Here is a 250342-nt window from a genome sequence, read left to right on the forward strand (position 1 = left end):
TTTTTTTTTTCTGTCTCCTAGCACGACTGAGAACCTGGCTGTTTACATATGGGACAACATGGCAAAGGCCATTGCACCTTACAATCTGTATGAAATAAAAATTCACGAGACAGATAAAAATATTGTCACATATCGAGGAGAGTAGATGTGAATGTCTGCACTCGTCAAAGTGTCGTTTACAACCTACTGTGAACTCAAAATGAGTTTTGTTAGACACGGGTGTCTTATGAGGCTGGTACTATTTTTAGATTGGTGAAAGTTGTGCTACTTTTGTACCAATTTCCAATTTTATTTATGGATAGCCCCTTGAGATTAACAGCCATCTCGTTTTTGAGGTGGGTTGAGATAATTTAAAGAGATACTCGCTGTCGTATTTCCTGTAAAATACATTTTCATCAATGATTGTGGACATTTTTGTGTGTGTGACAAGAATCTTTATGTATTGATATTGAAAATAAATTCTTAAATTAAATTCTCCATTGAGCTGAAGTTATTTTCAAATTCTTAAATCGTCTTGTCTCTGCTTCCCGCGTTGACATTGCATATTACTGAAAGATATAAGCGGTCGTTTAGAAATCCAAATTTAGTTTTTCTCAAACGATGTGAAACTGCATTATTATAATGACATGTTGGCTTGAGACCATTCTGTGTCGCATAATCTGTGATGGTATTTAGATTTTTAAACCCAACTGAACGTGAGATAATTTTTCCTTACTTTTTCCCAAGTAAGTTTTCACGACACAAGAAAACGCATCATGACTCGAGTATCGTCATAATTATTCATTGAGCAATGCATTGACACTCGCATCCTGCAGATCAAGGATGCTCGGCGCTCAACTCGAGTCCAGTTTTAATCTGGGATTTCATTTCAAGCGAGATAAATAACCAACAAAACCTTATATTGACGTTTTATCCTGGTTGTGCATGAAATACAAAAAATGTCACAGGTTTTTACCACCAGAGGGCGACCTCTCCTAAAAAAAAATCATTTACTCTCACATGGCTATACTGTGCATGTATATGAAAATAGTTTTGTGAAAATAATATACAATTGTAGCGTAGGTTTTATGTGCTGGAAGCCTAAATTATGTAAAATAAATAAAAAATCCTTGAAATCACTTAAATTGTGGGCCCTGAATTTATAATCTATGAAAGTTTGGCTTTGTGAACGTTATTATGAAAATAAATGCACTTTTCCATGATATTCAAATTTTTTGAAAAAGGTCTGTATGCATGTATTAATTCTGTTGAGCTGCACACGGAACAATAAACTTCCTGTCGAGATGGGGGTAAGTTCATGAAATAGAAAGCACACATACCAACCTTGGCCAACACATTCATAATATAAGCAGGAACACATATAAGTAAAAAAAGCAACATTTAAAATTGTGCAGAATTAAGAGATTGAGTTGTGATATTTTCTTCCACTCATTGTGCTTCTTAAAAAAAAAAAAATATATATATATATATATATTGTCGTTAATCCATTTGAAAGATCTACTTGTTATTCTAATTTTAATTTTCCCCCTTTTGTGTTTATGCAGTCCAAGAAAAACATACAACTGTTTTAGGAATGGTGGCACGTACAAAAAAATTCCTCATTTGTACTTGCGTACAATAATAAAATGATCATGACTTAATTAAGAGCAGTTTGTAGTTACTACTGGTAACACTCTGCTGCTTCTTCTGCAACAGTTTTTGTTTGGGAAATGACACTGAGCCAGAGTAAATCCCGAAACTGTAAAAAAACAAAAAAACGGCGTAACAAAGCCATTCTTTTAAACCTGCAAAATATTCATAGACTAGGGGCTTAATGAAAGAATGTGGGGAAAAAAATGATGAATTTAGTTAAATATGTGCGCTCGATATAGCTTACAATGGCAGATTGCCTATTGAAACCTCCGGAAGGAAGATGTGGAGTGACTTTTCTCAAGTAGCATATTTTGCGATGATGCGTGTGTAAATGTAGAATGTTGACAAAATTAAGAGTATCCACTTTGGGCTGCAACATTTAAACCAACATTCAAACCAATCAAACAACAATCGCTAATCGTGACAGAGGATGTGCTTGCTTTCAGCCGCCACCTAATAAGGGTTGACGGTTTCTGCTCCGAGGCATGTGATGAGGCGAGCTCAGATCTTCATCAAAGGAAGCTGACAGATCCTGGAGCTTACCTGGTGCGCTCGGACGGGCACTCAAAGTCCATCGCAACCGCCGCAAACTGGGCCACATTATTTTCATCTACAGAATTGTTGTTGCAAAAGCTCAGTTTTGGTGATTATGATGATGATGATGATTTGATGTAAATTATTATTATGTGAACCTCAACCTTACGTGTATGGTACTGCCTGGTGCCTTGTTAATGACCAACTATAAATTTCGCAAACTTGTTTTTGTTTTTCATTTTTGAGAGCAAAAGGTGACATTCTTGACCTCGCATGCTGACATCCGTTCAACCACAAAACACGAGCCATGAACTGCCAAGTGAGCCCTTGTCAGATAATAATCTTGCAAGGGGTTCAACCTGTCAAAGTGGTTCAAATTGAAAAGAACATGAAACGACATCAAAAGATGCATCGCCTTCTTTCTTTTTTTTTGACACAGGTGCGTTGTCACCATCCCTCATTTCTCCTGCCTTGAGTGGATGCACAGCGATCACAAAGTGGCAGCTACTTGAATTATGGGTGTCAAATGCACGTCACAACGTTGATGCTTATTTTTGCAAGTCTTTCTTTCGACCTTTTATTGCCTATTGCAAACTCATCGACAAACCGCATGACACTTTATCAACAAATTACAACCAATATTTAGCGGTGAGGAGCAATTACATCCTTTTTCCACTTCCTGTGAGAAATGTGTACAAAAGTTGAATACTGTATAATAATTTAACCCCTTATACAAAACAATGGTTGTTTGTTTGTCTCTGTGTGCCCTGCGATTGGCTGGCGACCAGTCCAGGGTGTCCCGCCTACTGCGCGAAGCTGGCTGGGATAGGCTCCAGCAACCCTCCATGACCCTTGTGAGAAAAGTAAGTGATTAAGAAAATGGATGGATGGATGTCGGTACTTTCGTAAATGTAAAGCAACGTTTGTTAGTTTATTTTTTACAAACATTTTTGTATTTATTTTATTTCCATATGAATGAAAATGTTTTTCCCACTTTTAGTTCTTGTGTTGTTAGCCATGATGTGTGCATGTGCATGTGTGTAGTGTGAATTGTGATGAGGTCGAAGGCGGGAGTCATGCAAGTTGGTTCGTGTTTTCTTTTGAACTCATCACAATCCCTCCTGAGGGTCTGATCGCCGACATGACATACTTACACGTACTTTTACAAAGCCTCTCTCGTACTATCTGTTCTGCCTCGCCTTCTTGGCAACACACACAAATTCTCCTTCACAGCACAGAGAAAGAAGACAAACACACGCTTGGCGCATTTCCTCCCAAACGCCTGATGAGTGAAGACAGGATGTGCTGCTGGGAGCTGTGAGGATGGAGAAGAAAGTGTGCGTGATCCAAACCGACTTCCGTCAGTACCGGCCGACCATCAGACCGCTGGCACACGTAAGAAACCAACTCTTATCGTCTTTCCTATATAGCGCCAATGCCAACGTGCTCGGTCAGCTTTGGGCGTGTCGATTTTGGCCACTGCCATGTCGTCATGCGTGTTGCGTCACTTATCAGGAGGCAACATGGCTCCTCCTGGCAGAAGGCCGGAAGTCAAAGAGAGGGGGCGTGTCTTGTTCAGTGCAGGACATCTGGGAGAAAAGACGTCAACTTTTTGGGTCTCTATATTATCCATTCAAGGTTTTTTTCTTAAAGTAAAAGGCAACATTTTCTCTCTCTCTCTCTCCAACCCACATATGCTGCAAAAGAATGCAAACACTGAACTGCGGCTCAAAGGATGACAACAGTCAATTGTTCGAGCTTGCAGGCGGATTTGTGTCGTTGCAGCCCACCTTTTCCATGAGGGCCACACTGAATTAATCAGAGTCGAAAATGCTCCTTCAAAGAGGCCAGATAACTTCCTTGACTCTCTGATATTAGAATGGTTCATCTCTGCGATCTCCTTATTTGAAAATCCAACCAAAAATTATTGCCGCAAACATTCAAGTAGTTCACGACGTGTATTTCTCGTACGTTTGAGTTTTTGTTTTGACACTTTAGAAACTCGCAAATTTGCCACTTTTTAAACCCGCAAATTTACGACTTATTTTGTCTCGCAAATTTGCTCCCGCTCGCTAAAAAATAAATATTTATACGTGGCCCGAATACGTCTTTAAAAAGAAAGAGAAAGAATAAGAATTTGTGGCGGTATATGATTAAAGCAATATCCTTAGTGAATATTAGGGCTGCCAACCTCACGATACGATACGTATCGCGATACATATGTATCCCACATTGTTTTTTTTAACAAAATATAGGAAAATGAGTACAATGAGACACGTGCCATGTTAAGTTTATAAATAAATAAATATTGATATTCTTCCTCTGCTTTCATTTTTCTTATCATGACACAGTGTCCAATTACTGGTGAGCTATTTTTTGCATTAATTGAAGGCAATTAACTTCAAAGACGCTGCTGGTTTTTATTTATTTTTTTTAGGTACAATGCAAGCTGCAAAGGCAAACGTGAATTGCCTATTTAAAGTTAACGAGCAATATCGATTCTGACGCCTGCGTATCGATACGTGTATTGTAATGAGGCCCGCAACGATATATTGCCGTATCGATTTTTTTTTAGCACACCCCTAGTGAATAGGTGGGTAACTGCGGGTGCAGTTGTGGTGCAATATTTCGCGCTATTCGCGGACGCAGCGCATTCTTAGTGAATATACGTGTTCGACATATAAATCAACTAATGAAAAAGTATTTGCTGATTCACATTCATCAGATTGAATTTATCTGACCCAAGTAGTCAGTGCCTCCCATTCAATGTCAACTATTTCAATCAGGCCTACAAGAACAATAAGCAGCTCTCACTGCTTTTATAACGTCAACAGAAAAAACTTCTTTATAATGACTTCCCAACAATCAAGTCGTTGATGTGATTTATTCTTGACCCTGCGGCCAGTCAACTGCATGACTATCCATGAAATGTGACGCGCTTCGGTGATCAATGCCGGCGGCAGCGTTCGTCCTGACCTGGGCCCCGGGTTCAGCCAGGGGCCACGCCTCTCGGCCCCTGCAAGTCCCTTCACCTCAAGCCAGAGAAGAAACAGTCTGAAGAAGTGAAGTGTGCTGTAAAATGTAACCAAAACACATATTTACGTTAGTGGAAGATACTTTTGTGGCTTTATTTCAGTGTTTGTTTGATGTGCAACATTTGACTGGATGACGCTGATTCGTCAGCCGTGCAGGTGTGAAGAAAAACTCCAATGCCAAACAGCTGCTCAAGTGAGAGAACGGAAAGATGGAATTAATCCTCTTGGATTTTGGAAGCATACAAGAGGAAAAGACTTTCCTCTTTTTTTTTTTTTTTTTTGGCGACAACTGTTTTTACAGTTCCACCAATCAGATGGAAAAGTTTAAAAATGAGTTTAAGGTGGAGTGTCCAAACAAGACTATTTTCCAATATGCATCAATCATTGCACCAAGAACAACAACAACAAAGACCCTGTTTGATTTGTTTTCATTGTCTCCTAAAAGTGCAAAGAAAGCTTGAACCGCGTAATCGTGCGAAAATTGAAGCACTGACGCGCAACATTCATCGTCCGTTTCCTTGCATCGGTGCCAAGACTGATAGCGAAACTCCAAGCTGAATCCTGCACTGACAGGTAAATATTGTGCATTTGAAGTACTACAAGTACAAGGCAGCGCATATTCAGCATATTCAGTGATGTTCACGTCTTAAATGTGAATTCTGACACCGTGCACATGTGGAAGATGATCCGTGTAATCCCAATCTCATTTCTCACTGACTATGAAAGTGAAAAGGGAAAAAGTCCAGGTTCAGATAATGACAGCTTATTTCCAAAAGTACAGATACCAGACTCAAGCAGCAACAAGTTTTCCTCTAAGTGCGTGTTATGCTTTTCTTTCATTCACCGTTTTCTCTCTTGAACTCTTTTTTTTTTTTTTTTTTTTTTTTTTTTTTTTTTTTTTTTTTTGCATTAGCATTAGAAAGAACTTGCATTAGCTTGGTGTTTTCTTTCTTTTGACATTTCTTTTGACATTTTGGTAGATCGAAGAGGCCGTTTTGCCCACAGGGAACACAGCCAACTCCCAGCCAATCGAAGCGGCTCCCCTCATTAATCCATCTAGATTCAAGTACAGGGAGAGGCTCGTGGCAACATGGCGGAAGGACTTCCTGGATTCCATGCAGGAGATCGGTACACCCACAAATTGCATTGAAGCGGGTGGCCAAACTTCCGCTTTTGCTCAGTGTCTATCTATCTATTTTTTTTTCAACTTGCTGTCGACTGAAAATGACATCACAAGGGCTCAGGTAACCAATCACGGCTCACCTGTTTTCTAGGCTTGGTCATGTGACATTCACAAGCTGAGCTGTGATTGGTTACATGAGCCCTTGTGATGTCATTTTCAGTCGACAGCAAGTTGCAACAATGTGTTTGTAAAGGTACTAATTGTACATGAAAATATCAAATTTATTATAGGCAAAATATTCATGTTTGACTGCCAAAAATGGCTAAATAAGTCAAGTATCCCTTTAAATGAACATGTTTTTGTGATCGAGGACTCGTAGCAGGCCAGTTTGGAAAGGAAAAATATTTCTTGACAGAATGGTTGGATGGTTGAACATTGCGCTTGGATAGCACGAGTCATGTTCATGTCACGAGGTGGAACATATTCATATGAAATTGTGAGTGATGTTTTGAGTGTTTACTCGCAGGTGGGGCCCTTGACGTTGCAGCCGAGCGTCCACACGCCAGCGGAAGAGATGGAAGAGAGAGAGGAGTTGAGAAGAACCAAGGAGCAGAACGAGCGGCTCGTTTTGATGGCTCGCGAGCTCCAGGATGGCAACTCGCAGCTTGACAGGGAAAAGGATGACGCCGCCTCCAAATATCGCACCGTGAGTCTGCTTCTCTTCTGAATTGTGCCCCTTTTCAAATAGGGCTGAATTTGTCGTCCTTAAGGAAATTCCAACAGGGTCATCATTAGACTCCAGATGTCTCAATTTCGCATGTGCAGAAAAGATCAATCCGTAGTGGCTTTTGGAGGAGGGAAAGTGAGGGACACAAGACTTGCAAGGGAAGAAGAACGACAAGTGAGGCATGGCTAACGCCACGTTTGGCAAAGATCAAATGAATAATTGCCTCTGGACAGAATAGGAAAGTCTCACTTCCTATATGTCCTTTTTGAGGAACTGTTTTTTGAGGCAACCTAAAACGTCTAGTTTTAATCAATAAAACATAATATATACATGTAAAATAGCATTTTTTATTTTGTGCTATGATCAACATTTCATTTGGTCCATGGGGTTTAAAAAGTCTGATTGACTTCAAATTAAGTCTAAAGCATGCATTAAGCATCAACTACCACTACATTTCCCACAATGCAAGCTGATCGTGTTACCTGCCAGCTATTGACACGCCACCACACGATTGCAGTTGTACGTATCCACAAATTGATGAATAAAAATGTGATCCCAAAATGTCCAGGAAGAGTAAAACTGATGCAGATGAGAGGCAGTTTTAGGAAAGATGGGACGGTTAATGCAGTACAAGTTTGTACTTGAAGGAGTGCTGGAAAAAAACAAAAAACACACTGAAAGTTAGCTTATGGGGCCCAAGAATTTGCCAGAGCTTCAAAGACTTTTTCAGAGTGTGGTTTTTATTGGCTGTGGACAATTTTTTTTATTTTTTTTTTGCAATGGCCCTGATTGATTTTCCATCTTCTCTCACCATTGCTTGTCTTTCACATATATAGACAACGGTCTGGTTTTTAACATTAAAAATCTGGAACTGAGCAGAGTTATTCAGCATGATTTGTTCACTGAATTATGAACGTATCGTATGTAAATACTATCTGAAATGTGAATATGTTGGCTCCTATTCAGATGTTAAAAGAATTTGACCTCAATGTGCCTACATTTTGAAGGGGAGAACTTGCACAAATTATCCAGTGTAATTTATGAAATGTTTTTTTTTTTTTTTTTTTTTTACCCATGTAGTTCCCGAGATGACATTCAGACTTCCCAAGTCAACTGACACCCCCCATCCGTAAAAACACGTTTCAGCATGTTCGTATTTGCACAGCACCACCATTGTTGTATGGTTGCTTATGTTAGTTTCGGCCGTGGTGGGCTGCCTGAGAAATCTACTAAGAATGCCATCAATTGTTTAGATATCTTATCAGTGAAGAGAAATCATAAACTAAAATGGCGCCTGCAGTGGATGTGCCCTTAGCTCTAATTACCGGCATTTTGATTTTTCAAGTTGAGTAGACGTCAGCGTTTTGTCACAATATTCATTTAGTGTAGCAGAAATCGTATGTCGTTCGATGTGATTCAGTTGAAGTTGGAGGTGAGGGTTGCTTGACAAGTCAAAATGAGTGAGCTCAATGGTGCCCTCACATGTGAATGGATGTCTCAATGTGAGTTATTATTTTTCCCCCTTTTATTTTGGTAGCTGACTGAGTCTTCTCGCAAATGGCAGAGAATCTCTTTTCCCTCAACCATTTTAACTGAATGCTTTTCCTCACATGGTTTCTCTGTGCCCCGCCATGTAGCCTACATATATATAAAAAATAGGAGCTTGATAATTGTGCTACTTACTAATTACACTTGAATGTCAAACATGAAGACTTGGTTTCGGAAAAAAGGTTGAGATCAGGGGTGTCAAACATCTGGCCCGGATCACGACCGCAAAGGAGTTTAATCCGGCACGTGAGATGATTTTGTAAAGTAAAAAAATAAAATAAAATTGGATTATTTTATTTATTTTACTTCATACCCCCTTGTGGCAGATTTTATAATACTTAGTTCAGACCTTCAAATTCTCTTCACTGTTAATTGCCTTTTTTTTTTTCTCTTTTTTTTTTTTTGCCGTTTCAAAAGTTATGTTTGATCAGACAAGGTTACTTTTAACAATTACAGTCCTACATAACTAACCAGTTCAGCCACTGTTTTGGGTAGAAATTATATTTCCATGTCAAAAAATGTAAAAGTTGTGTAAGCAGAGTCATAGAAAACTGTTATTGAAATAATTCATTCTGTGAAAAAAAAAAAAAAAAAAAAACGGCTTTGCCCACTTCCTATTATTATTATTATTATTATTATTATTATTATTATTACAAACCTGATGTACTAGAGAAAAAAGTTGTTGTTTTCCCACTGTAGAAAGTATTATTGCTTTGTTCTATTGTAGTGGAACTCACTCTGGGTCGTGACAGTTTAGTGCCTTGTTGTCTTGTTTTTCCAAAGACCACAATGTACATGAAGTAGAAATAAAGTAGATCATTTATCATGCAAACACAACACATTTCATGAATCTCCCGTCAAATGTTTTGTTTGTATCCACAGTGCGCAAGGCACAAAAGGCCCTCAGTGTTCTGCCAAGGGGAACGTCGTGGCATCGCGGGAGGCCACGTGGGTGCGAGTGCACGAGACATTTATGTCCGTTTTAATGAAGTCTGAGAGGAGGATGGACTTTTGGGCATTTTTCACTCTGGGTTTTTTGCCATTTTGTCGTGTAGTGTGCTTTCAAAGAGGTCAAGCGATTTATTTCCATGACAGAACAATCCAACGCAAAATACTTTCGACTCACCTGTCGTCATAATGACGTCATGCTCGACAGAGGTGGTCTTGTTTTTTTTTTTCATGGCAACAAGCTGGCTAAACATATGAGGGGCATGTTTAGATGACATCCGAAGACCTTTTATAATAACGCCTGAGAAACGGCTGAAGATTTGACAAAGACGACTGAGCAGTAGCAACAAATAGGCGCAGAGACCAGCTGAAGAGTACCATCTAACTGGACCAACATCAGTGAGTGAATTATTGTTCTTTCTTGCCAAAATCCACCTGGAACAACAAGAGCAGCCTTGCGAAGCAGAGATTCGTGTATCAACAAGAGGAAGTTGCTTCTGTCTAAAAGGATGTCTGCAAGGTGTGCTCAGCATCATCACCGCATCGTCTTCGCTGATGCAGAAGAGACCAAAAGGAGCCAATCTGAGCCCGGAACTGAACCAGAACCTGATGAACTGGACTGGGATGACTTTAGCACCACATTGGAGAACAGATTACAAACTGTAGGTAAATGTTAATAATAGGGCTGTCAGGCCATTCAAGTTTTTAATCGGAATTAATCGCATGACTTCAATAGTTAACTCATGATTAATCGCAACTATTATTTATCTTCTAAATGAACAAGGAAACATTTTTTTAAGTTATCATACTCAAAAAAATAATAAATCTAATAGAAATATGACTGCATCTTTTAGCCATTGATACAGCAATTTCATTCATTCATAAAATTGAGTTAAAATTAAAAAGATGTAGTGGGGGAAAAAAAAAGTGTGTGATATTGATTTTTGTTGGTCATATTTCTGCCACTAGATGGCATAATTGCATTTTTTTAAGATAATGGTGACAGTTCAGTGATTTTTTTTCTTTTCATAATAAGAGCAATCTAATCTTTAACATGAAGTCATTTATGAAACTCTGCACATTTTTTTAAAACTTGACCCCAGTCTCTACAAATATATGCATTATTAATAAATGTATTACTGCTAAATTTGACTGGATATGTTTGCTGCGTTGTGAGTGGAATTGTTACTTTCCAAGTAAAGGGCATTAAAAAAATTAGTGGCATGAAAGGAACTTTAAATGAACTCAAAATTAATGCACTAATTTTGACACCTCGAGTTAATAACAATCATTGTGATTCAGTAGATATCAATATTTTCCAAGAGGCTGTGTGAAGTTGATTTCACAATATGGTTGATATGATAATGTTGGTGGTCCTTCAAATGTTGCCACTAAAAAAAAAAGAAAAAAGGATTTCTTTGATACTCACTGGATATCATGAATATGATTCCAGCTCATAACTGGTCCAGCAGGAGGTAAACAAAAGACGGTTTAAAAAGCTCGTGATTCATTTTCCATAAATGGGTTCACACTTAAGAGATAAGAGCCCTGGAGCCTTCTGCTAGTAAGTTTTGCAGGCACCTTTTAGCCTTTCATATCATTTTCTAATAATAGAAGTTGGGGAGCAGCCATGTAGAAAAGCCGACAGGGCACAGAACAAGTACTTTTATGGGAAAAAAAACTGGCCATGGAAAATCGGTTGTGCGGTAACGTTGCAAATGTCCGCATATCGGCGTACTGTTTTCCTCTAGCAGATGCCGTGCCGATGATGACTTGTTGGTAAGACATGAATATAAACCCGAGCGGCCTTGACAATGAGATCTTTTCACTCCTGTTATGGATGCTTGCTGCTGACCATAAAGCCAAACTCGTCTATCAGGTCAACTCGTCACGTCACTCTGTTGATCTTTGTAGCAGAGCTATATTAAGGAGAGATTAGACTAACAAAGGGAAGGATTTCTTCTTTCTGCGGGGAGGAACGCACGTTTTGCCGCACATTTTGTGGTAAGATTTTTTTTTTCCCCTTTGGCTCTTTAATTTATGTAAGACTTCCGAGTGGCTTTTTACCAGAATGGATTCTAGCAATTGCATCACATTTACTTACTTTTTTTAAATCATTCAAATGCCATCTTCGAACTTGTTCTTCATCAAACATTCTTTTATTGCCATATGCCAAACAAAGATGTCTTTCAATTTTGTGTAACAATCCTTTAATTCAAAGGACCTTTTCAGGATGTTCATCAACTTTGGGTTTGTTCCGATTTTACCAACCCGAATATACAATGTTGGAATTTCAACGGTCTATTTTGAGCAAAGCTTTCAACATAGCTAATTGTGTAAACGAGTTACAAGTATAAGAGAAAAACTTTCAAAAACTTGAAACATTAGCTTTGATGAATACGACTTTAGTGATAAATTACTGACATGAGTTGAATTAAAAACTTCTTGTCATGTTCTCCTGGTTTATTCACACTTTTGGCCGAAAGTCAGACATCTCACAGCTTAAACAGATTTTAGCTACTTCATTGAAAAGAATTTGGAATCTTATTTGACTTTTGGACCTTATACAGTATGTGTCAGATTCTTTCTTTTTTTTTTCTTTCTTCCTTTTCAAAGCTGTTAAATTGGTGAGTCCACTGTGAACAGCGAGTTAAAGATAGCATCAACTCAGAAGAAAGTCAACATTGAAGTGTAAAAATCAGTGACTATATTTTTATATCCGTGGTCATACAACTTGTATTTTTGAATGAGGATCACTGAGTGCCACAGCCTGATGGCATCGAAGAGTCGAGTCGTCACACGCCAGCCGATGTCGTCGTCGCGGCGTGTAACGATGTCCGTTTCCGCTGTTAGCGACTCTTGGCTGTGTCGTCCACCTGTTCGTGGTGTTCGCCTTCAGTAACTGCGCGCGCTTAAACTCCAGGAGCAGGACACGGCCCGCGTGCCAGAACCGCACCGCGTCCGGCTGGAGAAGACGCAACGTGAGCTGCAGCGACGACTCTCCGGCCTCTCGGCCCGATCGACTCAGCTGGTCCTCCACGGAGACGGGATGGAGGAAGAGTGTAACAGCCTCAGGCAAGACCTGGACCAGTTGGAGGGCGCCCTTATCGCGTGCGAGCGGGATAAAGAGGTAGAGCGTCGTTTCCACGGCGACCATTTTGGCGCAGATTGCGCAAGAATGTCATTTTATACAGTAGGCAAAGTTGAATATGAACATCCTTGAGCAGAATCTGGATTGATACATTTGATAGATAAGAAAATTTAAAAGCATTTCCACTTGTGGCTAACTTCTTTTGGCAGCACAGCAGCTACATGCTGCGTCACCACATTTGCTTTGAACTCGAGACTCCGCTAATTGAAGATCCCTTCTACTAGGTTTATATTCCATTCGCATTAATAACTTCAATGTATTAAAGTTAACCTAAATTTACAAAAAAATAAAAATAAATGTATAAATTAACTCATGCCAATTTGTTATAGTATATAATAGGAGTGTTAAAAAAAATCAATTCCGCAATATATTGCAATATTACAGAGCGCAATTTTCAAATCGATTCTATAGGCAGCTGAATCGATTTTTAAACATCCATTTTTATGGAAAAATATTCAACTTAGGGGTTAGATTTATGTCCTATTTTATTTCAATGCTGTTCAAACAAGAAACAGATTACAACCTGTTTGTTAAATACAATTTCAGATCAATAAATAATACATTTCCATACAAATCTCACAGTGTACTTGTACAAGTTTACTGATGAGTATTTTCTAAATTTGAGTAAAAAAATATCACAACGATGAATCGGTATCAAATCGAATTGTGACCTATGAATCGTGATACGAATCGAATCGTCAGGTACGAGGCAATTCACACCCCTCGTATTTAATATATATTTACCTTCAAGTACAATAATGAGTAGTGCGTTCTTTGTACCTTTTGTTCCTACCTAACTTGCAGCCATATATGAAATCCTCACAGCTGATCACCGCTTGGACATTTCAACAGGACAGGTTAATCTCGTTCATTGTTCAAAGTCCATTTCAGTCCCGAACTAAACCTTAAATGTCTTTTTTTTCACCGAGGTGGAATGAAGGATTAAGATTCTATCTTTGTCCAAGAATGTCCAAAGAATGCAGCAGGGCCTCCGACGTCACTTCATGCTGATGGAAAAACTTACTGCATGGCGCATATTAAAAGCCTGCGCAAATTTTCCACAGTTAATTTGAAAAGGCCTTTAGTGAGTTGAAGAGGTTAGATTTGGAGACACGTCCGCAAGATGATGTTTTTCTTGGCTAATTGCACTCCTGTGTGGTCAAAGAATTAGAGAGTGTAACCAGACACTTTTTGGACAACCGACATCAAGCTCTGGGGCAAAAAAAAAAAAAAAAATGGTATGGCCATGTTTATAGTTTTCATTACTTTTTCTAAAATCAATAAAGTATAATGAGATGAAGAGGAAAACAAAGCCATCAGATATTATTGAGTTCCTTTTTTTCATTGCATGGAAAATTTGCACATTTTGATTTTCGTGCCGGTGCAAGTCACGTTTAGCGTGTTTGGGAATTTGCTGAGCTTTCCGGCGGACCGAAGGCATTTCCCCTTTCATGCCGTTAGCACGCTGGAAAATCGCTGGCTGAAAGTTGACGAAACGTTCAACTGCAAAAAGGAGGTCTAAGTTGTGGTGCAGATGACAGAATGCAAATCTCGTGAAATATTTTGAGCTCTGCGGATATGTGTGGCAGATGTCATTTGTATTTTGTTCATAAATATTCCATCAAATCATCTGAAATCAATTCATTGCATGCATTCTTTTCATTATCGTCTTTTCTTGTCCCACTTGTAGCAAGCTATGGAGGACCTGCACAGTGAGGAGGAGAAGGTGGATCTGTTAACCCAAGAGAAAATCCAACTACGCAAGCAAATAGAAGACGTGAGTCCTTACAGATTTAAGATTCATCTAAAATGATGACTTCATTGTCTTTACATACGCCATACATACTTTGAAGTACATATGGCCTCAACCAAAGATTAGTTTAAGAGAGTTCGTCAATCTGATTCAAATTGATTCAACGACGTCCATTCAGCCTTCGTGAAAAAGAACGAATCTTTTCAGTGAACGTGAGTGAACGGCTCACTTCTTGAAGTGATTCGTTCTCTTCTCAGTTCATTTGTGCGCAGCCACGCTCATGTCTTCGCGAACGACCAATCAGAAGCTAGCGTCAGACGTGGGCGGGATTTTACTACACATGCAGCCTCACCATTGGTGTTCAGGAACGAGTCACCGAGGAAGCTTCACGAAGACGTGAACGGATCAGTGAGTGAACGAGTCAGTGGGTGTGAACGTGTTGCCGTTTCCGGTTCAGGAACGAATCAGCGAATGAACGAGTCAGTGGGTGAACGTGCTATTGTAGCGAGCAGTGACGGGAGTCGGAGGCAGAGTGTTGAAGTCAGGAGCCAAAGACCGGCGGTTTATTGATATCAGCTTCTCATCGTTTAACAGCAACAACAACTCACTCTGCGCGAGGCTCACAGACCTACCAACATTTTGTTCTTTTATCCTTTCATCCTTTCATCCCAACAAACTCCCCCTTCGTCCCAACGTTCCGTGGGTGAATTATGTTCTAATCACTACACTACCTCCATTTCCCGTTCGCGTACGATTCATTGAGTGAACGTGCTGCCATACCAGTTCAGTGAGTGAGTGATTGTAGTCTTGCCACGAGTGACGATTCGGTGAACGAATCTTTCGAACGGTTCTTTTAAATCAACTGATTCTAGTGATTCAGTTCACCTAAAAAAAAAAAACCTGTAATGCCCATCACTATAAATTCAAACTTTGTGATTCTCATCCCCAACCTCTTCACACTCGCGTGTGAGCTGCTCAAGCGAGAGTCGACAGTCACGGCTCAATGGCTTGGTTGCGCCCAGCTATGATGTCCACAAAGGTTCTGAACGTATTTGAATTGGTGACCAAGAGCAGCCTTGGCGGAGTCCAACACTCACCAGCAACTAATTGATAATCAAAGTGCGCGTACAATAGTATGGTTTGTTTTTGTCCGAAGCTGGAGTATCAGCTGGAGCAGGAGCGCCATCAGCGTGCGGAGCTGGAGAAGAACAGCAAGACGGTGGAAAGTGACAACTTGTCCACTCAGGAGAATGTGGAAGGGGCGGACAAGACGAGGAACGGTCCAGAAGAGATCATCAAAAGGTGAGATTTCGATTTGCGCTCGTGATCTTGAATGCACAATTCATCTTGTTTGGATGTGCAAGTTGGTGCTCATTTTTTATTTCATTTTTTTCTATAGAAAGTTGTGCTTTGGCGAAGTACCGTGACGTGTATTAATTAATATCCTCACTGGTGATGACATATTTGGGTAAACAAGTAACAAGATTGAAAATAAGATTCAGCAGAGACGTCACCAAGACCAAATGATCCTAAATAAGTCTGACTAAAGTCCAAGTGCAGTTGGCAGTCAGGTGCACCAGAAATGATATGTATTATTGTATGAATGTAATGTAATGTATTATTCCATAGAAGTGAGGACTGCCATAGTGTGACATACTGTAGGCTATATTCATTTTGAAAATATTTCCAAACCAGACAAAACATCTTAATAATGAAGCACTCGTGAAGCATGAATGCTTAAACTCTGACATGCTTGAAGATGTCTCCTCTTTAGAGCTTCATTATCCACCCACAAGCACTCACTAATAAGAGCAAACAGTCATCCAGAGTAACAACTGTCATAATACAGTTTTTTTTTTTTTTACTCTGACACGCTCCGTGCGCACCAATGAGCACTTTAATCTGCATTCGAACGTTTCAACCCGCCGGTCATTTTGTGAAAAGATTCTCTGTCACCACGATCATTAATAAAAGTGAATGCGTCACTCTGTTGCTAAGATACGAGATTTTTCAAACAGTCCATGACTTAAGTTAATAGGAAAGCTGTCACTCATTTCATATTTCTTCCATTTTATTGGCATTGCGTGTGTCTGTGTACATTTTTGCACGATTATATTATGACGGAAAAATATGTGCACTCTCTTCAACCTTTTGTGCATTCAGAATATTTGTTCATGTCAAACTACTGGGGTCATTTTTTTTTCCTTTTCATTTTAAATTACGCAAGTAATTATAAGTCATTAGAAAAAGAGGACGATATGAGTTTGCAGTGGATCAAAAAATGTTGAAGATGTCCTCATAACATTAAATTAAGCAAAGGTACGATGTAGCAAGGATTTAAAAAAAAATAAAATAAAAAAATCACCCCCCCCAAAAAAACCTGTTAAATGAAGACGTTAAATTCGGCATGTCATCACGCAAATGAGACGCTGGTGCCGTGACCCAGATGAAATGCAGAATGTTGATGGAGTTGATGGATTGAAACGTAAGGAACACAAGAAAAGAGCAGCTAAAACCAATGACAGGTTGATTAAAAATACAATTAAAGAAACAAAAAATATTTGAACACATTGATGGATCACCACTTCGTAGCGGTAATTTGTGCGTCACACCGGTTAATTAAAGATGCAGTTACTTGGAATATTTTATCTGTGACTCTGTACAACCAGACTCTTATAAAACTTGCATTTGTCTATCTCTTTTTTGGATTATGTGTCTGTACTTTTGAATGATGACTTGATTTTTTTTTTTTTTTTTTTTTTTTTCCAACATAGGTTGGACATGGAGATAAACAGTACTCGCTCCAAACTTGAAGCTGAAGAAGCCCTCAGTAATGGACTGCAGAAGAAGAGCAAAGAACTGCAGGTAGGATTACGTTCTGTATTATTTAAAAAAAAAATCTTATTTATTTATTTATTTATAAAGTCTTATTTTCTTAAAAAAAAAATAAAAAAAATTTGAGTTTTGTATTTATGCACATTTTCTTTTAATTTGAGGAATACATGGAAGAAGCAAATTCAAACATTTGGGGTCATTTCTATTTGATTTTGTCCATGCAATTCAATTACCATGATTATATTTTCCTTAACATTTAACTAAAACAGAAAGTCTTGCAATTGCCCTTCATGAGGCTTAATTGAGAATGACAGAAAACAATATTTGTAAAAATATGGCTTCATTGCAGTTTTACCCACAAAAAAACAACAACAGACTGTCGTCAGTCACAATTGCACATACAAGCGAGTGTAATTTGAAGCTTCGCTTTTAGCCGGTTCGTAGCTGGAGGCCCGTTTGAGCAAAGGCAACGCCGCAGCTCTGGTTTACAAGAGCGGTTAAGTGTTGCATTCCTGCTTTTCAACGGAGCTGCCGGCCTCATTTCACAGATCCAGTCACGTCTGGGGAAGGTTCAAACACAAACTCAAAGCGATAAGCATCTACGACTTCCCGACAGCGGTGGAAACTCGTGAAAGGGGAAGCGGCAATTTGCTTCCTTTGTTAAGACCTGCAATTTGGATTTGTTGTCAGATATCTTGCCAAACCACACCGATAGAAATTCTAGTTATAGAAATGCTTTACTTTTGCTCATATTATTAGGGCAGATAGATGTGTTTTTCAAAAGTGCTTCTTTTTTTTTTTTTTTTTTTGCGCATTAAAAGCGTTCATATATAACAGGTCAACTCAATCCACATCATCTGGACACATCCAAACATTTTGCATGTTCTCTTCTTTGCAGTTGAGAGGCTGCATCAAAGCCTTCTGTCTGCTCTAGCATAAAAACAAAAAACAAAAAAAACGTACAAATACGTCTTTGGGACACTTAGAACATTAAAAAAAAAACGGATTTACACGTTATTGGGAGCAAATGAGTTAATAAGTCCCAACCCTAGATTTGGGATCTATTTTTTTGTAAGTGTTTTTCATGGCAATTTGCAAAACAGCACTGTAAGTGTTCAGTAATCCCGTCATTGAATGTTGAGAGAATGTCATCCAGATTACATGCCTCAATTTTTCAAAGCTCTTTCTTCACAGCAATATTGGCTCATAGCGCTTTTATTATGTGGTTGTAAAGCAGTTCGGTTAGCGAGGGTCATTGCAGTCTTGAGAAAATGAACTTTCTTCTCATCCCAAAGGCTCTTTGCTTTCAAAAAATGCGGTTAAAAAAATACAACATCTCCGATTCAACTGCCGCAAAGTGGAACCCAAAATCACCCACGTTTTAGAGACGATTAAAAGTCAACACCATTTTTTTTTTCAAATCGATGATCTCATTTATCCACTTCTTCAAATTGGCATCTTATCGTTTTTTTTTTTCACATCTCCGGCAAAAATGCTTCTTCGAGCAGGTCAAGAGAACCTGTTGCCGCCCCGCTGATGTCTCGAGCCCGGCAAACGGCCGCAAGAGGACTTTTACAATCCCCACGCTGCCATCTGAAGACATTTAAAAAAAAGAACAAAGTGGTCAAATTCCAGCAAGCGCCTGCCGAGGACTTGAGCATGTGCGGACAGCATGACGAGCTTCTCTCGTCCGCCGGGCTCGCCGTTGATGTTGATGATCGCCGAGCGTTGCTCGCAGTTGTTTGGCTTCTGTTTTCCCCTTTGATCCACTCGGGGGGGAAAAAATAGAACTGCCCACGCCTGCCGACAATCCCCATCAGACACGGCAGAAGAGACTTTCGCTCCACAGGCCACATCGGATTCTAATTCATGGCCAATTTTTCATCTTTTCCGATAGTGAGATCAAATGCATCAAGCGTTTTCAACACTGGTGTTGCCCATTTTGTTCAAAAGTCTTCTAATGAGTGACAAAATCTTAAACATAGTAACTCATTTAAATTGTATGTATTGACGCCGTTTGTGTTCTCTGGATGCCACAATTGTTTATTTTGAGGTTTAGGAAAGTAGAAATGTAACAACAAGAAACAGAGTGTTGCGCGTGTCTGAGAAAAAGGAAAGCGTGCACTGTGCAAAAGGGGTGTGGAGAGAAAGCGGGCTCAGCGGTTTGCGTGTGCATTCGTGAGTGAGTGAGTGAGACAAGTCGGTCAGTCAAGCTGCTGCGGAAACATGGCCGTTCTCTCTGCAGACGTTCTTCGCTGGCATGTGAGTTCAATACGATTTTCTTTTTTCTAAATTATTTTCCAAATCTGGACTTGAACTTCAAGAAACTACAAAACAAGATTTGCATTAACTCCTAAAATGTCCTTAATATTCTTCACCTGTACTGTGTTTATTTTGCGCTAAAATGCCTTTTGAGATTTTCTGGCGCTGTGAGGAGCAAGTTGAATGTCTTTCACCTGTTGTTGTTGTGTGACTGGCCTCAGGCTGCACGTCCACGTCAGACAGATTTCCCGACAATATGACATGCATCCAAGTTGCAGATAGCACAACAACATGGAGGGACGAACTCCCGGGGGAGGAAATGCCAATTTATTCCTATTAGTAAAACAAAACGCAGCTTTGGCTTTGTTGACAGCGCTCGTGTTTTGCAGATGATTTATTGCCAATCCGTCATTTTGACTTTATTGAATGCAGTAACGCAATTTGCTAATTGTGCACATTTGTGGGTTGCAGCGATGGGGGGCTAATAAAACTTCATCTCTGTGGGTTTTATGCTTATATATGCCGTTTAATACATATGTTATGAAAATAGCCTCCTGAAAAACTGTAAATATGAGTCTTTTTTTTTTTTTTTCAAGTTCAGCATGTAAAAGAAAAGACAAGACTGAACATTCGTTAATTGAAATCGTTCAGGTACAAAACTGCAGTTCACAATCAATATCTATCTAATAACATGACAATAGCGCAAAAAAAACCATGAACTCATTCGCTCGCCGCCATTTTCACATTTCGCAATCCCGTTCGCTCTCGGCTGTTTTACTGAATTGATCAAATTGAACCTAAATGGTGAAAAGAAAAGTACTGTCATGCTATAAGATTCCTTAGTGCTTGAAAAAAAAAATAAAATCCTTAGTGCTTTGTAAAGTGTCCTTCAATATCTCCACTGACTGGTGAATGCAAAAGGACAAAAAATAAATCAGACAAATTCCTCAGGAGCGGCTCCCAAAGCGGACATGGTCGACCTTTGGTCACAATCCCGACAACGACTGTGGCGGCAGACATTCTTGCTCTAAATTGCTACCTGAGGAAATTCCAGAGGCGCAGCCGATTGTCGGAACCCGAGCGAGCGAGTGACCACACAAGAACTGGCCCGAAATAGCAAACGATCCGCCGGGGTGACGTTCCCAGATATGCGCAAGATAACACAAAAACGTCTCATCGTCTTCTAGTTGTACATCTTTTTTTTTTTTTTCTTTTACTCCAATCCAGTCCGACTCTGTGTGTGTTTTAGGCCCGCATTGAGGAGCTGGAGGAGGAGCTGGAATCTGAACGGGCCACAAGAGCAAAGGTACGACACGCGACTGTTTACCATCGCAACGCTCTTCTCCCCAAATGAAACAAAGAGCAGATGTGCGAGAGGCGGATCAGAAGCGTCTCGGGATTGCGCCGAGCTCAGCTGAAGGGATTTTTAGTCCGGTCCGGTGGGGGCCGGAAGATATTTGTGGGTCAACAAGATGGAAACGATGAAGAAGAGCGATGCTCACTCCAAACTATCTGCACCTGTCACAATAACAAAAGACTTTGTGTTCTGATGAACAGACATGGGAACCTGTCACAGATTTCGAGCCGTTCCGCTCTTTCTGCCCGAGCCAAGAAAATTATCTTCATCAACATTCTGTAAAAAAAAGAAAATCCGTTTTCTTTTTGAAGTCATCCAAGTGACTGCTGCATGAATCTTAACGATGATTATGAAAAGTTTCAAATTTGTTACTTGCCCAAAATGGACTGTTGGTCATCTCACATCATATTTAATTGCTCGTCAATCAGTTGCCCAGTGCTTGTAATCTTGCTTGACAGTTCAAGAGCGCTAAACGAGGCAATACACGCTATTATCCAACTTTTTTTTTCTTTTTTTGGTCCCGGCAGCTATTGAATGCTGACTGTGTTGTTTACCTGTTTGGAAACGCACCGCAAGAAACACGTTCGTATTCGGTCTGGTAGAACATTTCCCGTCATTCCAAGACACGGAAGCAGGAAGTGGTTCGAGATCTGGTGTGCCAAAAAAAAAAAAAAAAAAAAATAGGACGCCTGCTCACGATTAGATGCGGATGAGAATGCAGACATGAATGTGAAAGTCAATACGAAAGAATATAACGCTTCAATTCCTTTTTAATCGGTTTGTCGTACGAATCGCTATGACAACTGTGCGATTGATGGACGAAGACTAAAAAATGGGGACACCGGGACGGGAACTGTGCAAAACAAAAACGATGGGGCTGGCGAAATGTGCCGTGACTTGAGCCGCGAGGTTCAAACGGAACCGTCTCGATTTAACGATTTAAACCGAAACGTCTGGTCGCAATTTTCGCTGCTTCCCAAAATAGGCTCCGATGTCTCGTTTCAAAGTGTGTCGACGACTTGTAAACGTATCGTTGGGGAAACGCATCTATGGAAGACATGCACACGTTGGATCATCTGTTTCTTATCATCCTTTTTTTTTTTTTGCCTATGAAATCCTTTTTAGCTATTCGGTGGAAAAAAAACAAAAAGCCTAAAGCTCGGTGGCCTGGTTCCTGTAAAGCCAATCGACCAAGGTGGGCCGATTAAGCGCTTGTTGTTTGGCGTGAGTTGCTCTTCGAGGACGTGCGTATTTAACTCCTTCACTGCCAATCCAATTAAAAAAGAATCTTTGACGTCTATTGTCGTCAATGGCAGTGAATGAGTTAAGCCATGCAACACTTGCAGCCCCTCTTAAGACTTAAGAGGAATTATTGACGTGTTCCGGCAGCAGAAAAAAAGTCCGTATTTCACCTGCGAGTTGAATAGAATGAGCTTGTGCCCTCGGGGATGTTTTGCTCCACTCTCCACACTCTGGGTGGCATTTGTGACGGGGATGCCCCCCGCATGACTGGCCATAGGAACAAGCACGGACTCGCCTCACATTATCGCTTCCGCGGGAGGAGCTCAAATAAGAGCAGACCTCCGCGACAGAGCAAACATGCTCCCTATTGTTGAAATCTGCCTCGCAAAAAAAGTTACAAATCAAGACAATGGAGTCTTGTCACACTTATGCAGTAGACAGTCAAAGCACGGGTGAAGGATAAAATTCATTCTTGATTCGATCTTCAATTGCACTACTAACAAGGAAAAAATGGTGTTTTTCAGCAGGCTTGTATTCTAAACGGTAATTTGAGATGTCCCAATGGAGCAAACACATGAATTTGAACGTTCGACATGCATCCATATCCAGATGTGGAATACATTTGTTAAAAAAAGCCATGTTGATTTCCATTTGTGCAATTCTAGCACCCTCTAGTGGCTAGTTTATGAGTGCAATTTAATTTTCATTCGGGATGTTTTGGCCCTCCATAATTCAAATCGATGCTAATTGTCAGATGAAAGGGAACCGAATTTGCTTGTGAAGCCATCAATGTGTGCTCGTGGAAATCACAGCAGCAATTCGTTTAGAAAGTTTGCCGAGGTGCACATTTATTTACTTCAAGTAGCCATTTTAAAATATCACAAGTACATTTTAATATGATTCTCCCGTGGGCATCACGGAGCCACCAAGGAGCACATGAGTGGCCCACAGGCCCGTTCTTAAAATCTCTTACCAGTGATGGGACATTGTGATTTTCTAGGAATGTTGTAGATCATTTGAAAATCTAAACATGGCAAAGTTTATTTGCAAACGAGTGTTTCATTTGAACTGTTAATCTGTTTCTTTATTATTGTGAGAAATCATTAACATGATCAGTATCTTTACATAAATGGATATAGTTAATTGCGAGAAGAAAACAAAAGAAAACAAAACATTTCTTTTGAACTGTTTGACAGGTGGAGAAGCAGAGAGCAGATTTAGGCAGGGAACTCGAAGATCTCACAGAACGACTGGAGGAAGCAGGCGGGGTCACCGCCTCACAGGTATTTTATTTGATTGTATTTTTCTTGGCATACATTTAAACATCTTGAGTCAAATGTCTTTCATTTAAAAAAAAAAAAAAAAATGTCACCATCAAAAAATTATTACTGTTTTATGTAGAGATGTAACGATAAGGGCAATATCGTGATATTAAAATTGCCACAATATCATCGTCGTCATGTTCACAATATTTAAAAGGAATACATCTCTTAAAAAAAGCCATGTTGCTTTCAATTTGTGCAATTCTAGCACCCTCTAGTGGCTAGTTTATGAGTGCAATTTAATTTTCATTCGGGATGTTTTGGCCTTCTATGTTTCAAATCGATGCTAATTGTCAGATGAAGGGAACCGAATTTGCTTGTGAAGCCATCGATGTGTGCTTGCATTAGCAAGCAAGTGCCTCGATATTGTTATTAGAGATCGTAGGTGCTTGATATGCATTGCTGTTATGTACAAAAGCACAGCTTTTTTTAGTATGAGCTCTTTTTTTTTTTTTTTTTTTTTTTTTTTACAATATTGTGATCTTTTTTAAATATCCCCCCACAATATCGTGATAATTATCCTATTGTGATGTCATGTAAAAACAAAGGAAAAAACCAACTGTTCTATATCCACTGAAGTTTGCTAAAGTTTGCTTAACTCATTCACTGCCATTGACGGAAAAAGACGTCAAATGATGCATTTTTTTTTGCTGGTCTGGCAATGAATGTGTTAAATAAAGAGGGTCTGGGTCTTCGGGTGTATTTCAGGGCTAAGCAGTTACTTCGCCCCGTGGACGGACTTAGTGGAGTCGTTCAAGGATATAAAGCCATCAGTAGTCCAGCTGTGCAGTTTTACTGAGTGGCTTAAGACGATGTTTATGATTTCAAGAAACAGATGTGTTAAATTTGCTCGAATAAAATTTTCTGGCTCAAAAGCGACGAAACTCGCCACATTTCCCAGAACAGATAGAAAAACTGTTATTCTTCACATTGATTTAAAAAAAAAAAAAAAAAAGCTACTTAGTGTAAAAAATGTGCGCGATTAACAGCTGGAGATGAACAAGAAGCGAGAGGCGGAGCTCCAGCGTCTGAGACGAGACCTGGAAGAGTCGTCTGTCCAGTCGGAGACGCTGGCTGCGACCCTGAGAAAACGCCACGGCGACGTGACGGCGGAACTCGGCGAGCAATGCGAGGCCCTCCAGAGGACCAGGGCCAAATTGGAGAAGGAGAAGCAGAACTTAAGAATGGAAGTCGACGACCTGTCGGCGTCACTCGAGGGTCTACAGAAAGCCAAGGTCCGGAAGTTAGGAAGAAAGTGTCTCAAGCGAGTGACTTCAGCCATGTGCCTTTGTGACAATCGCGTTTCGGTGCTTGCCGCAGATGTCCTCAGATAGCCAGATCAAGAAATTGGAAGAACAGCTCTACGAGGCCAACAGGAGAGGAGACGACCTGCAGAGGGCAGTCACGGAGCTCGCTGTATCCAAGAACAGACTCGCAGGTACACTGAAGAAGGGAAGTCGACCTTCAACATTTCGTGACAATCGTATGTTATATGTGACCTCTCGTCGAAACGTGACATTATGATTATTATTACATTTGTGGAATGTCAGCCCTTTTTATCTCTCTCAGGGAGCGGCCATTTTGCCAGTTGCTGTCGACTGAAGATGACATCACAGTTGCTGACCAATCACGGTTCACCTCTTTTTCCGAAGCTGATCTGTGATTGGTTGTTACCTCAGACTTGCACAAATGTGATGTCATTTTCTTTCAACGGCAAGTGGCAAAATGAAAAAAAAAACAAAAAACAGATGGATTTTGCTGCTTAACTCGTATTTCACAAATGCTGTTGACTCATTGAACAATTTTCAGCAGTGAAAAGTTAAGATTTTGTCCAGAATGAGTTTGATAACATTATTTTTCACGTACAATTAGTACCTTTCTTGCTGTCGACTGATGATGACATCACCCGTGCAATCATGGCTCACCTGTTTTCTGGGTTTGGTCAGTAAACTGAGCCATGATTGGCCGTTACCTACTTCCTCAGCACGGGTGATGTCATCATCAGTCGACAGCAAGTCGAAAAAGGTACTAATTGTGATGAAAAATAATAAAAAATAAATAAATAAAAATTAAAAATATATAAATAAATAAATTTAAAAAAAAAGAGAAAAATAATAAAGCTACCACATTAAAAAAAAAAAAATTAACTTTTTACTGCTGAAAATGGTTCAATGAGTCAAATATCCCTTTAACCAGAATACCGTATTTTGACAAGTGGGGCTGTATAGAAGATTGTTGTCAAGAAAAAAAACCCAAATGGGTTGACTTCCCCTTTCATGCTGACCTCAGCAGTGCCCCGATCATCAGAGGTTGGCACTTCCGTCAACAACGAGAAGAGACAAAGTGCTCACCTCTGTCAATCATTGATGATCTTTGTTGATCAACAAACATCCATACTAAATGTGCATTTGCCTCCCTAGCTGATAATACAGACACAAGTCGACGACTGGGAGAGGCCGAGAACAGATCAGGCCAGTTGAGTCGCACCAAGTCTCTCCTCCAATCGCAGGCGGAGGAACTGAAGAAACATCTGGATGAAGAGGTCAAAGTAAGTGTCACAGCGTGGACAAGGCAAAACTCCCCATTCGAAGGTAGACGGAAAGTGAGCAAGCGAAGGAAATAGCAAACGCGCGGTATCTCGTGTGGTTGCCAGTGTAAGCAGGCGGTCAGCGCAAGTCTGAGCTCGGTGCGGCAGGAGTGCGAGGGGCTCAAGGAGCAGCTGGAGGAGGAGCAGGAGAGCAAGCAAGAGCTGCAGCGGCTCGTCTCCAAACTCAACAGCGAGGTGACGCACTTGAGGACCAAACACGAGGCCGACTCCATCCAGTGCGCCGACGAGCTGGAGGAAACCAAGTCGGTCAAGTTGACACTGGCGGACCTTTTCTCAAGACGGACGCATTCGCGTCTTACCGCTCCCGATCATTCTGCCGTCACAGAAAAAAACTGCTTTTGCGGCTGCAAGAGGCGGAGGAGGCCGTGGAAGCCACGCAAGCTAAATGCTCCTCTCTGGAGAAGACCAAGCAGAGGCTCCAGGGAGAGGTGGAGGAGCTTTGCATGGACTTGGAGAAGGTAGACCACAGGTGTGCTTTCATCCCCCACAAATACCCTCGATTACGCAAATTTGCTCCTTTTTTTTTAGGCTAGCGGATGCGGACAAGCTCTGGACAAGAAGCAGCGGGTTCTCGAGAAGCAGCTGGGAGACTGGAAGCAAAAGTGTGAGGAGCTGCTAGCCGAGGTGGAGGGCTGCCAAAAGGAGAGCAGGCAACACGCGGGCGAACTCTTCAAATTGAAGAGCGTGCATGAAGAGTCGCTGGAGCAGCTGGAAGCTCTACGGAGGGAGAACAAGGCCCACCAAGGTATTCTTTTTTTTTTTTGGACAAACGCTCCCTCTCGTCACGATTGCAGGTCAAGGCTGAACATAAAATCCAAATATTTTACTGACAGTTATAATCAGTAAGTAATGGCGGATGCATTTTTCGGGTTATAAGACAAATTTATGAGCAAGTGATCATCCTCTTTCAATTTCTCATCTCCGCCCAAGTTTAGGCAGACCCACAAAAACAGCATCATTTTTCTTTGCAAAATATTATCAACATGAATTTTATAGAAGGAGTTTCTTATAAAAGGCCAAAAATTGCATCAAATTCCAACGTAAATCTTCAAATTTACTGTTCGGTTTACCATATGGCTCCAATTTTTTTGTGTGTAGGTTTTGTTGTGTTACATATGCCTCCCATTTTTCGCAGATATAATGAACAGAGAATACTTTGCTCAAAATTTGTAGGGAACACTACCAGGCCATTTACTGAATACAGATAACTAAATGGATCTTTGACGTGTATAGCCGTCAATGGCACTGAATGAGTTAATCACATCTTAGAATTTCGATTTATTACCTAATCAAAAAGGCTTTTTCAACATTTTTTTTTGAAGGACACCTGTTGTGTGTTAATTCTTTCTACATTTATGAGCACATCTTGAACATTTTTTGATCCACTGCACACTTGCTTCATTTTTAATCAGTTAATTACTTTAAAAATTAAAAAAATATTTCTTTTTTTATACATTTCCTCCATAAAACAATAACAGATCATTTTAAATGAAGACATATATCCCAATATAGTATTTTAAGTTAATAGCAATTTTCTGCTTCTAATTCATATTTCCTGTAAAACGGCCACAAGGGGGTGTAAGAGTACATATACTTTGATTTTTGTTTTGTTTTTTTAACACAAATTAGGGCTGTCAAGTGATTTTTTATTTTTTTATATAACCATTAACTCACTCACTGCCAGCCCAGTAAAATGGATCTTTGACGTGTATAGCCGTCAATGGCACTGAATGAGTTAAAAAGGAATGACGTTCATTTTAATGGCTGTCAAGGTGTGTGATTGAGAGCAATGTTAACTTATCGTCAACTGCAGAGGAGATTGCTGACCTGACGGACCAGCTCTCAGATGGAGGGAAGAGTGTCCATGAGCTCCAGAAAGCAAAGAAGAAGACCGAGATGGAGAAAGAAGAATTACAGGCTTCCCTGGAAGAGTCAGAGGCAGCTTTAGAGGTACCGCTATTTATTCCGTTAGCGTGAGGAAAATGCTCTCCATGTTGGATTTATTCCGTTTAGGCCGAGGAAAGCAAGTTGCTGCGGCTGCAGTTGGAGCTGTCGCAGGCAAAATCCGACCTGGAGCGCAGACTTCAAGAGAAAGAGGAAGAGATTGACGCTGCTCGGTACTTCATCTCTTCTCGAGTGCCTGTCCTCATCTTTTTACGCTCACAGACTTTCACTCTTTCTGCCTCGAGTACTGTCTTGTCATTCCTTTTCAAAACCTTCAACGTACTCGAGGTAAGTCCTGTCTCAATTTGCTTTCTCTTCCTTCCAAAAACAGTCAAATTTGACTTGTAACTTCAGTTAACTGAGCTTGATCCGACGGAAGTGTGGGGTCAACATTTTTGACGGAGGCATTTGCAAGCGTATTACACCGTACTTGCAATTACTTTTGAATGTACTTGTTGGCTAAATGCTAAAAATGTTCCCATAAGGGCTATTGACTATCCGTCCCGGATTTCGTCCTGGATCTCGGCCCGGTTCGACCGGCGCAGAACCCGTAAAGCGGCATACAAAAGTGTATTTGCAAATATGTTTATTACCTGCCGGTCAAAAATGTTTACTCCACATTTTCACTTCCGTACGAGCTCCACGCTGACCTCTTGACTGTTTCTTCGTCAGAAAAAGCCACCAGAGGGCGCTGGAGTCCCTGCAAGCCACTTTGGATGTGGAGATTAAAGGTCGCATGGAGGGAACGAAGCTCAAAAAGAAACTGGAGTCCGATGTCGCTGAAATGGAGCTTCAAGTGGATCTCCTCACCAAAAGCAACACTGAGCTCGGCAAGAGCAGCAGAAAGACGCAGCAACAGATCAAGGTTTGATGACGAGCGCGCTCATTTCACTCCTTTGAGAACTTCCAGTTATGACTCCTCTCTTCTCTAAGGAGCTCCAGACTCAGCTCGAGGAGGAGGTCAGGGGCCGTGAGGAGCACAAGGAGGAGATGGCGGCTTTGGAGAGGCGTTGCGCTCTGCTAGTTAGCGATAGCGAAGAGACTCGCTCCACCCTGGAGAGCACAGAGAGGCTTCGCAAAGCTTTGGAGGTGGAGTTGCAGGGCGCCAACGAAAAACATAGCGAGCTCAACAACCAGGTGACTTGGAATGAACGTTTGGAAAAATGTCACGTCATTTCAAAAAAAATATATATGCAGAATAATCCGAGCTGTGAGCTCATTCGTTTTTCCGCGTTTCAGTTCCAATCCGTTGTGAGCGGTAGGAGGAAGCTCGAAGTGGACCTCCAAGCTCTGCAGCACGAGCGCGACGAGCTCCAAGGAGAGCTGAGGGGGTCAGCGGAGAAATCCAAGAAAGCCAGCCTTGAGGTAACGCGCGCTTGCACGCGGCTTCCAAATCACGCCGAACGCGATCAACACGCTGTGGCACGCGCACACAGTTGGCCAGAGTCGGGGAGGAGTTGCGCCTGGAGCAAGAGCACACGCTCCATTTGGAGAGGGCGAGGAAAGCTCTGGAGGCTCAGGCGAAAGACTTGAGCACCAAGCTGGAGGAAGCGGAGCAGATGGCGCTCAAAGGTGGCAAGAAGATCATCCAGAAGTTGGAAGGAAAGGTAAACACTATTTTTCAACTACAGTCAATATGAGAGAAATGAGCCAACAGCTATAAATATAAATGTTTATTCAAATACAAACACTGTGAAAAATAACCCGGCAATAGCCAGCTTGATATTGTGCTTCACTCAAGGGAGTCCGTCCACAATATCAATCTGCGACTGCTCCACGGGGATTTGGTGCGACGTTCCGTACAATACTTCGAGCTGATTGGACGATGCGGCATTGTGCATGTTTGTTTTGACCAATCACGGGCCACGGATGAAAATGTGTTCGTTCTCGTCGATGCACGAAGCTGTTCAACATTTTTTTTTTCTCCCAAAGAGGTGGTAATATTCTGAGAAAAAAAAAAAAACTCGCAAATTTGTGAGTTTATAAAGTGGCACTTTTTTTTTTTAACTTAAAGTTGCAGATTTGCAAGGGAAAAAACCCCCACAGAAACGAGAAATACACATAGCCAATTTGTCACTTTATAAAGTCGCAAATTTGCGAGTTTTTTTTCTCAAAATATTACCACCTCTCTAGGAAAAAAAAAAAAAGGAGGTTTGGGGGGTTTGGGTTTTTATTCATTTGACCCACCTTTTTGGTTTAAATCAAATTAAAACGTTGGATTGGTCACTTTTTGACCCAATATGGGTTATTTTTGACCCCAATTTTCTTTAGAGTGCATCAAAAGGCCAAAGAAGACTGATTGGAAACGCAGTTGTTCATTGCCGTGAGGTGAATGGTCACCATAAAAAGAATGCCAAATACCAGATGTGACTTTTCAAAATGTCTGTGCCAGCATGGCAAGGAAATACTTCTTTTGTGGTTTGGAACCCTGAAAGAGGAGATGAAGGAACGATTGAATTGCAGCGAAAAGCAGGTTTCAGAGCATCGCTGCCCTCTGCTGGCCACATGTTGTCATTGAAGTTAGTCTTGCGCGCAGGTGAAGGAGTTGGAGCTGGAAGTGGAGAGCGAGCAGAAGCGACACGGCGAGACGGTGAAGACGCTGAGGAAGAATGAGCGCCGGCTCAAGGAACTCGTCTTCCAGTCTGAGGAGGATCAGAAGAACCAGATGCAAATGCAGGAGCTGGTGGAGAGGTTGCAGAACAAGATGAAGGCTTACAAGAGACAAGTGGAAGAGGCGGTATGTGTGTTATTGACATACTTTACACAAAACAATCAATACAAACCATCCTTAAATTAAAAATCATCTAATTCCCATCAATTTTCCAAATGTACTTGTCTTATATTCAGCAGTTTTTTTTCCTTTTCAAAGTCATTCTACATCATTTCTTTTTAGAATCTGCTCTTGAGCATTCCGCCACATTTTCTGCTACCAGTTCTAATGGCATCTTTCCTACAACATAGCATCATGAAGATGTTTTGATGATGCAGGAGGAGCAAGCCAACATGAACTTGGCCAAGTACAGGAAGACGGTCCACGAGTTGGATGACGCGGAAGAACGAGCTGACATTGCTGAGTCGGCGCTCACCAAGATCAGGACCAAGAAGAGAGGCAGCTTCAGCAAGGGATACTCCTCGGTGCGTAATAACGCACATATCTGCCTCCCTACTTCATTACTCTGATTATGTACGGTATATGTATGGATGTGGAAGATTCAGATTTCAGTTCATTTGTTCAAATATATATTTACTTATACATTTATGTTTCCAGAAGTATTATTTACACATTTATATATTTTGGTATTTTTTTTTTTTAGATACAAGTAGCTAAATTGACGTGGTGAATCTGCTATTTTCATTGACTTGCATTTACTTAAGTGAGCTCGCTCCTGATTGGTTAGAGTTGGTCAGCTGACGAGTGTTCAGGAAGTGTGGTCGCTGTCGCTACATGTGTGACGAGTAAACAGCGTTGTTACAGAAAACAAATTAAAAATAAATTTTAAAAAAACAACAAAATATATAAATGTACGTAAGCGTCGAGCTGCCAATGTGGAGTAAACATTTTTGGCTTGCGAGTATGTTCGAACATACTCGCAAATACGTTCAAACGTACTTGTAGGCTAAAGTTAGCATATCTTCCCATAATGCCACTGAGTATTATTTGCACATGTGCAAGTGAAAACATAACCCCATTTTTTAGGCATTTGGGCCACATTACCAGTTCATTAGAAAATTAATTGGACAAAAAACAGTATTCATTCATAACTTTTACGATTTATTATGTCTGCCGTGTCGGCCTAAAAAATGTGGTTTTGTTTTCACTCGCGCATGCACGAATAATACCCCGTGGCATTATGGGAAGGTATGCTAACTTTGTAGCATGTAGCCTACATGTACGTTTGAACGTATTTGCGAGTATGTTCGAACATACTCACCAGCCCAAAATGTTTACTCATCATTGGCAGCCCGATGCTTCTGTATAAATGTGTAAATAATAGTTCTATAAATATAAATGTAAATATATATTTTTAATAAATTAACTTCAATCTTACTCCTGTCTGAATCTTACATGTGTATGCATGTATATTGGGGGTATCATAAAACAAAAACACACACCTTACCATAGACCTAATTTTGCGTATTTGATTTCTTCGTGACATTTCAATGTTTCAAATGTGCATATTGTGGCTGACCCGCAGGGTTACAGCACCCCGTATCCCGGTCTGGTGCGGTCGGCCAGCTCGGTGGGCTCGGAGGGCCGAGGCGAGAAAATCCTCAACGACGACGGCGAGTCGGTCAGCTCCCTCATTCCGGCTTATCTCAACTCCCTCAAGAAGCTCATGATCGAGTAGAAAAGTGCACTTTTGATGCATTACGTTCAAACAGCATCAAGTCTTGAGAGATACTGTAAGTGGGACTGAAATTGTATTTTTACTCCATCGCCACATTAACGAACAAAAACGCCAGCATTTAATTGTGCACTCATTTTCTCATTAACAACACTTTTTTTTTTTTTTTTTTTAAACACATTTCATCTTAACTGCATATATTGATAGTGATATTGAAGTGTTAAAACATGCCAGTTTATCTTATTTCCTCATACTGTATAGCGACAACTTGCACCTAATAAATGCCTGATACGCTGCACTCGAGTAACGAAATTGAAGTAGAAGTTGAAACACCAGCTGTGGACCATCTTTATTGGCTTTAAAATGCAACAAAAGTCTCATAACATAAATTAATGATTTCATGTCAAAACAAAACACCTGTTTTCAGTTATTATATTTGGATTTATCAATAATACATAAACCACCAGCTGGCTATTTCATTGCTAACTGATTGCAAATTGCATTTCCATCCATTGAAGTGTTTTTTTTTTTTTTTTTCAATAACATAGCAGGTTAAATGTTCCACAACAATGCATTCCATCTGCACCAAGTTAGAAGAAAATAACTCGTAATAAGTCAATGAAGTCATAATTAGTCATAGCTAATAATACTGGTAAATATTTTAGAGCTGTTCTTACAACTTTGATACAAATGCGCCACCAACCTGAGTTGATATTTTACAAAATATATATTTGACTAATATTGTTGTCTTTTACTTTTAAGCACATCCTATTATTGCCTTTGACTGTAACGAAGCTTGACCAAACGATGTCATTGAATTAGATTTTTCTTTTTGGAAATAAAAGATGTTCTTTGAGTTGTTCATTTTGTCATCTGACTTTTGTGGTTTTGTTGCATGAGAGTTTCGAATATGTATCGTTTTCCTCAATATTCTTATTTATTGAGATACAAGAATGAGTTGCCAAACTACTGCACAGTTTGTCTTTTATTTTTATTTTTTTCTTACATCCTTCAGTCTGTTCAGTATTGAATATCACACTTGTATAGCTGATCGTAATAAAAGCATATTAGAAATGAGTGATTAGTGACAAATTCAAACGTTTCGAAACAGATTTGAATTTTGCAGTCAGCTCTTCGCTAATCGTAACTTTTGATGCCCAACAATTTCCCATTGATAATTACGAGAATTGCAAAACATCAGCAAGTTTGTGGACGTCAACGGACAAAAACAGGAAGCTGTCGGTCGGATCTGTTTTTATTTCTCCTTTTCTTTCACATTACAAATATAGAACAGCCTTTCTATGGAATGTCAAATAAGTTTTGGGAATGATATTTGGACTGAAACTACAATTACTAATACAATCAATCATGTATTGGTTAAAACTGCACAATTTCTTCAATTTCCACATCAATAATAAGTGGATTAGTTCCATTCTAATGTCCATTAACTATTTGCACTTCTTGATTTTTTTTTTTTTTTTTTTTTAAATCAGCTACCATGTATAGGTAGTCCAAATGAAATCAGTTTAAACATATTGTCAGTGTTTGTGGTTAATGGCTGCATCCGTCAACATACAGATATATGCAAAAACAAAGCACATTAAAAAAACAGCAACTTTACACTGCAGCATGACAAAAGGGCAATTTCATATTATGTACACGGTTCACTGGTGGTCTTTCTTCACCCTTGAGACAAAAAGTCCTGCATCATTTACTGTAAATGTGCATTTGGTTGCATAAAGAAAGAAAGAAAAGGTTGGCTTAATTTGACCATGACATCGACGTCATCACGATCCTCAGCAGGTTTCTTAATGGTTGGTTATCATCACTCCCACCATTTGTTAAGTCATCAGGATAATTGACGCTTTCGGGGTCAAGCAGACATTTTGACGGGCCTGCAAGGTGAGCAGACCAGTTTATATCTCAATGTCCACAGGCCTGATGTCTCCCGTCTTATTCTGCTGCACCCAAAGCTCTCGGTCTTTGGTGGGGGCCACACACTGTAAAAGCTGGTCCACTGGCTCCATCGTCTGGACAAAAACAGGAATGTCAATCCGAGTCAAACTGCTTCTGGCACCCAAAATCCATACTCACTATTTGTGTGGACAAAATCTTCCCCCAAAGAACTCAATTATATTTTGTTTAACAATTTATTCTTAATTTGGCATTTCTCATTACCCTCGGAAGCCGGACGGCAGCCATTTTACATTGCCACTGTTCCTGACAACTTCTGTTTGGCTTTTGCTGAAAATACGAATCAGCGCGTGCTGTCTTGAGTAATCAGAACCTCTCAAAGACCCAAATTCACTTGATTGTATTGATCGTTCAGAGTATCATCTCATTATGGCGTATAAGAGCCAAATATGTCAATGAGTTGATGTGCTTGTTTGAGTGCGTTACCTATGTTGCCCGCTAAGAGGTGCTGTCACCAAGACTATATATTAGCAGGAGGAAACAGGAAGCAGACAGGGGTTGGCCCGGAAGGGCATACAGGTTTTTGACCGCTTTGGCGGGTTCTTGTTTGTTCTTCTTTGCGCTCGTGTTTTATGGATTTTGTATCCTTTTTCTTTTGATGACAAGAAGTTTCACTGAGTAATAAAGTAGAAAGTTGTATTTTAATCACTTTTTGGACTCTTTTATGACACGGAGACGCAACAGGTAAACAAAGGCCGCCTAGCGCGTCGTATCCAGCTTTACCGAGGCAACACTTATTAGCCCAGCAATTGGCTGGCTATTATACTGTCAAAAAGCTAACCCGAGTGACTTTTTTTTTTTTTTTTGGAAAATTAAGAGGCCGTTCTTTGGAGACGACGTGGGACGTTTTTACAAGAGCCGTTTTGTGGACTGGGCGGCGGCCAGCCGTGGTGGTTTGCTGGCGGGGCGGCGGCGGATGTGAATCACGGAACTGGCTGGAGCACCGCCGATCATCGCGTTGGATTTACAGTAAATGCGCCCAACGAGAGGTATGTGGAACGCTACACCATCAATGGCCTAATTGTGTGTACACACACAAACAAAAAACAAAGCAAGTAATATCAGAAGGGAATTGAATTAATTTATGTCGGAAGGTAACAAACCAAAGGTGGTAAATGCTATTGATGAATTGAAAATGATGTGTGATGATGCTCAAAATGTACATGATTCAATTTTAGTTTATATTTCAACACACCAATGATAAACAAACAGCAATGCAAAGGGAGAAATCAAAAGTACCCTTTTAACGAAAACTTCTGTTTGGGTTTGGCTGAAAATACAAATCAGCGCGTGCATTACGCCCCCTCTCTGAAGTAATGAGAACCTCTCAAAGACCCAGACTCCATCCATCCATCTACCTATCCATCCATCCATCCTTCAATCATCCATCCAAAACCTATACATCTATAAATAGACCTCTATATATAACCCTAACTCTTAACTTGGGTTCGATCAAACCTTTGACCCACACCCAACTCATATGATTCATGATGACACATCACACTTGGCCATCATTGGCTGCAGGTGATCATGTTACGGTGCATGGCTGTGCTGCAAGGAATTTGGTGCACTCAGTGATTGTCGCAATGGTACATCGTGCGATTTCTTTCATGATATTTTAATCCCTTCATACTATGTCAAGCAAAGAAATTAAAGTAGTTGGACGAATATAAAACTCCACTCTATGGACGGACAGACATGACAAATGAAAATTTCAATATGGCATTTGTTTTTAATGGAGATTTGCATCTCACCACCGATTGGCACACACCCCGACTACTGTACTTACACTTTGATTGAACATGTCCGTCTCGTGTCGTAATGTGGTGTACTGGCACAAGTGCTGCCGGATCATCTCCACTCGCTCCAACTCCAACCGCTCCAACTCCTGGAGAGGGCACAGTAGATGACTCCGTTACAAAAATGGTTCATTATGTATTAGGGATGGGCGGGAAAGAATTTTTTGAAAAAAAAAAAAAAAAAACTTTTTATTTGTAAGCTATGTCGTGTCCACTACAGTGGACATTTTTTTAAAACTTAAATGCTCGCTCAAATACAGTTCTAATAATTCAAACAATACTTTAATGTGTTCTCAAGATTCTTACAGAAAACATGCTAACAACATTTAAAGCGTAAATTTGTTCAATAAAAAGTGTTCTACTTTTCCTCTTCCCTAAAAAGTGCTTGCAGTGAAGGAAGCCATTTTCTTTTCTGATGCAATCAATGGTTAGCAAAGCCCCACCCCTACACATTTAGTATCATTGGAAAGGGCATGAATGTAGAGCACAAAGGGAGTTAATTCAATCGTATGCACCGGGTGGGAGATATTCAGGTTTAAAAAGGTCCACTACAGAGGACAAATTTGAATTGCTGGTAGTCAGGAGGATACCGGTATTGGACCGATATGCTGCCTGACCATTATCATCACCGTCATGAGTACAGATATACTGTGTGTATATATATATAGTACCACTGTCATATAAGTATTAAATTGACATTAATTGTTGTGATTTTAGTTTGCAGTCGTGTACAACCGCAATGCAACTGAGAACTGTGTCCCTCATTTAGCGTACATAAACATTTCCATGAGAAAAGCTAGCATTTGGCCAGTACATTCCTATGGTGCAATTATTTCCAATTTCCAAATCTTGAGGTCCACGCACAAACTCACCAGACTGGTCGTGACCATCTCCTCGAACCATTTGGACTGCGACTGGTTGTACAGGTCCACACAGCGCATGAGCTCATCTCCTATTAACAAGAGTTGACATATGCACATTTATCACACTTTGGTTTCATATTATTAAGGTCGTTTTGTGTGGCTCAGAAAAGACAACCCAAACACAAAACACAATTTCTAAAAAATGATTCTTGATCAGATCATATCCAGCCAACTCACTGACTTGTGTATGAAACGTGCAATATAAATGAAGATACTTTTATTGTATGTGATACAGAAAATTAACAAAACAGTTTACTAGGTGAAATGACAGTCAACCGCTTCTGAAAAATGATGCAAGTACAGTGAAAGTTGCTCAAAAGGCGAGAAAAGCCAATAGATGTTGGAAAACCTGAGCTCAACTAAATGACGCATGATACGGTAACGAGTCTTTGTTATGGGAACTACCGAGGCGCTGTCGTTGTTTTGGCGTCAGCCTTTGCTCCTCTTCCCTCACACTCGAGTGATTGCAGGCAAGCAGACTCTCGGAGCAGCACCAACAACTGCTGCTGTTTTTCTCCTGGGTTGCATAAGCACCGCGGCGGGAGGGAAGACTGTGTTGTGTGTCCGCACACAGAGACTGTTTGGATGGAGGCTTTTCACACTTGTTTGTGACAGCATGTGGTCGGTGCCTGGTTGAGTCATGACATCACGTGGCAGAGAGCGTCGACGTCTGCGTTTTTTTGCAAAATGTCATGCTATTCAAAATTGCACCTAACAAACGGAGCCTAGTCGTCTATCAATGTCGTCGGATTCATCAGGAAGGCTGGAAGGACATTTCATTTACACTTCGGGCTCGAGTTTCATGCGCAGTGCAAAGTCTAGCACGAGGTATAAATCTGCGCAGTGGCAAGATAGACCGTGTTTTGGTATTTTCCCAAATGCACAGAGTTCAGCTCAGTTAAAAACATTGTGGCCGTGGTTCACCAAAATCGCATTAGTTAGACATTCAAATTGTAAACTGTTCAGCTCATTCCCAATTATTTTTTTATTTTAAAAAATAAATGCACACAATTATATTTTTGTTTTTTTAATGTAATTTAATGGGCTGCTATTTAAATAGTGCTCCCCCCCTGTGTGTAATCAAGGCTTGGCATATCTACGACTATTACAAATACTATAACTGCCACTACTACTACAACTACCTTGGACAAATGATTAGGTACGCCTGGGATTTTCGAACCACAGCCCACACAGAGCGGCGGCCATCTTGGCCAATTGATTAGGTATTTCAGGGATTCTCGCACCACCGCCGACTCAGAGCGGCGGCCATCTTAGCCAATTGATTAGGTACACTCAGGATTCTCCCCCCCCCCACTCTCGACTCTCACCTGCTTGAGTGGATTTCCTGCGGGCTTTCTTGATGTCTTCCTCGGTCTTCGTATTAAGTTTGATCTCCAGCTGCTGAGTTTTCAACTCCAACTCCTTCTGCCTGTCGGCCAGGGCTTTGCGGGCCTAAAGAGTACATCAATTATGGGACACCCAAATAAGTTTAAAAAATAAGTAAAAAGAAGATATTTCCCGACTACTCTCTGAGTAAATATTTATCTTACCGCATGGCAAAAATGAATGCAGATAGTAATTGAATTGCAACATACATTAAATGTGCATATACATACAGGTTATGTTTCCATTCTTTATACCAGTATAACTAAACCATTGCTTAAATGATTTCCACAAAGTTTTGTAGGCGGATGCTCTAAAGACACAATTGCGCGCAGATCTAGAATGAAGATCCAGTTCGCAAACTAAAGTGTTTGGCCTTGATGGAGGTCTTTGTTCCCATAAATGCGATTTGAACTTGTCTCGAGCCTCTTTTATACAGAATACTCAGATCTGAATGTCCTCCAATAAACCATATTTGCTTTTTACACAGAATAGATGGATATCAAAGTGTGGCAATCAAATGTATTGTGCCACTAGCTAATTTCAGACACCTGATATAATGACACGAAGAGAGAAGTGACATGTAAAAGTGCGTCTACCTTCTCCACCGAAGCAAAGCGACCAACGAGTTGCTTCCGTAAGTCTGCGATGTGATGGTCGAACCTCTTCATGTCCTTCTTAAAGTTCTCCCTGAAGCTCAGCAAAGGTTTCTCCACTTCACTCTGCAACTAATCCACAACAAAAATATGCAGTGCTTTATTAACACCGATGGGATGATGTGATTTTTTTTATTTATCTATTTTGTTTTTGACATAATGAACCCTTTCCACAAGGCAAAGAAAATGAATTGGAGCAACAAATATATGGCAAACACTCACGCTAGCATGCTAACTCGCATGTATTAAACAGTATGGAATCAGTAACATTTTTGCCTGGAAAATCTGCATGCAGCAATTTCAGTGGTATTTAACTCTGAACCAAATGTTTATTCTTAATTCAACTGTTTATAATCTGTCAAATTTGTGTCAAAATTGTTGCCAATGGCAGACATTGTTACCATCCGAATCAAGATACCCCATGAGGTCAGATACAAACAGAACATGGCAACGACGTATGCAAAAACACAGATCATGACACTAAACATTGACATAGTGTTGTCCTTAATAATCCGATAATGCCATAAGCATCATATTAAATGCAAGACATTTTGAGTAGGGCCCGACCGATATGCACTTTTTGAGGCCGATGTCGAAACTGATTTTTGGCAGAAAAAAAAATACCGATTACAGATTAATCTGCCAATTATTTATTTAAAAAATATATACCGGTAATACAAATACTGACAGCTAAGGCTGTTTGAAAGTGCTATATAAATAAGTCAAGATAACTTGACTGTTCCTGTGCAATTTGGCCTCTTGGGGGCAGTGTGGTGCCATGCATCCACGGTGTACACACTTGAAGTGAGTACAGAAGAAGGTTGCGATTGAATTCTATTAAAATAAGTTATAGGATTAAGCAAGAAGTTTTTAAAAATATATCCTATCCATCTGTGTCATGTATCTTTTTAATATCTGCAACAGCTTGATTATGCATATAGTTACGTGTTGGAGAAAAGTAGCGATTTACTTTTGAGGAGAACTTGAGGTGAACCTCCGCTTCATCAGCCAGGCTCTTCTTCAACTGGGCCCAAGCCTCCCCCAGCGTCCTAAGAGGAGAGAGGGACCGCACACACTTTTATGTCGAGGAAAAAAAAAAAAAAAAAAATGGGCAGAAAGTGTCGAGGAAAGGGAGGAGTTCGCCAGATGACGGTGAGCGCACACAGCTGGAGATGAGTAGCGGGGCTGGTGCAAAAGTTCAGCAGTAAATCTGGAGCGCTGCAGGTCCAAATGCAGTTCGGCAGATCATTGGGATGTCTGAGACATCCCAATGATCTGCTTCAGCCTTTATGGGCTCAACTTGGGGCTTGTTTGTGTTGTCTCAAAGATAAGTCAGCTAATGCAAATTATACAAAAGTTGCGTGCATCTTTTTACAAGACCAGAGATTTGTTATGACAGAAAGAAGCTGATTAATATCAGAATAAATCTACTTAACATTACATTTAAAATCATCCCCAAAGGCTCATGCCTTAAATTAACTCATTCACTCCCAAAAACGTATTTATACGTCTTTTAGGTTTTTGTATGCTAGAGTTTTTGTATGAAGGCTTTGATGCAGTTTCTGACCTGAAGCAGTTGCTTAAAGCGATGGTACTTATTACAATTTAAAAAAAAAAGAAAAAAAATGGCCAGCAGGTGGCAGCAAAGTATAAGACATCAACCAAGTCCATGTTGCAACAAGCTCTTTTTACCAGTATTTTCAACAGGCTAATTCTAATGCTAATTGCTACAAAACATAAAAACAGATAAAAAAATATATATATATTGTAATTTTTTCTTTTTTCTTTTTTTTTCCCTGATGAAAGAAGAGACACTTTTTTTCCCCATGTTTTGATAGCAATAGAACATGAAAATGGCTGGGAGTGAATGAGTTAATTACCAAAGACAAAAACAAAAGGACATTTTTTTGGGTATAATTATAGTTAGTTTTGTGAACATAAAATGCAGTTTATTTATTTATTTTGTTTTTTAAGTTTTTTTTTTTTTTTTTTTTTTTTCGTTAAAATTGTTTTTTGAATTTTTGTTTTCCGTTAGTTTTTGTTAACTAGTATAACCTTGGTCGTCACATGAATTGAGAAAGGAAATCTTGGAAAAAATTACTTTCAAGCGGACAATTTTTCAGTATGTTACTACATCATAAATAGAACTTTTTGATTACTTTGATTTATAACTGAAATATTGAAGCAGCCTCTATGGATACACTTTTGCTGTGTGCAGTGTTAAATAAGTCGTCATGTAAGATAATTCGACTAAGCAATGATTGGAGAAACCATGTTTTTATACTGTGCATTGAACTGGAAGTAATTGATTATGATTATTCACTGCAGCTCAGGGAGAATTCCACTTTTTTCGTTATCATTCAAATAGATAGCTGCATTGTACGATTGAGAAGGAATCAAATGTGGTCACATTTCTACGATACAAGTGGTAAATTGAGCAAAAAAATATTGACGGCCGGTGCTGGGCTGGAAGCACTTGGAATGGCAGAACCCAAGCAACAAAACAGCAATTGTCCTTCCTGACAACAGAGCTGGCCTAAGTGAGAAACAGAATGGAAGTATTGTGCTCCACTTTTCTGAGTGTGGGCTGACTGACTTCAGGTTCGACATGGAACACTTCCATCCCACTTCAGCTTCCAGTCTTATACACATGTAATCCGTTTAGAGGGAGGGTAAGCCTCACTAAGTCTTTTTTTTTTTTTTTTTTTCCCTCCTGTCCCAGTCCCAATTTTCATATTGATGTCTATGTGATTCTGGGTAAAATAGAATAAACTAGATATTTACTGGTTATTATCTAGGATTGACTGCAGTAATTTGTAATTTCACCATTCACCACTAGATGTGAGTAGACCTGATCATTGTTATTTTTTTGGGAGATTTGTAATGATATGCAGGTCAAACATAGCACCTGAATAATATTAATGTTTGAGTGAGTTGATTTTTGTGATAAAATGCCCAAAATCAGTTCTTGCAATGAAGGTTGTTTTGTTGTGTGCCGTACTTTTGAGGGGTTGACAAGCATTTGCACTGAGCATCTGCAATGATGCCTTGTGGAAGAGCGACGCCACTCTTTTGAACAAAAGCACTTGCTCACCCTTCTTCCTGGCTCGCGAGAGGGATCTGGGAAAGTTTGGAGAGATTCTTGGCGTATTCCTCCTCTATTTTTATCCTGAGAGGGAAGTAAAGAGTTTCGTTACCTGTTGTGCATTTGCACAACGCACTCAATGACTTTGCACTTCCTATGTTGTGCAACACAGTGACGTAGCACAAAAAGGGGAAACCACATGGTGGTTTTTAAGACAACTTGAAAATGAAATATTAAACAAAGCAAAAAGAGGAATGATACCTCTCTCGTACAAATTCAGCCATCTCTTTCTGCATTTGTTTCCCTTTGAGCTGTTTTTGCAATAAAACGTCAAAGCCGGTGATGTAGCTGTTGGCCTGGGGATCCTTCTTATCAGTCTGAAAGATCAACACAGCACGCACACGAGAAACACTTTGAGCAAACACTTTGCGGTCAACGTGAGAATGTCGCACCTCAACGTGCTTTCATGGCTTTATCAGTGGCATAGAAAGTCAAATCAAAGCTGCTTTTAGAGTGGAGCAGGCATTTAACAGGCAACGTATCTTGCAAAAAATCATCCGTCATCAATTTAAAAAAAAAAAAAAAAACACATTGGTCGTTGTGCCTAAACACCGTTTTAATTTTCCTTATTATTAAATAGAAAAAGGAACTTTGCCACCTGAATCAACAACAGTAACCATGCAGTTGAAAAATTTGTCAACACTGCATTCAACTCGGAGACTCAAGGTCACTCTTAACCTTATCGTGATTTAACACAATGTTGTTGTGGTTTTACTTTAAATCTAAAGAAAATATTGCGGCTTAGAAAACATTATCATGAATAAGTCAAGTCATCTTTATTTATACAGCTTTTTCAAATGCATATTTGTGGGGACAGGGGTCATGTTGTAATTTACATTTTTTTTTTTTTATGTGCACAAGTTGCTTCAAATTCAAAATTAAACCGCTCTTAAAAGGTGTATTCAAGGATTTTCTCACAAAGTAGAAGCCAAACGTTCACTTTTTTAAAAAAAATGCGCATGGCAGACATCCTATCAGATCTCCTGAGGGGGCGGGGCCGGGGGCGGGTCCGCATGCTCAGCTAAGAACGAGGTCGTTACGGCAGATTTATTGGCGCGATCGAGAACCACGATGATCCACCCGGAAGACAGACAGCCAAAAGATCCTCGAAAAAAAAAAAAGAAGAAGAATGCACTGTGTTGTTACGAAAGTCCAACATGAAGCGCTAATGCCATCTCGTGGCAGTAGAGTGACCTCAACACAAATCAATGCTTCACGCTTATTTTTTTACAGTACAGTACATCATTTTAATTTTAACTTTAAATGACTTTAAGAATTGCTATTAAATTACTGTATCAGTTTAAACATTATTTGTATTAGGTTAACAAACATTTTTTTCCCCCACTTTTATGTTAATTATCAAGAGTATGAAAAGCTTGAAAAAAATGTTATTGTACATTTAGAACAGATATAAAATGGGTGATTAATTTGTGATTATAGTGAGTTCATTATTGACCTCATTCAATGAATTACTATTAACGTTTTTATTTAACTGACAGCCCTAATTAATACACAAGGATTCATTGCTGTCAGGTTAACAGGGAACCATGAAAGGATCCCGATGTTGAATATGTCCACATCGGCGCATGGGGATGTTATTACGTGAAACAAAAGGAAAAGAGGCAATGTAAACGGAGTAGAAGGGATTTTTGTAGTTTCTCTATGCATGTGACGTATGATTTTGTAGTTGTGCTTCAAACAAGACTTCTTCGATTGTTACATTAAGCTGAACGTACCCAGAAGTAGTCACAGTAGCTCCATTCGTTTGGTTTAAGCAGCTGTTGCTCTGACATGGAGGCAGGAAGAGGGAAAGTCACACAATTAATCTGGGGGGGGACAAAGCAAGAGAGCGTCACAAAAAGGGCAGATTTTAAGGGGTGATTCATTCAAACCCAACTTGGAAAAGATGGGACCATTTGTTAAATGCAAATTTCAAAAAAGTAGTTCCTTATAATATCCTCTGGGATATTCAAAAAAGTGGATTTGATGAATAAAATCAACGCTTTCTTAAAATAATCACCTAAATCATTTTTGCAGATTTTTCAGGAAACAGAAAAAAAACGTAACCATGAGATGATTTAAGCAAACAAATAATAATTTTATCCCCAAAAAAAAAAGAATTCGGCAATTATTTTAAGAGGGTGACAAAATATGATTTTAATTCAAATCCACCTGGTCAAATACATAAGGACATTCATCAGGATGCATATTATACCAATTTATTTATTTACATTTTTCCAACTGATTTTTAGACCACACAGTTGAAATCATAAACTTCTTCACACTACAGACCACTAAAAGTAAATAAAAAAAAAAGTGACTTTTGGCTTTTCCTCTCAAAGTCTGTGAAAATTAAACCAATAAAGTACAATTCAAACTGTTATGGGTCATTTAATACCTTACAGACATCTAAAATTCATTGTTTTAAAATCGTTTCTGACACTGGCATCCCTTACTGGACTTCATCACGCTCTCATTTGTGAGATAAAGTCGGAGGTGTTTTTGTGTTTCCGATAACAAAACGAAAATCGAAAGAATTCCTCAGATGGATCTGCAGCAACAAGCACTTGACTGTGAGGGTATGAAGCCAGATCCCAGAACAACAAAGGTAATATTTCACCGCTGTGGTGGGAATATTAATGCTGACAAGTTCAGAGTCAGAAGCCAAACGCCCCTGCAGTCATACAATTCTGAATTTGACCAAACTGTCAGGGGGGAAATACGTCTATAAATGTGCAGCGGATATCGGAGTTCAAACTGGGTCACGCGAGACTTCGGCTTGCATCGAGTAGTCAAATAAACAAGCAACATATACGATCAAGTTTGGTCCGTCTTTTGCTTCTTGGCTTTTTTTTTTTTTTTGTGGCTATGTCCGTGAATGTGTGGCGGATATAATCGTACAGTATTCCATTCATAAATCAATTCATTCAATGTATTATTATTAACTCATTCACTCCCAGCCATTTTGACATTCACTCAGTAAAAATGGCTTAACGATTCATCACTCAGCCTTGTACCTCAATGATGTGATCCAGTATTTTGCAGCAACAACAATTAAATACAGATTCTCAAAGAATGCCTCCCTTCATCTCTGGTTGTTATCCCAGCAGCAAGTGATAAAATGTTTTGGGTTCAAGGTCGTGCTGCAGTGAGAGAGCTCGCTAATTAACACACAGTTGTGCTCAGTCAACTCGGTAAATAGAAATACAGCAGAAGAAATAATTATTCAACGAAATTTGGGGATAATGGTGATCGTGAATGGTATTCAAAAGACAAATTCAAATTGTTCGCCCTGAACACTGAAGGGAAGATACAAGCTGATTTCTTTGTACTCATGTGGGCATTGGTGGAGCATGCATGATGTGTAAAAATCTTTTAACCTTAACATTTTAAACTCCACTTAGATCTTATTTCACAATAAGGCAGGTCTCAGTGTTACAACCACAGACAAGCTGCTTGTTTTGTTGTTGACAGCATGTTAGGAAAGACGACCGTTGTGTGACGTAAACCTTTGGCCTTTTTTTACTAATCGGGCTGACCACATGGAGTCTGTTTGATGCACATGCAGAGTTGCCGAGTCCTGCTGATTTACTGCCATGTCTGATACATCAAAGGGCTTTCCAACTCGGATTTGTTGCTTTAGCCTCAGTCTTCACTTTTTTTTTTTCCCCCAAACTGGAAGGTGGTTAACAATGCTACTGATGTATATTGAATCTAAAAATAAGGCTTCCTCAATATGGCTAAAAGCTCCAAAAGTTGATTTTTTTTCACATTACTGTCCCTTTAAATGATCAGCCGGAAAACAAAAACCTCAGAAAATGTGTAGGACCCATCTCTGCTTTTTACTGGACTTTACTGAACCCGACTTATACAATGTGAATTCTGCATAAGACGACGTCATTGTGTAAAGCATGTACCGTATTTTTTGAGCTACAAGTCACATTTATTTATTTTTTTCATAGCTAGGCTGGTTTTGCGACCTATACTCAAATGTGACTTGTATATATTCAAATAAGAGCTCAGATTGGCACTCAAATACCCGTTTCCTTAATTGTGTTGACTTTCTTTAGGCGGTTGGCAAAAGCAGTACTTTCGGTGCCGACAGCACCGTTTTGTTTTGGGTGCTCAGTTTGAATTGGATGCTGGTTTTTGAAATAATAAAGAAAGCAAAGGGTTAAAAAAACAAAAAACAAAACAAAGTAGAAGAAGAAGATGAAGAAGTTTTTTGTTTTCTTTTGTTTTATTTATTAAAATCAAAAACCAACATCCAATTCAAATGGAGCTGTAAAACAACCGTGGTGACAAACAAGACAAAAAAAACACACACAAAAAAAAGCAAAAAAAAAGAAAAGAAAAAGGTCTAATCAGACAGTAAATTATTCAAGTAGAAGAAGTAGTAGTCATGGCAATGGAGATTTTGGGTGCGAGTCCGATCGACTGTTTTGGTCTCGTTTTTTATCAAATAAATTTCCCCCCAAAAATGTGACGCATACTCCGGAGCGACTCCGGAAAATACGGTAAACTAACAACTGACAGCAAGCACTAAAAACTTGAGAGAACAAGAGAATAGAGAGAAAAGACACTCTGGGAGACACAATAAAAATATTATATGCTTTTCGTACGAGCCCAGTGGAAGAAATTTGCTCACATTTTAATGATGTGCACACAAGGTGATGTACTACAGCTATAATAGTGGGTGGGAAAAAAAGAGCCCAACAGGAACATCAGCATTTTTTTTTTTTTGGTCAAACTTGAAACGTATTCCCCGCTTAGTATTAAATGAGATGTTTGATGTTTACTGAAGAGCGGCATAGGTAGTTTGTGGAAAGCGTTTCCACTCACCGTCACTGTGGCGTCCTTGTTGTGTTTCCTGGCGGGCGACGTCGGTCCCGGGATCTGCGGAGAGACGAAGGACGATCCATCAAAACCAGCATCCTCCAAGTCAGACATGACTGCTCCGCACGCGCTCTCTGTCACTCTCACACAGTTGTTCTGATGCTGAGCTCCTTTTCAGTCTGTCTGGACCGCTCGCCGCTCCTTCGACTGTGTACGCATGTTGCGAGTGCGTTTGCGTGCGTTTGCGTGCGTTTGCGTGCGTTTGCGTGCGTTGCTGAGTGTCCAAGCGGGCTTCGTTTTCTCATGCTTAAAATTAACTGATCTATCTTGCGTTTTATTCTTTCTTTTTATAAAGAGTAACTATTTCATCAGTGGCATTATTGTCAATACACTTTTGCTTCAACATTCTACAATATAGTAACTTTTCTATTGTCATTAACTATCTCAGTGGTGGGGCGGATGATCGGTTTCTGCTCATGATTTCGGCTCTAATCTGACATGAATGTGAAATTTATAAGGCTCTTGTGTAATTGTTATTTTAGGCTGTGTATTGTTACATTTTGTTGATGGATGAAATGTTACTTTGAAATAGACTAAGTGCAATTTCTGGAGAAATTGCGTGGGAATGCTGAAAGCTGAATGCTAATAGCTGAATTCTTATGAAGTCAATTGAAAGATAAATGATGTGAACATTACAAAGTTTTAATTACTGCAATCTGTCTAAGGTGGGATTGAATCATTTCAGAGAAATTATAATCCATTTCCTGAAACGATCGTCAGCTGGTAACAAACCGTCGAATGTACTAAAATGTGGTCCAAGCGGGGATTGAACCCAGGTTCGCCTTAGGGGAAGTAATTGCTCTAACGACTGAGCTAACTAATGGCGTATTCATTTTTTCGTATTCATGTGCATTTCATCATTTCAGTGAAATTGTAATGCATTTCCTTATATGATCAGTCAGTTGGTATACAGTTACATCACTAAGCATAATTGCCATGGATATATTGGCAACATACAGTCACAGGTGGGATTTGAACCCAGGACCTCCTGGTTACTGGAGCAGTATCAGAGCTGGTAATGATGGTCAGTTGTATGTATGGAAGTGGGCATGGAAAGTGGGACTTGGAAAAAGTTCAACGTCAGTCCCATTGAAAATGAATGGGGAAAAGTTGACATTTAACGTTAGTTAAATTGTGCGAGTACTGTAAGTGATGTGGAATCAGATGATATATATATAGCCCGGAAGGCGTGAATTTTTGAAGCAAGTTGAAATTTGAACGGTGTAAATCGGAAGTATTATGTGGGAGTTGTTTCTCGGGACAATAAGTGAGGCGAATAAAAATCCGAATAACATATGTGGGAATGCTGAGCTGTCAAGGCCCAAGGTCTTAAGTGTGGTATCAGAGTAAGAGCATGACTTTTGTGAGGAGGGTAAAATACGACTCCATAGCATTCAACATGCAAAAGTGTTCAACAGAAAGAGGAAAAAAAAAGATAATAAAAAAAAAAAGAGAACCAGAAGACGATTTTTATTTTGTTGTGCCAGGGTGTGATGGGCAGGAAAGGAGTAAAAATGAAGGTGGTGGGTGGATCTTATGAAGCTGCTGCTGCAGCCACATTGCCTTGTTAATTATGATCACTGGAACAGATAGTGTAGGCGGGATTAATCTACTTTAATTGCCATCAGCATCTCGATGAGGATAAGACGGAGAGAAGGGATTTGTAATGTGGAAAAACATTACTCGTTATTATCTTTATCATCAAACATAAGCTTTTGAGTTCATCTTTAAATACAGTACACGGTTGGTTTGTAGTCATTTTAAAGATACATTTTTCCATTTTTGTGGTTTAGGATTTGCACTTCCTTGATAACGCCTGATTGTGGTGAAAATGTTTATGATAAAACAAAATATATATATTTTTTTTTTTTTTTTTACCTGTGGCTCTGTACTGCCTTTCCGGCCCAGACTGTTGTGTTGAGGTTCCAGATGATGCACGGGGCTCCCACCTGAGTGAAACCCATTCACTGTGGAAACAAGTCCATTCTTTTATCATTTCAATACAAAGCAACCCACAACATGTTTTCAATATTTCACCAATAATGATTTTATAATACACATGTTTATGTGAAAATTGAATTGGAAGACGCCATATTGTAATATCTACCGTATGGAGGAGGGGACATTTTTGAAACACAAAATGGAACTGTAAAAATAAGAAAACATTTTATTCTTTCATGGAAAGAAAACAAAGTTGACATTTTTGTCTCGAGCGAAACAGAACTTACATTTTGATATCAACTTATATAAAACAGGAGGAAAGTGTTGATAAATGTTGCAAAAGTTTCACAATGAATACATGTTCCATACAATGTGATACGACGTACGAAAGAGTTATTTTCAAGGGAGCTGATAGAAACAAATGAGAACAACTTTCAGTGGCGGAGTTGGAAACGCGTTGGAATCCTGCAGGCTCTGTTTGGGTCAGACTTTAGGATAGATCGAGCCAAAAGAGTGACAGAAGGGGCCCTTTAGTTCTGCAATTGAAGCTACAGATAAAATTAGTTCCAGGAAGTGTCTGTTTCTATGTGTGTGGTGTGAATGAGAGGGTTCTTTGTGCCACTGTGGAATTTTAGTAGAATTCATAGCTTCGGGTCACAGAAAAAAAAAAAAAAAAAAAAATTCAGATAGAGATGCAAAATATTGAACCTGTAGGCAGGGAGCTCTTGTGCCGCTGGGAGGATTTCGGAGTTCCTGGAACACTGGAGGGTCTCTCCCATGTTGTCTCTAATAGAACACAAAAATAAACACGGAAACTTCACATATTATACATTAGGCAACAGCAGTGTCAATTTTCAATATACTGTACACACATATATAAAGTGCATTTTTTCTTTTTTTCTATATTCTAAAATTAGTTGTTTTTTTATATATATATTTTCTAAAACTATTGGTTTGATTTGAGGTACACTATGTGTGTTATATTTTTTAAACATAACCTACATTCACATTTTACTGCTGTTAAGCTACTGCAAACGTTTTGTGTTGTTATTTGCCCCCAGGTTCATTCTCACCGCAGGATCCAGTAAAATTAGCCTTCAATGTCAGTGTGCAAAAAAAAAAAAAAAAATGTATAAAGAACTCTTGTTGAATTTGGGTCTCTTCAGTTGTCTGACTCTATGCGGTGCTGTTGAACAGACGAGGCGGCCGAGCCAAGCCCATCTCCTTAAATGATACGCATGGAGCGAAGAGTTGGCAGCTCGCTGCGTGATGATGCATGACGTGACTGGAAAGCAAAGCTCTCGGGTTAAAAAAACGGAAATGTTTCTCTTGAAAATAAATAACGGAAATTTCAAATAAATACAAATTGAAATACAATGATGACAAATTATGTAAATAATCTAGTTAGATCCATTACTATTACCATTTTTTTAAAGTCAGGTTGGAGGCTCTCAAAAAATATTGCTCATGCTTACTGCATATTACATCTTATAAAATTCTACAATGAACTCATCAGCTTGACAACACAAGTTCCTCTTGTTGCCTATGATTTTGTATTTTTTTTTTTTATCTCAGGAAACCCTACTCTTGTGTCACATACAAGCAATTTTGTGTATTTTATTTCATAATGTAAGGGAAAGTTCTTCAACTCCGACAATAGCCACGATGTTATGTATGTATTTATTACTCATTCCTGGTCAGAGGTAATAATTTACATTTTATTTGACCTGTTGTAATTCAGTCAGTTTGTAACTGATATAGAAAATTAGCATGTTTAGCCTGTCAGTGGCCCAGAATTTTTAACCAGAGACGTGCTTGTGACAGCGGCTACCAGGCAAAAAGAAAAGTTCTACTCATTTTGATAGAGCACTTTTTTTTTCTTTAAAAAAAAAAAAAAAAAAAAAAGCTTGTCAAATTTAAAGCATCAGTGTCAGTCTCAAAAGTAAATCTCATCAGCATCCTTGCCGCCATCAAACTGAAGTCAAAAACACGTCAATCACTCCAAATTGCCTTAATTGACCTGTGACTCAGTTCCTTCGAGCCTCTTTTGAGACCTAAAATGAGCCTTCATCATGCAGATTCAAAATATCAATGACAGCCATGCAATGCATGAATGACCTTTTTCTCTTTGCAAAAACGAGTTAGGAAGTCAGAAAATAGCAACGAGTATGATGTGACATGAAAATGGAGATGAGGCTTATTGTCTATTAACAAGGTTACGTGAGAACATCCTGACTCCCAACGGAAAGAGGGGAGGAGGAAAGAGGTTTTTGGCCTTCTGAAGAGATGGTTTACAAGTCTGCCAAATCCTAGTTATGTAAGGAAAGTAACCATTATAAACATTGATACTGTACTTTTTAACATGTATAGATCGAGTCATATGCCAATGAATATGGTACTTGCCTAAGCGGGGACTTCTATCAATAAGCTTTTTACAAAAACATAAAAAAAGACAGCACACAACTCTGCTTAAGTAAGTCATCTTTTATACACAGTAAAATGTGTTTAATAATAATAATGTTTTCTGTACATGGCCTAAACAACAAGGGAACACGTAATTGACGCGCAAGAATAAGTCACATGTCAGAATGAGCCAGAGTTTTGTTTTGTTTTTATCAATGGTAAAATCACTTATATAGTTTACATAAATTAAACAGAGCAGACAAAATCGCAAAGTGTGCTTCAAGACTTTATTTTAGTTTCTCACTGGTCAGATGGGGACGAGTGGAGAATCTCCGAAGACTGCTGGTGTAAGCACTGCAACAGCCTGCACCCAGCAACTCAGGAAGGGAAAAACCTACTCAACACAAGCCCCGAACAAGGACGCGCTGCCCTCGCCTACACATGTTAGTTCCGTTACTATGGCAATGAGACGCGCGCACACACGGGACAGTATCTGATCGCGCTGCGTATCGCACTGTAATGAAAAGGGGCCAGAGAAAATAGCAGACATGCTATAAATGCTTATTGTTCAGTAAGAATGTAACCAGATAAGAGTTGTAAATTTTAAAAGGAGTCCACACTTGCAGTGCAGTCACGGTTGAGAGTTTGTCTTAAGACTAAGAAAACAATTAACCCTGCAGGTTTTCTCGGACCTCGGAGTCCAGTTCTGAAACGCCACAGGAACATCGACGATGCTGCATTTTCGCTTGAGTTGTTTAAAAAAATTGTAATTGCAAATCCACTGCAGTAGGTGGCAGTGGGGCGCACACCTTCAGAGAGTACAAAAGAAGTATTATAAAAGAGATATATAAAACAGAGTCATAGTCGGCTTACTAGGCTGCAACATGTCCATTGCTGAAATTGCAGATGATCGGACACTGTCCAAAGAAAAGGATGTCTGTCTGGCCATGCTACCTAACAATCAACTCAACTCAACTCAACTGAAAGAGAGTGAAAAGAGATTCCATGTTTTCTTCGGATGGAGCCCAAGGGCAATAAATCTAGTGAAAAAAACAGTAGGAACTCCAATATAGAACCTTGTGGAACACCATATGACTGTGGGGCGGTGCAGGACTCGGAGCACCCAAGGCGAACACAGAATGTTCTGTCGGTCAAATGTAATCACATCCTCGAATCTTAAATGAGAAGGCGAGTCTGGTCTGTGTAAAACAATCTGACATTAGCACATTAAAAGCCATCATATGAGTAAAAGGAAAAGAGGATTAGGAGAAGTGACTCCTTTCTGCCTGTGTCTGGGTTATGAGCCTTTGGCTAATTTTAGATTCAGTCTTGGCCACAATTTGACCACTGGAAACATGATCAGAGGCAAACAAGATGTGAACAGCTCTGTGGGAAAGTGGTTACAGTCTGAGGTGACATTTAATCCGCAGCTGTGGTAAGCAACAATAACCGGCAAATGATTTTCTCTTTAAAGGGGCGGTAGAAGGACAGTAGTACTAAAATGATTGGGTTCCATTATTTCAAAGACGAATAGAATGTATGAAACACCATCAGGGTAAATTTTTTTCTCTAACCCCAGAAAATAGAAGGCATTGTTTTCTGTGGTTAAGTAGTGAGAACATCCCTCGAACAATCTTTGTGGTTTCATCTGCTCTATTTTTGGTGTTTACCAAATGACACACAACAGAAAATGTTGCTAAGGAAACTGTCACACATCAGCAGTTGTTGTCTTGATCTTTCCGTAAGCTGCGGTCGAGGTGAACATCCGCAATTCTAACAGCCAAGTCATGCACCGGCCGGTTTTGCGTAATATTTTCTCGTTTCGTCATTTCAACTCACACCTACATCTAAAGAGACGTGGAGTATTGTGAACACATTAGCGCCACGCGATACTATAATCATGTGCAAGGATTCACAGCGAGTTAGTTCACTTCAACAGTTCAACAGTGTGTGTTGGTTTGGATCCCGACAACCGCTCCAGTTTCTCGCAAGGCCATTTTGACGAATGAATTGCCAGCCCCTGTCTTAAGGCGTTTCATTTACTCATACCGTTGCTTGTGGTGTTGACATAGTATCGCCGCCCTTGTGGAGACATGTAGCACTTCCAGTGAGGAGGCAGAGGGTCTCTCAGGTCCTCCAGTGGAAGCTGACTTAGTGATGCCGTTCTCTGTCAAAACAGTAAGGAAATGAAATAAGTGTCAGGATTTAAGCAGCAATATCATCAATAATGTTAAAAATCACAGAAGATCAAACGACACCAAAAATGTTACAGATAGTAAGTAAGTTTTTCATTTCCTCAAGCATTTCACAACCAGCAAGCAATGACATCAGAGCAAAGACACTCCTGCTACCACATCATGTACAAAGTAGCAAACCCCCGAAGCAGATTTTTAAGAGTCAGCATTTGCTCGTGTAACGCAAATGAACACAAGACAAAAAGAAGGCAAACTGCATACATCTGCTAATGGTTAGCAGAGAATACAGAATAGGAAAGAAAGAGCCCATTGTAGAGCAGTAAATATGTTGTGCAGAGAATTGAGACAGACACATGAAAGTCAAAATTTGGTCATCCATTCAACTAAAAGGCCTGGTTTGAAAATGTGCAGATGCAGTTGACCGTCCTCTAAATCCCACTGCTCTGTCTTGTCAAAGATTAGCAGAAACTCTCCAAAATAGGAATTTGAGACAAGAGTCTGTTCACCGCACAAATGTATGCTCCCAACAAATGGGGCATTGCTTACAAAGAAAATTAACATATTTTCCCCTGGTATCAATTGTATGGCCAATAGGCATTGATTCCTACAACACAGAAAAAAAATCTACCAAAGGGATTAGCATTTTAACATGGCTAAAAGATTTTTTCCACTTTATTGTCCCTTTAATTTTCTTCAAGTCATCTCTCTCGATCTCTCGATCGCAGTTAACACATTCAGCTCAAGTCTCATGAATCAACTGCTCTGCCTGTCAGAGTTGGGGTGCCCCAGGGGTCCGTCCTGGAGCCCATTCTCTTCATTATTTACGTACTCCCACTTGGCAAGCACAACATTCATTTTCAACGTTGCGCCCTTGTCCTCTGCCTGATCCAGGGATAACTTTGAGTAGTGTAACCCTATCATTATTTTGTAATTGTTTATAGATAACTGAACAGTAATTATATGGTTTTGCAACTGAATAGACAATAAAAGAAAATCATGCTTGCTTTGTCCGATGTATGACCGCTGCGTGTTCTGGCCAGGTTGCCTCAATAACATTCCGGCGCATTATTTCAACATGAATACTTAATTACATTTTAGGGCAACAATCAAACAAACGCTGGCTGAGGAAATGAAGTCATTTGTTACAGGACTGCCTGTGACATGGGGCCAATCGGTGTCAAAATAGGTGAAGAATTTGGCGCGTTATGACGAATTTATTGGAACTCCAAACAGTTGCCTCAAAGCAAGTGAATAGAAGAGATGGCAGAGGACTTCAGGTTCAAGATGGTGGCTAAGTCTGCACGTAAGAAATCCAAATTGGCCGTCATTCTGCCTGATCTGCAGAATGAGTCTGTGGATTGGTCAAAACGCAACAACACAAAAGCATACATAACGCATCTGAAAGATGAAGGCTTTCATGGTGGAAAATGGTGTCAAATCTTGCCGTATTCTTGTACCAGCATGTGCAACATTAAATAATGCACCATTACAGATGGTTCTAACCTTCGATTGCCTTGCCTTTCGCTCCACATTCACAGCACGCCAGCAAACCCTGTGGCAGGCAACGCATACACAATCATCCATCGAGGCTGCGCAGAGGAGCAACCACAACAACCATGACAACTGTGAGTAAGACTTTTAGATTGACACGACAGTACGTGTGTTTTTGTACCAGTACACATGAGCAGGAGTGGAGTTGAATTATTGTCTGAAATATGACAAGTATTGACCCTTTTAGAAAAATATGAGTTCAATGCAATGTTGGACAGTACAAACAAAACGCATTTGATTTAGAAATTCGAGTTGCCTTATCGATCCTTCCCTCCTTCCTCTCTTTAGTTTTTCCTCTGGTCTCTTGAGATCTCGCTAAATTTGCTGGAATTTAGAGGCTTCCGGGGTTGGCGTAAGACTTTGATTTTGTAATCATGGGGAAGGCAGGAAGTGTTTGGTCGGTGCTGGATTTCACTTTGATTTACCTTTCTTTTCTCTTTATTTCTTTATTTTTCTGACCTTTTCTCTGGTCTCCTGACCATTTAAACCTCACGACTCTGGCAAGATTCTGAAGTACCTGGTTAAGGCGAAGGGTAATGGGATATTTATAAGGTTTTAGGTGAATGAATGAGTATAAATTTATACGTATTTGCACGCACGCACACGCACGCACGCACGCAAACGCACACACGCAAACGCACGCACACATACACACAAAAAAAAATAAAAAAAATAAATCGAGTTGTTGCATTGCAATCGTTCTGCATGTACTTTTATTGTGAAAGCATACATTAGCCTCAAATTATATAACTATTTCTAAACGGCACAACACAAATAAGAGGCAGCCAAAAGAAAGCAGCTTAGAGGAATGTGCGAGAGAAAATAAACTTAATAACAGAGGTTCACTTAAAGCAGTGAGCGCTGAACAGACATTTTAAGAAAACTTTTTTTTTTTTTCTACAGAGAAAGGTTAGTTCCGATCACACGTCGGCCACTGTCCATGTGAATAGAACGAGCCGCCAAACGCATTGCTGCTGGCTAATGTACAAATATGTTGCCAATTCTTGACAGACAAATCTGGTTCAAAAAGCACAGAAAATGGATGTCTGAAAAAAGGGATGTGACTGGACTAATTAAAAAAACAAAAAACTTTTAAGGTTAAATTGTGACAACAAAATGAATCATGCCGCACACTGCAAGCCTGGACTCTCATCAAATGTATGAAATTATGAGTTACTGCAGCTTTTGTTGTCATGGCAATGTCAAATTTTAAAGTAAATTTAAAATGGTTGATTTCCTGTTATGCTTAGCATATTGCTCCAAGAGACTTTTTTTTTTTTTTTTTTTTTGTAATTAAATAAGTGTTTGGTGTATTACTTTGATTAAAATCATAATAATGTAGAATAAAATAAAAATATAGATTTTTATTTTGGCCATATCGCCCAGCCCTACATAAAAGTAAAAAAACAAACAAACTTTTGGCCGATGTATGGATCGGACAATTTAACAGCTGGCCGATTCTCGGTAATTGTTGGGGACTTAAGAATTAAAAAAAAAAAATGCAGGACAACACCTAACTGATAAGTAAACCTGTCCCAAGATTAATACGTAAGTATTATAATGAAGTCAAAAATCCATTGTTCACAAAAAAGAAAAACGTTTCAACAGAATGAAACTCTTCTGTCTTTCACGTAATGCCACAAAACTTCCTCAACATTATTACATTGTAAAGGTGACGTGGCCCAATTTTAACGTAAACAGCAATGAATAAGACTCCAACCTTGAGCAACAACTCAAGTTTTTCAGGCTTTTTTGTCAGTGTGGTGATTCACGCATTGATCAGCAGGTTAGTAACGTCTGAGGACAGACTTTGCGCGATTGTCCTGAAGAGGTGAGTCACCTCATCCCAATTGTCACCATCTGTGTCACCGTCACATTTTTTTTTTTGTAAAAGACAGTCCCCCCCCCCGGTCACTGGCTGTGTGGAGGAGGATGAATCCACAGACTCGGCAGTCCCCAGCTTCAAAAGAATGAAAAAGCTCAACATATGCAGTAGCTGACACGTTTACACCGCAAGTGAGTGTGCATGAAAAAAAGAGTGCATGTTGTCCAACGAGTGGTTACTGTACAAACTGAACCCAACCTCTGGTGATTCCTACTGGAACCATCTGGACCTGGAAATTTGAAAGTCTTCACCACTTTCAAGCTCGTTGACCTCTTCTCCAGCAAGGATAGTGAGTCGATATGTTAGCCACAAATGACAACAAATAAAACAAGAGTCTTTGCTTTAATGCTATCGTTATTATGAATGCATAGATTCAATGTTATTATCTGACAAAAGTACTTGACAGTGGCTTCAAATATGCTACTTGCACGCCAAAAGCCTCCAGTTGAAATTAAATGGAGTCAATCACAAGCCGTTCCAGGAACATTTATTTCCCACAGGAAATAAAAGGGAAATCATCGCTTTGTGCTTGTTTCTCTTCTCAAGTTAGCGTCGACGACGCATCGCGTGTTGAAAATTCTCCAAAAATAGACTAGAGCATAACACAATTGATTACTAAATGAAAATCATTTTGGTTCCTTAATTTGAACATTTAACTCTTAGGCATTTTATTTATTTATTTTATTTTTTTTTAACTCAAATAAAACATGAAACTAAATATGCTGATTTGAAAATAATTACCAGTAAGTAATATAATGACAAATTGAAATCAATCTGTGTTGAAAATCTGTGTTGTTATATAACGCTTACAACATTTTCCACAGACAATGGAAGTGCCTTTGAATGAATCCCTTTTCAAAAGGCATTTACACTCCAAGTATCAGAAACAAAACACTTAACAAGATTAATATTCATACCCACTATAGCAGTTTTACTTCTTTTGTATCAGTCATCTGAGATTTACGGAGACACGTTGACATCTTGATCCATTCTTTCAGCAAATTTGAATGACCTTTTTTTTTCTTTTTTTTTCTTTTTTAAACCATAATGATCAGAGCACGAACTAATGTGTCACACAAATAACGAGCGCACTCCCATGTCCAAACAACACTAAGCAGAAATAGATCATGTATTATAAAACAAAAGGTGCAGAGTGGATGTCGATACGAAATTGAAGCTTGGGAGGAGCATGAATCAAAGGTGTGAAAAAGGTTCGGGTTCGCCTAAGTTAAGGGAAGTGTCTGTTTCCTATTTTTCCCTTTACTAATCAAACCACCTTCCCTTTCTGGGTTACTGCAAACTCTCTGAAGTTGTGCGGCCGTCAGCACAATCGGATGCGATAATAAATAACGAAGGGAATGAGCTCATCTCAGAAAATGATATTGTATTTACAGATTTAAGAATAAAAACAGAATGTAGGCTTCGGTTACATCGTAGCACATTTATTTGATCAAACATTTGAGCTGCAAAATAAATGACGCCATGATTGGTCGTTACCTGTGCCTTGAGCAACTGTGATGTCATTTGCAGCCGACGGTGCAAGAATAATAGAGATTATCAGCGCCGATTTTGGGCATTTTGACGATATCGGTATCAGCTTTTTTTCTAAATCTGACGGCCGATAAAAGGTTAAGCTAAAGCCATTTTAATCTCAGGAAACTATTTTATTTTATTTTCAGTTTGAGAAGACCTGAAATGAAAATTGCAATTTTTTTGAGGTTTTTGATCATAATATGCACCCATAATAACGACCCATGTTTCCCTTGTCAATGGCCGTGTGTGTCAACACAACTCACAAACGGCAGATCTGTTTTATATGTGACTAATCTCACCTTTTTCGGTTTCATACATCACGAGCTCAGCGCCAACTCCACCCTCACAATTTTTAACCCCTTATAAGCAAGAACAAAGGCACATGTGATGTTGAAATGCAGTACACTTTTTGATAAATACTTGTTGAATGAAGCAAACCGCTTCGGATAAGATAAACTAACTGTTCCTACTCCTTATCAGTATGAAAGAATGTGAAGCCCCGTGTCCGCTGTATTGCCGTTTTGTTAAAAAATGTGGCCCCATTGTCACAAGTTAGCAAAACATCTGATCTATAGCATGTATAAAATCTGCTATCATTGAGAAATGTTTCTAAAATCTCCTGGTAGTGCCTCTCGTGAAGCACGATGAATATATATTTAAGTTTGTCAACCGCTTCATGTGATGCAAACCACAACCAGCTCCGCTCGGAACAATGATGACATTTTTCTGGAGTTCAACTAGATAGAATGTTGTCTTCTATTTTATCGCTTGTTGTTTCCCTTTTTTTTTTTTTGCAGATATTTCTGCTTCATAACGTAATAAAAAAATAAAAAAAAGACTTCAGCATGAGCGTTGCTTCACTGTGTATTGTGAATTGCATCGACTTCAGTTGTCCCATGTGCATTTCAGAGACTTTTTCTTTCCAAATAACATTATCACCAGACACAAAACAAAACCAAACAAAACGCACGCATCAGCTTAAAATCCAAGTTTGTTCAACATGTCTGCCAATCCAAAACAAAGGCTACGCTCTTCCCAAGGGAGTCGTAACTCCATCATCGGCATTGATAGAAAAGCAGGCCCTGGTGGAGAATGTGCTGTAAGCGCTCTGGAGCGCAACGTTCCCGACTCCTTTGGGACCGCTCGGCAGGCGTCGAGACCTGGTGAAAAAATACGGCCGGGGAGAAATCTCTCACACATACTGCTGGTACGCCGAGCCACCAGCTGCCTGACCTAGACGATATACAACAGGATGGCGGATGGAGTGAAACAGAAGCATAATGAGCGCTCGGAAGGAGAAACAACAACACAATCTCTATTTGGAGATACTGTTATGCATTGGGAAAATGTGGGAGACGGACGCACATTCTCACACTCTCAGGCATTGACGCTGTACAGTACGCGCGCACATATGCTCAGACTAACTGCCAGCATTGTCGATGAAGGTCCTGCGTGCGCGTGCGTGCATGTGTCGGCTCCTCCTTACAGCTGACAATGACTGTTTTGTTTTGTTTTGTTACTACACATCTCCACCATTTACAGGATGAAAATTATTCAAACACTATTTGTAGACATGAATTACTCTCACCACCTCTAACAATGGTCAAATATCTTGACTGTTTGCTTAGTCCAAAAACAATACTAAAGAAGGTGGTACACTAATACAAGCTCTTATAGTAGTAGTAGTAAATTTAGCAGTTGCGAGTAGTGTGTTTTAAATGTCCTTAGAAAACCCCAGCGATCATATCCCATTTGTATCATGAGGAATAAAATGGGAAAGAAGGCCAAATGAAAATAACTATAATTACTCTGACTGAGCTAATGTTTTTTTCAAAACACAACTCAAAATAGAAACGGTGACATACCTCCTGTATACGATTAAGTCTTTTCAAATCAAAAAAGTTCATTTTGCCTCGAAACCCGCAAATTGGTGGTTAAAACGTCTGACAATTAAAAGCTTTCTGACTGCTTACCGCAACACAAAAAGCTTTGTTTTTTTTCCAGTTCGCTGCGCAACAAATCGGTCCGAGGCCGTCGGTGACAGTTTGACCACAAAGATATGTGAAAACCTCAAATGGGTTCTTTAGTCTGAAGTCAAGTTGGAAAGAGGGCGTGTCACAGCCAAACAGCTGACATTTCATTTCCATGCCTTGTGAGATGACACAAATGACACCATTTTTTTTTCTTCCCCTGCTAGGAAGCACCTGGCTGGCTGGCTGGCTGCTCTACGGCACCGATCTGACCCCAGCAATCCCACGTAAGCCTCTGAGGAGCCCACTCCACACTCTTCCGTTTCATTATAAACACAGCTGAGAGAAGTAATACGAGGGACAAAGTGGATAACCATAACTAACAGCTTGTTGCAAATAACAATGACACAAAGCATCAATAATTTATCCCATAATAGTAATGTATTAATGTATTGTAAAGTCATTATTATTCATTTAATTTTTGCCATGAAAGAAAACGCTTACATGAAATGACTCCACATGTCGGAGTAGTTTGCTCAGCCAATCAGAATCCAAATACAGCAGAGTCGACTTTGTACCGCAGTGCAATCAATATTTATGTTTTCAATAATGTACAGTTTTGATTAGGGATATTTCAAAGAATCGGTACACGTGACAAAGGTCGACAGTAGAATCGGCCAGTAATTGCCATTAATTTCATGCCATCTTGAGGAAGAATGATATTTTGTGATATACAAGGATTTCTTTTAAATTATTTTGTTTTTTTGTGGGAAAATTTTGTGTATCGGCATCCACGCCTACTCAAGATTTGAGTACTCGTACTGGTATTGGTCTGAAAAAAAAACAAAAAGTAGTATTGAATTAATGTTAAATGTCATATTCTTGTTTTATTTGTAACCCATAAAAGCAATGTCCGTCCATCCATCCATTTTCTTGAGCGCTTATTCCTCACAAGGGTTGCTGGAGCCTATCTCAGCCATCTTTGGGCAGTAGGCCGGGTAGACCCTGAACTGGTTTGCCAGTCAATCGCAGGGCACTTTGATGTTTGAAGCCGTTTTTAGATGAAAGAGGACAGGATGGTGGACTGGTGAAGGTGTTAAAAATCACAACGTCTACTTGACCGGCAAAAGCAATCGTGCAACTTGCACAAGAAAGCTGTGCAATCGAAGTGTCACTCATATTGTTGTCCAAAACTCCACCACCACATCCAGTTGAGAGGACTTGAGCGCCCACAATTCCCTCAAGTGGCAAAAGGAGGGGCCGACCGGAGGAACAAGAGCAGCCAGTGCATTCACGCGCACTGAGAGGAGACCTGAGAATTTCAATGGAATGCGAGTGGAATGAGGAAGCGTGCGGCCACTCAGCAAGATGCCAGTTAAGTTACTAGAGGAGGTTGAACTCAATCTGATCAACGCAACACGGGGAAACTATTCAAATGCGTCAATGATGTCTTTCTCTTTTAGCGGCAGCTTGATGCCCATTTCTGAAATGAGATCATTGAATTGATTTGAAGATTTTATTCATGCATGGGGTCTAATTAGAAATCCCCAATGTACAATCCCAGTGGAATTCCATTGTGCTCCTCAAGGGAGTAAACAAGCAAGCAAGCAAACAAAGAAATACTTTTTTCCTGTGATCATGGAAAAGGCTATGCAGTTGCATACAGTGTAAGAAAAGGACTCAATCACTTAACTTCCATGAAATGAAATCTTTACCTCCAAAACCTGGACATAACTTGAAGGAAACCATCCTCGGGCTCCATCTTTCTCTCCTTCCCACCAGCCTCCAGGCAGAGGCTGCACCACCTTGATCATCTCCCCGGCATCGAAGCTCAGTCCCTGCTGGTGCTGCTCGCCACTGAACGGGTACAAAGTTTTGCAGTATGATCCAGACATTGCCCGGGAGAAAAAAAAAAAAAACTTCTCAGATGACAGCGTCCGCACAGAAGAGAACACGAATGAGACTTTGTTGTGCAACTTGTTTCAAGTCGGTTGTCGGGTGGTCTCTTGTCAGGACGCCCCTCGTCGATCTGCTCCGACTGCCCGAGCCGCTCTGAGGACGTCACAAAGCTCAAACGTCAAGTTGCGTGGAGGCAAGGAAAAGAAAACTGGAAATCGCGGACGAATTCAAAATAAAAGCAAGGAAATATGAACGAACCAAAACAAATAAAAGATTTTCGTTTCTTTAGTGTAAATACGACGCCGCGCAGAGTGAAGTGTACCTTCGGGGGGAAATGAGCAATTTTAGAACTGCTTGCAAGATTTGAATGTTGCTTCACTTCACTACTCCACGCGTCTCTGATCAAAGCCACGCCCAATCACTGACGTACCCTTGACGTTTGCTTTATGTCGACTGGACGTGCACTTTACGTAGTTGCTCTGTAAAAAAGCCGACGTTACCCTGACACTTTGTAAAAAAGAATATTTGATTAATCTGTTAATTTATCTTGCTCAGTTTTATATTCGTAAATGTAAATGTGCAAAATCGAAACCTATTTTTTTTCTGTTTATGGAAGAGATTGATGTATATTTTCAAGAACTTAATTTTCTGTTGTCATTTCGCTATTTTTAATGTTTCTTAGTTTAAAGACCCCTGCAACTTTTCCTTTCTTTTATTATTGTTATCTTTTCTTTTTTTTCCCCCTTTTTCTTTACTGTTTGTGTGATGATATTTTGTTTTGCATTTGACATATTTGGCTTTTGATTACAATTTGGTCAATAAAGTTATTTAAAAAAAATAAATAGCACTTTGGTAACATGACATTTGAGCAACGTTCCACATTGTGGTACATATAAAGCTTAGTTTACTTTATCTTGTTACTTGTCCACTAAAGCACATTGAGTTCCCTTGTGTATGAAATGTGCTACATAAATAAAGTTGTAGCTCTAATATCAATAACTTGCTATTAACTCATTTGTGAAACATGAATACATGCTGTGGCATAGTGACTTTTCCCGCATTCAAAAGAAATTTAATTTGCTTAATTGCAGACTGTAGTTTTAAAAAAAAAAAGGGAAAAAAAAGTGTGTAGTCCGTCTTCTGAGTTACACTAATTACTGCCACAAGGGGGCACTGTGTGACAAGGGAGGAACTCAAACTGTCAAGAGTTACTTTTCATCTACACTCAACAGAATACTGTACTCAAATAATCTAAGTTGAGGATTTTTTTTTTTTCAATATTCACCCATATAAATAGGAGTGCAACAAGGATCAAATAATATTCAGATCTATTTGTATGTTCTAAACAACTATTGTGAACTATTGTGTGGGCTTGAATTGTATGTGAACTTTTTCATACCGTCAACTCGAACGTAAAGTACAGTAAACAAAGCATCTCTTACAGTTTTGACTTTTTGCTTCAATTGGAAATATACACATCTTTTCTCTAAATGTATTTCTTCCACATATGCTCTGTATTTCTGATATGTTTCAGCACACACCCAAAAAAATCACAATGTACAATTATTGTTGAATGGATCATTTCTGACACCTAGTGGTGACTGGTGACGATTGCACACAGCAAAATCTCTGAAATCAATGTCACATATGGAGTCACCAAAACAATACAAGTGGGCAGACAATTCCAACATTTAAAAAAAAATATAGATTATTTTCTTCTACTATCTATATCAATAATATACGGGGGGAAATATAAATCAATGACTGATGACAAATGTGGGAGCAAAACATCTTCCAACATCATCGCTGACTTTGAGTCACAACATGAAGTGCAAGTGGAATTATTCGCAGAGGATTTTGATCATCTGTCCAAAAGTAAGGAAACATTTTCATGTTGTCAGACAAATTTGGCCAGTCAGTCGGATACTTTTTGCACAAGTCGGTGTTCGTAAGAGACTCGGAGAAGGCAAGCAATCTTTCATGGAAGTCCACGTGAAGTCGGACCCTTTGCAGTCTCACCGGCGGATTCCACACTCCAAATGGCTGCGCAAACATTTTGTATTTACCTTCACGAAATGCGATTCTCCACGCTTTCATGTCTTCTGGCAACCCAGGGTCCCCCAACGCCACGCCCAGTCCCCAGGCTGCGTTGTCTCCCACCTCCACATCCCACACGTGCACTCCCGAGACCAAAGCAGAACCTCGCACAGTGTAGCGCTGGAACCTCTCCGGATTATTCGGCCGCTGCTGTCCTTCTTCCAAACTCACGCTGGTCAGATCTTCGGACAGACCGAGACCCGGAGCGAGCGTGTTTGGGTCCAGAAGGACGGGACTGTAGGAGACCGTCTCCTTCATTCGCTCCCACACGCTGAACTTGAGGTTGCCCACGTGCTTGACTTCGTCCAGCAGAGCCGCCGGGAGCAGCTCCGGCTTGTCGGGAATCGTCTGGATTCTGACCATCGCGGCCTTGAAGTTCTTCATGAAGGAAAAAGGCTCCGACGTCAGCTGCTCCTCCGCGCTCCTGATCTCATCTGAGAGAGCGGCCATGTCTCTGCTGAGGGCCTCGATCTGCTCCTTCATCATCCGAGTCTTGTTTTGCTCTTCCTCCCTCACGGCCGACAACCTGGCCTCCTCCTCAACCCGCAGGAAGTGGCGCAGTTCCTCGAAAACCTTCTTAATCTTGCTTTCCACCTGCTCCATCTGGACCTTGATGTGCGTCGCTTGTTCATTGCAGCTCTCTCTCGTCTCGTCGTAATCTTTCAGTCTTTGCTTTGCGTCCCGAAGGCCTTCCTCAACTTTTTCTTTGTGAGCTTTCACGGCTTCGTCAATGGGACAGAACTTGTGGCCGGCGTGGATTTCTGCATCTTTGCAGATGAGGCAGGCGAGTTCCTGGTGGTCCAAACAGAAGAGTTTGAGATTCTCCTTGTGCAAGACGCAGATGTCCTCCGACGCCGCCGAGGTTTGCGTAAAGGCCTCGCATACGTCCCTCAGTGCCAAATTGATCAGTACGTCCATCGATCCGTACTGAGTCCTGCAGACTGGACAAAATCTCTCTCCTTTCTGCTCCAACCACTGCTGCACGCACGTGCGACAGAGGCTGTGACAACACGGCAGAATGACAGGATCTTTAAAGATGTCCAAACAGGCCGGGCATTGCAGATTCTCCTCAACTCTTCGAGCCATTTTTTTTTTTTTTTGTGAAGAAACCAACTCAGTCAAGAGAGACGCGAATCCTTCACTTATGAAGGAAAAAGGGTGTGAAAGGAAAAAAAAATGCCTGCTTCTTGCTTGACGGGCGGGCGGGGAAAAACCTGCCAAACTCGCTTCACAACATTACAAAACAGTTTTGTAATGATCATTGGAGATCACATTTCTAAACATATTAAAAAGAGAAAAATGACTGGTTGTTTTTGTTTTTTTTCCCCTTTTAAAACACCAACATTGACATCCATCCACTATCTGAACCACTCACCAAGGTCGCGGGGAGTGTCGCTTCCAAACAGTTTTACCCCACAAATGTGCACGCATGCACAGAAACGCACATTACAGGACTGTCTCTGAAAACTTGAATATCGTGATAATGTCCTTTATTTTCTGTAATGCGATTAAAAAAACAAAACAAAAATGTCATACATTCACTTGGAAACACTTGCAGGTGTTTCGAGTTCATTTGACGATTCAAGTGATTAGTTGAATAGCCGACTAGTACACTTTTTCATGATTGTAATATTTTGAGATAGGATATTTGAGTTTTGTTTCAGCTGTAAGCCATAATCAGCAATATTAAAACAATGAAAAGGCTTGCAATATTACAGTTGATTTGTAATGAATCCAGAATGTATGACATTTTTGTTTTGTTTTATTTGCATTGCAGAAAATAAAGGACTTTATCACTATTTTCTAATTTTCTGAGACAGTCCTGTATACAACATGCATGTACACGCCCACAGTAATATTTCAGGTTTCATTTTCCGCATTCCCGGGCAAGTCGCGTGAGTAGCATCGAAGGAGCAGGGCTCTGAAATCTACAAACATAAGTTCAAGTTCATAAACATGGTGAAGCTGCCTTTAGCTGTTATGCTGCACACATGGAATTAGCTGCCAACAGAAGTGTAGTCAGCCCCGAACGTAAATGCTTTTAAATCCAGGTTAAGAGTTTCTTTCCTCTCAAATGTTTATCTGCTAGTGGATTGACTGCTAAAGGCTAATTTGACCACTCTCCGCCCTCAATTTGCTTGCCGCCGTTGCCCTGGCAACATGCCTGCGAAAACATGGCAGCCATGCAACTTTCAGGGCGCAGCTCTTGGTGGCAGCATTGGACCAAAACCAGAACTTCTTGGAAGAAGGGAGAGGCAAATGGGACTGGATTCTAAACACACTTTTTTCTTAGACACACTATTGCTGAAATTATAAGGAGCATTTATAATAGCATTTTGAATTGAGTATACAGTCATTGGCAAAGGTGGGGCTGAGGAGTGGGATGGCAATTAAGGGATTTGGTCATCTACAATCGCACACCTATGGACAATTTCAATTGTGTTCAATGAAGCCACCCTGGACTGGTTGCCAGCCAATCGCGGGGCATGATAATGAATTGTGACATGTTTTTTTAAATCCATCAGTATAATGTTCACAGTTGCAATCAATATTATTGTAGAAGTTGGTTTCCAAGTCGATGTTGCTCTCTGGTCCATGCCTCATTTGTTCTGCATGACTACACTGCATGCATTGACTATTTAACTCAAAACAAACTAGTTTTGAGTTAAATAGTCAATGCATGCTGAGTTTTTTTTTTTTATTTGTCAGGTATTTGAGATTCTGCACAACTCTCACTCTGCATTATTTCTTAGGCTTATTCTACTGTACGTGTGCATGTGTAAGCGTATTTATATTGGAGTTTTAAAATGACATATGGAATTGAATGGTTTGGAAACCACCACTAAATAATTGATTTACGACCTCGAAGTTCTCTCGGTTCTGTGCTTAAATTCCCCCAAGTCGCATTGACGTCAGCGTGCTGGCATCTTTGAAAGTCCACCTCAGATAAGAATTGAATGACCTGATGGCTCTGATGTCATATTGTGTTGCATCATTCAAAGCTCTTAATCCTTTAAAATAGAGTTTAGTCAGATGACACGACGCGACGTGACATGACGCACCGCGGCTCCCCTGAGAGTGGACATTGGAAGCTTGGAAACGGAGTCGTCTTTACAAGGACCATGGCGACAAGAATCGGGGACCATCTCCACTGTCCGTCCTGTTTGGAGATCTTTAAAGATCCCGTCATGCTGCCGTGTAGTCACAGCTTCTGTCGCGCGTGCGTGGAGCAGTGCTGGGAGCGCAACGCGGATCCGTCGTGTCCACTCTGTACAGAAAAGTGCGACTCGAAGGATGTGCCTTCAAATTTGGCGCTGAGGAACGTATGCGAGGCCTTTGCGCAAGCCTCGGAGGAGTCCGAGGACACCTGCAGCTTGCACAAGGACGCACTCAACCTCTTCTGTTTGGACCACCAGGAGCTTGTCTGCCTTATCTGCAGAGATGCAAAAAACCACAATGGCCACAAGTTCCGGCCGCTCGATGAAGTTGTGATCGATCACCAAGAAAAACTCCAGGAATGCCTGCAGGACGCAAAGAAGAGACTGAAAGACTACAGTGAGATAAGAGACAATTGCAATAAACAAGCGACGTACCTCAAGATCCAGGGGGATCAGGTGGAAAGCACAATTAAGAAGGATTTCGAGGAGCTTCGTCACTTCCTGCAGTTTGAGGAAGACGCCAGGGTGGCCACCGTGAGAGAGGAAGTGCAGAGGAAGAGTCGGACGATGAAGGAGATGATCGAGGAGCTCGCCGGAGTCACGGACGCTCTCGCCGACGTGATCAGAAGCACGGAGGAGCAGCTGAGATCTGACCCCGTTCCTTTCATGAAGAACTTCGAGGATACGATAACCAAAATTCAAAAGCTGCCCGGCGAGCCAGAGCTGCTGCCGGGAGCTCTCCTGGACGAAGTCAAACACGTCGGCAACCTCAAGTTCAGCGTGTGGGAGCGAATGAAGGAGCTGGTCTTCTACAGTCCCGTCCTTCTGGACCCAAACACGGCCGCTTCAGTACTCGTTCTGTCTGACCATCTGACCAGCGTGTGTTTAAGAGAAGGGCAGCAGCGTCCAAAGAACCCGGAGAGGTTTCAGTTGTGGAACCGCGTGCTGGGTTCCGCTTTGGCCTCGGGAACTCACGTGTGGGACGTGGAGGTGGGAGACAACCCAGCCTGGGCGCTGGGGGTGGCATCGGGGGACCCTTGTTTGCCACATGACATGAAAACATGGAGCGTTGCGTTTTGCGATGGGCAGTACAGAAGGTTTGCTGAGCCGTACGGATCCTGGAATCCGCCGGTGAAACTGCAGAGGATCCAAATTCGTGTGGACACGAGCGAAAGATCGTTCGCGTTCTCTGAATCGCTTACAAACACTGAATTGTGCAATGTCAAACTTCCCAATTGCTCACAATTGTCTGACAGCGTGAAAATGTTTCCTTTATTTTGGACAAGGGATGAAATTCCTTTGCAAATAATTCCACTCGCATGTCGCGGTCTGACTCTAAGTCAGGGATGATTTTCGAGATGTTTTGCGCCCATTTTTGAAATCTGAAGTTTTTTCTCCCAAAGAGACATTTTACATGGATTGATCTTTTCAATAATTAAAATAAAATTAAATAAGATTATTAAGAATGTATATGAAAGAAATCAATCTGAGCAAATAGTCATGTTGTGGTTTGCCAAATTTAATAAATAAATAATGAAATGTGCCTGGAAGTATTTTATTTGCTGTTTATTCAATTATTTCAATACTTATCTCAGCATTCCCTTATTTTAATATTTATTTCATTTTTTTTCAATATTTTTTTTAATATGTAGGGATTTGTTTCAATTTATTCAAGTATTTAATAAAATATTTGTCCATATTTATTTCAATAAGTCAATGTTTCACCATTTATTTATTCAATTATTTGAATTTTTATTTTAATTGCAAATATTTCGGTGACACGCATGCGCAGAGGATCCCCCCCATTTTGGATCGCTAACTACGGCAACACCACGAGAACAAAATACCTTTATATCCGTGCGCGTTCGTAAAAACTATGATAATCATTGAAAAGAATCTTAAATACTTATATCGTGTTTTTTCTGAAGTTGGCGATCCAAGATGGCGGAGCTTCTGTCTGCGCATGCGCATCACCGATCGTGCAGGGTCACCGATAGCGTCTTGACAGAGGCCATTACCGGAAAAGGCGGTGCCTTAAGAGATTTTCCCGGAAACACGTGTCGGCTGTTTGTGCATCGAGTCTATGACCATATCGTTGTGCTATAGCATTAGCCTGTGGTGTTAGCTAGCGTACGACCCTGCACGCATGAGCTGCTCACTTTCCACAGTTGGGATGGAAACTACAACAAACAAGAGGCCGGCTTCTAGCATAACCCAAACTCCAACTCAGACTCCAGGAAAACAGGAACAACGAAGAGTGTGTTCGAGTTTGAAAAAAACGGGGCGAAAAAGACGGAGATTGGAGACGGTTAGAAGTCGGCAAAAACCAAGAATTTATATCGGACAAGCATTTGAGCAATGGAGAACGTTGAAAGCTGCGCTGGGTATGAAAAATGACTCACAATTGGCCCTGCATTTGCTTAGAAGGTAAGCGCTCCTTAAAAATCGACCAGAAAACCAACAACAATGAATGAACTAAGACACGCAGCATCGTAATGGCTATAACAGCAGTATTGCCATCATTTCATAGCGAGTCATTTGCTAGGGTAGCTCCGTGAGCGATTCGGTCTTTGTAGAATTATTCTAAGGGAAAATATGTAGCGGATCTGCATTGTGAATTTTGAATAAGCCTGTCGTGTATCCATGCAACGTACCACAGCTGCCACACCGAACCAGTCGCAACTCGCAAGTAATTGACCACATTGCAATTTGTGGAGAAAACATCTATTATTACAAGGCAAATTGCATAAAAATAAGGCCGTGCTAATCAAATAACGTCTGAAAATGTACTTCCATGCTTGCAACCTTAGCATACATGTAACCTGCATTGTAACTGTGTGTCTTTGTAGCTATGAAAAGCATACAAAAGGACAATGTATTTCAACAGCGCATAGGCCATCAACGTCAACAGCAAAAGTATTTACACATTCTCCCAGTTCAGTGAGTGCTGGGGAATCGGATAGGTACGTTCAAATTTTTAAATTGTTTTACTTTTTTGTTCTATATTTAGAACATGTGAAGACAAATTGTCTTTCTTATTACATGACATTTTTATTTATTTATAGGTGTGTCTTCCATATAGTGGGAGTAAGACCTAAACAACAGCAGCCATTGCTTCAAAAAAGGTAAACTTTTATGTCTTTTTTTTTATTTATTTTTTTATGTGTATTTGTGGATGGAAAAACACATGTGAAAATCAAGAATTTATTTGTGTGAATATTTTTTAGACAAATCTCTCCCCATAGCCTTGTACATTCCAGCATGATTCCACGCCTCCAACACCTCCCTCTCAGGTGTACACTGCTTGCAGGGACATTGCAAGCCTGCACCAGGCACGGAGGATGTAGACTGATTCTAAATCAGTTTTAACATAAACTTAACATTTATAGTTTGTTCCTAAATGCCACAATTAAGTAGTTGGTAGCTATTGTAAACATGACTTGTAAGCCACGCATCCAGCAGTCTACCACTTGTGCAAAACTACAACTCACAAAAACTTTGGATGTAACAGAACATAACAACTCTTAATAATCCAGAAGACAAAACTCGATTTCACGATTTAGCAAATTTTCAACGATTCGATTTTTATAATGACAATGTATTTTAATAATTCGATTTATTGCCCAGCCCCAATTTGAATATAACATTATTTAATGATGTACTTTCTTTGTAGTATGAAACCAGTGGAGCGACAGGAGGCAATTTTGGATGAGGAAAAGGCAAGCAGTCCGGACAACACTTTGTAAGTCACCAATTATTCCCTCTAAAATCCTGTATTTATAGGTCAGTAAATAAATACATGTTGGTTCTCGACCTAGTTAGCATAATTTAGCTTGCTAGTCGCTAACAAAGAGACACATTTAATAGAAAGTTCTGAGTTTCTCCTGTGAAATGTGCGCAGAAGGACAGCAATGTATGCGGAGGAACTTTGTGGAACAGAAGAGGAAAACGAACGTCGTCGTCAACCACTGGACGCAGCCAGACTTCGCCAGCAGCCTCGTGTTGTGTTATACAGAGCAGGTTTGGACATTTTTTACTCTCATTTGCTTTGCAATTACTGGAACACATCATGTTGAAATTACCCCGTGTTTGTTAATTTTCAAAGGGAATACTGCCTTTACATTAATTGTGAATGAATATCAAGCGCTCGTAAACTGCTCGCAGTGGATATTTTGCTGTGAACATTAACTCGCCACATGGCACTAGTTTGCCGTGAATCGCGCGGACAACTACAAGCACAAATTCTGCGCCAACTCGTGGAATAATTGTCAGTATGCTCTGAGTGTTTTATTTGGACAATTTTAAATTTAAAAAAATGGGAGGTCTCGCTTCCACATTCTAATGGGATGAAGTGTTGTTCATGTGCCGTAGACGCTCTTCACTGCCTCCTATAACCTGGGAGAATTATCAACCGTAGTCACAATAGTGTCTTTATCAAACCATGTGTATCTTGTGACCCGCAGACATCAGTGAAAAATATCTTTGCCCTGAGTGGCAGGAGCCAGAGTACCTTGGCGTGAAAAATGAGGGGGACTTGGAGCCTATTAAAGTTAAAGAAGAGGAACTGCCAAAAATTAAAGAAGATGAGCAGCCACAGCCTCCCAACATAAAAGAGGAGCAGCTGCCACCAGACATTAATGAGCAGGAGAATCATGTCACAGGGTTGCCCGTGATGGGTGTCCATTTGAAGACTGAAGATGAATGTCAATATGAAGAGAACAAAGGGGCGGAGCCACCAAGCAGCAGCTCAAGACAACAAATTAAAACAGAAGATGATGAGGACCACCGTGGTGGATCACAAGCAGACAGCCGGAACCCACACTGGAGAGAAGCCTTTTACCTGCTCAGTTTGTGGTCAAAAATTTTCTCAGGGGTGGAGGAGGGGCTGCCGGAGAACTCGCCACCAAGTTGACTCTTTCGCGCACTCAATGTCTGTCCTCAAACCAGGTAATTGCATTGTGTATTATGTGTCGACGGGAAATCCCTCCCACACAGTCAGTCAGATTTTGGACCTTGTCCACATACAAGGCGCACCTCACTCTTAGGCGCACCGTCAATTTTTGAGAAAATTGAAGACTTTAAAGTGAGCCTTACAGACACACACTGGAGAGAAGCCTTTTAGCTGCTCAGTTTGTGTTCAAAAATATGATGAAAAATGGAGCTTAAAAAGACACAGAAGAACCCACACTGTTGAGAAACCTTTTTTTCCTGCTACGTTTGTGGTAAAAGATTCCCAAGTAAGGCAAAAGATAGGCACAAGTGTGCTGGTGAAAATAGCAGTGATTAATGAAGCTTGATATCTCATTTATGAATTTACATTTAAAATGGTGTAGAAATCATGTGTACTGCTGAATGAACGGATGCTTTGTGTACTTGCATTGTGTATTATGTGCCAGAGAAAAGGGTGAACCAGAAATGTGCCCCAAGCATGATGTAACATTTTGATGTAATGGATTTTTTTATAGAATTAAAAAAAAAAAAAAAAAAGAAGACGCTCCTTCAAAGTTTTAGTGTGTTAGAAGGAATTGGCCAATGACATGTATGGTATTTTAAAAATGTTCTCATGGCTTTCAATGACATTCACAAGTCTCAGGAAGGAGTCAATACAAATCCAGCCTCAATATGGGTTACAGCCTGTCTAAGAATCGAATGAATCACACCTCTTTGGCGTTTGTGCACTTACATTTTACGCATGGTGGGTTTGTCAAAAGTCTGGACGGGAAAATACTCGTAGTAGGAAATGACGTGTGAAATAGGCTTACGCACAAAAAGGGAGAATCCAGCACGTAACTGTCATTTTCAAAGTATTCTTCATACAAGATCATGCTGAGAACATTTATCAGGTTTAATGCCACTAATTCATATCATCTCACAAAAGATTTTGAGGGCATCACCTTGTAATCACATTGGATACAGAATGAAGTAAAAGCAGTAAATATCCTGTGAGGAATATAATCTGAGTTTTTAAAATTGGTGTGGGAACACTTTTTTTTTTTTTTTTTTTTGTTAAATATCTAAAACTTTTTCCACATACACAATTTCTCTCAAATATTGTTCACAAACCAGCCTAAATTTGTGATAGTGAGCACTTCTCCTTTGCCGAGATAATCCATCCCACTTTACAGGCGTGCCATATCAAGACGCTGATTAGACACTATAATTGGTGTACAGGTGTGCCTTAGACTGCCCACAATAATTGGCCAATCAGAAAGGTGCAGTTTAGTTTTATTGGGCAGGGGCGTTCTAGGGACTCGGAAAACCAGTCAATACTGATTGGTTTTCTGAGTCCCACTCCCCATAAAAAACAAAACTGCACCTTTCAGAGTGGCCTTTTATGGTGGGCCGTCCAAGGCACACCTGTGCACCAATCATGGTGTCTAATAGGGGTTCACAATATTGGGAAAAACATGCAATATGGTTGCTGAATATAGCAATATCGTTGTTATTGCGATATTTAACATGTACCTAAAGAAATTACATTTTTATTATCTAATGAAAGAAAAAAGATTTTTTCATAAAACATTAAGCAAACTCAATGTATGCTTAATTGTAATTACCTCTAGATAATCAACTTTTGGATGGCGGTGCACGTTTTAGTAAAATGCCTGACTAATTCCATATGAAATTTATTGCATGTCTTTGCAATATAATCAGCATCTTGATATGGCACAGCTGTGAGGCGGGATGGATTATCTCGGCAAAGGGGAAGTGCTCACGATCACAGATTTCAACTGGTTTGTGAACAACATTTGAGAGAAACGGTGATATTGTGTATGCAGAGGAAGTTTTAGATCTTTGAGTTCATTTGATTAAAAAAAAATGGGAGCAAAACAAAGTGTTGTGCTTCTATTTTTGTTGAGTGCATTTCAAATAAGGAGGACAGAACAGTTCTGGGAAGGTTTCGGCATACTACTGATGCCTCTTATCATTCAGGTCAATTAGTTGTACTTTTGTCTGACCATACCTGTGACGGTGATTGAGATCTGGTATTCTGTCGAAAAACATACACTTTAGCATCGAAACCAAAATCATTTTGAACCCTGAAGTCTATGTGTCTGTAACAAACAAGCAGCATAAAAAAAATGTTTGATCACAGTTTGTCTCTGTCCAGCAGCTCCTGTAATTCATTTTGGATGTCCTCTGGCAACTCCAGTGGAGGCAGATCATCCAAACACAAATCTTCCTGAGCAGGCATCTCCAGCGGGGGCAGCTGAGGGATGGCGATCTCCTTTCCTTTGCCTGTGCTTTTCCTCTCCTGGCTGCCCCCCGTCGCCATGGTGCCCCCGGCCTGAGGGAGCACCCAAAACTCTGAGCGCTCCACGACGTCTGCGGCCTCGGCCCGCAGTCGGGTGTTTTCCGATTGGAGCCTCTCGTTGTCCGAGGCGAGCCGCTGGTTCTCGTCCATCAGGTGGTTGACCAGGCGCCTCAAGTCTTCAATTGTGGTCTGCTGTTCTTCCAGGCGAGTTTTGTCGTCTTTGGTGGTCTTGGAGCCCGGGCAGGGTTTCGAAGTTTGGACGCTTCCGACCTGTCGAGTTTGAAGCTGGTAGAGGAGGGTGTCGTACTCCCTCTCCGTACCTCCTCCACGTGCTGCGGATAAGGGGGCGGCGGCGCTTGGGGGCTGGGTCTGACCTGCTGACTGGGATGGCATGAGGGGGGCGGGGCTGCTAGAAGGCGGCGCTGTACCAGGACGGGCTTTTGCGGCCTCCCGACGGGCTTCCCTCTTCCAGCGCTCTTGGATAAGATGCTGCTGTTTAATATGTCTGTCCCTCTGCAACTCCATGGACACACAAGCCTGCAACACAAAATCAACGGTACAGTGAATAGTAGCTCCAAGTATGCAAACTCATTTGAATTTCCTAAATGGCGGTGGCAATTTTTTTTTTTTTTTTTTTAACAAAATGTGGCCTGAGTAAGCTAAATCGTCTGCTTAAACGGTGCCTCAAACTAACTTAATTGCTAGCTGTCCAGGCCCTGAAGGAGCAAAGCACACCCACAGTGTTTCTCAACCGCGGTCCTCGAGTGCCCCTATCTAGCACGTGTTTTCCCTGTCTCTCTCAGCCAACACAGGTGTTTCAAACGACCAGCTAATCCGCAAGCTCTGCATGAAGCCTGATAACGATCCTCAGCTGTGTTGGCTGAGGGAGACACTGAAAACAGGCTGGATAGGGGTACTCGACGACCAGGGCTGAGACCCATGTTTGACCAGATCAAGAAATCAGACCGCACTGAAAAAGACCGAGACCACACCCATATCAAATAGTCCATAAAAATACTCTGTTATTGTTGATTTTATTGATTTTTTGGCCTGCCAAATTGTACAAACTATTCACTGGAACTGACCAAAAAGCATAGACTGTAAAAGGCTCACCTGTTTACAGTCTGTTGTCTTCATTGCTTCTGTCAGAAGTTCTGTAAAAGAGAACATGTTCTGAACACACATCTTTAATGAGCATTTTAAGCATTTTTTTCTTTTTATCATTTATCCTATCATTAGCCGGGCTTACATGGAGCAATGAATTCCGATTAGAATGAAATGTGCAAAAGTTCAATCAGGTTTTTGCTAAAGGAAAATGTTCACTTTCGTCTAGGGTTAAACAGAATTCCTTTATTCAAAAGAGACGAAAACGTAATTTTCTTTAACTCGACTCAAATATCAGCACTATTCAATGAATCAAATCAGACTTCAATGCAGAGGTGGCAAATCCAGGTTCCGAAAGGAAAAACCTTGCCACAATTTGGTTTTAGCCACAGGCGCTTCTACATAACCAGCAGGTGAATGAGCTTGTTTACCTGTCGGTTGAATAGAAGCGCCTGTGGCTAAAGCCAAACTGTGGCTGTGTGTGTGGTGTTGCCACCTCTGCTAAAATGTCATCAGTTATCATTGATTAAAACTCGACTAGAACGTCATCAGCTTTTTAAATCATACTACATTATTGTGTCGACCAATTTTCGTGGTCCCGGTACACGTCTGACATGCAGACATCCTACCTGCTGCTTTTCCATGGCATGAAATTGCCTCTTCGTATTTTCCAGCAGCAAACAAACGATCTGCCTTCCTGCATTGCTGATGGGCCTGAGGAAGCATGCACAATGAACACAAACACACTTATAATAACATACATGGCTGAGTGATTTATTTCATTTTTAGAGGAAAAAAAATACAGGGGCTCTTGAGGACCGAACTTGGCCACCCCCAGTATAGCCCAAGGGTTGAAGTCAGGTGAGTTTGTTGGCCAATCAAGTACTGTTATTCTACAGCTATCAAAGCAGTTATTCGTAGTTTTGACTTTGTGTGCAAGTGCCAAATGCTGTTGGAAAATAAAATCATTGTCTGCAAAAAAAAAAAAGAAAGGCCACCGGCAGTGGGAAGCATGAAGTACTCTTATAATTTCCTGGTTACCAGCTGCGATGACTTGATAACAGACAATTGACCCACACGAGCACGTCAAGGCTCCCCAAACCAACTTGATGCAGCTTGTGTTTCTCTAATTTTCCTCCAAACTGGGACCTTGATTTCCAAATGAAATGCAACATTGACTTTCATCTGAAAAGAGGACTGGTGAACAGATCACATTTTCTCCTCGAGTTTGCCCACCCTTGTACTAAGCCAAGCCGAGACCATTTACAGGCCGACTTCTGCAGGGAGCTTACAATGTTGAACTTTACCATTAATATTCAAATTTTGGAAATACTGGATTTGTTTATTTTTGTGTCATTCTGCCATCATCAAACTGAAACATGTAAAGTGTTGACATATTTCATTTTATGTGTGGTAAACTACTGTAATATAGTAGTTTCACTTTAAGATACACATAAAAGTACCTTCCTTTGATTTTGAAGTTTTTTGGCACCCACCTGTAACATGTCAACAAAAAACAAAAACAAAAACCTTTCAAAGGTTGCTTTTACAATTAGTGTACTTCCCTTTTGTATTTAAGAGGGTTCAATGAAGTCTCACGATGTTAAGCTTTGTGATTTACAAGCAATCTTGAACTCGCCATTTTCTGAACTCGTGGCTAACGCATAGAACCAAAACCCTTTGTGGGACCACAACTGGCCTATGAAATGTATTCATTTAAACCCACATTATATCGAATGTTGTGCCAAGATGCATGAGATGCGTAGCACGTCAACGGCACAATAAAACAAGACACCAGAATAGTCAGCCGCTAATGTGCTGTGGGGGGGAAGCTAACGTAGCTTTAGCTTACCATTGTAACCCACAGTAACGTTAGCCTGTTATTGCAACATCACGACCGAAACTTACGAGATTAAGCGGACTGTCAACGACCTCCATGTAGCTAAGTCTTCGATGGTTTTTACTACATGAAGGATGTGTCTGTCCCTCATGGACTGTCATTCGAACTGAGACACAAATTGGAACAAAATAATTGGAGTACTCTTCGAAAATTTCTGTCGCTGACGCTAGCCTCAACGACGCGACGTTTCACGTCATGCGCCCACAATATACAGGAAGTACAAATGATTTCCTTAAAAGTTAAAATAATAACTTGTGAAATATTACGCATGACAAGTACTCCAAGATGCAAAGGAAATATTATCATACAGATTAGACTCTTAGTATACGTGGACCCAGATATTTATTGTGCTTCGGCTATTTTGAAAGAAATAAATCAACATTGGTGTAGTCATATTTTGTCCCGTAGGCGGAAATAGAATGCTACTTGACGTTGTTTCTTTTATGCGCTGGACTCAGTCACCAGGAAGTAAATTGTAAACGACGTTTCAGTTTTGTTTAACAGGCTAGTATTTGATTAACAAGCCAAGTAAAACTGCTGATTCGGTCGATCAGTGTTTTAGAGTAGGAACGCTTATGCAAAGGGACCTGAATTTTGCCTGTGTCGTACAATAGCTAGTAGCTGCAATGAAAAGCAGAAGCTATACGTGTGTGATATCGACTGGTTTGGTGTCTTTATTATTTCTCATGATGGTGCTGTACGACGTGTTTCGACCCCAGCAGGCTGGCAGCTCCATCCTCAGACAGGACTACCAGCTCCTGGGCAGGCCATTGTACAAACTGGACCTGAACTGGCCCAAAAACCCAGAACTCTTCGCTGGCAATGTTTTTGGGGTGGCCGTCAACCAGTATGCTGGTGTTGTGTATGTGGCACAGAGAGGTAAATCCTGATTATTCCCAAACGTTTTCTGTCATTTATGTCAACGTGTCATCCTGGTGTTGTGCTTTAGGTGACAATGTACCCAAGGTGTTGGTGTTTACAACAGAAGGCGACTTCCTCATGTTCTGGAACACAAGCACCTTAGAGATGCCCCATGGTATCTTTTTAGCAGATGCCATGTCAAACCCAACTGTGTGGATCACAGATGTGGGAAATGGGCCGTATGGCCACTGCATCAAACAATACTCACCATCAGGAAATCTCTTGCAGGTAACCACTTGATCTCGGGCTGCTGGATTATGGAAAAAAATAATAATAATAATACTGCTCACAATTAATGTGGTGATAATTAAAATCACTATTAGGGCAATCATTTGTTTTTGGGTACAAAACTTTAGAAAATGAAGGTAAATGAATTTCTTTGAAACACTATAATTATGCATGTTCCTTTTGGATCAAACAAGATTTATTAGGTGAAAATATACTTAAAGTAAACAACTCAAAATTGTGATGAATAACCTATTATTTATTTATTTATTTTTTAAATTATGTCGATTTTGTAAATGTGGAGTGTAATAACTGAAATTCTATTGAATTTCTATGAATTGCACAGCCCTAAAATGGTCCATAATTGAATTAGGTGCTTGATGTACATTTGTTATGACCACTCACTGCAAAGGTTGCTTTCATGTTTTGGCTGTCCAGCTTGTGATGAGTCAACCGCTTCCAAAACAGTTTTTTTTTTCCTCCTTCTTCTTCTTCTTTCAATGCAACAAAAACAAAAGGAATTGACCTTGCCATTCCAATACTTGTAGAGGGCACTGCGTCATGCATGCGTATGCTGTATATGTGCATAATATTTTGTGTGTGCATGCGTGCGTATGACTACGCTTTGGCAGAAGTCTGTGTTTTCAGGTTTGTTCTTGTTTGTGTGAACCCTGAATTCAATTGTTGTTGCTTGCACCCGCTCAGGTGCTTGGCACACCAGGAAAAGCCGGATCTGGGCTTAATCCTCTGCAGTTTGACCAGCCAGCTGAGATCTTCGTCCACGACTCCGGGGACATTTACATAGTGGACGGCGACGGTGGGATGAATAATCGGCTCATCAAATTATCCAAAGAACAGGAAGTGTTGTGGGTGCACGGAGAAAAGGGGCAAGGCCTGGCTCAGTTCTACATCCCCCACAGTGTGACCATTGATAATGCTCAAAGGGTGTGGGTGGCCGACAGGGGCAACAAGAGGATCCAGGTCTTCAACTCCCTTACGGGGGACTGGCTGGGATCGTGGGGGAGCTGCTTCACCGAGGATGCACCTTACTCGGTCCGCCTCACTCCCGACAAGAAATACTTTGTTGTGGTCCAGCTCAACACCAACCAGATTTCACTCTTGGAAGCGCCGCCGGTGGGTTTGATTGGCCAGTGCAAGGTGGCCAGTGTGATTCAACTGGCTGACGAAGTCAAGCCACATTTGGTTGACTTGGACCTGAAGTCGGGGACGCTGTACGTGGCTGAGATTGGTGCGCAGCAGGCACAGAAGTTCACCCCCTTCAGCCTAGGTGGGGGGTTTATTTAAAACAGAAGAGCATTACCAAATTATCTTTTTGTTCTATCAAATGAAAAATCAAAAATAATGATGATCTTTTTACATACGGTTGAAACCCCAATGATCTGTTTCTCCTATTTTATTAAGTCGAGTTAACATGATAAAACAAAACGGGAAGGTGCAATAAAACGAGTGTTTTGTTTTATTTGATTAAAATCATAATCATCTGACAGGAGCTCAAGGGCATCGGGTTAGAATGCCAAAGTCTGCGCTTACCTGCTTATGCTCTTGCCATTGCAACCTGAACAAAATGGATGGACAAGTGATGATGACTACTATTGCTGTGGCTTACCTGATCGTGGCCATTTTATGGTGCACATGCATGTTCTTCTTGCACCTGCTGTCCATTGAGGTCTCGAATTAAGAGTATGACCAGTTTTGGACATAGCAACTTAAAAAGGGATCGTTGGGATTTTTTTAACATGAATCTCAATTTGATCCTCACCTTCAGTATGTGACTTCCCCCTGACACCGTTCTGTGACACCAGTTCTGGTCCGGTGTTGGACGAGAGGAAAATAGTCCAGCAAGCTGGCTGGGGTCATGGAAATAAAAGCGTTTTTCTTCTAAAAACAATTGGTGTTCAAAAAGAGTGACACATTTGCATCACAAAACTTTTTTTTTTTTCCTGAAAAAAGTCAGACGCCATTTCCGCCAGCCACGACTTTTCTGTTCGTTCGTATCACTGCGCGGCGCCCTCTAGATGGCGAATCGACGCACTGCAGCTAGCTGATCCTTCCGCCTTCGAAAAGACAAACAACTTCTCGCGGAAGGATCAGCTAGCTGCAGTGCGTCGATTCGCCGTCTAGAGGGCGCCGCGCAGTGATACGAACGAACAGAAAAGTAGTAGCTGGCGGAAATGGCGTCTGACTTGTTTCAGGAAAGGAGTATTGTGATGGAAATGTATCACGCTTTTGAACGCCAATTGTTTTGAGAATAAAAACGCTTGATTTCCGAGACCCCAGCCAGCTTGCTGCACTATTTTCCTCTCGTCCAACACCAGACCAGAACTGGTGTCACCGAACGCTGTCGGGGTAAGTCACATACTGAAGGTGAGGATCAAATTGAGATTCATGTTAAAAAAATGCCAACGATCCCTTTTTAAGGAGCGACATTCACCAAATGAAAATTCCCTTGAAGACAATGTGACCGTTTTGAAATAAAGTGACATTTATGTGTTAGATTGGGTTGCATTTGTTTCAAAACAGAGTCAATTAAGCCATCAATTTAGTCCTTTTCCACGGAGCAAATCAACTTCAACATGGAAAAACCAACACAACACCACATGAATGAGTGCTTTGCTTGCAAATCAGCTTGGCAAAGTTCAAATGTTACAAATATCTCGTCAAAAACGTACACAATATTTGCGTCATCAGCTACAAGATGTCATTTGCTTAAGACTTGGACACGTGCATTTTAGGGCTTGGATAATAAATGTTATTGTTGATAATTGAATGGTTTGTATTCTAATCACGTTGCCAGGTGTGAGCTGTAAAAGGAATTCTGCTTTATTCACAACAGGTGTGTCATTTTTGTTTGTGCTTACACTGTAATCTGCTTTCCGGTCTTGTGTGACTTGTGAATGTCGTCACAGTGTTTTGTTTTGTGCTCATGACAAAGATACTAATTCAATTTTTTTTTTTTTTTTTTGGGGGGGGGGATTTTTGACAGTGATTTGAAATTGGTAATGATCCAATCAAAATGGCAATTGAAGCCAAACGGAGGGCGGGGACCAATAATGTGATAAGTTTAAAACTATGTAGTCTTAATTTTTCCGAGCATGAAGCTGTCGAGGTAAAAAATAAAAATAAAAAAAATTGTGCCGGCCTGTAGGTCAGTTCTCTTTTGTGCCACCTGAGGGCAGCCTTGTACATCGCAGTATTCAGGATGTTTGCAAATGGCATCGAAATTGGGCGTGATATTATTTTATGATCCATGGGTGAATACGTGAATTTGATTGATCAATCAATGTTTTGTTTCTGCTTTGAAATACTCTATAGATCATTGATTGACCTCATTATGGCCGTGTTGTGTTTTTCTCTCATTCTGCGGTGTAATGTTCTGTTTGTGCTGGTCATCTTAAATTTTATATTGTCTCAAAGTAAAAATGTCCAGATAAATCTTGCTCGAGATGTATTTTTACAGTGTCCGATACCAAAGTGTTGAGTGAGAAACGCCGAGTTTAACATGTGTGCATCATTACTCATCATGTGCTAACAAATCCAAACCGTGGCGCAGTTATTATATGAACGTTTACAACGTGAAGCCTTTTTATATGAAAATGAAATGTATATGCTTTTGGTTTTGTTCACTTTCATGAAAACATGCACATGCCTCACTGTGAATTCTATGAATTGTTATTGCCAATCACTGAAGGAAAGTTAAAAAGATTATGCTAAAAAAAATAAATAAATACATATACCGGTTTATACCTATGAATTTAAATAGTTTGTTTTCCATGTCGGAAAATAAGATGCAATCATTTTCTGGCGTTAAAATGATATCAAATTGTAAGTCTTGTGTGGGTTGAAATGAAAAAGAGGCACTAGAGGGCAGTATAGCTACTTGACAACAACAGAACTGCTTCGCCTGCATCCGTCCACGTCTGACTTCTGTCTTCTTGATCAAGATAAACACGTTTGGAAGAAAAGCAAGTACATTGTATAGTAAAAAAAAAAAAAAAAATGTATTTTTGAAAAGCATAAGTTAACGTGCCCTGCCCCTGATCCTTGCAGTGTCAATGTCATCTTTTCGTGCTTGGTCTATGTGGAAATCTAGAAAATAATAATAAAAGCAAAAGAAAAAAAAGTTTTGCTCATTTGCATGTCACGTGCAAGAATTTACGATTCACTCAATCATTTAATTTTCATTCCTTTCATTTGCACATTTAATTTTTAGGCATGCTTTTTTTTTTTTTATTTAACATACAAATAAATATGCTGCCTTGGACATAAGTACAGTAAATAAAATCCATTTGAAATACTAATCGGAATAAAGAATAAACCTGATTTGCCATTCTAATATCTCATAACAGCGAGCACAAAAAAACTGGAACACCTTAAAATCCCCTTAAAACAGGCATTTAAATCAGGAACAAAGCACTTCAGGAAATATGTATATTACTGCTCTAAAACGACCTTTTCTTTTTCACAAAAATGTATTCTCAATTGGGTAAAGTAAAACAACAATTTCCCCCCCATTGAACAACATTCCTATTATTCATTCAATCTTTTTCTGACCCACTTTTTAAACAAAATATTGAATATTTGGGAGAGAAGAACTATGTTAAGTAAATAAATACATGTTAATTCTTTTTCTGTTTTAGTTCTTAGTAAGTGACAGTATCTCATCATTGGTGAGCTATTTTTAGAACAGACGCATGGGCAAAAAATCACGACGGAAATTAATTTCCGACAAACATGTCCCTATTCTTTCCCAATCAAAATAAAACCTAAAAATTTGACTTCAAACTCCCTAATTTCTGTTTCTTGACCATTTCAAATTGCTATAGGTTTTCTGTATCGCAAAATATGTTTCAAAAATTGAAAATAAACTTCAAAATTAAGATTTTTTTTTCTTTATTTGTCTCCTAATTTTTTGTGTTCTGCTAGCATTTCAAATATATCCAACTTTATTAGCTTATCCCTACAACAACATTATTTTTCAAAATAAAAGCCCGAAATGATGATTATTATTATTTTTTTGTATTTTTCTCTTCTAATTTCTACATTTTTTTTCTCTAATTAAAACCATTCAAACTTGTTCAGCATAATTTCCCCCTGCTTTCTAAATTTTTGGACCAATTCAAACCGCTGCAAAGTTAACATGTTCTGCTCATTCTTGGTCGTTGTGTAACCATTTTATGTCATTTAATATCATTCCACATCATTCCACATTTTCTCGTTCAGCTTCTGAGCCTTCATACACATTAATTTCTCCAGAAATTGCATTCTCTAGTTTTAATATATATATATAAATGTTTTTTTTTATTTTTTTAAATGGTGGAGTAAAAACTGCATTTGTGTTTATCCTTGTTCCTTGTGCAGATGGATGCATTGGATAATATTTCGTCGTGGCAATTTCATGCTCTAGTTCGACAAAGTGCAAGTAAACATCCTCCCGTATTTGCCACTTTGCTGAATTGAAGTCGCTTCACCCAAGCGTGACCGAATCTTCGGAAAAGAAGTTCTGTGATTGTGTCAGCTGTTTTTTGGATGTCATTCAAAGTCTCATCACCTCCTCCACATCTTCTTGCTTTAAGCAGGTACCGCCACTTCTCCAATGCACAGCACGGCAACGTCCATTCTATTGAGTTAGTGAGGAATGTGAGCGTGGGAGTGAGACAATTCCGCACACCAGGATGGTCCCACCGACACAAAGTTTCTCCATCTCGGTGTACATTAATTACACTCACACGCTGGCGCAAGCCTTTGTTGCCCCCGTTTCTCTTGCTCTCGACTTTTCTGCCTTATTGGCTGTTTTGCTGACAGACTCCAGTCGGATGTCATGGCAGGGATGCACATGTGTGGGTTGGCCTTTACAGAGTGTCTGTATGGGGAAAGCCCACTCGACACGTGGGAGGGATTCCATTCTCCACAATGACCTGGTTAAATGTGTCCGTTTGCAAGAATGAAAGAGTCCATGGAAAAGGTTAGGCAGCACTATTTCAAAGTTGATCATTGAATTTTCCTCTGGTCGATCTGGATGCTTACATTTGTTTTCATGTTTCTTGCAAGTCTGGTTGGGTGTGATAAATTGTGCCTTCATAATTGCAATTGGGCTACGTTGGTCTCTTTTCCTGGATGATGTCATCTGACACAATTTCCTTCAGGAGACGCCATCTTGCAAACGTGTTCGTGCAGTGGCCCAGATTTCGTAAATCTTGATTTTGGGACAGGCTGACCAAGTGAACTTTCCCATTGCAGATAACTGCTTTTGATTGAAAGCGATGAACAAGAGAAACAGCAGGTGGGTTAAAACGGCTGTAAGTGCAGAAGACGTAATATGCATCTCAAACAATTAGCACAATTCCAGACAAAATGGATCTTTCACTTTTATTTGATTATTTTTCACCATTTTATTTCACTAATAAATGACAAAATGGTGCTAGAAATTTTAGAGCAAGAATACATTGCATGTGCCAGCACTCTACAAAACACAATACTGTAATTAATTAATTTTGCACGTCTGGAATAAGAATTAAGCAGAATATTGAATCAAATTAAGGAACCACGTTTTTTTTTTTCCCTGATGAAAGTAGATTCCATGTTTTTATAGAAATAGGACACAATATTCTAAAGGGCCTTGCAAAATCAGTCCAAATCCAGTAAAACAGTGAAAATGTCCTGAGAGTGAACGAGTTTTATTCCCTTTTGTGTAAGTCTTGCTCGTGCATATCGTACAACAAACAAAAGCAGAACTGGCGTCTATTTACGCTCGGGTTAAAGTTTCAAATGCATCCGTGCCAGCGAGCTAGCTTGAGCTAATCTGGGAAGGTTCGTCTCTTCAGTCCAGCATCGGAGTTTGCGAAACTCATTTGTGCTAGAACGGCAACTGAAGTAACAACTCAAGTGTTGATACGGAACGCTGCCTCGATGGACATACGAATGTTTTTCTTTGTTTGTTTGTTTGCACCAGTTTCATTCACCCAATTTAAAGCTGCTGTATCGATACAGACGAAGGTGTTGGAATAATGAGGGGGGGGTTGGCGATCCCTCACAAAAGTCCCGTATCAGTTCCTGTGAGCGGTTGAACATTAACAGACTTTCCCTCCTTCCACCGCGACTGTAACACGAATGAATCGGCTGCATCCTGTCGTCCCGCTGAGGCCGACAGGAGAATCAGTGTTGGGACATCACTCAATCTTTTGTCACGTGGGCCATAATGACCTCGTCTGTGGTTTTCTGACAGACCAGGAACCGGCTCAGCGGACTGTCGACAACAAGGTCGAGGAAGTCTGGAGGAGGAACGAGCGCTTGAATCTTCGCGCTTGATTTTGGGGCTGGTTTAAGCCTCACCGGGATTACCGGAACGTTTTCCAAGATTTTCTCTACTGTTTTATGTCTTTGTTCAACAACTTTAGTTTTGATAGTGTTTTATTTTGGGGAACGTTTTTGTATTGAAGTCTTTGAGGAGCGACGCATAGCGGTCGTCCATCTTGGGGGCTTTTTTGTTCTCCGATGACGACGAGACACGAGTGGCAACGCATCAACCGTCATTGCGTCGTCTGTAGTTCGAAGGTGCGAAGCTGCAGACGGGAAATGAAAACGCAAGACAAGCCGTCGATTGGCAAGAGCGAGTGAGAACTTTGACTGTGCAAAATAGAACAAGGCCGCAAAATCCAAAGTTCTGCCTAATATGCTCGTCCCGCCTTTCATTGACTGCCTCATAGAAAATGAATCAACTAACTGAATATCACAATGAATCTTTTTGGATTGAAATTGTGGAGAAGATCGAATTGGTGATGGTAAGAAACTCACAAGTTGGAGGCCCACAGCTGATCAATGATGAAGGTTGGAATGATTGCGTTTCCAGAATTGTAAAGTTAAAGGCGCTGCTCCATAATAAATGCAAAGGGTCAACATTTCATTTGCAGGTGTTTTTAATATTATTATTATTATTACTAGGGATGTCAAAATTAGTGTGTTAATTTTCAGTTCCTTTTACGCCACTACGCGATTCATGACCTGCCCTTCATTGTAAAGTCTGTACTGGGCGCGTTCCAGTGCCCACATTCAAATTTCGCAGTAATGCTGTATTGCACAATTGTAATAATGCGCAGAATTTCACTTTTACTTCATTTAAAAGAATCATGAGATGGCTCTTAATATAAAAAGAAAAATGCTCTGACCTGTCACTGTCTTCCAAATTCACGGATCTGTCGTTGCATAAGAAATGATTTCAAGGCCATTCTCACATTTGTTTTTTCACGTAAAAATGAGAATCATAAACTTCTGGCCTTTGATCTCGGATACATCAGAAATTTTGTGTGAAATCACAAAGAGTTTCCGTCTTATTTGCAGTCAAGAAAATCGTCAACAAAACAAATAAATCCTTCACCCAACCACATGAAAATCTCTATTTTAACAAATGTTTGAACGTTATTCATTTTTTTCATGGTTGTTTGAGAAATTATTTTCAAAATAAAAGAGTCCGAATCTATGCAGGCTATGGTAAAGGTTAACAACCAAGTAAATGCACTATTGATTGCTGATGAATTATGAGCAGCGTATTGATTCAGCGTGACTCGTAAGACAGAAACTCGCCTCAGTCCTGACCGTGAATAATTCAAGCGGGAACAAATAAATTAGGATTTCAAATATCAGACCCCAAAAATACGAGATTCTAACTTGTTTTCATCTCGTCAGTTTTGTGACTGCAGGAACATTCAAAGAAAATGACAGTGACGGCTGCAAATTGGGTCACACAAATTCAATTCATTATCCTGATTTAGTGGGTCTCAATTGTAGAAAAAAATATTTTTTTCCCTTTTTATTTCACATTTTACACTTGTGCATTGAAATTGGGTCAAGCCACAGAACCAAATGACGAGTCGTGACAATGTTGTCAATTTGAGGTGGATGAAAAAAGTCCAATATTTGATGACAGGTTTCATAAAAATAATTTCTCATCTTATTATGTGCTCTGATTTTGATCTAACCTGTTTTTTATAGTGTGACTACAATTGCATTTGTATTCACACAAATAAAAAACAACTTATTGTATCGTCTCTCATACTACGAGTACCGCAAGGAAAAAGTTTTCCAATTCATCACTCAAAGTAATCAGGCATAATTTTTTTGTTTTTTTGTGGAAACTAAATATGATCTGTGAAGAAAGATGGAAGTTTCAAACTAATGAGAGAAATTGTGTGCATTCCGATATTGTGACGACGGGAATAAATGGCGTCATTTTGGACGCCATCATCTTCGGATCACATCATCAGCACGATTCAATCCAACTGCAAATTTATCACCATCGCGCAACCTCCAGCAGCCGATTTTCATTTTGCCTTCCTGTCGTTAGTCACATGATGCGAAATCCATTTGATCTCGGCTGTGTGATGTTCTGCGGACTTGACTCGGTCAACTCTTTTCTTTCCCCGATGAGGCCGAAACAGGAACCGCTCACGCCTCCTCCCTAACGTGCTTAGAATGAAACAATCGGCAGGTGTAATTAAATCTCAGCAATACCCTGTTGTGGTAGTTAACGCCTGTAATCATGTTTTTGCCGCGCTTCCCTCTTCTGTTCCTCGCCAATTAACGCGCGCAGAACAACAGCTGGATCGAGTTCCGCTCGCTGCCCGTGTTGTTCTCCAGGCATCGTCTTGCCGCGCTCAAATCGAATAAATGTCGCCATTTTTGTTGCTTAATGACGAGGCGCAGGTGCAGGTTCTTCTACATTTGACATTCGGGAAAAGATTCAACACAAAAAGTTGGATGTTCACCAAAAGCCACGGAAACAGACAAACGGCGTATTATCCGTCCGTCCGTCCAGTTTCAAGATGCGGGAAAAAAAAAGTATCAAAATTACTCGTGCTATTGGTACTTTGTATTGGTATTAGTGACAAGTCAAGAGTTACCAGTACTCGTACTGGTACCAGTCTTAAAAAACATCCCTATGAAGTGGCATATTCACAAAAATTAAAAGACGCTATCTTTTTAAATAAGCGTCATTTTCATATCATTAATCAAGACGTGCGCCACCGGATTTCATTCTGAAAATCAAGTAATTGTGGGAATGCTTTCCAGCATTCCCACATTTGTTATTGTGATTTTCATTCTCCACACTTTTTTTGCCGCATTGCAACTCCCACATAATACTTGCAATTGACACTCTTCAAATTTCAACTAGCTTGAAAAATGGACGCCTCCCGGGGTATATTGATATCGTCTGATTCCACATTGCTGACAGTATTTGCACACTTTCACATTTAAACTTAACGATCTGAATGATCATGCTGACATTCGCTTGGCACATTCTAGAATAAGATTACAGGGAAAAAGTCATCTTTATTATTGGCACTGATTACACAACTAATACGCTATGACAAAAATACTTTCTGTAATCACACTTTACTCAAAAAAAATCATTAATTTGGAATAATCAATAAATGAATTCTCCTGAATTTACTACTATTGGTGTAATTCCGCATTTTCCACAAAGCACTTCAGGCCGAAGCGGTTCTGGCTAAATTTCCACCCCGGGCCAACAATCTCTCACTTTAGGGTCAGAGGTTAAATAGTTCACACAAGTAACAATAGCTATACGTTTAATCAATATTGATGGAATGCTGATCTGCGTTTGTTATTCTTTTTTATCTGAAAATGACGTAGCAACCAAAAGATACAAACCTGCTGGTTTAATGCGCCGACTTCTTCTTCTTCTCATGAGGAAAAAATGCAAAGTTCCTTTTCTCCATTCCAAAGAAATGCATCTCACTTTGCGAAGGGGTTCATGTTGTAATGTATGAGAACGGCTGATTGATCCTCCCTCAGGGAAGCCGTGATCCATGGACAGCATTTAAAGCAACCGTTGTTCCCTGCAGTCCAATATTTTACCAATATTGATCCAGTCTTGACATTAAAAAGCCACTTTGTGCCTCGTCTTTGTCAGTCATCAGGCGACATGATGCTGTTGTGATGTCCACAAACATTTCTATTGACGACTCAACGTGTATCTATAAACATCAAGATGACTGCACTTTGACCAAGTTTAAATTTTGTTTACAAATTGTCCAACAATGTTGAAGATTTTATGCATACAACGATTAAAATAGCAAGTTGAATGTGGTACAATGGATGCGAAAAGTTAACAAGACTAATATCATCCGGTATTATTATTATTATTATTATTATTATTATTATTAGGGCTGGGAATCTTTGACTGTCTCACGATTGGATTCAATTACGATTTTTGGGTCTACGATTCGATTCAGAATGATTTGATTGACAAATGATTTCTGCTTCAATTTCCAGATGTGCACAACATTGTCATGATCGACTCCAGTTTGCTTTGCAAGACAAAATGACAAATGGAGACATTCAAGTGTCTTTTTTTTGTTTGTTTAAAAATGTATTAATTTTGTATTGTAATTGCCTTTTTCCACAAAAACAACATGTGGGCTACAACTGCCTTTTCCCCTTCTTCTTCATTTTTAATTTAAATAAATAATAAGAAAAAAAAAAAAAGCTCCCTTCCTCACTCACTATTCTCTTCTCTCGTCTGGCTCGATCCCAATATTGAAAGCCGTTTGTGTTGTAGAACTCGGATGAGTACAGCCTGTGATGACAATTCTTTCCTCCTCTTGTCAAATCATCACCAAACTTTAATTTCTGTCATAGCTCAGTTGTGTTTTATTTTGGTGAGAGCATTTCCCGTCTGGTGTGCTTGTGTGTTTCCCCCGTCTCGTTTATGTCAGAGTAGGTCCACCTGGTGCGTGTTGCTCATTGGTTCCCTCTGCCTGCTGTTTTCCCAGCTGTGTATTGGTTAGTGGCTCGTTAGTGTTGGCATTTAGGAAGTGGTGATTGTTCATCCACACTGTAACAAATAATAATTCACTTTCAGAAATAAAACTAGTTTCATCCACTTGTTGCTTAGTGTCAAGGTCCAATTAGTGAAAACATCACATTAAATTCATGGTTCTTGAGTGTGGTCAGTTGACTACCGATTGTTCTTGTTGTGGTTCAGAATGTCAAGTTGGGATTCAGCTGCTCGTCAGTGGAGAGTCGTATCGATTATAGTGGCGACGGGGGTCACGATTTGCCTTGTTTTCAACAAGTAACTGTACATGATATCAACAATTTAGAATTACTTCATTGATTTTTACCATGTTTAACTCATTCACTGCCATTGACGGAAAAAGACATCAAATGATGCTTTTTTTTGCTGGTCTGGCAATGAATGTGTTAATAAATAACTTTAAAAAAACAACAACTCAAAGTGGCCCTTGCAGCTTTCCATTTTTCTGTGTGTGGCCCTCAGAGGAAAAAGTTTGGACACCCCTGCAGTAACCTTCCCCGAATAAAAGCGGTACGAGTATTAATAGACTTTGTAACACGCACACACATGCTAACAAGTTTAAATAGTAACCAAGACATGCAAAAGTGGCTTTCCACATCTTGTCCTGTTCTCATGTTGTCCTTTTTCATTCCTTAATTTTCCCCAATTTCTAACCTGCAATTTTTTTGCTCGTCACCTTCCGCAACATTTCTGACTTCCCTTTTCTTCTTCTTCTCCCTCCTTTTTTTCCCCCTTATCGTCTCTGTCATCTCTCCCCACACATTTTTTTTCTCTGACAGGTCGGCAAAGATAACTCGCGGCCGTTTGCAAACGCGCACGCCGCGTCCCGCCCACGCTGCCGACATCTGACACTTAACTGTGATAAATGGGCGACCTCTGACCTCCGATGCTCTCGACGTCTCCACCATAAAGTTCACCTCAATCATTACGGCCGTATGCAAACAACACACGTGAAACGTACGCGTATCATTCGTACAGACGAAAAACGTGCGGCCGCTGGGAAAAGTAACCCCAAAAAAAAAAGTCAATTTGCATAACGAACCTTCACTAACACACACGTATGCACAAACATCAGACTCCCTTCTTCAAGAATAATTGCATTACGTCTGCTCACTAATGACACTGGCGAGTCTCGAGTTTCCAGCCGGATAAAAAGTGGTATGAAACCATACCTGATTGGAAGCTTTAATCGTGTTAAAACGGCGTAGGAGAAGCTCATTCGCGGCGTTCATTTGGCAAGGGACGAGTAGTGGAAGAGGTGAGAAGGAGACTTCATCATCGGCCGTTAATATCAGATTGCCAATGTGGGAAGTTGAGATAACGGATGAATTTGCGCCGTTGAGGACGCGATTGGAAAAGGCTCCGACCTCGACGCTGATAAATGTGCTCATAATTGAATGCCAATCAGTTGTACAGACACTCGTTAAACATCTGCACCGTCGGCCAATGAAAGCGCTGATGACGCCAATACTTGATTTTGAAACAGCCCAATGATTAACTTTGTGAGTTGTGATTAATCATGACATGGAATGTCTTCTCATTATGAGAGGACTTTATGAAGAACACAAGTTTTTTTTTGTTTTTTTTTGTGTCTAATCTAGCAATCCATTTTTGCCACCACGGTTTTATATTGATAAATGTCTACTCACAGTCCTATTTATGTTATATTATTGCTGTGTTCAATTTGTATGCCATAATAGTAAAGACAATCTGAAGATAAATGCACTCATTTTATGGCAGTACGAACAAATGCATTCTGAACAAGCTTTTGCACGAGAAAAAGCATAAACAATGAAAGAACATCTTTATTCAATAAGTATATGCATCACATTGTATCCTTATTAATATGAAAGAAAATACAAAATAAATGTAAATCTATACTGCCTGCACACACTATTGACGATGACACTGCCACCTACTGTAAAGGATGTGAAATGACACAATTTATATGGCAAATTAATTTTAAAAAGCATGTTCCATGTTATGTTAGTTTGAATGAAAAGGGCATAAAAAGCAAATAGGGGGGAAAAAAAATGTCTGATTGATCCAAAAATGGAATTAGCATCTTATGTTGTGAATGATGACATTTCATTTGGGACACATAATATTAAAGACACTTTGGTATTAATATCGCTTGAAAACATTTTCTATTTCTTAGAAGCAATTTTTTACCTTTTGAACGAGAAAAACTGTTCATACAAATACTCAGTCAAACCAGACTTAAGTGCAATTTGTGGAGAAATTGCGTGGGAATGCTGAGATTTGAATGCATGTGGAATGCTTATGAAGTCAATTGAGAGATAATTATGAAATTCTGACTTCCTGGTTACTGGACAGTGCACGTTACCTGGTAATGATGACAAGTTATATGTATGGAAAGTGATACTTAGAAAAAGTTCAATGTCTGTCCCATTGGAAATGAATGGGGAAAAGTTGATATTAATCAAGATTTTTTATTTTTTTTTGCTTCTTGTTTATGTTTACCCGTTTCACCTCCCAACATCATCAGTTTAAATTGGAAAGGCCATATTGAATCGGCAAGTGGCGTAAAATAAATATGTTTGATTCTGTTTTCAGGCTAATGATATCGCTCGACTGCTTATATGACACGGAGGTCATTTGTCTTCATGACGCTCTCCCACACAAAAACACGCGTGTGCGTGCTCACAGTCGACGTATCGTTTTGTATATGTGCCATGACTGCGAGCACGCAGTCCAGTGTGAAGTTTGCCTTTCGCCTGTCAGGAATAAGCTGCCAAAAGCTCCAGTTCAACAAATTAAAGCGTTAACTCATTAATTAGGCCCCCGTAGAGATGCAGAAACTTCACTTATTACTTTTGTTGTACACTACTTTCAACCACTGCTCCTCAATTATTTTCTGTCATAACCACGCCACTATAAATAGTATCATTTGTCTATAAAATTGTCCTAAGCACACCTCTGCATAACTGTATCCAAATTAACGTATAAGAGGATAAAAAAAAGAAACGACAAAGAATAGCTTTATTAACTGTAACAGAAAAGATGTAAAGTGCATCTGAAATTCACAAATAAAATGAAATCCTTAATTAAACTATAAACATTTTTTGGCTGACCATGTCAAACTACATGATATGGAAAAATAAAATGACATCAAATCAATAAATAATAATGCATATTCAAACTGATCACCAACATTAACTCAGGAGCACAATATAAAAAAAAAAAAACTTTAACCTGCAAAACAAAAATATAAAATAATTTGGGCCGAATTTTTTTATTTTATTTATTTTTGCCTCCACCACCGAGCGAACGCTCCCTGCGCACACTCTGCCAATAATGAGAGCGCCACTGCCCCCTAATGTAGTGGAGGTGCAATTGCACTTTATTCTTGGACAGTAAAAAAATTTTTAAAAAAATCCAATAAATCAGCATTTTCCCCTCGGTCAAGCCCTTGATGGAGCCTCGCGCCTTGTGCGACCGTTCAAATCTAGCATAGAATGTGTACATTGGCGACTGTAGGTGATTTTGAGCGAACCTTTGTGCTGGTTGACGCACGTTTGAGTTGAGAAATGCCGCAAAACAATGACAATAGATTAGGACGGAAGACTGAGAGACATTAATTATCACTTCTATAGTGGCTAATTAATTTGATGGACAGCAATGTATTGCAGAGGGAACCTTGCCGCATGCTGAATATGGTGACAGGCTAATGGGTAAACGTCAAGCGTATTTGTAGAGCGCCGCACGCTATGCGACGCTCGACGCACACGCAAAGCCACGGCGAGGCGAGGAGGAGACGGCGATTTGCAGCAAGTCTCATGCCTCAATGTGACTTGCGGCGGATAGCAATTAGTGAGGCCATTTGTTTGACTGACACCTGACCAGCTCCTGGGAGGTGCCGGAAGACGAATGAAGCGCCTCCACAAATACGCAATCAACAGGTGAAGATTAACTGCCTCTGATGATGCCATTTGCTTCGCGTCTTGGCTCTTTTCTTGCGCGTTTTACTCTGGAAAAAAACAACAAAAAGAACGAAATGGGAGCTGCATACTGATGGGGGGGAAAAAAAATCGATACTGCAATATATTGTTGCGCTCTCTGTTGCAGTAAATATATTGATACGTTCTCGATATTTTACGACAACACACCAACACGTTAGTTATGGGTTCATTATTCAGACATGTCAACAAATCGATTCCTCAGCAACTATTTATCATCAAATGAATCAATGAAGTATTTCGGTATCTTTGATTTGATTTGATTTATTTTTTACAAATACTCAGAATTTCAGATTCTCAACAGTAAATATTATCAAATGTTTGTGGTCCCCCATGAAAGTTAAGTGATGAACATATTTGTGCTGAATCAAAAGAAAAGAATTGTTTTTACTTTGGAAAGCAATGACGACTATTTTTGACCATTTTCAGACATGCCAAAACGGTAACTAAATCATAATTAAGTCGTGTGTCACTTTAATAATCAATGAATCTGTCACTTAATAGATTAATTGGATTAAAAAAAACAAAAAACAAACATCCCTTTATTCAGCATCAGTTCAAGTTGACTTTGCACAAACGTGCCTCCATGAATGTTGCTTTTCCTTCATTCTATGAGCGTATGAACATTAAATGTCATCCGATCCCCTGAAAAAAGGTTTAAGAAGAGCATTAGGTCGCAAAATATTGCTGACATATTGTGCATGAACTCTTCATTTTGGAATCAAAATGTCACGTGGCGTCGTCTTCGTCAAGTATTGCCATTATTTCGACAGCACTTCAAATCATCTCAGGTTTCATATTTTTCCTTCAAGAACGTAAAAAAACAACAACCGGAAGTGCAAAAACTGCACCGCACGATGGTGCACAATTTGGGTGTCGTATATACGAGAACCGTCACTGATCGTCCCCAAAATGTACGACGACATGTACACGCATGCTAGTCGTCGGTTTTACACGACTTTCAGGCAAATGTCTGATTTGAACAATAAATATTGACAAGAGCGTCGAAACACACAAACATTCATACGAATATCGGCTTCTCCTTCCATCCTCTAATGAGGCCAATATGAAGAGCATTTAAAAGGCTGCTGTTGCCAGACATTAGCATGAATGCTTCTGATGATGCCGCGCAAGTCAAATGTCAATGGTGGAGCCTGGCTCAGTCTAATGACTGAGGCAGGGGACGACTTTAATGAGTGGATAGCAATTAATTGTGACCTGCTGATCTTTGGCAGCTCCCTTGCGGTCGGCCAGACATGAGAGAGTCGTTCCAAAAATCCAATCAAATAGACAGAAATTGCTGCTGTTTGGTACCTTTAACTTGTACCAGTGAGGTGTTACCAAAAAAAAGTACAATTTTAAAATAAGTTCAAAAAACATTTTATTATTAAGAAATAACATAATAGAGTAACATAGCAATATTTGTGTTCCCAGCCAAAGTCTTTTTTTCATAGATGGGAGCAGTTAGAAAATTTAGCACAGATATACATGGCAGAAGCGTTTTAGTTTTTTCTTTATGATTGCATATACAGTACACTAAAAATAAAGGAATGACATCATTACATCATCACCAGATTTACACACAATTTGATTTGCAAAGGATGAAACGCACTCGCATACATCAGGCACAGATTTTATTTGCAAAATCCCAAACCTGTTTTCTAATTTGTGATTAAGTAATTAAATAAAAAAAAAAAAAATGCAATGGACTCTTGTTTTGAAAAATAATCTGTGTGCTTTCATGCAGGATGACATGAATTCGATTTACTGCTGAGAGACTGAAATTCCAATGATTTGGACAGTTTTAAAAGGTATTTAAATGATAAATTGATGATCAAAATAATTGGGAATGCTTTACAGTAATAATTCCAATGATTCTTCTCTCAGTTGTCACACTTCATTTGAGTTGCCCTGTAAAGTAGCGGTCAGCCTCAAAAGAGAGAGAGAGAGAAAAAAAAAGAGCCGCCTACACTGAATTACCAAGAAAAACAGAAACCACCCACGGCCCCAAAAAGAAAGAAAGAAAAAAGGCAGAAGTCTCCCACATGGTCAGCCTGAGCATGTGTGCAAAAGTGTGTGCACGTGCGCGTGCATCATAGGGGAAGGAGTTGGTGGGGGGTGGACGAGTGTTGGGAGGAGTGTGAGGGGGTCTCGGCAATTTGGGGGTGACAGTGAAAAGTGGTGCACGTGGGCGGACAGTGACGGACCCTGACAGACGTGTTGGCATCCAAACAATATACGGCAACTTCAAGACAAAGAAAGCAGGCCGAAGATGTTTTGATTGAGACTTTTGATTCGCTGGATTTCGATGCCATCCTCACGTTGGCCTGGCGCCATTTTCTTTTTTTGTGGCTTTTGATTTCTTCCCTTTTTGAAGTGCGTTTAAAACCGAAAGGTTCGGAATAATCGTGCGATCGCTCCGCACGATTCAATTTGCTGGAGTTGTTATTCTCTTCCCCAAAAAATGTGATGTAGTCAATGTAGGTGTTTTAATCTGTTAAAATGTGTGAACGCATGTGGGAGGGGTTAAACTAGTTCATACAATGTTTTTTATTTGGTCCTCCAGCGTTTTTTCCATATTTTCTACCGTCTGATACGACGACGTACATGAAAATAAAGACATTTTCAAGTTATGTTTTATGAAATATAAAATCTGAATAATAATAAATGCCACTCAAAATAGTGCAGGCGGTTTTCAAAGAATTGAAAGAAGTGGAATAAATTTTTGACGGTAAATTGGAATGAAGTTAATCTTCTTATTGTCTTTAATGCTTTTATATCCTGCAGTTCCTCATAAAAAAATAAATAAATAAGTAAAGTCTAATTACGGTGTTTTTCTCCCAGTCCAAAAACTTGAAGAGCCCAAGTGACATTGGAGAAGAAAGATGAATCATTTTAATTACAAGTTGAAGTTTCGTGCAGATTGGGGAGAAAGCGTGTTTTGTTTTGCAGCAGAGAAATGTTGATTGATCTTCTGATGAAGACGAAGCTGGAGGGGGGAGCGTGCCCCCCCCCCCCATCCCCCCCCACACGCTGCTTCTTTCCACCCCCGGATGACTGTGGAGCTCTTGCTGCAATCCAAGACTGGCAATGGAGCGGCCGGCGTGTTGTGGGCGTGCCGAGCGTTCGGCCATCCAACCCCAAAGAGCAAATCAGGAACGTGGTCGTCTCATCTCTTCACTTTTTTTCTCTTTTGTATTTTCGTTTTCATTGTACACTCTCTTTGACTCTCGTCCTCCCTTTCTTAGCATTTCCTCTTTTGCTGAACTATTCAATTGCTTTTGTTTTTTTCTAGTCTTGCTTTTCCTCATGTCAAAGTAATTGTGCTCCCTCCCTGCATGCGTAATAATATCGTATCCCCAATTCTAGGCAATTAGTTGCTTCCGCAGATGTTATGCTGAAGCCATTAAAGTCGGCAAAGAACCAAAGTTAGTCAACTTGAGCTTCAGTCCAAACGCCACACGCCACTTACGAAATACTCCAATAACTGTTCACGATGTCAGACGCTTTGAAAGGGCGCCAGGTCGGAACTGGGAGAATCCAAGTGGGATATTTCCCACTTCCCACCTCCCTCGAATGCAACATAAATAGAAGAAAACTGATGAGACAACGTGGCAAAGGACACGAGTCTGTGCTGGCGAGGACAGGTGGAAACAAACAAAACAAAAACAAAACAAAAAGCGAGTAGGACGGGAGGACGGCAAGATAACATGAAACAAATGGAACGTCAAACAAAAACATCATTGAAATAATGAACACATACTGATACTTTATTGTCATGAATCGTTCTTGAACATCGATGTATTCATTTGTTGCAATTTTCTCTGTAGGTTCTGTTCATTATTTCTCCGTCTGCTTCATTTTCTGCTTCATTATCTGTCCCATGCTCGTTTTGATAGTTTTGTTCCGTCTTTCCATCTATTATCCCTAAAAATCCTTCTTTCTCTTCTCCGTCCTCACTGGCCCAAATGAGTTCTCCTCCTCTTCTCTTTCACTCAAGTCTTGCTTCTCCGCCACAATGTGCAAACATTTTTGCATCCGTGGGCGAGACAAGAGAAAAACAGGCCACATTATCCGAGGACGTCCCAAAAGCACAACCGTTTCCTCATCGGACTCACTGGAGGCGGGCAAGAAACATTCTTAGAAATGTGAAACATTTGGATGAGTTTTATTAATGCCGGGCTTTTTGTTCTGGACAAACTTAGAGGCTTTTGTGAAGGCTGAGCGATCGTCAATCGGGCTTCTTAACACAATCGGCGGCTGTGTTCCGACCAGGCGACCTTACTTTGGTTTAAACACACAGCTGCAAATGTCCGACTGTACACAAATATTCGTCATGTGATGCTTTTTTGTTATGTGGCGAATGATTGCTAATGATGAGAATTTCAATAAGACCGCCAAAAACGTTGATTAACGTTGAGTAAAATCACGATGGATGCCGCCACAAACGTTAATTGACGTCAACTACTTTATTTTTGTGTGAATATATCGGTGGTCAGTGCCACATCCAAGTGCAGCGCAGCCGGGTCAATGGGTTGTGAAATTAAAAAAACAAAAAACAAACACTAACGTTGGCCAGCAGATGGCAGCAGTAGCTGCTCGGGCCCTAACTAGAGCTGCAAATTACAATGAAACGTGACACAATCTGATTAAATAGAATGTTTTCAAGGCTGACGTGATTCATCATGAAACCTAATTTGACGGAGCGTCACTAAACCAAAAATATTCGTATCAAAGTCACTGTTGTGGAGAAAATGTATCTTTTCTTTTCAATTTTGGCTCAATGTCACTCAAATGACCTATTTTCAAATGGTGATTACTAACGAACGGAATAAGGTAGAAACACTTTTTTTTTTTCAAATGAAAGAATGGAATGCGATCTTTCATGTGGTCGCCATGTTGATTATGTAGTAAAAGAACACAATATTCTGTTTGCTTCGAAAAATGAGTTAAAATGCTCGAAATCCGCTGGCATTGGGTTTTTTTTTTTTTTTTTTTTAATATTAAAGGGCTAACAAAGACTTCACAGAACAAACAACCAAAAGAAATGAAAATCCATAATTCTTTTAAAGCTGACAAAAGAGGAAACAACTTTTCTGTGAAATGTAAAGTTTAACAATCACAATGCAACGCAAGTAAATCATGAACAGACTTGAAGGCAAACTGTGATGTCCAGCTGAGGTGTCGAGAAGATTCTCAGTTCACACTCACAGTGTGGAGACAATACATAGATTCAGATTTCTTGTCAAGTGAGAGCCTTATTAGTCATATATCATTATATAGCATACAAGTATGAATGTACAGCGGATGCTGTCGTGATCTGTGCTTTGTTTGGATTGCTTTTGGTTGGATTTTTTATTTTTATTTTCAGTCCTTGTTGCTTCATTGTTGTCGTGTCCTTTGTTCTTTAATACGTACCTGTTTCCTTTTTGTGGTTAAATACCTTTTTGAGCGTTTTCCTGCCTTGCCTGCCCACATTTGGGTCTACCATAGTGTTAATTTCGTTAACAGAAACTCAACAAAAATGTTTTATCAACACATTTTTCACGGGATGAAGACTAGACTAGACTGTAAAATCTTGTCACTGTGACACTGTCATGTGACACATAGTGACACGCCCCCTTTCAAATCTGCAGCTAGTGACTTGTGCAACATGCACAAACACATTGGACGGACAGGAGGTAGATTCATGGTGAAAGGTTAAAAAAATTATAACCGAACATTAATCTAACGGCTATAACGTTCCAGCAATAATGTTAATTCGATCGTTAACTATTGCTGGCTAATTTACGAGCTCGTAGCCTGGAGCAATAGTAGCCACTTGTTGATATACTCTAATTGTGGGTGAAGTTTTTGTTTTTTTAATCAAAAAGTTGAGAGGAAATTTTACGTAAAATAGTTTTAGATCCGGAATGTTCGACATTCTCTGTTGACAAAAAAAAAATTGGGTAAAATGATTGTGCTGACTAAAACTAGACTAAAATTTGAAAGTTTTTGTTGATTAAAACTAGACGAAAACAAAAAAAATGCTTGAGTTAGTCGGCTAAGAGTTGACTAAATAAAAACGGGATGACGGGACTAACTGTGATAAAAACTAACAAGCGTGATTGAAACTGAACTAAAACTGAGACTACATTTTAAAATGTCTGATCAAATTAACACCACAACGTAAAACCTGATAGATGCTTATTTCTGCTACATATTTATTACCTTTATATGTACGTTATAACTTAAGACAATGACTGACTAACAGTACTGCCCGAGCCAATAATGAATATGTAAAGAGACAGAACGTAACTTGTTTTATTTTGCGCACAAATAATCACGAAGGGCTCTCGAAATTCACTCATTTGTGTCCTTTCACCACTCTGCATTCGTCCTTAAATATGACCCAGAATGCTTTGAGAAACTGGTCCACGTCCGTTTTGTCAGGTCTGCGTTGAACTGAATCTGTCTGAAAAGAAGAGTCGACATGCTGGGACAATGTGGACTGGCACCATTCGAATAATGGAAACGCTTCAGAAGGGCAAAAAATTGACATTCAGCCTCTTTCATTGCTGTCGACTTGTGGAGAGAGTCTCCAACTTCCTGTTGGTCCGAGCACACATCAAGGATGACCCGAACTTTAACACCAGAGCCATCATCAAACAGGCGCAGCCAGCAGAGACTTTTTTTTTTTTTTTTTTTTTTTTTCCTGAAGAGTCTGAGAAACAACAACCCCGCACAAAAAGCGCTTTTGCCCTTTTACCAGTCCATTGAAAGCATCCTAACATGATGATGAATGAATGAGTGAATGAGTGGTTCATCCTTCTGCCTCACAGCTGTGATGTTCCTAGTTTGAATCTCGGCTCTGGACTTCCTGTGTGGAGTTGTTTGTCTCATTTATCATAATTCCACTGATAAACATGAGCAAATACAGTACTGCAAAAAAAAAAAAGTAAAATGTGAAATGATGTCATACAATATCCACCACACTTGAAGATTTCTGGTTGATGGGCAAAAACAGAATCAAGCGCTTCATCCCTGTGCAGCCCGTGGAACAGCAAAACTTACAGTAGCTCATTGTAAGTCCCACAAAAATACTGTTATGTGAAGCGAGTGTCTATGAAAGTTTGCCACTCGGCAGCGTTCGCATTTATCTGTGCCGCTGGTTGCTCTCTTCTTTTTTTCTTCTCTATCTTGGACCGATATCAGAGCGGTTCTCTTGCTTTCATGTGTCTAGACAGCAAACGATGAAAGCCGTCTGTAACGCCACAAAACGAGCGGTCAGGGTGTCAGGAGAGCCGCTTAAAGGAAGAATTATGGATTTGATTGCAGTTCAAAGTTTGCGGGTGCAATGAACTTCAATTTTAATCTGTATTGCGCGGGTCATTGGTGTCATAGTTTGAAAGTTGAACAATAAAATACTTGCTCTTGTGAAGGGTTTTGATAGTCGTGTTGTAGTTTTGGGGAATATCTTCAGCTTGAGCTGTGATTTTGTTCAAGATGAGCAACAACAACAACAAAATAATAATAATTTAATGCCGCTAATAGAAACCTAATGATGAGGGTGGTTTTTAGGTTTGATTGAAATATTTTTAACACATTCATTGCCAGAACAGCAAAAAAAAATAAAAATGCATCATTTGACGTCTTTTTCCGTCAATGGCAGTGAATGAGTTAACAACTTTTAAAGGTAGAGTCACCACTAGATGTCGCTAAATAATGCTGAAGTGATGCATTTCGAAGCACAAGCACTACGGTGGCTCAGAGAGATCAAACTTTGCAAGGATCTCGCTTGGCAGAGGCAAAATGCGCAAAAAGTTCACATTTTTTTTAAACTTTGGCGAATATGTGAGTGTGCGGATTTTCGCTGCTGGGCCAGCGTGCCAAAACGCGTCCTCCGCGCCGCCATCCACAATTTCGTTCCAGTGCGCGCAAAGTCCATTGACTCGAATGCAAATGCGCCGCCGAAACGCCTTCACCCGCTTTTGGTGAGAACGCAGCATAATAGTGTTTTTTTTTTTTTTTCAATGAATTCATTATTAGTTGACCACTAGATGGGACTAAATCCTACACCTTGTTCACTTTTAGTAACATTCTCAACATCCAAGTTGACAATTGGCGTCTTGATATGTTTCGTGAAGGTCAATGATGGCGGTTTATTTGCATGATTTCTGTGAAAACAGCGCGTGTTCAGTGCCCACTCAGTAATGGTGTGAAGTGAGTGTGAATGCTTTTTCGATTCATCCTGTGATTAACTGCAGGCATTATACTTTTGGGATGTATCGTCACTTTAGGATTCTGGTGTCGTGATCTGAACCAGAGACGGGACGGGACCCAAATGACTTTGGGGCTGAAGAACAAACAGTGTCAGATCTTAGGTGAATATGGAAATAAGTGCTTACAACACGGATATTCTGATTTTTAAAAGGCATCATAGAGCAATGGAGAGCAATACACAAAGCAAATTAGCGCGAGACATGCCCAAATCATCAAAGTTATGAAACGCAGTTTTCATCGTAACGCATAGTGACTATTAAAATTGCATAAAGGAAACTTTGCATTTGTTGCGCACATCTCCAAACAGTTTTGTAAATGTGGTACAGTCAAACAATTATGAAGCCAATATAGTGATTTATAGTTTAGCACATTTTTTTTAATTTTTTTTTACCAAGTCGGAAATACTACACGACAAATTAGTTTGAACGGGTTTCATGTTTGGAGCTCGTCGTCATCTGTTAATGCACCAGGAATTTGCTTGAATATACTCGCTCTTATTTACCCTTTCAACTCATCCTTTCGCTGAATTCAACTGTGACAGATTCTCTCTCAATTTTGCAGGTCCAAAATAAAATGGATTTAGGTTTATCAAAAAAAAAAATGTCATGACAGTATATTATCAAGCCATTTTTGAAAATGTGGTGCATTTCTGAAGTGATCACTGATTAGCGACAGAAAATAAATACAAAAAAAATGGTCAAATTTGACTTTTGTCTTCCGTGAAAGATAGGAATTATTAAGATACTTCTGCACATCTTTTCTTTTTCTTTTACACAGATTAAAAAGTGTTGGTCGCAACAGTGACCCCTGGGGGACACCACGCATTAAATCTAAAAACTTTGACTCTTTTCCCATGTCACAAGTAGTTGCCTGTTCTTTCATTAATTTTAATTTCACTTTATTTATTTATTTATTTAGCAAAGCTCATATTATTGAGTGCATATGAGGCTGGACAACACACAGACAATATGGAAACCAAATTCCACTTGAAGTGTTTTGTCTTTTCCTGTATGGTAACAAACATCCTCCGCCTACAGAGGGAATTTACCTGCTTAAATGGCGTGTGAGAGAGAGAGAGAAGGGGGGGCACAGCTATTATTTCATAATACATAAAGAACAATTAAAAATGCATCTATCATTTCCCACAGCTGGTTACAATGAAATTTCAATGATTCAAAATGACTACTGAACTTCCAATTGGTGTGTCCGTTTAACAACATGCCCCACCACATTCATATATTATGAATATTTCATTATGTTTACAGTCAGATCACAAACGTTTAGTTTCCATGCATGACCACTTGTTGTCGCACCCTAAGAAAGAAATTCCACTGGGTCCAAATTTGAATAAATGATGGTTCAAACGATTCAAGTCGTCACTTTCCGACGATTATCACAATCCGGAAACGAAACCAAAAAGGGGGCTGAGCACCGGATTCGCCTTATATGGGCTTAAGACTTGAACCGGAAATTCCTTTTTCAGACGCAAGACACAACACTGCTGCCAAAATAAAATAAAATAAAAATACGTATCGTGCTTACATTTTCTATTGATTGTTTGTGCTTTCCTCCCTCAGCTCAAAATGTTCCCCTTTGACAAGCGATTCACTTTTACTTTGACTCGTCACGGAGCATCCCCGCCAATAAGCACCGAGTGCCCCGCCCCCCGCCCACTCCATATTTGGTTAATGACGTGTGACTCCATTGAAAAGGGTTCCCTTATGGGCCGGATAAGCGCCAGGGCCCGCATGCTGTGGAATAATACGACGAGTTGCTCAACTTGGAGGCACCAGAGCGCACAAAACGCGTCCTCCGATGCAGCCGTGACCCACGCGTGGCAAAACTTCGACTTGGGCGTGTGAATTGAAAGGGCGTCGCGCGGGTTTTGATTTCTGCCGGCGAGGATGACGGCCAAAACTCTGGAGAAGGTGCCGATGAGCCTCGGGGGGTTCGAGAACGCGTACAACGTGCAGGATGACATCGCCAGCGGCTTGCCCGCCTCAGTGGCTGCAGTTTTCCCCCACTCGGACCTGGGACCACATTACGACCAGATCAATGTGGCTGCAGGTAAGATCCAATCTTGTTTGTCGAAAGCGATATTTTGTTCCCGTTCAAGCAAATGGCAACAAGTGCGCGCGCACCTCGCTCCCCTTCCACTAATGACTTGTTTTGTTTTGTGCACATGCAAGATCCCTTAATGAGCGCGGAGATGAGCGCGGAGAGGCGTTCTCTGGACCTGTCATCTTACTCGGGCGGCTTGTCCCAACCTTCTTCACAGCGCAACCAGACTTTCACCTACATGGGGAAGTTCTCCATCGACTCCCAATATCCTGCAAACTGGAACCCCGAAGGAGTCATCAACATCGTGTCGGGCATTTTCAACGTCGCCCATCCTGCTCCTGCGTCCACGTCCTCGTCGTCTTCTCCGGCTTCCTCTGCTTCCCCCGCTCACTTTTCCAGCAGCAGAAATTGGAGTTGCAGCATGGCCGCGGCCCATCCGAACCAGGTCGAGTTCGAGCACCATCAGCTTTACTCGCCTCCGCCTCCGTACTCGTCGGCCGCCTGCGCTGACGTGTACCAGGATCCATCGGCGTTTGTGTCCACCTCCAGCTGCCACATCGCCTCCTACCCGCCGCCCTCGTACTCGTCTCCCAAGCAGCACGGCGGCCAGGACGTGCCGGGACTCTTCCCGATGATCCCCGACTACCCCGGCTTCTTCCAGCGAGACATCCCAGAGCGCAAACCGTTCGGCCCGTGCTCGCTCGATACGTTGCGCGTCCCTCCACCTTTGACCCCGCTGAACACGATCCGAAATTACACGCTGGGCGGTCCGAGCGCCGAGGCGGGAGGCCCGCCGAGGCTGCCGTCCGCCTACAGCCCCCAGAATCTCCCGCTCAGGCCCATCCTGCGACCCCGAAAGTACCCGAACAGACCCAGCAAGACGCCGATCCACGAGCGGCCGTACCCGTGTCCGGCGGAGGGCTGCGACCGGCGCTTCTCCCGCTCGGACGAGCTCACCAGACACATCCGCATCCACACGGGACACAAGCCTTTCCAGTGCAGGATTTGCATGCGCAACTTCAGCCGCAGCGACCACCTGACCACGCACATCCGCACGCACACGGGCGAGAAGCCGTTCGCCTGCGACTTCTGCGGCCGCAAGTTCGCCAGGAGCGACGAGCGGAAGCGGCACACCAAAATCCACCTGAGGCAAAAGGAGAGGAAGTCGTCCTCGTCGTCTTCTTGCGTCAGCGGCGGGATTTGCGCCTCGCTGCATGGGACCAACTCAAAAATCCATCATGATTAGGACGCATTTGAATTTATCATCATCATGAACTGACGGTTGACCAACTTCGAAAGACTTGTTGCCTAATTGCGCACTTGTCCGCTCAGTCTACTGAATTCTAAAAGTCATCAACAAATGAGAATTTCATGAATGCAATAACATTTCTCAAGTGCATCGTAACTGTGTTCATTTCTAACACGTTTCCGTTCGTGCCTTTGTTGTATGTTCTGATTGAGGGACTCTAAAATGCAATGTTGTTTATTCTTATGTAAAGTTGCTACATTCTATTTTTGTACTCATTTAAGTCTCGTGTAAATGGTGAAAATTAGCATCTACTGTACTACAAGTTGTTCAAGAATCATGTAAAGGACAAAAAAAGTGTTTGTTGTGATATTTATTAAATGGATGCAAAACACACATTTGTTTGATTGTTCATATACAATAGATGATTTCATGAATGCCGCCTCAGTCCTCAGTCAGTTACGGAAAGTGTTTTTGCGTGCACGAAAGAAGCCTTCGAATTGATGTTGGAAATATGACGTGGTAAATCCCATATATGGTCTTTGTGACTCATCATCATCATCCTCACCCACTCGTCTTTTTAAAGACCTGAGCTGTGACCTTTCGTGCAAAGTGTTTGTTCCATATAGCCAAAATAGGGTCTTGTTGTGACACTGACAGTAAACGAGGAAATGAAACACATTTTCTTTGTTTTTTTTTATTATTGTTCAAAAGCACGTTACGGGTAATTCTTTTTTTTTTTTTTAGTGGAAGCGTTTTTTGCTGTGAAAGTAAAAGAAAAAAAACAAGTTTCACATTGTAAAAATAGGCAATGCATTAAAGTATTGTTTTATTAGGTGATTTAAAAAAATACAGTAATAGCGATTTTTAAAGTTCGTTTCCTTCTCATAACAAACTTTCAGACAAAAATTACTTGAAGGAAATGCAAAACAATTTTGATCATGCTTCAAGAATCTAATTTTTGAGAGATGGTGTCTGTTTTGTAATTTTTTTGGTCACGTATTATGATTTTAATTTCAGGCAATGCAGATATTGTCCATTAACAGTTGACTTTTAGATTTGGCAATGGTTGAGGCAGAGGTTGCCCCAACTCGGTTCGGTTCCGTTAGGGGACTTTTGATTTGAATTGAGACGTGCATTAGCCGAATTTACTTCCGGGTTAGATAGTAGTTCGTTTTCGCCGGCCGGCGCTGACACAATGACCACCAAACGCCAAACCTCGATCCAAGATAACACAGTTGACTTTGCTGGGAATCCTGCGTCCACTAAACAACGTTTACAAGTGAGTGGCAAACTTTTGTTTTGATTCGTCAAGCCACACAGCACGGACGAATTGTAGCAATACACATATGCGGTTAACAGAGCCACGCAGTCACACAAACACAACAAAAACTTTGGAGCATACAATTATTTATCGCTGTAATTTGATTGATTCAGATTGTTTAAAAAAAAAAAAAAAAAAGTCTGCCATGTTTGTTTCAGTTGTACGGGGCCTTCAATTTGGGAAGAACTTTGTATACAGCAAGGATTGTTTTAAAGTGCTTTATATCAATAAAGTTGAGATTTTGGTATCAATCGATAACAAGATACTTGTGCCAATATCGCCGATACAAAGTCCTGTTCTTTTAGGTTCATAAAATATAAATATTACATTATTTTACCCCCCCGGAAATTAGTTTAGATTTTAATATCCTTAATGGAAACATACCTGGGCTGTTATTTAAATTTGCAATGTTGTAATAATCTTCAAATTCTTAGTCCCTGACCCATATTCAACTTGTAATTTGATTGGTTCAGATTGTTTAAAAAAAAAAAAAAAAAAAAAAGTGCCATGTTGTTTCAGTTGTACGGGGCCTTCAATTTGGGAAGTTCACCATTGATATAGCAACACATGGAAGCTGAAATCTGATTGGACAAAAAATAAATAAATAAATAAAAAATCCTAATATATTTCTTATATTCATGTTTTGTTGAAGCAAAATGAGATTCTACTTTAAATTTCGCTTTGGGTGGACTTTGACTCACCCCAAAAAAACACGAGTGGCCCTTCGTATTTGAGTAAACGATAGCCATGTTTTCAGTCATGTCTTGGCATTTATTTCCCGATGCTCGCCAATAGAACAACTCCTGATTTTGTTTTCACGTATCAATAGAAAATAGTTGAAATGACAATTGTTTGAATATACATGTAGTGTGATTTTTATTTTTTCCACATACATTCACTAACAGTAAACATCGTCATTGTCCAACTGGCACAGTTGAGTACAGGTATAAGCATAGGGGAAACATTCATTGTGAAATATTTTAAATAAAAGTGAGAAGCTATATAGAAAGCTTGTGACAGAAACGTTATCATTTTCATTGATAATGACCCTTTTGGCAATTTTGCTTTGTCTGCTTTATTTTCAAATAATCAAATGTCTGACTTGAAAAATGCTTCAGTTTGAATTTATTTGTCCAAAAGAATAGCTTTTATTACTTTAAAGGGAAGGTAGAAACCATTTTGCTAACATGCGTAACTTGCTCAGTGAAAAAACAAGAATAAACTGTTAAAAAAAATAAATAATCCTTGTTGCCATTCACGGAGCCAAAAATCTGACTTGAGACTTTTAACGCCCGTTTACTGGTTGATTGCACAATGTTGCATTCTAAGGGCAGCAGACAAACAAGGGTGACAGTGATGATGGTCTGTTTGCACCGCTGCGAAAATGATCTACATTATTATGCAAATTGTCTTTAGCTCTATTTGTGACACAGAAAAAACAAACCCTCAGGAAATGTGTATAACATTTGCTGTTTTTCTGTGTTTACTGTTGACAATATCTAGAATTATCTTAAAAAAATAGTGCAGAAGAAATGAGCATACAACTTTGTGATAATGTAATATAACAGTATATCTTTTTTTTTTTTTTCACAACTTCCCACCCTCATTTACATTTTCTCAGCATGGCCCTAACACTTTTATTGTTAGAGAATATAGCATTCAAGATGATGAAATTTTTATTTTTTATTTTTTTTAAGCTTATTCTTCTGTGATAGGAACTCAAATAAAATGGTGTGATGCTGCATTCGAGGATGGTCGGAAGTCGGACTTTTCCAAGCCAGGAAGTGTGTTCGGGAACTCGGAAGTCGGGAAAAACAAGTACTTACTTTCGCCTCGAACGCTTTCAGGTCTGAACTGGGAAAACCCAAGTGGGATTAATCCGACTTCCGACCATCCTCGAATGCAGCACGAGTCCAAATGATTTTAAAATGGATACAATCCCTCAATAGTCACAAAGTATTTCTGAGATTTCTAGATTACATTCATAAGCGTAGAAGACAACCTGGTATCCCATATTTACATTGTCAAGTCCTTTTGTAAAAGCACTTTTACAATCAGTTACAATCATCACTTCCGGAAGTTACAGTGAAATTTGGCTGTGAAGAGGTTACTAACCCGCATTTAATACATTTATTTATTTATTTTTGTAGCTTTTAAGCAAAGCACTCCAGGTAACGCTGACCTCAATGTTTGTCCTCCCTGTAGACTGAAGCAGAAATAGGATTTAAAAATTGTGTCTGAGTTGACGTCATAAAGCACATTCGAGTTCCGCCAGTCAAAAGGTTTCACACTGAAACGACGGGACCTGGGTACGGTTCTCCTCCACACCAGAAGTCCTCTGGCTGAGGGATTTCTAAAAGCCACATCTCCTTCTCTTTCCCCTCGTCTTCTTCCAGCAGCTCCTGGTTATTGGTCACAGGCCGATCGGGGTCTGCCGCAGTTTTCAGTACTTTGTAATAGTGGCAGTCACGCCCGTCGTCCGGGTCGTACGGCGGCGCCAGGATATCCAGGAAAGCGGCGGGTCCGTCAACAGCGTCAATCTGGTGGAGGTTATCCCGTAGAGGCGTCAGGAGACACGGGCCGCTGTTCTCCGAGTACTCGTCCACCGAGCGCAGTAAGGAACGTCGCAGGGAAGCGTGTTGGAACGGGGCCACCGGAGTTTCGAAGCGAGGAGGGGCGGCGCCGGCTGTCTGGCCGCTTTCGAGCTTGTCGAAGCAACGGATGCTCACCTTTCCGTACAGGACCTAATCAACAGAAAATAATGACTTTGAAACCGCCATCTTTACCATTTGTCCATGCAGCCAATAAGTGCGAGCTAGTACAGTGATCTCCATTTGTCGCAGGAGATTTTTGTCGATAGGTGAAAATTTGCGATATAAGCAGAGACCTTATAAAAAACAATGTATATAACTTAAGCTGATTACTGTTTATTAACTACTGAATCGAATCGTGTTTATTTTATATTCGTATAGTGATTTATTTTTTAATTTTTTAAAGGGGATTGATGTTGCACTACGTTACCATTTCGTCATTGTTTTCCAAAGTAAAAACAGACGTTTGCAAATGTCTTATTTTGATTAAACACATAAGATTATATATATATATATATATATATATATATATATATATATATATATATTTATATATATATAACATGCTTATTGCTTAATTTTTAAAACATCGCTATCATGATCAGTATGCAAAATGTACACTTAAATATTGCATGACTAAAATGTAATTAGTGATTAATATTATTTATTTCCAACTTCCTCATCAAGAACAAAGGCTTACGCCACTTAAATATTGTACATGCTATCAAATAAAATAAAATGAAATGAAATAAAATAAAAGATAAAATAGTAGCTATAAGCATTGAAGACCTTCAGCATCCCGTTCATGCCCGGATGGTCGTGAAGAGGGATGGCGGCTCCGGTTCCGAGCAGGAATATCCCCATGCTGAACACATCTGTCTCACAGATGTGCATGTAAGTGACCGGCGGAGGCTCCGGCTCAGACGTACCGGAGGTCGCTTTGTTTTTCCGGGGAGCAATCTTGAGATCCGCCGCCCGAAGTGCGGTCACTAAGGAGACGAGTTTGGCCTGTTTTTCTGCAAAGGCTTTACTATCTCCGTTGGCCGAACATTTTAAGCCTTTAAAGGTTATATAAGCTTCCTTTGCTATTTTCTGGATGAGAGGATTTTTGTTGTTTCGCGACATTTTCCTCGACCGGGGTAAAAAAAATAATAATAAAAAAAATAACGGTTAAAGGTGCACCTTTTCCGTCGCAAATGAGACCGTCTTAAATGCCTCGCAAACTACCTAATGTCAAGAAATGTTACCCAGTGTCTGTTGGTACACGTTATCTAACGATAAGATCACAAAGTCTGGGTGAAAAATGTGGCTTTTGTGAGGGTAATGCCAAATTTCATCGCCAAATATTATCCTTCCTTCGGTCATTTTCCAAGCTTCTCTTGCTCAGCTTCTCTGCTCTCAGCGAGCCTGCGCAGCAAAACGCAAAGCATTATAGGACATTGAGTTTCAATACAGATACTGGATTCGCTTCGCTGGACCCAAACATTCCAATAGAATTAAAATATTTTTCAGTTTTTGTCTAACAGTAAAAGCGTGTGACAATTCACCATCAGAATCTGATTGAATGGTGCGTAAACATGCTAAAATCCTTATGATATAACAAATGAGACTACATTTCCCACAAACGACGAGGACGACCGACAGTTGAAAGAGGAAGGCCAGATAGGCCGTTGAACTCGTGCCTTCCGTAGCTACTTCCGGTCTTCGGCGCCCGGGTAAAAAGAGAATAGTTCCACAATATTTTTTTTCATATACATTTTTTATTATTATAAAATATAATACAAACCTTCAAATCAAATCCAGTGTATTATTTAGTACATTTCTACTTCTTATATACATGTACTGCACAGTAAAAAAAACAAAAACAAGAAGAAACTGTAATATAACAAAATTGTACTTTTTTCCCCCCCCTTTTAAAACATCATTTAATTTACTAAAATAAACTGATTTTACATTCAAATATAAAATAACATGAAATCACTGTAAATGTAAAAACATAATATTTCTGTTGTTTTACAAATAAAAACTCCATTAGAAATACATAAACACTGTATTGATTGTTAAAATATGTTCATAAGTGTATGGCAATTTCATAAATATTTGTTATTTAATGGAATAAAATGTAAAATTCATCTTTCAAACCCTAAAAAAAATTAAAAAATTATATTTAGTGATACATTTCTTAAGTAATTTTTTTTTTACCTTATAAATATTACATTATATATACTGTAGTTGCAGCGGATTGTTGTGGGGGCACACAATGTTTTCTTATAGGCGAGCATAACTGAAAATATATGCCATAAATTTCTCCTCCCAGATAGAACTTTGTAATCTCTGTTTGACATTAATGAGCAATTTCAAGTACAGCATGTTGTTTGTACAGTATTTAGTATTGGTCGTTGGACATAAAAGCAGCATTATTCCCCAGCTGTTTAAAATGTGCATGATTGGCATTGCGAAGAAGTCAAGTGAGGTCTTCAATGCCTTTCTCAGTTGCAGCAGCCAAGAATCAGAGTGTCACGGAGAGAAGTTATCCGGGAAAACTATAAAATACGAAAGAACAGTAACTAGGTATACTGCAAGTCATGCTTAACTATGCACTGTATATATGGCTACAGTGTCAAGTGTGAACTGATATTTTCACTTCCCATTTTCATTTACGTGACTATGCACACACGCACACACGCGCTCACACACATTCCCGTCTCCAGAATTAGCATAGCGAGACAATGAAACCGTAGATAGCATCTGCTTATGGATCACTTCATGCATCCAGTCAAGATGGCTTTTGTGTTCAATCAATACGCAACTTGTTTTCGGAACTCACTGTTGGCATTATTTTGTCTTCCACTGTGGACAATACGAGAGCCTTTTCTACGTTGACCCCTGTGGTCTCGCTCAAACAAGCCGGCACCAAAGAATGAAGTCCACTCTTTTGTCTGTCAACGAACGCTCACAGCCTCAGGCAAAAAATGCATTTTTATTATTTTGCAGGGAAAATGCCTGCATAACTAGATGGGGAAACAGCAAGAACAGAGCCAATGCTAATGTTTGTTCATTCCATCAAAAGCCGCGTTAAGTATGCAGAAACTAATATTTTGTGGGTTCATCACATAGTGACAAACACAAACTGATTTGATCAAATGCACTGTTGAGTATGTCCTGTCCAATGTGCATGAGGTGCATTTTGAATGTTGCTTTCTCATATATACAATTGCCCTACACTTTTTTTCATGAATAGTTGATGATCATAATAACAATGATGCTAGATGAAACAAACGATCGTCTCTCCCACGTGCCGTTTTGAAACTTATGAGGGCCGGAAAGTGGTCTAAATGGCAATATGTCTAGACACACTTTCTTTCTGTCAAGAAAATGTTTGGCTTGCCAGGCTAAAGAAGATCCATTATCCCAACCCAACAACAAAGAGCTTAAGCAAAAAAAAGAAAAAAATACTGTGCATTTTTCCACAAAAATCAACAAAAAAAATATATATATATATATATTATTGATGCACTACATGCTTATACCATTCCAAACCCGCAAAAAAATTATGAGGCCTACCCACGTTGTAGTATAGCAAGCACGACAATGTGATGTCTGCCCTCTAGTGGTGAATGGTGGTATTACAACTTAAAACTACAGTCGCCGCCTGCGTATTCGCAGTTCAGCATTTGCAAATTTGTCTATTTGCTCATTTTTTTTCTTTTTTTGCCCAATAGTTTGCTGCCAGGTGCCCGTCCCTTATTTCATTTGGAAAGACGAATCTGCTGCACCACTAATAAACGGGGGTGCATTTGACAAAATGACTGCTAACTAGGGGAACAAGTGGCATAATGGACGCATGTATACTATTATTAAAACTGACACCACTCTCAACAACTCAATTTCAGGACAAGCCTAAAATACATTCAAATCTTTACAGATGAACTTAATGTGACCTTCGTTAAGCTTTTGCGTGCACATGTCCAACTGTTAAATTGGTTTTAGCGTGTTAAGTGATGACAATGTCAAAGTGGCCCTTGAGGATCCTTTGATTTTTCTGTATGTGGCCCTCAACGGAAAAAGTTTGGATGCTCCGGTTTAAACGAACGGAAGTGAGCCTTGACTAGAAATTTTATCAAAGAGGAACGTCTCTTTCAGAGTCCAGCATTTTCTGCGAGGAAATGAAGTGTAAAAAAAAAATAAAAAAATCCCAGGTTCATGATGAAGTCAACCGCAGCCGCTCATCGCGACTGAGGAGCGCAACAGTAAAGTGCAAAACAGTGGTGCGCGACCGGCTCATTTGTCACTGTCGCTGCTTTGATAGACACTATTAACGTTACACAAAACCGACCGAGCGTCTCAGATGGTGCACTTGAGGGTTGTACAAAGCAGTTATAGCAGGTCCACAATCGGTTCGATGTTGACTCTGCCTTGAATTTGAAATAAAAACCGTAACAACAAACCGTAACTTTAGGTTGTATGTGTGTAAAATGTTTGCATCTAGACCAATTCCGTGTACAAGCTGAATTGCTCACCTGAGAATTGCTTGTGAAATTATACATTTATATGTTTTGATTTTGGCCGTTTGATTAATTAGTTGGGCCGACATTACTCATTTTTTAAGTTTACAAGCTCATCCCTCGGGCCGGATTAAAACCCTTTGTGTTTTTTTTTTTTTTTTTTTTACATGTTAATTGATTTGTAAAGATGGGGTTATTCTTTCATATGCACGAGGCATAGCAAAAAACAAAACAAAAATAATGTTCACTTTACAACCAATGACAACACGTCACGTTTAACAGCTTAATAAAGAGCCGTCAGTGGAGGACGGGGGAGGACTGACTGGACTTTATGCCTGTCATGTCAACACAGCTGCCCATTACAATGCTAATGTCCTCATCAGATTCAGAAAAGCTAGCCGCTCCTTATATTCTCTGACACAAAGCAGAAACAAAAAGTTGAAAACACATGCTAGTAACTGATCATTGTATTACTGTATTTTTTTTTTTTTGGCATGCATAATTCAGTATGCAAAAAAAAAAGAGTGGCTGTCAATAAAGGAACAACTTGAAGATAACCATAAAATTAATTTCGAACTGAAAAGCGTCGCTCCCGGTAAGTTTCATGTAACTTGAGCAAGGGGTTGAAGTATTTGAAGGTGTGGGTGGGTCTATGTGTGTCTGGAGCAGGAAGGATCCACCACCTAACCTGACCCCCCCCACCAGCCTGGCCCTTTGTTCACTGATGATGTATGAGACAGCATCTCCCTTGGAGTACCGCAGGAACACGACAGCCAAGCAACTACACTGTCCCATAATGGAGACTGATGGGACAGCTCCCGCTCTCTTGACTTTGTCCGCTACTAAGATTGAGTCGACGTGACACTCCGGGTTCCAACAGGACACGTGTGGAAAGCTCAGAGAAGGACCCTCGTAAGGGAAGCTTCAACCTGACGGCAGCTCGCGTCCCGTCGCTCGCACTGGATCCCGTCACGTGGTGACGGGCCGATGGATGGATGAGTGATGAACGAGAGGACGGATAGACATGGACCTGCACAGGTCTTTGTGGGGAGAGTGATAGAAGAGGAGAGGCCTGAAGGTTCCTTGGTTCTTGGGTCCCCATCAGACATTCCTGAGATAACTGAGGACGTGCGAGGCAGGAACTGACCATCTTAATCCAAATCTTAAGTTCTGAACGCCAGTGAATGAACAAAGCATGATGGTGAAAAGTCTTAATGGTTTAGGGCAAACTACGGCCCGGAATTTGCAGCCCGCCGTCCATTTTGTAGTGGCCCGTCACATATGCTAAAAATGGCATTTGACTCAGTTCAAATAAAATAAAAACAAAAATGTTTGGAGATGGTCAAAGTAAGAAGGGAGGGTGTCGAAAAACACAGGTGCTATTAAAAGTCATTTTATAATAATAATAATAATATTAATAATGAGAAGAAGAAGAAGGCTTCTAGGCCAAAACAAGGAAGTGAAAGGCTCACGGCCAGCTCATAGGTCACAAATGACTGGCAAATGTGTTACCAACGAGAAAGGTCATGCTGCTTACAATTGCCACCAAATTTAACTTCTTATTGAGTGCTGCATGGTTAAAAGTAAAAAAGAATAATGTTGTTAATAATGTCGAGTAACAGTCAGTCATAAGACCGAACAAATACTCTTCAATAGAAATTCACAACCCAAGCGCTACTTTTCTAGACACCACAAGATTTTCGTGTGTTTTTATGTGTGATTTTAGGGAAGATTGTTCTGCACCAAACGTGAGTGTTCCAGCGTAAATCTGGCAACATTCCACAGCCTCTTGGCAATTTTTTTTGTTGTTGTCAAAAGTGACTAGTGACAAATCAAGCAACTTTTTCTAATGTTTGTTAGTGTTTTTTACTCTTTTTTTTTTTTTTTTTTTTTTTTTCTCCCCTCTCCCACAATATTCCTCTCTCCTAAAGCATCCATTACTATATATATATATATATATATATATATATATATTTTTTTTTTTAATACGGCTGCCTGCGTGTGTCTGCAAGATTAATAATGTTGGGAAGGGTTAGAAACTAGTCCAAATTTCCGCTCCCAAATTTAAAATGAACTGGTTCAGCTCAAAATTCATTATTGAAAATTTGAGGTTCACCAATGATTAGTCCAAAAACGAACTAGTTAATTTTTTTGTATAAACATTCAAGTTGAGTGTTTAGTTGACAAAACAGAAGAAAAAAAAAATACCGTTATTTCCATAATTAAAAATATAACAATTACCTATTGAACAGAACCTAAAAACATAAAGAAAAAAAAATGGACAGTTGAGAACGATTCAATATTTTCAAAAATTAAAAATGTCAATTAAAAATATTAATAAAAAAAATCCGGAATAAATCATATTAGATGTGACGATTGGTCTTTATTCCGGTGGAACTAATAAATTGACAATCCTTGTGGTTATTGTACAAAGAGGCAAGAGCCAGGCTCAGTGAGGTAGAAATATTGGCTTTGTAATAGTGTCATTCGTCTCTTCATTGCTTCTCCCTTACCTCTCACACTCATAACATCAGGACATCTCTACTAAATGACGGATCATTCCTCCAAAAACACTACACCAAAGTAAGTGGAGCAATTCATCAAATAACTTTGTGTGTGCGCACGCGCTGTTTGCCTTCCTACAGTCTCTCTCTCCTCAATGTGATACCGAAGATATTGGACAGTAGTCATAAGTGATTGCTAACCAGGATGCCATGGTGTGAAAATCAACAGTGTTGCCACAGGAAATTGTCCAATTGCACTTAATTTTTCACCAAATGATTTATTAATTGTGGCCGAGGGTAACAACATGGCGTCCGTGTTTTCAGTTGGCCAGACTCTCTCTCGTCTCTGTTTGAGTCGTGAGTAGAGCGACATCTGCTGGATTTACATTATATTGTTCAAGTGACGCTGGTGGTGTGAGGTATGCGACATAATTATTCAGTAGAAGAGTCCAGTCCATCCATCCATCCATCCATCCATCCATCCATCCATCCATCCATCCATCCATCCAGTGAGTACAGTAATGCATTATAGATTCGCTTTTAGAGAGTCAAGATAGCCATAGTGAGAATGAAAGGAAAACGGATGAGGAAGGTGTAAATTTGGTGTTTAAATAGATGACCATGTGAAAATATCCAACCGATAAAGTCTGATTGTGATATGAAAATTATGGCAAGGATGGGACACTTGGAGAAATTATCCCGTGTTGTCATAAGTAAAAATGAGGAACAAGAATTGTTTGTTTTTTATTTGTTTTTTTTTGTTTGTTTATGTGTTTGTTTTGTATTTCCTGCCGTTCTTCTGTTCTACATTCCAGTCCAATAGGTGGCGGTAATGTACATATCGCGAGTTTGCCAATCACCAGTTAATAAACAAGGAGAAGAAGCGGAAGTGAGGATGTTCTGTTCCGGGTGGAGGTTCGCACTACATGCGGGCAGAGAAGTCGCGCTTTAACTTGGTGTTTTTCTTGCCAAGCTTTGGTCTTAAAATGCGTATTTATCTCTCTAGACATACAACCAGTGTATGCGCTTGCGTTTGATACATTCTCCGCCCAAAGGCAACGAGAAGAGAAAACTTATCTCCCACTGCTCACTCAACATAGCCAAAAAACAAAATTGACGCCTTTTCAGTCCCCAATATTGTGGACATTTCAGGGTAAGTAAGCAACAACGTTCAATATTTTTTATTTATTTATTTGTGAGTGCTACACCATAACGCTTACAAGTCAAGAAGTTTCTTTAATTAACGATGCCACGACCTCTGTGAATGTTATGCCACAATGGCGTGCGCGTGGATTTTGGTTTGTGTTTGGTGTTGTATGGACATGCTTTATCGATAACTATTTTTGCTCTGATTGGTCAGTCGCCGTACCGAGTCGTGCACTCGACGTGGAAATTGTGGAGGGGTCTGAAATTTTCCAGTACATGTCCACCGTGAGAGTCACAATCTAAAATAAAATTTAAAAAAAAAACAAATCACATTGTATGATTTATAAATTAGTGCTGGAAATAAGTATTTTAACACGTGAGAAAATAATTTGTAATATTTGGTACAGAAGCTTTTGTTTACAATTAGTGGTGTCAAACGTTTGCTCTAGTCCTTTACTAGGGTTTCACACAATGAAGGAGGAATTTTGGCCCACTCAGGCATCCAGATCTTCTCAAAATCTCTTCAGGTTTCGGTGCTGCCGCTGAGGAACACGCACAGTACATGACTCACGGCAAAATAACTGATTCCCAGCAGCCTACACATCATGCTCACATCCAAAATACTGTAAACCAAGGTGAAACAGCCGTTCACGCCGCCAGGCCAAGAATACATCACTCCTGCGATTGACCAATCAGAACAGTTCATGACAAAATAACGCTAAATAGCAGGAGAGTTGCCAGTCACGGCAAAATAACCACTGCCATTCATTCATATATTACAAGGTAGCTTTGGGCAAAGATTATTATATTAATTTAATATGTCTATTGTGATTTTGTTGTAGCAGACAGAATGGATGGTAATGTGAAGGAACAGAAGAAACATCAGCACAAACACAGTGGACCAAAGGCAGAGAAAAAGAAATTGAAAAAACAGGGAAACGCAACAGAGAAGGATGAACGCAAACGCAACCCCAAAGCCTTTGCAGTTCAGTCGGCTGTACGCATGGCCAAGACTTTTCACAGGTACGTGGAGGTTAAAGTGGCTTCTTTCTTTTATCTGAATTCTTTTGTCTGTCTGTATCAACCTATTTGGCGTATGTAATCAATGTGATATGGTTAAACGTGTGTGTGTTTCCAGGGCACAGGACATAAAGACCAAAAAACACCACATCCCCCTTGTTGATCGAACGCCCTTGGAGCCTCCTCCAGTCGTGATTGTTGTAGTGGGACCGCCTAAGGTGGGGAAAAGCACCCTCATCCGTTGCCTGATCAAAAACTTTACGCGTCAGAAGCTTGGAGATATATGTGGCCCTGTAACCATCGTCTCAGGTGCGCTCTGCTTTTCATATACATATATTTTTATTTTGTGGTCATTAATGTACACTTAATTCTTCCCATGTACATACATTATTTGTAGGGGTGGGAGAAATTCTTAGATGCATAGCAATGCAGATTTATGAGATTTGAAGTTTGGTTACTTACTAATGCGATTGTCTACCAGTTTGATACACGCTTAGAATGAAAAAGATGACTGTAAATTAAAAAAAAAAGAAAAAAAAAAGAAAGAAATGATGAATGAAAAAGCATTCATAATGAACTAAAAATCATACCAAAACGGAAAAAAACATAATAAATGAAAAAAAAATACTGTGCTGTATAAAAACAAACAAACATACTTTTAATAGAAGAAATTAATGTAAATGAAAAAAAGAACATATATTTCCATTATCGTGGGTAGATTTTAGAAAATAACACCTGCAATAAATGAGGATAACGCTGTAATTAGGAATTTTTTTCAACCTTTATAAGAAAAATAACATTTCTCGACGTATATTGACTTGGAAACGCAACACCTGATGGGACACATCAAACGTCGCTGCACTATGTATTAATTAAATGAATCCTATTGATGATCTTTTTACAGGCAAGAAACGTCGTCTCACGTTCATGGAGTGTAACAATGACATAAATACAATGATCGACCTTGCAAAAGTAGCCGACTTGGTAAGTGTTGATTGTAAACAGACATTTTAATCTGGAATTACTTTGCAATGAAAGTAGAACCTCCAAAATGGACTTGAATAGATGCATATATATTCTAATTTCCTACACTGATCAATCATTGAGAGGGTCACTTCTGGAGCCAATACATGTCAGTCGTATTAATAATTCATAGAAGATATGAATAAAGTGTCTTTTGCTTTTAGGTTCTGATGTTGATCGATGCCAGCTTTGGCTTTGAAATGGAAACATTTGAGTTTCTCAACATATGCCAGGTGCATGGTTTCCCTCGAATCATGGGTGTGCTCACTCACCTCGATTCCTTTAAGAATAACAAGACTCTAAGGAAGACCAAGAAAAACCTAAAACATCGCTTCTGGACCGAAGTTTACCAGGTAACATAATAACATTTTCCTACTTTCATTTCAGTCACATCTACATTCGTAGCCCCCCGGCTCAGGGGCGGCATGACTCAGGTGGTAGGTTAGCAGTCTCCCTACCTGAAAGCTGCAGGTTCAGTTCTGAGCCTGTGGCTATAAAATGTCCTTGAGGAAGATACTGAACTGCTCCTGTGCTAACATGGTTATTGTTTGAACACTGCAGGGTGCCAAGCTTTTTTATCTGTCTGGCATGGTGTACGGGGAGTATCAAACACAGGAAGTGAAGAACCTTGGTCGCTTCATCTCGGTCATGAAATTTCGTCCCCTGGTTTGGCAGACATCCCACCCTTATGTGCTTGTAGACCGGTGAGACCACCTTCACTCAAAAAAAAAAAAAAAAAAAAAAAAAAAAACAAAAAAAAAAATGTCGTGGATGTGATTAATCATCATTAATTGTCTGTGGGAAAGAAACGGATCTTCTATATTTGTAAAAACCAGCATTTTCTTACTCAGTTTTAAATTTTCTACTGACGGTTGTGCTGAATTATATGGAAGCTCCTTCCCGCCAGTAATTTTTTTTTCCCTCCAACTCATTCATTCCCAGCCATTTTCACAGAAGCAATCCCCTTCACTCCGGGCTGTTTTACTGGATTTTGATTGATTTTTAATGTGTTCTATTGCTATAAAACATGGAACAAAAGAAAGATTAGAGTCTCTTCTTTCATCAGGGAAAAAAAGTATATTTTTATCTGTTTTCAAAATCAATACAACTCCTTTTTTTTTTTTTTTTCCTTATGTTTCTGTGGAGGAACATGTCTCGGTATTACATTTCTAATTGATGAAGATTTTTATTGTTTTTTCATTATCCTGAATAGACGCAGATGTGTACTTGTCTTAATTTCCTTCCCTGCCTCCACATAGCATGGAAGATTTGACGGACCCAGAAAAGGTCAGAACCGACTTGAAATGTGATCGGAGAGTGTCGCTCTACGGCTACTTGCGAGGCACATATTTGAAAAACAAAAGCCAGGTCCACATTCCAGGTATGTCTGTATAGTGTTATTTTGGGGAAATGTTTAGCATAAAACTAAATTTCAATGTAACAGTGTTTTCTAATCTGTCCCTCATGAAAAGAAAACAAATGTAAGGCATATCCGCTCCCCTTCTCAGGTGTTGGCGACTTCCAGGTTGCCGATGTGAACTTTCTACCCGACCCCTGCCCACTTCCAGATGCTCAGAAGAAAAGGGCACTGAATGAGAAAGAGCGGCTGCTTTATGCACCCATGGCTGGAGTCGGTGGAGTGGTGTATGACAAGGATGCCGTGTACATCGACCTTCCTGCATGTCATGTTAATCAAGCGCAGGTGTGTGATCGTCCAAATGGATATGAAAATATTCATGCATGATTTGTAGTTTTAACCCATCTAAAGCGTTTTTCATTTCGAGTAAAATGTGTGAATTCTTCCTTTGACGCAGGAGGAGATGAGACCCACCACAGAGCTCGTCCAGTCTCTCATCGATACACATGCGACTCTGGATGCTAAGATGGCTGCCAGCAAGGTGACCCTTTTCAGTGGCTCTGCTACTCTGGACTCTGCAGATGTCAAAGCACAGAGCAGGTGAAGCAAAGATGATTCAAAACGTGGTTCTGCATACAAGTAGGGAAAGAAAGTTGTTCAGTGTGCGCACGCCACAGAGAATGAAACTCTTAATTCTTTAATGGAACATTGTTTGCTTTAAGGGAGAGGAACAAAAAAGCTGGCAGCAGAATGACCCGTAGGGTCTTTTTTTTTTTTTTTTTTTCAATACATAAGGCCAGAGACAAAAGCATGGCACGGTGATTTTGTTTTATAGAACATGTGATGAGACATTTCATGAAAACAATTGTTAAAGTCACATGATCCACAAAGTTAATTTCAAAGTCAACTAAAACAAAAGGTTACTAAAATATGTGCCAAACTTCTAAATGATTGCAAATTTGGAATCCTTGTTAAATGCCCTTTCCAAAAATACTTGTTTTGTGAAGACTGTGTTGTAAGGGTCCAAAGAAATGTGGCCCTTTTTGTGTACAATGTTAAATTCGGCAGGCCATAGCTCCCAAATTTCTGCTCTAATAGACCTAAAATTTAAGGTTTAGTGTTGTGAGAACAATGTCATTAAGTACATTAAGTTCCATTAAAATCAAAATTTCACATTTTTGGGGGCATGATTTGGCATGGAATGACCGTGTTGTCTTTTAAAATACATTTGACATTTTGTGTGCGTGTGACAGAGAAAACGAGGGCCACATGGAGGAGCGTATCTGGGATCCTGTGAGCAACAGGGAGAGGAGAAAGGTGATCTTTACTGAAGAAGAAGACGAGGACAAAGGTGACAAAAGTGACTCCAGCGATAATGAAGACAGTGACATTGAAGACAGTGACGCAGAGGAGCTGGATGATGCACGGAATAATTCCTCAAGTTCATTGGGACAGACAAGTGGCAAATGTTTAAGTGGCCCAACAGCAAAGAAACGCAAGATGGAGGAGACAAAAGCTGTTACAGAAGTGGCGTCCGAGTTGCCCGTTTTCGCTGACAGCGAGGACGACCTGGAGATGAGTGGGGAAGAAGGGGAGGCTGGGAGAGCAACAGACTCCGGACATTGCTCTGAAGAAGATAAAGAAGAGAGTGTTGATGAAGAGATGGATGTTGTTGATGAAGAGGATGAAGCTCAAACCGCAATGAAAAAGACAGCGAGTGACAGGGAAGAGGAAGCACCAGAAGAGATGGGTAAATGCATCTTTTCATTTTCAATGTCATGGCTCCAGCGGGTTGTGAGCTCACCGATGGCTGCCGAGATGCACGTAATGAGCATGCCAGCTATCCTTGGTTTCAGCAGCCGGTCGTTGGCACACTTGTGGTCGCCCGAGCTCCGAGATGTGCGGCAGGCCATACACCATTTTAGTATTGATAACTTCTCTTAAAAAAGGGAAATGACATAATCTACATTCGTTACAGTGGTTTGTTTGTCCTTGAGTTCATTGCTTGTGACCTTTTGTTTGGGTGTACAGGAGCTCTGCGGTGGAAAGACTGTCTGCAGCAGATGGCATCCGAAGCATTTTTACGCCGCCAAGAAGCTATGCCCAACCTGCGAAAACTGGTTTATGGTTCAGGTATCAAATAATAGCGCTTTTACAGGCTTCAAGCTGGAAATTAAAAAATATATAATTTGCTGGCGTCAAAACATTGTATATCCGAAATCGTCACTTGTCAAGAGACGCTAAAAACGGAATGTTTGTACAACCATTCAAATTGTATCATCAATGAGATCGAGCCATTTTCCAGAGCTGGGCATCGTCATTGACTGGAATTGATGATTGATGGAAGTGCCCACCTTTTGATGTGTGCTTCAGCACTTTCAGTGAATGCTTGATAATGCGAAAGCTCACAAAATGACACAGCTTGAGAAGGACCGTGTACTCACCACGATCGACAGAAGTAATTCTGCTTCACTCTGTCAGTGCATTTTTTTTTTTTTCAAGGCTTCACATTATCAAACAGTCGCAGAAAGTGGTAAAGCACACGCCAAAAGGTGGGCACTTCCATCAATCAATGACGATTCCTAGCTCTGCCCATTTTCAACACTTTAGATTGGTCAATACTTCGTAAAGGTAACACCTACACATGCCAACTGACTAAAAGCATAGTTTTTTTTAGAAAATGTGAAATTATGATAATGAGGATTCAGCCCGACACCAGCGGTATATGTTTTGATGTATACATCCTTATACATAAAACTAAATTTATTTTTGATGTTTTACCAACATTTCTCTATTTCGTAGCTGAAGGAAAAGAGGAAGACGACGATGACAGTGATAAGGATGAGGTGGGAGGACTCTTTCGTATCAACCGCCCTCAGAAGAGTAAAATGTTTCAAGCAAATGCTCTTGATTGTTCACATTTCAACCCCGATTCCTCCCACAACTGGGATCTGGAGGAGGTAGTATTTTCGCCGCACATAAATGCGCTGATATATAATTTCTATGGAAATGTAGTTGAAATGTTTTGAATTTTTCATCCAGATGCTGAACTCCATCAGGGATTGCTTCGTCACGGGGAAATGGGAGGAGGACCAAGATGCCGCTACACTCCTGAAGGAGCATGGTAAAGAGAAAAGCCCACTTTTTGTTGATGAAATGCATGTAATATTTCATTTTCAACCCAAAACCTGGTAGATATATGTGCACATTGAGACAGAAATGTGCCGTTCTAAAACAAACTCAATTCCGGTGAAGTTGGGACTTTGTGTTAAGTAAAGAGCTGGGCAAGTCCGTTAATCGTCAATTCCCGTCTGACACTGCCCACCTTTCGCCGTGTGCTTCCGCATATTTGGCAAATGCTTTATGATGCCAAGTAGGGGTGGGCGATAGACGATCTTAAATCGTGTGACAATATGCAGGGCTGACGATCTGTCGTTTCTGTGGAATCGTCTGATCACGATTTGCGACGCAAAGCACAATTTGACTGTCGGCTTTGTAGAAAATCTGTCATTCCTGGCATCATTCCTTCTTGTTTGATGGTTTTAGGAGTTACTTTGAACCGTGTCTTTTGTCTGTTTCTTATACTTAATCTGATGATTAACAAGTACGTCTTTGACGTAGATGAGATGTATGGAGATTTTGAAGATCTGGAAACAGGCCAAGTCCACAAAGGAGAACCTGTGGCACAGGATGATGCAGAGGTTTGCAGAGATACTTCATTCCTGACTGAATACCAATTGAACAGTATTGTCGTTTTAAATTTAGCAATCAACTCAGTTTGCAATGTGGTATTCTTTTTAAATATTTTTATAACAGAATGAGAGTGATGAAGACGATGACGCCGAAGAGACTTCAATGAAGGTGGATGATGATGATGAAGTCCAGAAAAACAAGCGTTTGGATAAAAAAAGGAGGCTGAAAGAGAGGTTTGATGCCGAGTACGATGACGGCGATGCCACTTACTTTGATGATCTAAAGGAGGAGATGCAGAAGCAGGCAGAGGTATCTGCACACGTTTGCGGAATTTCTGTTTAAAGTCTTCGTAAACTTTGAAATGATTCCTTATTACCAGCAGTTTTTATTTGTACGACTATCTAAAAGCTGATCTCAAAGCATCTTGGGCCACAATAACTCCATAAAAGTGCCAAAGGCTGATTGTCTCTATGCTATGCCGCCATGATACTGTCATGAATGCAAACAGAGGTACAAACAAAACAAAGTACTGACATGGGCATATGACCTGAAAGCACTTCACAGAAGGCCAACATTTCTGTGTTTGAGATCCTTTTTTGTTGATCACATGAAATATTCAAATTTTGTGAAACACCACATTTTTTCATCTTTTGTGTCTTTCAACCATAATCATCAACATTGAAGCAAATAAAGGCTTAAAATACTTTGTTTGGTGAAGTAATGCAACAAGTTCGACTCTTTGAAACAAATTATTGACATGAATTGACTTTTCCTTGACATTCTAATCCTGCATTTTTCCACAGCTGAACAGGGCAGAGTTTGAGGATTTGGATGATGAGACAAGAGTGCAGTATGAAGGTTTCCGACCAGGAATGTACGTCAGGTTGGAGATCTCCTCTCTACCGTGTGAATTTGTCACAAACTTCGATCCTCATTATCCCATCATCCTCGGTGGCTTGGGCTCCAATGAGGGGAGCGCCGGATACCTACAGGTATGTCCAGTTGATTCACATCTCTGACGAGGTTTTACTCGTATTTTTATTTATTTAATTTTTTTTAAAGTGCACACACGTTTGTGTGTTTGTTTCTCTTAGATGAGACTGAAGAAACACCGCTGGTATAATCGCATCTTGAAGACACGAGACCCACTTATACTGTCGCTAGGTTGGCGTCGCTTCCAGACCATCCCCCTTTACCACATTGAAGATCACAATGGGCGACACCGCCTTCTGAAATACACACCACAGCACATGCATTGTGGTGCCTCCATCTGGGGTAAGTCGAAGCAGTACAATACTGTGCAACATAAGCAAACTCCACATGCTTGCATTATGAAACAGTAAGGTATAAAATAACATTTATTTGAATACAATTCAGGTTTGAACTTTGAACTGGATGTTGTGGAAAGGGGAGCACAATCCAACCTACTGAACTATTTTCTCACTTTTCTCTCTAGGTCCAATTACACCACAGGGAACAGGATTCCTGGCTCTGCAATCTGTTGCAGGAATTAATGTAAGTCATCTTTTTTTTTTTTTTTTTTTTTTTTCAGTACTTTGTGCATAACTTGTTCTTCTCGAACAAGGAGCAGAATGGCAAAAATTCACAACAGGTGTTGTGATCCATGACTCAATAATTACATTTCCTGGTTCAAATAGAATTGAATTAATGTCACCTGTAAAGTTTTTGGTTCATTAACTTTTTTTTTTATATTGATAGTGTACTGAAAGCACGTTTCCCTTCTGTGTAGGCCAATTTCCGTATTGCAGCAACAGGAGTCGTCCTGGACCTAGACAAGTCAGTGACGGTGGTTAAGAAGCTCAAACTCATTGGCTACCCATACAAGATCTTTAAGAACACCTGTTTCATTAAGGTAGGAGGTTTGAAATATCTCTCGTCTATCTGGATCGTCAAATACAACACCCTGTCCCCATGTAGTATAAAGAAAAATACATTAGCAATTATTATTACGCACTGTAGGCTGTTGTGACTTCTCCCTTCCTGTATGCAGGGTATGTTCAATACAGTGCTGGAGGTGGCTAAATTCGAAGGGGCCTCTATCAGAACAGTGTCTGGCGTCAGGGGACAAATCAAGAAAGCAATGTCAACGCCACCAGGATCCTATAGAGCCACATTTGAGGACAGGCTACTTATGAGTGGTGAGTTTGTCCTACTTTCTAACTGCTATATAAATAAAGATGACTTGACTTGACTTTTCAGTTAATGGATATGACTATCAAAGTGGCAGGATAAAAAAAAAAAAGGAAAATCTGTCAAAATGCAAAGTGTGGTTGGAAAGGCCATTTCAACCTGAGTACAACGCAGCGGAGAAATTGAGCTTTGTAGAGAAAATGGCATTTTTGTATTGTACTGCTTATTGAAAATCTGGTTTAAAAAAAAAAAGCATAGGCATTAGAATAGATCATATACTTTAGTCAAGTCAGTAATTTTTTTTTCTCATAAATGTATCCGTATCCTTAGAGGATTTTAGAGATGTTTTAAGTGCTAACGGCATCGGCATGTTTTTTATGTATTTATTTTTTTAATTCCACCAAGACGGCAGATCTTGTCATGTTGCTAAATATGACTGCTTCCTGTGCAAGTATCTGAAAAGAAATTTCAAACATTTCACAAGTGTCTGACATTTGTCTGGTTAATGTACAGAAAGAACCGAATTAGAGTTATTTTGCGTATTAACCAGTAATTGTAAAACTCCGTTATCCCCTGTGACAATTTTGCAGATATTGTGTTCCTGCGCTCCTGGTATCCAGTGTCTGTTCCACAGCTCTACAATGCTTGCACATCTCTGCTGCTGCCTGTGGGACGGAAGGACAGTTGGTCAGGAATGAGGACCCTGGGGCAGCTCAAACATGACCTGGGAATCCGCAACAAACCCAATCCTGACTCTCTGTACAAGGTAGACTAACACTGAAATAACTCGTATGGACTATCAATGTTTTGTCTTTAGCCTGGATGGATTGTCTTATTTGACGTTGTCACCCTCTGGCTTAATCAAACAGTAACGTACATGCCTTACACTTACATGATTAAAACACACACAAAAACAGCATTTTAGTGTCACCCATATGTCGAGAATGTCCGCTTTGGAGTTAGAGCCATTTAGGCAAATTCATTTTGTGCAGTGAGTTTGTGAGTTTTTTTCTTTTGTGACCAAAGAACTGAACTTGGATAATTTCCCAAGGCTAATGTGATGATGCCACCCTGATTGGGAATTACTGGTTACCTGATTTAAATTTTATGTCAATCTGTCAACCTGCATATGACTGAAACGTCATATGCGATTCACGTTTTTTTTTTTTTTTAAATAATGACTGATGCTTTTTAAAATGTCAATGGAAAAGTAACAGTTTCCTGTCAATCTTCTTCAAATCAGCCTGTGGTCCGGACAGAAGCGCATTTCAATCCCCTCCATGTGCCCAAAGAGCTGCAGAAGTCGCTTCCCTTCAAGAGCAAACAAAAACAGCAGCAGCGCAAAGGAAAGACACCCAGAGACATCCAGAGGCCCAGCGTGATCAGAGAGCCTCACGAAAGGAAGGTGAGCAAAACTGAGTGTCAAGTTAATACAATCCTGGTGTCATCGTGTGAATGCGGAAATGTTATTCACTGATTCTTTATCAATCTTATTATTCTCCTCACTTTTATGGACATTTTAGTTCAGGAACAAAAACGAGACGAAAATGATGACGATTTTGTTAAATCTTGTCTATGCTAATCCGTCACGTCTGTCACACTGTCACGTGACGCAGCACAAACACGTGGGACAGACAGGAGGTGGATTCACAGTGAAAGTAAAAAGAAAAAAAAAAAGAAGTCAATTATAGTTATAACTTCACATTAGTCCAATGGCTATAATTTTCCAACTATAATGTTAATGCAACTGCTAACTAATGCTGGCTAACTTACTAGCTCATAGCATGGAGCCATGTTAGCCACTGTCATTTGAGATCTTTTTAAAGATGAGTCATTAATAAAGCACTGCTTTTCCAATTTTTTTTCTTTTTTTTTTATAGGTAGCGGCTCTTCTCCACGCTCTGAGCACAGTTCACAGCTACAAAACTAAGAAAGCGCACACAGTGCAGCACGCTAAACACAAGGAGTTCCTGCAGCAGAAAGAGAAGGAGGAGGAGGCCAAACTGAAGAGACAGAAGGAAGCCCGCAAAAAACTTTATCGCGTCATGGGCCAGAAGGATCAAAAGAAACTCAAGTCAAGTCTTAAGGGGGCTTCATAAGATTAGAACAGGCCCATGTTTTCACTCATCAGGCAGACTGAGATGCTCTTGCTGTGTGGGTTGACTTAGATTTGACTTTATTGATCACAGAGCATTTACAGCAGCTCTGGTGTACAGTACTTTGGTTTGACAGTTATAGGTAGAAATTCATAGTTTTAGACCCTTTATTGGATTTAAAGGAACTACACTTTAAATTGGTCTAAATTCTTCACGCAGATTGCTAATTGTTTGTAAATAAATAGCAGTTTTTGGATCTTTACTGTTCATCTTTACATGTCTCTTCCGCAATATTAGATAACATTCAGGTCATCAATTTTATTGTGGCGTAAGGTAACTGTCAAAATCGTGTGGGTTTTATTTTTTTTATTTATTATTTTTTATTGGAGTCCTACAACTAAGGTTACATGAGAGGAAATGTACCGCTGTTGACTGTTAATAAGATAATCACATGAAAAATATAGACAACCATTCACACAGATGGGAAATTAAAGTCTTTATTTCACTTGACCCAGAAAATGCAAATTTCACACAGCGGCGGCTTGAGCTGGGATTCAAACTCAGAAATGCTTTGACCGTGAGGCAGGTGTGCGTACTAACCACAGGTACAGTGACTCGTTGGGAAAAAAAAAAATCTGAACCTAAACGATGTATTTTTTTTTTTTTACACAAATCTACACGATCTATGTGTTACAATATTTTTTGTTTTTCTTTTTAATTTTTAGCTTTTATTTTATCTTAATTGTTGACAATTGCATGCTTTCTTTGACTAAATAGGTAGCCTAGGGTGTTTGTTCTTTTTTTTTTTGTCAACATTTCTCAGGTTTTATGAATATGAACGTGTGCTCCAAATATCGGTTATCGATCTCCTTGCTTGACTGTTAAACAGTGTAACGCGCAGTATCCGATGGAGAAGAGAACGAACGTGCCAAGTTGTCAACTCTTCACCGGAAGTTTTGAAGTGAAATTAAAACTCGAACCTCAGAACTGTGTGCGACACTAATGCACGTTTCGTTTCTTCATGCTAGTGGACCATTTTCATAGATCGTTGTTTACTTTGTCATCGCATCATGTCATCAAGTTTGTTTACAGCAGTCAGCAAATTTAGCTTGGACCGTCACATTTATTTTGAAGTATCAAAACAGGAAGTTTTCGTCCGAGGCGTGGAATAAGTGAAAATAGACAGTAGTTATCCTGTGGACGTGTACAGTAGTATTGGTACAGGTCGCCAGGATATTTTTCCCCGACTGTCCAAACGCCCCTGAATGTTGAAGATGGTTCAGACTAACGGTGCGGCCGAATATTCTTCAGCAACAGGTATTTGCATTTTAAACACACGGACACTAGCTTTCGCTACAATTAGCTGTTAGCACGCAGCCCTTTTGCACGTGCAAAAGTTATGGAAGCTACCGTGCAACTGTGAGGTGAGTGGATGCAGCTTTTTATACACTGACTGTACAATACCTCCTTTGTATTCACATATTATGGGTATTAAAGGTGACGAATATGTGTAACATTTCAAACATTAAGTAATGATTCATGAGAACGAACAGCATTAGACAGATCTTTTCAAGACCAATACAATGAGCTGTCATTTGACTGGTTAGTGTACGAAAGTTTGTTTTTAAAAGGATATATATATATATATATGTCTATATTTTTTACATCTGGCCAAGTGGCCAACGAATACGAAGTCAATAAGGGTCAATATATTTGCCTTGAATTGATTTTTGTGTCAAGTGTCAAACTTGACTGGACTCTCTCAAAAGAACATGAGACAATTGCAGCTCATTCAGAACGATGCAGCTCGAGTTCTGACCAAAACAAAAAGATCAGAACATATTACTCCAGTACTTAAGGATTTACACTGGCTCCCTGTCAGCTGTAGAATCGATTTTAAAGTTCTGCTACTCGTCTATAAATCACTAAATGGTTTGGGTCCTGAATATATCCAAGAAATGCTGATTGAGTACAAACCCAGCAGGGCTCTGAGATCCACAGACTTGGGCCAACTAGTGGAACCCAGAGTTCGAAGCAAACATGGTGAAGCTGCATTTAGCTATTATGCTGCACACAGATGGAATAGGCTACCAACAGAAGTGAAGTCAGCCCCGAGTGTAAATGCTTTTAAATCCAGGTTAAAAACTTTGCTTTTTTCTTATACCTTTGATTAGGGACTTTTAAACAGCTTTAATTAAGTGTTTTTTTTAATTATTATTTTTATTTTTATCATTATCATTTTAAACTTCCTTATGTTAAATTTTTTAAAGTTTGTTGAATAATGTTTTAAGATTGTTAGTTTGTAACCTATTTTCATTTATTTTTTTCCTCTGAATATTAACTATTGTTTTTTGATGCTTATGTGTTGTCTTTCCTCGTGTAAAGCACATTGAGTTGCCTTGTGTATGAAATGTGCTATACAAATAAACTTGCCTTGCCTTGCCTTTAATAACGTTCTTAATTGTAATCAAATTTTTACAAGGTTATATCTTGCAAAACCTGAAAATCACAGAAGATGACAACATAACATGAGACGGTAATTATTTCTGAATATTCCAAAGTTAAAGGGATACTTGACTCGTGTAGCCATTTTCAGCAGGAAAAAGTTAATAGTTTGTCTAGAATTAATTTGATAACTTCATTATTTTTCATCCACAATTATTACTTGTCGCCTGAAAATGACGTGTGCTAAGGGCTTTTTGTGTACCTGTCAGTTTTTTCCCCTCTTCCTCTTGTAATAGTTGATGCATCTATCTGTCTTTTTTTAAAATGTGATTTCCAGAGAACAGCAGATGTCTTCTAGAGTCGGAACTGCGAGAGCTGCTGCAGCAAAGGATCATGATCCTGGACGGCGGTATGGGAACGATGATCCAGCAGCAGGAGCTTCAAGAGGACGATTTCCAGGGGGATGAATTTCGACAGCACAAGTTCCCCCTTAAAGGAAACAATGACCTACTCAGCATCACAAAGCCAGATGTCATCTACAGAATTCACAAGGTACTTTCAAACTATGGATTTGTGGAAGTGTATGGTGGCCGCACCAGGAAAAAAAAACAAAAAACAAAAACCTTATACCTTTTTCAATGTGGAAACGATCGCGTTTTGTAAAGCGTGCGCTGCTTTGTCATGGCAGGAATATCTTCAGGCTGGCGCGGACATTATCGAGACCAACACATTCAGCAGCACGTCTGTTGCTCAGGCCGATTATGGACTGCAACACATGGTAGGAGAAAATTCCGGTTCGAGTCGTGCCAACAGAGGTCAAGTCAGAGGTCAGAAAAAGGGAATTGTCACTTATTGGCTCATGCCCTTGCCTGTGTAGGATCTTTGCAAATGATGACATATCCATGCACTCTGGAAACTGCCTTAAACTAGTTTGGTTAACTAAAATTAAAAAATAAATGATGACATAATGCAGATAAGATGGTTTGCACAATATGAGAGCATCGCAATATATTTTGTAGTCTCAACTAAACAGTCACGTCGTATGAGTCTTAAAAAGTTCATTTTATTTTATTTTTTGTCTCCCAAAATGAACATAAAAAAATAGCATGGGCATCGGGGCGTTTCAATTCGGGCTGTTGGTCGGTTAAAAATTTCAATTTCACATTCACTATTGCAAAAATGTTGTCAGATATATTATTAATCAATAGAATATTCTGTTCTAACAATATTTGACAGTGACAGTATGAATGAATTGGCGGCGAGATAGTCCAATTATATACAGTATCTGAAATTTTAATTTGAAGTAATGTTGATAAAGGCAACTCTTTAGAGGGTGTGCCCATTCATTCATTCATTCATTCATTCATTGATGAATGTTGTGTTTTCTGTTTACTTTCAGGCTTATCGTCTTAACAGAGCATCAGCAGAGTTAGCAAGACGAGCGGCTGATGATGTCGCCGAGCAAACTGGTTTGCTTGATGATTTGTACTATTGAAACACAATGCTGACTTTGACTCTTTACTACTACCACTGTGCAGTAATCGGATCTTTCCGGCATGGCAATGTGTATGTTGTCAGGACGTAAACGCTACGTGGCCGGGGCAGTTGGGCCCACCAATAAAACGCTGTCCGTATCTCCTTCTGTGGAGAGACCCGACTTCCGAAACATCAGTAAGTTCCTTCTCAATATTCTGATTTACTCTTTGGTGAATCGTAGTTATGTGCGCGCGTGTGTGTTAACGGAGCTGCGGTGCGGTATCGTTCTCCAAAAAAGTGGTACCGAACATCCCGATTTCTTTAACACCCCGACTTTTTACACATGTCCCCCGTTGAATCGCTTGTCGTGGCTGCTATTTTCAATCTGTATGAATGTGTCTTCATAACAGCCTTTGACGAGCTGGTTGAAGCCTACGTGGAGCAAGTCCGAGGTTTGTTGGATGGAGGCGCAGACATCATTTTGGTTGAAACCATCTTCGACACGGCCAATGCCAAGGTATTGCCCGTCAGCGGTTGAACAGGAATCAATTCAACGTACATTGAACTCAATCACAATCCAGCAGGATCCTACGTACGTTTTTTGTGTAAAAAAAAAAAAATAATAATAATGTGGAGTGGGAACAGCATGAAGAAAGCTGTTTATTTATTTAGTTGTTTAGTGGCACCACACAAGTGAAATGTCCCCGAGGTTTCACAGTTTCGGGTGCAACCCAAATCTTCTTGAAAAAAAAAATAAAATAAATCTGAACATAAATAAATATATTGGGTATATTTTTTTAAGTCACACCGAAACCCAGAATTTGAATCATTGTAGGTTATGCAACCACATTATTATTATTATTATTATTATTTCAGTTTTTTGGAAACATTTTCAGAAAAATCAGAAATTTAGAGCTCCCCCTTTTTTTTTTTTTTCTTTTTCTACATCACAAAATTGCGGCATTGAAAGTGGGTGTTGTTGACTTATTGGCTCCACTGTGCAGCTTGATGTTTTCAACTGGTGCTTCCTTCTGCAGGCTGCGTTGTTTGCTGTTGATCTTCTGTTTGAAAAGAGCTACGAAAGGAAACCTCTCTTTGTAGGTCTATTCTATTTTGAAACTGCATGTTTTCCATCTGACCATTCGATGCGTGACATTCAACAATGGTCATCATTTGGTGTGAAGTAAAAAATAAATAAAATAATAATGCTTGATTTTAGTTGAGTGCAATGATGTCAGCCTTCAAATTTTTCCGTGTAGATATCGGGAACCATTGTTGACAGGAGTGGTCGTACTCTGTCTGGTCAGACAGGAGAGGCCTTCGTCGTGAGTGTATCACATGCCAAACCGTTATGGTAAGTTGCATGTACCTCTAAACACACAAACATATTTAAAAAAAATAAAAAAATAAAATCCCCATGTCACTTTCGGGGCTCTGTAGACGATACTGGTTTGCATGAAAAAACAACACATACATTCCATAAACAAAGTAGCCAACAACATTTTCTGGAGCACTTTCACATGTAGAATTAAATCTCATTAGTTTTTCTCTCTATGCTGCCATTTTTTTTCTTTCTAATTTGACTTAAAAAAAAAAAAAAAAGAAGTAATAACATGCCTGATTATTTTTGTCAAAACTTAGCTGATTGATTGTATCATGTTATTTGATAATGATTTTACAAACCTTAACTAGATTTAATTTAGTTATTACATAATAATTAAACAATAATAAGTCAACAGAAATCATAATTTTTGAATGCACCCCAGGCCACTTTTTACAGGAAAAGTTGGACCCCAATGTAAGAAAAGATTTAAGAACCCCTGATTTGATACAGTATGGTCTATGAATCCCTATGCAAAAATAGAATATCACCATTTTTTAAATTATAAAGTCACTATTTTTTTTTTATTAATAAGAAATACATATCGCCCAAACTACTTGTCAATTCAGGTATTATAGTTGAAACCTAGCTTCAAAGTTAGTAGTGCACAGTGTTCCCTTTAAGCTGCATAGTGCACTTCCTAGTAGGCGACCAAAACGGACAAATAAATAAATAAATAAATAGCACATAGCGTGCAATAGAAAAACTGGAGCATGTGCAAAAACTGATGTGGAAAATATTTGTTATTCTTGTTTGTTTTGATGCAGACCAGTGTTAATGTTGACACCATTTATACTGATTTGCTTTTTTTTTTTTTTTTTTTTTTTTTTTTTTTTTTTTTTTTTTTTTTTGCTGGTATTGATCTTCATTTGTGAACTGATTTTGTTCCTGTGTTGTTCCTCAGTATCGGCCTCAACTGTGCCTTAGGGGCAACAGAGATGAGACCTTTCATAGAAGCCATTGGAAAGAGTACCACTGCTTTTATCATCTGTTACCCCAATGCAGGTAAAGATTCAAAACGGCATTTTAGAGTTGAGAACAGGAAAGAAACCAAAACAAAATGGAGTTTACCGGTTGAGGAATTACAGGACAGCATTTTTTTACCCGCATGTCTAAAACTAATACTTTCCTCTTTGCTCTACCCTCTGCAAGTTCTTTGCTTTGTTACAGCCTTTTTCCAAAATGGAGTTAATTCATTTTTTTTTTTCAAAATACTCCAATACACAATAATTCTTTTAATAATTATTAAAGGAAAAAAAGCTCTTATTTTTACATGTCCATGCTGCAGGAAAAATTAGGGGAACATTCATTATCCATCCATTTTCTGAAGCGCTTACTCCTCACAAGGGTCACGGGGGGTGCTGGAGCCTATCCCAGCTGGCATCGGGCAGTAGGCGGGGTTACACCCTGAACTGGTTGCCAGCCAATCGCAGAAGATTCATGATATGCTTTGGGAAAAAAAAAAAAAGAAACACGCCCAAGACAGGATCATAAGTAGAACTACTTGGATCTGTGTTTTTCTGGGTTTTTTTGGTTTTTTTTTTCTTTAAATTAAAATCAGTATCAATTATGTGCAAATGGACAATTTCTCTTAAAGGCCCGGTGTGCCGTTTTCACTCAGGAAACGGTACTTTTTAAATACAGGATTTAAGCAAACAAACTACTTCTCAATTTACAGATCTGGGCTTCTCTTAATGTCTGGTGGTGATTTTGTCCGAAACACCCACGAAATACACAAATAAAAATACAAACAAGGAAGAAATATGTATATATATATATATATATATATATATATATATATATATATATATATATATATTATAAGATCATATCAGCAAAAATAAGGTCATATATATCTAAGATGACATTAATGTATATGTAACATAACATTTTTATTTTACTCGTAGGTCTTCCCAACACGTTTGGAGCTTATGATGAAACACCTGCAGTCACGGCCTCCAATTTAAAGGTACAACGTAACTCGCTGTCCATTTTATTTTTCCTTGGGGAACGCCATATTGTATTCTTTGCATTCATTAAAAGGGGAGTTTAACATTTTTAGCAAGATTTGAACGTAGCCTCACTGTACTACTCGTTAGCCCTTTGAGTCTATGACCCTCATTTGTAAATGAAGGCACACGTTAGCCACGGCTGCTATTCGGTGAGCATGACTTGAAATCGAACGTACTGCAAGGCTAAATATTATCGATTTGATGTTTCAAAATACGATCAAGAGGGGATAAACATAATATGATGTTGCTAATTCCTCATCCTTACTTCAGCTGTTTGATCTCTTTTGATCTGCTTCCGTTTTCTCGTGTTACGCGCGGTTGATAGTACGATATTTATATTCTGCCATAGTTTCAAGAAAGCTCCTGGAGCCAAAGGTCATAGGTCGGCACAAGGTTGCGGGAGGCGTTTCCTCTGACGAAGCCGAGTTGTGATTTTGCCCACAAGTGCATGACAAATGATTGATTGAAATGTCTGCCTTCAGGAGTTTGCGGTGGACGGATTAGTCAATATTGTCGGAGGCTGCTGCGGCACCACTCCGGCCCACATAAGGTCAGCATGTTACGTGGACACTCATTTGATATCCTTTCAAGGCATCGTCTTCTACATCTGCCTGCATTTCTCTCACTTCAATCATGTGCTCCTCCAAAATTTCTCCCCTCTGGATAACTTTTTGGCATAAAACATAATCGTGCAAAATCTACAATGCAATCCTCTTGAATGTTTTTTTTTTCTTCCCTGTTTTTCTTCCCTTTGCTTAGTCAATCAATCAATCAAGTTCCTGCATGTGTGCTCTCATCTGTCCAAGTCGACTCTTCCAGGAGCTTTGCTATGCGTTATTATTGTAAATTGCACTCGTCAGCTTAAAATCATTTCCGATGACCATTGTTTTATTTGTTTTTTTTCTTTCATTATTTACTAGAAGGTTGTGAAAAATGTTATCCCATAACAGCCTCATTCTAAAGTGTGAGTAAATAATTGTCATTTTTGCTCCTCTGATCCTCCGTCATCACGCAGAGCAATATCAGAAGCCGTCAAAGACTGCCAACCTCGAGCTGCTGTGGGGGACATTTATCAAGATTACTTGCTGCTCTCAGGTAATTCAGATCTTGGGGATGCAAACAGTTTTATGCATACATATTGTATGTCCATAGTGCCACAAATTCTGCCATTATACTGCGTCAAGTGTTGCTTTTTAGACTTCTTCTAATAGCTCATTTTAAACATAACTCGACGTGAAATTGCGTGCGAATGTTGAAAGCTGAATGCTAATATTTGAATGCATGTGTCGTGATGTTGAATACTCTATTGAAATATGGAATGATAGTAGTTGAAGTAAAAGGTAGCAACAATCAGGTTTTGCTGTCACTGTACATCTCTTTTGATTGTAGGTCTGGAAGCCTTCAAGATCGGCCCTTACACCAACTTTGTCAACATTGGCGAGCGCTGCAACGTGTCCGGGTCGCGCAAATTTGCCAAGATGATTATGGCTGGGAACTATGAGGTGAGACGGATCTGGACAAATCTCCTTTCCTTTTCTCCTTGATGATATAATTTCATTGACATGTTAATGAAATATGCCGTCATGCCACTGACATTTGTCACACATATTCAATCAAATATGTAGTGACATCAAATATTTTGGGCTTGTTGTCAGAAAACATGGTCCAGGAATGTGACAAAAGTGAACATGTGCAAAACCACTATCAAATGATACATGCAAGCCTTCCTTCAGTGTGCTCCAAATAAATCTAGCGGTTCACTCGGCCTTTTGTTCGCAGGAGATTGTTGAATGTCGTGGTCGACTCGGTTGTTCCACGTTCGTGCAGACCAAACACTGAGCACTCAAACAGCAAATTATTTTTACACTTCACTAATTTCATGCAAAGATATTCATGTTCAATTACATCCCTAATTATTAGTAGTCAAGTCGGCCGATAACGCATATTTGGAGCCGATATTCATTTTCACTAAAAGGGAAAATATTGTCATCAATGTTTAAAAAAATGCAAACTACCACTCTTAATTTTGTTGAAATCTGTACGTGACTCCTGTCTGACCAATCCAGTAGATTTCTGTTGCTAAAACCAAACAGAACGCAATGTTGTTGTCAAGGGAGAAATCTCTGGGGAAAAAAAAAAAAAAAAATGTCGGACATGATATTAAAAAAATGAATCTGAGTGTTTGTTTTTGTCAATTTTAGGATGCCTTAAGTGTTGCAAAGGCGCAGGTGGAGATGGGAGCCCAAGTGCTTGATGTCAACATGGATGAGGGGATGCTGGAAGGTCCACAAGCCATGGCTAGATTTTGTAGTTTTATTGCTTCCGAGCCGGACATTGCGAGGGTAAGAGAAGTATTTGTTCCCTAACATTTTATTTGCACTTACATGATAATAATGATACTGTTTCGTAGTATCCAGTTGATAGTTGCCGTTCTCAAATGTCCTTTTGTCCTCCCTCAGGTTCCTCTGTGTATCGACTCGTCCAATTTTGCAGTGATCGAATCTGGACTGAAATGCTGCCAGGGCAAATGTATCGTCAACAGCATCAGTTTGAAGGAAGGCGAGCGGGAGTTCCTGCTGAGGGCAGCGACCGTCCAGCGCTACGGCGCCGCCGTGGTGGTCATGGCCTTTGATGAGGAAGGCCAGGTGAGACGACAAAATGGCGCTTGGAGCATTGTATGTTGAAACGCGTTCCTTGACATATCCTGAAAGTGACTATTGGATACAAGATGGTTGTTGTTTTTCACCAACAAAATCACTTCATATTTTTTGCTCAGGACAATTAAATTGGCATTAATTTTCAATACCGGTTCATTTAGGAACACTCCAGCAATAATTAATTGCCTCCGAAACGTTCCCTTTTCATCTGTCAAATAAATTATTGGCGCAATGTCATCGAAGGAGCTGAAGAGTCCACTCGAAAACGCTGAACTTACTAACAGTAATATCAGGAAACACTTTGGAAAAAGGAGCAAAATTGAAACGACCTTTGTGGTCGCTCGGTTCCGCACGCGTCCAAAAACGACTGACCGTGTCCCCGTTTCTCTCCAGGCCACCGATACGGCCCGCAAGGTGGAGATCTGCACCCGAGCTTATAACCTACTGGTTGGCAAAATTGGATTTAATCCCAATGACATCATCTTTGACCCGAATATCCTGACAATTGGCACTGGCATGGAGGAACACAACGACTATGCTGTCAATTTCATCTGGGCCACAAAAATGATTAAGGTATGACACACTCAAAATCAGATAAGATTGTTTTTTTGTTTTTTTACGGCACCATCGTACGATCAGTCACAATACATATTTTTGTCAATTTTTATATCTTATGGTCCAGTATGATTGGGAGGGCAACTGCATAATATTCATCTTGTTTGGAACCAAAGTGGTTCCACCTTACCTGTGTTGAAAAACTCATTTGAAAGGGCATGAGGCAACTTGCTTCACTGTTTAACTTTGAAATATATGTAATGTTATGTAATAAAGCAAAAATATCTGCGGCCAAACGTGTATATTTGTGTGTGTGCGTGTAGGAGACGTTACCAAGAGCCCGTGTGAGTGGAGGTCTCTCCAACTTGTCTTTTTCCTTCAGGGGAATGGAGGCCATCCGTGAAGCGATGCATGGAGCATTTCTCTATCATGCTATTAAGGTACATGATTGTTATTTTAATCATAACAAAAATAGATAACTTTACTCAAATATAGGACTAGTGTATTTATTGTGTTTTAAGAATTGAAAACAACGTGATCAAATTCTTGAGCACAGGTGGGCAATTCACTCTTTTACTGCCAAGGAAAAACAAACAAACAAAGGTAGAAAAATAAGAAACCTTAGGCAGGGCCGCAAATGTGGAAATCCCCCTTCCAGGATTACCAGGCTGCAACGAACGAATGACGACTGGGCAACGATTTTCACAGTATGTGCTGCTAAATAATATGAACTAGAATAGTAACTTCTAGTTATCTTCTAGTTAGCACCAGAAATGAAAGTAAATCCCACTCTTGGTTCCATCGCGCAGGCAATAAAATGTTGACAAGTCTCCTTTTATGAAAATAGGCGTGTAGTCATTTGGGACGTGGCGTACGCCGCCTACTGGCCGAAAAGACGGCTGCGATAGGCTCCAGCACGCCCGTGACCCTCGTGAGGAGAATGGATGGATAGATTGATATATAATCAATGAGCTTTTTAAAGTCATTTGCTTAGGGGAACATTTGTTTTTTCTTCTTCTCAGGATGGTATGGACATGGGAATAGTGAATGCTGGCAATCTGCCCGTGTACGATGATATTGATAAGGAACTGTTGCTACTGTGTGAAAATCTGATCTGGAACAAAGACGTCGACGCTACCGAGAAGCTTCTGGCCTACGCACAAGTACCTGTGACAGGATGGTTCTTTTTGCTTTGATTATGAATCATAATGCGTCTTTGTTACTCATGTTGGCAGAACAACGTGAAGGGAGGAAAAAAAGTTGTTCAGACAGACGAGTGGAGAGAAAAAAGTGTGGAAGAGAGGCTGGCGTACGCTCTCATCAAGGTCGGGCTTCTGTCTGCTTATTCTCTCTCTAATAAATGTCCATTTATTTAACAGTCAGATCTTTCTTTTACATCGATTTAACGATTACTTTTCAATATATACAATTTGATAAATAACAAAGCTTTAAAATGTAAACCAATGAGCCATAGAGGAATAGTAAAAATGAAGGTATAACATTTTACAATTACATGAAGAATAATGAATACACATAAATTAATATGACAAAAAAAGTGTGAAGCAAAGTTGTGTGCAATAAACAACACAAGTAACAAAGTTAAACCGTAAATATAGAAATGAATAATTGATGTTATCTTCGTTTCTTGTGCAGTTGTTTTTCAAGAATGTGAAGCCTGCCTCGAATCGATTCATCAAAATGGATTATTCAATCGACTAATCATATATACTGTCAATGAGTAAAACAATTATATGCATTTCTTTGTTTGACTTTTTCTCCTGTAACGTCTGCGTCGCTGACGTCAGGGAATCGAAACGCACGTGGTGCAGGATGTGGAAGAATGTCGGACGAATGCGGATCGTTACAGGCGCCCCCTTCACATCATCGAGGGTCCCTTAATGAATGGCATGAAGGTGGTTGGAGATCTGTTTGGTGCCGGCAAGATGTTCCTGCCGCAGGTGGCGTAACTCAACATTGTGACTTCAGACGTGCAGCATCGTTTCATCGAATATCCCGGCAGACCGTAAACAACAAATATAATGTGAATTGGAATTGTGACAAGATGGCGTCGTGACATGAATGTCTGTCACGATGCGAACAATTTTGTCAGGGTGCAATGCAGTCCAATATTAACAAGGTTCGGAAGCAGACATTTTGTACCCAATCAGAAGAGTCCTCGTGTCTTAATAACATGCAAAGAATTCAACATAACATTTGTGAAGCGACATGATGACTCTTCCTCTCTCCATTAACTTTGTTGTCCCGACGGAACCTTTGCAGGTCATTAAGTCTGCTCGTGTCATGAAGAAGGCAGTGGGCCATCTCATTCCTTTCATGGAGAAAGAGAGAAAGGAGATGCTGACTTTGTCGGGCTCAACTGAAGACACGGTTAGTATCAACTTCACATCTTTTTTTTTTTTTTTTTGTATTTAAATCAATACAATTGTTTGCATTCAACTTAAGAATCTACTCTTATTCTTGGCCGTCCACCCACACATGAAAATGAAGTCAAGTTTAAGTCTTAACTGCTTTCAACTGGATAAGTGTGCCAGAGTGCAGAAAGTTGCCAGGTCAGGCCGAGTGCAAGTCACCTATCGAATCATTAAGAGGCCTCATTCAACAAAACAAAAGCAGCTTTCAAAAATGATTGAAAAGAACATACGTCGATAGCATTAAAACACAACAAAAAAACTTTCAAACATTTAATGCCAAAAACGGTGGCAATGTTGGGAGGAGGTGGCTCCCATTTATAAAATGAAAAATAATGTGACTTTTGATATTTGTAGAGTACAATTTGGGGATGAGTGCACATAGGCATATATTTGGTGAGGATCGATCATGGTTTTGTTTGCATTTTGATTTGGTCCGTCCTTCATTTTAGCGCCTTTGTTTGCAGAATCCTTATCAAGGCACTGTTATTCTGGCTACTGTGAAAGGTGACGTTCACGATATTGGCAAGAACATTGTAGGTGTGGTCCTGGGTTGCAACAACTTCAGGTAAAAAAAAATAAAAAAATATAGTAATAATAAAAATTCAATCAATAAATAAGAGGTGATTACACCGGAGATTGAATGAAATAAATGAAAGTACAGTAAAGTGCCATAATTTGGATTTCAAATCATTTCTATGCAATTTGCATTTCAGGGTGGTCGACTTGGGCGTGATGGTTTCGTGCGATAAGATTCTCCGAGAGGCCATCCAACAAAAAGCAGGTCCAATCGGCAATTGAATACATTTCACCTCATGTTCACAATCTATTCCCATTTTTCTTTTGAGGTCTCCATCAGTCACATAGAAGAAAAAAAATAGCGTTGTTGTTTTGTTTTTTTTAACGCCCTGTTTGGCAGCCTTGTCATGTATTTTGGTGGATTTCTCTGCCTTATCACGCTGAAACGTTTACTTCCTCGGTTGCACTCACAAGCGTTGAGGTTTAACAAGTGAACTAACATTTGTATTCTTGCAGACATTATTGGTCTGTCCGGTCTGATCACCCCGTCCCTTGAGGAGATGATCCACGTGGCCAAGGAGATGGAGAGACTCGGAATGGCAACACCGTTGCTGATCGGCGGAGCCACCACATCAAAGTAACGCGAGCGCTCGGCAGCGTCTTCGGTTTCATCGGCCGCGTTTGTGTTAGTTTGTATTCTGCTTTGATAGGACTCACACAGCCGTGAAGATTGCCCCGCGCTACACCTCTCCTGTTATCCATGTTCTGGATGCCTCTCGTAGTGTGGTGGTGGTAAGGATGTCAAAAAAAAAAAATCCAATCCACATATGTAAAGTGCCTACCAGTTAAAATACTTGTGAGTGACAGGATTCGATTTTTCTTCATTTTGTGGCAGTGCTCGCAGCTTTTGGATGACAGCTCGAAAGAAGACTACTTTGAAGACATAAAAGAGGAATATGAAGAGATAAGACAGGAGCATTATGACTCCATGAAGGTACGGCAAAGCATATCGGTGCACATCGATGATTTTTCAGAGATTTTTTTTGTGTTTTTTTTATAATACTGGCCTGTGATGTACTTTTGTCTTTGTCTCGCGATGTCCATTTTTTCTTTTTCTTTCCAGGATCGTCGTTATCTGTCTCTGTCCCAGGCTCGAGAAAAAGCACTACGTATTGACTGGCTATCGGCACCTAAGCCGGGTAAATTGTCTTGTGATTTTCGATTTAATCAGTATCTATTCATGGCCATTCAATAATTTGGCACATTTTTTCATGAAAAAAAAAGTGTGTGGCTCTTATATATGGCTTCACCTTTTTTTTTCTTTTTCCAATTTAGTGATTTAATTTTGTGTAAGTCTCTAGAGTGGGTATTGTAAAAATGATTTTCATTTGTCTTTCAGTGCGTCCTCAGTTTTTTGGCACCCGTGTGTTTGATCAGTACGACCTGACCAGACTGGTTGATTTCATCGATTGGAAGCCTTTTTTTGATGTGTGGCAGCTCAGGGGGAAATATCCTAATCGAGGTTACCCGAAGATCTTCAATGACAAGACAGTTGGTATGTTATTCCTATTCACTTATGGAAAAGTTTGTTTTTTTTAAATAAAGGACATGTCAAACTATAACATGATGTAGATTTCAAGTTGTTTCGTCCTCACGATCAAATAATCAACCCTCGCAGGCTCGGAAGCACGTAAAGTTTTCGATGACGCCCAGCGGCTGCTGAAGCAAATGATCGGCAACTCAAGTGTGACAGGACGCGGACTGGTTGGGTTCTGGCGGGCCCAGAGTAACGGCGATGACATCAACGTGTACCATCATGACGATTCCACGCCAATCTCAGTGTTGCACGGTTTACGCCAGCAGGTGAGGGAAAACGTTCATATGGCCACGTCAGCATCAGGTCGACAAAAAAAAAAAAAAAAGTGCTTTTGATGTGAGACAAACTATGACATTTTTCTGCTTCAGGTGGAAAAGGACGTTGCGCGTTCGGAACCCTACCTGTGCTTGGCGGACTTTGTGGCGCCCGTCGGCAGCGGCCTGGCTGACTACATCGGAGTATTTGCCGTGGGAATGTTTGGTGCGGAGGAAATGAGTCAGCACTTCCTGGCTGACGGTGATGACTACAGCAGCATTATGGTCAAAGCTTTGGCTGACCGACTGGCAGAGGTGCAGGACCTGAAAATCCATTTCTTGTGATGTTTTTACAGGTTCAGTTGAAAACAAAAAAGTGCAAATACAATTTTGTATTTTAATTGCAGGCGATGTATAAATTCATGAAATGCTGGCAAACGTCAAAGTCCTTCGGATGTCTACAATTGGTCCGACTATGAAATAATATTATATGATGAGCACATTTGCCTCACTGTTCAGCGGTTCAAATTTGGAGCTCCTGTGTGGGATTTGCATGTTTTCTCCAGCTACTCCGGTTGCCTCCCACATTCTAAAAATGTGCATGGTCGGTTAATTGGATGGGCAACAGTTGTTCTTTTTTTTTTTTAACCAAATAATATTCAAAACCTGTTGATACCTAATTGGAAATAAGTGAATTGTCAACAACAGGTAAATATGCAAAGTTGTTTTTTGTTTTTTTTGGATAGAGACATCAATGATGAAAAGCACTCCTGTTCACATGGAATTGCAGATAAAGCTGAAAGCACTTCTTAAGATGCATGTAGGACAAGTAGTCAATCGCTATCCACCTTTCGAGGCGTGTACAGCAAGTGGAACGTGACCTCGTTGGTCTTTTTTTCATCAGGCATTTGCGGAAGAACTCCACGTCCGTGTGCGCACAGAACTGTGGGGCTACTGTGGCGATGAATCTCTGCAGGCCTCGGACCTCCACAGGGTTCGTTATCAGGGCATCAGACCGGCCGCCGGCTACCCGAGCCAGCCCGATCACACTGAGAAGATTATCATGTGGAACCTTGCCGGTATACAGGAGAGCGTTGGTAAGATGATGCCATTTTCTCAACTATTGATGGATTGATCTCGCGAGTTTGACTTTAAATGTCCAAAGTAAATCTTTATTGTTTAGGAAACACTTAAAATGTGCGTGCATGTGGAATGAAATGCGACTTGTTTGTGTTCAGGTATCGCCCTGACGGAGTCACTGGCAATGACGCCCGCTGCTTCGGTCTCCGGACTTTATTTCTCCAACCCGCAGGCTTCATACTTTGCTGTTGGAAAGATCGGCAAGGATCAGGCAGGTTTTTGCAAAACAATCCTCGCTTAAAGGGCAAGTCATTTATTTTAGAACGCCCACGAATCTCCGTCCGTCTTTTACTTTCTGGAATGTGGATTTCCCAACCCTGCAATCACATCGTTTAAGAATATCGTGTAACTTTGGGGACGCCCTTAAAGACGAGCGACACTGCACTCGGCGTCCTTAATCGTCCGTCCACTGACATCTTGCGTTTCCTCGTTTTCTTGATCAGGTAGAGGATTATTCAAGACGGAAAAATATGGATGTAGAGGAGGTTGCGAAGTGGCTGGCTCCCATCCTCGGTTACGACGACGACGTGTAAAAGCGCAACACTACCAAGTGGAAGTGACGACAACAAATGACTGTCGTATTGTTTTGTATGCACCAGCTACTAATTGCTATGCACCATATTGACTCCTAATGATATGCAAATACAATGTTAAAGCTGTTGGCAGTGGTTAACTTGACATTTCTTATTGAACTTCTGCTTGCAGTGGTTGATCTCCATTTGAAGGACACTTTGACGTACTTTTCAATTGATTAAGGGCTACAGTGTGTAAATTGACTTTTGATGGGTAAACATGTTTTCAGCATGACAATGATGAACAAAAACAAATGATACGGACGTGGCACCGTTTGTTTTTTGTTTTTTTTATGATAAAACATTTTTACTATCTGATTCTGATTTGTGTGTTTGAATCTCAACACCAAATGTTTGGATTGGTATGATAGTTTTTTTTTTTTAAATTACAAACAACATACTGCAACTTGGACAAGGAGAACATCCCCACAATCCAAAATCTTCAAGAAGAACCTGGCTGCAAAGTCATCATTTCTCCCCAAGAGCGTCCAGGACGCGTCAGCTGTATTCCCGAACCTTGCCGACAGAGGGAGCCAAACGATTTGCTCCCCTACCTGCGCAGCTCCTCCCACCTTGTGCGCGCGCACCAATGAGGCGAGTCCCATCGTTTTCGCTCTTGCGAGCGTTCCGAGACGCGCAGGCGCGCGCACACCGACGCCAAAGCACCCCAACTTCCCCCTCAAGCTGCGGCAAGCTCGAGCAAATCATGGCCGACGCCGAAGGCGAGGATGAAATTCAGTTTCTGCGAACTGTAAGTCGTTTGTGCGGCGCCGCGCCAGATGATTGGACGTTTGTGACGTGACACATTTGATGGCGGGCGAGTGCGTGCGTGCGTGCAAGAAAAGCGGCCAGTTTACCGCATTAAGGCTGCCGGCGACCACAAGCGGTTCGTCAGCGAGTGCGCGGATGATGGACGGCAAGTGCGGCAAGGATGAAGGAATGTGTCGGGAACGCGCATGTCGAAGGCCAATTGAGCCGCATTTGATGGGCTGGCTCGTGTGTCGGGCGGACTGGCTGGAGGGAGCGCAGTGCGACATCAGTCGACAGTCGACATCAAGCCCGCTGCTGCGGCGCCTCACTTGGCTGGCGACTCGAGCAAATTCCCTTCATGTCGTGCTGCGTGTTTTGAAGCCTGATCAAGTTACGTTGAGACCAGACAAAAAAGAAAAAAAAACCGAGTCTTTTACTGTGGGATTCACACATATAGTCTACCTTGATTTTTTTCTGCATCTTTTTATTAAGCCATATTTTGGCATTCAACTACTTCTACATTTCTTGACCAGTTCAAACCATTTCAACTCAAACATGTTCCAAAAATTCACACTTTCTCATTCATTTTTCAGAATTAAGCAAAAACACGTTATTCAAATGATCCAGGATTATTATTGTGGCTCCTGAGGAAAATAAAAAGAAAGAATCACGAGTGCAAATGAAGTGTTAGCATTGTTAGTTAAGCAGGATTACAAAAATAAAAAAAAATCTGATACTTTTAATATAACACACGACCCTGTTGAAATTAGGTCACTTCCTGTTGAAACGTCATTTTTAGGTCACTTCCTGTTGAAACATGTCACTTCCTGTTGATTTTAGGTCAGTTCTGGGTCACTTCCTGTTGAAATCAGGTCACTTCCTGTTGATGTGAAGGTCACATTAAGTTCACCTGTAAAAGTTTGAATGCATTTTAGGCTCATTCTGAAATGTCACTTGAAAGCCAAATATTCATAACTTTTTTTTTTTTTTTTTTGTGAGTAATCTATGCCGGCATCTGATCCAAGTCCGCGAATTCCGATTCGATTATTAGTTTGACACACACTCGAACGAACGAATGCCCAATTGAGCCCACGTTTGTGCACTTTCGTCTCAACGTTGCTCTTTGCAATTGTTTTGGTGTTTCACACATTCTGGCTTTTGAACTTTGCGCTAAATAACAACCCAGATGGTGCGTTTTCCTCTTTTGCCCGTAGGATGCAACATCCACAATTCCCCCCCCCCCCCCCCCACAAAAAAATTGCAATGTGGACTCGTCAGACCACAGCCCAGAGAATGAGGCGGCACTTCTGCGTGTTGTCGATATTTGTCTTTTGCTTTGCATGGTCGAGTTGGAACTTGCATTTGTAGATGCTCGGCAGATGAGGGTCTCTTCTGTCTGTCCGTCCGTCTGTCCGTCTGGGCTGGGGTCGTCCCAGTTTGCTGTCATGACTGGGTCATGCCATGCCACATTTTTTGGTATTTTTAAATGAATTGTTCAAGTGAGCTTTTCATCGTGCGCAATCCAAGTGATGTGAAATGTCCAATGCTCGTAGTCGGCTGAATCGGATCCGCGCTTTGGCTCTATTCGAGTATTGTTGTTAGTTGTTTGGTCATGGCCGCTTTACTAATCTGACTTGTGATCTGGAATGTTTTGACTCGTGCTGCGTCCGTCGTCTGCGATTGCATTGTGACGCTCGTGTGCACGTGCATGTTGCCGAATGTCCTTCTACGGGGATCAGGGGAGACGCTCGCCGTTCCTTGTCTGCACACACTTTAGGATTTACGAGGACAACTGAACAACAAATCATCTGCGCTGAATCTTTCCCATTCTTCCAACGGCATTTATTGAGAAAAAAAAAGACAAAGAAGAAGCTGTTTTATCTCAATTGCTCATCAATGAATGATTGGATCAATGCAGAACACGTTTACTTGTGAACATGCTCATTTTCGTATGTATTTGAAATCCTGACGTCGCGTCACCTGATTGGCTGGGATAGGCTCCAGCATCCCCTTTATTTATATGATATCATATTTTAATATAATATTTCATCGAAAATACCCAATGATGTATCAAATGCGCTCTTGATATCAATTGTTAACTCATTAACTGTGAAATTATGAGAACGCGTCCGATAATCGGACGCTTCTTTGTCGTCGTTTTAAACTTCGGTTTTGTCCAAAATCCACCAAGGGGACGAAACGCTCACCATGCAAAGTTGATGAGACCCGTTTGTGTTTCACGCAATTGTTTAGAGCAGAACTTCAATATCAGACAATATGAAGACTATGTTGTAATATTTAGATATGAAGAAAAACAAACCAAAATGACTGATGCTAGCTGAGTTAAGCGAGTCGTGCCTAAAAACAGACTATTGCAACGTCATAAACGTCAATTAAGGTTTATGACGACATTTTAGAATACGTCAAATGTTTTTGGCAGTCAAAAAGTTAACATAAAGTCATAGTGACTAATATTGAAACACTGTATGCATGCATGACCAATTTGTTTTCAGGGTTTATGAAACACGTTGAGGAACACACAAAAAAGAACCACGAGTCTCCTTTTGATCTTGTTTTTTTTCCCCCCTCTATTATGATGGCTTTTCAAGCCATTTATTAATTTTTTCCATCTGAGCAAGCCTCCACCTGACCCTCAGCGCAGTGCAGACACTTGCAGAGAGGATGTGCTTTGCTGCATTCTCTTTAGGAAAAGTATCACAGGAGTAATCATTAAAAAAAAAAAAAAAAAAAAGAAATTTCCTCCCGTCACTCCTCACTTTGTGTTTGTCAACGTTTCTCACTGCGGTGCTCTTATGTAATCTGCTCGCTGGTCGCATAATGATCCGGTGCAGCGTGTGCGCACGAGTAAGAAACAGGACGTATGTTTGGAAAATCGGAAACACTTTGTCAATTGTAACCGTGCGCGCTTACTATTTCACTGTTGAAAGTTTTATGAGTCGTTAACATGCACCCGATGGTCGCAAAAATGTGATATGAAGCCCCCCCAATCGAAACGATGTATTCCGATAAATATTGTGTTTGTGGAAGATGAAATACGATGCAAAATCCACAGTTGCTCGGCCAATCACGGCTGGCGACATGGCCAAACTCAGAAAACAGGTGAGCCGTGATTACTGCAGAAATTACTTGGGTGGTTATTTTAAGGTGTAGAAATGCTTCCTTGCCCTCTACAAAGGAGTTTTTTGTTTTCTTTCAGATTGTCATTGTAAATAACCAGAACGACTTTCGCTTTCATCGTGTGTCGTATCGACTTGAGAGATTTTGTGTGCAGCCGTAGCTGAGCGTACATTATCCCTCCCTGCCCTTTATTTTCTGCCCTCTCTGCTCTGATTACATCATCAGAGATGCGTCCCATCCTCCACACTCGCTCGCTCGCTCGCTCGCTTTGCCAAGCTTTGAAATCCTCATCCGCTGACCTGCCCGCCCGCCCGCCAGCGATTTTTCTGTTTCGAATCCCCACGGCCGTGCAACACTTTATTTGGAAAGCAAGACAAAACACGTCAAGGAACAACAAAACAGTTTCAATCGTCTTCACAAAGTTTGATCAAACAAAAAGCGACGATATCGGAGACAAACGCCAGAATCTTCAGTCACTGGACGACTTTCTGCAATTCCGCCTGAAACACGGACAACCGTAACTTGCTGGCACAAATGATCAATTATTTGTAATGTTTTGCTCACTGGGCTGACGAAACGCATTTATCTTTGCGACGATTGCATGTTTTTGTGTGCGTAGAATGACGAGGTGGTCCTGCAGTGTTCGGCCACAATCCACAAGGAGCAACAGAAACTCTGCCTGGCTGCAGAAGGCTTCGGAAACAGGCTGTGTTTCCTCGAATCGGTCTCCAACTCCAAGGTACCGATTTACGCTTCATCATATTGCATATGACGATGCACAACAATGCACAAATATTATTTCTCCAAATTGATGGGAAAGACATTTGCATAGTTGGAAACAAAAGAATTCCAGCTGAGCGCAAGTGGTTGGAGAATTTCCACTCACATACAAACGACAAATATCGAACCAACATTCTGTCTTGAGGGCCACATAGAGAAAATCAGAAGGACGCAAGGGCCACATCATGTTATGAAGAGAAATTGCGTTTAGTCCTAAAAATTGTACACATTGTACGATTCTTCCGATGAATGAGTTGACATCAGTTTCGATCTGACCAATCCAAATTTGGAGCTCGCCTCAAGCGTCTCAAAGCATTTGTGCTGCTGTCGTTTCAGAACGTGCCTCCAGATCTGTCGATATGTACGTTTGTTCTGGAGCAGTCGCTCTCGGTTCGAGCCCTTCAGGAGATGCTGGCCAGCGGCGAAGAGAAGACCGGCGGGGTGAGTTGGAAAAGATGGAAAAAACAAAAAAACATGCAATTCAATTGATTGATCAAGTGTCTGCTTGTTGGAAATGACACACATTGGAAATGTAATCGTTTTGCATAATTGTAAAGAATTTGAGTACGCTTTTGTATGATATACAAATTGATAACAAACTGTCAAGTTTGAATGTGGGATCGATGTGTATACTGTAAGCATGTGAACTTTTCTACTTTATACATGGAAGTTTTTGACATAGTAAGAAGAAAAAAGAAAAAAAAGCAATACCGATAATATTCCCAATATTTTTGTCTGCTTCATACTATTGTTTGTTCCCAGATGATCCAAGGGGGCGGTCATCGCACTTCCTTATATGGGCATGCGGTCCTTCTGCGCCACTCTTACAGCGGAATGGTCTGTACGATTCCCATCTGTCACCTTCACTTCTTTCTGATGAACACATGAATTGACTGCGGATATCGTCGTTCTGCAACAGTACCTGTGTTGTCTTTCCACCTCTCGATCATCCACGGACAAATTAGCTTTTGATGTGGGCCTGCAGGAAGACACCGCAGGTATTTATGGAGATTCGCTCTATTTCTGTTCTTTCATCACCTTCACGTTTGAAATAAACCTTTTCACATCTATTTCAGGATAGACATGTTTTCTGTTTTGTAGTTGCGATGATATCACTGAATGATCATATTGACAAAAGTCAGTTTTTAACCTTCCGCACCGCGTGTGCGTGTGCGCGTGTTCAGGCGAAGCGTGCTGGTGGACCATCCATCCGGCATCCAAGCAACGTTCCGAGGGGGAGAAGGTTCGGGTGGGGGATGATCTCATCCTCGTCAGCATCTCGTCGGAGAGATATCTGGTAATTGGCGGCAGCATGTGCCAACACGTGACAAGGAAGCTGCAAAAAGTCGACACGCCCCCAATATAAGTGGCACTAGTAGAACTTGTACAACACAAGTGAAAAAGAACATACAATTATTTTTTTGGTCAGAGGAATTGAAGTAAACAGTGAGCGAATGTGATTGTATTTGGGTTGAAGGTACTTTGAATAATATTAGATGTGCACTGTGAGGTGGGCGGGACATTATCCAACATAAGTAAAAAAAAAACAAAAAAAAAAAGTTCAGATGTGCCAGTAAACGATTTGGCTTTTGACCCACATGTTTGTGTTCCTATAGCATCTATCCTACGGCAGCCAGTGTCAAAATGTGGACGCCGCCTTCCAACAGACACTGTGGAGCGTCACTCCAATCTGTTCTGGCAGTGAAGTGGCACAAGGTACACAAAGATTTCCTCATTTTCCATGATAGTGTATACTTTGGAGGTAAATATGGTGCAAAAGCAGCTTATGAAATAAAGACAAAAAAGTTGTACATGTGGAAAAAAATTGTACATTTGTATCTGTAAAAAAAATAAAGAATAAAGTACACGTAAAAAAATCAAATCAAATCAAATAAAACTGTATACCTGTAAAAAAAAAATTGTACCTGTAGAAACAATTATACATTTATATCTGTAAAAAAATCAAATAAAAATAATATAGTACCTGTAAAAAACAACAATGAAAAACTGTATACCTGTAAAAAAAAAAAAAAAAGAAGTACCTGTATAAAAAATTATAAATTTGTATCTGTAAAAAATAAAATAAAGTACCTGTAAAAATAAAAAAAACTGTATACCTGTAAAAAAAAAAAAAATTGTACCTGTCGAAAATTGTGCACATTTGAATCTGTCAAAGTTGTGATTTGTACCCGTAGAAATGACAAAGTAGCCAAAGAAGGAGTCACAAGTGTTTTCTTCTGCTTCTGGCCAGTCACGTTTTTTCTCATGAATATGCACGAGGTCCGAAATTCCAAACAAGCAAACAAAAAGTAGCGACACCAGTAAGCTGCATCCGATGCATTTGTTCATTTGTCCTTCACTTTACAACCTTTCTTAACCTTCTGCAGGCTTCTTGATAGGAGGAGATGTCTTGCGCCTCCTTCACGGTCACATGGACGAATGTTTAACGGTTCCATCTGAAGATCACGGCGAGGAGCAGAAGAAGTAATATATTACTTATGTATACACTGGGGGGGGGGGTAAACCACCATTTGATACTGTGACGCTATTTGGCTCACGATATTGATCCATGACATTGCTATAATGTGCCATTGTAATTAAAAAGTGAGAGAACGATGATGGAAAGAAATCTTTTGAAGAAACTGCATCATGGCTGATACTGGGATTGATATATTGACATCTTTTTTTTTTTTTTTTTTTTTGAATGACCAGAACGGTGCATTATGAGGGTGGAGCAGTATCCAGTCACGCCAGGTCCCTGTGGAGGCTCGAGACACTGCGAGTTCTGTAAGTTCTCTCCGTTTGTCCCCTCTCGATCCTCGTACATTCTTTCAACAATGCAAACGAGCACATCAGGAGTGATATCAAGCTCATCTATTGCGCAGAAAAACTGTTCCGGCTAATGATGCTATCAAACAGGACAGGTTCAAATCAATCAATCACTTTGTCAACGCAAACTGCTTGACTATTTCTTTGTTTTTCCTGTCCAGGTGGAGCGGTAGTCATATTCGCTGGGGTCAGCCATTCAGACTGAGACACGTGACGAGCGGCAAGTATCTGAGTCTGACCAAGGAGAAATCGTTACTACTCATGGAAAAAGAAAAGGCCGACGCCAAGTCAACGGCGTTTTGTTTCCGATCGTCCAAGGTACGCGCTGTCGTCACTCGAAACCTTCCTTTGCTTTGCGTCCTTCAATGGCGCTTGTTGATTTCTCTCTTCTGTTAGGAAAAAGTTGACCTTGGCGTCAAGAAGGAAGCGGATGGAATGGGCACTCCTGAAATTAAGTATGGTGACTCGGTGTGCTACATTCAGCATGTTGATTCGGGCCTGTGGCTCACGTACCAGACGGCTGATGCGAAATCTGCACGCATCGGTGACGTTCAGAGAAAGGTAACGTTGTGTTTTACTTTTATGGCAAAGGTGTTATTTTCTTTTGTATTTTCATCTTTCTTCTTGTGTGAGACTGAGCATTGCGTTGTCTAGATGAGGTCACGATAGTGAAAACGATACCAAGATCGCGCTAGTGCCTTTTTTTTTTAAATGTATTTATTGGCGTTTGTTTCTGGCAAGCCTCCAGCACTTTATTTACATGAAAGAAGACTGGCTAAGCATTCGAGAGGGTGAGACATGAACCGGAGGAGTGGCAGCCCTCTATGGAGCATGAAGGTGATCGGGCATGCTAGTCAAGCCTCGAGAGCGGATTTTGAACTCTGCTCCGAGCGATTCATCTTGTAGATCTGCGCTCCCTGTCCAACAAAATGGATGAGCCGAACCAACTCTCGGCTTCCCTGAAAATTGGCTCAGCGAACACATCCTGGACAACATGCTATACCTGCCCAGATTCCAAATTCTCCATGCGGACCGCAGCTATCGGGGAACTCGCACGGCAGCGGAACATGCTTTGACGCAGCACCAATTTGAAGTTACTATTTTGGAACTGGAAAAAACTTGTTAGCTGATATGAGCGCAAACGCGACAAACGCCGGCTGGCCGGCCGGGTAAACGAACGCAAACAAAAGCAAACATATTCACCCCTGATCATCCATCATCTCGCTGATGACTTGAAAGTATAAAGAGGGTTTATTTTGCAATATTGAGGGAAGAAGAAAAAAAGCAACACTTGTGCTCACCTCGCAAGCCTGCGTCACAGCTTTAAGATGTTCTTTTGATATGTATTTTTGCGTCCTTTGATAGAAGTCGAAGTTTTTCCGACTGTCCTCATAATTTTTTTCCAGGCCCTCATGCACCACGAAGGTCACATGGATGACGGTCTGACATTGTCTCGGTCGCAGCACGAAGAAAGTCACACTGCCAGAGTCATCCGCAGTACCGTGTTCTTATTCAACCTGTTCATCAGGTGGGTGTTGCTCAACATTCTGTATCCGTTCCAGTCGTGCGCGATGACCTGAATGAACCGGCCGGGCTTCATTTGGACGATGGCTTACGACAGCTTCAACACTTGAAACGCCAAGTCTGTTAAGAAAGGTCAATGAGGTTCATGGAGCTTCCCCGGTTGTGCTCACAAGTCAGTCATGATTCGGCGCATCCTCACAAGGGCTGCGGATGTGCTGGAGAGAAGGTGGGGGGGGGGCATCAGGAATTTTGTGACTTTCCCGAATAGCCAGTCCATTTGTTGCCGCATGTCGCCGGCCTCCATTGCGCACTCCCTTCAAATGTGTTCATCATTGAACCCGTGATTTGATTTGACAAACAAATCTCTCATTTTCACACCTTTTACAATTTGTTGTCGGTGATTCACAGGAGTCTCGATACATTACGAGCTAAAGGAAAGAGCACAACCTTCGAGATACCAATTGACTCAATCAGTCTGAGTCTTCAGGATCTGATTGGCTACTTCCAGCCGCCCGCCGATCACCTCGAACACGAAGACAAGCAGAATCTCCTGAGAGCTTTGAAGAACAGACAAAACCTCTTCCAGGAAGAGGTAACGAGTTTCGAGTTGAACATGACAGAAAACAATTGAGACGCACTTGGACTAGAGGTATTTTTACGTCAATTTTAATTTACAAATGGTCTGCAGCAAATGTACTACATATGCAAGAATGATGTAATACTTCATTCGAATACACTTTATAGTGGTATGTATGGGAGCGCTAACTGGAAATGGCAGATTTGATTGCATTTAGTAGTGTCAGCATCAAGAGAATGAGTTGAATGAGTTTGTGTCCGTAGGGAATGATCGCCCTGGTCCTGGAGTGTATTGATCGACTCCACGTCTACAGCAGCGCAGCCCATTTTACGGAAGCAGTTGGAAGGGAGGCGGGAGAGGCTTGGAGCTCCAGCCTGAATTCTCTCTACCAACTGCTGGGTATGCACCCGGCCGGGCATGGATGCCACGTCTGACGACAAGAACTCTGATTCCCTGCTCGCCTCTTGTCGCTTTTTAGCCGCACTCATCAGGGGTAACAGGAAGAACTGTGCCCAGTTTTCCGGCTCCTTAGACTGGCTCGTCAGCAGGCTGGAGAGACTGGAGGCCTCCTCTGGTATGTTGGCAAGACGTTGTGATGAGAACACCAGCATGTGGCCTCATGCTGGTCAATCTGGTGAGAAGTTAGTTGCGAAAAGTGCTATTAATAAGCTCAATCTAAAAGCGCGCACGAAAGCAATGCGAGTTTAAGCAGGTTTAACCCTTCACTTGCTCAATGTGAGTGGGTGGAGCTTCAACGGTGCCCTCATGCCAGGGTAGCCATATTTGGAAGTGCTGATGCAAGCTTACCAGGCGGAGACTTTTGTTGTGACGAAAACTAGACTGCACCTCTACAAGATGCATCTTCAGTTGTTGAAAAAGAAACTCCTGGTTTGGATTGTTTTAGAAATAATACAAATACAAAATCAATAAATACAATGTACATAGCGCCATTCAGATTCTTTCAAAAAATTCAGGCTGAGCTCTCAATTGCCCCGTCAGCCTATCGGAGGCACTTGTCTGACGTCATGGCGACGCCGTTTTCAAAATTGTCTTTTTTTTTTATTTGCGGCGTGCCACCATCATGACAAGTGCAGTGTGAAAAGGGCTTATCTCAGCTGACTTAGTGGGTGAGAAGTAAGCGACGACCTATAAACTGGTGGCAAGTCAATAGCAGGGTCTGGTTTAAAAAAAAAAAAAATGAAGGCTCCAATCCAATCTGATGCTGGACTTGTTATTCCCTGCATCCACTTTCTACCATGGCCAAAACATGCCTAATTCAAATGAAACTGCACAAAACAAGCTAACCACCACAGGGTACTGGAACCTCACAAATGGAATACAAGCATGTTAACAGATGTGCCGTTTTTAATATCGTGCCATGACGACGACGATATTGTGGGATCTTTAATATTGCAATTTCACAATATTATTGTTGCATCCCTAGTTTTTAGAATGTGGGATGAATCTGAAGAGCACAGAGAAAAATCCAGCAAGCACAAAAAACATGCAAACTTCACACAGGACAACCTGAGCTGCACTCAGAACTTCTCAATTGTGAGGCAGACGTAACAAGCACTCGTTCTCCCTTGTAAAGTTCTGGGTGACAACTTTCACTGGTTCTTGTATCTTAATGCTCTCGATATTATACGAATAGTAATAACCAGAAGACTGCATGTTCTCAGTTGAAATATTTACCAGAAAGATCGAGTACACAGCTGCGGCGCCCTCTTCTATGCGGAAGAGGAACTGATCTATTCACAATCGTCCCTGCACTTATACTGTCTAGGCCGCGCGCCCACATGCAGACAGATAGAAAAGCGCCAAGCAAGGACGAAGAACAGCGACACAACGGCCTCGATCAATTCATCAAGAGCCCGAATCTAACACTCTGCTGCCCGCTGATATTTATAGTCATCATAATTTTGTAATACAAATACGGTAGTGTATTTTTAGAGGTAAATAATGAAGATTTATTCTTTTGTGTGTGTGTTTTTTTTGTTTTGTTTTTTTTACACAAAATGCAAATTTTTCTTCAGGCATACTGGAGGTTCTTCACTGTGTGCTGGTGGAGAGTCCAGAAGCACTGAACCTTATCAAAGAGGAACATATCAAATCCATAATTTCTCTTCTGGATAAACATGGACGCAACCATAAGGTAGTAAATGTGGTCCTAAACAGTAGAAATCAAGCCAGAATCTCGAATAATGTTTTTGGGCTTGAATATTCCTTCACATTACATTGTAATTGTTCAATTTTGATCGCATTGTAAAATCGAAAAGTGAAACATGAATCATTTATAATGCAGAAAGATTTCTGTAAAAAGTTTTGACATCGATTTACAAACGCGTCCGTCAATCAGGTTTTCCCAAGTTGTGTCGGTTTTGACACGTGTGATCTTGTATCAGTTCCGCCGACTTTTTCTGTTTGCGCATTCCGTGTAGGTTCTGGACGTGTTGTGTTCGCTTTGCGTGTGTCACGGTGTGGCCGTGCGCTCCAACCAGCACCTCATCTGTGACAACCTCCTGCCGGGCAGAGACTTGTTGCTTCAGACGCGACTGGTCAATTACGTGAGCAGGTCATAAAAACAACACTGTGGATGTCATCCATCTTCCAGGTTTGGTGGCAAAATTCTTTCCTCTTCTCCTCTCAGCATGTGCCCAAATATCTTCCTGGGTGTCAGTGAAGGCTCGGCGCAGTATAAGAAGTGGTACTACGAGCTGATGGTCGACCAAGCGCTGCCATTCGTCACCGCTGAGGCGTCTCACCTCAGAGTGGGCTGGGCCAACACCGACGGCTCGCTGGGGCAGGGCTGGGGCGCCAACGGAGTGGGCGATGACCTCTACTCCTTCGGCTTTGACGGACTCCAGCTTTGGTCAGGTGCAGTTTGCTTTCAACGCGTTTGTCCAGTCGGCTCAAATTCAGTTTTGATGTTTTCACTTTGAGTTGGAGTTTTACTGTAGATGGTGAGCGAGGAGAATTTATCATTCACTGGGATGTCAAATGATTGAATGATCTTTTTCTGGAAATATATTGACAGGATGACGTTTAAAGTCCACATTACGCTTTATTCCCTCTCACAATTCAAAAACATTGCCAGGTGATGAATTAGAAAGCACTTAACATCCATCTGAAATCGCTTCTATTTCGGTGGGGGGTTCTGCCAAAAGAGTCTTGACCTGCCCCGCACTTCTGGGCCAAAGCGATCTCATTAGCAGAGCGATCAAGGGCAGCACAAGGGTGTTGCGACGAGGCGACTTGCTCCTTGTCTGCTGAAGCGAAAAGACCAAAGAAAAACAAGCATTTTCCTGATATAGGCAAACTTGAAAATTGCACGATTAGGGCCAAATCCACTTACGGATTGTTTGGCTTTTGCGTGGCGCTATAAAAAAGAAGACAAAAAACAAAAAACCTCATCTAAAAATGCAAAGTCCAAACAAATTGACGTGTGAACTCCTTTTTTTTTTTTTTTTTTTTTCCAGGCTGTATCGCAAAGACGGTCAGCTCACCCAATCAGCACCTTCTGAAAGCTGACGACGTGGTGAGCTGCTGCTTGGACCTCAGCGTGCCCAGCATCTCCTTCAGGATCAACGGCCAACCGGTTCAGGGCATGTTTGAGAACTTCAACTCCACCGGCCTCTTTTTCCCCGTGGCCAGCTTCTCTGCCGGAGTTAAGTTAGTGCATTCACTCAAAGCCAAATTCCATTATTAAATTCCGTGCTAATAAGCTCCACCTGCTCACCTGTCCGTCGGCGGCTTGTCTTTTGCATAGGCTTCGATTCCTTCTCGGCGGCCGCCATGGAGAGTTTAAGTTTCTTCCTCCTCCAGGTTATGCTCCGTGTTTTGAGGCCGTGTTGCCAAGAGAGAAACTGAAACTGGAGCCCAGTCAACACCAGACGGCGGCCAGGAATCTTTTGGGACCCACCGTCACCATGAGCCAGGCAGCATTCACACCTCTGCCCGTCAACACCAGCCAGGTCCAGATGGCTCCATTATTTACATATTGATCGGCAATGTGCAGAGTCGGTTGATTCCATGGAAATGATTGAATGCAAGCATACATACAAGATACTCGACCAGCGAAGACACTTGTCATGTATCAAATATTCATCAAGTGTTGAGCAGTCCAAAGGCCTTCTTGGAATCACTGTTTGTTATTATTCTGCAATAGATTGACTTTTTGGGGAGCTCAAAACATTTTTTCAAGATTGTGTATCCTGGAGATAATAAAGTAAAAGTCACTCAATATCACTCCTGGGAAAGTCATTACATTTGGGAAAGAAATGCATGAAAATGTTGAGGATTTTAGCAATTTTTTTTGTTTCATTAAAGCAGCACTTTTGAAAAATGAACTCCAGGTGTAGACCATCAGACGCAATCATCAAAATGTTTTCAGCTGTCTGATTTTAAACTTCCATTTGCAATATGACTTCAAATCTCCCTTTCAGATGTAGGAACAATACAATTGGTTCATCTGAAATAATATCGCGTGAATTGCAAATGAGGGCAAAGCCACATCTCTGCTGCTATAAGTGGAATTCATGGCGTCTTTTTTTTGTTTTTTTGTTTTGTTTTGTGCTTGTGTGTAGATTGTTTTGCCATTTCACTTGGAGAGGATCAAAGAGAAGCTTGCAGAAAACATCCATGAACTGTGGGTGATGAACAAGATTGAATTTGGATGGACTTACGGTGTGGTGAGTATTGAGTATTATTATCACCCTTTCTTGAGTGTTCACATAGGAGAGAGAAAACTGACTGAGCGATTGTGACGTTTGACAGGATGTTACGAAATAGACAAATAATCCGACCTTCCTCGCTCTCGAGCCCAGCAGTATCCAGAAAAGATCCGTGCTCCGTTTCTACGTGTTTTCCAGGTACGAGATGACACCAAGCGGCAACATCCGTGTCTGGTGGAATTTTCCAAGCTGCCGGAACAGGAACGAAGTTACAACTTGCAGATGTCTGTGGAAACTCTCAAGTAAAGTTTTGCTGCATCATCAATTAAAAAGACGAAGGTCTTGTTAACCAATTTGCTCACGAGTCAAACTACTTGATTCCATAGAAAAGTGATGTATTTCATGAGTCAAACTACTGACATGTAAGTTTTCCCAATTCAATTTTTTAGTTATGATAACATGGTCAAACCCCGCAAATATTCAGATGTGCAAAATACGATATTCTTGACTTTCATGACAAATGATGAATGGTCACACTACTTATTTTTTTAAACACTCTTGCTTGTCAGACTGCCCTGCAATTGGCTGATTGATCAATTGATAAAAAAAAAAAAAAAAAAGAAATCACCAAGGAAAAATGTAGTCAGTTTGTTGTCATTTATCCGCCGTGTTTTGCCTCAAGAATTTTGCAATCTCTTGCAATGTTGTACCGCCCTCCACCTGATCTCTCGCTTTTCATCATCTAATCAATGTGGGCGTGGTGTGAACATGCCCTAATATGCACGTGACTCGGAATTTTGTGTGTATGTTTGATGAACAGAACTCTTCTTGCATTGGGGTGCCATGTTGGTCTTGCAGATGAATATGCGGTGGACAAAGTCAAAAGTATAAAACTGTCATCAAAGTGAGTTCCTTTTCTTAAAGACGAACATGCCAGGCACGTGACGTGGTCTTCTCACAGTTGTTGTACTTTTTTTTTTGTCCAGCTATGAGTTGTCCAGTGGCTACAAACCGGCCCCCCTGGACCTGAGCCACATCAAACTGACGTCCACCCAGGAAGCGATGGTGGACAAATTGGCTGAAAATGCGCACAATGTCTGGGCAAGAGACCGCATCCGTCAGGGTTGGACTTATGGCATTCAACAGGTACATATTTCATCATTGTGCGTTAGGATTATGAAATGATCGGATTCAGGCACGCGTCTTTAGGAATATTCATTATCTTAGTGCCAAGGGGGGAAAAAAAGAAAAAAAGTCTCCTCGCTTTCTGTTTCTCATCATAACAGTCTCTTTATTAAACATTGGCTTGAGAGGGGAAAGCCCCCCCAAACCAAATACCAAGAAGCACACAAACATAAATTAACTCAGAAACCTAATAAGGCAACCCACTAAGCATCATGCAGTGCAGTGGTGATATTTTGCAGAGCATAGGAGACATTTTTATTGCGGCGATCACCTCACCCCCCAGGACGAGGCAAAGGTTGCCTGCTTTTAGCTATTAATTACAGTGGATCGCTAGCTAGCTAGCGGCTAGCTTGAGAAACCGACTCTTACACTTCATATATGGCATAAGTGGCGTATGTGCTGATGCCTACTTTGTTACCATAGCAACCCAGCCTGAAATCTCCAGACAACGTAACAGATCATTTTTGATGTCTCCTGTTGTTGTTTTCTCATTTTCGCCTGTCAGGATGTCAAGAATCGCAGAAATCCTCGTCTCGTGCCGTACGGTCTGTTGGACGAGCGAACCAAGAAGTCAAACAAAGACAGTCTGAGAGAAGCCGTCAGAACTCTGCTTGGTTACGGATACAACCTGGAAGCTCCCGACCAGGACCACAGTATGAAACGTGCTCTCCACTGCATCACTTCCCATCCGTAGCATCTCATTTGATGCAGCTTGTCGCTCTTTCTTTCTTTCTTTCATTAGCTCACTTTGACCATAGCAACATGTCTGCTGAAAGGTTTCGGATCTTCAGAGCTGAAAGATCTTACTGTGTGAATGCAGGAAAGTGGTATTTTGAGCTGGAGGTAAGACGGGAGCCACCGACGACATTTACATTTTGCAGTTCACATGAATATGGTTAGACAATTATCAAATCAAATATATGCTTTGGTGCATTAGGAAAGTAGAATTAGGGATCCTCAAAAGTAAAATAGCAAGTTAGGGATAAGTTACTGTCACAAAGTTTTCATTTTTCCATTTGTTTCAGGTATTGACAGCAGGCGAGATGAGGGTTGGCTGGGCAAGACCGGGATGCCGACCAGATCTAGAACTGGGTTCTGACGAACAGGCCTTTGTCTTTGATGGATTCAAGGTTAGCTGCATCTATCTTGGGGAATGTTCTTGAAATATTAGATTACGTCTGTTCCAGCAGTGCAGCCGGCTGGAGATGAAAATGTGTCAATGGGTTTCACTAAGTCTTGTCTGGAAGATACCATCTTTGAATGTCGCTACTTGTTCAATTCTAGTCCGAGTCAGTTACAACACCGAGATTTCCGACTTGACAATCGATCTTTTTCCTGAATGTTTTCCAGGTCCAACGGTGGCACCAGGGCAACGAGCACTTTGGGCGACCCTGGCAGGCGGCCGATGTTGTCGGCTGCATGGTGGACCTGAATGAACAAACCATGATGTTCACGCTGAATGGAGAAGTGCTGCTTGATGACTCCGGCTCTGAGCTGGCTTTCAAAGACTTTGATGTCGGCGAAGGTTGGTCATGTGACATACGTTCGAGATGTGGAACCGGTTCATGCTAACTCTCAGGCTGACCAAACTGATAATACAACATGGGTATTCAAATTAGGAGATGCTATGTGACAGGTGGCTCATGACAGAAGAAACGACAGCAGGGACGACATCAAATATGTCAAAAGGCACACGTATGAAACGTGCGTTAATGCCAATTAATTTCTAGCCCAAATGTCTGTCATTCTCAATAGCAGTGGTCCCCGGGCTGATTCTTAGACAGAATGTTCCAAATCAATTTTTTGGGGGGAAGGGCATGGTTTATTGTTGTTATTATTATTTTTAAGAAAGTTCTGTTTTTCTGGATGAAATGGACACGAAACCGACACTAACCTCCTCATCCAATCTTTCTCTCCCAAGGTTTCATCCCTGTGTGCAGTTTGGGCGTGTGCCAGTCCGGGAGGATTAACTTTGGTAAACATGTCAGCACCCTGAAATACTTCACCATATGTGGTCTGCAGGAGGGCTACGAACCGTTTGCTGTCAACATGAACCGCGACGTCACGATATGGCTCAGTAAAAGGCTGCCTCAGTTTGTACCTGTGCCGCCTGATCACCAGCATATCGAGGTAAAGGCACATCCCCTTTTTTAGCCATATATCTTGCAAGAAATGGCTTTGACTGACACTGACACTGTGTAGTCATATGTCAAAATATTGCAATGGTCAAGAATGATAGAACACTTTGTTTTGTTGAAATGTTGAGAAACGTGAGGACTGTTTTAAATTGTGTAAAAAAAACAAAAACATAATTTGTCTCTTTGTCTTACAACGCTGCCCCCTATCAAAAAACAGAACAAAAATATTGAAAATGTGATTCTCTCTTTCAGGTGACAAGAATAGATGGCACAGTGGATTCTTGTCCTTGTCTGAAGGTCACACAAAAGTCATTCAGTTCACAGAGCAGCAACACTGACATCGTTTTCTACAGACTGAGCATGCCCATCGAATGTGCGGAATCCTTCTCGAGGCCTCCGCCCAACGGCAGCCTTTTGTCACTGAAGACCGTAAGATCATATCGAGAAATGACATTCTACCAATGCGTCGTTTGTTGCTTGCGAATACGTCACTTTATTTGTCACTTCTTGTGACCGCAGGAGCTGGAAGACTTTGAAAGCGACTTTGAGGTCCTCGTGAAAACAGCACATGGCCACAATGGTCCGAGTGGTCCAGACAAAGGGGAATTTAACAACCACAAAGATCACAACCAAGAGAAAACTTCCAAGCTCAAGCAAAGGTAAACAAGATGTACAAACATGTATTAAGGGTGTTCAATATTGAATATCGATTTTATTTGTAATCACACCAGGTTCTTGTTGAAGAAGAATAAACCAGACAACTCCTACTCCTCCCCTGTCTGTCCGTCAGAGGAGGTGATGGTTGATGACAGAAATGAATATGAATTACTCACGCAAGTGTCCACTGTAAGACCACATCAATATTTGACAAAACATATATGTATATAGACTTGTTCTAAAAATATACAATAAAATATACATTACATTTTTTTTCATTCTCTTGTGAACATAAAAGTGGGGGAAAAATGTTAAACCAACTGAAATATGGCTGCATCTTTTTGTCATTGATACAGTAATTTCATAATTCATAAAATTGAGTTAAAATTAAAAAATGTACTGTACTGTAAAAAAAAAGAAGTGATTTTGTGATATCTTGTTTTGATGTCAAACTGAAATGTTTTCGGTCTACAGCAAAGCAGAAAAAAGAGCCTAATTTGATTCACTGTTTTGGTGGGGCGTGTTTCAAACTTTCTGGCAGCCGCTTCACTTCTGTGGAGAGCCAAAATTCCATACTGGAGCGTCGCCAATCTCGTCCTTTTCTGTAACTTCAGTAAACCCGTTGATGTCACCAAAATAACAAAAGGGTGTAATTCTGTTCCCATGTGTCACCACAGCATTCCTATTCTGCAAGGATCTTTCCTGGCCAGGAGCCCAGCAACGTGTGGGTGGGCTGGGTCACGTCTGACTTTCATCAGTATGAACCCGGATTTGCCTTGGACAAGGTGCAAAGCGTAACGGTCACTTTGGGAGATGAGAAAGGCAAAGTTCATGAAAGGTGAGTGAACTTACTCTATTCTCTCATTCTTTTAGCTCGAAAAACTCGAGCTGTACGATACTTGAGATTTTGGTATCAATACCAACGAAATACCGATCCCACTATCCCTGATACTGATACTGATACCAAATACTTTTTGTTCTGTGCTGAAGGGTTGGATCCAAAAACGCAGACACAAATAAGGTTTTGACTATTTATCCACATAACTTGGCTAAACTAAAACCAAGGAGAAAGCATCGAGAATCACGACACGCCCCCTTGGGCAGCCGAGCAGCACAGCGAAACAGTGAGCAATAATCCGGCGAAACGCACACAATTCGCAGACCCTTAAATAGACAGTCAATCAAGCTCGACATGGGAGTACGAGTACTGACATGGAATTCTCTGATTGGCTGTTGACGCCATAATTACAGATCGTTCCCGACGTCAACAAACATCATATAGCATTAAAAGATCCTTGACATCTTGTAGTCCAGACATCATATAGCCTAAAACTAGTTGAAACTGGATGCTGTTACATCAGTACCAAAAGAGACGCGTAACGGGCCGTGAACTCGACTCAAACTTGTCTTTTACCCGAGCTGGTATTGTTATTTTTTATTACCATTGCTGGTATGAGCTGTTGATGTCATGTTACTTAACACATTGTTTGTAAACACATCGTTTTTCAGTATTATGACAGCCGCTGTTGGTTATTGCAAGTTTATAGGAAAGTAACTCAATTTGTTTTGATACTAATGATATTGGGGGTGGGACTTAATAAGTTTTTCTTCCTCCCACTCCTTTTCAGGCTACGTTTAGAAAAATGTGTGGAGAAAAATTGATATATTGTTCAAGATGTAAAGTTAAAAGTTGCCTGCGATCAACGCAAATCTCAAGGTATGCTCAACGCTGTCCATTTTCCAGTATAAAGCGCAGCAACTGCTACGTGGTGTGGGCTGGCGAGAGCAGCAGTCCAGGAGGAAGAAATAACAACGGTTTGGAGATCGGATGTTTGGTTGACACCTCAAACGGACTGTTGTCCTTTACAGCTAATGGCAAAGAGCTCAGCACATATTACCAGGTGAGGATACGGAAGGTAATACGAGCTGCATGTTCATTCTTTTCAATTTGAATTGAATTATAACATGGTTATGAACATTACGGAACTGAAATGTTCTCAGGACTAATCAAAGTTGTTCGGTCTCAGGTGGAGCCCAATACGAAACTCTTCCCAGCCGTCTTCGCAAGGGCGACCAGTCCCAATGTCTTCCAGTTGGAATTGGGGCAAATGAAGGTGAGATCGATGCATACCTGTCTTACGGGGAACGGACAATTATTGTTCCTTTTTCGTTTGGTCGGGGCTGGACTGGCCATCTAGCGTACGGGGCAGATGCCCCGTGGCCCGGTGCAGTGCTTTTTAATTACAATTTGCCTCTATTTTACCCCAAGAGACTGACCCACAATTTAGAGGGACGAGTCTATTTGGAAGATAGACAGCAAAATGAGCCAATATCAGTGGCATTACTATGTGATATAGGCTGGGCCAGGCCGGTGGGCTGTTTTTTTAATTTGATGACTTCTCAATCATATATCCCAGTCAATCATAAATCAACAATTTGTCAACATTATTCCATCAACTCCAAACTAATGTTTCCAACCATCGCTTGACATACCGTAGAACAATGTTGCGTCATCGGTATTTGCAACATTGATTCAACGTTGTTTATTATCGGAAAAGTCGACGTCAACCATAAAATCGACATTTATTCAGTGTTGTTTTGCTATCTTGGTAAATAAAATGAGTAAAAAAATAAGACCTCATAAAACTTTGTTGACTGTGACACGTACATGATATTGACATGATATTTCTTTTGCCTGTTAGAACGTGATGCCTCTGTCAGCTGGTTTATTTATGAGTGAGAGGAAGAATTCAGTCCCTCAATGTCCTCCACGTCTGCATGTCCAGTTTCTCACTCCTGTTTTATGGAGTCGTGTTCCGAATCACTATCCCAAGGTAATGGCTGTTGTTGCTCGACCTGTTTAGATCGCAGGCCATTCATACTCATATTTACCTCCGCAGGTTTCGGTGTCCCGAGTGAACGAGCGACACGGCTGGCTGGTCCAATGTAATGAACCGTTGCAGTTTTTGTCTCTGCACATCCCTGAAGAGAACAGGTGGATGGCACGCGTCCGCTGTCGCGACGTACGTTGATGCAGCCCCCTCCTCTTTCATTTCTCATGCCGTCTTTGCGTGTCATTCAGGTCACTGGATGTCCTGGAGCTGACGGAGAGGAGAGACTTGTTAAAGTTTCACTACCACACCCTCCGATTGTATTCCGCAATCTGCGCTCTGGGAAACAATCGCGTTGCTCACGCGCTTTGCTCCCACGTGGACGAGGCGCAGCTTCTGCATGCCATCGAGAATAAATACATGCCAGGTGCGTCTTCTAATATTTCCTTGTAATATTTCCTTTGGATCAGGGACGTCCAAACCTTTTTCATTGAATGTTATGAAGAGAAATTGTGTTTAGTCCTAAAAATTGCGCAAATAATTTATTTGTGCTTTTGCATATTTAGAAAAATGCTACAGTATATAAACCAATTTATTTGTAATATGGCAGTAGGGTTATTATTTATAGGTTTGGAATTTTTCATTTCAGTTAGTTTTGATTAGTTTTCAGGGTGGTTCTGTTTGTTTTTATGAGTTTGGTTCTTTAAAAAATGCTTAGTTTTAGTTTACTTTGTTAGTTTCAGTATTAGTATTTTTTTTTAATGTGTATTACTTGTGCGCAATATTTAAAAAACAGCATGGGGGCGACGTCATCTTTTGGTGCTTTTCTATTGGCTGCTGCTAGATGACATCACTTCTGAGTGACATATTTTCAAATGTCATTATTCCGGTTTGTATCAAAATCAATCTACTAAAAATCACATTTGAAATCTTCCACAAAGGCTCGTGCATTCAATTCATTACCAAAGACTAAAACGAAGGACATGTTTGCTATTATTATAGTTAGTTTTGTAAACATAAAATGTCGTTTCAGTTAGTTTTCGTTTTTTAAAAAGCATTTTCGTTTTTATTTTATTTCGGTAACAATATTATTTTTTTGATTTTAGCTTTTTTTTTTTTCCCATTAGTTTTAGTTAAATAACCTTTAACGGCACCAGTTTTTCGATACCATCCCTTCTCACTTTTACCATCTCCAAACATTTTTGTTTTGTGGGAGGCGCTTGTGGTGCGTGGGAATCGCCGCATCTTTCTTTTTCTTCTTGATCATGGGCTGCTGTGTTGTCTCATGACAGGACTTTTTCTCCGTTGCAAAGAAACTTTCCAAATATGTCCGTTTTTTATTCATTTTGCTAACTTGTCGATTAGCATCAGCAACTGAGATAATTAGCACCGTGACATGTGTCACGAGTCCTTCGTAAACAGAGAGAATCCGGTCACTTTTCAAAATAAAACATTTTTAAGCCTCGACTAATCAATTAACCGAAAGAACATCCATCCATCCATCCATTTTCTTGACCGCTTATTCCTCACAAGGGTCGCGGGGGCTGCTGGCGCCTATCTCAGCTGGCTCTGGGCAGTAGGCGGGGGACACCCTGGACTGGTTGCCAACCAATCGCAGGGCACACAGAGACGAACAACACACTCATACGCACACGCACACCTAGGGACAATTCGGAGCGCCCGATTAACCTGCCATGCATGTCTTTGGAATGTGGGAGGAGACCGGAGTACCCGGAGAAGACCCACGCGGGCACGGGGAGAACATGCAAACTCCACCCAGGAAGGTCCGAGCCTGGACTCGAACCGGAGACCTCAGAACTGGGAAGCGGACGTCCTAACCACTCGACTACCGTGCCGCACCGAAAGAACAGTATTTTTTTATTTTTATTTTTTTTTTTTTTTTATTCATTCTTTCAACATTGCGGCCTGCCCGGTCCAAAGTGGCTCACGGCCCGGTTCTGTTCCTCGGCCCGGTGTTTGGGGACCACTGCTCTATTTGGTTGACAAATTGAAGTCTTGTGCCCCAACTCTTGCAGTGAAGTGAATATGTTTGTGTGTGACTTAATTTCAGGTTTGCTTCGTGCAGGCTACTACGACCTCTTAATTGACATCCACCTGAGCAACTATGCAACCGCTCGTCTCATGATGAACAATGAGTACATTGTTCCTATGACTGGCGAAACCAAGAGCATAACCCTTTTTCCCGACGAGGAAAAGACGCATGGCGTGCCTGGCATTGGCCTCAGCACTTCCCTGAGACCAAGAATGCACTTCTCATCCCCAAGTTTTATCTGTGGTTCGGGATCATCGTCATGCGCTAATTTCAATAATGGCTCAGGAGCAATAAATTCCTGCCAGTACAGCCCAGAATTCCCCTTGGAAATCCTCAAAACGAAAACAGTTGAGATGCTGACGGAGGCGGTTTGTGAGGGCAACATGCATGTAAGAGATCCCGTTGGGGGCAGCACCGAATTTCTCTTTGTGCCACTCATCAAGCTTTTTTACACCATGCTCATCATGGGCGTTTTTCAAAATGGAGATCTGAAGAACATCCTGCGACTGATTGAGCCGTCCGTGTTCTCCGAAAAATGCGAAGAGCGGCAGGAAACGCACAGCAAGTTGGAAAAGGACGCGGCGAAGAGGAGAGAGAATGAAGGGCAAAGCGTCCCAAATGAGGGATTGTTGCAGATGAAACTGCCAGAGCCCGTCAAACTTCAGGTAATGCAGCTGATTGTGCTCAATCAGGATCACGAATATTTTTGTATGACCTACGTAGTGTTTTGTGCATGCCGGCTAGTATCCACATTTGAGCTTTTCTACCTTGTTCAATCAATTTCCAGCTAATTGAACCATAGTTTAGCAAATATAAAGCAGCTTAGGAAGGAAGGTAAAGCCCACGTTAACTCCTTCCAGATGCTCTCAACATGAATAATCTTCAACGGGCCGTGACGGGAGAAGCGGTTGCACATATAAACTGCTAATATGTGTCGTGCTTTTTTTTTTTTTGTGCCATAGATGTGCCACGTTCTCCAGTATCTGTGCGACTGCCAGGTGCGTCATCGCATTGAAGCAGTCGTCGCCTTCTCTGACGATTTTGTCGCCAGTCTCCAAGAAAATCAGCGCTTTCGCTACAATGAAGTGATGCTTGCGCTGAACATGTCTGCTGCTCTCACCGCCAAGAAGACCAAAGAGTTCCGATCTCCACCTCAGGAACAGGTACATTACTTAAAGAAAGGCCTGGCGTGACGCTCTACGACGCTCTTTAAAAGTATTAGATAGTGATTAACAATGTCCGATCACGATTAGGGCTGTCGAAGTTAGTGCGTTAATATTGAGTTCATTTTAATGACACTGATTTTTTATTTTATTTTATTTTTTAAAACGTGCAATTAATGACCACCCCTCACTTGGAAAGCATGTACTGGGGGGAATTTCAGTAGCAACGCAGCAGACATGTCCACGTCTGGCCAGTCGTTGAGGATGTCACATGACACATCAAGATAACTCAAAACAAGCCACAGCAGCGAACGTTTGTCAGGTCAAAATCAGGCTACGTTCATGTAGTCGGACGTTGGCATTAGAGGACACCACCTTTAGTTTGAATCCACCGCTGTTGTATGCAAGTGAAAGTACACCAGTACCTTGACTTAGGTGTAGCGTTGGGCAGTAGCAGCATTATAAGTCGCACCATCACTCGGGACGTAACGATAACAATGTTTCGTGGACATGCAAGTCAAGCTGCAAAATGTATTTCCTGCAGATCAACATGCTGCTGAACTTTAAGAAGGAGATGCAGGAGTGTCCCTGTCCCGAATATATCCGAGAACAGCTGCTTGACTTCCATGAGGACCTCATGAAACACTGTGGTAATAATAATAATAATGATAATTTCAAAATACAGTCTACCAAACCTTTGCTGGGTTGCAACCTTTTCATCTTTAATTATGGCATTTTTTTTTTAACTTGGTCTGAGGAAATATTCTAATATTTTGAGAGAGGATATTTGAGTTTTCTTAAGCTGTAAGCCATAATAAAAGCCTTGCAATATTTCAGTTGATTTGTAATGAATCCAGCAATTTTGCTTATTTCCTTGCATGACTTTATCACAATACTCTCATTTTCTGAGACAGTCCTGTATATTTACAATTTACAAGGTACTTGTGGATGGATTTGTAATGATTGTGGTTTAAAAAAAAATCGTGTGTTCCCATTGACTTGAATGAGGCTGACAAATAGCGCAGGCGGCGAGCTTCCTCCTCTGCCTCCTCCTCAAGGCAAAAATGAGTAATTAGCGACTCGTCAACGCAATGCTCTGAACATCATTGTTGAGTTGTGACATGAACAAATCAACCGGTCTGTGCAACCCCTACAATTTTTGTCTGTAATATCTCTACTCCCTCAGGTATAGAGTTAACAGAAGATGGCTCTTTAGACGGAGACAGTAATTTCACCATTCGGGGTCGACTCATGTCATTGGTGGAAAAGGTGTCTTACCTGAAAAACAAGATTGTCAACCCACCAAAGGAAAAGATGGATAGAAAGCCAAGTGAGTTTTCCTGTCCATCAGATAGACAGGAAGTCACATCAGATAGACAGGAAGTCACATCAGATAGACAGGAAGTCACAACAAACAGACAGGAAGTCACAACAAACAGACAGGAAGTCACATCAGATAGACAGGAAGTCACAACAAACAGACAGGAAAGTCACATCAGATAGACAAGAAGTCACAACAAACAGACAGGAAGTCACAACAAACAGACAGGAAGTCACATCAGATAGACAGGAAGTCACATCAGATAGACAGGAAGTTACAACAGACAGGAAGTCACATGTATTGCTCTTCACAATATTTTACATTGAAATGTGCGTAATTAATAGTTCATTGAATATTCCTTGCATCTGGTTATAACATGCAATAATTCATCAGAATCAGTTCAGTGGAAATATACGTTTACCGTGTGTTCCCTGCTTTTAAGATCGTCTTGTCTCTTCAGGTACATTACAGCAGTTGATTTCCGAGACGATGGTTCGCTGGGCTCAGGAGTCGATAATCGAGGATCCGGAGCTCGTCCGAGCCATGTTTGTGCTCTTGCACCGACAGTATGACGGCATTGGAGGACAGGTTATCTTCTCGTTTTGGTCATTTTGTCCTTCATAGTCAATGCAATTTACACGGAATATTTTTCAAATGTTTGACTTTCACATTTTTTGCATGCATTGTAATTTGGAATACAGCTTAGTGGACTAAGATTGTCCCCGATATTGTTATCGGCGTGAAAGTGTTTATTATCTTGTCTCTCTAGGTCCGGGCTCTTCCCAAGACTTACACGATAAACTCCGTTTCAATCGAGGACACCATCAACCTGCTCGCTGCTCTTGGTCAGATAAGATCACTGCTGAGTGTGCGAATGGGAAGAGAGGAGGAGAAGCTGATGATAAGAGGACTCGGGTGAGAAAACGCTTTTTTTTTTCTGTTCTTAAAACCATCGTTGGAAAACAGGTGTTTTCCATTGACAACTTCAAAATTGATGCAGTGTTGTTAATCATTTTGTGGCCTTTTTCAAACTGGATGTATGAAGGAAACGAGTGTCCATATTTGGATAGAAAAAAAAAAAGAGCAGACAAGGCATAACAAAATGAATGTTTTCTTCTGCAGTGATATTATGAACAACAAAGTGTTTTACCAGCATCCGAACTTGATGAGAGCTCTGGGGATGCATGAGACTGTCATGGAGGTCATGGTGAACGTACTCAGCGGGGGAGTTTCGAAGGTATGGAGGGCTGGCTGAAATATATTTTTGTTGAATTATCATTCTTGTTAAGTGACGCTGCGACACAATAGTCGAGCGCGGGAAACGCATAACCAAAACACAGGCTGGGTCCTCCGATGGGCGAATTTGTCGGCTGCGTGACGTCACTCAAGCACGCACGGACTTACACATGAATGGACTGTCGGCGGCGTGAGTGACGTCATGCGGCCAACAAATTTGCCCTCCGGAGGACCCAGCCTTGTGAATTTGGACACAACGCAGAGGCAATGGAGGATGACGCTGCCCGATATCTCGGTTTCTCGTTCTGTTTATATGTTACGTCATTCCTCCTTGAATCAATGGCGGTTTTGCCGCAACCAGCAGAGGCACTGTTGATTCCGTCAAAAGACCAAAATGAGATTCGAGTTGGGAAGTTGAGCTCCAGCCGTGCTTTGACTCCTGTGGACAGCATTAATCTGCTCAACACAACACATGTAAACAGATTTCAGAGCATTCAGACATTCGGGAACATAATACAAATAAATAAATAAATAACACGTCATTTCGCTCACAGAGGTGAAGAACTTTATTTATTTTTTTTATATTTTTGCAAAGAGCAATATCTCATATTTGGGTTTGTTTTGCAGGAAATCACCTTCCCGAAAATGGTGGCCAACTGTTGTCGTTTCCTTTGTTACTTCTGTCGAATCAGCCGTCAAAACCAGAAAGCCATGTTTGACCATCTCAGCTACCTGCTGGAGAACAGCAGCGTCGGCCTTGGTGAGCGACCGTGATCGTACGTCGTAATTGGCGACTCGGCTTTTCATCATGGCGGGCGTAGTGAGCAACTTATTCCAAAAACGATCACACAAAAAAGGTGCTACTGACGCGTAGCTAAAGTATGTGAAAAGTACAAAAAAAAAAGACAACTTCTACTGCTACTGAGTAGAGTAGGGTGCTTATATTTAAACAACGTAGGAAAATAAACGCTGAATGAAGTCGCCTACAGTAATATATCAAAAGAACAGTTCATAAAACAAATGTAACATTATTGGATACAATTAAATATTACAATATTTATTGTTAATCCATTCTGATGATTCATCCTAAAGCTTTATGGCACAAAGTAAATTCAAAAAGTTAGTATTTTTTCTTTTCCAAATGTTAAACAATTTTTTTTTTTTTTTAATAATTAGATTTGCAGCATTTGCATGTGATTTTTTTATTTTATTTTTAGGTCATCTTTTTATGTTCAGAATTTTGGACACAATTTAGTATTCTTAGATGTTTCACTGCGTATTATATTTCAAATTTAGGAAAATAGAGTTGTTGTTTTTGTGTGTGACGTTTGTACTAAGCCGCGTTGTCCTCAGCGTCTCCGTCGATGCGAGGAGCCACGCCCCTTGATGTGGCTGCGGCATCAGTGATGGATAACAACGAGTTGGCGCTTGCTTTGAGAGAGCCTGATTTGGAGAAGGTGAAGTTCCAGTTGTTTGTATACCAAATGATATTTTTATTATGCTGAATGGCAAAAACGTTTTCTTCTTGTAATGTTAGCAGCGGTTCCGGTTTACCGCCGGCGCCGTACCGAGTCGAAATGTATGCGCACTGCACAGCAAGGAGCAAATTTCAGCCACGCACCGGGAAATTTGAATGAATGTGCAATATCCATTGTGACACCTGCATATTAATACGTGTATTGCAAAGAAGCCCGCAGCGATATATTGCCGTGTTATTTTTTTCCAGCACACCCCGAGAAAAAAATGGGATCTTGATGCGTGTGTGTTTATTTTTGTTGATCATTCTAAATCTATTCTATGTGACTTCTCAGGTGGTTCAGTATCTGGCCGGCTGTGGGCTGCAGAGTTGCCTGATGCTGGTGTCGAAAGGATATCCCGACATCGGCTGGAACCCTGTTGAAGGAGAACGCTACCTCGATTTCTTGCGTTTTGCTGTATTTTGCAATGGTAAACATTTTGTGATCAATTATTTACGCTACATTGTTTTTCTCTTCTTTCTTCAGCTACCTAAGGTTGAATTCTTTCTCTCCTGCGATAGGCGAAAGTGTCGAAGAGAACGCGAACGTCGTGGTGAGACTTCTTATCCGCCGACCGGAATGTTTCGGACCAGCGCTCCGAGGAGAAGGCGGTGACGGCTTGTTGGCCACAATGGAAGAAGCAATTAAGATTTCTCTCGATCCCTTCAGAGATGGGCCTTCCTCTGCATCAGAAAGCAGCAACATTCTGTAAGCTAATGCACAACATGAGAAACATACCGGTCATATTGCGTTTCCTGTATTCTGAGAATGCTAATTGGTAGTGTGCAGCTTGTTCTCATTTAACACAAACGAGTGTTTAACTAGTGAGCTATGAAAGAACATTTCATCTGCATAGGTTTTTATTTTCTTCTCTTTGTTTTTTATGTGAAGTTTTCCCCTAATAGATGCTATTATTGAAATGCAAAAAAATACGGTTATAAAATACAAATAAATAAACCGTACTTTGGAGTTTATGTTAACCAACTATTTGTGTGTTTGCGTCGCATATAGCAGTGATAGGTTACAGGAAGAAGACGATGCCATCCACTTAGGGAATGCCATTATGACCTTCTATGCGGCGCTTATTGACCTGCTGGGACGTTGCGGTCCAGAGTTGCACGTGAGTGACACAACAACGTGTCCGCACAAACAAACTCACAACTGGATTGTCATCTAATGTATAAACTGTAAACCTTTTGCATCAGTTGATAAATGCCGGTAAAGGGGAAGCAATTCGCATCAGAGCGATTCTCAGGTCTCTGATTCCCATCGAAGATCTCGTGGGCGTCGTCTGCATTCCATTCGCAATGCCAAGCCTGACGAAAGGTAAGTGCACCGACTGCATCAGCGTCAACGTTAGCATCGTCTCTTAGATAAAAAGGGAAAACGGGTCAAATATAACCCGGGTATGTTGCCATACTTAGATGGGGTGGTGTTGGAGCCGGACATGTCGGCTGGCTTCTGTCCGGATCACAAAGCGGCCATGGTGCTGTTTTTGGACCGGGTCTATGGTGTGCAAGACCAGAATTTCCTCCTTCACCTGCTCGAAGTCGGATTCCTACCAGACCTCAGAGCTGCAGCTTCACTCGACACAGTTAGTTTGGCTCTTTTTTTTTTTGGGCCATGGATGCTTTTTATTAATAATTATATTGAATCTCATTTCACATGATTACATTTTTTTTCAATATTATTCCATATTTTCAGTGACAAATTCTCACAAATATTTCACACAAAATTCACAGATTTTTTTTTTCTAAAGCAACAGTAATCCAGACCAGTGTTTGAATCCTGGTTGGGGCAAATTTGAATACAATTTCAATTTCATATAATAATCATTGTCCAATGTCAGCAATGTTTTGGGCTGGAATAATGGGGAGTTAGCTATTTGGCCAAAAAAAAATCACATTTCATTCACGACAAATCGCATTGACTATTTTGGAAAATGAACAGCAAATGCCTAATAATATGGAAGACAGTTTACCCTAAATGATGGGTTCATTCACTTGGGAGTTTCATTTGCCATCGAATTCGAACAAAGTTTGCCTTTGTGGTGTTAATATTTGTCTCCCCCTTTTTCTTCCACGATTCTGTTTTTGTTTTTGTTAGGCAGCTCTTAGCGCCACAGACATGGCTCTTGCCCTCAACAGGTATCTCTGCACGGCAGTATTACCACTGCTGACCAAATGCGCGCCACTCTTTGCCGGGACGGAGTCGTTTGCATCGCTGATCGATTCGCTGCTTCACACCGTTTACCGTCTGTCCAAAGGCTGCTGCCTTACCAAAGCCCAGCGGGATTCCATCGAGGAGTGTCTTCTAGCGGTTTGTGGGTAAGAGAAGAGGACTTTTTACACTTATAAAACCGTTTGAAAAGTTTTGCAGCACTTGTCCAAGTTTGAATTTTGACCTGCATCTGTTGCGGATGATATGCTTTACCCGCCAACAACGACAGTTGCGTATACACAATCTCGAGTTACCGACCGAGATGAGCCTTCGACTAGATTTTTTTTTTCCGCTCCAAAAGAAATACAGGGAAGAGGAATAATTGTTCATTGTCATGAAGACACATTTACATTTTTTTTTTTTTTAAATGTTTTAATTTGCATTTGCAATTGTTGCAATTGCAGTCGTGGACACAGCAAATGACACTTTTTAGTAGCAGAGAATCCGGATGATGTTGAGGGTAGATGGTGTGAGTTGAACAACTCGAATTGTGCATGAAAACTGTTAGCAAACGTGTCTGACCGTAACCTTGTTGTTATTGTTTTGTGTTCATATTTAACTCGGTTTCTTATTTTTCCTCTGCAGTAAACTGAGGCCTTCAATGATGCAACATCTGTTAAGGAGGCTTGTGTTTGACATTCCGCTGCTGAATGAACTTACCAAGATGCCCTTGAAAGTGAGTAAGACATCAATTGATCTTATTCACATGCATTGAATCTATTCACGCTTATTTTTGCCATTTGAGTTCAAACGATGTTTTGTATTTTATTTTTAAGTTGTACAACCCCAATCGCTTTTTTTGAAAACTAGTTGTGTTCTGTAAAGTAGTTCTTGAATCGGTTCGTCGGCATCAGTTTTGAGAAGGACGCATATTATTATATTTGCGACTTCCGACAGCTTTTGACCAATCACTTTGAGCGCTGCTGGAAGTACTACTGCCTGGCTGGAGGCTGGGGCACTTTCGGCGCCTCGTCTGATGAAGAACTTCACCTCTCCAGGAAATTATTTTGGGGGATATTTGATGCGCTCTCTCATAAGGTATGCAAATAATCAGCCCGATTTAACTTAACCTAATGATAAATTTTTTTCAGAAATATTTGCAGTTTGTTACCAGGTCAATGTAAACAGATTCCTATTATGAGCAATAAATAAATCTAGTGGCAGTAAAACTGCAGATTCAAGACAGAAATCTTGAACAGATCCGTTTTGAATCTGCTTTTAAAAAGAGGGAATGTTTCAAATAGCAGGAGGCAGCTTCCATTGTTCTGGGGTGAACAGAAATATGAGTATTTGTGAGCAACAATATGGTTCCATGCCAAGGACGAGTACCACAGATGGATTATTTGCCTTGATGGAGAATAAAACTGATCAACTTTTTGAAGGATTCTATCTTTTCCTGTACTATATAGAACTTTTACCAAAAGCATGGACATGAATAAAATTAGCATTTCAAATGTGATATATGTGTGTGTGTGTTTGTTTGTTTGTTAGCCATATGACCAGGAGCTGTTTAAGGTTGCATTGTCATGCCTAAGTGCAGTGGGCGGAGCTCTTCCTCCGGATTATATGGAGTCGAACTACATGGCCATGATGGACAAACAATCATCGATGGACTCGGACGGAAACTTCACTCCACAGCCTGCAGACACTTCCAAGTATACATTTTGATGTGTTGTTCTTTATATGAACATATATATGCCATAATTAACATCAAACCAGACTTAAGAAAACACAGCGGATGAATGTGATCGAACTTTTCTTACGTTTGGTGTTTTCTCTTTTATAGTGTGACTGTACCAGAAAAACTGGACATTTTCATTGCCAGATATGCAGAGCATAACCACGAGAAGTGGTGTTTTGAAAAGGTAAGTATGAACCATCAGATTCAACACTTGTTAAATGTTTTGATGTTTTGTTAATTGTTTTTTTTTTTTCCCCCCCAGTTTTCCAATGGTTGGTCGTACAGCGAAAATACATGTGAAATGTCCAGGAGCCATCATTTATTAAAACCTTTTAAAGCACTCTCTGATAAGGTAATCTATTGTACATCTGCCTCAAGTTTTTTTTTTTTTTTTTTTTTTTTAAACTTATGCCCAACGTTCAAAACTTGAAGTGACATTCCACAGACAGTGTACATGACAACACTGACAATCATATGTACGTACTTGATGTGCTTGTGATGTTATATATTAAGTCAATAATATAGAAAGTATCATTTGCCAACAATGTTGAGTTCAGTTTTTGAAGTTCAATAAATGAATGATGAAGAAAGTTAATGCTTGAATCCCTCATGAAGCCATTTATAAATAACGTGGTCAGCATCCATGCTTATAAATACACAGCATTGCTGAACATTAATATAATAATATGAAGTTTGGGCTCTGACTCGTGTGCACCGGGTTGTTCATCAGATATGGACGACATTTTTTGTCCATTTTGAGATTTCTCCACAGATAACTTCCTTGAGGTCTCGAGTTTCATTTCCAAGCAGCACAAAAGTCCAAATTGGAATAGAAGTGTATGAAAATAAGCAAATATTAGAAAGTATTCATCGTGACTAGGGGGAGTGTTTTTAGCCTTGCTAGTTGATTAAAAAAAAAAAAAAAAAAAAAAAAAAAAAAAATTATTAAATCAATTTTCCCACTGTGGTAATATGCCCGCATTTATGCAAGAAAATACCACAAAGAGCAACAATAAAAAAAAGCAAACTTTGGCTGAAGCCTCAGAAGATGAATTGTAAGCTGAATGTGATCTTCAAAGTTGAGGCTGATTTCAGCTCTTGAGAGGTCAAACTTCCAAAACGTTGAAAGGGTTAAAATCTCGGACGACTGTTTTCCAGTGATATTTTAATAGTTCCTGAAAATTTCTGGTTCATATCTTTTTCCTAAGGTACTCGTTGCTGTGAACATTTGAAAGATGCAAGTACTAAAACTTAAAAAATTGCTGTAGCTTGTCAATGTTTGAGGTACGTCCATGTATTAAATATCATTTTAAAGGGAATTAAATGCAGAATTCGAATATATCGATATCTCCATTTTTTTAGCACATGTGGACCCTTTTGCCAGAGTCACAGTTACAACAGTGGTTGGAAAAGTCTCCAAATATAACAAAGTCGCTAAGTGGATGTAGCATTCAAATATTGTTTTAAATATTGCTGCATTTCGATGATTTGCTTTAGGATAAAGATTTCTACTGCCGGCCAATCAGAGAGTCTCTCAAGACGATGCTTTCTTGGGGATGGAGCATCAACAGGATACGAGAGAGTGACCCAGCCAGCCTCCAGAACAAATCGAGGAGAATATCGCTGGCCAGCCAGGTACACGTTTTGATTGTTTGATGTGGCTTCAAGATCACCGAAACCAAAAAACATGTCGATGTTGTTCATAATAAATGTGAGCATTCAGAAAAGTGGCTGGTGTGGAGTCGGCGATAGGCTCCAGCTACTTTTGACCCTGAACAGGAAAAGCAGTTTTGAAAATGAGTTGTTCTAATAATAAAATCATAATTTGTTCCCCAGCTGTCCTTGGAAGGAGCTCAGTGTTTCAATCCCAGGCCGATTGATATGAGCAACGTTACACTGTCCAGAGACACTCAGGTATGATTGTAAACACTGATTAAATTCATCCACAATTCTGATAACCTACTAAATTTGCTACTAATTTTGAGTACTGAAGAAACATTCACGTGTTTTGCAGTCAATGGCAGAGCTCCTTGCAGAGAACTATCATAACATCTGGGCCAGCAAAAAGAAGACTGAACTAGAAGCCAAAGGTGTGGCATTGAAATTACACTATTTTTTTTAATGTTATTTACAGATATTAAAAGTAACCATGTTCAAATGACAAGTTTTTGTTATTTAGAAAAAAAATGAGATCAAGATCATTAATTTCAAAATTATTTGACCTATAACATGCACAACTCAATAAAAGAGAATATTTTCAAGAAAGGAAGTCAAAATGAACAACTAAATATGTGGTTGCTTCCTTTTACTGGGATGTTTTTCGTCCTATTCAAATGCCAAAAACAACACATTATAGAAAAGAAGGAGAAACAATATCTGATGATGATATGAACCCGAGTCAAATACATTGCAGTACAGTGCTTTTGCTTCTTGCAAGCATATATTATTCCACAGACGCAACCGACGACGTGCTTGACATTTTACTTGAGGTTTCTTTGTGCCAGGTGGAGGAAATCACCCCTTACTGGTTCCCTTTGATACGCTGACGGCCAAAGAGAAATTAAAAGACAGACAAAAAGCACAAGATATCCTCAAGTTCCTCCAGATCAACGGTTACACCGTGTCAAGGTAGGAAATCGATTTTGATGCAAGACCTCAAATAAAATTTCAAGACATTTGCCGTGTCTATTGCGCCACCCTCAATAGAATTGGCCGCATTTTCTCCTTCTGCTGAAATTCCCGACAAACGTCATCCGTATTGAGACTTTATTGATTCATTTCAGAGGTGTCAAGTCACAGGAGTCGGACTCGCCAGCCATCGAGAAACGATTTGCCTACACCTTCCTTCAGCAGCTCATCAGATATGTGGACCAGGCCCACGAGTACATGATGAAATTTGGTGAGAACCTTCAACGTCACTTGCTTGATCAAAGCAAGGGTCCAAATCTTCTTGCTTTATTCCGTAAATAGTCAATGGGTGCATTTCACAAAGCAGGTTTAGTGAACCCTGAAATGTGGGCAACGCTGCGTCTTCCGTTTCAGAAAGGGAGGTCGCTGAAATCAGAGGAGAAGCGGGAACTCGAGCCCGTTTCATAAAAAGAGGTCATTTAAGCTCTCGGTCAGTTCACGTCGTGACGTGCTCCATGAAACTAACCTGATCGTAGCAGCTTTTTCACAATGAACCTCGAGTTTTTCCCTGTACCGCCTCCTTTCAGCCACACACCATCATTCGTTTCCTCGTTCATTCAGTCCACTGCAGCAACTTAAATACGCATATTCTATAAAGTCCACTTTTGTCAGGAACATTGCATGTCGTTTTGACAATGACCCTATTGATGAAGGTGCCGTTTTATTGTGCGGGGAATGAAATATTGGTCGAGAGAATGTTATCAGCCCGCTCGGTACCGCGTTTCCCATAACGTTCATCATCAACATACACAACATAATCCGTCATTTTTGGCATTACCAGACGTAGTCATACGCGCTCACATCGTAGCATGTATTGCGCTCCGTTTTTTTTTTTCTCTTATACCCGTTTGAATGTTGAATGTTTTTATATTTCATCTAAGTTTACATCCTACATCAAGTGCACTTCTCCTTTGTAGGATTGCACCTAACTCAAATGAATGAATGTATTGTGATTACAAAGGACTACATTTAAATTTACACATTGACCCGAGCAGCAAAGTGCTCCACGCCGCCTTCTCTATGGGGAGCCGCTGCGGTGTCGCACTTTTTTTTTTCTTTATGTATTTATAAAGACATGTTCAAATTCGACATATGATCGCATTAAGATTTTCGGTTGAGAAGGGCAAAAAAAACAAAACAAAACACGCAGAATCAGAGGGCGGCGCCGCTCTCGGCTTCCCCGTTGCCATGGTGACCCGGTGACTCGACGACTCTGGGCTCCATTGAGGCGGTCTTTTAAGACTGGAAGTGAGTCAAGTTGTAACTACTCAGCGTTGCTGTAATCAGCTGTGCTGGAACCGAGAAAACAGACTTTCCAACTCCTAGTTCAGTGTTCATTTCACAGTTTGTTGAACCTGCTTTGTGAAATACACCCAATGTCATAGTCCAAGTAGTTTATTGAAAAAAATGGGCCAATAAGGTAATAAGTGCAGACAATACACGTGTATCATTTGTCCTTGATTCTCTCTAGATGCAGGAACAAGACGAAAGGGAGTAAAGAATCCTTACGAACAGCAGATGAAGTTCTTTGGAAAGGTCAGAAATAAATCAGAAGCGTTGCAAACAACCCAAAAAATGTTTATCAGCGATGATATTAGACCCTCGGATTTGTTTTAATTGTCAACTGAACCCACAGGTTGTCTTGCCGTTGGTGGATCAATACTTCAAAAACCATCGTCTGTATTTCCTATCCACGTCCATCAATCCAATTAGTAGCGGTGGACATGCTTCCAACAAGGAGAAGGAGATGGTAACAAGGTGATTGTGACTAGCAAATCCCTTCAAAGATAACAGTAAGAGTGTTTTGCAAAACGCCCACAACGCTGCTTGAAATGTCAACTGGGCTTTGTCTGGATGTTGGAAATAGCAATTGTTTTGTCCAAGTGATTTGTTTCTCATTCTCCTTTTGTCTTTTTTTCCTCTCGGGTGTCTCATAACTGTTTTGTTTTGTTTTGTTTGTTTTTTCACTTGTTCTTCCCTCCCTGCCTCTTCCTCCTCAATGTATTTTTTCTAGTCTTTTCTGCAAACTGGGAGTACTTGTCAGAAATAGGATATCCTTATTTGGTAAGAATGGTTTATGGCTATTGCTTGCACTTTTGATCACGAGCTCAAACTCCCATCCAACCCCACCCCGCTTTCTTTAAAAAGGAAAAAAATTGGATTTGCATGAATCCAGTACTGTATAGTAATTTGAATAAAGAATGTAGTAAGAATTGGACAGGATTACACAGGTCTTATATGTGCGCAACATACACGTATTTTGAGCCTTGAAACTAAGAAATCAATTGTACCGCAACACATTGAGGGGCACGTACGTGAATGAGGTCATTTGCATACGCTTGGCGGAGAAATTGCCCACCTCTATTTAAATGAGGCTCATTGATAAACGGCATCGAATTGTGAGTGACACAAACGACGTTTATGGAAGGCTGCTATCAACTTGGCTCTTCCTCGATCTTGTGGGTCGTGACAGCCGTGGTGGCACAGAGAACGGAGTGCCCGTCCCCCTCAGGCTCATTTTCCTATGTTGGTTTACAACACACGACATAACCTGGACGATCAGCGATCGTGGCTTGGGGGCACTTCCAAAAATGCTCCAAAATTTGCATGTAAAGTCTAATAAAAGTTATGCAAAGGAGAAAATGACTTCAAATATAAACATATCCCGATCATAAGGGTACTCTTTTTGATACAACAGCTTCTCAACATGTGCATTGACATATGCATGTTTCTGGAGTAAACCAGCTCTCCACAGTTTACAATGACAATTTAAAAAAAAAAAAAAAAAAAGGACTTCTTTTTGATTTTTTTTTTTTTGAATGAAACGCACACCATATAAAATATATGAACATACAGTAACTTAACACATAAAAAATGTGCAATCTACAAAATGATAATGCATGTATAAAACATATTAGCAAAACTAATTGACTTTAGCAATGTTTGTTGCCTTTTTTGCATCTTGTCTTTAATGCAAAAAAATCAAAATGGAGCTTTTATTTGCTGTAAAACCATCATATGCCCATGACTTACTCCATGAGGCTACTTTTTTTTTCTTTTCTTTTTTTTCTGCGCAGACAAACACACGTTAGTAAGATTGTCAACAGCAGCACAATAGAGACGTTAATATTAACATTTGTTTCCCTCATTAGCAAGTAGCAACATGATTGAGGAGCAAAAGGAAAGCAGAATAGTAATGAAATAATGCGTCGGTGTTGAGGTAGGTGAGAAACTTTTCACGTATCCCGGTAAAAGTAAGGAACACTTTCACTCGACTAGTGAGTGACCTCGAGGAGGACGAAATGCTCCGCGTGATAAACAAATGCACAGGTGGGAGGGCTCGAGGTGGATTGAACCGTTTCCAATCAAATGTGCTGGGGCACCCCCCAAAATGGGCTAAATATGCAACTTCCCTGCTTAGCCTGCTTGACTCCATCCCAAATAAGCACAAGTGGCTGCATGGATGGATGGATGGATGGAGGGACGGACGGACGGAAAGACAGTCCAGACAAGAGAGATTTTTTTTCTAATAATACTGTGTCGTAGATGTTTATAGGCATTTTTTGGGGTAATGCTTCTAAAGACGAAATAGCTTATTATGAAGGCACATAATATCCAGTAACTGAAGGACAATATTTTGTAGACTCCCACCAACCTTCTCCACCACTCCTCAGCAGCTTCTGTTTTGTCCTGTGACATCACGTCCAACTCTTTGACACTTCCGTTTTCCTGATTTCTCATTTCTTAGGTAATAATGCCACATCCATTGTAAACTGTTTGCAGATCCTGGGGCAAAGTCTGGATGCCAGGTAATGGAAACTCGCCTTTTGCAGCCTTCAACTACAAAATTTAACGTTTTGAGATTTCATATAATCGACCAACACTTAAGTAGCACAAACATAATTGTGCAGTAGAAATGATGTGTGTGTATATGTTCATTTTCAGTCTAAAATTCGACATTTTGTGTTTTGAGATATCTAAGACTGTTATATGCAAATTTTGGTGTGAAATGTTTCAGAGTTGACTTCAACGCCCAACGTGTATTTTTCTCACAGTGTGGGATGTATTTGACAGAGTTGATTGATTTTTTATTTTTGTTAAATCAACCCTGCAGAAAGTTCATCAAAGTAGAAGATCTGCTCCCAGTTGCAAAGACTTTTTGCATATAATAATGTTATAAGGTATAAAATGTTTTTTTTTGTTTTTTTTTTTAAAATACATTCTTGGTGAAATTATTGTTGCGTTTTCTGACATTTTTGATCAAGTTAAGCGCAAATGTTATTACATTTCGGGCATTATTGTATTTTCATGAACATATTACGTTAGCGGTGGTAAGCGCTGCCTTTCTGCCACTCACCGTCAGATCTCGTCATTTGTTGCACGTGGAGGATTTTAATAAAGCTTTGCCCACTTTGACTTCACAAATATTCTGGAAATTGCTCAAAAAAAATTTTGGTAAACACGATTGATCCAAAACTTTTTTTTTTTGTTGTCCTCTATTAGGACAGTGATGAAGACGGGCTTGGATTCGGTCAAGACAGCACTTCAGTCCTACTTCGACAGTGCAGCAGAAGCTCTGGAGACGACTCAAGAGAACTTGAACCTTGGGCAATTTACTCACTGCAAAGAGCAGCCCCGAGGGGTCCCTCAGATCATCAACTATACCACCTTCGGCCTGCTTCCCATCCTGTCTTCTTTGTTCGAGCACATTGGAAAGAACAATTTTGGAGAAGATCTCATATGTGCGTAATGCGACACAGATTTGCTCATCGAGCCGCTGTTTTGTACATGCAGACGCCAAGTTCCGCTTGTGATCAAATACGTCTAAAAAGTCGAATTCTTGAACAATAATGAAAGACGATTGAATTCTTGTATTTCTGATTCCGTCTGTCATAGTGGATGAGGTCCAGGTTTCCTGCTACAGAATCCTCAAGAGTCTCTACTTCCTGGGAACTAATGAAAGCATATATGTCGAGAGGTATGCGGGCCATAATAGCCTCATATATACTTTTTTTTTGTTCAGTTATTGAAAAAAATCCGTAAAGCAGTTTTTAGTTTCTCGGGGTAGCCTTCAAGATTGCAGAATCAACAAAGTACTCATAGTAACAAGACGTTGTTGTTTGTCTGCTCTTGTCATAGAATGATGATGCATACTTTTCTTACCGTTATGCATTATTTTCCATCTTTCCTCGTCTTCTCCAGACATCGACCAGCGTTGGGAAAATGTTTGGCCGCTTTCGCAACAGCCTTCCCGGTTGCCTTCCTTGAACCTCGCATTGACAATTTCAACAGCTTCTCCATCTACAACAGCAAACGACCGAAAGAAAGAAATGGTACAAATCCGCTGCAGACACGCACACACGCACACAATATTCGTATTTATGATCTATTTGCAGTTCTTATACTAGCATAACAAAATAGCACTTTTTTCACTAACATAATTCTGGGATAAAGTAATAGGTTAGTCCGTCCGTCCGTCCGTCCCTCCCTGACTGATTTTGTTTGGCTTGCACTTAATACAATGTATTGGCTGTGTAAAGAAGAAAACATGCAATTTTTATAAATTATTAGGCATGGAAACTGTTAAAACATTATCATTGAAATCCCCCCCCCCTTTTTTTTTGTTTTTTTTTTAAACCATATTTTGTTGACTATTTTTGTTTGACATAAAATGTGTGTCTATTTTTTTGTTAATATTTTTGGTGTGCATATTTTTCCTAATTCCCACACCAGCTCTTGGTCTGCCAGACGAGGTCGTAGATGTTTGTCCAATGATTCCAAATTTGGAGAGATCTCTGGAAGAAATCATTGAGGTGGCAGAGTCGGGCATGAAATATACTCAAATGCCGCATGTCGTGGAGGTAAGTCATCAAATATGTTTTTTTTTTTTTCTTCTGTTAACCGGTCTAAAGTAGAACAGCGCCCAGTGTGTCGATAATCCAAAAATGTGAGAAAAGTATCCTCTGGTGGTCGTCGACATGTTTTTTTGATCAATGCTTGTATTTCTGCAGGTGGTTTTACCAGTTTTGTGCAGCTACATGTCTCACTGGTGGGAACACGGACCAGAGAACAACCCGGAACAAGCGGACAGCTGCTGCACATCTGTGACCTCCGAACATATGAACATATTACTTGGAAACATCTTGAAGATCATCTACAACAATTTAGGGATCGATGAGGGGGCCTGGATGAAAAGACTAGCTGGTAATCGTAACGGCGCACTAATTGTACGTATTTGTGGCTGTTAATGTGCGTGATTGTTATTTACTAGGACTGGGACGATCCACTTCTGTCATGTTCCAATCTGGATCCCGATATTTTGGTGGCGATCCAATACGTATTGCCATACTTTTTTTTTTTTTTGTAGTTTTAGTTTTGGCCTTTTTTTAATTATTATTATTAAAGTCCATCTGAAGACATATATGAACTAATTTTTCACCATAGTGGTCATGCTCTGAAATTGAAAAAAAAAAAAAAAAAAGGGGCGGGGAACGCTGATTTTTGAGGATCTTCTCATGAACGAAAACTCATGAAACATTGTGTAAGCATCAGGCCTGGCAAACTAGTCAATATGCTAATAGTTTATAGTGAAATTAAAAACTAAAAAATAAAATAAAATAAAAAAATAAAGCTCAGTCACGACCCTGCAAAATTCCATCAAAGCAGCCCCGGTGGTACATTTCACTTATTTCTATACAGTAAATTCTGCAGAGTAAATTTGACTCTATTTATAGTGGGAGCGAATAGACTCAGTTTTCGAGTAATATTTACACTTGGAAGAGAGTAAAATAAAGACTTGGGAAAAAATTAATAAAAGTCACTCAAGGGTTGAGGCACGATCTCACAACCTTCAGCTTTGAAAAAGCAAAGTTTTGGGTTTTTTTTGTTTTGTTTTTTTACCGCATGTTGTTTTTGCTACGCGCTGTTTGCCAAGTTGATATAGATGGTCTAAACATGCGTAAAAACACATCAAATGGACTGGGACAAAACAAGAAATCGATGTAAAGGATTATTGTGCCATTTTTTTTTAAAAATAAATCAAATTCCAATGTGCAAGTAGCCCAAAGTGGCCCGAGCTACGAAGGCCCTTTACAGCTGCTTGCAGCTCTAGTTTGTTTTTTATTTATTATTTTTATTATTATTATTAGTTTTCACATAAATCTGCACTCAGGAAAGATTTAGCGAAACTTGTTGCTAATTAACACCTTTTCTTTTCCTCCAAAGTGTTTTCTCAACCAATCATCAGCAAGGCGAAATCTCAGTTGCTCAAGACGCATTTTCTGCCTCTGATGAAGAAACTCAGGAAAGTGAGTCGAGTTTTCATGAAGCTAAAGAGTGCATGCTTTCAAAATGGTACCAAAAAACATCAGTGTGCTTGACAGAATATGCAAACAAAATTTTATTTTGTGAGCATGTATCCTGGTGGAAAAATGACGTCGTTTATGGGTCAAAAAAAAAAAAAGCCTCCCTAAACTCACTCTGTAGCGCCCCCTGGGAAACATTTCCCCGTGACCACAATTTCACCACGTCTGTCAGAACGGAATCAAATGAAAAAGTCTCTTTAATTCAAGTGGCTAATTTTAGGCAAATAGCAGAACCAAGTATCTTAGACAAATTGGCGATGCTAACCAAATATGGGCGTGAAAGTTTGGGTGTTTTTTTCAAGGAGTGTCGATTAAATGGAGTTGGTGAAGACGCTTTCATCCCCGTTTGCTACTTTGATTTGAAATGTAATCCTGTAAGTGGAATTTCTCAGCATTCGACGTACGTTGGGGTGATTGTCGCTATCAATGTGAATCCTCTCATTTTCATATATATTTATTTATTTTTATCATATTCCATAGAAAGCAGCAGTTGTCCTTATGGACGAGGAACAAAGCAAGGCAGAAGGGAGGGGTGAGATCTCAGAAACTGAGCTCCTCATCATGGACCAGTTCTCAGTTCTTGTCCGAGACCTCTACGCTTTTTATCCCCTCCTCATACGATTTGTTGACTACAACAGGTGAAATGGACACGTCAAGGAATGCGCTGTAAATGATCATTAGTGGACTGTATTATTGACATTTTTTTTGTGATTTTAATGATGAAGAACTTCAAATCAAATTTGAATGTCATCGTGTTTGTTCATATACTGACAGGGCCACATGGCTGAAAGAGTCCAATGCCGAGGCGGAAGTCTTGTTCCAGATGGTCGCTGAAGTTTTCATATTCTGGGCCAAGTCTCATGTAAGGCAGTGAAAGGATGAACTATGATGGGCTCACAGAAAATAACGTCACCTTTTCCATTCGACAGAACTTCAAGAGAGAGGAGCAGAATTTTGTGGTTCAGAATGAAATCAACAACATGTCCTTCCTCATCTCAGATTCCAAGTGTAAGATGTCAAAGGTACGATGATGTCACTTTCGTGGCCACAAAGATCCAAACCATGCCAAATAATATCACTGGGACTCACTGATGTGACTGAAGGAATATTTGGGCGACAGATTCGGGTGTCATTTCCTTCCCTATCACTTCAATACAAAATGAACTCTCCTGTCTTGTTGCATTCATCGTTCACAATTTCAACCCAAAATGTTGTTGGCGCATCAGCAAAGCAAGCAAACTGTAACAGGATAAAAAGCAGGGCCTTCTATTTACAAAATACTTTTTACAGTTACAATGTTGTTGATGTGGACTTTTTTCATGTCACTTCATCTCGCATGCTGAATAAGAAATCATCACATTATGGTGATTTATGTTACCACGTTATTGGGCATAATGATCAATAATGTTGTCATGTTTATGTATCTGTCTTCAAACTCTGCTGTAGGGAATAGTTTCCTATCAAGAGAGGAAAAAGTTGAGGCGCAAGGGAGACCGCTATTCGATGCAGACCAGCCTGATCGTGGCAACCCTGAAGCGACTTCTGCCAGTCGGACTCAACGTTTGCGTTCCTGGTGAACAAGACCTCATTGCTCTCGCCAAGAACCGATTTGCACAGGTATTCAATGAAAAGCAACTTGTTAATCATTCTTATTATTTGTTTTTTTTCTTAGCTAACCATTTCTATTGTAATACATTTGAAAATAAATATTGCATCTTGAAATCCTAAATGTGGTTTCAAATGAATCTCAATGAAATGTGGGGATTGACCCCAAATGTCAGTATAGAGTGCTTGCACCTGTTGTTGGAACGTCGATGACGGTTTTTATTTTGACAGAAAGACACGGAGGACGAAGTGCGGGAGGTCATTCGTAACAATCTCCATCTACAAGGAAAGGTAAAACTCATTCGCTGTTAAGTTTGTAAAACAAAAATCATGACAGCAGAGGCCAAATTTGCCTTTATGTATGAATGTATTTAAATGTATTTACCCACAAAATTTGTGACTCTTTCACTTTGGACTGCCGGTATTTACGTCTGTGATTCTCAAAATGTGATACTAGTACACCACCAGGCACACTTGACTCGTACCTTGAGAAAATCGCTGCCCAAGTTATTAGCTATTAATAATTCTTCTTTTTTTAAGTTAGTGAACAGGGTGAGTATTAATTTTGTAGGCGTTACCCCTTATTTTTACACAATTGGTCAGACGATGAGCTATATCGTATAATAGTTCATGTTCAAACCTTGCAATATTATTTTGGGACATTCTACACTACTGTATTTGAATATTGGTCATTATGGAGGCATGTTTGAGAATAATTGAGATGCCAATGTGTTTATTTGTGTACATTTACAGTTGCAGGACCCTGCGATTCGGTGGCAAAGGGCCCTTTATCGAGACATTCTGAATCACTGGGATGACACCTTTGACCCCGAGAAGAATGTGGAAAGAGTGCTGGACATTGCTCATGTTCTCTTCCACCTGGACCAGGTTATAGTTATTGTTATCGCTGATAAAACCTGAGAGAAATATCACGGTTAGAGTTACAAAATCATCACAGTTATCTGTATTTTAATGATACGAGGGCCCCACCAAGATGCATTTTTCAGGCCGATACCGATTCACACTGTGTGTTTTTTCTGAAAACATCCATGAAGTCTTCTCGTCCTTTCAGGTTGAGCATCCTCAGCGCAGTAAAAAAGCTGTATGGCACAAATTACTGTCCAAACAGAGAAAGAGAGCCGTCGTTGCTTGTTTTCGGATGGCTCCTCTCTACAATCTGCCCAGGTCGATTTTATGCACACGAGCGCACGCAGTCTGCTATGTCACGACATTATATCACATGCAAATGTTTGAGTCTATCCATCATCTCCTCCAATCTAGGCATCGGGCTGTAAACTTGTTCCTCCAGGGCTATGAGAAATCGTGGATTGAGGCAGAAGAGCACTTCTTTGAGGACAAACTCATCGAGGATCTCGCTGTAAGTTTTTGCTGTATTCAGTTGCAGCTTTAGCACAACGGCATTCAGATTTAGGAAATTCTGTCTCCACTTATATTGTGAGTGGAATTTAAAGCACACATATTATGCATCGTTGTCACAATAAAGCAAAAAAAAAAAAAAAAAAACATTTTTACCAAAGTAATCATTTAAATCATATTATTTGTATTGATACTTTTTTTATTTTATTTTTTGTTATGCTTTTAGGGTGACTTTTTTTCATCTGTAAGCACATGATTATAGTGTTTAGTTGAGTTTTTTTCTTTTTTAGCAGGGTTGAATAAGTGACAATAGCAAATCGTGATGTATTTGTCGGACATTCTTATATTGAGCAGTGCTAAAAATGTCTTTCAGAAAGCAGGTGAACACGAGCTACTGGAAGAAGTGGAGGGAACGAAACGCATTGACCCGCTACATCAGCTCATCCAGCTTTTCAGCAGAACAGCTCTTACAGAAAAGTGGTGAGTTTGGCTCAAGTTGCCCGTCGGGAAACAACGTTTGATCGCATTTCTGAATCGAGCAAGTTTTGACTGTTGTAGTAAACTGGATGAAGATCATCTCTACATGGCTTATGCCGATATTATGGCCAAGGTAGCTGCCAAGTGAATTTAAGTTAAAGTCCGGTTTATTACACCAAGTTTATTGACTGGCTCTTCTTTTCATTTACCTTTCTTAGAGCTGCCATGATGAAGAAGATGAAGATGGGGAGGAAGTCAAAAGTTTTGAAGTAGGTTTTCGTCGTTTCGTTTGCTTTGCCTATCATTGCCAGTCAAATATAATATCTCGTCCCCCATTTTCATAAATAGGAGAAGGAGATGGAAAAGCAGAAGCTGTTATACCAGCAGGAAAGACTGCATGATCGCGGAGCGGCAGAAATGGTACTTCAGACCATTAGTGCCTGCAAAGGTTTGACTTTTTCATTTCTATTCATCTTAATTTGCCCTTGAAGATTTATATGTATATGTAAAAACTGTCATCATACTTTAACTCATTCACTCTGCGCCATTTTCACATTTCGCAATCCCGTTTGCTCGCGGCTGTTTGACTGGATTTTGACTGATTTTGCAAGGCCCACAGAATATTGTGTTCAATTGCTATAAACGCATGGAACCTATCAAAAGAAAGATTCAAGTCTCTTCTTTCATCAGAAAAAAAAGCATGTTTCGTTTTGCAGCAATTAGCATTAGAAGAGAGCTAAGTTTCATCAGTTTTCACAAATCTATTTCAAATTGTCAGTAATTAGCTTTTTTTTTCTAGATGGCCCTGGTTGATCTCCTTTGCTCTGCTGCCACCTGCTGGCCGTTTGTGTAATAACTACCATTTCTGCAACCGTTCTTTGCAGTTGAGAGGCTGCATCAAAGCCTTCTGTATGCTCTAGCATTAAAACAAAACAAAACGTATAAATGCGTCTTTGGGACACTTAGAACATAAAAAAAAAACATTTACACGTTATTGGGAGTAAATGAGTTAATGAATGATGAATGAAACAATCCAGATCTGGTACAAAATTGTACCTTGATTGAAATCTATCATGATATCAAATGACATGTAATTTGAGGAAGTCTTTTTTTTTTTTTTGCATAGTCCCAGGATGAAAATCAAACAAATAGTCAAAGAAAATGTATCAGTGTAAAACAAACAAACACCAAAAAATCCGTTTGATTCCTTTGAACCAGGTGAGATGGGTCCCATGGTGGCCTCAACCCTCAAACTGGGCATTGCAATTCTCAATGGAGGAAACTCGACTGTGCAGCTGGTACCAATCGTCTTGTTGTCTATTCCGTCGACGTGCTGCATTTGCAATTGTACTGGACGCAAATCGATTGTCTGATCCCTGGACAGAAAATGTTGGATTATCTGAAGAACAGGAAGGACGTGGGCTTCTTTCAGAGTCTTGCTGGCCTCATGCAGTCGTGCAGGTAAACAGTAAAACGGATTTGTTCCAAAAGTGCATGTTAAACATTTCAACTAGACTGGAATAGATTTATGCGAAATTAAACTGTACATTAATATTATGAATGTTCCTTGAACTTGGTTTGTTTTACAATATGATTTTTTCCCCCCCCAGTGTTCTCGATCTGAATGCGTTTGAGAGACAGAACAAAGCGGAAGGACTTGGAATGATCACGGAGGAGGGATCAGGTCAATAACAAATATGCTGCTTTCATTGTCTCCACTCTACAATATTTACAACGACACAAATCATCCAAATACTGCATTCCACAGATTTATGATTGATTTGATTTGAAATAAACCACAATACACACTTTTTTTTTTTTTGCTGTTTTCTATTCACATTTAAAAGACTAAAAATTCTAATGTTAGTTCCTTTTTTTTTTTCTTGTTTGCATTGCTTTATGGTGTTGTTTGCTCCTATATTCTATATTCCATGAGTTTTATTTTTCTGAGTGCATGTGTATGTATGCGTCCATTTTTTAATGGATTTGCAAACGATATCTCCCTGGGAATACTCTACCTGCTTATTTTTGTCTGCATGTGTCTCTCTGTATTTGTACATCTGTGTGCGTGCGTGCGTGTGTGTGTTTTGTTCTCTTTGGGACAGGTGAGAAGGTGATGCAGGATGATAAGTTTACCTGTGACCTCTTCCGCTTCCTTCAGCTTCTCTGTGAAGGACACAACTCAGGTATTTTTTGTCAACTCGCCATTTTGCATGCCGACAGCCACTTAGAAAATTGTGGAAATGTTCATTCGTGACAGATTTCCAGAACTACTTAAGGACTCAAACGGGGAACAACACGACTGTCAACGTCATCATCTCGACTGTTGACTACCTCCTGAGAGTTCAGGTTGTCATCCTTGTCTTTGATTGCGATCAAAGAATGTTTTGACTTAGCAAGCAAACAACAACAAAAAACTCAAGTTAATGATTATTTGATGAAAACAATGTTTATCAGTTTGAACATGAAATATCTTGTCTTTGTAGTGTATTCAATTAAATGTAGCTTGAACATGATTTGCAAATCATCGTATGCTGTTTTTATTTCTGTTTCCCAACATCATTGGAATTGGGTTTGTACATGTAACTTGATTCATCAATTTGTATTTGTCTCCCTTTGTTCTTAGGAGTCTATCAGTGATTTCTACTGGCATTACTCTGGAAAAGATGTCATTGATGAACAAGGACAGAGGAACTTCTCAAAGGCAATAAACGTTGCCAAGCAGGTTTTCAACACACTCACAGAGTATATCCAGGTACAATCATCCAGACGCGTTTATGGAAGTTCTTGATGATGTGTAGAAATGTAGCCAATCAATGCATGGCAGGATTTGATTCTAACCTCCTCGGTCCAAACCCGCTTTCTGATCATGTCATTTTTCTCGCAACCTAAATATAGTAAATATTAGGGGTGTTAAAAAAAAATAAAAAATCGATTCGGCGATATATCGCGATACTACATCGCGCGATTCTCGAATCGATTCAATAATCGGCAGAATCGATTTTTTTTTTTTTTTTTTTTTTTTTTTTAGGATTCACACCTTGAGCATGGAAGAATGTTATATGAACGGCACATTAAGCCTTAATATTTTTATTTTAATGCTGTTCAAACATGAAACAGATTACAACCTCTATAAGACTGAAATTTCAGATAAATAAATAATACATTTTCATATAAATCTTACACTCTACAAGCTTACTGATTAGTATTTTCTAAATATGAATGAAAAAAAATCGCAACAATCGACTTATAAATTCGTATCAGGATTACTCGGTATCGAATCGTGACCATTCGTATCGGGATTAATCGGTATCGAATCGAATCGTGACCTGTGAATCGTGATACGAATCGAATCGTCAGGTACTAGGCAATTCACACCCCTAGTAAATATACTGCCATGTTGTTGGCGCAAATCCATGACCATGTGTGGTAAATGAGTCGCAAATTTGCTCCCAGCTGTCAGAATTTGTGGGCGTGTTTACGCCGGTATATGATTGGAGCGATATCCTTCGTGAATCGGAAGTTAACAGCAGAATGCGGGTGCAGTTTTGGAGCAATATTTCGCGCTCTTACCTGACGCGGCGCCTTCTTAGTGGATCTCCCCCCGAGTTTCATACAGTTTTCTATTTTTGCTTCTTACAGGGTCCATGTACTGGTAATCAGCAGAGTTTGGCACACAGTCGTCTGTGGGATGCTGTCGTTGGCTTTCTACATGTCTTTGCTCACATGCAGATGAAATTGTCTCAGGTATGTTTAGGTGTCATAAAAACTGGCTTATGAACTGGAAATGATGATTTTTTATTTTTTTTTAAACCTTGAAAACTCCTCAAAAATTCTCAATAATAGTGGTTTATCAGTATACAACACTTTTCTCTCATCTTTTCATTCATGAAATATCTGCTTTGGAACCTCGGTTCAGAAACCTCATTTGTACCGCGAATGTTCATAACCAAAAGCAATTTTCCCCCATTGAAATGGGGGAAATAGAATACATAATTTTCTCCCCCAGAATCACGTTGCCTTTGCATGAGATCAGCTCACACGCCTGCCGCAGACAATCTGCTGCGGAAGGCCAGCGGCCAGAACGGTCGTATTGCTAAGCTCATTTATTCATGAACAGGGGCAACGGCAAACCAAGATTCCACTGTTCCGTTCTTGGTTGGTTTGTTAGTAAGTTGCTTGGTGGGCTGAGAGATATCGCAGGTGATATATATATTTTTTTTTGAATGTGTTTCCCGTTCAGGACTCGAGTCAGATTGAGTTGCTGAAGGAAATGATGGATCTTCAGAAAGACATGGTGGTCATGTTGCTTTCAATGATGGAGGGTATGATGATGATCATCTTGTACTTTTGTGCTCCCTAGTATGATTGGGGGGGAAAAATAATATTGATTAATTGTATCAAGTATTGATGTTATCAAAATTTGATGGGGGAAAAAATGCAGATTTACATGAGGTAGCACCACTTTGTATTGAATTTGGATGCAGTTGACAGAGCAGGCTCAGCACTGCAACCAATCATCTCGAAAGAAATATGTTAGTTGTATTTTGTTTTCATTTTTAATGTAAATTTCATTGCTGTTTTCTATCGGCAGGGAACGTGGTTAACGGTACCATTGGAAAGCAGATGGTTGACATGCTGGTGGAATCGTCCAACAATGTCGAAATGATTTTGAAGTTCTTTGATATGTTCCTGAAGCTGAAAGATGTCACCTCCTCGGATGCCTTTAAAGATTACGACACCGATGGGAAAGGCAAGTCTCGGTTTGCATAGACTGAAGAGTAAAAAAAAAAGTATCTGACACGTTCAATGGTATTGATGAACCAATGAAATGAAAGGTGTGATATCCAAGAGGGACTTCCAGAAGGCGATGGAGAACCACAAGCACTACACTCAGTCTGAGACCGAGTTTCTGCTCTCCTGTGCTGAAACTGATGAAAACGAACTCTTGGACTACGAGGAATTTGTGGAGCGCTTTCATGAACCAGCAAAGGTAATAAAACTTCTTGTGTGTCATTTACATTGGGATGTGTTTACCTAACAAAGGTGGTTCACACATCAATGACTATTTGATGTATTATGTCGAATTGTTTTTAAGACATAGATATGCAAAGTCAAATTGCAAAGCTTCTGAGTGCTGTATTTGTCCAGGTAGACCGTGGCAGTGTACATTTAGTGGCTTATTTGTATGCTGCAAAATATCAGCAAAGTCTATTGGCAGTGGATAAATTGATACTTTATTAATTAAGTAGGAGAGAACTAAGTATTTCTGACTGGATGTGTTGAAAGAGAAGCTTCGATTATCATCTCCTGTCAATTGTATGGTCTTTTTTTCCACTGTGATACAAACATCAATTTATGAAGTATTCGTACTGCCTCGAATGTTAAAATACTAACTGAAAAAAAAGAAGCTTTCGCTCGCCTGCTCTGGTCCGTGTAGTGAGCAACGTTTCCGCTGCTGTCATTTGAAGGACATTGGCTTCAACGTGGCCGTGTTGTTGACCAACCTGTCAGAGCACATGCCTCACGACAAGCGGCTGCACACCTTCCTGGAGCTCGCAGAGAGTGTTCTCAACTACTTCCAACCCTACTTGGGTCGGATTGAGATCATGGGCAGCGCCAAGCGTATTGAGAGGGTCTACTTTGAGATCAGCGAGTCCAGCCGAACACAGTGGGAGAAACCTCAGGTCAGATTTTCATTCGTGGTCGAGTTAGTTAGCTTTGTCAAGTCTCACTATTCGTCTCTTCAACTTTAGGTGAAAGAATCCAAGCGCCAGTTCATCTTTGATGTGGTCAATGAAGGAGGCGAGAAGGAAAAGATGGAATTGTTTGTGAATTTCTGCGAGGACACCATCTTTGAAATGCAACTGGCAGCGCAGATGTCAGACGCTGGCGAGCGCTCTGCTGCGAAAGACGACAACGAGCAAGAGAGGCCAGATGTGGAAAAGCCGCAAAAGAGCAGCTTCTTTTCCGTCGCCATGGTCCGCATGGCACTAATTGCGCTGCGCTTCAACGTGATCCTGTTGATTAAGGTCAGACTCGTCAATTCTGGGGGACGGCCACCGTACATTACCAACAATTTCAAAACAATTACAATTGCAAATGAAATGCGGGGATACGTATCGCCTTGAAGTTCAAGTATTGGGATACATATGTATTGTATCGTAGCATGAAACGTATCATATATTGAGGTTGTTGACAGTACCTGTATACTGTATATCGGTTCTCGACCAAATCGTTTTTTGACCAGAAAATTGTACGTCTCAGAACTCGTCCAAACTGAAAAAAGCTGAGCGTACCATGTGACTGGATTATGGATTATGATCATCACAGTGTGCACTTGCTGAATTTTCCAAGTTTCATCCTGAAAACCGCAGCATCGAAAAACAAGCTTCCACTTTCCATCTCCATTTTTCAGGTGCTGTCCATGAAGAGTTTGAAGAAGCAGATGAAGAAGATAAAGAGTATGACATCGAAAGACATGGTGACCACCCTGGTTTCGTTCTACTGGTCTGTGCTGCAGGGCCTCCTTCACATGGCATTCAGTGTGCTTCGAGGATTTTGCAGAATTTTCTACAATAATCTATTTGCAGGCAATCTGGTTGATGGCGCCAAGAGCATCAAGGTATATCGTCCACATCGAGTATCCATCATCAACAGTCTGAAGGAAGAAAAAAACAAACAAACAAAAAGTTCCCCTGCCACACTCCTCAGGTGTCCGATCTGCTGGCGAACATCCCTGAGCCGACTCCTGATGGAGTCCGATTGGAGGGAGAGGACAAAGAGAGGAAATCATCTGACAGGAGCGCCGCAAAGGAGGACCTGGCGTACTTGGCTGTCAATGTCAGTGAAAGTGAGCTGTTGTCAGACATTTTCGGCCTGGACCTGCGGAGGGAGGGAGGACAATATAAAATCAGTCCCCACAACCCCAATGCCAGCCTGACCGAAATGCTCAATTCCCCACTTCCTTCTCCGCCGCCTTGTGCTGCCTCAGCAGCGCCTCCTACTGAGCTCAGGCAAATGCGTCAGGTAAGGAGAGCAAAAAGAGAAGACTTCGAACCGATAATAGTCCCCATTTCTGTCACAGGGCTCTTCCTTGGAGGAGAAGAAGGAAGCAACACCAGAGAATGCATGTGAAACGGGTCAAAAGTAAGTAGCAAACAAATATTTGATTGTGTTATTATCCTGGTGATACTCGTGGTCCGTTCACTCCCTGTCTGTCGAGAATGGATGATTGTGTGAATTGAACGCAAGTTTTATTTGAATGCCTTTTAAATTGTGTGTTTGGAACGGTATTATTATCTATGATCACCTTATTGGATGCCATTCATGATTTAATTTCTCACATGATGAATTGGCGGGAACTACATAAAACTACAGTATTTGTCGACAAATAATTCCACATAAGTAGCCTACAATAAAAGTCCCCTCCCCCCATAAATTGCATAAATGATGCATTCATTACAAAACAAGCTAGTACGACAGCAAACAAAGCATGCAACTGTTTCACAGTGTGGACGTTTTGACACCGCGTTTACTTTTCAGGAGTGAACATGAAGAGAAGCAGGAGAGAAATGAAAAGATGAAGTCAAAAGTGAAAAGACGTAAGATCTCAAAGGATGAACCTGATTTACAGGAGTCGGCAGTCTCAAAGAAGATCACCGCCTACCAGCGGAAAGTCTTGGTACATACAGATTTTCTTTCTCGACCCCACACACACACACACACACACACACTTTTGTTTGTCAGCAGGTTTAATAATTAGTCATGTGTGTCTGTGATCTTTCCAATTCTTTTGTTTTTCCCACAGAACTATTTTGCAAGGAACTTTTACAACATGAGGATGTTGGCTCTATTAGTTGCATTTGCCATAAACTTCATTCTCCTATTCTACAAGGTAATTGTACACATATGTAAACAGAAAAGCACTTCATTTTTTTTTATGATTTGTGTAAACTTATGGAGAACTAGACGTGCAATTTCTGGAGAAATTGCGTGTGAAAGCTGAAAACATGAAATATCATGAATGTTACATAATTAGACAATGATAATTATACAAAATTGTAGTTTTACTCAAATCAGCTCCAACTGAGATCCGGTATAATGCGTTTGCTTAAGCAATGAGCTAATTGACTTGTGAAAAACCATGAAACGATGCATATTTATATATTGAATAATGTGGAATAATCAGGACTCTAAATTAGCATCAAATGCGGGTTAAAATTCATTTTGGCGGGTGGTCATAAATATTTACCAGCCTATTTGGCTGGTAATGCAATGCCGCTTTTCAACTCAACTTTATTTATAAAGCGCTTTAAGAACAGGCATTGCCGTATAATAATAATAAAATCAAATAAAAAAAAAACAATTCAATCAATCAATAAATCAGGTTATTACACCAGAGATAGAATTAATAATAAAAATAAAATAAATGACTTGTAGAAACAAGCTCTTTATTCTTTTTGTTCAGCCAATATGGATTATAGTCATTATTCTATGAATTGATATACTTGAATTGTTCTATTCAGGTTTCCACATCGTCATCAGTGGCGGAGGAAGCGAACGGCCAACCTGACGGCACCGTTCAGTGGGATCCACCGAGCGACGAGCCTGCGCTGGAGATGCAAGACGCGCTCATGGATGACCTCGGACAGCCCTTGAAGTTGGCGATGGTCCATTTTGTCTTGGAGGAGGGCAGCGGTTACATGGAGCCCACATTGCGGATCTTGGCCATCCTGCACACTGTCATCTCTTTCTTCTGCATCATCGGATATTACTGTCTCAAGGTAGACTCGTTGCTCTTATTAACAAACGATACCACAAAGTCCATCCATACGTTCTCCAAACTACTTATGAGGGTCGTGTGCATGCTGGAGCCTATCCCAGCTGTCTTGATGTCTGGCGGTAGTTGGGATGCATCTTGAACTGCTCACCGGCAAATTGCAGCCATCGTTGATCGCTGATGAACATCCAACCTACTCAATCCTCGATCACGTTCGCACCCATCGCTAATAAGCACATTTCAGTCTTCACCAAAGTTCTGACCTTCCTGATCCAACAGGTCTCATCAAAAGCAGGCATTTATTTCTCAGATAACATACACATATTAGTTGATTTTTTTTTTATTTTTTTTCTCACATCCATCTCAACAATATTTGGTTTGATCAAGTTCACTGGACTTTGTTTTACGACACACATCTGCTTTGGGGGGATTTGTTTCTTCATTGGGTAAAAACACGAAATACGTAAGCCAAAGTCACATCACACAAATGAAACTGTGACTGTATGTTAAACACATTGATTGAAAATTCTAATTGTGTATTAGGCAGCTTGAATGAATGACTTTTCACTTAACAACATCAAATGTGCATTTGTAAAGTCATTTGTAAATTTGTAAAGTTTCATTTCGACACTGATCTGGACGACTACTGAAAAAGTTTCCCTTTTGTGTGTGAATGGACCACCGATAACTGTGCATATGTCAAATGTGTCATGCAGGTTCCCTTGGTCATATTTAAGCGCGAAAAGGAGGTAGCCAGGAAGCTGGAGTTTGACGGCCTTTACATAACGGAGCAGCCGTCTGAGGATGACATCAAAGGACAGTGGGACAGACTCGTCATTAACACACAGTAAGTAGATTTGTCACCTTTTTTTTTGAAATGAAGTACAGTATTGCGTTTGGGTGTGCCAATTTATCCGGTCGTCTTCAAACTTGTGTGAAGACGTAAAAAGCTTTTTTATTTCGTCGCACGCTGTTGCCGTGTTTGCAAAGGCCAAAAATTCATCCTAACCAAGCATTCCCGGTTGTACGTTCCACCGGGAGCTCGGAAAATGTGTGAGCATATGTAACAGCTGACGTGTTTGGGTGCCATATGCTAAACCTGACAGGAAGTCCTCCAGGGGCGGGGCATCACATTTTGTGTTCCAAATTTGCTCGCCATAGAGGAAAACGTCCAAATATTGTCCGCTTTGTCGCCTTTTTGCAATGGGTGACCACGCCAAGGGCAAAAAAAGCCTCAGATAAGTTAGCTCTTATAATTATTTTTCATATCTCAATTGATGCTTTGACTTTTGCTTTATCATTTTTAGGTCTTTCCCGAACAACTACTGGGATAAGTTTGTGAAGCGAAAGGTCGGTTATATATTTGGTGTTTAATCTGGAACATTCCACGAAAAATGTGTCGATGAAATGTGCCAATAGAATCGTATTCTGCTTTTCCACAGGTGATGGACAAATATGGAGAATTTTATGGTCATGACCGGATCAGCGAACTTCTGGGATTGGACAAGGCCGCGCTGGACTTCAGTGATGCTCATAAAAAGAGGAAGCCCAGAAAAGACAGTTACTTGGCTTCTGTGTGAGGAAAACTGCACTTGTTATCGTTTACAAAATGACGTTTGACCTCCTTCACAGTCATTTCATTTATCAGAGTTTGTAGAAAAGGTTCTCATTTGTTTGTACAACCGAAAACACGAAAAGCTCATCTTGCTGCAGCTCTGCAGAGTCACGGAAGGTCCATAAATCTGTGATTGACCAGACGAGACAAATGAGGTGCTGAAGCGCATGCGAGCCGGAAAGTCGGGACAGGTTATGTCCGTCACGTTTAAATCAGTAAAAATAAATATCGGAGTCTCAATGACAGATTTCTATGCATAGGGAAGCGATCAGGCGCATCACTACTAACTAATGGGTGTTAATGAGGGCCTGTTAACGTGGTGACGTCACATCTGTCCCAACATGGCGATGAGCATTAAAAAAAAAAAAATACCCAGTGGAATTATTTTAGCAAATACAAGACTAGATAAAAAAAAAAAAATGACATTATTTGTCTATCAATACCTCAAAAGAAGGTACACTTCAAACCCTTAATTTCACAAATTTGTCACATGCCAAGAGCTATTTGCAGACACAAACGAGGGAGGCGTAACAAGCCAGGCAAGACCAATAACCAACAGAACATAAATACGAGGTGGTGGGATGGACTGGCTGAACTCTTGACAGATCGACAGAGAAGTAGAGCATTAAAACGCTGATTTCTAGAGACGAACTAGACTAGTAGAATATTAATAGAATTTAATAGTTTTTTTTTTCTTTTTTTTTTCTTTTTTTTTTTTCTTTTTTTTTTTTCTTTTTTTTTTTTCTAAAGAGCACATTCTTTGATTTGATCAACAGGCTGAACTCCATTGATGTCAAATACCAGATCTGGAAGCTGGGAGTGGTTTTCACTGACAATGTAAGCAACAGGCAGCGACAAAGGTTAACAGATTTCTGCTATTTATTGGAAAGGGACCATCGAGAATGATTTCCGGACTGTTTTAAAGGAATGCTGGTCCACCATGTAGCATATTTTATTTATATTTGTAAAAGGACTGAAAATATTTGATTTATTGCCATTTTTTTATTCTTGCGGAAATCTGAATTGTGTCACTTGAAGCATTCAGTATGAACTTAGCATCAATAGCTAAAATGTACATGCTTGATCATTCTGAGCTTCTGAATTTATGCTAAAACGTGCTAAAGTACACTTGATTCTAAAATACCTTTTTCGACAAGTTGTGTAAACCCAAGTTGAGTTGTCCGATTATTGTCTGATTTGTGTGCCGTTGGGCAGTCGTTCCTGTATCTGGCCTGGTATATGACGATGTCCATCCTGGGCCACTACAACAACTTTTTCTTTGCTGCGCATCTGCTTGACATCGCAATGGGTTTCAAGACCCTGCGGACCATCCTGTCCTCAGTCACGCACAACGGCAAACAGGTCTGCTGCTTTGAGCCTCTCGTTTTTTAAGCGCTCGATGCATCTTCGTCTCGTTGTGACCTGCCCCCTTTATAATACATATTTTGCGTGTGACTGTATTTCCTTGCAGTTAGTGTTAACAGTTGGCCTGTTAGCAGTGGTGGTGTATCTGTACACCGTCGTGGCCTTCAACTTCTTCAGAAAGTTCTACAACAAAAGTGAAGATGGAGAATTACCCGACATGAAATGTGATGACATGTTGACAGTGAGTATTAAAAGGATTTGACTTGGATATTTCCCAAAGGCTCATATAATTCATCTTGTAATGCTATTAAGTCCAAAAAAATACGGTGCGGGAGAATTGCTAAGAAAACTATTATTCCGCATGACGTGTCCGTGCTCTTCTTTACTCGCTGCTGTTCACGGTTCCTCACGGCAGCTTTGAGCCGCAGTCTGTTGTTAACTTGAAAAGGCAAAGCAACTTGTGAGTAAAGTTGCCATTTATGGATTGAAAGTGGCGGGAATTGACTTTTACAGCGTTCCCCCTCGAGCAACTGGCTTTTGTCTGTATTTTGTATCTATTTCAAATACAGCACATCACACTAATCAAAGTTGAACTCTGGTTCTATAAAACAGTTTGCATTTGTGAAGTTTTTATGTGTGTCAATTAGGGGTGTTAAAAAAATCGATTCGGCGATATATCGCGATACTACATCGCGCGATTCTCGAATCGATTCAATAATCGGCAGAATCGATTTTTTTTTTTTTTTTTTTTTTTTTTTTTTTTTTTTTTTAGGATTCACACCTTAAGCATGGAAGAATGTTATATGAAAGGAACATTAAGCCTTAATATTTTATTTTAATGCTGTTCAAACATGAAACAGATTACAACCTCTATAAGACTGAAATTTCAGATAAATAAATAATACATTTTCATATAAATCTTACACTCTACAAGCTTACTGATTATTATTTTCTAAATTTGAATGAAAAAAAATCGCAACAATCGACTTATAAATTCGTATCGGGATTAATCGGTATCGAATCGAATCGTGACCTGTGAATCGTGATACGAATCGAATCGTCAGGTACTAGGCAATTCACACCCCTAGTGTCAATGTATTTTTGTTTTTTATAACACTGCACAAGCAATATATAGTCAACAAAACAATCATTCTGTATTAAGTTAATGTCTGTTAATATATTTTATATGTTGTCTGTTTCATTTGAAAGAAAATGTCAAAAACAAGTCCATTTTTATTCTCAATGTAAACTGTGGCAATAGCCAGATTGATAATTGTGATTGACTGGAGAGTTCTCCACAATATCAATCACGATGATTTGCTTGGGAAAGGCGGAAATACTTCGAGGTGATTGGATGATGCGGCATCTTGTTCATGTTTGTTTTGACAAATTACGGCAACAGATGCAAACGGTGTATTCGGTCTTTTTCTTGGGGGGGAAAAAAAAAATCTTTACCAGACAAAAATGCACGAAGCGCCGCTGTTCAAAATTGTGAGTAATTCTGCAAGAACAGAATTAATTGCAGCGTCCGTTCCTCGATGTTCGATTAGTTTGTTTCCCACGCAGTCGGCACTTCCTGGTTTCGTTACGGAGGCATGCCCCGCCCCCAAACACAATGTCAATTTGTGATTGGTCCGAACCAATATCGGATCGGTGCAAATCAACGTACAAGATGTATTTTCGGGAGTTTGCCAAATGGCCGATCGCACCCGATGAAGGGAGAGCGATTTTTTTAAAGTAATCCTACAACTCCGGGCGTCCGTCTTCCGTAAACATCATGAAAACCTCCTACAGAACTACGAGATCTCCCAAGACGGGACATAAGAGAATTTCACCTCAGAAGTGAAATAAAAACATCGACCATCCGAAGTTGTACTTTATTGAAATATCGCTTCTATTTTTGCAAAAAACTGTCATGGAAATGCAGTTTGTGTGTCATTATAAGACATTAGATGCCCTGGAAATGTTCCAAAAGAAATAGACTGAAGAGTAGTTGAAGTGGATAAAGAGTGAAATAGAGCTGCAATTGCTGCCAAAGCATGTGAAAGAAATACTATATAAGGGCTCGACAGTGTGTATGTGTGTTTTGTAATGATGGGAGGGGGGGCTTTCTGTGACCCGCAAATTTCCAAACTAATCCCCCATCACAGCCAGCCACCCGTAGCATTCCATCGAGCTCTATTTATTCCTATTAAGGATTTTGGGGGGCAGCCGTCGCCTTTTCTACACAAAGGGGACAGACTGAGTGGCATGAAAAGATGGACAGAAGCACGTGTGGCGCTGCAAGGGGACGTTTGCTTTCCTCACCACACATTTTTGAGAATTCATCACTTGCTGAGATGACAGCCATCTGTGTTGATTTTGTTGACATCTTTTTACTTTGGAGCAATCTTGCTGCTGCCTGTACCTGGATCAAATTCATCCAAATCACTTTACATCCCATGCACCACAATTTAGACCTGCTCCGAGCAGCTTTCTGTCCTATTGTAGTGTTTTGTTTTATTATGACGATGATAATAATGATGATGATGATGACGGATGGTTGATTGCGAAACACTTTGTGTTGCATTTCCATGGGTGAATGATGCTATACAAATAAATAATTTCTTAATGTAGAACCACTACTTGAAATATTTGATCTGCTTCAGTCTATGGAGTTAAAAAAAAATGGAAGAAGAACCAATTTAAAGTTTTATATATATATATATATATATATATATATATATATATATTAGAGGTGTGAATTGCCTCGTACCTGACGATTCGATTCGTATCACGATTCACAGGTCACAATTCGATACCTATTAATCCCGATACGAATTTATAAGTCGATTGTTGCGATTTTTTTCATTCAAATTTAGAAAATACTAATCAGTAAGCTTGTAGAGTGTAAGATTTATATGAAAATGTATTATTTATTTATCTGAAATTTCAGTCATAGAGGTTGTAATCTGTTTCATGTTTGAACAGTATTAAAATAAAATATTAAGGCTTAAAGTTCAGTTCATATAACATTCTTCCATGCTCAAGGTGTGAATCCTAAAAAAAAAAAAAACAAAAAAAAAAAAACGATTCTGCCGATTATTGAATCGATTGGAGAATCGCGCGATGTAGTATCGCGATATATCGCCGAATCGATTTTTTTTAACACACCTAATATATATATATATTTAAATATATATATTTTATTTTTTTTCAGCAGCAAGAAATGCTTTTTTAAAATCAAGTTTATGAATTTATTATATTAGTATAATTTAATAAAGGACCACCTTTTAAATCAAGCAAGTAACATCCACTTTCCTGCACTCTTTCCCCATTTTGTTTGTTTTGTTTTAAATTGCCAGTGCTACATGTTCCACATGTATGTCGGAGTGCGAGCAGGAGGAGGCATCGGTGACCAGATCGAAGACCCAGCAGGAGACGAATATGAGATCTATCGCATCATATTTGACATCACCTTCTTCTTCTTTGTCATTGTCATCCTTCTGGCAATCATCCAAGGTGAGCCATGCAGTTTTTACGGCTTTTTAGTGTTACGATGTTATTGGCTTTTTATCTCCGCCTTTCCAAGTCAATACAATTCAGTTGACTTGATGACTCAAAGGCATCCAAAAATCTTCACCTGCCACCAGTTTAGTTTTATTGGTCTCAGTCACATCATTGTTATTTTGCTATATTTACTTCATCTAAAAAAAACACAAAAACAAAAACAAATGAAAGGTCGACTGAATCAAGCTGATGTTTTCGTGTGTCGTCTTGAAAATAGGTTTAATCATTGACGCTTTTGGAGAATTGCGGGATCAGCAAGAACAAGTGAAAGAAGACATGGAGGTAATCAAACGTCATATACATTGGAAAAGAAACTCGAGGCACGTCAGACGGTTATTGAACTTTGAATTGATTCTCTTGCAGACAAAATGTTTTATCTGCGGAATAGGCAACGACTACTTTGACACGGTGCCGCATGGCTTTGAAACACACACGCTGCAGGAGCACAACTTGGCCAATTACTTGTGAGTACATCCGACATTTGTCTGAATTACTGGTGTTGATCAGTGTTTATTTTGTGGGTGATGCATTTTTGGGGAAAACTCACATTTATGTTTCCTTGCGCTGAGAAAATAAAAATGTTGAGACACCGTTTTATGATGAGAAAACGAGGGTGATATACATATATAATGATGCTTATAGCCTCACTGTCCAAAGTGCCCTTTTGTATGGGAAAGCAGAGCTTGGAATTCTTTGCATGTGTGACGTGTATTTTTGTTTCAGATTCTTTGTGATGTATCTTATCAACAAAGATGAAACAGAGCACACAGGCCAGGTAAACAACAAATTTCACACGCTATGTGTTTATATTGCATATATATATACATACATATACATATAAAATGGGTGTCAAAATTATCGCATTATCTTGTTAACTTAAATTGCCCTTAACGATGCAAAAAATCTTTAACATTCGATTAACGACCATTGGCTGTATCAAATGAAAAAAAACAACAACCGCGGCCGTACGGACACCGCAAGGATAGAACGCATTCAAGTCTGTGTGTCAATTCACACCAGCTGCGATGCGGAAGGTTTCTGCAAGCGTTGTATTTTTTTTTCCGGACGTGCATGCGGATTTTCCATGAAGCTGAAGAAATTACACGAGCCGGAAAGCAATTTGGGCGTCTCGCATCAAGATAAATCCGGTATAAATCAGTTTTTGTTTTTTTTGTTTATTTGTTTTTTTTGTGAGGGAAGCTAACTAGCTACATGGCATGTCATGAGTCGGACATTTAAGACAAAAAAATATGAGCTCAGAATGAATTAAACATGACAGAATAACACTATTTAAACACAAAAGGTACTTACCCATGGTAGAATAGCCATGACAGAAGTCCCAGAAATAATGTGGATACACGGTTGTCATCACGTGAACTCGACTCTCCGGCGTGATCTCGTGGTCTTGCGAGTGCAGATTTCCGGACACGCGATGCACGCGGTGTGAAATGCCGTACGGAAAACGCACCGCGTCCTTTCCGCAGTCGGTGTGAATTGGCCTTAACAGCAGACCGGCCTCAGCGGCATCCGAGGACTTAACAAAATAAAAGGTCGTGAAAAGGAGTCACGATAACGCAAATTCGCAGTAATGAATGAAATATATTTGTGGGGCCTGGCGTCAAGTTGTATTTGACGATTTGAAGATTTGTTCGCAGTGGAGATGTGAAAATACAAGTTAGCCAACACGGTGAGGGAGGCAAAACTCTGCTTTGCAGAGAAACGGCAACAACCGCTTTTGTGCAGGGAAGCTCTCGTCCATTTGAAAGCGAAATCCCCTCAGGCAACTGACAACCTTCAACTTGCAAATGAGTTTCTACTGGAGGTTTGAGAAAGCGAGGTTTCCTCCATCCCTCTTCATCCGCCCCCAACGGCCTCAATCACGATCCCCGTCTTCTCGTGGGCCCCTTTACCTCCCTTTGCCTCCCCCCTCGTCCCTCACATGAATCACGTCACTTAAAGTGGGAGCCCTCCTGAAAAGCCGCGTAAATTTCGACTGCCAATGGCTATGATGATTATAGCTACATCGTTAGAAAAACATTTTTTTTTTTCCCATCACAAATGAAAGAAAAAGCATTTTGTTGAATCAGCCCCAGTGTGAATATAAAGCACTTCCTTTTGTCCGTCTGTCTGTCCGACTTGAAGGAATCTTATGTATGGAAGATGTACCAGGAGCGTTGCTGGGAGTTCTTCCCCGCTGGAGATTGTTTCCGCAAACAGTATGAAGATCAACTCAACTGACGTGGACGGAGTTGTGTCCAATCTGGTGGTTCCTGACCGCAGTATTCTGCATCCTTATTTTGAGTAGCATGTGTTGGCGACACCAACAGGATTCCAGCAACCGACGCTCCCTTTCACAAGACGCCAACCACACTGACTGACTTTCTCATCCAAGATCTTCCGACTCTGCCTCGGACTGCAGCACACTCATTTTGGAATATTTTGTGTACGTGGAAATGATCGGATCGTATCATGTCAAATCAAAGTGTTGACGTGCGACTGACATCTTCAGATGAGTTATTTTCTTGTATTTGACGTATAACACTAACGAGCATTAAAAAAAATGAAACGGAAGCGAAGGGGGTGAACTGAGGAGTGTGACTTCTTGTGCCTAATCGCACGTACTCGATGGCGGTACAGGTCGTGGACACGGCAACGCCGAAACTTGCTGCAATATCACTTTCAAGATCTGCTTTTGTTACCACTGTGGGGGAAAAAAATAAAATAAAAATGTGACCTCGCTGAATTTTGCCTGCAAACGCAGTAGGAAGACGATGTGCCTGAAGCTGAATACTTTTGTAATATTGAACAATTAAGAGCATTTGAATGATTTGGAGTGGAACTTCCAGATATGATCACGGTGTCCACAATCTGCACATGCCAATATCGCGTGTGCGCGCGTGTGCGTGCTGTAAACTTGCCTGCGACTTGATGTTGAATGACGAGTTGGAATTCAACTGAATGGTCCTTCTGCTTGCTCCTTTAATTTGCTTTCTTTTTAAGGCTACACAAATAAATTCAGTAATAAATGAATCAGTGGTGATGTTTGAATGGAGGATTGATGTCCTGTAAGTGTTGAATTATTTCAATATTATTGTCTGACTCCTTTCTGGGCTGAAAATATTTTTTGCCTGTCAAATTTGGTTCACATTTTCAACAGATGTTCAGCGCACCGGCATCGAGACCAAATCTATTTGTTCAACCGCTAAGCACTAATTAGGCTACTGTAAAATAGTCCTGCACGTGTTTTGACTTGCTTTTTTTTATTCTGGCTGATATGTGTCTTGATCTTCCAGTTTTTGCTTGAACTTTCCAGCACATTCCCAGCAGAAGATATTGGAATCTCAAAACAATTTGCTATCTTCTTATAGGCTTCTCCTCAGCATCGCAAACTCCCCAGTAAGGAAAATAAATAACTTTTGGCTCGTCCTAAAAGTTGCTAAAATACATCATGGCCTGATTTGCATGATTGCAATTTGCGTGGGCTCCAGGTGGAGGAGTAAAACCGTCACTTGGCGTCGGTTCATGTTTTGCTTGAGTGAGTGATATGTCCAAAAAAAAATAAAAAATACAAAAAAATTGCAATTTGTGTGCAATTGTAAGGGACGTCGTAGGAGAGAGGAATAACGTCGTGGGACAGCCAAAAAGTGAGTTAAAAAGAAAAAAATACCCTAATTACAATATGTTTAGAACTACAAATGAACTTTCGCTGGTTGTTTAGTTGTTGTTGTTTTTATTTTGTCTTTGAAATAGACTGTCACTTCTCAAAATAACTTCATGACTTAGATGCTTTGCCTCGACCCACATTGTATAAAGTAAACTTGTCCTGTGATGTTAAATGATAGAATATCAAATTTAATATAAAGACTGTTTTGTGCAGAGTATCCAGAACACCAGAAAAAAAAAAAAAAAAAAGATTTACGCGTGACGAAACAAGTCAAATGAGGAGTACCGTACTGTTCCGTACTGTTCCGTACTGTTCCGTACTCCAAGCTGATGCAAATGTCTTCTGCTCGCTGCTTTGTTCTTCATCTTGAGCAGCTCCTTCAAATGAAACGTGTCTGGAATTAGGGACGGCGATCGAGAGAATACGTGATGCATGTCAAAGATCCCTTAAAAGGATTTCCAAGAGGTAACTGAAATCATGAACAGCCAGTTTAGTGAGCTTCGGGACCGTGACCGTGGAACTCAAACAAAAAGGGAAGAGATGTTGGGGAAGTTGAATGAAAATGTTTTGTTTTCAGTTTGGGGTAGGGCGAAGGGAGAAACAATTCACGTAACCGCAACCATCACCGGATTTTTGTTAAAGAGACACTTGATTGGGATGAACTTGGACGGTACTGAGGAGAGTTGTAATTCCCTCAGCAACCTCTAGGGGTTGACTTTGCTTGGTTTTAGGAGCAAAATAAATGATGGAAATCATAATATCAAGTGTTCAAAACGATTAATTTTTTAAATCAGATTAATCACAATTAATCATGATTAATTACTGCCTTAAAAGTGCTTTGTTTTTCCCAACATATTTTGCCTACTAAATTTGAGGCGCACTTGCGTTAAAATTGTTTTGACATTTAATGTTATGAGGACATCTTCAAAAATTTAAATCCAGTGCACACGTTCATCCTGCTTTTTCTAATCAATTATTTACATAATTTAAAAGGGGGAAAAAAATGACCTACGCCATATGCAAACATTTATGAAATGCTTCACTTTAATGCATGTAGTTCTGTTTATTTCTCAAACTCGAACGGCTTCCTTTGACGTAACCATCCGCTGTCGGCTAAAAAGGATCATCTGCGGTCAAAATTAATAGTGTAATTAATCTGTGGTAATACAATGATTAATGTGATAATTTTTTTGTGATTAATTAATTTGTTAATCCTTTAACTTTGACAGCACTAATATACATATATATATATATATATATGTATGATTTGTAAACTGCTCCACAGACCTCTGTATAATGTTCTTCAGTTTGTATAGATGTATTTTTTCTGCCAAAAAGCTTACATAAAACACATTAACCCACAATAACTCAATTCAACTCTTAATGTTCCAAATTTTGCTTTATTCAATGTAACAAAACGTGTGAATTGTCTGTGATGTCGCAAATTCTATGTGTTGTCACATAGAAGCCTTTGTTTTCACTGCATGAGATCAAGTTAAAAGGCGGAGTTGTCTTCTCCAGTCACACACACAAACGGTTTGAGCAGCCGAGGAAAGCAGCTTGCCGCACAAGTTTCCAGTCGGATATCAGAAGTCTGCCCGGTAAGTCTTTTTTTTTTTTTTTTTTTCAACTCAATTATTGTATGATAGAGTATTGTTTTACTCTTTCCACATCTCAATCATGATTCCATTTACTTTGAAACCATTTGACTTGATGAACTGGGTTATGGTGATGTGAATTGTGTCAACATTTGGGATACTTAAGTCAAAACGAGACAAAGTCTCTCATATCGTTCCTTTGTTGCAATTCCAACAACAGTGTGATAATGGAAACAGTAATATGAATAATGTATTAGGAATGTGAATTAAGGATCCTTAAGATGCTGACTTTAACAATGAATCAAATTAATTTGTTTCAAAAAATTTTAATATGTTTTGCGAAATGTAGGTTGAATAGCTAGACTGGGTGTAACAGAGTAGACATCCACTTCTCTTTTGACAGTATAATTAGGTCAAAGGTCATTTGTTTGTTTAAACAAAAAAGGGATTTGTTGTGAAATATTTTGAAATGACTCAATGTTTAAATTGCCACCACAAGTGAATAAAAAGTGGTACAATGACAAATTCAAGCACGATAAAGATAAAGATAAAACCGGGACTTTCTAGGAGGTGAGCACATTTAGTACCTCTCCTAATGTTCAACTTTATTTTCACCATGTAAAAGAATTTACAAACATCCTTCTATTCTTTTGTCACGGCCTGTTTTCAAGCTTTTGTCCGTACTGGTCCAGAAGTTGCCGACAACGCAAAGGGACGAAGTAACACGTGAATAGGAAAATGATTCATCAACGATTCTCCTTCAAAGACAACATGAAAGGAAATTTACTCAATATTTGTTTCATGGTTACTAGTGGCGTTAATATACATTTTACCCGAATCATAAATACAGACTGTAGTTGCTGATTTTGTGTTTCGCTGTGTCATTGTTGATGATTTAGTGTTTGACTTTGAATGTTGATTTATGTTTGTTTGTTTGTTTGTTTGAACAGTAACAGTTCCATGATGGCAGCACAATGGAAGAACGGTTGCCATGGCTCCTTTTCACAGACGCCATTCTTGGGTTAAAATCTCATCTTAGGTCTTTTTTTTTTTTTTGTCAACCCTGCATGTTTTTGGTACGTTTTTGGTCTGATTCCATATCACTTTCCATTTCTACTATTCTACCATTAAACCGCTCTGATACTCGATCAATTAAAAGTTGGGGCACACAATTTGAAAGGTTAACCGATTTGTGTAACGATGACAAATGAGCACAATTTCAATGAAAATAAAAATCTTCAATTTGGACATTTAGTAGGGGAGAAATGATGATGCGAAAGTTCAAAACTACAAGGAATCTTTCCTTGTGCCTTTCACATCAACTCAGATTTTGCTTCTTCTTTACTCTTGTCATCTGTGGACTATCCACGTATTACAGTCTAGCGAGCATCAAAATGTCCATTTCTGCATGTTCTGTCCAACACCAACACCATCTTTCCTCTGAACTGAAGGTATGACATTATCCCAAAGCGTCCGTCCATCCGTTTTCTGGCTGTGGTTCGCTGGAGCCGATGGAAATGAAATGATGGTTCTGGCTTTAATTAGTACAGCCTGTATGAGTCATGTCATATTTTCTTTACAGGCTATGCTAATCTATACCATAATCAGCAATGCAATGGAAGCTGCCCGACTGGACGTATCATTTACGGCAGATATTTTTTTATTTTATTTTATTTTTTTTCAGCGTGCTTTTTTGGGTTGCTGCGTGTAGTTTTTGGAACGTAAGACCCGCGATAAACAAGGGAACACTGTATATTCTTTTTATGTATTTGTACTGCTAATAATGTCGTTTTGTAGTCTGTTTACTCTTGTTATTAATGAATGGATGGTTAGCTACCGTATTCATCCTCGTCTGGTGTTTTTCCTCCACTCTTTCTTTAGATGGTCATCATGGATGAAACCTCAAGCTCTGATCCCGCCTTCAAACCTGCCACTTTTGGTACCGCCTACAACACTTAATAGCCATGTTGAACGTTTAAAAAGCTAATTATATAGAGCTGAGACAGCAGGGACTACCAGGAGACATAAAGCAATAATAAGCCACCACAATAGACAAATTCGTAAAGTAGCAACCTTAAAATTATTTTATTTATATTAGGGCCCAAATGTTCTGGATTTTTATTTATTTATTTTTTTCCCCCCCAAAGATGACGATTCTGATATTTGGCAGAAAAAAAAAATGCAAATTGCACACTCACTGCATACTGTCCTCTCCTAATTGGAAGTGCAGCTCCCATTTTTTCACTGTGGCATTCGAACTAAAAGTGTCCTTCCCACAACTTCCCCAAAAGTGAAAAACACGACTTAGTTGAGTAGAAGCCACCACAAAAGACTCTGTTAATCGGGAGTTTGAAAAAATGTCATTTCTTATACCGATTGTTAACCGTGCTTTACTTCCATTGCAGATGGCTCTGACCGGGAAGTTGCCATTTTGTCTGCAAGTGTCGGTGGGTGGAGTAGCCATCAGTTGAATAAGAGTGATGTTATTTGGCATGGGGCAAACTTCACACAATCGCCTGGAAACGGGACACTCGTCCAGGCTGCAGACAACTTCGACCCATTAGGAGGACATACAGTCTGGCAGGTGAAAACAAATGCTCCAATTCGTCTTTTTTGGATTCATGATTGTATGGCATTTTGAATATAATTTCCCCCTGTAGTCATGTAGGTGGTTTTTTTTTCTTCTATACACGGTCAACAGATTTGACATTGATATTTCTAAAAATACTAAATATCACATTCGAGTATCAATGATGTAACCATCATCTTTTTTTCTCTCTTATTTATTTATTTTTTTAATCTTCAGGTTGTCGTCATTGTCTTCCTTACTGGGTCACTTTCACTTGTTACTGTGGTGGGGAACATCTTAGTTCTGCTGTCCTTCAAGATCAACAAGGCGCTGAAGACGGTCAACAACTACTACTTGCTGAGCTTGGCGTTCGCCGACCTGACCATTGGCACGTTATCAATGAACTTGTACACTACCTACATCATCATGAATCAATGGGCTCTGGGGCCGCTGATCTGTGATTTGTGGCTCGCAATCGACTACGTAGCCAGTAATGCTTCAGTCATGAACCTCCTTGTCATAAGCTTTGACAGGTAACCCATTATTTTATTGATTTTTTCTTTTTTTCTGATTGGTTGTAGCGGGTAAAAGAACAACATCACAAAAGGTCCAGACATCACCAAAAGGATTAAAGATGGACATCACATAGCCTAAAACTAGTTGAAACTAGATGATAGTTACATCAGTACAAAACGGACACTTGACCTCACACCCAACAGGTCATGAACTCAACTCAAACTTAACTCGGACATGAGACACGACACGGTAAATCAAAACGAAATATTTGTGGACGGACGGACGGACAGACAGAAATGTAGAAATTCATGCTCTATGCACAATTGCTTTTCTTTATACCTCTTGTCAAACTGGGGTGCAAATTGACCCATTTTAACAACCACAGAAACTATTAGGAAGTGTCGTAATAAAAGTGTCAGGTTTGTTTCTGACAGTTGGATGGCTCAAATTGACCAAGAAACATTATTGCTGTTGCTAGAAACAAACATAAACCAATTTTTGAGATTGCATTTGAATTGTGTCCTTTGTTCTTTTTTTTTTGTGCTTTTTTTTTAGGTATTTCTCCGTGACCAGACCTTTGACCTATCGCGCAAAGCGCACAACCAAACGGGCCATGACCATGATTTGTTTAGCCTGGTCAATATCATTCATTCTTTGGGCCCCGGCCATCCTGTTCTGGCAGTACATCGTCGGTGAGCGGACAGTGCCACCTAATGAATGCTTGATCCAGTTTCTCTCTGAGCCCATTATCACATTCTGCACCGCGATAGCCGCGTTTTACTTGCCAGTTACCATCATGACGACCCTGTTTTGGAAGATCTATCAGGAGACGGAGAAACGTGCGAAGGACATTCAGGGTCTCAAGGGCTCTGGCGCAGGGAACAACCAGAGTCAAACCCACAGGAGCGACGATGGCGTGACCAAGAGCCAAAAGGAAACATCCGACACAACATCGACGCAACAAATGAACTCCGCAAAGGAAAGAAACGATGAGCAAAATCAGCTGCCTTCAGACGACGCCAGTCTTCCAACAGGAATGAAAAGGAGAGGGAAATGTAGCGCCTTTCTGTTGCAGTTTTCGTCACGCGTGTGCCGTCGTTTCAAAAGGGAGGACAACGCCGCCGCGGCAGACCAGAGTTGCTGCGACAGTTTGAACAACAATGACGCTTCGGAGGAGGAAGAAGAAGTCAATGATGCAGACCAAACCGGCCTTGCGACAGGTCGGATATCGTAATCCTCATTTCAAGTGCCCAACTCCTATTCTTGCCTTTACGTATTATCTGAGACAGGACGCATATGCAAATGGCGTCACTTGAGAAGAAGAAAAATTGGAATTGTCACAAATGTAGCCTATTCTGAATGATGTCTCGTTTGTTTTGTGTAGATGGAAAGAAGACCAAAACTGCCAAGGACAAGGACAGAAAATCCTCCGAGTCAAAACAGTCACTGGCAGCTGACACATCCCCCGAAAATCTCTCTTTGAAAGATGCGTCCATGGTGAAAAGGTACGCCTCAAAAGCCAAGACGGAAGTGAACAAACGCAAGAATGAAAAAAAGGCCAATGACAAGAAAGCGGCGCGAACACTGAGCGCCATCTTATTGGCCTTCATCATGACTTGGTTACCGTACAATATCATGGTCTTAGTGAACACCTTCTGCCAAGATTGTATCCCGGGAACTCTTTGGGCACTGGGCTACTGGTTGTGTTACATTAATAGCACCGTCAACCCGATGTGCTATGCCCTGTGTAACAAAACCTTTCGAACTACTTTCAGGGATATCTTAATGTGCCAGTGGAAGCAAAACAAAAGCAAGCCTCAATTTAATAAGAGGAATGCTGCAGCTTGCCAAAAGAAAGATCAAATGTAGGCTAACGTACTATACCATTTAGAAAATGCTAATGCTGTAGGATTTAAAAAAAAAATGGCCACAAAGGGGCCCCCAATCTGGCAACATTCTGATTATTATATATATATATCCTCAGAGGATGTTGCACTTCACCAGCCAAAATGTACCGTGTATCGATAAAAACAACTCCTGTGTTTATGTTGTCATATACGATTGTTATAACTGTTGTTCTATTTTGTTGTTTTTATTTCTGATTTCCCTTTGTCTGCTCGGGAAACCGCTTCTACAATTGGCTGGTAAGTTTCATTTCAAAAATATCCACCAATAAGCTTGCGCAGGCTGAAATTATGAGCTCTTCAAGTCAACATGTCAAAAATAACTCTTAAACAGTATCAACATTACAGACAACAGGAACATTATTTGTGAGAATAGCAGTGTGGGTAGTAAAATAGATCTTGCATATTCGTCTTTTTTTGTGAATTAATTTGTAATAGTTATTTTAGAGAAATTTGAAGTGCTCAACGTATGTTTGTTTGTATTAGAAAATTCCATAATGATGGTAGACACGCCACATTGTTATTATATGTCTGCATGTTGCACCACCGTTTGTGTTCAAATATTTGTTATAACATTGCAAATTTTTATGCCCGTCTATGGATGGTGTATTGCATTGTCAATTAGCATTAAGCTACACGGATTGCTATAAAGCAAAGTTATGTGGTTGCCTTTTGTTGTTGTTGTTGTCTTTTCAATTGAGAGCGGCAATAAACAATTTGATGCCTCTTTTTTGTTTTTGGAAGAATTGTACAAGCCAAAAGTTTGGACAGACCTTTTCATGCAATGCATTTTCTTTATTTTCACGACTATTTACATTGTAGATTCTCACTGACGACATCAAAACTACACAGTAGATTCTGGAGAGTACATATTTGACTCGATTTAGAGTGGGACACTCTAAAAAGAGACACAAACAGTGCTTAGGTCATTATGTTTTGTGAATGTTTTATATGATGCACTTCATCCATACACAGAGTTGTACGTGCATTATTATTTTGTAGATTCAACCGCATTTCTTTATGTGTATGTAGTACAGACAAGTAGGCTATAGTCAGAAAACATGTTACTATATTTTACATGTGTTTTGATTTTGAAGAAAATTTCAAAACAAGTACCGTACTTGGAAGGCTTTTCGGCGGACTACGTTTGTACCACCCGAGCCGTGGCGTTTTGATGCATTTAATCATGTGCGACTGGATGAATTTTTCACCAGCAGTTGGCCGCATTTGCGAGTGATTTGGTCGAACTTCGTAGTGTCGAGCCGTGTGGATCTGTAGGCTGACGAGCTTTTCCATTTTCAAAGTTAATCGAAAATAATGTATATTGTATTCAATGTTTCCCCCCATCCACTTGTTTTGATGACCCCTGGATTCCATGGCACCCTTTGCATCTCTTTACATGGCCAAATGGGTGAGCCGGCCCAGCATGTGTTTGGGTATGATACATAAAATGGATGACTCATGAGAAATTATTGCATTAATATGTGTGGATGGTTGTGTGCCCTGCGATTGGCTGGCAACCAGTTCAGGGTGTAGCCCGCCTACTGCCCGAAGTCAGATGGGATAGGCTCCAGCACCCCGCACAACCCTTGTGAGGAGCAAGTGGCTCAGAGGATGGATGGATGGATGGATGGATATTGCGTTAATACCTAATTTATGAATTTGTGATCATTTCTCTTTGCAGAGAAAATAGAATGATTGTAATTGGCTTAAATGGCTCGTTTGTTTTCAAGATTTGTTACGTGAGGGCGCTTTAAGGGCAACCCGGTCTCCACATTGGCTAATATCAGCAAGAAACTGAGAATCATGGGTAATGTAGTGAGGAACTATATTTAGAGTGGCAGTGAATGAGCCCTTTGTCACTCTTGTAGCAGTTCATTCTTCCTTTTATTGGGTACGACGACCTCCTCTGCTCATGATGTGCACGACATCTTTTGCATCATGTTTTGCTGACTGAGCTCCACTGAGCATGCGTCACACTTTTGGAGCAGATGGAGAGGAGGGGGGAGGGTATGTCTGAAAGGGAAATAAAGGGAACTGGAAGGGGGTGGCGATAGTTGGGGGGGCACAGCAGCTCTGCCTCTCCTGAATCAGCATCAACACAGAGCGAATTACAAATCCATAATGACAATCTGTGGTCGCTTTTTATTCAGCAGAGACTGAAAGTGTTCTACCTGTCCTCGGGATCACCAGGAAGAGGACGTAGCATCCGACTATCTCAGGCAACATGGGCAACCAGGAAGCGAAACAAAAAAAATCTGCAGCGGCATCTGGTAATGGTGGCTACCCTTCACTAGAAGAGGGATGGAGCGAGGGAGGAGGAGACGAGGTGACGAGGCGGGGTGGAAAGAAGCACCATGGCAAGACTGAAGGAAAAGGCGGAGGAGGAGGAGGAAGGACGCATGGCACGGGTCTAGGCAAGAAGAAAAACAAATGCGAGTCCAAGTCCTCTGTTTTCTCGATCCGGAAAAGAAAGGGTCATCTGAAAGGTAAAGACGCATCCTCATCAGTAACAGGCTCGAGCGAAGATGTGCTCGCATCGCTGGCCAACTCCAAAACACCTGATCTGTCTGCAGATGAGCTCGGCCAGTCGGACGTTGAACCGGGCTTCCTGGAAATGCAACAGAAACGAGGCAAAAGTCGAGACGAACAGAAGCCGTGGAATGCCGTGGAAACGGGAGCAGCAGCAGCCTCTCCCACGGAGAATGGAGAAAGACGGAAAGGCGGGAGTTCTGGTTCTGACACCGACATCTACAGCTTCCACTCAGCGGCAGATCATGACGATTTGCTCGCAGACATCCAGCTTGCGATCAGGCTCCAGCAACATGAAGCACTTGACACAGTTGCTGAGTCACAAGTACAAGGTGAATGCGGCGTGAGTTGGGGACAGGAGGCAAAGAGAACACAGAGTAACGGAGTTTTTCAAGTACCCCCCACTGAAAGACTTGACCTGACGCCGGAATTAGAGCTTGGATCAGATGCGCTGTCTTTCCTGGAAGTTGAAACCCTGCTGGATGCAGACCAGCGCACTGAGAAACCGAAAGTCTTACACTTCTCTTCCCTCATTGAGGAATCCGAGAGGAGGGAAGATGTGGAGAAGGAAACGGAGGAAGAGCAGGAGATTCGTGGGAAGGGGAAGAAGGCGACAAAGTCCTCCGTTAGCGGTGCTGAAGTGACAGAAGACCGGCATGTCTGGATGCAGCGGTCCTCGCCCGCGGCCATCGCCACGGACAGGGAATCTGCAGTCAATCCGGTTGCTATGACAACCGGATTGAGCAGCTTTCCCAGTGTCGCGTTGGACGGTGCTCGCACATGGGAGCAGGAAGCGGCGGGTGAAGGCCAGATTGAGGAGCCGTGGGAGTCTGATGTGAATCAAGTTCCGGATCAGTCACTTGTCGACGACCACAAAGAAAACAGTGCTACGATGGTCGGGATTATTTCAGGGAACGTGTTTGAAGAGGGCGCAAGTTGTGAGTCACTTGTGGACTGCTCGAGTATTGTATCAGAAAGTAACCACATAGCTGCTGTCGGTTCCAGGAGGAACAGCGTTTGCTTGACACCTTCCCAAGGGAGCCCCACGCTGGCCAAACACATCCAGAGGTCGCAACCGGCCGCGTCTCCCTCAAACCCTGTCGTGAAACCGTATCCTCCCGTCTTCCCTTCATACATCAAGACCACCACCAGACAACTCAGCTCGCCAGGGCATTCGCCAGGTCTGTCTCCTTCTCATAGCCCCATGTCACCAAGAAGGACGCATCAACATTTCCAAAGGTAACAATTTGGGGTGGGTGTCTTCTGCTGTTTTCATTTGGGGTTGTGATTATCAAAATGAATGTTTCAGAGGAGGCATGTGTGAAAATAGTTCATATGTATTCATATGTTCATAGCTAGTACCATCCACTGATGGAATTCAAGATTACAAAGGAAAACAATGCACCCAAATTAAGGAAACAATATTTTACTATTGATTGACAATTCAAGTATTTACTGCACAAATACGTCACATCACCAGAATCGTCGATACTCGGTCCTAAATCACATAAAAAATCTGTGGCGTCCACCCGAAGAGCGAAATGAGTTTTACCATATTTGTGTTGTAATTACAGCATCGGACGTTTTCTTATCGTTCTTATCATGGCAGTCGTTATCAGTTAAACAATTTTTCCTGTCAGGATGATGGCCGGTGATCAGCAAGCCCCAAGCCGGTGCTCGCGAAGCAACGCTGGTCCTCTGAGTCGCTCCGCCGACTGGACAGACGAGCTGGAGAGAAGAATGAGGGGCAAACTCACCAACGCCAACTTTGGGGAGTTCGACGACTACAGGTACAGAGGTGGAGGAAGCCAACCGATTTGCGCAACAAGGAGATCTTCCTGTGGACACGTTGCTGCATGCAGCTTCCAAGACGTCTTTACAGGTGAATGCCTCGGCCCGATCCCCACAAATAATTTGGATGATTGTTTTCTGTAAACTGCCAGTGGCTGGCAACCAGTCCAGGGTGTACCCCGCCTAGCCAGCTGGGATAGGCCCCAGCACCCCCACGACCTTCGTGAGCAAAAGTGGTTTCGGAAATGGATGGATGGATTTACATATTATTGATTTGATGTTTGATGGAACATGTTTGATTCTATTGATTTGTCCATCGTCGAATTCAGACAACACGCCAATTTCATGTCGCATGTGTTTGGATGGAGCGCCTGCGAATGATGCTTCTGCACGCCTCTGGCCAATAATTTTCAGACTAGATTCAGGTTTGAATTTCCTGCCCTCCGGTTGTCGCATGTGACGTCACGCGCGCGTTGTGTACGCAAAGATGTGAGTGTGCAGTTTATTTATTTGTTGGCCACATGTGGCAGTAGTAATTTGAAATTCAATTTCCTGCATTGAGCAGCTTTAAATATAAATTAACTTGGTCCAAATGAAGGTTCGACAGGGGTTACAAATGACAATGCATAATGGATGAAACGTCAATTGGTTTCTAAACCAGGTAGAACCCTCCTGGAGAAACTGTTCCATCAACAGCAACAAGAAGAGCCAGAGGAAGCCGAGCGGCTCTGTTCCAGAATCTTGGCCATGGGTCTTCTTCTGCCTTTCACCGACTGCTTCCGACAGCAGCTCGGAGCCAGCCCAGCGCACGTCGACTCGACTGGATCAGCCAAGTTCCAAGTATGTCGTAGATTTTTGTGGAAAGGAGACATTTATTGAGTTTTACTTTGGGATGGTCCAACTCGATACACTGGATCGGTATTGAGTCCGATCCAGGCCAAAGTAACTGAATCGGTATTGGATTGTTTTTATCAGAACCAGTCCGATCCAATCCATAAGCCCAAACTATATTATACAGTATATCCTCAACTTCACGTCGCACAACATGCTAACAGTCATCCGTTTTCGTCATACTGGAATTAGAGCTACTTCCTGCCACCGTGTCTAATAATGATGGGATTATTATTTTAAACCGATTATGTATCAAAATTCGAACGTACCGTGGGTGGATATCAAGATTTGTGTTCCTTGAACAACTTAAAGAGTGACAAAAAGAATCACATCGGTATCGGATCGCTATCGACCGATCCTCAAGGCTGCAGTAACGTGCGATTGAGCTATCCTTAGTTATACTTATGTAATAACATTCATGTGTTTCCTCAGCATAACCAGCTGTATACATGGGCCGCTGTTAACCAGCCAACCGTTTCCCTTGATCCGCTCGAGGCAAAGCAACCCGTTCATCTCAAAGACTCGAGGCCAAGTGGAGACAGGACTGGAGTCAAAGCCGCAGACCCAGGTAAGATATATATATATATATATATATATATATATATATATATATATATATATATATATACATACATATATATATATGTATAAATATATACACACACACCGTCTGAATGGATCATTTCTTCATCTCTTATCATGCAGGCATTTTAGGTTTGAGGCAGCAACCAAACGAGAGCCAAAGTTGTCAGGTAAGTTACCTCGGGGCTATTAGTAATGTAGATTTCTGTTCAGTTCCCTCAGTTTGCTCTTCATAACAAACCTCCCTCTATTTTCAGGAGGAGGTTTTGCTGAAAACAGTTCAACTGAAGGAAAAACACGTTAATGTCATCCAGCAACTGGAGCAAACCATTGAAGATCTCAGGACGAAGATTGCCGAACTCGAGCGGCAGCCTCCTCTGCTGGACGGAGAAATAAAAACAGACAAGGACCACGTCGGGGAGGAAGGCCCTCTGAGGGAAGTCTGTGACGCTCACTTTCAGACCGAGGCAGATCACTTTCTGTGCTCCTTGGAGGCCAAATCTGTGCAAACATCACCGATGGATGACAGCTTGAAGTTCAAAGTGCCTTACAGTGAGCCAAGTGGAGTCAATGGTTACCTGCAACTCCCATTTGGCCAGTGTTCATGTCAGCAAGCCCCGCCTGCGCTTCCAGGTGGCCCATCTCTCCCTTTGCCCGGACAGGTAGCAGTCCCTGTGCCGCCACCTCTTCCACCCTTATCAGGAGGTTCAATACCACCCCCACCTCCTCCTCCTCCGCCTCCACCTCTCCCTGGTGGAGTAGCTCCACCACCACCACCACCACCTCCTCCACTCCCTGGTGGACAAGTTCCACCACCACCACCACCACCACCTCCCCCTGTCCCTGGTGGTGTTGCTCCACCCCCACCTCCTCCACCGCTCCCTGGTGGACCTCCTCCACCACCACCTCCTCCTCTCCCTGGTGGACCAATTCCACCACCTCCACCACCTCCTCCTCCTCCTCTCCCTGGTGGGCTAGCTCCACCCCCACCTCCTCCACTCCCTGGTGGGACCAGTGGGCCTCAGTGTGGGCCTCCCCAACTCGCTCCTCCACCTGGTACGATTTTCGTTCCTCCAGCTCCATCAGGGGTTCTGGGCTCCTTGCCTCCTCCTCTGCCTCTGGGCTTGTATACTCTGGGCCTTAGCCAGGAGAAGCCACCCAGGAAAGCAGTGGTGGAGCCTCCCAGACCCATGAAGCCGCTGTATTGGACCAGAATCCAGTTGCACACTAAAAAGTAAATGGGTGGTATCAATGAATTGAATCCAAATGACTGGAAATAGCAAACACGGTGGAAGCTCACATAGTCGAGTCCCGTGTTTCTCAACCTTGGTCATAGGGCAGGGGTGTGCAATCTCGAGTCCTGCAGGTTTTGGAGGTTTCCATCTTCCAACACAAGCTGATTACAATCAACAGGATCGTGATCAGGCTTAAGCTGACGAGCTGATCATATATCAGCTGTGTTGGAGAAGGGAAACATCTCAAACCTGCAGGACTCCGGCCCTCCTTGCCCATCCTTGTCCGAGGGGCACACTGTCCTGTTTTCCCATGTCTCCCTATTCCAAACGCAGGTGATTCCAATGACAGCTCATCAGCAAGCTCTGGAGAAGCCTGATAACGATCCTCACCTGTGTTGGAATCAGGGAGACGTGGAAAACAGGCTGGATAGTGTGATTGAGGAACACTGTTCTAATCTGTAATGCCGATTCATTTCCATGTTCTCATTTCAAACTAATTTTGTCGAAACATGTGAAGCAAATTAAAAGTCTGAGCCTCAAACGATTATCAAGATTTTTTTTGAACAGTGTTGTTGTTGGTGTACTTTTCCTCATTTTTTTCCCTACTGTATAAAAACACAAGAAAAAGCCAAACAAACCTGCGGCATTAATCCTCCACATGCTCAGCAAGTCTAAACAACAACTTGATTTTGGAGGCACATTTTTGCAAAACATTTTTTTCTTTTAAATCACTTTGAGCCTCTTTCAGACATTTGACTTTGGAGCTTCCACTGGAATGACATCAGTGTGTCTGGCATTATAACTAGGATGTGCTTTAAAACAGAGTATATTCATCTTCGTTTATTAGGGAAATATCGTCTGCTTCCGTGTGGGAGGCGATAGAAGAGCCTGACGTCAACTTTGAGGAGTTTGTCGAGCTGTTTGCCAAAACAGCCGTCAAGGAGAAAAAGCAGCCACTCTCTGACACGATCACCAAGTCCAAGGCCAAACAGGTAATCAATACTCGACCTTTCAAATTGCTCTACAAGGATCTCATATCTAACACTTGTCCTAGGTTGTCAAGCTTCTAAGCAACAAACGATCTCAGGCTGTCGGAATCCTCATGTCTTCGTTACACCTCGATATGAAAGACATCCAGCATGGTGAGTTCGTTTGGATTTAGGCTTGACTTGCGCTCACGTTTTAACACCATTTTCTCACATTTTCTGCAGCCATCTTGAACTTGGACAACACAGTAGTTGACCTGGAGACCATTCAGGCCCTTTATGAAAATGTAAGTTCAAAACAAAATCATATCCATCCATCCATCCATCCATCCATCCATCCATCCATCCATCCATCCATCCATCCATCCATCCATCCATCCATCCATCTATCTATCTATCTATCTATCTATCTATCTATCTATCTATCTATCTATCTATCTATCTATCTATCTATCTATCTATCTATCTATCTATCTATCTATCTATCTATCTATCTATCTATCTATCTATCTATCTATCTATCTATCTATCTATCTATCTATCTATCCATCCATCCATCCATCCATCCATCCATCCATCCATCCATCCATCCATCCATCCATCCATCCATCCATCCATCCATCCATCCATCCATCCATCCATCCATCCATCCATCCATCCATCCATCCATCCATCCATCTCTCCATCCGTCCGTCCATCCATCCATCCATCCATCCTTAGAGCTGTGAAATGACCGTCAGTTGGATGCACCTAACTGACATCACCGCGCTGCCCGTCCACGAGTTGAACATTTTTCAACCAAAGGGCCCGTCAACCGCCCTCTTGTCGGGATGACGTGAAACGGCATTCTGTCATCCTTGTGCCCTCGCAGCACATACACGATGAACGGGTTCGTTGATGGCGCGCCGAACGTTGCTAAGTGCAGTGTGAAATTTCTTTGGAATGTAAGAAGGACACAAAAATGGTTGGATTTGTGTATAAAGCGTACATGTGGAAGTGAAGCCAAAGGATCACTCGGCTGTGTGTATATTCCACAGAGGGCGTTGCCAGAGGAACTGGACAAGATCGAAAAACACGTCAAATCCACTAAAGACAAAGAGAATGCGAAACCACTGGACAAACCTGAACAGTGAGTTAATGCCGTAGACACGTCACACCTACAATTTAACATTACTCTGGGTTATTTGTATTTTTCCCAGGTTCCTCTACCAGCTCTCTCAGATCCCCAGCTTTTCTGGTCGAGTCTTTTGCATCCTCTTCCAGTCGAGCTTTTCTGAGTGCATGTCGTCTTTAATGAGGAAACTGGATACACTGCTGAGTGTATGCAAGGTGAATATTATATCGACCATATACCCGCCAACAATACACTTGAAAATGACAATGACAATGAACCAAAAAAGAGTGAAAGAAAGCAGGCAAGACAGCAAAAGACACCGAGACGAGACGCGCGTGGATGAGGGTGCTGATTGGATGACACGAGACCAGGATGACAAGCACAGGTGGACGTGATTAATCTTGACGAGACTTTGACATTGACGAGGAAAACATGGCAGCCAAACAAAACTCTGAGCATGACATCAGAACATACACAATTGTATCAAATATGAATGTGAAGAATGCCGTCTTTTTCCTCAGTGTTCAAACTGCAAATCTGATTTATTACGTAGGTGTTACAGGACAGCGAAAAGGTGAAGCGTGTTCTCGGCCTGGTGCTGGCTTTTGGCAACTTTATGAATGGAGGAAATCGCACAAGAGGTCAAGCTGACGGCTTCAGTCTTGACATACTTCCCAAACTCAAAGACGTCAAGAGCAGTGTGAGTAAACAGAGAAATATTGTACATATTCTAACAATGAAGAGTCAGTGAACTAATGATTACAATTTACATTTCAACAATGTTTAGTGAAATTGGCGGCACATAGTCTAATTGTTGATCCTCAGAAATGATCGTAACACAAGGTTGAATCGTGATAATTTAATGAAACAAAACAAGTGGAAGGCAAAAGCTCTACGACTGAACACGTTCATGCAATATCGTGATGGTGTTCCAATATAGTGTATGAATGTAATGCAGAGCAGATCTACAGTGACACCAGAAGAAATCATTCAGTACTTTTAACTCCCTTTTTTGTGTTCCCTCCCAATGTACAGGACAGCATGAAAAGTCTTCTGTGTTACATAGTTGCCTACTACCTAAAGAATTTTGATGAGGTGAGCGTTTACACTGCATCGACCAATTAAAATACAGATCAGTGATTATCTCACAGGTATTGTTGACACTATGATATTGTTTTGCCCTTTTGAAGTAAAGTCTCTGCAGTTCTACCACTTTCTAATAATAATTAATTCATAATAATTCCATGATAAGAATAATAACTATTATTATTATTATTATGTAATTGTTTTGTGGGGGAGTTATACATAGTCGTGACCAAATTGGGAGCGAATTTTTTTGGGGGAGACATGTTCTCCCTGTCCCTCTAATATGTCGCTACCAATTTGAAACATCCGGTGCATGATCATTCAAGGTTACACATGAGTAATTTTTCACATGATTTTAATGGCAGAAAACAAACAAACGAGTGCTTATGTCATTTGTGTGCATGTGTTAATTTCCACGTGTCTCTGCAGGATGCCGGAAAAGACACTTGTGTTTATCCTCTCCCGGAGCCGCACGAGTTGTTTCAGGCTTCACAGATGAAATTTGAAGACTTTCACAAAGACCTGACTCGACTCAGGAAAGACTTGAGATGTAACTTGTATTTACAGTTAGTTGGAGGAGGGAAATAAACAATTTTCCAACCTCATGATGCTATTTTTTTTTTTTCAGCATGTACCTCAGAGGTGGAACGAGTGTGCAAAGCTTCAGGTGAAGATGACCTGCAGCCTTTCAAGGACAAGATGGGTGATTTTATTTCAGAAGGTATTGATGAAAATTCAATAACAGTTAAATAATGACATGAACTGCATGACCTAGAATGATTAGTATTTAGGATCCGTTGACACAATCCGGGCTGCGGCCATCATATGTCGAGTTTGCACAATCGTAAGTTTTCGCTGGCTTCCTCACACATCCATTTTATATGTCCAGTTTTGAATGTTTGCATATGCACTGTTTTTTGTGGTTCGGTATTGTGGGGGGCTGAGGATTTGTTTTAAACTATGAAAAGCACTTTGAGTTGCATTTTTTAGATGAAAAGTGCTATATAAATATTGATTGATTGATTGATTGATTGATTGAGTGATTGATAAATGAATACCCATCATAATAATAAAATTACAAACCCGGTTCCAATGAAGTTGGGACATTGCGTTAAACGTGACTAAAAACAAAACACAATGATTTGCTAATCATGTTCACCTATATTTAAATGAATACACTACAATGACCAGATATTCGAAAGAGAATGTATAGAATAATGTGATACGGTATATTTTCTGGAGTATGAGTCACAGTATGTCTTGTACATTTTTCTTCCGTAGCTAAACATGAACTTGAAGCTTTGGAAAGTCATCTCAGCAGCACACACAAATTGTAAGTATAAGTTAAGCACTGATATGCTGATATATCTAAACTGTATTATGGTATGGTTGGTATTTGTAATAGTGTTGAATTGGCAACATTAGTACAATTACATAACAAAAGAAGAAAAGGGAAAAAAATTAAGGCCAACAGAAGATTGATCCCATTTTTATTTTTGATGTATTTATTTTTTGACCCTGTTAATGATGACCTGGGAAAACTTAGATCAAAGTTTGCTAACAAACTGAAATAAAAATGAAAGTGGAGTAGTTTCTATTAATTCTAATTGTGATGCTGTTTGAACAGGTTCCTCGAGCTCACAGTATTCTACTCGGTGAAGGCAAAGGGAGGGGAGAAGGAGGTTTCCCCAAACACGATCTTCTCTATCTGGTATGAGTTTTCCTCTGACTTTAAGGACCTGTGGAAGAAAGAAAACAAATCCATTCTAAAGGAGAGGTAATTATATGGCGGCATAATATTCCGTACGTAGTTGTATTCCCTAAATTGTTCTGAAAATACATTCAACAGCTTAGAGACATTTTTTTTTAATTAATCACAATAAATAATATCTATTTTACAGGTTAAAAGTAGCAGAGGAATGTTTCCGACAAGCCAAAGAGCGAACTTCCTACAGTGTCAAACCCAAACATGCGGCAGGGATTGTAAGTTGACCATTTTTTACACACATTTCAATTTTTCAAACACATTTTTCTATGTTGGTTGAGGACACATAACGTAGCCCGGGCTGATCGGCAATGGCGGGGAGGCATTTTACATGCCAGATGCATACCGTACGCCCACGCCAACCTCTGAAAATATATTTTTGTAAAACGATCGCACCAATTATTTGTACTTTATGAATGAATGACGTCGGCGTCATCCTCTCTGCTCGGTACAGCTTATTGGCGCTATAAATGGGTCCAAAAAAGTTTGATCAGGACATCCCTGCTAATTTTGAGTTGTTTACATGTATACATTTGCACCTTTTTTAGTTGTAAAATAACTAGTTAAAAAACAATTTGTGTAGTCCAAAAGTAACTTGAATAATTGTAGTGTTTCAAAGAATTCTCTCTTAAATGTATTACGGTTCAACATTTTCTTGTTTCATGCCAAAAAATAAATGATCATACTAATCATGATTTCAATTATGATTAAAATATATCTCTGTGCAATATGTTTCTTTTACAGAAAGCCAAGCTTGGAATGAAGATTTGACTCGCTGGAATACTGTCTTGTTTTTGATGAATGAAGACTGATTTGAAAAATGATGTTCAGGGTTCTGTCGGTTAGCGGGATCATTTTCCAGGATGACCAATTTTCACCGATTAACTGCAGAGATGATTGACGAGGATCAAACCACAACACACCGATCTGTTCTTCTGTGCTGGATAACAGACAAAATGTGCAGTCAATGACGTTTCAAGAGTTTCAGTGCATGTGGGAAAAGGGAAAAAGCCAATCATTTTCAAAGACGGGAAAATTATAGGACTTCTTTGACATAACCCTCGGATCATGTTTTGCTGGGAATCACCACATTGTAAGTGACAATGTTTATTGCAGTAACAATGTCAATGTCAGTGGTAAATATTTTTGTGTGGAAATGATACATTAAAGTGCTTGATAAGCAACACATTTTATCGGATATGTTCCCTCAACTGCATTTTATTTTCTGACAAGGAGCCACTGTAGGATTCATACTGTAAGACTATCTATGTGTACCGTAAGTGATGCATGTTCTCCCTGTGCCTTTGTGGGGTTTTTCCGGGTACTCCGGTTACCCTCCCACATTCCAAAAAACATAGGCTACATGATAGGTTAATTCAAGCAATCAAATATTAGCATTCAGCTATCCAGAATTCCCACGCAATTTCTCCAGAAATGTGTCTATACTTATTACAGTTGTCACAAGAAAACACACGCTCACTTTGGTAATAAAGTCACATGAATGTGCAGGGAGCAAAACTTTATTTGAAAGGGAAAGGATAAAGGGAATTATGTTCAAACATTAACTCAACATCTTCTGCGCATGCGCGTCACCGATCATGCAAGCTCACCGATAGCCTTGACAAGCAGCACTGACAAACAATTCATATGTAAGTCCGTGGCTGCTGTTGAGGCATATTATATATCCAAAATCAACAGACATCCAAAACAAACTGAACGCAAACTGAACGTTACGGACGCGCACCGTCGTGCAGGCAAAAAAAGGTATTTTGATCTAGTCTAGTTGCCGTAGTTGGCTATCCAAGATGGCCGATCTTCTGCGCATGCGCGTCACCGATCGCGCAGGGGTCACCGATAGCGTCTTGACAAGTGCGTATTAAGTTTGCGCATGCGCGAGAGGAAAAAAAACCGAGGCTACCAACTTTTTTTTTTTTCTTTTATTCACTATTTGAATGGCGGAGATTAGAGTGGTGACAATCTTTGCCTAACTGTACACTTTAAGTTGAAACGTTTCTATCAGAGCCGATTCCATCGGATCCAATTCATTTTCAATGACCGTTGGTAGTTACCCACAATGCACCACGCCGCTACCCACAATGCACCTTGAATTCGAGATGCACACTTCGCTTATTAAGGAATATTGTATTGCCGCGGTGTGATATAAATCACAAGAATTAATGATGAAGTAGGTTAAATGGCCGACAAGCCTCAGTGACCGTGATGGTCGAAGTGTAATGGAGTCTCCAGTTTAACAGCAGTGGTAAGAGAAGCATTGAAGCCAACCCCAAACAGTTTAGGGGAAAAAAGTACATTAAAAGAGGGAATAAATATTCACTCACGAAGTGGGTCCGAATTTTAAATAATAATAATAGTAATAATAATAATAATAATAATAATAATAATAATTGACTATTATATGCCATGGCGAACTCAAAAGGGAAATGGCGTACATCCGCCATTGCTTCTCCTTCCACCGGAGTACCACACACACACTCAAACACTCAACCATGACCTAGTAGACATGCCATGTGAAGGCCGATACACATCGTTTTACGGCTTGTTGAGGTGATTTGATCTACTTCGTGAAAAAGTTTTAACAGCAGTTTTCACCAGGAAGAACATAGATGTCAGAACTAGTTTTGTTTTCGACAAGACATATTCATCCGCTTCTACTTCAGCGTCAGGAGCATCAACGAAAGCACCCGGATGGACTGTCATGGCCGCCGTCGCTGTGGTTTCACAGAGAGCTGAAAAGGACGGCGAATATTGCCGCTGTGTGTTTTTGCCCGGCATGACCGTTTTTCATTATGTTCGGTGTCAACGGGAGCGAGCCTGAAGTTCCATCGAGTTAACAGTAAGAACATTTTGATTTTCCGTAACTTTGTATAGCTTCGCGTGGGTGGTGGCTTTATTTACGTCAACTAACTAATCAATAAACTCCAGGCATATTGTATTTTCGATGGCCAGAAATATACACGAATATCCCAGTCATTGTGGCAGTGGTGTCATGCAATATTTTCTCTCGCGTGTAGTTTGTAATCATACTGATGCAGCGCGCCCCTTCTTTTAAACTTGTTCAACAGTCCCTCAGTAAAGGAAACAGATTTAGATCATACTGTCGTGCAAATTACTGAGCTAGTTTGCGCTTTTAATGTTTGTACGTGTGCGCGCGCGCGTTTTTGGGTATGCGTGTGTACTTACGTTGGCCAAGCCATTGTTCCTTTATGATGTGAAACAGCCAACTTTTTGCTGTCTTGTCTCTGACACATAATTTTGTGAGTCAACCTTTGTGGGTGAGGATACATCCCTACATGTTGAGATGATGAGTGATTAAATAGTCGCATCATGATTATCGGGGTCAAAATGATAACAGGTATCTGTTGTATATGATATATTGCTACAGGAAATTTCAACATAAAGTTAAAATACAGATGCATTGCCCCATAGCATTGTAAGATTTCATTTGAAATACAAAGCAATATAAAATAAGTACGATGCACTTTTTGCACATTACAAATTGTAATAAGCAGCAATGGTCATGTATGTAAGACCCCCTAAAAAGTTGAGCATTTTCATGTGCATAGTTTTCTCTGGACCTAAATCAGTTCATGGGTTTATAAACAGTATCTGTATTACATCCTGTTAAGTTTGTGTTCAGTAAAAATTTTCAAGCACAAGATTGTGTTGTGACAAAACACAACAAATAGGATTGCAAGGTTTTATTTTGAATACGAAACAATAAAGAAATCAGCACTATGCTTTTTTTGCACATTAGAAATTGAATATAAATCTTTGGTCATTTATGTAAGACCCCTTAGAACATTGGGTATTTTCATGTGTATGCAGTAACAGTAAAATATCCACTCCGTTTAAAAAAAAAAAAAAAACACACAAAAAAATCATATTATGTTCTGTTAGAGTTGAAGCATTGTTTAAATTTTAAAGATGTAAATTGATTTATTTTTTGTTTGTTTTTTTATTGTTTGTGTCCAAATAGTTGGTTGCATCTCTGGAGTGACTGTCTACCCATCAAGTGTGACATTAGGTAAGTAAATCTTTAACTACTCGTTTCTGAATACATGCTGTGAGCAAGCCATTCTGCATTTCTGTCCTTCTTCTCTTCTGGAATTATCTGTGGTCTAGGAGTTTAACATGAGATCCCAAAGTTGTCAAGTTAAACAGCTTTTATTGTCACGATAAATCATCAGACTTTTTGTGGAACCCTTAACGGCCACGCCGTTTGGAGAAAAGTTACAATATTCAGTCTGGGGTATGATCAACATGTTAAAGGCTTTTCTGACTAATTTTCAACTGGATCCCTTCAACAAGCTCGGCACAGTAGATAAAAACGTAAAGCATGACATTTCTTGCCACCACTCGGTGGAGCTAGATGCATAGCTGAATTTTATCACATAGATGATTTCAAGCCATTACTATTAAGATGCATGGGGAGTTTTTGGAGCTTGTACAACTATGGCATCAGAATCCTGCCAATACTCGAAACCTCGTAATAAGGGTTTGAACCTCAGAAAAAAAAATTGTACGACTGAAAATTCGTTTTGAATCTCCCAAAATTTGTTTTGAATCTCCAAAAGTATTTTTGAATGACTGAAAAAGCTTTAAAACAGAAATAACTGATAAGAAAATAAATTTTTAAAAGCATGACTTTACAGTGTTTCATCCACAAATTTTCAGAGGTTCAAAACGGTCACAAGCCGAGTTTCAAAAAAGGCATTTTAGCATTGTTCTCCCTGTGCATTGATTTGTTTCCCATTTTTGTAACCTGTAAACTCTGAACATTCTCAAAAGGTTGAAAAATATTTGCAAAGCTGAAAACTGTGTTCGAATCTCCAAAAAGCCTATTAAATGATTCAAAAAGCCAACAGTTTTTTTTTCTAATTTAATTTTAGTGTTTCACCCACAAACTTTCAGAGGTTCTAAACGGTCACAAGCAGTTTCAAAAAAGGCATTTTGTCCCATGTCTTGAGATGATACATGCCAAGTTTGAAGTCAGTTGGACGAAAACTGTTGGCAAAGGAGCAAAAAGTAGTATCATTTTAACCTGATTACTTTCTTTCAATACCGAGCAATCTACCGCCTTCATTTTTCCAAACCAGTAATCTGATTAAAGTTATTTTCCTAAGTAGCTGTACTTTACTATTTTTTTTATTACCTCGAATGCAGAATTTTGTTGTCCATTTCAAAGATAATTTCAAGGAGAAAATGTTTCTCTTGCATTTGGGAGTGACATCACATCGCATGTCACGTTTTCTCAGCGGAAGACGCAGCGCCGGGTCACGTGTACCAACGTGTGAGCGTCGAGCGCTATGAGTCTGGCCAAAACACGTACGTCGTCACGAGGTAAACAATGGAAGAAGCAGGCGTACCTCCACAAACGCGTGCATTTGCTTATTTGAAATACAGTCATTGCTTCGCATTTTTGTCCAGTAAAGATTACAAAACCCTCTCAGTGCGTTGCAAACTTTGCGCTGGTTAGAAACGCCACATCCAATTTGAGGAAACACATCACAGCACAGCGCAATACAACTCGAAGCAAAGCCGACAGGTAAGGAGAAAGCCAGCAGTTGTACATTTCCTACAGCCCCCCGTATTGTTTGGCCAAGATAAACAATCCGTAGTGTTATTTTACCATGATTTTTAACTCGCCAGTTGGCGTGACTTTGTAATGCTAAGCAGGCGCTAAGCTAACGTGCGCTCGACGAGATGGCGTGCACGTTGCTGTTGCGCAGCGGCGTAAACTTGCACATTTGTGTTATTCATACCCGCTACTAATGTCTACAAGCAATCACGGCATTTTCACGCTCCTCTTCTTGACCAATCAGAGACTTTCACGCCAAAATAACACTCAAAATAGGGTTGCCGGTTACGGCAAAATAAGTTACCACTGCTTAAACAATCGCAGGGGAAAAACATTTTTCAACAATCCACTTGCCTGCGACGTACAAAGCATGACGCCACAAACTGGCTGCTACCGTATCATTGATATTTTTCCCCTGTACAGCACGAGGATCAAACAAAAGAGGATAAAATAATGGACTTTCTTGACTCGTACAATTTGCCACTAACTTCTGAAGGTTTGTGTTTTCTTTGTATTTGCTCAGTAAATACGGGCGGGGGGCGGGCGAGGAGGGAGAGGGGAGAGGGAACCACGGGACACACCGGAGGCCCACCCACCCCGAACCGCGTCGCCAGGGGATTTTTTTATTTATTTATATTTTTTTTACATTTATTTATATTTATTTTTCATTTTTTATTCTGAAGTTCTTTTTTTGTTTTTTCTTTACTAACCTGGCCATGGTTAACTAAGGATGGTCTATAAATGAAATTATAATTATTAAGCACTACATGAATGACAGGATCATTTTACCAGAGTTAATATAAAACTTAGTTGTTTTTTTTCTCTCTTGTAGATCCACAACTATGGATGAAGACCTTAAATTACCTCCCAGTTCTGCCATAAATTACAGTGCGTCATCTGTAAAGGATGCAAAAGACATGCCACCTTTCAAAGAAAGAGCACGCCTCAGTCAAGGCAATCAAGACTGCCCACCTGTTAAGAAACGCATTTCCTCCAAGAGAGCCCATTGTAAAATTCAGCAAGGGGCTGTTTTTTCTGGAAACATCCTGAGTTTTGGCTGTTCTGTCTGTAAAGATGCTTCTACGTTCAGCCCTAACGATCTCCTTAAACATTTTCGAGGGGCCCACAAAGGAGTTTTGCCTACTTACCCTTGTGATTTGTGTGGATTCGTCACCAATGAATTTGCAGCTCTTCAACGTCACCGGATTGGGCACAAAAATACGTTGGTCACATGTGAGCTCTGCACTGATGGAATTCAATATTCACTGCTTTTGCTGACAAGACACTACATCATGTGTCACAGTCTTAATGGGAAGTTTCACTGTGACTGGTGTGAGTTTACAACTGTGGATGCAGGGACATTTGTCCAACACATTCATCATCATAATGAGAGTCCTTGGAAATGTTCCAGTTGTCGACATATCAGCTTAAATGAAGTGGATCATCAAAAGCATCTAAAAGCTCACACAATATCGTTACCTTTAATTTGTCAAATATGTGGATATTGTGCAACAAATATCACACAGCTTAAAACTCACACAGTAGCTGCTCACAAGACAGACCAGCATCCATACAACCAACAAGTCCGTCCAAATTTATGGAAGAGATTAGAACCTGGAGCTGCTCGAACAAATTACTCTCCAAGTTGCCAAAGTAGACTTAAAAATATTTCTGAGCTGCAAGACACACAAAAGTTACCAAATGGCTTCAGTATTTCAGGGATCTTACCAAACCAAAATGGTAGAATGAAATCTGAGATGTGTTCGGAGGAGGTCCGCCAAACAGTTGATGGGTCACCAACAAAGAAGGACTATGCCAATCGAAACTCTTTGACTGCGGAACAATCATCACCAGTAATGTTGCTGGACAATGACAGCTGTGGCTCCCCAACCAATCCTAATACACTGAAAGTTCTAATGGTCAAAAATAAAATATCTCTTCCCCCGAATTGTACAACCAAAGTGATGGGATTTAAGATGGTTGATGGGAAAAAACATCTCGTCCTCAAAGTAATACCAGTAGCAAAGCAAAACAAGTGCCCTCCAGACAATGCGTCAGTGGATGATTTGGACTCTTCAGCTGCCCGGTCGACATTTTTTAAAAATGAAGTCCATGTTGAGAATGAGGAATCATCTGCTCATAAGAGCCCCACACCACACTTCTTTGCTGTTCCACCAGGAAGTGGATCTTGCATACAAAAAGAAGATGTCATGGCAGTTAAAGTGAAGATTGAAGAGGAAGAAACATCTGTTTTCACTCTCGAGTCCCCACTTCATCGCGACGATTTGGGGAGGAAATGTGATCACTCTGTAAATGGGTCTTCAACTGAAGAGACAAATCCGGTGACAAATACACTTGACCCAGTTGACAGACAAAATTCCCCAGGCCAGACCGCCTGCTCAGAAACAAATCTGTTTGATAGCAAATCAGTCTTGGAAAATTCTGAGACATTAGCTAAATTTGTAGCAAAGGCGTCTAATGTTGTGCCCATCACATTCAATGATTATTCTTTAAATGTTTCTCGGGAGGAGTTGCAGAGTAAATCAACCTGCGAAAACAATGTTGAGAATTGCAGAGTAGATGAGAAGATAACTTGCAGCAGAAAAGTAAATATTTTTGACGAGCACAAAGAGACTCCTTCTGGTAACTCAACCGAAAATTCTGACCAGTTTTCCCAAAGTACCCTAGAAAGTACAGAGAGCACAAGAGCTGGGATTAGGCACTTAAACGATGACCAAAATTGTCCGAAAAATGTGGAAAATTTTGATTCCCCAGCAGAGATTACCTCAATCACTTCATTTCGAGAAAATGACCTGGCAGCACAAAGTTCTTTAAACCACAAAGTATTCACCTTTCACAATTATTCAAAAGAAGCGTTTGGTCTTTCACCCAGTGTGTGTGAACAAAATGATGGCATGCCTGAACTTACATCAAGCATAGAAATGAAGGGCAATCTAACATTAGATGTTTCTTCAAAACCTTTCGAGGATGGTGACTGTGCTGATTCAGATGATGAAAACCCAGAGTCAGTGCTGAAAGATTTTAATGTTATTAAAATTGAGGAAGAGCTCATTCCTGTAACTAAAAATCTCTCTGATAAAAATAGTACTTCATCTGCGTTGGGAAGTTTTGTAGAACAACACTCAGATGAAATAATTACACAACAACTCCATAAGGAAAGAAATGAATCTTTACATACAAATGATTGTTCTAAACAAACAGAGACTACTGTACAACTTGTTCAAGTGCAAAATGAAAAGCAGCAAGTAGTCTTGAAGACTGAGAAAACGATGCCAATGCAGGTCAAGCCCACTCCAAGTTTTAGACTTATTACTAATTGCATAAATCCTCAAATCAATGTCTCTTCCATGAAGTCTGGGTTTGAAACCTCAAGTAATCCTACTGGTGAGACTGGTCCCCCGAAAGACAAAAATATAGGAACTTCAAAGGCAGGTGGTAATGATAAAATAGCAACACTTGTTTCTTCTCTTCAAAGTGGTGTCAGTGCATCTCCGCACCATTTCCTCATCAATAGCCCAAACTTAAAAGGTCCTGTACTCCTTTCTACCGGATCACATAATAATCCTACAGATAAAGTCGCTAAGAAACAGCCAACTTGCTATTTGTTGCCAAGGTCAATTCCATTTGTTCAAGCTCCAAACACCTCTGGCCTCAAGCAAGCAAGTGCAAAACTCCCAGTGAACTCCCGACCCGTTCTTGCCATGCCTGTGAGCTCTGCTCACAAACCAAGCAATCTGCAGACTGGCCGCCAAACGTTTTTGCTGCGGTACATTTCTCCACCCAAGTCGAGCGTGCTTCTCAATAATCTAGAAATGAAACCCACCACTCAGTCTTGCCACACCATAGAAAAAAGAGGAAACAAAGTTGTATTTAAAATAGTCAGCCCGACCAGAAGCCTGCTTAAAAGTGGCTCACCCTCCTCTACTTGTCAACCTTTACTTTTGGCTACATCACCTCCAACCCAGTGTTTTCTTATGTCTTCAAACGCTAACGCTTCCAACAACCTGAAGAAGATCATTACCAGACAGAACGAAGCACAAAGTGCTGTCATGGATTCAACACCTCAGTTGACACCAAAGAGAAAACCAAGCGAAGCAGATAAGCCTCAACTAGCCCCAAGGCCAATTCGACCTCCAAGTCGAAGAAAACTGAGCAGGAAAGCATTGTTTGATGAGCTTCCAACAACGGTGCATAAAGCGAGAAGGCTCACGAACAAAGTTCAGACTGAAAAAGACACAACTGTCCTTTGGAGTCCGATAGCAAAAGAAGTTGAGAGAAGCCTGAGACTTGCCCCGTACAACTGCCTCCAGGAAATTAAATGTCCCCGTAGATACCAGCCTGTCGTGGTGCTTAATCATCCGGATGCTGATATTCCTGAAGTGGCCAATATTATGAAGGTAATAAATCGACACAAAGGTGCTGTTTCCAAGGTGTCGCTGTCGCAGAAAACTATTAAAGCGCTCACTGAGCTTGGCACCCTCGGAGGGGAGATTGACTTGACTGAAGGTGGACTGATGCAAAGCAATGAGCCAAGCCCACGAGCAGTTCAGAGTTTGGTCCGAGAGCGTTTCCTTCTCAAACTGAAGCTAAGGAAAAAGGCCAAAAGAAAGTATGAAGTTGTGCAACCGCTATTAGGCAGTAGACAAAAGACTGTTTTTAACTGCTGGTTCTGTGGCCGGCTATTCAACAGCCAAGAACATTGGATTGGCCATGGCCAGCGACATCTCATGGAGGCAACTAGAGACTGGAATAAACTATTGTAAAATTTGACCTTTTTGTATGGGTAAACGGGCCTATGTGAGGAACTCAAAGGGTTACAAGCTGTATATTTTATCACCTTTTCATTTTCTCTCTGTAATTACCTTTTTTAAATTTGTAATGGATATTTTATTGGTGCTCTATCTGTAAAATTAAATTGACCTAGCGCGATTTCAGTCATGCATAGGTCTTTGAACTGTGACTGGTGTACAATAATTCATGAGGGTGTGGTAAAAGTACCAACTTACAAATAGTGCGCAAACTATTTTCTCAGGTCTGCTTTGTAGGTTTTGGCCAAATTTTAAGTGACGCCCATTGTTTGACGATAAGGATTTTCAACAGGTCAGTTATATAAATAAAATATTAATGAAATCAGTTCAAACATTTCTGACGTGTCTAAGCAGAAGTTTATTTGAGCACTTGGAAGTGGATGTAATTTTAGATTATTATTTTTTTCTTTTCTTTGAATAAATCAGCCGGATAAAACCGTTGCTACGTCGGCCCGGAGAGCTCCAGCAATGGACGACTATCTTGTCCACTGTCTGCTCTCACTAGTTGTCTAGCAACTCAAGTAATAATAAAAAAAATGGTTAAAGTTAAAGAAAATAGTGTTTTTTTCAATGTTTGTATTTTATTTTTTCAATACAAGCTTTTACAATGCCAATACTTGTTTCAATGCCAAGGCAGCTTTTTCCACAATAACAATTTATTTATTTTTTTCCAATACCAAATCTTATTGGCAGTGTTGTGGCTCCATACGTTGCAGCAACCAAAAACGTGACTAAGTGTTACCCTGGCAACGAGCACGTCTATTTTGAGGATCTGGTGGTCTTTTCAAAAAGTCCTGCACCGAGGAGCTTCGCTGTGACTGGCTCAAGCGACGACGGGGGTTGGAAGGACTGTCAAGACGCGATCGGTGACCCCTGCACGATCGGTGACGCGCATGCGCAGAAGATCGGCCATTTTGGATGGCCAACTACGGTAATACACTAGAACAAATATGTTTATATGCGTGCGCGTTCTTAAAAACACGATTATATGAAAAGAAACCTAGATTATTGATGCATTTTAAAGTAATTTTTAATCATATAAAATGAAGATTTTACTTTTGACCTCATTACATTATAGTGAGTGCATTGTTGTACTTTAATTTACCGTGAGGGTCACTGACGGGGCACATGCGCCACCATGCGGTCAAACTCAGAAATCACATGAAGAGAAGCAAAAACAAAAAAAAACACGGTAATATGGCTCCCACACAGCATGTGTCAAAGTCTACCTTTCGTACAAGACATGGTTGGGTACAAAACTGTTTTTATTTAAATTTAAAAATAAACATAGATGAATGGATAAACTTAGACTTCGACTTGACTTTATTGATCCCTTTGGGATGGCTCCCTCTGGGAAATTTATATGTCCAGCAGCAATGAGAACACATAATAAAATAAAAAATAATTCGATCAATCAATAAATAAGGTTATTACACCAGAGAGTGAATTAGTAATAATAATAGCAGTGCAATTGGTATCAAGTCTAGCAATATGACTTTACCGGTACCGGCATAATAAAAATGTGTATCTTTTGTTTTTAACCACTGTTTTGCAATGCCACTGTAGCAATGGTTGCTTGACATTTTCCAAGTTTGTAATATTTTAAGACGAATGTGTGCATACAGTATGTATATGTAATATGCCACTTAAGCAGGTATAGGCAAACGTTGAGAGTTGCAGTCATGCAGCCAAGTCTGCAAGCTTCTGGAGGCTTTTGAAATAGGTCACGTTCGCATCAAGGATGTCAGCATCAATTTTTCTGACTCTGCTGCTGAAGTGGTTCCAGCCAGTGGCCCGTGGGTGTAGAAGAGCACGACATGCATGGGGGGGAAGGGAGGTTCAACCTCAGCATGAGGAATTATTGTCAAAGATACTCAGCTATAAACACTAGATATTTTTATTATTATGATTTAACTGATTTCCTGATTGCACTGAAGAAAATACAAGTGATGACTGTGCAAAGATCAATGATTTTTGGTCAATGTTAAGACGCTCAAAAATTAGCATCTTTTTTTTTTTTGCAATGGGTTTCCCCGATTGGATTTTTTTGACAGTGCTATGTGAATTTATCCATATATATGGGGCAAGTTAATGCCGTCTGTAGGGAATTCATAATAATTGCCCCCCCCTATTTATTACTATATATATTATACTCGGGGAAATTATGGAATGTGTGTGTTCCTTTGAAAGAACATCTTAAAACATTGCTTAATTACTAACAACCAAAATTCAAGCCAACAATGATGATTGGAGTGTATTAGAATACATTTTATTTTGACACAGACAAAACGGAGAAGAGAATTGAATTATAATGTGTCACATCAAAATGTTGAAAATGTTTCATGACTCAGTAATATGATCAGGTCATCCCTCTGTAAAAGTAAAGATGTTGAAGAAACACATGGCACAGGGAAATAAAAACAAAAAAAACACATCTCAGTCTCACGTACATGGTTATCTGCAGCAGACACGCTCTGTGATTGGACTTTTCTTAAACACGGCCATTCCAATTTGTGCTAATTTGACATCTTTTCTAATTCTTACTTTTTTGTGTTTCCTCACTTTCATGTTTAAGATGATCAAACAATGAAATTAGAAGCCAATGTTAACCCAAGTAAACATAAAAAAGTCTTTAAATGGTGATTTTATTTATTAAGGTTAAAAAATAAATAAAATAAAATCCAGGTCCTGCGTGAAAAAGTCGGTCCCTCCTAAACCTAAAAACTAATTGGGCCACCCAAAGCAGCAACAACTGAAAGCAATCCTATCCTTTTACTGGAAATGACTCTTTGACATCTTTGTGGTGATGGTACTTTTCAGGCTGGTCTATTTCGTCTATTTCGGAATTCTCCTTGTCGCGACAGCGTGCTGGTTACAGCACCGCCAACTGGCGGTCGGGAGAGACTCATAGAACCGGAGTTACATTACGTTACAAAATAGCTTTTGTATTGCTTTAAAGACAAATCCGAGGGCATTCGGAGTTTACAGCAGTGTTGCCAGGTGTACGATAATTTTCGTATTTGTACAATAATTTGACCCTCTATACGATGTACGATCAATAATCCCCAAAAATGTGCTTTACTGAGCATGTGCAACGAGAGACGTCCATGCATTGATTGGCTGAATGATAAGTGCCCGCCCCCAGGAGACGCTCCCAAACAGGAAATTGGGCAAGACTCAAACCACCTATCCAGTAATATATACAGATCAGTGACATTAACCCACAACGAAGCCTTGAGTGCCTTTGAGCGCTTTTAAACACAAGAACGACTCATTTGACTGTCGCAAATCAGTGTACTTGGGTTATGACGGGTCTGCGATAATTTCCATCAAAATATGATCATTGAGAGTCTATGGTCCGATAATCCTACATTTCCCACCTGGCAACGCCGGTTTCAACGGTTTCACTATACAGTGGTTTCATTCTTCCAAGGTCCCGTTCGTATGTTTCCGGTCGTGTCTGACACAAGCAGACAATCTTCCTGCAGGCTCCGGTTTCTGCCAATAGTTACTCGTCGGTTAATCGTGGCATGTTGTCGAGGCAAAGTATTTCTTGGAAAACAATTTGGTTCCACCTCTGCACACTGTTTTTCCTTGTCCTTTGGTATCTTCAGCGTGTAGCTGGATGAATCGAGGTCTTGCAAATACAGCAAGTTGCAGGTTTCTGGCATTTCAGAGCAGCTTGTGCTGGAAAAATGGTCTGCTGAGCTGTACGAGTGCCACTGGCAAGTATTTCCCCGATGGGAAGTGAGCAAGTCTTGTATGTTGTTGCAAGAGGTCTGGTGTTGTGATGCCGGCTGATGCTGATCTAAGTGAGGGCTGGGGCAAGAAATTTGCAGGTCTGGGTGCGGGCTGTTGGACACCGGTGAGCCTTCAAGGTAGTGTGACGCGTCAGGGATTTCCAGCTGGGAGCTAATCAAATTCCCGTCCATACTGTTTGATGCCATCTGAGAGCGGTAGTTGCGGAGACATGGGCGCGGGTGATTGAACGAGCGGGACTTGGTTCTGTCGAGAAGGCAACTTTGTAGTGGCACAGAAGGACGAGGGAGCTCGTCCGATAGGGCCAGAGGACGCGGTGAGGGCGCCGACTCGCTAAAAGGCGAGTCGAGAGTAGCGACGGTGGGGGTCATTGCCGCCACGCAGCAAGCGCTGGCGTGACTGGGAGTGAGATTTTGGGAAGGGGATGCACTTTTATGGTACAAGCTTTGCACAAGTTGCGGCGAGAGCAGCGGCTTTTTGCCTAAGCAAAAGGAGTTGAGGTTGCACTGCGGTTGATGAAGCTCCTGCCTCTGGATTTGTCTGTTCCCATCGCCATCGGCGAGTTTGGATTTGGCCGGGCAACAAGCCCACCAGCGGTGCCACACGTCGTCACGCTTGGCACAGTGCTGGATGAGAAGAAAAAGTCCAAGGGTGACGCAGAATGCGCCATACAGACAGCTGAATATCATATCCAGAAAACGTCCGAGAGAGACGGCCAATGCGCCCAATGCCCACGTCGACAGAAATAGAAACAGGCTGAAAACGGCGGTCCATAGCTGCGATTTAAATGAGTGCTCGTTGGAAAGCTCGGTTACGCCGCTAATAAATGCTGCGCAATCACCGGCGGATCCCGGCGCCCCCCCGACGTCAGGTTGGCACTGTTGCTCTGTGGACGATAACTGCTGCTGCTCCTCACTCAGAACTCGGAGCTCGTACTTCCTCTCGGGATGGCGTTGAAGCTGGATGTAAGTGCACAGGAAGTACACGGACATGATTAAGACCAAAAGACTCACGGGGGCGTAGAATCCTCCCAGGCTTGCTTCCCAGGCCATCCAGCAACTGGAAAAGACAAAATGATTGACGGCTTTTCAATGAATTGACATACGACTCCCTTGCAATGAATACTTACTACAGTGCATCATCCCTGCTACCGTAGTTTTCCATTCCAAAGGCTGCAGTAATTCCAACAATTATGAGCGGGATGCCATTGCTTGCAAGATAGAATCTGCAGGGGGAAGAAAAGGTAAACATAAGAAATCAAGACACCACATTTTATGCCCAATTAGCACACAGAAACAACAGCGCCGTTTTCAACATTGACAAATCCCCTTTTTCATTGATACTTTTTCTTCGAGCGAGAAATTATAGTGGAAATGTGCGGCATTCACGCTGAACGCGTGACCCTCGACAGCCCCGAGTTAACTACGGGAAGGTTTGAAAATGCAGCGATATGAAGCAGGTCATTGAAGTTTACCTGAGAATAGTTGTTTTGCTTTCAGCCAGGACGGAACCGTTTGGGCCCGGGGCTTTAAGTGGGTCTTTGGACACATCGTTCCAGATGTTTCTGGCTGTAAATGTCAGCCACAGTAATGTAGACAAAGAAGCATACTGGAGCATCATGCCCACCTGCCAAAGATGAAGATGTGAACAGAACAATAATCCAATTCCCTACAAATTCTGATCAGTTTAAATTGAGAGAATTAATTTTAATCAGAAAAGAGCAATCGACACAAATAGCATGCTGTATGAGTGTAGAAAAAGATCATAAAGTACAGACTCGTATCCACTGAGACACCAGTTTCAGTTGTCTTTAGATTCTCTGTCAACTATTTGTACACATGTAATTCAAACGTATTCCATCCGTCCATCAATCATCTACCGCTTATCCGGGGTCGGATCGTGGGGGGCAGCAGCAGCAGCTTTAGCAGGGAAGCCCATACTTCCCTCTCCCCAGCCACTTCAACCAGCAGTCCTGGGTCGTCCCCGGGGCCTCCCGCCGGTGGGACATGCCCAGGACGCCTCCCCAGATCATAAATACTGCATTTATGATACCATAAGAAAGTAAGGCGATCCAACTTACAATTTGACACACAAAAGGAGCGTTGATCTGATTAATGCCTCCGGCAAACACGGCAAACGTCAGTCCTGTGTGAAACAAAAAGTTGAGGAGTGTGTGCCGTCCATTTCTGCTGATGCGGATCACGCTGGAAACCAACCAAAAATAGTGGAAATATAATAATAACAATAGATGATCATTGTTAATAATGTGAAAGAATGACTTGATAATCACCTGTAATGTACGACGTACGTCACGATGGAGACCAGCAGACAAAGCAACATGACGGCCGTGCAGGCATACACCACTGGATGCAGGTAGTCCCCAGGATACGGTGGGAAGGACAAAACTCGCTTCAGATCCTGGAGTACATTTCATATTTAACGTCTGAGCAAAACATCACATTTACAAATAGGCCTCGCTGGCATGATGAGCACCTCATCCGTGCAAAAGATATCAAGTCCCTCTGCCCTTCATAAAACACAAATGAATAAATAAAGTGCAAATTTGCAATAGCATTAACTACAGCTAGTCAAGTCAATCAGTGTCCCGCTCAGCCAGCCATCCTTCATGCAAGTTCAGGTAGGCAGACGTCAAGTTTCCTGAGAGCAACACAAGTCTGTCTTATTGAAATCATACCATTTATTAATCGATACGACGATGACAGCAGGCTGCCGGTTGAAAATCCAAAGTGCTGATTTGAATGTTTTTTAAAAACCGTTTTAACCAGAAAAGAGGTTTACGGTTCAAAATCGATTGATCAAGCAGCCCTACTCTCCACCAAATGCAACAAAAGCAACCTTTACAAAATTCCATCCTACAGTTAAAACTGAAAGCATTTTTCCATTTCATCATTTTTCACACCCCTTCCTACAGGACACCAATATCTCCTCCTTGCCACAATAATAATAGTCATTGTTATGCACAGCGGTACCGATTTACACCGAGCATTCAGACGTGGTGTTACTGCCACATGTTATCCAGAGAAAAAAAAACACAGTGCCAGCTGATTTTTTTTGTTTAGTGAAGTCTTAGATCATTCACGTCGTCCTTGAAAACGTTCTATTTCATCAGATCTCGTCACGTTTCATTGGAATTTCATCCACCGGCATCCCATTGAAAAGAGATACAACGCTGCCATCTGCTGGCCAGAGTGGCTGTTTTCGATTTCACAACCCATTGACCAGGCAGCGCTCCACTTGTAGACGTTGCACTGCAAACAAAAAACCAAAAAACCTAGTTGACGATATTTAACGTTTATGCCAGCATACATCGTGATTTTACTCATCGTTTTTCAACGTTTTTGGCGGTAAAGCGTTAAAGGTGCAAAATCCGCCACAGCAGTTCATTTCAGGTTTGAAAGAAATGTAATTTCTGTGCATCCGCTCCTTTTAGTGGTTTGCGTGTTGGGTAGAAACGCGCAAGGTAGAAAATGAAGATCAGCTCCCACGTCTGTTTGCACAATCGGACCCATTTTGTTTTTCCTCTTAACTGGAACTGACTTGTGTGCACGCGCATTTCGAGCTGAAGACATTGCGGGAAGGACCTAGTCAACGCATCGACATCGTCGTGTCTTTCTCCTCCTCTCTGTTCTTCTCTCTGGGACGTCATGTGCCCTCATAACGCTTCAGTGAGCAAGCATCTATTAGACAAAGCATGACTGATTTAAATCCTTCGCAGAGCCCATAAAAAGAACTAAAATACAAAACAGTACACTGCACTGCACATTGTCATACTTTGAAATAGGATTTATTGTGTTACTGCATGTGGAGCTTAACGCTGGTTTTCAGCTGTAAGAAAAAGAAAAACATGCGAAGAAATTCAAGGCCATTTGGCTTTTTCATGCGTTCATTTTTATTTATATGAAGTATTAGTGGTATCATCAGCTAAAATATGCAGCAGATCATATTAACAGGTGAAGATTTTCTGGTGTACCAAAACAACAACAACAAAACTGGCGCGTTACGATTGTTTGTGTTATGATCCATAATTGTCATAACAAACAATGTTCAAGGATCAACGTGACTCCCTCAACATTTACTTAAAAAATAACAAAATGCAAATTCTATTGCTCTTTTTTTTTCAGTCTTTAGATTTTCAAACAAGTCAACTTGAACCGTAAAGTAGTTGAAATGTGTTGGACGTCATTTGTCAAGTATTTTCTACATCATAAACAAGCCACATGAAGCAACATTTTATAGAACCATACAATTGAAATATAGTTATGAAGCCTTCGTTCTCACCATATCTTTCCAGACGCCAATTATGTATTTTAACACATCACGTACAAGCATATAGGCCGAAAAGAAATCAGAACAATAAGAAAACTTGATTTTGTACTTAAGCTACAGTAGTCCATTATTTTTTACTTGATGTTGTGGAATGAAATACATTAGAAACAAACAATAACAACAACAACACATGCTCAAGTTGTAGGCTGTAAAGAGGAGGAATGTTGGGCTGATATCATTATTAGCGGTCTCATTCCGAACACTTACCATTTGCCGTTCGTTACTTTGGGCTCCACACAAAAGACACCACTCGATTATATATATATATATATATGTATATATTTGAAAATGCATACATATATGTATATAGGTTGTCCTCGGACTCGTCGAAGTGAAAAGAGCGGAGACGCGGTTGAATTGCATCCGCGCGGCCTCAACTGGCCGCAAGAGTCAAATGCAAAAGCTGCGACTGCTCCAGTGACGTCAGCCAATGGGCCGAACCCCGTTGGGGGTCCACCGCCGTTGTGGAGGCGAGAAGTGTCCGTGGTGGCTTTTGATTGCTCGGCGTGGAGTCCTTCGTTTTGTTTTGGTTTTTATTGTTTTGTTTTTAGCACAAAAAGCGCCGATGTGAAATTGCAATGAAAGACTATAAGAAGCACTGTACAGTATTATTTACGAGCCTGAATTGAGGTCACTGAAGATAGCGTGATGTGACGTCATAGCAAGAAGGATGACGCTTGACCTCAGCTGACAGCCACGTAGTCTGACTTTTTTTTTGTTTTGTTTTTTTGGACTTCATTTTTCTGATATCTTTGTTTCATTTGTTTGTTTTTTTCCCAGATATTTTATTTAAACTGCATGCGTTTACAGTAGCACTGTAAAAAAAAGAAAACGTAATTGTGAGGGCTCGTCCTCTTAGCCGGTTGGCTCATTAGCAGCTCTGTGGTGTATGTAGTGCTCTGTTTCGCCCAGTTTGTTTGTTTACAAAATCTTAAATAAATAAATAAATAAGGGAGCAAAAAAAATTCAATACATTTTAACAAACAAAGAAATTTGTGCACCAGGTGGATGGTGGCAGTCAAAAAGTGTAAATATTGGTCAGTGGTAACATTTTATTTTTTTCTCAATTGAGAGTTGCTAGTTTAAGATGACATTAATGGTGGAAAAAAAAATTGCAATCATTTATCTGAATGTCATCTTTTACATCCCAGAAACTTGGCGTTTCAACAGGCATGTTTCGACTTTGTATAGCCAACCGTTGTGCAATATGTGTTTTGCACACTAGATGGCGGCGTTCGTCCTCCAATCCTTTCTGCGTGACGGTCGCTGCTGCTCTGACTTGACCTCAAAAATGTGAGACAGCTTCGAAGTCGATCAGACCTTCGCAACTACAAATAAGACATATTATACTGCACAACATATTTACTGATTTGAAATCATAATAATAATAAGTATGTATGCATGGGTGTTTATCGTGCAGCTGATGGGCCCTTTGTGGTCGGCATATCGG

The 250342-nt window shown here is 40.5% G+C and overlaps 17 protein-coding genes and 1 long non-coding RNA gene across 46 annotated transcripts in view; 13 read left to right on the forward strand and 5 right to left on the reverse strand.

The window, feature by feature from the left end:
* pts (6-pyruvoyltetrahydropterin synthase) overlaps positions 1-489 on the forward strand; it is a 6206-nt gene extending 5717 nt beyond the window's left edge. For both annotated transcript variants that reach the window (XM_077503512.1, XM_077503513.1), the window contains exon 6: positions 22-489. In XM_077503512.1, the coding sequence (XP_077359638.1) occupies positions 22-145 (124 nt within the window). In that variant the 3' untranslated portion in view covers positions 146-489. The remainder of the gene's footprint in view (positions 1-21) is intronic.
* Positions 490-3328: 2839 nt separating this feature from the next.
* On the forward strand, positions 3329-33229 carry LOC144005144 (putative uncharacterized protein MYH16). 8 transcript variants are annotated; one of them, XM_077503119.1, is made up of 23 exons: positions 3329-3561; positions 6851-7030; positions 12471-12677; positions 14389-14475; positions 15608-15753; positions 17226-17316; positions 20798-20854; positions 23344-23430; positions 24459-24704; positions 24790-24907; positions 25890-26017; positions 26123-26319; positions 26403-26535; positions 26606-26822; positions 27891-28027; positions 28091-28194; positions 28694-28886; positions 28955-29158; positions 29261-29386; positions 29458-29628; positions 30558-30758; positions 31010-31156; positions 32218-33229. In XM_077503119.1, the coding sequence occupies exons 1-23, from the start codon at positions 3490-3492 to the stop codon at positions 32368-32370; spliced, it is 3402 nt and encodes a 1133-aa protein (XP_077359245.1). In that variant the 5' UTR covers positions 3329-3489; the 3' UTR covers positions 32371-33229. The 8 variants fall into 8 exon arrangements, with proteins under 8 accessions (XP_077359245.1, XP_077359243.1, XP_077359246.1 ...); XM_077503117.1 differs by lacking the exon at positions 3329-3561 and having other exon boundaries at positions 6614-7030; XM_077503120.1 differs by lacking the exons at positions 3329-3561; positions 6851-7030 and adding an exon at positions 11362-11551.
* Positions 33230-33604: 375 nt separating this feature from the next.
* gas7b (growth arrest-specific 7b) lies at positions 33605-62994 on the reverse strand. Of its 2 annotated transcripts, none has more exons than XM_077503140.1 (15): positions 62779-62994; positions 62337-62673; positions 53537-53654; positions 49793-49870; positions 49022-49110; positions 47090-47143; positions 43984-44073; positions 42449-42564; positions 42197-42271; positions 40073-40151; positions 39046-39174; positions 38392-38515; positions 37013-37092; positions 36131-36229; positions 33605-34397 (listed from the first exon to the last, which is right to left on the reverse strand). In XM_077503140.1, the coding sequence occupies exons 2-15, from the start codon at positions 62514-62516 to the stop codon at positions 34284-34286; spliced, it is 1425 nt and encodes a 474-aa protein (XP_077359266.1). In that variant the 5' UTR covers positions 62517-62673; positions 62779-62994; the 3' UTR covers positions 33605-34283. The 2 variants fall into 2 exon arrangements, with proteins under 2 accessions (XP_077359266.1, XP_077359267.1); XM_077503141.1 differs by having other exon boundaries at positions 62843-62961.
* Positions 34823-63298, forward strand: LOC144005160 (uncharacterized). 3 transcript variants are annotated; one of them, XR_013279513.1, is made up of 5 exons: positions 34823-35025; positions 35159-35330; positions 55221-55307; positions 60849-60908; positions 61833-63298. It is a non-coding gene; the product is annotated as an uncharacterized LOC144005160 (long non-coding RNA). The 3 variants fall into 3 exon arrangements; XR_013279514.1 differs by lacking the exon at positions 61833-63298 and adding an exon at positions 57128-57249 and having other exon boundaries at positions 60849-61545; XR_013279512.1 differs by lacking the exon at positions 61833-63298 and having other exon boundaries at positions 60849-61545.
* Positions 63299-63958: 660 nt separating this feature from the next.
* LOC144005153 (E3 ubiquitin-protein ligase TRIM35-like) lies at positions 63959-65796 on the reverse strand. Its single transcript, XM_077503142.1, has one exon. It carries the CDS (start codon positions 65701-65703, stop codon positions 64321-64323), a length of 1383 nt encoding a protein of 460 aa, XP_077359268.1. The 5' UTR covers positions 65704-65796; the 3' UTR covers positions 63959-64320.
* Positions 65797-67432: 1636 nt separating this feature from the next.
* Positions 67433-69125, forward strand: LOC144005334 (E3 ubiquitin-protein ligase TRIM35-like). Its single transcript, XM_077503458.1, has one exon. It carries the CDS (start codon positions 67671-67673, stop codon positions 69123-69125), a length of 1455 nt encoding a protein of 484 aa, XP_077359584.1. The 5' UTR covers positions 67433-67670.
* A 407-nt stretch (positions 69126-69532) lies between these two features.
* On the forward strand, positions 69533-77758 carry LOC144005155 (uncharacterized). Of its 3 annotated transcripts, none has more exons than XM_077503146.1 (7): positions 69533-70202; positions 70625-70738; positions 70841-70900; positions 71449-71517; positions 71677-71795; positions 72239-72722; positions 74887-77758. In XM_077503146.1, exons 1-6 carry the CDS (start codon positions 69922-69924, stop codon positions 72685-72687), a joined length of 1092 nt encoding a protein of 363 aa, XP_077359272.1. In that variant the 5' UTR covers positions 69533-69921; the 3' UTR covers positions 72688-72722; positions 74887-77758. The 3 variants fall into 3 exon arrangements, with proteins under 3 accessions (XP_077359272.1, XP_077359271.1, XP_077359270.1); XM_077503145.1 differs by having other exon boundaries at positions 69534-70202; positions 74890-77757; XM_077503144.1 differs by lacking the exon at positions 74887-77758 and having other exon boundaries at positions 69534-70202; positions 72239-73236.
* nrbf2b (nuclear receptor binding factor 2b) lies at positions 74612-78231 on the reverse strand. Its single transcript, XM_077503148.1, has 4 exons — positions 78043-78231; positions 76764-76848; positions 76144-76184; positions 74612-75567 (listed from the first exon to the last, which is right to left on the reverse strand). The coding sequence occupies exons 1-4, from the start codon at positions 78133-78135 to the stop codon at positions 74866-74868; spliced, it is 921 nt and encodes a 306-aa protein (XP_077359274.1). The 5' UTR covers positions 78136-78231; the 3' UTR covers positions 74612-74865.
* A 130-nt stretch (positions 78232-78361) lies between these two features.
* LOC144005156 (NHL repeat-containing protein 3-like) lies at positions 78362-80644 on the forward strand. Its single transcript, XM_077503147.1, has 3 exons — positions 78362-78913; positions 78984-79183; positions 79886-80644. The coding sequence occupies exons 1-3, from the start codon at positions 78661-78663 to the stop codon at positions 80483-80485; spliced, it is 1053 nt and encodes a 350-aa protein (XP_077359273.1). The 5' UTR covers positions 78362-78660; the 3' UTR covers positions 80486-80644.
* Positions 80645-81337: 693 nt separating this feature from the next.
* egr2b (early growth response 2b) lies at positions 81338-106913 on the forward strand. The gene is made up of 3 exons (XM_077503143.1): positions 81338-81547; positions 104854-105343; positions 105466-106913. Exons 2-3 carry the CDS (start codon positions 105181-105183, stop codon positions 106581-106583), a joined length of 1281 nt encoding a protein of 426 aa, XP_077359269.1. The 5' UTR covers positions 81338-81547; positions 104854-105180; the 3' UTR covers positions 106584-106913.
* Positions 106914-107759: 846 nt separating this feature from the next.
* Positions 107760-130474, forward strand: bms1 (BMS1 ribosome biogenesis factor). Of its 4 annotated transcripts, none has more exons than XM_077503113.1 (24): positions 111321-111392; positions 118323-118660; positions 119496-119676; positions 119792-119982; positions 120578-120657; positions 120861-121049; positions 121258-121400; positions 121956-122077; positions 122205-122398; positions 122511-122653; positions 123307-123803; positions 124085-124186; positions 124856-125013; positions 125096-125177; positions 125675-125754; positions 125870-126055; positions 126550-126738; positions 126841-127021; positions 127203-127261; positions 127497-127619; positions 127758-127905; positions 128488-128663; positions 129141-129302; positions 129778-130474. In XM_077503113.1, exons 3-24 carry the CDS (start codon positions 119504-119506, stop codon positions 129994-129996), a joined length of 3597 nt encoding a protein of 1198 aa, XP_077359239.1. In that variant the 5' UTR covers positions 111321-111392; positions 118323-118660; positions 119496-119503; the 3' UTR covers positions 129997-130474. The 4 variants fall into 4 exon arrangements, with proteins under 4 accessions (XP_077359241.1, XP_077359239.1, XP_077359240.1 ...); XM_077503114.1 differs by having other exon boundaries at positions 119499-119676; XM_077503115.1 differs by lacking the exons at positions 111321-111392; positions 118323-118660 and adding an exon at positions 107760-107865.
* adoa (2-aminoethanethiol (cysteamine) dioxygenase a) lies at positions 109884-111905 on the reverse strand. The gene is made up of 2 exons (XM_077503149.1): positions 111288-111905; positions 109884-110651 (listed from the first exon to the last, which is right to left on the reverse strand). The coding sequence occupies exons 1-2, from the start codon at positions 111621-111623 to the stop codon at positions 110193-110195; spliced, it is 795 nt and encodes a 264-aa protein (XP_077359275.1). The 5' UTR covers positions 111624-111905; the 3' UTR covers positions 109884-110192.
* A 627-nt stretch (positions 130475-131101) lies between the features above and the next one.
* On the forward strand, positions 131102-147348 carry mtr (5-methyltetrahydrofolate-homocysteine methyltransferase). Of its 3 annotated transcripts, none has more exons than XM_077503101.1 (33): positions 131120-131310; positions 132776-132990; positions 133127-133216; positions 133838-133907; positions 134017-134109; positions 134325-134431; positions 134952-135011; positions 135174-135268; positions 136200-136300; positions 137203-137264; positions 137790-137857; positions 138323-138402; positions 138697-138809; positions 139509-139649; positions 139767-139952; positions 140358-140537; positions 140843-140959; positions 141542-141682; positions 141755-141844; positions 142325-142477; positions 142800-142907; positions 143416-143516; positions 143665-143732; positions 143984-144104; positions 144178-144259; positions 144363-144461; positions 144591-144666; positions 144867-145022; positions 145146-145330; positions 145433-145633; positions 146223-146415; positions 146557-146673; positions 146906-147348. In XM_077503101.1, exons 1-33 carry the CDS (start codon positions 131259-131261, stop codon positions 146989-146991), a joined length of 3807 nt encoding a protein of 1268 aa, XP_077359227.1. In that variant the 5' UTR covers positions 131120-131258; the 3' UTR covers positions 146992-147348. The 3 variants fall into 3 exon arrangements, with proteins under 3 accessions (XP_077359229.1, XP_077359227.1, XP_077359228.1); XM_077503102.1 differs by having other exon boundaries at positions 131132-131417; XM_077503103.1 differs by lacking the exons at positions 146223-146415; positions 146557-146673; positions 146906-147348 and adding an exon at positions 145726-146209 and having other exon boundaries at positions 131102-131310.
* A 300-nt stretch (positions 147349-147648) lies between these two features.
* ryr2a (ryanodine receptor 2a (cardiac)) lies at positions 147649-211155 on the forward strand. Its single transcript, XM_077503090.1, has 114 exons — positions 147649-147781; positions 151538-151657; positions 152035-152139; positions 152461-152535; positions 152618-152696; positions 152883-152995; positions 153315-153414; positions 154086-154182; positions 154411-154485; positions 154689-154845; positions 154924-155088; positions 155934-156055; positions 156460-156643; positions 156892-157027; positions 157107-157202; positions 158665-158783; positions 159070-159203; positions 159279-159505; positions 160108-160300; positions 160398-160602; positions 161215-161319; positions 161500-161603; positions 162122-162205; positions 162288-162447; positions 162992-163139; positions 163229-163329; positions 163512-163616; positions 163837-164011; positions 164408-164616; positions 164877-165053; positions 165144-165283; positions 165356-165470; positions 165959-166119; positions 167026-167182; positions 167309-167395; positions 167984-168115; positions 168182-168276; positions 168364-168539; positions 170184-170830; positions 171128-171328; positions 171873-171978; positions 172515-172658; positions 173110-173237; positions 173419-173564; positions 173772-173886; positions 174513-174645; positions 175239-175342; positions 175697-175832; positions 175924-176110; positions 176414-176522; positions 176608-176728; positions 176827-176996; positions 177509-177729; positions 178208-178298; positions 178520-178660; positions 179114-179277; positions 179409-179487; positions 179566-179655; positions 180801-180938; positions 181140-181217; positions 181318-181393; positions 181808-181931; positions 182087-182202; positions 183463-183527; positions 183628-183749; positions 184006-184055; positions 185740-185800; positions 186495-186733; positions 186888-186969; positions 187194-187324; positions 187725-187852; positions 188003-188195; positions 189216-189298; positions 189836-189993; positions 190130-190217; positions 190285-190377; positions 190802-190972; positions 191192-191251; positions 191714-191848; positions 192033-192145; positions 192242-192338; positions 192711-192817; positions 192896-192947; positions 193033-193083; positions 193163-193262; positions 194033-194112; positions 194199-194275; positions 194425-194498; positions 194920-195000; positions 195075-195163; positions 195441-195569; positions 196457-196561; positions 197058-197139; positions 197409-197567; positions 197653-197807; positions 198286-198501; positions 198571-198846; positions 199233-199439; positions 199529-199843; positions 199902-199963; positions 200360-200498; positions 200625-200711; positions 201343-201600; positions 202313-202443; positions 202904-202946; positions 203039-203172; positions 203988-204048; positions 204427-204573; positions 204683-204817; positions 207921-208077; positions 208343-208407; positions 208489-208589; positions 208849-208900; positions 210268-211155. The coding sequence occupies exons 1-114, from the start codon at positions 147737-147739 to the stop codon at positions 210361-210363; spliced, it is 14835 nt and encodes a 4944-aa protein (XP_077359216.1). The 5' UTR covers positions 147649-147736; the 3' UTR covers positions 210364-211155.
* A 2099-nt stretch (positions 211156-213254) lies between these two features.
* chrm3b (cholinergic receptor, muscarinic 3b) lies at positions 213255-219104 on the forward strand. Of its 3 annotated transcripts, XM_077503134.1 has the most exons (8): positions 213273-213390; positions 214338-214463; positions 215269-215326; positions 215793-215971; positions 216194-216489; positions 217028-217164; positions 217243-217692; positions 217857-219104. In XM_077503134.1, the coding sequence occupies exons 2-8, from the start codon at positions 214362-214364 to the stop codon at positions 218339-218341; spliced, it is 1707 nt and encodes a 568-aa protein (XP_077359260.1). In that variant the 5' UTR covers positions 213273-213390; positions 214338-214361; the 3' UTR covers positions 218342-219104. The 3 variants fall into 3 exon arrangements, with proteins under 3 accessions (XP_077359261.1, XP_077359260.1, XP_077359259.1); XM_077503133.1 differs by having other exon boundaries at positions 217028-217692; XM_077503135.1 differs by lacking the exon at positions 214338-214463 and having other exon boundaries at positions 213255-213390; positions 217028-217692.
* A 1310-nt stretch (positions 219105-220414) lies between these two features.
* On the forward strand, positions 220415-231544 carry fmn2b (formin 2b). Of its 2 annotated transcripts, XM_077503092.1 has the most exons (20): positions 220415-220865; positions 220953-222147; positions 222549-222790; positions 223361-223539; positions 224023-224158; positions 224296-224342; positions 224430-225406; positions 226255-226399; positions 226462-226549; positions 226619-226680; positions 227431-227522; positions 227593-227722; positions 228061-228207; positions 228543-228602; positions 229023-229143; positions 229222-229314; positions 229875-229926; positions 230221-230370; positions 230495-230576; positions 231103-231544. In XM_077503092.1, exons 1-20 carry the CDS (start codon positions 220604-220606, stop codon positions 231127-231129), a joined length of 4287 nt encoding a protein of 1428 aa, XP_077359218.1. In that variant the 5' UTR covers positions 220415-220603; the 3' UTR covers positions 231130-231544. The 2 variants fall into 2 exon arrangements, with proteins under 2 accessions (XP_077359218.1, XP_077359217.1); XM_077503091.1 differs by having other exon boundaries at positions 220415-222147.
* Positions 231545-232441: 897 nt separating this feature from the next.
* On the forward strand, positions 232442-240938 carry LOC144005139 (zinc finger protein 518A). Of its 7 annotated transcripts, none has more exons than XM_077503096.1 (4): positions 232442-232618; positions 233037-233212; positions 234356-234403; positions 236790-240938. In XM_077503096.1, exon 4 carries the CDS (start codon positions 236800-236802, stop codon positions 240739-240741), a length of 3942 nt encoding a protein of 1313 aa, XP_077359222.1. In that variant the 5' UTR covers positions 232442-232618; positions 233037-233212; positions 234356-234403; positions 236790-236799; the 3' UTR covers positions 240742-240938. The 7 variants fall into 7 exon arrangements, with proteins under 7 accessions (XP_077359222.1, XP_077359226.1, XP_077359223.1 ...); XM_077503100.1 differs by lacking the exon at positions 233037-233212 and adding an exon at positions 235635-235719; XM_077503098.1 differs by lacking the exon at positions 232442-232618 and adding an exon at positions 235635-235719 and having other exon boundaries at positions 232795-233212.
* Positions 240939-243033: 2095 nt separating this feature from the next.
* Positions 243034-249106, reverse strand: adgra1a (adhesion G protein-coupled receptor A1a). 2 transcript variants are annotated; one of them, XM_077503132.1, is made up of 5 exons: positions 246836-249106; positions 246626-246690; positions 246020-246171; positions 245675-245770; positions 243034-245604 (listed from the first exon to the last, which is right to left on the reverse strand). In XM_077503132.1, exons 3-5 carry the CDS (start codon positions 246163-246165, stop codon positions 244194-244196), a joined length of 1653 nt encoding a protein of 550 aa, XP_077359258.1. In that variant the 5' UTR covers positions 246166-246171; positions 246626-246690; positions 246836-249106; the 3' UTR covers positions 243034-244193. The 2 variants fall into 2 exon arrangements, with proteins under 2 accessions (XP_077359258.1, XP_077359257.1); XM_077503131.1 differs by having other exon boundaries at positions 246626-246749.
* Positions 249107-250342: the final 1236 nt, after the last annotated feature.

Source organism: Festucalex cinctus, chromosome 17, assembly GCF_051991245.1.
Source record: "Festucalex cinctus isolate MCC-2025b chromosome 17, RoL_Fcin_1.0, whole genome shotgun sequence".
NCBI classification, from domain to species: Eukaryota; Metazoa; Chordata; class Actinopteri; order Syngnathiformes; family Syngnathidae; genus Festucalex; species Festucalex cinctus.

Bases quoted from the DNA above. Each gene is read 5' to 3' on its own strand.
- LOC144005155 (XM_077503146.1), top strand. From the start codon at position 69,922: ATGAGCTGCTCACTTTCCACAGTTGGGATGGAAACTACAACAAACAAG. The intron at 70,901-71,448 runs GTAAACTTTTAT...CTTTCTTTGTAG, and splicing joins CAGCCATTGCTTCAAAAAAG to TATGAAACCAGTGGAGCGAC. The intron at 71,518-71,676 runs GTAAGTCACCAA...AAATGTGCGCAG, and splicing joins AGCAGTCCGGACAACACTTT to AAGGACAGCAATGTATGCGG.
- adoa (XM_077503149.1), bottom strand. From the start codon at position 111,623: ATGTCGCGAAACAACAAAAATCCTCTCATCCAGAAAATAGCAAAGGAA. The intron at 110,652-111,287 runs GTCTTCAATGCT...TCTGTTGATTAG, and splicing joins GCATGAACGGGATGCTGAAG to GTCCTGTACGGAAAGGTGAG.
- LOC144005156 (XM_077503147.1), top strand. From the start codon at position 78,661: ATGAAAAGCAGAAGCTATACGTGTGTGATATCGACTGGTTTGGTGTCT. The intron at 78,914-78,983 runs GTAAATCCTGAT...GTTGTGCTTTAG, and splicing joins TGTGTATGTGGCACAGAGAG to GTGACAATGTACCCAAGGTG. The intron at 79,184-79,885 runs GTAACCACTTGA...GCACCCGCTCAG, and splicing joins CATCAGGAAATCTCTTGCAG to GTGCTTGGCACACCAGGAAA.
- adgra1a (XM_077503131.1), bottom strand. From the start codon at position 246,885: ATGTTGCTTTGTCTGCTGGTCTCCATCGTGACGTACGTCGTACATTAC. The intron at 246,172-246,625 runs GTAAGTTGGATC...CATCTTTGGCAG, and splicing joins CTCCTTTTGTGTGTCAAATT to GTGGGCATGATGCTCCAGTA. The intron at 245,771-246,019 runs GTAAACTTCAAT...TTCCCCCTGCAG, and splicing joins AGCAAAACAACTATTCTCAG to ATTCTATCTTGCAAGCAATG.
- chrm3b (XM_077503133.1), top strand. From the start codon at position 214,362: ATGGAAGAACGGTTGCCATGGCTCCTTTTCACAGACGCCATTCTTGGG. The intron at 216,490-217,027 runs GTAACCCATTAT...CTTTTTTTTTAG, and splicing joins CTTGTCATAAGCTTTGACAG to GTATTTCTCCGTGACCAGAC. The intron at 217,693-217,856 runs GTCGGATATCGT...TGTTTTGTGTAG, and splicing joins CCAAACCGGCCTTGCGACAG to ATGGAAAGAAGACCAAAACT.
- egr2b (XM_077503143.1), top strand. From the start codon at position 105,181: ATGACGGCCAAAACTCTGGAGAAGGTGCCGATGAGCCTCGGGGGGTTC. The intron at 105,344-105,465 runs GTAAGATCCAAT...TGCACATGCAAG, and splicing joins CCAGATCAATGTGGCTGCAG to ATCCCTTAATGAGCGCGGAG.
- fmn2b (XM_077503091.1), top strand. From the start codon at position 220,604: ATGGGCAACCAGGAAGCGAAACAAAAAAAATCTGCAGCGGCATCTGGT. The intron at 224,343-224,429 runs GTAAGTTACCTC...CTCTATTTTCAG, and splicing joins ACGAGAGCCAAAGTTGTCAG to GAGGAGGTTTTGCTGAAAAC. The intron at 229,315-229,874 runs GTATTGATGAAA...TTTCTTCCGTAG, and splicing joins GGGTGATTTTATTTCAGAAG to CTAAACATGAACTTGAAGCT.
- LOC144005153 (XM_077503142.1), bottom strand. From the start codon at position 65,703: ATGGCTCGAAGAGTTGAGGAGAATCTGCAATGCCCGGCCTGTTTGGAC.
- nrbf2b (XM_077503148.1), bottom strand. From the start codon at position 78,135: ATGACAGTCCATGAGGGACAGACACATCCTTCATGTAGTAAAAACCAT. The intron at 76,849-78,042 runs GTAAGTTTCGGT...ATGCTTCCTCAG, and splicing joins TTGACAGTCCGCTTAATCTC to GCCCATCAGCAATGCAGGAA. The intron at 75,568-76,143 runs GTGAGCCTTTTA...TTTGTGTTGCAG, and splicing joins AGACAACAGACTGTAAACAG to GCTTGTGTGTCCATGGAGTT.
- LOC144005334 (XM_077503458.1), top strand. From the start codon at position 67,671: ATGACGCACCGCGGCTCCCCTGAGAGTGGACATTGGAAGCTTGGAAAC.
- LOC144005144 (XM_077503117.1), top strand. From the start codon at position 6,749: ATGGTTGAACATTGCGCTTGGATAGCACGAGTCATGTTCATGTCACGA. The intron at 7,031-12,470 runs GTGAGTCTGCTT...CTTAAACTCCAG, and splicing joins CCGCCTCCAAATATCGCACC to GAGCAGGACACGGCCCGCGT. The intron at 14,476-15,607 runs GTGAGTCCTTAC...TTTTGTCCGAAG, and splicing joins TACGCAAGCAAATAGAAGAC to CTGGAGTATCAGCTGGAGCA.
- bms1 (XM_077503115.1), top strand. From the start codon at position 119,504: ATGGATGGTAATGTGAAGGAACAGAAGAAACATCAGCACAAACACAGT. The intron at 120,658-120,860 runs GTAAGTGTTGAT...TTTTGCTTTTAG, and splicing joins TTGCAAAAGTAGCCGACTTG to GTTCTGATGTTGATCGATGC. The intron at 123,804-124,084 runs GTAAATGCATCT...TTGGGTGTACAG, and splicing joins GGAAGCACCAGAAGAGATGG to GAGCTCTGCGGTGGAAAGAC.
- mtr (XM_077503101.1), top strand. From the start codon at position 131,259: ATGTTGAAGATGGTTCAGACTAACGGTGCGGCCGAATATTCTTCAGCA. The intron at 134,432-134,951 runs GTATTGCCCGTC...TTCCTTCTGCAG, and splicing joins TCGACACGGCCAATGCCAAG to GCTGCGTTGTTTGCTGTTGA. The intron at 146,416-146,556 runs GTAAGATGATGC...GTTTGTGTTCAG, and splicing joins CGGTATACAGGAGAGCGTTG to GTATCGCCCTGACGGAGTCA.
- gas7b (XM_077503140.1), bottom strand. From the start codon at position 62,516: ATGTCTGGATCATACTGCAAAACTTTGTACCCGTTCAGTGGCGAGCAG. The intron at 49,871-53,536 runs GTATGAGTAAAT...GTGTTCTATTAG, and splicing joins TGTCAACACCACAAGCAACG to AGACAACATGGGAGAGACCC. The intron at 39,175-40,072 runs GTAAATCGCTAC...GTTGTGGATTAG, and splicing joins ACCTCAAGTTCTCCTCAAAA to TTGCAGAGTGAAGTGGAGAA.
- ryr2a (XM_077503090.1), top strand. From the start codon at position 147,737: ATGGCCGACGCCGAAGGCGAGGATGAAATTCAGTTTCTGCGAACT. The intron at 147,782-151,537 runs GTAAGTCGTTTG...TTGTGTGCGTAG, and splicing joins AAATTCAGTTTCTGCGAACT to AATGACGAGGTGGTCCTGCA. The intron at 179,656-180,800 runs GTAATCTATTGT...GATTTGCTTTAG, and splicing joins TTAAAGCACTCTCTGATAAG to GATAAAGATTTCTACTGCCG.
- LOC144005139 (XM_077503093.1), top strand. From the start codon at position 233,704: ATGATTATCGGGGTCAAAATGATAACAG. The intron at 234,404-235,634 runs GTAAGTAAATCT...ACGTTTTCTCAG, and splicing joins CCCATCAAGTGTGACATTAG to CGGAAGACGCAGCGCCGGGT. The intron at 235,720-236,789 runs GTAAACAATGGA...TCTCTCTTGTAG, and splicing joins AACACGTACGTCGTCACGAG to ATCCACAACTATGGATGAAG.